The sequence below is a fragment of the Lygodium microphyllum genome, chromosome 8 (genome assembly GCF_053477565.2).
Source record: "Lygodium microphyllum isolate KBCC chromosome 8, Lygodium_microphyllum_v1.1.10, whole genome shotgun sequence".
Classification (NCBI taxonomy): domain Eukaryota; kingdom Viridiplantae; phylum Streptophyta; class Polypodiopsida; order Schizaeales; family Lygodiaceae; genus Lygodium; species Lygodium microphyllum.
The window spans coordinates 40,652,397-40,940,754 of record NC_141142.1 but is presented as its reverse complement, the minus strand read 5'-3'; the positions used below and the strand labels follow the sequence as shown (position 1 = coordinate 40,940,754).

At 41.6% G+C, this 288,358-nt stretch overlaps 3 protein-coding genes and 1 long non-coding RNA gene across 9 annotated transcripts; 1 reads left to right on the top strand and 3 right to left on the bottom strand.

The window, feature by feature from the left end:
* Positions 1-36,928: 36,928 nt before the first annotated feature.
* Positions 36,929-63,349, bottom strand: LOC148032196 (triacylglycerol lipase SDP1-like). Of its 2 annotated transcripts, XM_087682834.1 has the most exons (5): positions 62,975-63,346; positions 61,634-62,909; positions 38,470-38,613; positions 37,540-38,365; positions 36,929-37,375 (listed from the first exon to the last, which is right to left on the bottom strand). In XM_087682834.1, the coding sequence occupies exons 2-5, from the start codon at positions 62,804-62,806 to the stop codon at positions 37,224-37,226; spliced, it is 2,295 nt and encodes a 764-aa protein (XP_087538960.1). In that variant the 5' UTR covers positions 62,807-62,909; positions 62,975-63,346; the 3' UTR covers positions 36,929-37,223. The 2 variants fall into 2 exon arrangements, with proteins under 2 accessions (XP_087538960.1, XP_087538959.1); XM_087682833.1 differs by having other exon boundaries at positions 61,634-63,349.
* Positions 63,350-108,710: 45,361 nt separating this feature from the next.
* On the bottom strand, positions 108,711-238,531 carry PLDP1 (phospholipase D P1). Of its 5 annotated transcripts, none has more exons than XM_087682828.1 (21): positions 237,907-238,531; positions 219,166-219,267; positions 218,965-219,083; positions 218,723-218,864; positions 217,457-217,627; positions 215,816-215,989; positions 187,903-188,145; positions 187,682-187,798; positions 182,633-182,772; positions 182,375-182,524; positions 182,130-182,286; positions 181,758-182,046; positions 181,513-181,682; positions 128,989-129,102; positions 128,638-128,784; positions 128,358-128,555; positions 128,163-128,264; positions 125,513-125,644; positions 110,340-110,405; positions 109,545-109,606; positions 108,711-109,447 (listed from the first exon to the last, which is right to left on the bottom strand). In XM_087682828.1, the coding sequence occupies exons 1-21, from the start codon at positions 238,114-238,116 to the stop codon at positions 109,213-109,215; spliced, it is 3,240 nt and encodes a 1,079-aa protein (XP_087538954.1). In that variant the 5' UTR covers positions 238,117-238,531; the 3' UTR covers positions 108,711-109,212. The 5 variants fall into 5 exon arrangements, with proteins under 5 accessions (XP_087538954.1, XP_087538956.1, XP_087538958.1 ...); XM_087682830.1 differs by having other exon boundaries at positions 108,712-109,447; positions 181,513-181,667; positions 237,907-238,530; XM_087682832.1 differs by having other exon boundaries at positions 108,712-109,447; positions 181,513-181,667; positions 181,800-182,046; positions 237,907-238,530.
* On the bottom strand, positions 214,808-215,560 carry LOC148032195 (uncharacterized). Its single transcript, XR_015691587.1, has 3 exons — positions 215,522-215,560; positions 215,138-215,316; positions 214,808-214,962 (listed from the first exon to the last, which is right to left on the bottom strand). It is a non-coding gene; the product is annotated as an uncharacterized LOC148032195 (long non-coding RNA).
* Positions 238,532-275,651: 37,120 nt separating the features above from the next.
* Positions 275,652-276,604, top strand: LOC148032193 (large ribosomal subunit protein eL31-like). Its single transcript, XM_087682826.1, has 2 exons — positions 275,652-275,810; positions 276,174-276,604. The coding sequence occupies exons 1-2, from the start codon at positions 275,725-275,727 to the stop codon at positions 276,448-276,450; spliced, it is 363 nt and encodes a 120-aa protein (XP_087538952.1). The 5' UTR covers positions 275,652-275,724; the 3' UTR covers positions 276,451-276,604.
* The last annotated feature ends 11,754 nt before the right edge of the window (positions 276,605-288,358 follow it).

The window sequence follows — 288,358 nt, the reverse complement described above, 5'->3', positions numbered from 1 at the left end:
TATAAAATAATAACATCCTTGCTCACTCTAAACTCACTAATGACATAGTTATAACAATGATACCCTTTCTTCTCTCAGTAGAGTATCCAATGAAGATATATCTTTCAGCCCTTGGGTCCAATTTCTTTCTCAACTCATTAAGCACATGAAGATATACAATACAACCAAATACTTTTAAGTGAGATACATTGGGCTTTCTTCCTATGAAGAATTCTTTAGGGGGTCATACCATGAATTATAGCTATGGGAGTTCTACTCATAATATAAATATTAATGCGAACAACCTCAGTTTAAAAAGGGTATATTCTTTTTAGCTATCAATGCTTATGCAGCTTCCACAATATGTCTATTTTTTCTTTTCATAACTCCAGTTTGTTGCGGAGTATACCTACACGAAAACTATCCCTTTATCCAACGAGACTTTCAAAACTCACTAAACTCATTACAGAGATATTCTCCCCCTCCATTTGACTTCAAACACTTGACTTTCAAGCCTATTTCTGTTTCAATAGTAGCATTGAAAGTTCTAAAGTGATCAAATACTTCATTCTTTTTCTTCATGAAATATATCCACCACAACTTTTTAGGACAATCATCTATAAATGTAATAAAATACTTGCTACCATCAAAAGAGATACATTCTATGTAGGCCTCCAAATATTTATATGCATAACATCAAGTATATTCTTGCTTACATCTGTTATGTAAAAAATGTTGTCTTACTTGCTTCCCAAATTGACATGCTTCATAGACCTTATGTAATTCAACATTTCTAAATGCAAGCAAACCTTTACCAAACCTTTGGATTGCATCAATTTCATACTTTGTACATTTGCATGCCCAATATATTTGTGTCATATTTCAAAGTCTGTAAGTACATTCTTGCTTTTGGTATACATAGCAAGACTTCCAGCATCCAAGGTAACCATGCAACCAACTCTACTTCCTTTTACAACTAATATATACTTATCATTTAAGTCCTCCATAAAAAGACATTTGCATTAAATCTAACTTGCAACCCTTGCTCTACCATTTGATTAAAAGATACCAATTTTTTTGAGATGGATGACACATGTAATACTATTAACAAACACTTCGTCTAACCATCATACAAGGACAAGAGCATGTATCCAATGTATGCGATTGGATGGCAAAGATCATCACGTGTCTCTACTTACCCCGAACTATGTAAATCCCATATCTCTCAAAACCATTTAGTATGGTTGATCATATAATTAGATGCACCTAAATCAACATACTATTTTATCATTACTCTATCTTGAAGAAGATTCATAATTTACTTGTTGCAATTTGCCATTGTGAATATCACTTTCTTATCATAACAATGGACTACAATATGATCAGTGCTTCCTTAGTAATAACAAATAATACTAGAATTGCTAGAACCTCTATTTTACTATCCATCTCCTCCTCTAGAGCTCCTCTTGCCTCTAGATTACCATGGTCTCTTGAAATCTACATATCACCAAATTGTTAATTTAACATATTTTGCTAGTTACTACCATCACGTTCTATACCATGATCTCTTGAAGAGGATTTGCCACATTTCCTTCTTGAACTTGAGTAAAATGCTTGGATCTATTCATCACTTATTTTTTATGATTCATCATGCATCTCAATCTCTTTAGTAATCATTAGAGTGAAAAACTCATCAAAATCTAGAAATGGTTTCCACACACATATATATATAGAAGTAACAAATGATCATTATTAAAGTCACCCAAAGTAGAAGAAACCGAATAATCATCCATCAAGCATCACATCAATTGTTCCCACCAAAGCATATTTCTCATTTTCAAAACATACTCATTTATATACATTTTTCCTTTCTTCAAAGTACTCATCTTTTGCTTGAGTTGAATCTTTCGTGCCTTTTTATATTTACTAAAGATATTATTTTGAAGGTGGTCCAAGATGCATATAAACTCTTTGCATTTTTTTATATATCCTAGCACAACATTATCAATAATGACTATAGACAACCAATACATCAATTTTTTGTTTTTTGTACTTAATTCTTTCCACACCGTTAATTCTTTTGCAGTAATCGGAGGATCACTTAGCTTTGATTCCTTTTTTTCACTTGAAACAAGCTCATAGATATATTTTCCAATAAGAAAGTTCATTACATGGAACTTTTATGATGGGTAGTTGTTCTTATCTAGCTTTTTAATAATATAATTTTCAGCTATTCTTAGTAGTTATGACATAAGTGAGTACCAAACAAGAAGTAATTTATAACCTTTCATAAAAAATACAAAACAATAAACTAGGTAGCCTTTTTCTCACTAATTGCTCAACAGTACATACAATCCATAAACTATTTTGAAAATAAACCTTGTCTTTGCTTATTGACAAACACCTCAAAACTTATAGGTTTGAAATGTGTAACATGTGTACATAAGAATGGTCAACATAGCTGAGATTCAAGTGTACTCTAAAACTATTGTTTACAAAATCTACAGAGCCAAAACGGAGCCCCAAAAGGCTTGAAATGACCAAAAACATGACATGATGATGCTAAAGGGATTATTTATAGAAAATACACCATTTTTCTTGCACATCAAATCTCATAGAAATTTGAGATTTTTGCTCCATTATGCTTTTGGTGTCTCCACATGCACTATCCTAAGGCCATGTGAAGATCATAATGACCATTGATGTTGTAAGTGTAGATGTGCATCCATCTAACCAACTGGTCCATCATTAATTTTTGTAGATGTGGAGCTTGCCATATCGACATAAGCAAGCCTAAGGGAAAACCTCTTAAGGAGGGAAAAAACTCTTAGTATACAAGATTGGGGAAACAAAAATGACATGGATTAGTACGGGGATATTAATGATTAATTTTGGAAGGAAATATGCTCAAATGTTCACATTTCTTAAGAGAGGATTTCCCAAGTAGGTTTCCAAGTTGTAGACCAAGCCAATCTTACTTGTTAGAGTTGTTTGCATAAACAGTAATAATGTACCTCAAGGTGCTTTGTGCAAGCATGAAGATCTAGATTCATTGTAGCTCTCCAAGCACTTTGTTTATATCTTAGATGATGGTATGACACTCATGATGCAAAGTTGATAATAAGTAATGTGAACCACATATAAACACATGCACACGCACACACACACAAAAAATAAAGTTGTGAAAGCTATTTGTACACCACTTTTCTAATCAATACACATGCACATGCGTGCGCGCACGCACACACGCATGCACGCATGCACGCGCGCGCGCACACACACACACACACACACACACACACACACTCTCTCTCTCTCTCTCTCTCTCTCTCTCTCTCTCTCTCTCTCTCTCTCTCTCTCTCTCTCTCTCTCTCTCTCTCTCTCTCTCTCTCTCTCTCTCTCTCTCTCTCTCTCTCTCTCTCTCTTTGATGTCATTAAGCTCATTGAAAAATATCTACTCCCCCTTGAAGCCAACAACTAGGAGTTGGTCCCACATGTCTACAAAAAAAGCTACTACTCTTTAAATGTCACATCATCTTGGGGTAGCAAAAGAAGGCATCCCTCTTCCAAGCCAAGGAATACAAATAATGCCAACCCTCCTTGCAATCCTCTAGCAAGGGAAACTTCAATAATCAAGGGTGAGGTTGGAAAGCGAGACAAGGAACAAGTGGCCGTGCTTGTTTCCTTGCTATACAATAAAAGGAAAAAGATCTTGTTCTCTATCAAGAATTGAGAGAGGAATTATCCATTCGTCCATTAATAATCGCGAGGCTTAATGACAATTCATTGTCCTAAGAGTGCTTGTAGAGCATGAATGTAAACCTTTCTTAATTCTTATTGATTAATGTACTACTCATTCATTTATGTCTTCTAAGTGCATCAAGAAATTACAATTGGAACTAGAACCCACTAGGAAACTTAAATTCTAAAGATCTAGATTACCTATAAGTGAAGTGGATTATCTGGTTAGAAAAGAAAATTCCGAAGGAGAAGGCCAAATTCAAGGATTGCACCCTACAATATGGGCTACTCTATTATCACAATAGAGGCTTTATATACTGAAAAGCTGAGAGTTGAAGAAGAATATTTTGTGGAAAGCTCATGGCAATCAAATAACTAGATATTTTGGGTATGTCAGAACCCTGAATCCAATCAAGAAGAGGTACTATTAGCTTGGAATGAAAGCAGATGGCCTTAGATATGTGAGGTGATATCTAATCTCTCAAAGGATCAAGGCCGAGATAATCAAACTTCTTGGAGGACTGCATTCTCTTGATATTCCTCAAATGAAAGATGAATACATCAGTATGGATTTCATAGTTGACTGACCCACTATTTAGGGAGGCTACGATACTACCCTAGTGATATTAGACATGTTTACCAAGGTAGATCATGCTATTCCAGTAAAATCAATCCATAAATCTTCCAACATTGCAAGAATCTTTATCAAGAAAATTCTATCTAAATGGGATTTTGAAAAGGAACATCAATGATTATGACACTCTCTTTACCTCCAACTTTTGGACTAGCCTCTTTCAAGCCATCAAAACTCGGTTATGTTTTAGTACAATATACCACTCACAAACCAATAGGAAAATTGAAAGAGTAAATCAAGTCTTGGAGGATATTTTGGGAGTTTATTGCAGTAGCTGTTGAGAGCTAAAGAAGTGGATTGAATACTTGCCATTGGTACAATAATGTGCATATAATAATTCCTTCCAACAAAGCATTAGGATGACCCCCTTCCAAGCATTATATGGGCAAGAGTGCTTACCTTCTGTTAACTTCTTCGATCCAACCATAAAAGTGGAAACCTCTAAGAGAATGTTAGATGGCTTGTAAGAGCAGATCAAGGTAATCCAATATGACATAAGAGTAGCAAGAGATTGATAGAAGGCCTACATTGATCCAAAAAGAATTGATCAAACCTTTAAAGAAGGTGGCATGGTTTTCCTAAGGGTTTGATCCAAGAAAAGATCTCCATCTCTTCAAAAATTCAAAAAGCCAAGTCCTAGGTATTGTGAATCTTACAAGATCGTAAAATGTCTTGGAATATATAAGCTCCTCTTATCTCCTCATCTTAAGATCCACAATGCATTTTACATCAACCTACTTAAATTTTATGTTCCCAATCTAGAGTACATACTTAATGATGAACAAGTTGTAAAAATTTTATGTTCCCAATCTAGAGTACATACTTAATGATGAACAAGTTGTAAAATCAACCCAAGGAATCCTTGAAGTCCAACCTGATAGGATCTTGGAAATCAAAGAAAAGCCCTTGAGAAATTGAATCTTACAGGAAGTTCTAATCCAACAAAAGGACTTCCCAGAGGAAGATGTAGTTTGGATTGAGGAATCCATCCTCCAAAACGAACACCTTCAGTTTCTCTTGAGATGAAGACATCTTGGTTTCTCTAAGGGAAAGAAAACATAGTATACACAAAAAAATTCATTAAAAAATATGCTTAATTTATCTTTATTTGCCAATCTATCCTACTCAAAATAAGTTAATTAATGCTTTTTCAAATCAAAATAGATTTTAACAAATTAATTACTATCTTTTAAATTTCTAGATTAAAATAAGTTAATTAAGATTTTTTGAGATTTAATTAAGAATTTTTATGAATCTAAATCTAAAATTGTAAATTTTTTGTTAATAAAAAACTTTTTATAATTATGATTAAATTTTCAAAATTGTTTTTTCTTTTTAATGAATTTTAAAAAATTGATCCAATTCTTTTGATACTTTCATATTCAAATTTTTCTTAAAAATAATCTAGATATTATTCTAAAATTTTCATATTAAAAAATTAAATTATAAAATGATCTCGTAATTTTGTATGTGTGTGTATACAAAGAAAAAAAATAAAAACAAAAAAACAGACTAAGATCAATAGCCTTAAGGAGGTAAAGGGGAGAGGTAAATAGGGACCACTTATGGTGCCTTTGTGCAAAATGCGCTGACCCCTCTTGCCCCTTTCCACTAAAAGACAAATAAAGCCCCCTTTCAGAAAACCCCCTCCTCGTATTGCACCTACACTCAGTCACTTACTCAACATGGCACAGAAAGGTAACACGATATATGTGAGAGCAAGGTATGCTCTTGTATTATTCAATGAAAGAAACGATACAATATAGGCACATCCTAGGACTACATCCTCGTGACATTGCACATGTAAGGGTTTACCACTGGGTATAGGGAATTACACGTAGAGTGGAAATCAAGCAGTGTTTAGAGTCACTTCTATTGCTTATATAGGTGTTTTTGTAGGCAACACCACGGTATACCTACAAAGCCCTTACACTCACCCTTGCACAATGGATTGCTGTCCTCAACAATCTGGACTGGACTCATTATCGGGGTCTTAATACCACATTTTCTATATCAAGCTAATTAGTGTTTTACCACACTATGACTTGAAGGTCTTAGTATAGCCTTTCCTATCAAGTTGGTTAGTGTTTTCCCACCAGATGTTTGTTTTTATTGGTTCCATCCACCCTCGACTCAATTACATTTGAGGCTTCATGGTAATGGCTCAAGGTACATTGGAAGTATTGTTGGTCTCTTGGAGCCAAATTGTAGCAAAGGCTCTTTGTTGTGTTCACAAGTCTCTGCTTCCAAAATCCAAGTGGCTTCTTTGAGAGGGCTCCCTTTCCACTTGGCGAGATACTCATGGTGACACTTGTGCTCATGGCACCAAAGGATTTCTTCCACTTTGAAAAGGGGCCATTGGAATGAAGTAGTGGAACGTGCCACCCCCATTGGGTATTTGTGTTGAACTTGCGTAGAAGTTGTGCATGAAAGGCATTATGTACACAGATGCTCTCTTGTAGGTCCACCAACTTGTATTTGACCGCATTTAAAACTTAGGTGATGTAGTATGGTCTATAGTATCGAAGATTGAACTTGGGGCTCATATTCTTTGGCAAGGATATATCCTTGGAAATAACAGAAAAAGAACCATGTCTCTCTTAGTGAAGAGAACTACTTTGTGCTTTTTGTTGGCTTGTTCAGTCATGGTGATTTTTTTCTTTCTCTCTCCATTTCCTTAAAAAGTCTTTTGCATCTTGATCTTCTACTTTGGCAACTATGTCTTCTACATCTTGATTTTCTACCCTGGCTAACACCAATGGTGTGATGACTTCTTTTGTGGTGGTTATAACACTCAAAGGGGGTGTAACATATTTTGTTATAACTCAAGCACATCAAGGTACTAGGCCCAATCTATAACCTTCTCCTTCATGTTTGGCCAGAAGAACTATTTCGTTAAGGCCTCTAAACTCTCTAGCTCATGTAGGATGATCTTCTTTAGCTCCACACTAGTGGGAATGTATAGTCTCTTTCCCACAAAAAGGATCCCTTCTTCTAGTGTATACATACCATGTGGTGTTTTCTTAGTTTTCACTTCTTCTATTAGGTTATGCATCTCCTGGACATGCTCTAGGGCCTCCTTCACTAACTCTAGGAAGTTGCTATTGGCTACACTCACTATTTTTAAATCTACTTTCCAACTTAGTGCATCAACTATCTTATTTGTGGATCCTTGCTTATGTTTATTGATCTCCATTTCGAATTTTGCCAAGAAGCTAGTTTGGTAGACAACTTGGATTGAGATTGGAGGTATTTGAGAGAGATGTTGTCTTTGAAGATGACTATGTACTTGCCTTATACATAGTGCTTCCAGTTTCTAAGGAAATGGATTACTACTAGCGTCTCCTTTTACTACTAGGAGGTGACCATTCTACATCAACACTTCCCTAATGCCATAATCATATGCATCCATTAAGATTTCGAAGGGCTTGGTGAAAGTCGAAGGCTACTTTTTGATCACTCCCCCATGTGAAATTTTCTTCTCCTTTCATCAATTGGGATAGTGGGGCCATAAACATATTGTAATCCTTTATAAATCTTCTACAAAATACAATGAAGCCTAGAAATTCTCTAACTTCTTGGACCATTTTCAAAATTGTCCACTGCTTTAACTTTCTTATGGTAAGCTTTGATTCCTTCTTCTCCAATGAGGAACTCTAGGAATTCAAGCTCTTTCACTGCAAACTTGCATTTTTCTAGCTTTGCATGTAATTTGTGCTACCTCAGCTTCTCGAATACTAACCTTAAATGTTCCTTGTGCTCTTCTAAAGCTTTTCTATAGGCTAACGCATCATCTATGCATATCATGATAAATGGAATGAACATTCCATCCATTAACGCACAAAAATTTAGTGGCCCATTATTAAGTCCAAATCCTAGGACTAGCCACTCAAAGCTTCCATATCTAGTACAAAAGGCCGTCTTTGGGATATCTTCTTAAGCTATGTGGATTTGGTGGTAGCTTGGACCTAAGTTCTATGTGGCTAAAGTATTTCACTCTTTTGAGACTATCTAATAATTCCTCAACTAAGGGCATTGGTTATTTGTTCTTGATGGTGATCTTGTTATTAAGTGCCCTATAGTCTATGCATAATCTGAGTCCTCAATCCATCTTCTTGACAAACAACACTAGGGATACAAATGGGCACTTGCTTGGCTGGATAAAGCCTTGCTCTTCCAATTCATGCAATTGCTTCTTTAGTTCCATCAATTTAGTGTGATTCATTCAATATGGGGCCTTAGTTCTTTGTTGCCAACTTGTAGTTTTGGGCCTTGGGTTGCCTCTTGCTCCACGGGTTGGAGCATGTATAAGTACACCATGTCTCCATGTTTCATTGATTTCTCCATCTGTTTGTACTATAGGTCATGATGTGGAGCCTAATATTTGTGATGGGATGTAGTGTTGGTTGAATTGGAGCTCTTGGGTTGCTAGGTCCAGATTTTGTGGCTTGGCAAGAGACTCCTAACTTGCTATCCTTCATCTACACTTTGATTGGTATTTTGCATGGGGGTTGCATTCTTTCACATGGCACTTATACAACTTCTCCTTGCATATCTAGTAGCATCTCATTGACTCCCTTACAAAACATTGTGATCATATACTTGTTATAGAACTCAAGGCTCAAAATGACTTCAAAGTCATCCATAGGTATCACTAGAAAATTGAGACTGGCCTTTCATTTCCCTACTTCCACTTGCACTACAGACACTTTTTTTACTTCCTTTGCTTCTCCTTGCATGAAAGTTACTGTTAATCCTTTTGCGGCATTGGACACTTTTAGCCCATGCTTTACTACATACTTTGGCGTGATGAATTGTGAGTTTCTTCTATATCCACCATGATTGGTTGATCCCCTTCACTAACTCTTCCCTTCAAGTAGAGGTGGTGCATATGGGCTATGCACTCATTGTTTCAACTCTTGGGGTGCTCTAGGCTCTCCTCACTTTGATTAGGAATCTTCTAAATGCATGGCGGTTATGGCTCCTCTCCTCGATAAGTGCTTGTGGCTATTACTCTCAATCCACTTGTGGATGTTGTGTCTTCCATAGGACATCTATTATGGTATTATGGTCCCTGATACTTAAAATATCTAACTCCTAAGGTTAGGGTTGGTGGTCTCCACCATGATGTATTTGACTGTGCTAACCCATAAAATGTGCTTGGAGTTGGTCTGTAATGATTTTTTTTCCATTTTCCAAATGCTCCCTTTGGTACCAAGGTGATTTGGATGGGGTCACTCCTGAGATCTGACCTCTAATATCCAAGGTTGGTCTTGTGGTCTAAGAGTTGATGGCAAGGTTAGTATTGAATCTTGTTTGGCTCCCTTGGGTAATCCTCCTTCCTTCCAAATCCACTAGTCTTTCAGAAATCCTCATGGCCTTAGCTAGACTTATTGGTTCTTGTCTCTCTATATCTCTTCTAGCCCATTCTTGCATGCCGAATAGGAATCCATGCAATTTTGTGTCTATGTTCATGTTTGGGAGTTGCAACATCAATTGCCTATACTTGCTAACATATTTCTTCATCTTCCCTTATGCTTGTTTGAGGTTTCTCCACTCATTCCTAACCTTGGATTTTTCCATCTTTGGGATGAAATAATCATTAAGCTCTTCCTACAGTTCCTCCCATGATAAGATGCTATGGCCTTGCTCTTGCTTCAATAGGTATCACTAGATTATCCTCTTCGAGATATATGGCTGCCACTTTCCCCTTCCTCTCTTCAGTGATCATGACACACTTCAAGTACCTATCTACCTCTACGGTCTACTTCTTTAAAACCAACCCATCTCTCTCTTCCTTGTACTTGATGGGTTGGGGCATCTTGAACTTTCCATAGTCATCTTTGGAACTCTCACTCTCCTCTCCATCATTGGTGCCTTGTCTCTTGTCTCTTTTCTTGTTCTTCTTCTTGTCTCCTACTTAAGATTCCTTCTCTTTGTCCTTCTATGTCTCTTGAGACCTCTTAGATGCTTCTTCCATAGCTAGCCTATTTGCCAATCTATCTATCTCCTCTTGTAGTTTGTGTCTCTTCTCCTCCTCTTGTTGTTGTTTTATCCACTCCCTATACCCTTGCTTTGCTTCAAATTTTTTTCTCATTTCTTCCTCTTCTTCCTTCATTTGTATGCTATTTCAAATTGAATCTCAGAGGCATGACATGCCCTCTAACTACCTCTCTAATTCAACAACTTTCTCTTCATGGGCTTCTCTCCATTCTCACGCTTGGCTCTTCTTCCTCTCTTCAACTACCACAAGTGGGATGAGTGCATTCTATTTGTGGCCCTCCATGTTGTTGTGGGAAGCTATACCTTGACTTAGGGTGGTCTGTTATAGGGGAGCTACACTTGGGTTCTGATGTTGTCACTACGGGGAGGTTGCATTTTTCCTTTGGATGGTAAATGCTAGTGGAAAAGTTTTGTTACATCTTCAAATGGTAAGCCATGTTGAGATGGTTGTGTCATAGTGTGTCGCATCAGGGGGCATCGCTTTGAGGCATCGCGATGGGGGTTGATGCGATGTGGGGTGACGTGACATGGGGTGTCACAACATGAGGCATTATGACATGGATTGGTACGACATGATTTCTTTGGGGCATTGGATCTTCTCTCCTAATTTCGTAAGAACTCCTCAACTCCAAGCAAGAGTTGCTCTCATACCATGTAATGCACATGCACTCAATCACTCACTCAATACAGTACAGAGAGATAACATGATATGTGAGAGTAAGGTATACTATTGTATTATTCAATGTAGAAATGATACAATATAAACACATCCCAAGACTATACCCTCATGACACTACACATGTGGGGGTTCACCACCACTGGGTATAGGGAATCACACATAGTGGAATCCAAGCAGGGCTTAAAGTCACTACTACTACCTATATAGGTGTTTCTATAGGCAATGTCATAGTATACCTACAAAGCCCTTACTCTCCCCCCTCCCTCCCACTTAAATGGAAATCCAACAAGTCCCCCCCTTAAAATTTTCTTTAAAATAAAGAAATCCCTCCTTCCCTCTCCCTTAACTCTTAAAAAACAAAATAATAAGTAAATTTGTTTTTTATTTTTTTAAAATCCCTTTTGTAATAAAATGAAAATATTTATCTCTTGCCTAAATCTCATAAAAAGAGAAATCTCGCCCCCTTCGCCCTCACCTCCTAAAACTATATAAAGGAGGGTACTTCTTCTCATTTTCAACACATAACGACAATAAGTCAACTCTTTTTGAGTGAGAGAGGGAGAATTAATCACAAGTTAGAGGTGGAAAAACTCTACACAAATCAGCTAGAGGCTATTTGCACGCCATTCCCTTACCTCGAATATCTTTCTTTCCTTATCTTTCTCATCCATGATGGCCCTTTGCAGATGCATTGATGTAGCGGGATCCTCGAGCAACCATGATGCCAAAATTCTATATGTTAATACGATCAAGCTATAATATTTTATTCTTTATTGTTAATAAATAGTCAAAATAATACGCAAATTGCTAAAGAAATTATGTTAAAGTTAAATTACTCTTATTTTGCATTTAAAAAGTAGACTTTTATTAACTTTAATCACAAGACTCCCTTAAAACTAAAAAAATAATCGTGGTCTCATTTTCTTAGTATTTTTATCTTTTAAAAATTAAAAATAAAGCCAAAATAATACTAAAATTTTAGAAAAAAAATGGTAAAATTAAAATATAAGAAATAAAATTATTTAGATTTTTATGAAGTTATAATTACTAAAATTAATTAAAAATTATTAAAATTATTATAAGCTTATTAAAAAGTTTATTTAATATCTAAAATAATGATTAAATCATAATATCAATTTTCTCTCATAGCTTTAAAAATTAAACTCCTTAAAATGAATGAAATGTTGTTTTTGTTATATTATTCGATTACTTGACTAAATTAGGGTACAAACTCAAATTGCAAAAAAATATTGTTTCCTTTGTAAAGAAAAAAACTAAGTCAGTTCTTGATATTTCTTTAAGGTGTGCTCACACGCATGAAAACTAAAATGTATTCATATTATTTGATTCATTTTCATGAATGAAAAAGAGAAAATAAGATGAGTTCAAATACATGCAAACTAAAATATACTCATTAAAGTGCATTTATACGTAATGAAAGACTTGGTTTATTTTCATGCCCAAAAAACAAAAAATAAGATGCATTCACACATACCAAAAAAAAGAGGTACAAATGCGTGAGATGAACTTTGTGATTGTGAAATCATGAAAAATTTCTATTTTTTAAATTCCCTAGAATTGTTTTTAAGATTGATTGGTAGTAAACTTAGCAATTGATTGTGGTTGCTTTTAAGCATGATAAAATTAAACTAATTGTATCTGTGGAGCTTGAGCAATGGAATGGGAATGAGGCATGATGCCATCCCTAAGGCTACCTTGGTTACTCTTTACTACCTGGAGTATTTGTATACTACCTAACGCGGCTGACCAACGCTAGGTATGTTTTCATCTCCTTGATGTGGGAAGGTTCAACGCGAGAACTAGCAAGTCTCTAGTTTGACTTTATAATCTATCCTAGACCTAAGATAGGGTTGGAAACCTATATGAACCCAATGTGGTTTAGCATTAGAAAGCCCGAGTTGAATAATATAAGGGTGATAACCCGATATTGGGTTAGTTCACTTTTGAAGCAATTGTATATATAAGAATAAAATTCATGAACAATTGTTTTCAAATGGATTGATAGTGTTTCGTAATTTAAGGGTGTGTCAATGAACTAAGTGCAAATACTAATCAAGAAAGCTATTTTTATATGTCATAACATTATGGTAGCATGCCTTGTTTAGAACACTAAAATATGCTTCGACACCATGGAAGTGTGAGGGAAATTTCCCAATAGAATTTCCCTACGATTGGGTAGACCTAATTAACCGGGTGGCTTTCCGCAAGTTTGGAATAAGGACCGATAAGCAAGACCGTCTTATGAGTCAATCCTCAAATCAACACCGTTTTAGGGGGCTGATGTGAGACTATGCCTTATGGGTAGAGAGATTGACACTCAACTCCCCCTCATTTCTTACTCTCATTGAACCAAGTGCAATACTTGCCTACCTCGATCTTTGGTGATTCACAAAATGTATTCATTTCAAGTTCGATATTAGATTACTGCTAAAGACCATAGAAGTGTCTTTAGGAAAATGCAGGTCAATCCTCGTGGGATAAGACTGGATACTCCACATGCAAGGTAGACCTAGGGAGCGTCTAGTCATCTAAGTTTGCATACTCAAAGTTAGCAGAGATGGTGATGACTAGGATTGGTTCTTAGATGAGTCCCAAAAACTACCCTCCTAGAGTTAAATTAGGGTCAGGGTATGTTTCACTTGCCCAGTGGCAAAATGATGTCTCAAGACAAGCCAAGGGCCCCAACTGATTGATCTTTAAAGAACTACTTCAATAATGGAAATGGAAGGAGACAAGACTGCATCAAACATTATTTGATCATCATGTTGAGTTAGTTACATCATTACTGAAGCTCCATGAGCTTGAAGAAGGAGTTAGTGATCTTGAATAATAGTTTATGAATGAGGAGAGAAAATTTAAGGAATATGATGAATTCAAAGAATATGACTCTTACTGCAAATAAAAGAGAACAAATTGTAGTAGGTCCTAAACTTAGAAAGGTAGATGGTGGCTACTTATGGATGTAGAAGTGGTAAGAGTGAAGTTAGAGCTAGAAGTTAGAGTATTCGGAGTTCCTTGATCACAAATAATTAGGGTTTGAGCCCTCTAACCCCATTGTAGCTCTTAATATCCTTGAAGCTTAAGAAGCACAAGATAGGGATAAAGATTCACTTCAAGAATTGGACATGGCAACCTCAGAGTTGGGTGGTGGCACACCTCAAGAATAGGACATGATGCCAAATGACATGAAAATTTTCAATTAGGAGATTCTAGAACCAATTCCATCCAAACAATCTAGCATCAAAATTTTGGTGCATTTAAGGCAAAGAAAGTGAAGGAAGCTTGGAGGAATGGCGACTCTAATGAGGGCAATTAGAAAAAGCCATAGGATTTTTTGAAGAAATTTACTCGATACAAGGAGGGCCACATTATCATTTTGTTAGGAGGAAAATGAGAAGAAAACTTTAGTGAACCGATTGAGGGATGTACAAAAGTCAAAGGAATGAATATTTTTTTGCCAATGAGATTTCCTAAACCCACATATATCATTGATGACCTCTTGGTGGATGAGGAATAGGTTTATATCACACTTCTTAAGGAATTCCAAGACGCGTTCACGTGAAATTGTACTAAACTTAAGGGAGACCATACATAATTGCCTACACTATACCAATAGACCCCCAAGTCAAGCCCACTAATAAAAAAACCATACCAAGCTTTTAGGGTATGGTTCATTTTGGGAATAGAGTACATAGACTAGGTATCACCCATCGTGGTTGTACTCAAGAAAAATGGAGAAATCTAAGTGTGCGTAGATTATAAGAAAGTGAATGGACCTACCAAGAGAGACCGCTATGTGTTGCCTTGCAATAATATATGATCGAATACATGGCAAGCAAGGAGGCTTACAACTTACTCAATGGCTTTTTAGGATATAACTAGGTATTGGTTCACCCTAATGATAGAGACAATACTACCATAGCCACTAAATGGACAACGTTTGCATACATTGTCATGCCCTTCACATTGACAAATACACGTGCAACCTTTTAGCACCCAATGCGTATGATTTTTAAGAATATGCTTCGCAAGTACCTCAAAGCATTTGTCAATTATCTATGTGTCAATTCCTCATGGGTGGACATTTAGAGAAAATTCGAGCGACCTTCCAGTAGTGTAGGCAATACCAATTCTCATTGAATCCACTAAAATGTTGGTTTTGAGTCAAACATGACATCATTCTAGGTTATCTTGTGTCCAAGAATGGAATTACACCTAACACGTTAAAAATTTTGATTATCTTGAAGCTACCAGTACCAAAAATCACCAAGGAAGTTCAATGCTTCTTAGAGACATAATTACTAAAGATGTTATGTGCACAATTATGTATTCTTTATGAGACCATTGTACAAGCTCTTGGTCCTAATGAATGTCTAACAAGCTTATGAAGCTTTGAAAAAGGCTATAATCAGTGCATCTATTTTATGATCCCTTGACCGAAAGCTAGCATTCCACATGCACATTGATATGTCCAAAATCGCCATTGAAGCAATTGCTTTACAACAACCACTACTTGGCCTTATAGGAAGTCTAAAGATCTCTTGAGGTAGAATATATCTAATTGTTGGTACTTCCTTAAGAATTTTCATATTACCTTTTTTGCACTTTTTCTACTTATTTTCAAGCTTTTGTAGTCTTTCTTCATATTCCTATTGTACGATGTCTTTCTAAGTCTCATCTATTCATTGAAAGATATTGTGATGGTGTGCTCATAACCCTCCTCCTTCTTTAGTTTTTGGGATAGAGAAGTTTCCTATTCAACCTTAGATTTCTCTCATGTTGTTCTTAGTTCCTCTTCCTCTTGTTTGTCTATTTTATCCAGCTTCTTCCTAATTATGTTTATTTGTCATGCTCCTTAAGTTCCTTCTTTTTGGATTCAACTACTTTCTTTTTCTATTCTTCCTTCATTTTTTTTCTTCCTCTTCCTTCATTTGTCTCTTTAGCATCTCATTTCTTCTCTTGGTTCTAGGTTCTCTTGAAAGGTGGTTCTATGTTCCTTTATAGGATGAGGACTTTGTTGTGCTAGAGATGGGGTGTGAGAATCATTGAGAGCATCACAAATTTCAGTATATCGGGCACTATCTTATCTACTCCTCTTATCCTTTATAAAACACTTTTTGTGTCACTTAGATACTCTTATAATCTTGAAACTATTTCATGTACCATTACCACCCAATAGCATTCAAATTTTACTCCATGATTGTTTCTATGAAGATGTTCTCTATGAGTCTCTTTGGATCCTCACCATATGAGTGTTCCAATGCATTCTCGCAAACATAATGTGGCACAATTGGGTTCTTAGCTTCAGCTCTTTGTCATTAATAGTTATCAATTGTTGACCGTCTTAGTTTAGTGCATGAGGGTGTCCCCACCTCAAGGTAGTTTTCACTACCTTGTGGCTCTTATCTCATAAGGCTTGATCTTATGCTTAACACCTAGCACTTCTTCCACTATTTGTCATGTTAGTTATTTTCATATTAAAGAAATGGGGTTTTAATATATGGACATAAAGAATGGGTACTATACTTACAAGTTCTCTATTGGGAAATCAACCAATCATAAAATTTCGGATTATATTGCGGGTTAGCATACATGTTTAACATTTGTGGAGCATTGGCAAAGGAAGAACTAGATAATTACATATGAGTTCATGTCAACTTCGTCTACTCTATTGGTTATGTGTAGCTCTTCCTCAACCAGTATTTATCAAATAGGGGATGGTGTCACAATTTGTCATTTGGTGGAAATTTATGGATCGTAGCCAATGTTCTAGGAGAAGTGGGTATTACATATGTTGGATTGCACCTAGAGGCCTTGATGGTACACTATTGTTTTGCATTTTTCATTAGTTGAGTTTTGGTTGTCTCAATTTCAGTATGGATGTTGTACAATTTCTTTTCAAATGTGCTATGCTCCTTATTAGATTATTTTCATGATTTCTAGCTATTCTTTCAAGCTTCTTAGGTAAATTTTTGTAGAATAAGAAGGGATTTACCTCATGGTCTCAATATTGATTTTAGAAATGAGCTGCAAAAGTCACATGCACTCTTGTGGAAAACCTTCTACTTTTCAGGTAGCCCTAAGATGTCACGTTGCTTAAAGACATGTGCAAGTATGAGCAAAGTATACTCAAATCTTTCAAGGCATGGTAGTATAGCTTGATCCTAATTTTGGACCATTTCTTCTACCATATGCACAAGTGATTGTTTGGTCAATTTGGGCTTCAGGTTTGGCATTTTTCCATCATATGAGCTTATAAGAATCTATTCGCATTGTAAAAGTATAACTTGCCTCTTGACATTAATAAAATTTACACAACCTGATGCATGGAGCGCATCGTTTGTTATGCATGGAACATGCCATCTGTGCTTTTCTTGCAATCAAAGAGAATTGGTCATGCTCTTGAGATTATTGGATTTTGCATCCTTATGTATGGACGCATCGAATGCCACAGAGGCATGGTTTTGCATTAGTATTTTCTTCACTTATAGAGTAGTATAGATGAGTATTGCTCGTGCTTTTAGGATGATTATCATATATATATATATATATATATATATATCACTTCTTGTGGGGCATTGACATGGTCTATGCTTTGTATATGAGTAGTGCCTCAAGTATCTACACACTTATCTATGATAGGCTTCATATACTATATATTTTGTAGGTAAGAGGATAAATGCTACACAAGTTGTGTATGGAGCAATTTGGTTATCCCAATGGAATTGTACATTGTGTCACCTTGGGGATGTCTACATCGATGAGGAGAGTTCTTAAGGTTTCTCCCCATGTGTAGCTTGGAGGTGTCTTTTGATGGATAGGGATGTCTCGAATGGTGAGTTAGTTAGCTAATTAACTTAGGAGAAAAGAGTGCTTTTAGACTTTAGTTGAAGCCTCCGTGATCCCCAAGAGGCATGATGTACCTAGCAAGAAGGGGTCGTGTAACCCAACTCGGAAAGTCGTTGGGATGCATGTGAAGTGGGGCCCTGGGGGTGTGGAGAGAGAGAGAGAGAGAGAGAGGCGTGGAATGTAGTACAAGGACATGAAGACGTATATATCGATTAGAATAATAATGATTGGTTTATGCTTTGCAGTACAATGGCGTACTTGGTTGGAAGGCGAGTGAGGGTCAATGATGGGAGAGGCGTATATAATAATATGGGGAAGGAGGGGAAGGTGTGAGAGTCATCTTGGTTCATTACACGGGCAGAGAGAGAGAGAGAGCGAGCTAGAGAGAGATGGCTTCTCGCGGCCTCAGCCAGCTTGTGTACTGCGCGGCTATGGCGGCGGTGGCCTGCTTCTTGCTGTGCTGCAGCTTCTTCTTGGATGCGGCCATGGCTCACGAAGGGCACAACCACACCCACGATGAGATGATGGCGCCCTACCCCTCCGCCTCCTCTCCCATGAAGATGTCCTCTGCCCCTGCCCTCCCTCACCACGCCCCCCATCACCTCTTCTTCCTCGCCCTCTCTGCCATCCTCGCCGTCTCCCTCTTCCTCTTCCCATCACCCTTCTCTCCATGAAATCTCTCTCTCTCTCTCTCTCTCTCTCTCTCTCTCGATCACCATCACCCAATAACACCCCCCTTCATAAGGCTGTCTTCCACGTTTTCTTATAGCTTGCCCCATATTGCCTTCCTTTAGCCTCTCCTTTCTAGATCCTTCACATCAATACTTAGTTTTGGAATCTCAATACTATTAGCCCCTATTAAACCTAGCCCTCTCGAGAACTTTTGGATCCAATCAACCAATCTTCAAGAAGCTCATCCTCTCCACCCTTTATGGTCTGAGAAATAAAGATCAAATGCAAGGTCTCCCTGGCTTGGCTTGTATCATTTGAGAAATGAAGAGACACCCTTAATTGTTTGAGATATGAAGCCATCTTCACAAAGTGGTCTTTAGTCTTTGAGAAATGGAGTCACCTTCACAAAAATCAAGTTCCATCTATTGGCCATCAGTGTTTGAGCATTTAAGCAAAGATTGCATCATTCTTTGGGCTTCATGGTTTGAGAACTCTTTCTTTCTAGAACTAGGTGATGTTCAAGGAGATCAATTTTTTATTGTTCTCGAATGAAGTATATATTCAAAAAATCAATTCAAATCTAGTAGGTAGGTTTGGAAGTTCGGAATACGAGCCTATTTTGCCCTAGGTTACACAAGCTTTGACCCTAGGTTTTCTACTCAAGAATTTACCTTATATTATTTGTTATTTGGCTTGAAAGATTTGGGCTAATATTAATTATTATTTCTTATTTGGTACTCATGTAAGATTTGATCAAATATAAGCTCTCTTTTGAGATCTTCTAGCTTGTTTTTCCATCACTCCATGTCTCAAAAACAATCAATTGTAGATGAGATTTGACACTTATAAAGGCGATCTCAAGAATCTGGCATGTGATGTCTAGTGTTGAGCTCTCTATTGCTCTACTCTTATTAGTATTCTCAAGAAAGTGACAATATGTGTAAGGCCCAACTACTTTTACAAGGTATCACCAATACACTATTCATGTGTTTCACCTTTTATAAATTATCATATGAATCGTGTAGATAAAGGATCATGTTGGTCTCAAGTGCAAATACTCTCTTAGGAAGTGTATGAGGCAAGGTATATTCTCTCTCATGAGATGCATTAGGAGATGGATTTACATGTATAACAACATTTGAGATAAACTCTCTCTTGGTATCTATTTCTTTAATGCAATGCCTTTTGGCATTGAGATGAGGCCAAATAGTATACTAGGTCCTAAGGGTCATATGAACCTTGAACCTCTAAGAAATGCATAGTACCTTTGCTAATCGTATTGTTGGCATCTTGCTATCTTTTTTTTGACAAGATATACTCAAAGGTTTTTTATGTGATGAAGGGTTTTTACTCTAGGTAACCACTTGTGGATGACCCTCTCAGCTCTTGTGCAATTTGACTTAGCACCATGGTGAATACATGGTGTTGTGAACTAATTTTTGAGCTAAATGGTTGGTTTATATTGTTGTGAACTAATTTTTGAGCTAAATGGTTGGTTTTTGGGATTGCTACTATTTAGTTTGTGGTAAGAAGTTTCATTGGTATTCTTCTTTCAATCATGTGTACCTAGAAACTTCATATTTTTCTTTTAATCACATGTACCTAATTTCATGAGTACTAGGATATCATTAGAGAGAGAGAGAGAGAGAGAGAGAGAGAGAGAGAGAGAGAGAGAGAGAGAGAGAGAGAGAGAGAGAGAGAGAGAGAGAGAGAGAGAGAGAGAGAGAGAGAGAGAGTCAACTTATAACATTGTGGAGAGGGAGAGAGACAGCTATTAAACCTTCTCCTATTTTCTACAATCAAGGCAATCCAGTTTAATAGCGTACCATTCATATGTTAAGCTATTATTTTCTCTTAGAAATCAATCATATCATGTATCAAAAATGAGCTTTTAATCTTTTGCCAAATATATTAGACTTCCACAAAGAGCATGGCCTCTACATGAATGGCATCAACCTTGTGCATTCCAATGATAGGGAAGTATCAAAGGAGTTTTTGCTAACTGTGTTCAAGGATCCTCAAAAGGGAACAAGCATTGTGAAGTCTAGGCTAGCATAAGATGAAATCTACTAGTAGATGTTGATACTTAACTACAAAGCATATTAGGAAGGGAAGCCCACCAACTTACAGTTGAGTTGCATTTTGCATATGAGTTTGGTGTACAAGATGTACTTCACAAACAATTTTTTCATTTGTGAAATGGGTGGAGTTTGTAGAAGATTCGCTACAAATGTCAAAAGACAAAAATGAGATAGACAACAAAATGAGAAGATGGCATAATGCACATGGTTTTTCTAAGTAAGGGTTTATATCTTTTTGCATCTTATAGACAATATCCACTTTGTTAATTATAATATGTTATCATTACAAGAATGTATTCACCTCAATCTCCAAGCTTCAAATCAAAATGTTTGTTACATATTCTAGATACTATCATTTAAATACATAAACTCAACCCTAACTTCCACTAATCTTCACTACTATATGCCATGTTTAATAAACTTCGTGTAATGGATGCTAAAATCTAATACAACCACTAAATGTGCCATATTAGTCATATAAGATTTACAATGCAACAAAACATCTAGAAATGATCTACTTTCAATTTAGCATGTATGCTCGTCTTATAGATTTGACATTAAGAGATATCAAGGTTCAATGTGTAAGTATGGAATGCTTGCACTAATCTAAATATTTATGTCCCAAGTCTTATACATTTTGCATTAAGGGATACCAAGATTGAATATAAGTGCCATATGATTGTAGAGTAAGCTTAGTACCTATATCTCAAGTCTTATAGATTCAACATTAAGAGATATCAAGGTTCGTTCAATGTGTAAGTAAGGATACCAAGATCAAATATAAGTATCTTATGATTTTAGTAAGCTTAATACCTACGTATCAAGTCTTATAGATTTGGCATTAAGAAATATCGAGGTTCAATTTGCAAGTACATAATGCTTGCACTAATCTTAGTATCTATGTCCCAAGTCTTATAGATTTGGTAGTAAGAAAATCTCAAGATGTATTAGATGTATTACAATCATATATGTTTTCTTAAGGTAGTCATGAGATTCTAAAAGACCTACAATCCAATGAAAATACCTAAAACGATTTAATTTGAGCTTAATGTCCATATCTCAAATCATACAATCAAATACAAGAAACTTTTTAAACTCTTGGTGTGCATATCTTAGTCTAGAGATACCTTTACATTCAAATTCATACTAGTTCAAATCAACTACTTTGCTAGATTTAGAAAGAACATTGCATATTGATTCATGCACTCTCGATCGCTCAACTGCACGTGGTCACTCACCCTGTGAACTTTCATGTCATGCACACACTTCAAGCTTTGGCGAGTTACAAATAGAGTCTATGACTCTACTGATGGTTGTAGTCTAGGTGTGTTGGAGGGATCCCAAGCTCTAATGATCCTATTAGCAACATGTATCATTGTTCTCTACTTCCCTTGATCCCATGAGCACACACAAGGTTGTAAACTCCTCACTTGTTCCTCCAAGTTGAGCAAGAATTCTCTCTCTCTCTCTCTCTCTCTCTCTCTCTCTCTCTCTCTCTCTCTCTCTCTCTCTCTCTCTCTCTCTCTCTCTCTCTCTCTCTCTCTCTCTCTCTCTCTCTCTCTCTCTCTCTCTCTCTCTCTCTCTCTCTCTCTCTCTCTCTCTCTCTCTCTCTCTCTCTCTCTCTCTCTCTCAACCAATCAATCATGATAGGATGAGATTAAGATATAAAGAAGCAAACATGCAAATTTTCAAGGAAGGCATGTCTTTGTCCCCCCCTGTAGCTCAAACACTCCTCAATAGAAAGCACCATGTTTTCCACTAGCTATGCATGTGCAACACAAAAGTCCTAAAGCTGAAAGAGATAAGCCAAGATTATTTTGCAACTACTAGAATGATTAGATTAATGTTTTTTCCACCTTAAATATGAAGTGTTCTCACTTACAAATGGGAAGGACCAATTTTCATGGTGCATGTGGCCAAGAACTCTTTTTTTGTGCACCTACTATAGATTAATTTATCCAGCTCATGCATTCCATACAATTCCTCACTGACTCACTCACTCCTGGTGCTTTAAGTGTACACAAAATATAAATTACAAGTTGCACTGGATTGATCCCAATGCTTGCGAAATATTTTACATTGAATGTTCAAGGGACTCTAAGATTAATTTTACATTCCTGCATGTAATTGGAGAACTTAACACCATCCTACTTTCTTGTTTTTGGGTTTTGAAGTGCTTTTTTACATTTAAGCTTTGGTTGCATTTGTCTTGAAATCCTAGTTTCTACTGTGTTTTTAAAATTTTTGGACATATGTCCCTTGCTTTTTCTACTTTTTTGACTCCTAAGTTAGGTGCTACCAACCTTAAGTGGGATTAACATAAACCCCTCTTACTAATGAATGCCAATCCCATCCCTCTTACTAATGAATACCAGTCCCATGGCACTTGGTTGAATGCCTAGAGCTTGAATAAAACGGTGGACGTGGATAAGAGGTTAGGGAGATGCCAAAGTATGGGTGAAGCTTGGAGGTTCTTCATGGCATGATTCAAGTACCTACAAGGAAGAGTTATGCACCCATAAGTTGTGTTTAATGTGAAGGTGTCCAGGTGGGGGTGTGATTGGGTTCTAATGTTAGGTGAGTTGAGGCCCCATAGGTATGACCCATGCTTGAGGACCCAGTCAATGCAAGGTTATTTGTGCAGTGCTATGATGTGTCATTCAAGGTGAAAAGTTTGCCAATTTCTTGAGTTGCCCTTCCCTTGAAGACCCTGAATGCGCAGGGAAAGGGGCTTGGGGATAGAACCAACCAATTTGAGGACCCTTAGGTGAAGTGTTTATGTGTGATCCTATACTACAAGTGAACCTTTTGGTCTCTTTTTATCCCTTTTCTTAAAAAATATATATAAAAATAGAACTCTTATGTGACAAGCAGGATACACACTGACTAGGGTTTAGACACCCCGTCACACTGACTAGGGTATTTAAGGTGTAAGAGCCCCAGATTAGGGCAACCAGTTATTATCAAGATCATACTCTTCACCTTCATCTCCAGCCTCCATGGCTTCCTCCTCCTTTCTCTTCTCCCTTCTCTCTTTCTCTCTCTTCTTCTAGTCTTTTTCCTTCTTCTTCTTGCTCTTTTTCTCTCTCCTCAACTCTTCTTCTCTCTCCTCTCAAATTCTTTCATTACAATTGGTATCATAGCTTCAGTCCTTGGTCATTTTCTTCTTTCCCTTTCTTCTTTGGTCATTTTCTCTCCTCCCTTCTCTCTTTCTCTCTTCTTCTAGTCTTTTTCCTTCTTCTTCTTGCTATTTTTCTCTCTCCTCAGCTCTTCTTCTCTCTCCTCTCAACTTCTTTCATTACAAGTGGTATCATAGCTTCAGTCTTTGGTCATTTTCTTCTTTCCCTTTCTTCCTTTTCAAATCCCAAAAACCCTAGTTACTCAGCTTACAAGTACAAGTACAGCAAGAAGGACTGCAGTTAACTTTAGCTTTTTGGAGCAAGCAAGAGCTATGGTTGGAGACTCGGACATATCTAGAGGTAAAACGATTAAAATAGCAGTTCGTCGCTTCTTTTCAAGCAAATTTTAAGGGTTTCAGGCCAAGTTTAGGGTTTCAGGAGTTGAAAGAGGGCAAAACCTTAGTTATTTTTTGCTCCAACCCATGTCTCTCTCCTCCCAGGCAAGCAGCCATAACCACACAGCAGTGAAGAACCCTTCTTTCCCCCCGAAGTATCCATGGGAGTCCCCATCTGAGGGTCTATGAGCCTTCCCCACTCTGACCAAGGGCAACACCCTTGTGGAGGGGCACAGCCAGGTAGAGAGCCCACGGAACAGCCCACAAATTGCAGCACATTTTGCATTGATATTCCCTACTCTACCTACCATCCCCCAGCCCTCCTGAACTTCTTACCTTGCTGCCCTCCCCTCCCTGACACTCCAGGATAGTGACTCAGCACATTGCTCTACCTGCTTTGGCACTCTTGCTCCCGGGGTTCATCCCCTAGGTGGACAGCAATTGGACTGTTTGAAACAATTTGGGGCAGCTATGGATTCTTCAAGTTGAAGCCACCCTTGACCCTGGGAACTCATACCCCACAAGCTCTTCAGCTTGTGAATGATTTCTCTTGCCCAGATGAAGATATTGAGTTCAGCATGCATGGGAGCTTTGTGGGCAGCCATGAAAACTTCACTTGAAGCTTCCCATCTTTGAAGCTTAAGCTCGGGGACAAGCACGGGAGCCTTCTTCATCAACAAGAGCATTCGAATGTTCCACAGATGCCCAACCAACAACCAGAATTGATCAATGGAGCAATCAGGCACCATGATGACTTATGCTTCAACGGTCTTCCCAAGCATTAAAGAGGTATGCCAATCTGATCTTAATCTCTCAATTTAGCCACTTGCTGAGTTTAATCCATTGTTGGAGAGATTCGGGATTGCATAGGTTAAGAGTTCAATCCTCTTCATGTGCATGCATCATACCTCTTCCTGGAAATTATTGTAATGGCTGACATTAACCCCCATTTGGTCTTTGATCTTGGATGAGCCCAAAATGAATAATATATGTTGTAAATCGAGTAAGTAGCAGCCAGTGAGTCACTGGACTGCCAAGATAACCCCTACCCCAACCTTTGTCATTCCTTGCATCTCATGAAAATGTCAAATGTCTTCTTTCCAATGCATTTCATGCTATTTGCCTAATAAAAATGTCTGCCATGTATACTCCGGCTAAGGAAAAAGGTCGATGCTAGGCGAGGTGGTAAGACAAAAGAGAGATGACCCTCCCATACCACTTAAGACCCTGAAGGGGTGCACAACCCGGCCCGAGGGAAACTTTGCCCATCTCCTGGTGATCTGAAGACCGATACTTGTATGTAGGTATAGGTACTTCCATGAGCTTTACTCCCCTATTCCAATGATCCCTCTTGGATACCCCACAATGCTAATGGCACCCATGTATGACACTTGAAGTACATGCAATCAAGGAGATGTATGGTAGTGAATGTACTTATGTATTAATGGCAAAGCTAATGGGTATGCAATGATGCTTGGGATTATGCTCAGTATGCTCAAGATGCCATTGATGTGGCTGATTAGGCCCTTGATCTATGCTCTATCCATGTAAGACCTTGGTACTAAGGGATAGGCAGTAATTTTGGTCATAGTCCTGCAGGATTGTCACAAAGATCCCATTGCAAAAAATTATGTTCTAAATCCGGGAGTGAACCCTATTGCTCACCTTGAAGAGGGCTTTGTCCCCTCTGGTTTGAATCAAAAATCTCCCCAATCGAAGCTACGGTTTGAAAGTTATGCCCATTTTTGTGCACTTGGGTCATTGTGGACAAGATGCAGACTCAACCACAGTAAACCCAGTACAGAAAATTCTGATCATTTTTTATCACAAAGATTAATAGCTCATCTCAAAGAGGATGTTTCCCGCTCCGACTTGAGCCCAAAATCTCTTCAATCGGAGTTTACTACAAAGAGCTACGCCCCTTTTACTGACAGCAGGTCCTATGGACTGCATCCATATGGCTGGCCAAAAAGGCAAAAGCAAGGCCCAAGAGGAAAATGAGAAACCAAGCTCGGCGCAAGATTACCATGGTGATATACAGGAGGAAATGCCTGAAACGGACCCATATACCCTTCTCAATCACACCCTCTACCAACATGAGCTCCGTCATATGGAACGACACAATGATATGGTCACCAACCACCGCCAAATGATGTCTAAGTTTGACGAATCGATCGAGCACATGGCTATCTCAAACTTGAAGACTCAACAGACCTTGGAGCAGCTCACTGTTCTTGTTTCCCAATTAGCGACTGCTTTATCTTAAGAGAAGACCAATGACTCTAGGCATGAGTCTAGACGTCCTCTCCATCAGGAACCATTGCATCCCCTTCTACCTATGAGATCAGGGAAACCTCTCATATGCATTATAAGCCCCTATTGAATTCCTGTCCACCATGCAGGCACCATCCATTTGAGGCCTTCTCCCATCTTGGGTCGGATTTCCCCCGGTCTACCTAGGAGCCCCCATGCACCCCATATGAATCAGCCCCATCAAGGACAATATGGTACAAATGGCTAGCCTGGCAATCATGGACAACATGGTTATAATGGACAACATGGGCTTAATGCACCACAAGGGACATATGGATAGCAAGGCATGTATGGCCACCACATGTTGCATGGGTAGCAAGGATTTCATGGGTAGCATGGCCCCTATGATCTGCATGACAAGGTCATCCTAACAAAGTACAATGGGCAATCCCCCTCACCATCTGACTTGGAGGAATGGACATCCAAGTTGGAGTTTTACTTCAATATCTACCCCTACACTGATGATTAGAAAATACTTTTTGCTTCTCTTCACTTGGAAGGATTTGCCCACACATGGTGGCGCTATGTCAATCGAGAGAATCAACAGTTCATTGACTGGGAAGATTTTAAAATGCATATGGTCCAAGTCTTTGTGTCCCCTATGGAAAAAGAACGGTTGGCAAGACGATGGTACACGATGGTACACTCTTGACCAACGTAACCTCCCTACACATGAATACATGAATTTGACCATGTATGTGGAGAGCATTAACAACGATGCTAAATTGCACAAGTACATCTATGGGTTGGAACCGAGTTTGTCGGCCAATGTCATGGCCCAAAACTTACCACATTGTTTGATTCAATTGAATTGGCTAAGAGATATGTAAGAAAGTACCATAAGAATGAGCATTTTGAGCAAGGTGTTAGATAGCCCTGCATTCCTTCATGATCAGCCCCATACGGAGGTGGTTTTCGAGACACTTCTATGCCTAATAACAACCCCAAAGTACCCACTTACCCGCCTTCCATGGTGAAAGAAAAATGGGCACTTTTGGGCTAGCATCGGGCTCTAATGCTGAAAATAGGTATGCTGAAAATAAACAATCCACTGCATCACCGTACCAAGGATCTAGTAACCAACAATTCATTCCCCCAGATGTTGTGAAAGGAACGAAAGGAAAAGGGGCTATGCTTTAAGTGTGGAGATAAGTACACTGCTAATCATGCCTCCAAATGTCCGTACAAGATAGCTAAGGTCAAAGTTCATAGCATGTATGTTATGGAAGATTGGCACACTGAGGAGGATGACCTTTCCATTGACTAGGCTGAGCCTACAGAGGATGTTGATCACGAGCAGTTCTATGACCCCGAGGATGGGTTTCCCTTTGACCCGGGTGGTGCTCAATCAGAGATACTTGATTTGACATCCCACCCACCTCCCATTTCCCTTTGCTTAATCTCCTTGGATGCTTGGACGGGTTCCCGCAGCCCCAGTACCCTTCACATTCAAGGCAATATCAATGGGAAGTATGTGTTTATCCTTGTGGATAGTGGAAGCACTCACAATTTTGTCAATAAATTAGCCATTGATCGGTTGAAATGCACCCCTATGGCATTATACCACCCCTTGAAGGTCCAAGTAGCAAATGGAGAAGAAGAAATCAGCACACATGTATGTCCTACAATTCCCCTATGCTTGGCTTAAAATTATGTGGCACTGGTTGACCGGATTGCCCTAGATATGGGCCCCATTGACATTGTCTTGGGCTGTGATTAGTTGAAACAATTGGGGAAGATTGAGATGGACTTCTTTCAGCTTTACATGGAGTTTATGATGCATGGTCAGCTTATCCACCCAAACGGAGTTCAAGATCATGCTGATTTTCAGCTCATTACAGCAAAGCAACTCAAGCGGGAGTTTAAGAAATGCTCATAGAACTTTGTTTTGCATTTAAATCAATAATATTCTGATAAGCCCTCTGTAGTATCTCATGATTTAGCCTTGCAGGCCTTACTTGAGGAATACAATGACCTATTTGAGATGCCTACATCCCTCCCTCCTAAGAGACAAGTGGACCACCCGCTTGACCTAGAGCCCCATTCCAAGCCAGTGAATAAACCCCCCCTATAGACTCTCCAAGTGTGAGCGGGAAGAGGTTGCAAAGTAAATCAAGGAGTTGTTAGAGATGGGTTTCATTGAGCCGAGTTCTTCCCCCTATGCATCCCCCGTCCTCTCAATCAAAAAGAAAGATGGCTCCTTTCGCATGTGCATTGACTACAGAGATTTGAACAAAATTACAGTGAAGAACCGCTATCCCATCCCACAGATTGATGATTTGCTGGATGAGTTGAAAGGGGCATGCTTTTTCACTAAGATTGACTTGCGTTTTGGCTACCATCAGATCCGTATGCGGGCAAGAAATGAGGTCAAAACGTCCTTCAGGACTGATCGTGGACTCTATCGTTTTCTAGTGATGCCTTTTGGGTTGACTAATACCCTCGCCACCTTTTAGAGCTTGATGAACAAAATCCTACAGCCCTTTCTGTTCAAGTTTGTGCTTGTTTTCTTTGACGACATCCTCATTTACAACAAGTCATCCATGGAGCACTTGACACACGTTCGGAGGGTGTTTGACATATTGAGAGAGCATCGACTCTTTGCTAAGGAGAGAAAATGCATATTCATGCAGACATCTGTGGAGTACTTGGGACACATTGTGAGCAAAAATGGTATACAGGCTAACCCGAAGAAGGTGCAATGTGTTAGAGACTGGCCCACTCCCCCCACCACTACTTCTTTGCGTGGCTTCCTTGGTCTCTCTTCATTCTACAGACACTTCATCAAGCACTATGCCACCACTGCAGCACCTTTGACTGGTCGCTTGAAAAAGGAGTCATTCTTTTGGGATGCCATTGCGGATCATAGCTTCACGCAGTTAAAGGACGCACTTGCTTCAACCTCCATCCTTGTTTGCCCTAACTTCTCTAAGTTGTTTACCATTCATTGTGATGCCAGTGGCCGGGGTATTGGTGCAATGTTGTTGCAAGAGCATGGTGTGATTGCATTTGAGAGCCGCAAGCTCGATGAGAAGGAAATACAAATGAATGTATATGACCAGGAGATGTTTGCCATTCTCCATGCCATCAAGAAATGGCACCACTATTTGTATGGCAGCCGCTTCCAAGTAAAAAGCGACCACCGAGTCCTCCAGTACTTCTTGACTTAGTCTACTTTGACTCCTAAGCAACAACAATGGGTGGCAACCTTACAAAACTATGTCTTTGATATTTCACACACTTGGGGCAAGGATAATATTGTGGCAGATCCACTCTCTCGAATGTGGGCATGCAAGATGTCCTCTATCTCAGAATTGCACAGTGATTGGGTTGAAGAGCTTCAAGAGGCTTACTTGTTAGATGATCACTTCAACCACACATTTCAGAAATTACAGCATGGGGTCATGGCTGAAAACTCCCAATATCAGCTTAAGCATGGCCTTCTTTAGTCCCATGGTAAGATTGTCATCTCCCACACTTCCCCCTTCATGCAGAAGATAATGGAAGAGATGCATTCTTGCCCTGCTGCTGGTCACTTGGGTATTTTCAAAACATATGACAGGATTGCTAAAAGCTTTCATTGGAAAGGCTTATGGAGGGATGTCAAGGACTTTGTGACCAAATGTGTTCCATGCCAACAGAACAAGGATAGTACACTCAGGCCCGTTGGCCTCTTGCAACCTCTCCCTATCCCTGAAGGGAAATGGACTCACATCACGATGGACTTTATCACTGGCCTTCCTGCAACTAAGAAAGGGTGGAACAGTATCTATGTGGTCATTGATCGCCACACCAAAGCTGCCCACTTTATCCCCACTAAAATCCAATACACTGCCTCCCAGGTGGCCATTCAATTTATGAAAAATGTCTTCAAGTTGCATGGCTTACCATAGGTCATAGTACATGATTGGGATGCAAAGTTTATGAGTAACTTCTGGTAGACACTTTTTACCTCCATGGGGACCAAGCTTCCTCCATCCACTACATACCACCCTTAGACTGATGGCCAAACTAAAAGAGTGAACAAATGGCTTGAGACATATTTGAGGCACTTTTGCCATGATGTTCAGCACAGTTGGGATACGTGGCTTCACTTGGCTAAGTTCGCCTATAATAACTCCACACACTCTAGCATTGGAGTTTCCCCTTTTGAGGCCTTCTATGGGTATAAGTTTCCCTCCCCACAATCTATTTAATGATAAGATAAATCCTCAAAGTTAGGCTGAATTGGATCGCATGCAAGCTTTACCTCAGCAATGCAAAATGAACCTTCAAAAGGCCCAAACACACATGAAAATCTATGTTGATGAAAAACGAAGGCGTTTGAAATTCCAAGAAGGGGAATTGGTCCTTTTGAAAGTGCCCAAGTCCCGCTACTCAACTCTCAAAGAGGGCAGCAGTAACAAGCTGGCCCACCGCTTCTATGGCCCATACCGGATCTTGAAGAGAGTTGGTGACTTGGCCTACCACTTAGAACTTCCCCCTACCATCAAAATCCACAATGTATTTCATGTTAGCCAACTGAAACCCTTTGTAGGCTCATTAATGGACTATGTGGAAGAACTTCCCCCCCCCATAGATGAAGAGAGCATTACTCAATATGTCCATGAAGCAATCATTGGGCAGCGAGATAAGCACTTACAATCCCGATCCATCAAAGAATATCTCATCAAATGGCAAGTCCTACCCTTGGAAGAAGCCTCTTGGTGCCCAACAACCATCTTCAATGAATTTCTCTACCTCCGTGAGGCCCAACGGCTGGAAGACTAGACGGTCATGCCCCAAATGGACCACCTTCTGTCCGCAGAAGGTGACTGCACACTCTTTTAGAAGTCTTGTACTTACTCAAATCACATGCATGTACATTCTACATAGGCTGAAAGTACTCGTCATAAGCTCCATTTCGACATGTGGTACGCCCTATTTGGAGCAGCCTATAAAAAGTTATGACCCGTTTACTTTAGCAGATGGGTCCCGGACTGCATACTGTCCCTAGTCTCTCCACACCTAATTTTCATTGTCAAAGGACTCTGAGTAGTACTCTCCAACCCTCCCTTAGCCCACTCATCCCTCCCCTCTATTTCTCCTTGTTTTTTAGGGCAAAAACCTTCCGAGTGGGGATGGATTGTAATAAGCGGGATATACACTGACTAGGGTTTAGACACCCCGTCACATTGACTGGGGTATTTAAGGCGTAAGAGCCCTAGATTAGGGCAACCAGTTATTATCAAGATCATACTCTTCACCTTCATCTCCAGCTTCCTCCTCCCTTCTCTCTTTCTCTCTCTTCTTCTAATCTTCTTCCTTCTTCTTCTTGCTCTCTTTCTCTCTCCTCATCTTTTCTTCTCTCTCCTCTCAGCTTCTTTCATTACATCTTAGTCTTCCTCATACTATATCTACTTGAAATGGCTTTAAGGAGCACTCCATATAGGCTTTACTCATGGGATAGCTTTTCGTTATAATGCATGTCGCCAATGGGGTGGTGGGTAGAAATGAGTGGTTCTAGCTTATCTAGTGACTCTCTTTCATGTCCTCCAATGCATTTAGATCGTAGGCAAGAAGCACGAAGAATAAACCTACTATAGCATACTTGTTTATGTCTGCATTCACATCAAAGAATAGTGGATGCAAGCCTTCATCTTATAGGGATCTTTTCTAATTTAGCAATGTGATGAGTAGCCTAAGGTAGTTGCATGTAGTAATGAATGCTAGATCTAGGTAGTCCAAAAGATTGCTCATGAAGCTTTTCCAGGAGGGTACCAAGTTCCACTCTTGGAACTTGAGATTGTCTTCCACTTTTTTAGCTTTGATGTTGAAGATGGGGGGGAAATAAAATCTTCCATGAGTTCCAAGATCATAATCCATTCCATGTCTTTGTGGGAAAGGTAGGTAAGTAGGATCTCCTCTGTGTCACAAATTGCGTGGTGGGGGGACTTGCTTGAGCTACTATGCCAAACAAATACAATACACACAAGAAGAAGCTCACTCAAGAACACAAGAAAATAGACGAAGGCCAAAACGTTTTCTTATTGGTTTTTCTTCCTTCCTTTCACAATGCAATGTACACAAAGTATAGATAAGATACAATATAAATGAAAGTGGCCTACTAAGTTAAACAATATATAACTGACTATACCAATCAACTGATGCAATAAATATTCCACTTATAGGTAGATGCAACTAACCACATATAATAAGTGATAAGTCAATGGCCATGGGAGGATCATAATTACCATCAATGTGCTAAGTGTGATGTGTGGACCCATTTAACCAGGCAGTCCATCATTAATGTCTACATGTGTTGAGCTTGCCATCTCAACACTCCCTACTGTCAAACTTAATTGTATGTTTGCAACTCCAAGTAAGCTTCAAAATTCTTGAAGCTTCTCTGCACACCCAATGCCTTTGTGAAAATATTAACTATCTAATCCTATGTGATAACATATACCAAGCCGATCTCTCCTACAAGTAACTTCTCTCTCACAAAATGATAATGCATCTCAATGTGTTTTGTCATAGCGCCAATTGTATATTGCTCATGTTGTCATAGTGAATGACAACTTGACCATCTCCCTACACATCCAAAACATCCAAAAACTTTTACAGTCACACCACCTCACATGCTACCATAATAACACTTGCTATACTCGACTTCTATGCTCGATAAGGCAACTGTTGGTTGCTTTCTACTACTCCAAGTAACCATTGCACTACTAAGGAAAAACATGAATCCACTAGTAGATCTTCTATTGGGCTTGCTATGGGCCCAATCTATACTTGTGTACCCAAACACATGTATATCCTTACTTGCCTCGTAAAAAAGTCTATAATGCAAGGTGTACTTTACATACCTCAATGTGCGTCTGATTGTTTCCAAAATACCTGCATAAACTAACTAACAAGTCCAATCAAGTCTATCCTTGTGATGGTCATATAGATCAAAATCCCTACTATCTTCCCCTGAACATAGTAGGGTCTTCTATCTCCTCCCCAACATCAACACTCTTTTTTACATTTTACCTCAATGGCACTAAAAGAGGCTTACATGTCGTCATACCATAGTTGGATAACATATCCAAGCCATATTGTCTTTGGGATTGCCATATACCATTGGACATTTGATCAACTCAATACCAAGAAAATATATTCACATGTTGTTGTGTATGCTAAAGGCAAAGGCGTGGTTGTGGACAATGAAATATAACAAATGCATTACACATCCAAATTTGCAAGGCTGGAGTATCTAAAGTGTTGGCCTACATTCAAATAAACATTTTGTAGAAGTTGCACGAGCGTTGATGGTTGAAAAGAATATGCCCAAGCATTTTTTGTCTAAGGCTATTCATACTAATGTTTACATTATAAACAAGCCTTCCATAGCTGTAGTTTATAGTATGATCCCTAAATAATGATTTATATGCATGAAACCTAATGTATCACACTTAAAAAGTATTTGGTTATATGGCATATGTTCATTTGCTTCATGAGTTAAGAAAAAAAATGGGCCTAAAGGTTGAAAAATGTATTTTCATTGGATACTCTACTAAGTAGAAAGGGTATCGTTGTGATAACCTTGTTATGGTGAGTTTTATGTAAGCATGGATGTTATTTAGGATGAGTAGATGGTATGCATCTAGTGAAGATGCATTAGATGATATTGATGATCATGATAGTCGTGTGTAGACAAAAAAGTAGGAATCACAAACTCCTAATGGACCAAAGACATCATTTGGTAGTAGGTCTATAGTCAGCCCTTGGTCTAGGAGACTAAGGAGAAGTCTCACATCTTCGAGAGCATCTACTAGTGTTGCACGTAATGACAAAGGAAAGAAAAATGGTAACAATGCGTCTACTAGTCATGTAGTTCTTAATGGAAACTCTAGTGGGTCAGAGAGTTTGGATGATGAGCTTGGTATTCCTGCAATCAAGACACTAGGTGTACAAATAGCACATGGTAATGTAAAGGTTCCATTGAGTGATCCAGTAGCATGCATGTTTAAAAAGGTGAGGTACTTTGTTATAAGATTTGGTTTTGAGGGTTATGCAGTTCAACATTATACTTATATGGTAAATGTAGTTGAGAATGTTGAGTCCACTTATTTTGAGGAGGCTATTGGTCATGCTCATTGAAATGCAGGAATGGATGAGGAGACGGCAAAATTAAAGGCCAACAAGACTTGGGATCTAGTATCATTGCCAAGGGCAAGAAAGCTATTAGTTATAAACGAGAGTATAAATTAAAGCATAATACATATAGTTCTATTAGCATATATAAGACCAGACTAGTTGCAAAAGGCTATGCACAAATATATGGCATAGATTATGAAGAGACATTTAGTCCAATTGCTAGGATGGCAAGTGTCAAATGTGTAATTGCTTTGGCAATAGCCAAATGTTGGAGCTTATAACAAATGGATGTGAAGAATACCTTCTTGCATGTGATTTTCAAGCAGAGCTATATATGAAGCAGCTAACAAATTATGAGGATTTAGAGTATCTCACATATGTGTGCACGCTAAATAAGACACTCTATTGTTGAAACAAGTACTTAGAGCACGGTTTGACAAGATCGGAGAGTATCTTAATAACACTGGCTTTTATGTTTATGATATAGATCAATCACTTTCTGTGAGGAAGGGTGATGCAAGTTTGGTCATCATAGTCATCTATGTGGATGGCTTGATTATTACAATGATAATGGGGTTGTTGAAGTCAAGGGTCTATTGAATCAAAAGTTTAGGGCGAAAGATCTTGAGTTGCAGACTCGTATATGTGTGTGTGTTTTTCTATCAAGCATGGCATGATGTATGAAAAATGTAATTTGATAAAGGCAACTATATAGTAAGCTTGGTTGAGTTCAAAAACTTACTCTACGAGAAACACAAAATGTAATCAAATGTTTTAGGAATCTTCTATCAAGATCTAGTTGTGTAGAATTTAAAAAAGAAAAGAATCGATTCCTAAAGCTCTTAAAATCTTCATATTGATTGACATTTTGCATGCACACAAAACTTGGAGATATTAATAAAGGCGCGAGTCTCTTGACTATGCCTACTCCACTAAGCCAACCATACACGCATTTGTGCATATGATATTATCAAGCATGGTATGGCATTATGTATTAAAAACATAAGTCAATATAGGCAAATATATAATAAGCTTGGTTGAGTTGACCCAAAACTCACTCTTGTTTTGATAGGAACACAAAATGGGATCAAGATCTGGTTGTCTGTAATTTAAAAAGAATCAATGCCTAAAGCTCTTAATATCTCCACATTGATTAAAGTTCTTCATGCACACAAAACTTGGAAATATTGATAAAGGCATGAGATTTCATCTTGATTATGCCCACTCCAATAAGACCATTTAATTTGACAAAAATATTAAAAGATATGAAGCAATATTTACAGAAATGGGATTTGGAGGTCATGTAAAACTAAGAAATAAACAAGAGGTCAATTTTTAGTTATCTTTGAATGGAAGGGGCAAAACTTTTGAGTGTTTCTTCCACATTTTGAACATAAGAAATCAAATGCTGTATGAGAATGCTAGATAGATTTGTGTGATCATATGACTACCTCAACAAGTAACCCAACCATACTTAATTAGTGAATACATGTGTGAATTTAGATTAATAACTTTGCAAGGAGTTTATGCCAAAGATTTTAAAGCAGCAATCGTGATACTTCTGAGCATCATTGTCAAGGCATGTGAGCAAAAAAGATCATATATTCTATTTGATACGTTCATATACTTGGGACATTCTTGACTAAAAGATAATCCTGATTCTGAACAACAATGTAGGTCCAACCATTCAAGCCACAATGATAAAACAATGTAGATCCAATCATAGAAATCAAGGGAACATGAGATATGTAGTAAGATACAAATGAAAAAGTGATCCCAAGCACTAAAAATTTTCATCTTCTTATACAGCATAAAGATGCCACCACTGGATTGATGCATTAAAATTGTCATGTTCACTAAACTATGCTTCTCTCTCTCTCTCTCTCTCTCTCTCTCTCTCTCTCGATAATGGAGTGGCTACCCTCGTGGTGAAGCACTCCTTTATTGAGAGAGAGAGAGAGAGAGAGAGAGAGAGAGCTGTTTTACGAAAAAAGAGAGAGAGAGCTGTGTGACACGAACAGATGACAAATAGTTAACACCTAAAAGGATCATAGTAAAATGGTACAAAGATGACCAAGCACTGAACATAACTATGTAAATTTGGATAGTATATTTATAATTGCAAGAAACAATGTGAGAGATGGCTGTACAAACTTCCCTGTACATAATTACAATTATTGGAAATACTGTACAGGACCGCTGCAGAGGTCCAATAATTGTAAGGGATGGCTGCAGAGAAACTTCACTGTATATAGCAGGATGAACGTTATGTGAAATAATTTAGGCCACTTGTGCTATTGATCCACACAGAAGTGGAGGAAAACAATTAGTGTGATGATTATCTATGTACATCAGATTGAAGGCTTTGGATAGGTTTCAAGGTGATCCACAACATGGCACCAGTTGCTGGTCACCCCACATTTTTCCAAATATTTCAAAGATCGTGGGGATCATGTCCACAAGATCAATACTTTGGACCTGTTGCTAATTATGTTGATCTTTTGACTAGTCAGTGTTTCCGGGCAACTAGCAGCAGGATCCATGTGTCCAGTCACTCCAATATAGCCTCAGGCCAATTTGAACAGTTAAACCCTAAACTGAAACTTCTAATTAACAACCATCATTTTCAACATTGGGATCACTAACTTTGTCGATGAAGGACCCAAAAGCAACATGCGTTAACTTTCTGCAGGGTTGATTTGATTCCGCATCAGATGTTATGGTTACTCCCAGTACTTCCCTTAGACTTGCCTCAGCATCCCCTGTAATCATAGTAGATCATCACAAACAACTAAATGGGCTGCAGCATACATATACATATAATGAAAGTATGCAACAGTGACTAACAAGTAGGGATACTGAATAAAGAATTGGAAGCAGGACTGCTGTAGCAATATACTAACGAGGAGGTGAGCTTGGCAATTACCCATTTCATCGTCAGGTTCAGGTTCAGATAAATACTCATTCATCTTAAATATACTTCCACATGGGCTGTTCCCGCTATTTTTCTGAGAGACGGTTGTATTAGACTCCATCGCTTGGTAGGACTGACTTGCACAATGCTCTTGTTCTTCTGTACAGCTGACATCAGTTTCCTTCGTTGTGTGTGGTCTAGCACTGCATCCAGGTGCACTTCTTTCAACAATTTTATTGCCCCGCTTGCTAATGCCAACCTCTTTTGGCAATGCTTGCACTGCTGGGAAACAGACATCTGCCTCATCACTGCTGTCCTGAGAGCGTAAGTCGTCCTTATACAATTGAAAAATGGGTTCCCCTGCCTGCTCTTGTATAAACTGTGTTGCTGATGCAGTCCTCATCAAAGGCCCTCCTGCTCGGGTCCAAGAGTGTGCAAAATCCATGTTCTCACTCTCACTGTCACTTCCGTCATTGCAAGAAGATTTCAATCTTCTGATGGAAGGAACAGCCCAAGGTCCTCCACCATGTGGTGCTGAATCTATTATGCCTTCCTCATCTAAAGAGCCCCAAGAATTCTCACGTGCAATGACATTCCACGAAGGAATTCTTTTAGCCCCAAATGTCCGATTTGTTGCACCAGAAGCTTGTGTAGCACGTCTCTCCAAACTCCTCTTAAGTATGCATCTACGGTTGAGCTCTGCAACACACTCATCAAGCATCAATTCAATCCCACAGTTTGCCTTAATTGCAGAAAGCTTCTCCCAAGTGCATCTTCTTCCCTGGTTAACTGCTTTTTTCAGCTCCATGGGTGTTGGATTTTGTATAATTTTGGCAAACTACAGTAATACCAAGCACAAATTACAAAAGAAAGGACAAAAAATGGCATAGATCTTAAACAACTACAGCAGAGTTTTTACAGACATTGGCAATTCGTAGCAACCTGTGCAAGTGTAGCAGGCATCACAATTGTGATATCGCCTTCCCAATGTTGGGCAAATACCTTTGCAATACCACCCATAGGAAAACCCCATTCCAATATTTGATGGCATCTATGTTGCACTTCCATCTCTGATATATGAGCCAACTGCAAAAAAAGTGCAATAAAAAACGAATTAATTATGAGATCACAAAATAAAAGTGTTGTAAAATAATCCACTGTCATTTACCTCTAGACTGTAGAAACATTATGATCGGAGCAAAGTTACGACAATTTGGAACACGTCTTTCTTTCTTCTTCTTTTTTGGGGTTGGGAGAAGAAAGGGAAACGAAAAGGCGGTGCTTTCAACTAAGTAATAAAGGTGAAGCTGAGTCAAATCAGCACAAAGACTGGAGATTTTTTTTCTGTGGGGCAGGGGGGGACCAAAAGTAGGGGTGTGCATAGATGAAAACATGGGTATAGAAAATGGTGTTGGGCCATTTTGCTGATATACCTCCCTCAAGACAAAGATGGATGGAAATGATTAAGAGGGTACTACTGGCTCTCGTGACGAGGAACACTCCAAGGAAAATGATGGTGGGAACCTTCCGTGGGAGAAATCTGAGACATCAGATATTAGTTCACATGCCCTCAAAGACAATGCTTGTGCTTGTGGTGGATCTTGTATTAAGAGCTGAAAAGCACCCAGCTCCAATAAGATATTAGGATACATTAGGGCTAGTAGAGAGAGACAAAGTGTAGGAACAACATGACTAACAAATAAATGCTCAAACATAGAAACGAAATTACAATGAACAAACGAGGAACAGTGTGTGAATGAATCAACACAAAGCACCAGGAGCGGTGCCAACTGCAGCAGTTTAACAAAGGGTGAAGACTCAAAGTAGTGGGCAGAGAACAATGGTCGAAGACACTTGGAGAGGAGGACCAGCCAGTACAGAGCTGGAGGAGTCAAAAACATCACAAACAGCAGGGCAAAGTGTAAGCTAAAATTGAATCCTTTTCCAGTTGCACACAAATCAACCCTCCTATAGACCTCCAAAATCTAACCTATCCTATTGCCAATTGACTGTATTAACATCAGCAACCTTCCAGAATCACTAAGGCATGAATGCATACATCCAATGAAAACCCTAAACCTTGCTATTTTCAGAGTTGGGATCAGCAACACATCAAATCCAAATTTGAGGCTCAAATGTACAATTTTCAGTGTCATAATAGACATGCATTTGGATTCCAACCAAGGTGAGGGAATGGTGGAAATCAATTGTTCTGGAAGGATCTTCAAAACAAATCTTTCTTTGGAGGATGTTGATAGGTGCCCTCTCTAGGCGCCGTATTTCGAATGGTAATTGCTTTTTCTGGACTACCTGTGTGAAATATTCCTGTCATAGGTAACCTGGCCATTGGCCAGGGGAAGATACAATCCATGCTATCTGACATTTGAAGGGCTGTGGTGGAACCGTCCCTCTGTCCATCAGATTGGATCTTCAGCGAGGTAAAATATCCTACTCCAATGCAACCACATATGAGAATATTATTTCGTTTTCTTAGATTTTGGGGCTGTTGGCATAATTGGATCGCTTGGAGTGCTTTCATATTCGATTTTGCCTCTGAGGTTCAAAGTCATCATGCCAAGCTGAAAGGTCTTCTTCATTGGCAACTTGATCTTGTTCGGCACACTGGTTTTCTCCCTAAGGAGAATTTCGTCCCTTGGCATACGACAATCTATTCTACTCAACTACCGTGACAATGTATTTCTCATGTAATTACTAATATAATTGCCCATTATGAGAGAGAGAGAGAGAGAGAGAGAGAGAGAGCGGAGCTGAATTTGACATTTGAATAAGAGAGAATAAGAGGGAATGTTACAAAAGAGTGTATTGTGAAAGAACAAGAAAGGAGTGTGATTTGTGTGTGTGTTTTTGCTTGGGGGGATGTATTGTGGCTTGGAAGACCACATTGAAAGGGAAAGAAAAATGAAACCAGCCTTCATTTTTGCAAGGGGGTGGTGGAACCCTAAAATACACTAATTACAACAACCAATATATTCATAAAATGAATAATAAATTAAAAACTAGACACTTTCCCACTTTGGGCTAGATTTCCCTAAGGAAATTGAAACGATCCAACACCTGATTAGACCCAAAACATCAATACCCCTTGCAGTATTTCTTTTCACATTAATTCCAAAATCTTGATGTACAGCTAAGATTCACAATAGATGATAACCTTCTTATCCACCTGCATCCCAAATCATCAAGTAACTTGCGTAACGAAGCTACCTCACGTGCTACAATTGCAGCACCTCTATACTCTACCTTTGTACTAGACAAGGCAATTATCAACTATTTCTTGTTGCTCCAAGTAACAACAGCACTTCCAAAGGAGAACATAAAACCACTAGTAGATCTCCTATCTGAAATACTACCAGCCCAATCTGCATCTGTGTAACCATGCAAATCCAATGGTACACCTGCACCATAGAACAAGGCATAGTCCAATGTGGACTTGACATAGCGCAATGTGCTCCACACTGCATCCAAGAGTGGCTTCTGTGGAAGCTGCATAAACTGACTCCAACAGCAAATACTATTCCCATTGCGCTATTTGCAGTCTAATACATAGCACTTCAAAATATCTAAAATTGTGGAGTTAGCCTCCTCGGACTGACTATCATTCATAGTTGTCAAGTGCAAAAGGAACAATACGAGACGGTATAATAAAATATGGTACTAAATGGTACCTAATGATTTTATAAGGTACAATACGATATTAGTACAGAAAAAAAACAAACTTGATTTTCTTAAAACCATAAATCATTAATAGAACACATGTTTAAAGTGAAAAAAGTCATTTCATTACAAAATAAGATGAATACATGAGGGTGGCCCTCTTGATCACATGTGTTGTATGCAACATGCAATACAACTAAAGTCTAGTACATGCATGGATGATGGATCATAGTGCCATGTGGATACAATGATGGTAGATACAAAAAAGAGAGACCTATGAATCTATGCTAAGACATCACTATCATCATCATCATTATCATCATCAAAACCGTTTGAGTGCTCATCAAGAGTCTAAGGATGACTCCTAGGCGCCGATTGTGTAGGGGATGGATGTCATCATGAGACACAAGATGGGAGCTACTAGAGCCCTAGCATACATATGTCTGCAAGCCACTCGAATCACGCCCCCTCAATGTCGGAGGGAGCCGAATGCACATACCCCTACTATCACTTACTCAAACTCCTCGCCCACAAGCATGGTAACTACGAGTGTTACAAGTATCTGTTGCTATAAGCTCTTTATAGAGATCTGCAAAGATCATTTTCTCCTTATCCACCTCCTGATGTATTCTCGCAAGAGTATTGCCCATCAACTTGAATGTGTCAACATTCGCCTACACAATGCATGTAAGATTGTTAATGCTAAAGTCTAAATTGCAAAGTATAAACTTTAAAGTTTAAAACGACAAAATTACAAGTTTTAAATTTTATGATTAAGTGTTTACCTACTTTGGACTACCCAAGCTCATCAAGCCCTCATCATTGCGTCACAATAGACTAGTTGCTCTAACTGTCGTGTCCCAAGCCGATTGTGAATCTTTGTGTGAATGAGAAAATAAGCACTTCAGTTTCTCTCACATACACCCAAAAAGCAATCCCGAGTAAGGACTCTCATGGCTAAGGGCTGAAGGTTCTCCAATGCGTATCCAAAGCTTTACCACAAAATTGAGTAAGTGAAAGAAACAAAAGCTACATGCCCTCTCTGATCCGCATAGCATCCTAGCTCCTCCAGCACTGCATTGTGGTCATCCATAGGAACCACATAAGTCAAATAAGCAAGCTAGTTCAAATAGAGCTCTCTATCATTCATGACCATTGGTGACTTGTAGGCCAAATGTACCAATGCTGCAAAACCATGGATGGGCTTATGCATCCATGCCCATCTCCTCTAAAACATGTGCACATAGTGTCTCTATGATCACCGTACAAGGACGTGCCTCCACCAATGCCACTCTAAAGAAGTGAACTAGAAGGCCCATGGTCGACCTCTCACAGTCACTCATACATAACACCCTATAAAAGGGAGTTAGAACAATAACAATGGGACAAACTTTTTGCCAAAACTACACACTGAGGCACAAGCATTGTATAGCTTTGGCCTCCTCTATCTCATGCTCATTCCACTCATTCCATAGGGTGGATACCACTGTCTAACGCAAGGCACGGACCACACCTCAAAAAGGTGTTGGAGCAACCACCACAAGTAAGCAAACTGAGTTGAAAAAGGCTTCTTAAACTCAAGTATGCTATGCTCATGATACATAACAAGCACCTTTAGCTTTACCATGCAGAAGGTGACAACTCATGTAGCTTGCAGACCACCCTCTCCACCCACTTGGGCTTCCAGATATGCTCCATGAGAAAGTCCAAACAATGACTTGCCAATGAAGTCCACACAATTGTGGGAAACTCAGCCTGAACCAAATGACCCATACACCGACAATTCGATGCATTGTCGATAACAACTTGCATCACATTCAAGGGGTCCACCTACAATCACAAATTATGAGTTAGTAGCAACACTTAGAAGTTAAAGAAAGAGAAAGAGGGAGTTGAGCCTCAAAAGATTAAACTTTTAAGATTGCCTCAAAAGATTCAACTTTCTCCAATGCCACATGAGCCTCCACTCTTTATCTTCTGTTGGAGCCAGATGCGGATGTGGAGTCCCCCATCAAGCCCATGTTTCAGCATTATCCAGCCATTTGATTACTTTTCAAAATTAAATCATCCTGAAAATTAATTTTAGCCCTTCTCACCTGCCCAAAATTAAATGAGCCCATCCATAATTAAATTGGCTAGGCCATTTGCAACCTGGAGTAGTCCCCAAACTCTGTTGAGTATAGTCCCCAAACTCTGTTGAGGATATAAGGTGTAAGTTAATTTGCATTTCTCAGTTTTGTAATAAATGTTACTGCTGAAACAAGTTGTAATTAGGAAATTACCATCCATCCACGGAAGAAGGGTTGGTTTCATGGTTCCATTGCCGTGATACCACTCAATCCCTTAATTTGGTGGACCCGAGGCACCTTATTGCAAGCCAAAACTTTGTGCTAGTGCTGATTTTTACTCTCAGCTAAGAAATTACAGCAATATGTCTTCATACAGTGAGATGGACTCAAACATTGATGATGCCTCTTAGTATGAACATTCACATGGGAAAGAAAGAAATGCAATGTCTGACCTTGAACAAGGCTCAAACCATGGACAGCAAACTGAAAATGTTGTTGTTGGGTAAGATACACGACCTTTAGGATATAAGGAGGCTGATGACCAGCAAAGTGAAGAAGAATTTGATGACCAGTTCAAGAATCAGATGAGAATGGCAGCAAATCTCTTTGGTAATTTAGCAAAGGATCCTCAATTTACAAATTTTTGAATGCTTCAAAGAAGGATAGCAAAGGCAAGAAAAAGAATACGTCTTTTACGCGTTCAAGACATCTTGATCTTAACCCTTCATTTGAAGCTCTCAAAGATGCTAATGAAATAAAACAGTTGGTACCTACGGGGCAAGAAATGTAAATGCAAGGCCATCATGGAAGTGCCAATCCAATGGATTTTGGATAGCCGAGCATGCATGCTGTGATGGGGCAGCTAGGATATTTTGGTGGAAGCACAATTTTCCATACTATGGTTGGACAAGGACCATATACGCGAATGTATGGCACAAATCCCTATAGTATGCAACAACCAATGCACAGTATGCAAGGCATAGTTACCAAGAACGGGGAACGGGGGGAACATTCAAAAACGGCATAGAGAGAGAGAGAGAGAGAGAATCAAACACTGAAGTCTTAGAATCTAGAGAGATATATCATATCAACCATAATTCGTGAAATTATAGACAAGTAGGAGAGGCGCCAACCAGGCGGGAGAGGCGGGAGAGGCGAGAGGCGAGAGGCGAGAGGCGAGAGGCAGGCTTGGCAGTTGGGCAGCCAGGCAGTCGAGAGAGACGCGAGAGGCGGGAGTCGGGCCAGCTGACGCGAGGCGAGGCAAGAGTCACGATAGGCGAGCCACGACAGTAATCACGAGAGGCGGGATTCAAGCCAGCTGACGTGAGGCAAGACATGACAAGATCAACATTTTTTTTTAAATACTCTGCTCCTGGAACGGCCGTTCCAAACAGGAAACAGCCTGGAACGGGACAAGGAATGGGCTGGAACATTCCGCCAACATTTCCTGGGCTCGGACAATATATTTGAGTATGGCTGGAAATATGCAAAAACCTATGGGCTTGATGCTTAGAGCACAAAGTAACATATTTGGTACTGCATCTGCACCCTGAATGCTTATGGGGCTCAAGGAATGAATGTTGGTCATGCAAATGCTCTGTTTGGTATTGGTTTTGATGTAAATTCAGCAAATGCACCCTGTTTGCAGCAGCCAGTGTACATCAACTTGACAACCAAAGGGGCAGCAAAAGACTATGATGAGGGTGGAAAAGCAGTGAAGTTTGAGTCCTGTGATGTATAAGATAGGCTGAAAGCTTTGATTTTCATTCAACAGTTTGATGCAACCTATTCGAGGGGGAACTTCACGGAGTCCTCGAAGATTCGAAAGGCAATCACTTTCTTGAAAGGGAATGCATTACAATGGTGGTCCACTCTTTTTATGCAAGATAGAGCACCGTCAACGTGGGTACAATTCAAGCAAATGTTTGCATTAAATTGGTTGACAAGTACCTTTGAGGTGGACATCATGACAGCTTGGAATAAGTTGGATGCATAGTACGGGGGAGTTTCGGAAACGGGGGAAATGAAAACGGGAAAAACCGGAGTTTCGGAGTATCGGCCAAATTTTGAAAACAGGGAAACGGCGTTTCGGATTGTACACTAAAAAAAATATAGTAATATGTGGGTATGTAAATATATCAATGTCTACAACAACATGTATTCAAATTTCATACAAAACTTTGAGTCTTCATGTCATATGATTAAAATCACATTTGAGTCTTCATGTCACATTTCACGAGTCACGAGTCACGACTCACGAGTGAAGATTAAGGAGTCAAGAGTTAAGACTGAGGACTCAATGGTTGAAACTTAAGATAGCTTAATACAATTAATACTCAATTTTCAAAATATAAGGTAACAAAATGAATTAGAATTTATGACTCGTGAATAATCTATGATCTAAACTTTAAAGAGTAGTGAAGACTGACATTAAGAACAATGGAACAAGAATCAAGATGCATAATAAGTGGGATCAAGATACAATGATAGTAACTATGTCATGTGAATAATCTATTATCTGTCAAAACTCCAAAGTCCAGTGAGGCTATAAGTATCAACATCAATGAACAACCGACAACTCTAGTCTGGACTCTACACTGCTAAACTGACTCCTGTATATCACGAGTCACCTGGACTCTGAGGATTTGTGCACCATCTCCTCGTGGTCCCTGATCGAGAAGTTGATGAAGCAGCCTCAGTCTCATCCTCAAACTCTAGCTCTGACTCTGCCTATGATGCACGACTACGTGTGGCCCTTACTCTAACCCTCCTCTGTGCACGAGTCTCATGCACCGGTGCCGATAGCTCTTCACACAGCATGGAGTAGATATCCCGCTCCTCTTGTGGTACCTGCGAAATGTCACGCACCTTCTCTATATCAATCTTGTCAACATTCACCTATAAAGGTGAACGAGACAAAGATATATCATATGAGAGGAGATTCAATATGTTCAATGTTCAAACTTCATATATATCACAATTTACAATCCAACTTCCAAGCAAATTAGCAATGTCAAGTGTCAAGAACTCAAGGTTAAAAAGTTAATTATACATAATACTAATCATTACCAATTTACCTGTGAAGGCTCAGGGGACAGAGCGCTCCTCTCAAGAAGCCGGAGATTACAATGGCAAAACACTAAACGCTCCAATTGGGCAATTGTGAGCTTGTTTACCTTTTTGGTGTGGAAGAGGGTCCATGTGCTCCAATTTCTCTCAGCAGGCCCTGAACTACAATCTTGCGAGAGGACCCGAATGGCAATGCGTTTCTATTCAAATTTAAAAGATTGAGGTTAAGTGATTGGCAATTGCTAATATGCATGCCACAAAATCAACATTTGAGTGGGCAAAAAAAGCCTTTGATGTAAACAGAATTTCCATTAAAGCAACTTTCCAAAATAGTAACCTCCTAAATTTTAGGATTTGCCAGATTTAAATTTTGAAGAGCTTCATTATATAGATTCACCGGTTCATGATTTGTTTCTTTGATTGTGAGCATCTGGTTTCAGAACTTTCTGAAACCACTCATTATATGGGCTTTTAGCCAATGTGACTATTTGAGTGTAAAAGTCTTAGTTATCTAAGCTTTCTAGTCAATTTGACCACCCAACTAAACTTTTAATTTCTCTTGGACATCTCGTCAATTACGACCCAAGTATTTGAGATTCCACAATCTCCTTTGCTAATCCAAAAGCATCTTACTATACATACAATCAGCAAGCAATTTAGACCAATTGCCCCTTGATTTTCATCCAAGACTTGCACAAATGAACCACCAACTGGCAAAATGCTGCCCCAATTTACAATGGATGGACTGGCATCCAAAGTCCCTATCAATTCCACAAATTTCAGGTTGATTTCAATGTATGATGCCTTCTCTTGTTTGCATGAGTCCCAAGGTGGCTGTCAAACCCTAATTTCTGCAAAAAATTAGGGTTTATAGTAAAAATTATCTTGCTGTCCACCAAATCTGGCTGAGATCTATTGAGAATGGCTGAGAAGTGCTAAGATCTTTTGAGAAATTACTGAAGAAGGTGAGAGAAAGCCAAGATGAGAGAGAGAGATCTGATTTTCTTCACGAGAAAACCCTAAAATCTACATGTTACCTGCTCTAGCTCTCATTTAATGCAGTCAACTACTACTGCTAAGCACCTCCAAATGTTGTAACGTGAGCAACAATGTTGTGCTGTTGTCAGCCCTTGGAAGGTGTCTCCTTGTTGTCCCCTGCTTGCTAAGGCCCCCAGATGGCTATCTTTTGCAGCAAATTGCTATTCTCTAATCAAAAAATGAACCAACCGCTCCCTCTCTCTCTCCCCCATGCTGTAAACTAACTAAATGATTGAGACCCAGCCCCAAAAAACGTTTTCTCAATTTGCATGGGCATTTTTGCAAGTGACAGCCTTCTAAACCCATTTTTTAGTATTATCCAACCATTAAATTAATTTTCAGAATTAAATACTTCTGAGAATTAATTTCAGTCTTTCTAACCTTGCTCAAAATCAAATGTACCCATCTATAATTAAATTGGCTAGTCCATTTGCAACCTTGAGTGGTCCCCAACCTCTATTGACCCTTAGGTTGGCCTTAATTAATTAATTCATACTAGTCCCTAGTATCACACTAACACTTATTGCCCAAACAACTATCCTAGACTCAAAACTAACACCAACTGACCACGAAAACCCAGTTGCATAGCTTATCACAACTTTTACCTTTGACACCTATTGGATCCTTGATGTCCTTAACATGTTACCACGAAATAACCGCCATGTGCATCACCTTCTTGCACATTTGATTAATGACTTAATCAAATGTTATCGGCAAGATTAAAGCATCTTAAAATTTCACGTCCTCGTAACAATTCCCACATGCATCATACTAAACAACAAATGATTTCCTTAGATCTGGCAATAAAGCAAAGGATATGAAGTCATCTTTTCCTTTAACTTCTCAAATGCTGAAATTTCCACCGCTATCCACCTGAAAGGCACACCCTTCTTCTACAAAGTATGTAGTGGAGATGCAATTTCATCCAAATTGCATATATACTTCCTATAATAGCAGCATAGACCCAAAAATCTACAGATCTCACGTACATTCTTCAAAGGTAACCAACCGTGAACGTATTGCCTCAACCTTTGCAGGGTCTATACGAATACCATCAACCAACACACTATGCCCCAAAAGGTAAATCTTATGCAATAAAAATTCACTCTTATTGTCATCAATAACCAATCTATGCTTACACAGCTCATTGAACACAATGTCCAAATGCTTTCTATGCTCTGTCTCATTCTTTAAGTAGACAATCACGTTATCAAAGAAGGTGCCCACGAATCCCCTATATGGCTTGAAGATACGATCCATCGTGCGATTAAAAGTGATAGCAGCATTCGTAAGTCCAAAAGGCATGCCGCATGACAAAAAATTATGCAATCCAAAAGATGTCTTAAAAGCTGTCTCAAGCACATTCTCTGGTCTAATGCAAATCTAATGATACCCAATTTTCAAATCTATACAACTGAATATGGCTACCCTCTACAATCTATCCATAACAACATCGATTCGATAATTGGCATACATTTTCAAAAATAAAATGTAACCCTTCACTTACTTTGGCATATTTTCAACATTTTCATTATCAACCTTATCATTAGTAAAAACCAAGTACGCTGAAATGTGATTTTTTATTACTCTGAAAATAGCAACGACTGATACAACAAGGAAAGATTCCCATTTAAACTTTACATCCAAAGTATGGGTCTTGCCCTTATGCTAAATAATGATCACTTCAACGTGCAAATCAATCATTGCATGCACATGATGACACCAAAGCATACCAAGCAAAGCATCACAATCCTCCAACAGAGCAATAAAGAGCTATTCATTGTCCATATACCCTTGAATGTGCAAACGAAGTTTTCCAATGAGCGATGTAGCATGCTCTACATGGCCCTTGTATACCATACCAAGGTCCAACTCCTCCCATGGGTCCCATCTCATCCTCTCTAATGTCTAGATGGGCTGCTATGTTCATAGAGATAAACTTAGCTCATGCTCCATTATAAAAGCATGTTGATCTCTAATTTTGCCCCGTGCTCTATATAACTTAGTAGTATCATCATTGGGCTAATCACTAACAATATCTCACATCAATCCAACTCATGTTTTAGACTCCTTACCCTTGGGATCTCCCTAATTTTTCGACTTTCCAGATTGCTGCCTATTGAGACAATCCTTACCTATGTGCGCATTCTATTCACAAACAAAGCACTTATTTACAACCCTTAATTCCCTACGTTGTGCAATTGATTTCCAGACCTTTCCTGGCTGTTTAGACCTCTTTTCAAGCTGATTTTCAAATATGTCTCTTTTCTCAGCCTTTGACAACTTATTTAGCTTCTTCCCACTTTCTTGAAAATCCAAATCTTTCCCATGCAACAATGCACCAACTATAGCAGCAGTCTCTATGAGTTGAGGAATGCTAAACACGGTGGATTTAATACAAAAATCCTTGATTCCCTTAGGCAGCCCACATACATGCTTTTCCACTTGCTCATGAAGAGGAACTAGATGATAAGAAGTTATTAGGAGCGGGCACCCTAAAACTTCTTATTATACTGTTCCAAGTTCTTGCATTGCATTGCATCAAGCTTGTTCCAAGCTATTATGATGTCCATATCAAATGTACTAGTCAACCAATTTGATGCAAACATTTGCTTGAATTGTGCCCATGTTGATGGTAATGTACCTTACACTAAATTCATGGATCACCAACTACAATGCATTGCCCTTCAAGAAAGTGGCTTACCTTCCAAATCTTTGAGAACTCAGTGAAGTTGTCTCCCAAATTGGCTACATCAAACTACTGAATATGTAATAAAGGAGACCTAGGAGAGAGGAGAGAAGGGAGAGACTGCAAAGAGGAGAGAGAAAGAGAAAGAATATAAGAGAAAAAGAGAGAAAAAGACTAGCAAAGGAGTACACTAAATTCGTGGATCACCACTACAATGCATTGCCCTTCAAGAAAGTGGCTTACCTTTCAAATCTTTGAGAACTCAGTGAAGTTGTCTCCCAAATTGGCTACATCAAACTACTAAATGTGTAATAAAGGAGACCTAGGAGAGAGAAGGAGAGAAGGGAGAGACTGCAAAGAGGAGAGAGAAAGAGAGAATATAAGAGAAAAAGAGAGAGAAAGACTAGCAAAGGAGAGAGAAAGACAGGAAAAGAGAGAGAAAAAGAAGGGAAGCCATGAAAGCTGGAAGGAAGGGTAAAGGAGACTTGATTATTGATAAATTGATGCTCTAATTGGGTCTCTCAACACCTTATAAACCCCGTTAGTATAACTAGGTATTCCCATGCTAACCCATGTCCTACCCGTCTATCCCCACTCTTTTACATTCCATCCCGACCCCGAAGGTTTTTGCCTTCAAGAACAAAAAAGAGAACTTATTGATGTGGCTCACAAGAAGGGAAGGGTTGCAGAGTACTACTCTGTTCAGCATTACAAAGGAGAATATAGGTATGGGGAAGTAAAATCTCATGTGGAATTGGGACATACAAATGTGCATATGATGTATACGACATGTGCAAGTTGATAGCATATGATTTTGGCCACCAATTCTTGACAATTAGGGGCTGACAAACAGTGGACAGCATGCTGTCCAGAACAGGCCTGCTGGAGAAAACTGGTCATAACTTCCTATGGGCAGCTCCAATTGAGGCGTATGACATGTCAAAACGAAGCTCATGAAATGTACTTTCAGCCCATATAGGTGACACATGACTATCATTAATGCAGGGTAAAAACTGTTCTAAAATAGTGTGTTGTCTGCAAGTTGTCTGCAGTGCAGACAAGGGCAAATTTAGCTACTCCTCTATCAAAATTGCACCCTTGAAGTAGGGGAAGAACTGCACTGGTGAAATGCTGATCGGGGTAAGGCTTTTCCAAGACCATTCTGTGGTCAAAAGGATAATTGTGATCCAATGCATCCACTATATCATAGAAGTAATTCATGGTGTCATCTTCAAGCATTGATGATGGCACAAGATCCTCACTGACCCATACAGTAGCATGCATTGACTTGTCCATTAACTCATTGGGAACCACTATGCCAGGTAGAACTGGAGCACATGAGGTTGCAATCACTACAGCATTCACTACACCAACCCCTAGGCATTTCAGGTCCATGAGTCCCACATGTGTGGCTACTATTGGGCATTCAAAGTTAAGGGCCTTGGGCTGATGGGGCACCTGCTCATGAAGCTGCAATGAGATACTCTCATCATGGCATCGTTCGTGAGAAGCATCATGTTGCTCATAAGGATGGACATGCTGCTCATAGTAGTGATCGAGTGGCTGATGATATCGATCACTCCGTTGCTGATGATGTTGTTGCTCCCCATGTACATGCTCGTATACATTTGCATAATGTTGCCCATATACATAAGACTGTCTAGATGGTTGTCCATGTATGTGACTAAAATGTAGCTCATAAGAACATACATAGTCATCAGATGCATGCTGCTACTCAAAATATGCACAATCATCATATACATGCTGACCATAAATAGGCACATGATGCTGCCTTTGCATATCCAAACCATGCCAATGATCATAGCACCCATAATGTCCATGAGAATGCCCATGCTGCTGCTCATAATCATGCTGATTCGTCCTCTTAATAGTAGCCATTTGAGCAACTTGAGTCGTAAGGGCTGCAAGTTTGTCATTGATTGCCATGGTTTGCATGTTGGTGACTAAGATGGTTGAGATCACTCGGTCCAACTTAGACATGAGCCGACTCTGTTGCTCAATTAGTTGGTTGTGGCTCGCAGCTAAGAGAGCTTCTTGTCACTGTAGAGTAGCATTCAATGCATTCATTTGGGAATGCCAAGAGTGAGAAAAAAGGAACTGGAACTAGGAGCCATGACTAACTTTATCTAGTAGGTGCTCACTACTGATCACCAACTCATGGACCTCTCAGATACTCATAACAATGTGCTTCAATGTCTGTGTGTTCTTGCTTCTTATTCTTACCTTTGATGCATTAAAGCTTGCTGAATTAATCCCTCAAGTACTACATGACACCTTGCTGCAATGTATGCAAATTCTTTTTCCACAATTCTTGCTAGGTGTATAGAATGAAAGTACTAGCACAGCAAGTCCAGCACTCGTAGTTCAGCATTCAAGTGCTCCAATAGGAGTGGTTCACCCTAGGCATTCAGGCTGGGTGCAGTATCTCCAGTACACTATGCAAACAATAACCCAATTCTGCAAGATTCACTTGCTAATAAAACAACTACTCCAACTGTCACAGCCATAGTTGGCGCCATAAATGTAGATTCTGCTGCTCATTGCTGTCCTATCAACGCTGCACATGCTTTTATTTTTATAGCCTGCACAGCCCAATTGCAATAGAGTAGGACATGAGATCAGATCTTTGTCTGCTGTTGCTTCAGAACCCAGAGATGAGCATAAGCACAAAATCTCTGAGAGAGAGAAGAGATGAAATCTCCCAAATCTCACATCAGGCACAATAATCCCCCAAACATGGATGGCTTGAGAACTTAGATGCTAGGGATACCCTCAAGATGAACTGCAATCAAAGCCTGCCTTCCAGTTTAGCACCTGCCTATTCCTCCACAAATCAGGATAAAAGGTCCCAAAAGACTTCAATGCACATACAAGCTCATAAGCTACCAGCATACTTTGTTCAATCAGAAGCAATTGGAAAGAAGCAAGCTGCTGTGAGAGATCAGATTCCTCTTGAAAAGCATGTTTCTATAGATTATTCAAAGCTGAGACCTGTTTGTCTGACAATGAATTTGCACCAAAAGAACTTCAATACATTTCTTCACTTTCTGTCCTACAAGACCAGGCCCCATTGTTGTAAATGCAAGAACAACAGTTGATGTTGGCCTCTCTCACCCCACCAGTAGCAAACTTGCTATTAAAGTTTGGGAGGAATTTACTTCGAGAACTACAGAAGTGACCCAAATGCACCTGGATCTACACTAGTCCAGGCTTCTTACAGTCCTGGCTCACAGGAAAGGCAGTCCCAACAAAATCTCAAGTTAGCACTTGGCCAAGTCAATGCTGTAAAGGATCAAGAGGAATGCATGTTTATTGTTGTCACTTATGAAGGGTAGGTTGTACATCCACTTCTGTGTTGATTTCCTTGCGTGTGGGTCACTTTTCCCAAACTAGTGCAAGAGTCTGGACCGCTATCTTGCCTGCCAAAACAGTATTCAATACAGTGACCAGCCTATCATATTGACTGGGTATTCTACTCTGAATAAGTTACTGGGACAAGAAGTCTGTAGCCCCTAGAGGCAGTGTATTGTTCAGATAGCTTTTTATGGCCATTATAGCAGCAGATATATTCGAATAGTTACTGATATCACTACTAGAGATGTAGAAGCATTCGGCAGGACCAGGGTGATCCAAACACCCAAATTATGTGGAAGACAAGTCCCGTACATCCAAGTCATTGTGTAGCAAGTCGTGGCAGCAAATGTTTTGGCCAACTGTGCTGCATCAGTGTTTGAGGTACATCCGCCCCAAGGATAAGCCCGTCCAATTTCAGGGCTTCACAGGCCGCTTTGACATCATTTACTTGTTGCGTAAATGGTTCTTTGTTCTTCATCCTAGTAAATCATAACCACCTTGGTTGAGATGGAGTTTAAGCACATCTGGGCAAAAAGCTGTCAGTACCAGGCTGTCACAGTACCACCAACAAATCCCAACAAGACACTCTTAGGATTGTTGTGACTTCAATGCATCATACAAGCCTGCAATGATATTGTGGCCACCAAGAGATTGGTGCCCAGAAAAAGAAAAAAAAACAGCCCAACTCTGAGCTTGGAGAGGATACTCTAGCTTTATCATCATGGACATGTTGTCCCAGCAGTTGCCGTACATAAGGGGAAAATATCTACTGATAGCCTGGGCATCAGGGGGGTTTGCAGTTGTAGTTGGATCTCTGTGCACTAACGATGCACATGTGCCCAGGCACCTGCCACTGCTAATTCAGTGGTCTCCACTGCAGTACGGGCACAAATGCTCCCATGCAAAGTTTTCCTGAAGCCTCTCAAGGGCAACAGGTACCCACTCAGAACTGAAATCCATCTGTGATTACTACTAAGACCAAACCTATATCTTCTGCTTTTGGGCCTTTATACCAGATGTTGTGTTGCATAGCAGAACCAAAACGCCTGCAGAAGCTGCTCATTACACCAGCTCCTCCGGATGGGATTCATCTCTCATGTTTGAGATTGCTTGTATGACGTTAGGGTCGTTGCAGCAGTGAAAACTTCGCACAATCATCATAGCAGGCATTACTGTGCAGGAACCAAGTTCTTCGACAGTGGCTGCACCGAATCCTCCGCAGGCTGACCTTGCAAGTCAGAGTCAAGAAAGCACTTGCCAAATCTCATTCCTGCCGTCACATGAAGGGGCTAGCATAAACCTGTTTATCATTGATAAGCATGCCATTCACTTTCTCTATCGCAGTCTGAGCCGCTTCCTCGTGTTCAAACTGAGCAAACCCATAACTTTAGAAACCCAGAGGCATGAATTCTGAAGGTGTTCTGCTTGTGGGACTATAAATTACTGCCCTAGGGCGACTGGAGGGGTCCTTCTTTTCTGCGATCTCCGCCTTGGGCCTTTTTGAGCTCCCTCTCTCCCGTCTTGCACTCCTTGTACCTGGGACAGCAGGCCGGAAGAAGAGCTCCCTCTCTCTCGGTCAGCAAAGATGATTGACGCTGATGTTACTAACAGTGGCCTACAAGGTCCAGTAATGCGGCCATCTTCACACCATTGTTGTGTTCCCTACCTGCCCCCTTTTTCACTATGGGACTCTCACACAGCAACCATTATGTCTGACTGGAGCCAGCACGAATCTCTCTGAGAATGTCTCCCACATGGTTGAACTGAGCCACCTCAAGAGGGTGCTTGAATGATAGAGCAAAGCACAAGGAAGTTTTTTCTCAAGATGTTGCAAATCTTTTGGAGCAAGGAATGAGAGATATAATCGAAAGAGAGACCATGGCAATCTGAAGCTAGCTTGAGGGAAGAAGAGGAAGGTCTTTCTTGAAAAGTAGCAGTAGTTTTACTCTTCTCTAACTCCTGTGAGTCAACTTCAACCAGGAACCCCTAAATTTTTACCTCAAAATTTGTGATGAGCTACTAAATTTGACTTGAGTGCCTCCAATTTGGCCATAGCTCTGCGCGATCTCCAAGAAAGGCTGCCAGCACCATATGGTACCCCATCACTGCTTCTTACAGCTCTTGTCCCTGCTGTACCTGTTTGATTTTTTTTTTTGTAAAATAGAACTGGATGTGAGAAAAGAGAAAGAACAAAGGACCAAATACCTATGCTCTAATACCAACTGTAATGAAGGAGACCTAGGAGAGAGGAGAGAAGGGAGAGACTGCAAAGAGGAGAGAGAAAGAGGAAAAAGATGAGAGAAGAAGAGAGAAGAAGAGAGGCTTTTTCACAATCTACTCCACTGAGAGTCTGTGACTGTTCCCCAGCCTTGGCTCATCCTGAGCCTCCTCCTTCCGCATCCTCTTCCACTCAAGTTCAAGAGGCCCCTTCTGGGTGCTTTCTGGCTTCTCCCGAGCCCCAAATACCTTCTTCGACACGACTGGCAATGCTTCCTTCGTCATCAGATGCTTCGCAGTCCGTGAGCCATGAGTGGTTGGATTCTCTTTCTCTCTTAGACTGGGATTCAAAGAAGGATTTTCTTACTTTGCCCTTAGGGGCTTCTAGCTCTTCTTCGGCTTCAAAGGGGGCTCCTACTTCTACTCCTTCCAATTTAGAGAGGGACCCTATGTGCCATGAAGTTCTTCACACACCACCACCTTTCACTTTCAAGGAGTGGCTCTCCTTTGAGCAATCATTTCCTCTACTCATACCCAAGATCTAGAGGATCTACCTAGATCGGGGCCCTTGGGTCTTCAACAGCAACTTGGTGGCTAGGCCTTCGTATTCCTTCCAACATGGAGTCATGGAGCTAGTGGCTTCTCTCCCAAGGTTGAGTTTTGAGTTCTACAGCTCATCCAATCTCCTAGCTATCTTCAAAGGTCTCCTTTCAAGTGGTATTCTCAGATTGCAAGGTGGATCTCCTTCGTCCCCTGGTCAGCATGGAGCCAACTCCCGAGATCGAGTATGGGCATATCCTTATGGTTCTCAACACCACACAAAGTCCGACATTCCTCCTATACATTGCATGTTTTCATCATCTTTCTACTAGGGCACTTGGGCGAGTGAACAATTTTCCCATGAGGGACATTGTCCAAGTGGCACATGCTACATGAGCATTCTTCAGCATGTAACATTGCATCTCCACCTCACTCTTCTCTTGTTCCCCTTTTTGGGCCTAAGAGGAGGTGTTGAGAAACCCTTCACCCGCAGTTTGCATTTCTGCGTTTCTGTGTTTTGCGTTTAGGGTTGCAGCCCCAAAAAGGGGCACCACCCTAGACTGATTGTGCCTATTTATAGGCCACTCATTCATTCCTCACGGATGATCCTTCAGTCCATCACTGCCACTCTCTTAGTCAATCTTCTGACACTCTCTCTCTTCCATCTCTCTCTCTCCTCTCCTACCACCATCTCCACACTCTCTTGGCGCCAGTCTTCATCTCCAGTTGGCTACGTTTATGGTGGCAGTGTGCTCCTCTTCAACTGACTTCCATCCTCTATTGTTGGCGATAGCATCTTTTGTGCTCCTACACCTTGCGTTTAGAGTCCACACTCTCTTGGCATCAACATTCACCCTATCTAGTGTCATCCTCCACCCTTCTAGCGGCTCCACCTTCTTGCCTTTGTCTGCCAGGGAGGTTCCTCACCATCTGGCATCTCTCTCCAGAAGGCGTCACCTTCATCAGAGGCAGTTGCACCTTGTGTTTGGTTCTTGGCTGCTTCCTACCTTTCTGACATCACTCCACAGCTGGTGTTTCACTCCCAAATACTGTCTTTATCTGTGTTTTCAGTATCTGGCTCATCCTCACCACCTGACGTCACTCCCAACAGTTGGCGTCACCTCATCAGGCTTGCGTTTACAGACGGAGGCTTCATCGACTATCTCCCTGCTCGTAGGTATCACTCTTCATCCCTATGTTCATAGATTCAGAGACTCCTCACCCTTCGACGACAATCTCCCTTCTCTAGGCGACACCTCCTTATCTTGTGTTTGCAGACTCAAAGGCTTCTTCAGCAGTCTTCCTGCACTCCAGGGTTTCCTTTGTGCTACGGCACCCTTGTATCAGATTCATTTCATCAGCATGATTCATCTTTCATCATCTTCTGTGTTACTTTTCTCTCTCAATGTTTGTCGTACACACTGTGTTTTCCCTCGCAAACCCTATTGTCTCTCTAGGCACTTAGTCATTTTGACAGATTCGCAATTGGCTTAGCACACGACAGTTAGAGCGGCTAGTCTATTGTTGCATTAACTTGCATGATGAGGGCTATGATGAGCATGGGTAGTCCGAAGTAGGTAAAGCCTAAACACTTAACCATAAAATTTAAAAATTTGTTGTTTTAAACTTTGAAGTTTATACTTCACAATTTAGACCTTAGCATTTACAATCTTATGTGTATTGTGTAGGTGAATGTTGATACATTCAAGTTGACGGGCAACACTCTTCCGAATGTATATCAAGAGGTGAACAAGGATATGATTTTTGCAGAGCTCTATAGAGAGCTTAGAGCAGCAAATACTCGTGACACTCGCAATCAACGTGCTCATGGGCAAGTAGTTCGAGTAGGTGGTAGTAGAGGCATGGTCATTCGACGCCTCCAGCATTGAGGAGGAGTAGTTCAAGTGGGTTGCAAACATATGTAAGGCGGGGCTCTAGTAGCTCACATCCTGTGCCACATGATATCCCCCCCTTGCCTATACAACAGCCACCTAGGGAGCCATCATTTGATGATGATGGTAACCTCATCAGTGAGGATAAGTATGAGCGTGTTTCATCATCTAATGTCGAGGAGTCATCTTCAAACTCTCTTAAAGAGCACTCAAACAATTCTAATGATGATGATGATAATGATAGTGATGCCTCATTATAGATTCATAGGTCTCTCTCTTTTTTATATCTACCATCATTGTATCCACAAGCATGATGCCACTATGATGTATCATCCATGGAACATCATCTGTGTATGTACTAGATTGTAGTTGTATCGCATGTTGTGCGTAGCCCATGTGACCGCGATGGTCACCCTCATATATTCATCTTATTTTGTAAATGAAATGGCTATTTTTACTTTAAACATATGTTCTATCATTTAAGGATTTATGGCGTTTTTTTTTAATCATGTTAAATTTTTTTGTCATACTAATATTGTACCCCGTACCTTGTAAAATCATAAGGTATCATTTTGTACCGTATTTTATCGTATTGTATCATATCGTACCTTTCATACCTGACAACTATGGACAAGCTATACCAACTATCTGTGGATATCGGTGATGAAGGAAAACACAAAAGTATGTGGGTATGGTGGTAAGGCGGTGAAAGGACTACCGATGGAAACAACTCCAAATCCGCTCAGGGATATCTACACAATGAGATGCAAAGAGCAATGCTACATGATGAGACTGCACATGTAGTAGGTGCCACTTGGATAATGTTCCTCATGGGAAAATTGTTCACTTGCCCAAGCACCCTTTTACAAAGATGATGTTGATCATGCACTGCAAAGGGGAGGTACAATAAGGAAGAGACTGATGTCGAGAACAAATACCGAAACCTGTAGAATACCATGAAAGGGTAGGAACCCCCTCTAAACCATGCCGAAGAAGAGAAACCCGATGTCAATCTTTGTGTGGTACCAAGAATCATGATGAATTTGATGATGAAGGAAGATCTAACACCCCTTATCTAGAATAGCCAAAGGAGAATCAACCATCTAAATATGCAAAAGAAAAAATCCCAAGATAGCAGTCCATCATGCAAATAGACCGAATGGATATAGGAGGAGAACTTGACCCTCCCCAACTGGAAGAACAAGAAAAAGTCAACGACCAAGGCAATTAGGAGATGTACCCATACTCGATCTCCGGAGAGGGCTCCAATGCTGACCAAGTGTCGTATTTACGGACGGATGAAACTCAACCTCAGGAGATGGCTCCTATGCTTGTCAAGAATGTGGAGGCACAACCACTAAGGTAGTAGTCCACCTATCATGAAAAAATAACTAGAAGTGTAGAAAATGAGCATGAGGGATTTTGGCTTAGTCCAAATTATTGAGCTACCTGAGCATTTGGTTAAGGCCACCCCACTCTCTTCTTCTATGGCCATCTAGTCTTGCGGATTGTCTAAAAGTGGTCCTACTCACCATAATGAAATTGACTAATAAAATCATTTTCATGTAAAGTTAAGTCACAAGTGAGTTGTCTAAACTCAAACACATAAATTAACAATGGACACAATCCTTACTATACATTTTGAAGCTTGGTTTCAACCACTCTCTCTATGTCTGCTTATCAAAAGCACCAAAGAATTCTCATACAAAGACTTTACGATCATAGAATAGCAATGATTCTCTCTCGAGCAAACCAAGAGAGGGTTGTATCTAAGAGGAGTGAGCCAATAAGACCAACTTAGAAAGCATATGCTAGCATAATATATTTCATGGGGTGTGCAAGTAGATTATTACCTCAACATTTGGATATATCAACTTTACATGGGTACCATGGTTCAACCTACCCGACCTGCATTAATGGCCTCATTTATGGTTGCCGAACCTAATCATTATTTTTCTTCTTTTCTATCTATTTATAGTCTAACTCTCCACCATGTCTTGATAGTTTGATACATGCATATTGTATCTTGCTAAAGAAAGAGAGACTCAGAGCACTTTGCTGGTTGCCCATAATCCATGTATAGAGTGTGTTGCCATATGGATTCATTTGCTACCATTGGTCCACATTTCTCTAACATCATCATCAAGATCTCGTTCAGGCTGCATATGAATGAATAACCACACTTGCTGAAAAAGCCTCTAAACTTTGAGCTTGCCCCATCAAATTTTTCCAATAGACTCACTTTTGGCTCCTTATTTTATTGTAAAAGGTTGATGGATGATGTTGCTTGGCTTTGGCTCCTAATGGTTTCACGCCATTCTTGGACTTGATGTTGGAGCTCTTTCACAATTGGACTTAGCAACCTAGCATTGCTTTCAACATAGCTCTTGTAGCTATTGTTGTATGCTTTGCAAGGTGGCAACTATACCTTCCAAACATTGTCTCCACCACTCTACTTGCAACCTAGCATTGCTTTCAACATAGCTCTTGTAGCTATTGTTGTATGCTTTGCAAGGTAGCAACTATACCTTCCAAACATTGTCTCCACCACAACTAGGCAAGACAAAAGTGAGGGTCTTGTCCAACTATTATGAGCACGACAAGAACTTGATAATAATGAGAATTATAGCTTGCAAACATCATATAAAAATACAAGATGATGACTTAATGGAGAATTGATATAATGAGATCCAATAAAAGACTCTATTTTTTTTACAAGATTGACATACAAGAATGAGATACAAGGCAAGACTTGGATACAGGACAAGATTGGAGTATGAGACATGAATTGGAAGAGGGCTTACCTTGTAGAAGCCTCACAATTGGTCTTGGACAGACTAAAGGGCTTATAATGTAAGACCCCTATTTACAATAATCAGTAGGAAGCTTTTAGGCAAGTGCCAGCATAAGCAATGTTGTAAGCCTTGATGTCATCAGTAATGCCATAGCATTGTTGACATGAGCACATACATAAGCTAGCTTCTAGAGACTTCTTCAAAGAAGCTGGGTCATTAGGTTCCATAAAAGTTTAGTTTGCACCTGCATGATTAAGTTGGTAAATTTGCAAGTTCAATTTGCCCCTGTATGATTGCTTTGCAATATCAGCACCACATTGATTGACGTTCTTAACCCAAACCAATATACTCTCTGAAGATCATTTGTGATTGTCATCCTTTTGTACTTTTTTAAACACGATCTTTGTGCTGAAGCTGACTTCATAATACAATGCTCTCACCGTCATTACATGTCATGTTACTTGGTCAATGTGACAACAATTTAATACCACATATGCATATTTTCATAGAAAGGAATGTGAACATAGTGCATAACCTTTCTGGACAGTTCATGTGATGTTGTGGAGAAACATTATGAACGTAAGAGAACTACCTCCTTGCCAAAGAGTCATCATTGAAGCAAAAACTTTGTGGTTTCTTGAACCATACGTTGGTGTGCACATTTATGTATATCAACAGGAAAGGAGAAACATGAACATGTATGTCAGTCACCAGATGTGTGTTGGACAATGAAAAAATCGAGAATACCTTTGCAGCAAAATCTCCTCCATAGGTCCCAATTATGTCTTTCAATCTCAGCAGAGGAGTTAGGTGAGGATTTGCTTGGCTAACAACAAAGTGATTTACATTAAAAAGCTCTGTAAGCTGAACCATGGGCAAATCACTTTCCAAACTGCCATCTCTCCAATGCCGAACACCAACACGCTGATCTTCTGATCCTACCTGTACTGGTGAGTGGTATGGTACCAGCTGACCATGTCTGTCCTTTGCCATCAGTTCTTGGGCCTCATAAAGACCAGGAAAAGCACATGATGCAGTCACAGCACTCCATATAACAACATGAGGTGATGTCAAGTAGTTTAAACATCGAGGAGGCTCGTGTTTTCTTGGGGAAGACACTGAAATGCCAAGAACCCTACCAGTTGTGTCAAAAGCTTCTTGAAATGTCATATTGTGGGTCAGATCCCTCAACATGTGCTGCAATTGGCGAATCTCAAGCAGTGCTCCATTAGTAAAAAGTCTACTAACAATGTTGAAGATGCCTCCGAGCTGATCAAACAACTCTAAGGCAGGCAGGTTGTCCCCAAAAAAACTTTGCAGATCTGACCAGGTGCGAGTGGCAATCAATGAGCAAACAATAGAACCAACACTTGCCCCAGCAATAACACGTGGAAGAAGTCCGTGTTCAATTAATGTTCGAACAACCCCAGCATGGAATGCACCTAAAGCCCCTCCTCCACTCAACAGAAGTGCAGTTCTTCCAAAGGCATGTCTTGTCTCCCTGATAAAAGCCAATTTGTCTTCTATTTGCAAATCTTCATAGTCAGAATCACAAATGGCTCTGAGGTGATAGCGAACTTCATCAATGTAATCTTGGATAACTTCAGGAACCTGAAATCGTCCCATGTGCAGCTCTGGGTTGCACATATTGCCAAGGTTGCGAACCAAGTCAGTCCTGAGGGAGAACAGCATATCCTGCACAATACCTTCCTTGCGTCGTACCCGAAGCTCTTGAAGCTTCGTCCTAACCAAAGCCTCATCGTACAAAGCTGCATCCTTCTGACGTCCGCATTCCTTCTGACTCATTCGAGCAGCATGAGCCCATTCATCGTATGTGCAAGCGTTGCTCATTATCTTTTTCCAGAACTGTCTGCGGTATGCGATGTGCACTTTGGCAGCGACCATCCTTGAAGCGGCCATCCTCCTGACAAGGAGGGCTAAAGCTATGACACAGACGAGAATCACCTGAGGGCTTCTGAGGCTCGGAACGAAGCGCCGCAGACATGCGAGACGCCCTGTCGATCTGCGAACAGAAGCACGGGCAATTGAAAGAAGCTCCGTGAGGGATTTGGAGGTAAGCAAACTTACAGCAATCAGGCGCCCGGCTGTGGAGCTAGGACCGATAGGGAAAGTCGCAACGGCGACCTCATCGGAGGCCTCCATCTGGTGGCTCGCCCTTTCTGGTGGACCTTCTAGGCGTAGCAGGGGTGATGGCGATTGGAGCAGTGGCAAAGGTTGGCCATGGGACGCAGATCGCGTCGAGCGATGCAAGAGGTGAGCTCAATTATCTGCATGCATCAACCTCCCTGGGCAGTGCGCACTGAGACGAACGAGAGAGATAGAGAGGGGGGAGGAGGGGAGGGGAGGGAGAGAGAGAGAGAGAGAGAGAGAGAGAGTTTGAATCATTAGGGAAACAAAGAGATTGAACGCATGCTGACAAGGTGTTCTAAGGGTGCGTTCACAGCAGGGCGGACAGACACTCTCCTTAAAATGAATGTCGATTGTGTTCGAGTTCTCACACAGCCAGGGACGTATCTATTCATTTAGTTGCGCTCCGCTTTTACACCCAATCATCCTCAGATTTTGGCAAGATACGACTCTTGCCTCATACGTGGTTGCGTGTTCAAGTGCCACAAACTCAATTTGCAATTGTCCATCTTGTTTTCGTCGTTTTTACACCCAATCATCTTCGAGTAGTTGGTAAGATATGACTCTTGCCTCACAGGCGATTGCATATTCAAGTGCCACAAACTCAATTCACAATTGTCCATCTTGTTTCCATCGTAGACGTGGTGGATAATTTTTTGTTTAACCACTTTTTGTAAATCCAATCACCGTTTAACACGTTGAATACACACTCCTGCACGAAGCATGTGTTTGGACGTGTCTGAACCCAGTCTAAGTCCTCTATCCATACATTATCTACAAAGCCCAGTTAACAACGCATGAGCATCTTCTCACTATATGTCATAGTCGCAGAAAGAAACAGTTGGTAGACTAAGCATCACGAAAAGGAGCAGCTGGCATACTGCATCTCCTTTCCACAAGCATAGTTTTATCAAAATGAATAAGGCATTCCTAAAATGCACTTAGGCACCGAAGGTTATAAGATTCTCTACCCCAATGTGTCACATGAAGGGATTGACTTTAGTCAATGCATTTGAAGACGCATTGTGGGAAAATCCCCTAATATATATACCCCATTAGTATGATTGTCGATTCTCTATATGCGTATTTTTTTTATAGTTTTGGTGATCACCAAATCACCAAAGAGCTTCTTGCACCTAGAAATCATCCTCAAACCTAGAAAAACACCATGGTTCATGTGAGGTATCCCTCTCTAGTTCATGTAAGGTATCCTTGAACCTAAAAAAACACAATGGTTCATGTAAGGTATCCATGGCTAGTCCATGTAAGGTATCCTCACTAGAATTGCATTTTAGGGAAAACCACCTACTAACGTAATGAATGCAAGATGGGTATAATAAAGTCTAACTCTTAATATAGCACAATCAACTTACTAAGCCCACATGTATCCCTCCTTGGAATCTTAAAAGGTCTATCCATTGTTGTTGGCAACACGAATGCCTTAGTTGTCAAGAATCCTGTGGTGGGGTAACTTGCTTGAGCTATTGCACCAAACATACACCATACACACAAGAGGAAGCTCACTCAAGAATGTAAAAAGAGAGATGGAGGCCAAAATGTTGTCTTGATGGTTTTTTCTTCTTCTATCACACATAATAGTGGTCTACTAAGTCAAACAATCTATAACTAACTATACTATTCAACTAATTCTATGACTATGTCAACTGTAGGTAGATGCAATAAACTAAATATAATAAGTGATAAGTCAGTGGCCATGTGAGGATCATAATGATCACTAACGTGCTAAGTGTAGACATGTGGACCCATCTAACTAGGTGGTCCATCATTAATATCCACATGTGTTGAGTTTGCCATCTCAACACTCCCCCTCAAGCTCAATTGTATCTCTGCAACTCCAAATAAGCTTTGAAATTTTCATAGCTTCTCTGCACCCAATGCCTTTGTGAAAATGTCAACTATTTGATCCTATGTGCTAACATATACCAAGTTAAATCTCACCTACAAGTACCTTCTCTCTCACAAAGTGGTAATGTACCTCAATATGTTTTATCCTAGTGTGGAACACTAGGTTCCTACCTAGCTATATGATATTCATATTGTGACAGTGGTAAGGGACTAGACATTGCCCTGATCTTAGCAAGTGGCAAGACCTTCCCAATGCCCACAACCTATGCTGATGTCCGCCCTCAAATTTGTAAATTTGATGGCAAAGATTTCCACCCATGGCAGGTACTTATCAAGTACAAGATGATGGAGAGAGGGTATTGGCCTCTCATTCAAGGCACTAGACCTGTAAACACTGCAAATCTGGTTGATGTAGAGGATGACCAACGTGCCCAAGCAATTATAATGGCACACTTAGATGAGTCATTCATTCATCATGTTGATCAACTAAATACTGCTAAAGAAAAATGGGATGAGCTTGAAAAGCTCTATGGAGCCACTGGTAAAAATATTAAAATCTTCCTTAAAATTGAATTCTTTAGCTTGGAATATAGATCAGGAGAAGACTTGGGAAAATTCATTTCTCACATGAAGGGACTCATAGCATAGCTTGCCTCAGTACAAGCTCCAATACATGAAGAGGATGCTATTGCTATTCTCCTAAAAGCTATAAAAAAGGTGTTTCCTACCCTTGTAACCACTCTTACCAACATTCCAAATCCTACCTTGGCAAGTACCATCCAATCCTATTTGGATGAAGAAAAGAGGAACCACAAAGAAGGTAGCACCAGTCAGGCATCTTCAACTTCCCATGATCAAGTTTTGGTACATAGAGTTCTCACTAAATGTTCTTTTTGTAAGAAAAAATGGCATATTGTAAACAATTGTTGGAAGAAGTATCCCGAAAATATGAAATGTAACAAATGCAAGAAGACAGGGCATACCACTAGTAAATGCCCCAACATTCCTGAAGTACCCAAAGAACTGGTGGCCAACTATGCCTCCAATCCATCCGATGATCGACTTTTTTGAGTCTCTAAACCATCTACCTATAAACACTCTTATATCATGATCTATAAAAGCATCCCATTTGTTTGGGGGGGGACATTTTACATACCTTGTAATTCAATGCCACCCTGGCATTGAGGCGGGGTGTTAAAAGATAGGCATGGGAACCCACCATAAGCAAGGGTGTATGAGGGCACATGGGTGTGAATAGCCTGAAGGACAAGGGAAACCCTAACCCTAGCTAGACAGAGGCTATATAAACAGCCTATGGGTCACTATCAAGTGTGAGATAGAGTGTACCCAAGTTGCACCTTGAGCAACTTAGTAAACAAGATTTTGTTCTTATACTTTGAGCTCTTGTCTCCCTCTTGTACACAATTTTCATGCTGCAACTCTGGTTTTCCACACATCTGGTGTCCTAACCAAAGGAATACCAAGCTCATCATCCAAACTTGTTGAACCACTGGAATCTCCATCAAACCCCAAATAACTAGTGCATGCATCATTACCATCTAACACTTCTTCTTTCCTTTGTCTTTACTTGCAATACTAGTAGATACATCTGAAGATGTGGAACTACTCCTTACTCTCCTAGACCAAGGGCTAATTGTAGATGTAATACTATATAATGTTTCTAGTCCACTAAGGCTCTGTGATTCTTACTTCTTTTTTTTCACATAACTATCACGATGATGATGATCATCATCCAATGTATCACCATTAGATATATACCAAATACTCATCTCATAAAAAATAACATGCTTACTCACTTTGAACTCACTTGTGATAGGGTCATAACAATAATACCCTTGCTACTCTAAAGAGTATCCAATAAAAATACATTTTTCAACCTTTGGATCAAGCTTATTTCACAACTCATCTAGCATATGTATATATGCAATACAAACATATACTTTCAAGTGTGATGCATTGAGCTTCTTGCCTATAAAGCATTCTTCGAGAGGGTCATTTCATGAATTTCACCTGTGGGAGTCCTGTTTATAATATAGATAGTAGCATGAATAGCTTCATACCAAACATATTTTAGCATTTTTTTTTGCCCATCAATGTCCGTGCAACTTCTGTAATATGTCTATTTTTTCTTTTTGCAATCCCATTTTATTATGGGGCAACAAGTAAATAGTCTCTTTATCCCACGAGACCTCAAGAAGTCACTGAACTCATTAGAGAGGTACTCTGCCCCTCCATATGACCTCAAGCACTTAACTTTCAAGCATGTTTCTATTTCAATAGCAATCTTGAAAGTTTTGAAGTGCTCAAATACATCACTCTTTTCTTTTATAAAATATACCCACAACTTTCTTGAACAATCATAAATAAATGTGGCAAAATATTTACTGCAACCAAGAGATATATTTTGTGTTAGTCCCCAAACATCTGTATGCACAACATCAAGTATAATCTTGCTCACATCTCTATAATGCCAAAAAGGTTATCTTGTTTGCTTTACTAAACTAACATGCTTTACACACTTTATGAAATTATGCAACTCTTAAAGCATGCAACCTTATAATCAACTCTTTAGACTATATTCATTTTAGCATTTTCGCATTTGCATGTCCAATACATTTATGCCATATTTTAATATTTGTAGCCACTCCTTTTTCTTTAGCATACATAGTAGCATTCATAGCAAAAATTCCAGCATCTAAAGTGAACATGTAGCCAACTCTACTTCCTTTTGTAACCAACTGGTACTTATAATTAAAATCTTCCACAAAGCAATCTATTGCATAAATCAAACCTACAACCCTTGCTCTATTGTTGACTAATAAACACTAGATTCTTTGTGATGGATGGCACATGTATATTTGTCTGACAGACTCTTTATCCAGCCAATCAAAAGGAAACTTTTCCAGTGTGTGAAATTTGGTGGCATGAAGTATCACCTATCAACACATAAGTTGGATTTTGTAAATCTTGCATCTCTCCAAACCATTTAGCATAATTGGTCATATGATTAGATACACCTGAATCAATATACCATACATCGTCATGTGTCCCCTTTCCTATAACAACATTCACCATATGTTGCATAGCAAATAGACACTCATTTTTATCTTCATTCTATTATAAAGATGTTGCATAGTTTCCTCGTTATAATTTACCACTGCGAATATCATCATTTTTAGCGTAATAATGGTTTGCAATATGACATGTTTTGCCACAATAATGACAAACAATATCAGAATCGCCAAAATCTCTATTCTGCTATCCACCTCTTCCTTTAGAGCTCCCCTTTCTTGTAAAGTTTCCATGGCCTTATGAAACCTACATTTCACTGAATTGTTGATTTAAGCTATTTTACTGGCTATCACCAGAATGCCCCATACCATGGTCGCTTGAAGAGGATCTACCATGTCCCCTTCTTGAACTTGAGTAAAATGCTTAGACCTATTCACGAGTTCTTTTAGATGATTCACCCTACATGTTGATCCCTTCAATGATAATGAGAGAGACCAACTCATCAAAAACTCGAAATGGCTTTCGTACATACACAGAAGTGACAAATGATTTAGAGGCCTTCTCATTATTAAGGCTACCTAAAGTAGATGAAACCAAATGATCATCATCAGACATTGTATTAGCTATTAAGGCATATGCAATGCTTTTGACCTTCAAAACATACTCATTTACATGTATCTTTCCTTTCTTCAAGGTATTCAACTATTACTTGAGTTTGATCTTTTGTGCCTTTGTGTTTACTGAAAACATATTCTCAAAGATTGTCCAAGTTGCATGTGAAGTTTTTATATTTTTTATATGTCCCAACATAGTGTTGCTAATGACAACAAATAGCCAATACATCACCTTTTTGTCTTTTACATTCCATTCTTTCCATGCCTTTAATTCTTTTGCAAGGATTACTTAGCTCTGGCTTCGTTTCTTCACCTAAAACGAACATGTAAAGGCCTTTTCCAATAAGGAAGTTTGTTATATAAAACTTTCAGATGGATAATTATTCTTGTCTAGCTTCTCAATGATGGAGTTTTCATAGTTCTTTGCCATTTTCACAAGATTGATACAAAATAGCAAGCAATCTTTTGTAATATTTTACAACTACACAACAATACACTAAATAGTCTCTTTCATTGATTGCTTAACAATATATGTAATCTACAACATGTTTGCAAATAAAACTTGTATCTCCTTCTTGGCAAACACCTCATAATTTATAGATTCAAAATTTGTAACTTGTGTGCCCACTTTTGGTCAATACAGCCGAAACGTAGTATACCTTGAAACTACTCTCCACAACTTTGCGGGTCTAAAATGGGGCCTGAAATAGCCTCAAATAGCCAAAAAATTAGTGGAAAAGCCCATGAGAACCCAACTATAGAGAATATAATGCTCTGCTCTCATACCAAATCTCACAGCAATGTGAGCTTTTTGCTCTACCTTACTTCTAGTGCCTCCACATGCTCTATCCAAGAGAAAAAGTGGAAGAATGGGAGAGTTTCTTACCTGTTACTTGCTTGCTTGAATCCTTACTTCTCCTCCTCACTTTAGCCTTTAAAACTAGCCTCTCTCAGTGGCACTGCCTTGATACCATGTCAAGGATCGCATGACGGGGGAACTTGCTTGAGCTACTATGCTAAACACACACCATACACACAAGAGAAAGCTCACTCAAGAATATAATAAGAGAGATGGAGGCCAAAATATTTCCTCGTTGGTTTTTTCTTCTTCTTTCATACACAATACAATGTTCACAATGTATAGATAAGATACAACGTAAGGAAAGTGACCTACTAAGTCAAACAATGCATAATCGAGTATACTAATCGATTAGCAGTATAACTATGCTAGATGTAGGTAGGTGTAACAAACTAAATATAATAAGTGATAAGTCAATGACCATGTGAGGATCATAATGACAATTGGCGTGTTAATCGTAGACGTATAGACCCATCTAACGAGGCGGTCCATTATTAATGTTCGCACTTGCTGAGTTTGCAATCTCAACATTAATATAACACAATCAACTTACTACCGGCTCTCCCGAGTCTTGTAAGCACAATAACGAGGATCCATATAGAGAATAAATAAACATAATCACCACAACTTAAGCATATTGATGCAGTTGTGATGTACTTTCTATCATATGAAACCATCCATTTCCAAATATTAATTCATTTATTAATTAACACACATCACAAAAAATTATATAAGCTTGGACCTGAAATCTTTGGTTTTGAGGCCTGTGAATCTAGTTATATTGAACAAAGCCATGTCATTGTCTCTTTGCTTGAGTTTATATGCACATCATTGCTCAGATCTAGAGTGGTAGTGATAGTAGTAATAGTTTTATTCAAGTAGTGTTTCAAGGCCATAAGTTCACTAGTTGATAATTTTGGCAATGTTAGGGCTGGCTTCCTTCGTTAAGTAGAGTTTTGACTAGGTAGAGTACTACGATGAGGCAGGAGTTGATGATGCTCATTAAAAGAGCATCCATGAATCACTCTCCTCTCAACTTTGAGCAACATTGAGTCATAGGCAATATCCAATGTGAGGCCTTCAAATTTCATTTGTCTAAGATCATATCTCAAGTCACATAAATGAGCAACTCTCACAAGATATAAGTGAGAGGCATTAAATAATCACTAGGATGAATGAGAAAGCAACCTAGGTGATTTGCAAGCTTCTCTCTCTCTCTCTCCCCATGTGATTATACAAGACATAAGTCCCCATATGCATTTTGTAAATATGAATGCTTGCGTGTGCACTCTTTCTAGTTTGCATTCTCAAGCCACATGTTGCAAGTCTATTTTAGGTCAAATAAAAAGTGTCATATCAATATAGTGGTGGAGGGACCGTACTCCACATGGAGAGGAAAGAACCAAAGGTTCTTAGTGATATAGCTAAAGCCAAAAGATTAAGAGACAAGGGTAAGAAGCACATTGATTTGTGGGTTAATGGAGGGTTGTATCCAATGGACCCACCAACAGGCTAGTCACGCGAATTCCGGACACTTTATGATACAATTAGATATATTGGAGATGAAAAAATGGGTTGTTGGGATACTTTAATTGTTTGCATTCTCATCATGAAGATCAAATTCATATTTTGAGGCAAATACTGTATCACACCCACTATTCATGGGAGGCAAAATATAGACAATAAGCATATACATTGGCTAAGGTAAACACGTAGTTGAATTTAGTGAAGATGGAATTAGACAAGCTCAAAGAGGAGGATAGATTGTAACAAGAACATGTAGATAAGCTGAAAGCATCATTAACATAATTGGTTTAGGTTTAGACAAAAGCAAATAAAATGTCTAGACAATTCAACACTGAAAAGTGAAACCTTCAAGCGACCAATGAAAAGGAGCATAGTTAAACTTGGCTTTGAGATTTTCTATTTCATGAGGCAAATAGTGCACAAAAATAAAGAATACATTATCAATTTGTTAAAGGATTCAGCTTCAAGATTCTATGCAAAGATGTGTGGAAAGAAGTAAGCGAAAGGAGTCTCAAACTATAGTTCATCCCCATCAAGTTTTGGAGGCACGTGATAATACTTCAATTAGCAAAGAAGGATATATAGCAATAAATAAGGTGGCGGTCAGAAATTGTTGACCAAGTCCTGAAATACTTATGCCACCAATGTGGCTAATAGTTAAACCGTACCTGCAATCTTTCCACTTTTGACTAGCACAACTAATTCGGCTACATGCTTCCATATAGGTTGCCCATCTAATTTTGCCAAGACAAGTATGTGAACTTCCAAATACCTATTGCCTTCACATCAATATTCTCTAAATCTAGGACAAGCTGTGAGTCCTAAAATGGCATACCTTTATTAGAAGGACATGGGATGACATGCACATCCACTAGCATACCTTGCTCCTCCACCAATGACAAGGAATTGGACTCCCCCTCCATGTCCAAATCGCTTAACTCCTTCATCAAGCACCTTCTTGTAGCCAACTTGTAGGTAGTGCTATGCATCCTAGTCATGGCAGTGGTTGAAAGTTTTACTAAGATAGTTTAGCCTTTCAAGCAAGGAGAAATGGCGAAAAGGAGAGCTACTTTTCACCATGTATAGTCCTTTGAAAAGACCTTTCGAAACGTCCTTTACTTTGTTGCTTCCATGATGTACTTGGTACTTATTGACAATGACTTGCCCATTCCTAGGTAATACAATGACCAAGTTACCTGCCACCCTGGACTCACTTGCACCTTCTTTAACCTAAACCCATTTATTATTGTCTTTAAAGAAATTCCCTATAGATCGTCCCCCAATAGAAAGCTTCCTTGTCTAATATCTTGTGTGATACAGTATGGACTTGCATAGCTAAGTTTTAGCTTTCTTGGGTGCTTACCCATATTGAAGTTGTACATCACCACCAAATCTCCTTTCTCCTTCTTCTTAATGTATCTTTGCACCAAAGACTTCCTCCTGTTATGAATGAAGCTTGAAACATGTAAAGCCATCATTTGATTCTCCTCCAAGTACAATAACTACTCCATTCGACACGAAAAAGAATCCTTTGGAGACAATTTATGCTCTTGTACTACTCATAAGCTGGGAACCATAAAATCCATTGGCACTATAGCTTCCAAACCATACATCAATTTGAAAGGAGTTAATCTTATAATAACCTTATATATAGTTCTAAATGCCCACAATGCTGAATCCAACTTAGTATCCCAATCTTCTCGATTTTTTTGCACAATCTTCTTTAGAATTCTCAGTAGAATCTTGTTGGAGCCCTCAGCCTCTGACCATTAGCTCGTGGGTGATATCTGGTTGATTTCTTATGCAAAATCATGTGTGTGTTAACTCCTCAATTACGTGATTCAAAAAATGTTTTCCTTGATCACTTACAAGCTCAATTAGGTAACCAAACTTGGTCATTATGTTTGAATATAAGAATTTGGGTACACTCTTATTGTGTTGTTTCACATTGCACGGGCTTCAACCCACTTTATATAGTAACATGTGTACACCAAGATGTACCTATTTTGGTTGTACTTTACTGTTGGTTTAATTGGCCCTACATAATCTCTCCCCCACTTCTAGAATGGTTCCAAATGTAGCACCGAACGATCTTGCATTTGATCTCTGCTTGCAATTGTCCCTCATTAAGGCATGCAACACATAGTTTGGCACGCTTATGTTCATCCTTAATCACTATCGGCTAACCACAAATCCCACTTGTAGTATTTTCTTGCTCGTTATTTCTCTAGAAAAGTGACCTCTTGTAATTCTTGCATGGACTTTTCAAATTCAAGTATGAACCTTTGAGAACTTGATCTATGCCTTTCTTATACATGACACCATACATAACTTGGAAAGTTTGTGCAATGCTAGCTTCCTTTGTTAATCTCTAGTAAGATGTCTCGGCATAGTTCCCTTAGTAAGAAACTATAGCATTTGATCATAGTATGAATTCCACATCAATGACTTGAGCTTCAAACAATTTAACATCACTTGGTTGATCATTGATTGGTTCTTTGGGTTCCTCTCCTTCCAATCTACTTAGGAATTCAACTATAGCATGCTCTTTGCTTGGTGTATAAATCACCTTATAGTCAAAATCTTGTAAAAGTAACATCCAACACATCAACCTTCTTGTAAGCTATGGCTTATTTACCAAGTAAAGTAAAACTTGATGATCCACATGAAATACCACCTAATTCAAGCTTGAACTTTTGTTGAGCATGTATCATGCCCAATGCCTATCTTTTAGTAACATTATAATTATTTTCCACTATTGATAGCCATCGATTGGTATAGTACACTAGTCTAAACTAGCTAAGCACCTTCTCTTGCATTAGGATAGCTCCTATAGCAATATTTGATGCATTTGTAAAGAAATGGAATGGCAACTCCCACTGTGGGGGCTGCAATATTGGAGCAACAACTAGCATATTCTTGAACACATTAAAAACTTTGTTTTGATCATTCATCCCCACGACAAATGCATCCCCTTCTTTGTCAAGCTTGTTAGAGGTGTACAAATATGAAAATATGTGAGGTATTTTCTATGCCACTTAATTTATTCCACGAACCACGTCACCTCATGTACATTCCTTGGCACTATAACTTTCTACACTATTGAAATCTTTCTTGGATCTATTGACATTTCTTCTTCAAATAAGATGTATCCCAACAAACTTCCCAGTATTATTTCTAAAGGTAGTTCCACCAACATTGTTGCTTATATCATTCCAACTTCAAACTATCATTCCCCTCTCCGCTCTATGTTTTACCCATAATTCACAACTTGGTCCAATGTCATGGCCTTGAGTCCCACAACAATGATATGGTCCTCCTTGTGTATCCTATTGTTCCTATGTTCTATTCCAAGGTTATTGAGGAGGAAATCTCCTTGGTCCCTGAGACCCCCTTATTGCCTACCATTAGGAATTACCTAATTACTTGTACTGGCTTCCTTGGCATCACTTTTGGATGTATATCATAGGTGTTGGTTAGTTTCTCTTTAATCTTATTTTCCAATTTAGTTTCATATTTATTGGACAAAACTTTGCAAACTCTTCTTTTTGTTCTTAGATGATCATGTATCCTTCTTGCTTTTATTCTTCTTACTTTGCTTTTCTTGCTAATGTCTTCACCTTCTGAATCAATTGACTCCTTTGATTTAGAGCTCAAGTCCTCCTCTTCATCCTTTGCTTCTCAATCTAATTCCTCCTCAAATTTTGAATTGTCTTCCTCACTTTTCTTCCTTGATCCAACATCCAACCCAATCCAAGCCTTTTCTCCACCCTAATTGTAGCTTGCACTAAATCATCAAAATCATCATTATAGGGATCAATTTTGTATTGATAGCAACACTCGTGATTCTTCGATTCAAGCCCTTAATGAAATAAGCAATGGACATTTCCAAAGAATATTTGTCTAAGTCTAGTAGCTTCTTCTTGTAGTTCAAAAACTTTTGAGCATAATCTTGCACCAACATATGCTTCTATTTATTTTTCTAAAATTTACCCATAGTGTCATCTACTATCCATTGGGATTCTTCCCATAAACCTTTGCTTGAGATCATCATAGCCATCAAAATTTCCCAATCCATAACCATAGAACAAATCCATTGCCTTTTCCTTGAATGTTGCTTGCAAAATATTGGTTTTTGACATCATCATCATAAATAGCTACAAATCCACTTGTGTCCATCTTGTCTTGAATTGTGCAACATGACAATCAAGATCTTACTTCCTTCACCCTGAAAATTTTTCTTCTCAAACTTTGGATTTGGGAGTGGTTGGGCCATCTTCTTAAATGCTGATATTGTTTGCTTCCTGTTTTTCAATGGTGGTAACAGATCAAAGGCTAGCCTTTTGTAAAGGGAGCTCTTGCTTAACCGCCAAGACCCACTGATCGCTTATTCCTTTAAGTGTTTCAAGCAAGCACTAATGGCTACCTCTCACATAGCTGATGCACTATCCCTCTTTATAAGTGTAGCGAGCTTACCTTGATGCCCGATTGAGTTACTTTCCCTCTCAATCACCGATAGCTCCAAGATTTGTGATGCAAGCTCAAGTGTCCTCAAGCCTCTTCCTCCAAGCTCCATCCTCCATAGCCATGCATGAGACGAGAGAAGAGAATAAGAAGAGAGGAGATGGTGGAGGGATTCACCTCCAAGATCCCTCACTCTCACACACACACTCCCTCACTCACACACACTCCCTCCCTCAAGCACTCACAAGTAAACAAGCAAGAGAAGGGAAGGAGAGAAGAAGGAGAGTCCACTTTGCCACACACCAAAGAATGAGCTCTCATTCACTTTTTGAACTTTATATACATGCCCTAAAATCCCATGGGCATCCATCCCCTTTTTACATGGCTAGCCATAGCCTAGGTCCTTTTTCCCTTTGCCCTAACTTCCTAGCTTAGTCTTACCGCCCGTTCATGGTTACAAATTGCACAGGAGGGAGCCTGGCGCTCTTTTACAAAGACTTTGACTGCGCCTTTATATTTAAAGGTGCACCTTTTTGCTTTTGGCTTCTTTGCAGTTCCATGGTTGCGTCTTGGGCTCCTAGTGGTTGTTCCCATGCCTTTAGATTTTTTTCGGGCCCACTCTCTTGTAGGGCACCTTTTCCTTTTTTCCACCTTGCACTTTCCTCTTGATGCCTCTTTTTTTGCTTCCTCCGCTTTGCAATAAACATTACCCCCCTCCTAGCCAAGTGCAAGTCCCATGGCACTGCTGGGTGGTGAGTTGGACGGTGGTGATAGGGTAGTTAGGTGGCTTCTTGAGTTTGCATACAAGCCCTGGTTGAGGATGTGTTGGAGGGATTTATGCCTTTAAAATTGAATATCGTGTTGGATGGATCCTTGTGTGAGGAGAGACTGACGGGTGGATCCATCTTTGAAATTGAATATTGTGTTGGATGGATCCCTCCTAGCCATCAAGTGCTAGTCCATGGCACTGTTGGGTGGTGAGTTGGACGGTGGTGATGGGGTAGCTAGGTGGCTTTTTGAGTTTGTATATTAACCTTGGTTGAGGATGCGTTGGAGGGATTTATGCCTTTGAAATTGAATATTGTGTTCGATGGACCCCTCTCTTGGCCCTCCGCATTTGCCTTTTCTTGAGCTATTCCAAATGAGCTTCTCCCTTCACTTTTTGATTGGGACTGTTGAGGTCTGCCCCTGCTTTGTTGCGTCTACATGGTGACATTGTCACATAAGATGGGGAGTGCATTGCATGGATAATGGGGCCTCTAGAGCTAGTGGTTGGGGCCTTTGTTTGTACATGAAAAGAAAAGAAGGTGTACTACTTGGGGGTGTGCTTAGTTTGTCGTATGGTGGATTGTGCTCGTGCTAGTGGGACTGGGAGTAAGCCTAGGCATTGTCCCTCATTTAAGGACTTAATTTGTGCATAAGAGAGGTGCGATGTGTGTAGCTTAAGGTGACTGGTCTAACCGTAGGCGACCGTGAAAGGGAAGTGGAACCCAGGAGGAAGAAGCATGGCAGTGAGAGCTATGGCGGATGGGGAGTAAGAGCCAAGAGAGAGAGAGACTCAAAAGTGGGAACTCCAACAACTACAATGTGTGGCCGGGCCTTCCTTTATTCAAACTGTCACTAAAAGAATAAAGAATAAGTGACTGGGCCAACTGAATGGCACTCATAGAATTCGAATGCAGTGTAGGCATAGTATTTGTCATACCAATATCTGCAATCAAACGGCCTAACCAGATAGCCTCTTTGCAAGCCTCTGTGGATGCAATATACTCAGCCTCTATAGTAGAAAGGGCCATACACTTCTCCGCCCTAGACTCCCAAGAGATAGCCCCTCCAGCATAAGTGAACACATAACTAGAAGTGGACTTCCTACTATCTGCATGTCCTGCATAATCAGAGTCAGTGTACCCCACGACTCTTATATCCTGGCTGCTATAACAAAGACACATATCTGCTGTGCCCTTCAGGTACGTCATGATACCCTTTACGGCATCCCAATGTTTCTTGCCAGGTGTAGCCATATAACGTGCCACAACCCCAACTGCAAAAGCAATATCTGGATGGGCGGCTATCATGGTGTACATAAGACCGCCCATGGCTGATGCATAGGGAATCTTGGCCATCTTGGCCCTCTACTCATCTGTCTGCGGACAATCGGCCTGTGAAACCTTCACATGAGAAGGTAATGGACATCCAATAGGCTTAACATCCTGCATGCAGAAGTGCTCAAGGACTTTATGAATGTACTCCCTCTTTGTGTTCCCTCTGTGTGTGACATATAGAGTAGTCCCTGAGATCAATCGCGCGTAATGCGCATACCAAGTATATGAGAGGCCTATCCTAGATATTTCATCTCAAAGCTCTTCTTGAGCTAAGCCTTAAGAGCATCTAGCTCCTCATGAGCTGTCCCTGCTAAAAGCATGTCATCCACATAGAGTACCAAAATCAGTAAAGAACCGTCACGGGCTTTTTTCGTGTACAAGCACGGATCCATAGCACTATGGCTGTAGCCCTGTGATTGCATGAATGCATCAAACTTATGGTACCATTCCCTAGGTGCCTGCTTCAAGCCATATAGACTCTTCTTTAGCTTGCACACTAGGTGTTCCCTGCCAGGGTCTGCAAAGCCCTTAGGCTGCTCCATGTAAATCTCATCATGCAAGTCCCCATAGCCATCTTGACATCCATCTGATACAAGTCCAGGTCAAGCTGTGCAAACAAGGCCAAGACTAAGAGTAGGGTAGTCATCTTGACCATAGGAGAAAAGACTTCATCAAAGTCAACACCATGCTCCTGCTTAAAACCCTTAGCAACCAATCGAGCCTTGTATGCTAGCTTGGGATGTCCAGGGGTACTTTTCAACTTGAACACCCACTTGCATGGCAAAGCCTTCTTACCCTAAGGCAAGTAAACCAAATCCCAAGTCTGATTCTTATGCAATGAGTAAAGCTCAAACTACACAGCCCTCTCCCAAGAGTGACAATCACCCTTGCGCATAGCCTCATCATAAATGAGAGCCTCTTTTGCATTTGTAACCAGTACATAATCCATAGAGGGCGCAAAACAATCAGGAGGTCGTTTATCTCTAGTAGAATGCCTCAATCTAGGCTCTCCTGCCTAATCAACATCCTGTCTAACATCAGTATGTCTAGCATCTGGGCCATGAGTATCAGGTGATGCTACACGCTGTCTAGCTGGCTGTGGAGCGGGCTGAACGGGAGCAAGTGACTCCTCCTGAAAGATAACTATGCGTACCTCAACCACTTTCTCAGGCTACATATACATTTTGTCCTCATAAAAGATGACATCATGACTGTAGATCACTTTCTGTGCCTGCGGATCCCATAGACGGTGCCCATCTCTCCTGCATCTCCATAGCCAATGAAAATGCATTTGACACTTTTAGGATCCAGCTTATTGCATTTGTCCTTGGGCACATGGCAAAATGCCTCACATCCAAAGATGCACAAATGATCATAAGAGGGGGGCTTGCCTGCCCATACCTCCTCTGCACCTGAAAGTCAATGCCACTACTAGGCGACCTATTAATGAGATACACTGCAGTAGTAACTGCCTCAGCCCAAAAGTGCTGCGGTAAGCTAGCCTGGCTAAGCATTCTACGGACCCTTTCCTGAATGATCCTAGCCATGCATTTAGCCATACCATTCTGGGGTGGGGTGTAAGGGGTGGTCAATTGATGCTTAATACCTTGCTCATCACAAAACTGCTCAAAAGCACGTGATACATACTCACCCCCATTATTTGACCTTAGGCATTTGAGCCTTTTCCCAGACTGGTTCTCTGCCAATGTAAGCCAACATTGAAATGTGTTTAAGACATCAGATTTTCTATTTATGGGATAAGCCCAAACCTTACGTGAGTAATCATCTATGAAAGTAACAAAGTACTTTGCCCCACCAAGTGACTCATAGGGCATGGGCCCACATATATCTGAGTTCACAAGAGCCAAGGGTTCACCCATGCGTTTCTTACCAGACTTTTTATGCGTATTTCTAGTTTGCCTGCCATACAAACAATGATCACAAGAATCAAATGCGAAGAGTCAAAAGGCAGAAGATACTGCAAATCACGGAGCATTTTCATTCCTTTAAGAGACATATGCCCCAAACGAGCATGCCAAAGGGATACATGGGGAATAGAACCCATAGACAAAACATGATCCAATATAGCTCTTGATACAAGTAAGGGATAGAGGCTGCCAGACTTGATACCTCTTGTAAGTATAAGCCTGCCACGAGTAATCTTCCATGCAGAGTCTCCAAAAGACACAAAATACCCTGCATCATCAAGCTGTCCAGCTGACATAAGGCTGCGAGTCAACGCAGGTACATAGTGTACATCATGTAAAACAAAAGAACTGTCAAAAGGAAACTACAACCTAACATCTCCAATGCCCACAATGTCAAGAGACCTGTCATCACCAAGACGCACAGAACTAGACATGGTATGATAGGTATGAAACCAAGCTCTACAGGGTGTCACATGAAAGGACGCACTCGAATCCAAGAGCCAGCACTGAGCATATATAGAATGTATCTCAAAAGTCTGTAAGGCATCGCATGAAGAAGCTGCAAGTATGTAATCATCATCTGAATCAGTGGCCTGCATGACATTAACCTCTTCTATCTTTACACTGGACTTTGCACGTACAAGACTACGCTCAGAAGACTTTCCCTACACTTTTTCTTTTCCCTTTTCCTTGCACTTATCATCGCGCATTTTATGGCACTACGGCCTAATATGTCTTGCTTTCCCACAATAATAATCATCGTGCATTTTATTGCACTTACTGCGACCATGTGACTTGGACCTAGACTTCTGAGAGTCCCTGCCCTTATGATCATTATCATACCTGCCATTTCTGCCACCTCTAACGGTCGATGCATGTGAAGAGCGGGAAGCATCATTGTTTCTCATGTTGATTTCCTTAGTCAATAAAGCACTCTTAACATCTTTGATTTTCAGCCCATCAAGCTTATTTGTGCATATGACAGTACGGAATACATCCCATGATTCAAGCAATATGCCAAGCAGAAACAACGGGTGTAAGTTGTCTTTGAACTCAATACCCTATGACAACAGACTCTTCATGATAGCATGAAACTGGTTGAAATGAGATGAAAGGGAGGTCCCCTCTTTCATGCAAAAGTCCATTAACTACTTCAGTCAATACATTTGTGACGCAGGACTCTGCTGCGCATAAAGCTCCTGAATCTTCTCCCATAAATCCCATGCACTCTGATTCTCATCTTCAACAACATTATGATGGACCTCTTCTGAAAGTGACAAAATAATGGTAGACTTGCATAGCTCATCAACTTCCATCCAAACATCATCATCTATATTCTCAGGTTTGAGACCTTTGAAACGCAAGGGTTTAATCTACAACTTTTGCACCAAAACTTGCCATATTTGGGACTTCTAACACCCATAATTGGTACCATCCAGCTTGGCAATGTTAAAGAGAGCTGTGTCTTTCAGATGACCAGCTATACTATTCCAAATCAATACAAAAAAACAAAAGTGCAAGTTGCTATAATTAGCATAAAATGCACTAAAACCATTGCTAAAACTGGCTAAAAGAGTGGACTTTACCAAGAGAAGCACCTATCCACCAAATGTGACCAAGATAACATCAAATAGTAAGCATTACCCTCATAGAAGTGCTTAAAATCTGCAGATTTCAGCTTGCTGTAATAAATGACGGCAGTATGTAAAATGGTCCCAAAATGAAGCAATCACTGATACATATGTCACTGCAATTGCCAGGTAGCAAGATACATCTAACAGTGAGTTTCAAGGGCAAGAAGGTACCAAGAACTGTCAAACCAATAATCTATCAGGCAAGAGACATCTCATAGGTCCAGAAGTCATGCATGTAATGAGTCTCGGGGGAAGAGAAGAGACCAAGCACAAGCACAATTGATAGAGCAAGAAGCTCAATACATAACCATCCAAGATGCATACAAAACTCACAAACCTGTGACAGAGATAGGTGCATGCCCCAATAGGTGTATCAAATCAGCCCACTATAGACAAACTGCAGACATAAAGCTCTCAAGAGAGCAAATGCATGTGACTGTCCCATAAGCTCAAGCTCATATGTAAATAAGACTATGTGTACATCTGAATATACCAAGAGGCTCCCACTGGAAGTGAAGTCAGATGCAAAGAGAGCAAGCAACGCTCTTATATATCAAATATATAGCAATATCAGACATGCCAAATCCCAGTAGGGTACATCTGGAGCACAAATCCCAAGTTATCTCTCAGACCCATAAAGCATAAGCCCGAAAGCATTCAAAGAGCATATAATTGACAACCAAATGTAATGCCCAGTAGGTCCAAAATGCTCAAATATATATGAAGATGAAGCTCCAAGTAACTGTCAAGCATGGGCAAACCAAGTGGCATCCATATATGACCAAAGCATAAATGCAAGAAGCCTAAATGTCAAGCAGTGACAATAGGCATAGACCGGTCCAAAGCATGCCAACTGAAGCCATTTGCCGGTGAAGAACAACCAAGTCGGAGCTTAATCCAAGCTCAAAAGCATTCCAAAACCAAGAAGAAGCATGTGATAACCTCCAGATACATCGGTATGATCATTCAAACCTCCAAGAAGCACCCTGTATCCATGAACCAATGCATATACCAAGTAAATGAGCTTCAGCCCACTGTATTACAGCAAGTAATTTACTGTTATATGAAGCTCAAACGGTGCTCGAATTTGCTCTAAATCAATTCCAAAGCATAGACATAGCATCCCATAACATTCGGGCATCACCGGGCATCAATAGGCATCAACGGGCAATGCCAATAAGCATTAAACAGTAAATGTCAAGTGCTACTCTGTTTTGATAGTCCTGGGACTGTGTATACAGCAAAGGGCTGAAGGGGGAAGCACTCGAATTGGGCACCGGGAGCCAAGATCCAATGCCGGGGAGTCCGAACAGGAAGGTTGCAAACAATGTCGGGAAGCCGGGGAAGGAGCTAGAAATGCCAGGAGGGGATCAGCCCAGCCCCCCTAAAAATGTGCCGCATTTTGTGCTGGCTACTCCTGGGGGCTAGGGGATCTTCTACAGCCCTCGGGGGCACTTGGCAATGTCGAGGGGACTCCGATGCAGCCCGAGAAAAAGCCGTTGAAGGTCCAGAAGCTCGGGGAGGAGGTGGGAGATCAAAACATATCTGCAAATGAAGGTGCCATGGCTGCCATTGAAGCTCGGATTGAAGCTCTTCAAATTCGGGCTGAAGAGAATGCTAGAAAAGCTCCAATGCCTTTGCTTTGATACCAGTTGAGAGGGAAGTAGAACCCATGAGGAAGAAGCTTGGCGGTGAGAGCTATGGCGGATGGAGAGCAAGAGCCAAGAGAGAGAGAGACTCAAAAGTAGGAACTCCAACAACCACAATGTGTGGCGAGGGCTTCCTTTATTCAAACTGTCACTAAAAGAATAAAGAATAAGTGACTATGACAGGCGCCTGCCAATTGCAGTGTGCAGTGGCGGGTACTGTCAGTGTAGTAATACACGGGCGGCTAGGCGGAGGCGCCTTTATCCCCAACAGACCGTAGGCGAGTGCTACCTCCCGCGGTATGTCCTGCGCTTAATGTGACCTAATCATGTGTTGTGGGGAATCAAAAGGGTGAGGGGGTTAGTAGACATGGAGTTGGCCGACTGAGGCCACTAGATGCACCTAACTTGAGAACCCCTAGGTGCAGTGACTGTGACCCATGTGCATCCTGTTGTGTCTACGTGTGATATCTCTTTCCATTTCCATATTCTTTGATTACCTTTTTGCTTTGTGCCTCCTTGACTTTTTTTTTGGGATCAAAATTACATAGTCGTGTGACAGAAGTTAGTCTTCATCATTGGAGTGAGGTGGAGAAGGGGGCTTAATAGATTTGTTAAGGAATTGGCGGCTTTGGAGATACCCCTTGAGATTTAAGCGGACTTGAAGAGTGGTGCTAGAGAGGAATGGATGATTGCAGCAAGTGAAGCACCTATCATTCATATCCTCTAGAATAGCTAAGCAAAATGAATATAGTAGAGTAGCTCACATCATCAGTCAAGCCATTGTGTAACTATCTATAGCATTAGGATCAAAATGGAGGACTGGGAGGCTGTGCTCCTCCGCAGTGGGGTCTTGTCTAAGGATTATCCTAAGCAGTCTAAGGTAATTACAAGTAGTAATAAAGGTGGGGTCAGGGTATGAAGAGAATTTGTTTGTGAAGTGGATTAGGGTATCATACAAATTTTTTGATGTGAAGATGAGGGCATCTTCACATGTAGTACAATGAGGATTATAAATTATTGGAAAATCATAGCATCCGTGGACACTGGAGTCAAAATCCACTCCCACCCTTCGAGGGTAGGGCATAAAGGTTGGGCCATTCCGCTCAAAGGGTTGAGTGTTGCAAAAGGCCATCCAAGTGTCTATGTTCGTGTCACAGACCCTTCTTCTCCATTTAGGTTGGCATTGGTAGCCAGGCAAAAACCTTGGCACTTCAAAAACCTTATTCTGCCAAAATTCAGCATCTTTAGTGGACCATAATGTGGGGTTCTGCTCTCTCTCCTCCATCCATTTTTGTTTGAGCCTACTTCCAATATTAATCACCTCCTCCATCACCTTGATGGGCAAAACCCTATGCAAGGTGGTGGGGAATTGGAAGCTAAAGTCGAAGGGGCTCTTGGACATTTCTTTTCTCTCCTAGATTACAAGGTCGGCATGGAAGCTTGCTGGGGCATCGTCCTCACACGATGGGATAGGTGCTTGGGGTGCCCTCACTCCCTTGGCATTTCATTTTCTCATTGTCTCCTCCACCATTTGTTTTCTTCTTTCCCTCAACACCACCTTTCTTTCTGTGGAGGTGTCTGCATGTTGCTACTCTTCAGGTCACAGGGAAGGAGGCGGTGGGACAAGCTCTTCCTCATGTGGTCCTACCAATAGGAGGTAGTGGTGTTGCTTTGCTAGACTTGGGCCGATTTCCTTAGGTTGTGGCGGAATCTGCAGTCCTGCTTTAAGGGATCTATGAGCCATCTCCAATTTCTTTTTCATGGCCTCTATGGACTCTCTCGCCTCTGCTTGGGTGACATCCAATAGGGTATCTAGGAATGCGCGTTGTTGTGTTTGAAAGCTCACTTGGGCGACCTCCACTCTACTTTCAGAAGTATTTTCTCTTTTTCTACTTGAGCTAGACAGCGTGCCAATAGATAACTCTTTTTTCATTCTAGTTAGCCCATTCCTCTGCTCTCCTTTTTATGTCTTCGAGGCTTTCCCCTTGCCTCTGAGCTAGCATTGTCAACCTTTATTCTTGATCTTCCATTTCTCCCCTTAGCTTCTGCTGCTCTTCCTGTGCCGAGGCAGCCTCTTGGGTTAGTTTTTCCACCTCTCTTTCACACCTACGAGCTCTTTCCTCCCTCAGCTCCTCTAGTTCTTTTGTGGCTTTAGTAAATTTCTCCATTTCAGCTTGCAGATCTTTGTAGAGCCCCACAATCTCTTCGTTGTGCCATCATAGGTGTTGTATGGCCTTGGTTTCTTTGTTCAATTGCACCTGCCATTCCGCTTCTGTCTCTTCCTTAGCTTGTAGTTGCTCCTTTAGCTCATTAACTTCCCTTTGGGCCATGGCTATTTGGCATGTTTTCTCCAATTGGGATGCATCCATGGCCTCTTTTTCGGCTTCTAACTCTACTACCGTGATTATTTTCTCCTCCTTGGATTTCTCTAACTGAGAGAAAAGCTCCTTGACATATCCATTGTTTTCTCCAGGTGGCCTCTTAGTTGTGGGAATGGAGGTTGTGGAGGCGACCACCTTTTGCCTCTTCGGGTCTTGCCTCGACTTGGCATCTGCTGTGGCCGGCCTTTTGTTTCCTACCCGAGGGATTCCTTCTCCTGACCCTTGGCTCATTTCTTTATTTGCAAACTACTGGATCCAAGCCATTAGGTTGATGGCGTCCACCTAGGTCGTAGAACTAGGTGTGGACATGGCGGTGGTGGTGGTGGGTGCCAAGGGAGTGAGAGTGGGGGTGATTAGGGCCTTGCCCTTGCCTTCTCCACCACAAGTGGCACGAACTCTAGCATGTGGGTGCTTGAGCTCGTCCTTCATCTTTAAGTGGGCTTTCGGGTTCCGGCTCATCCTGCCTAGACTGGTGCTCAATGGACCTACGTGTTGCGAGGGCCATGTCTTCCTCCTCCTTTTTTCTCAACTCCTCCTCCTTCTCCTCCTCTTCCTGCTTTCTTATTTTTTCCTCCTCGGACTTTTTGGACTCCCTGCGAGCCTTTTGCAAGTCCGTGTTCTCTTATTTCCTCCTCTCCTCTTCTTGCTTTTCTAGTGCAATTTTCTTCTTCATCTTCCTAGTCTTTCCTTGACTAGTTTGCTCTTCCTATTCCATGTTCTCTTCTTCCTCACTCAATGTCCTTTCACTGGACTCTGCCTCCTGCTCCTGGTGGGGTGGCGACCTGCTTCGTGTTTCATCCACTCCTTCTCCTCCTCCTTCCTACCCTTGCCCCAAGGCTTCCCTGATGATGGTGGTAAGAACCCCATCGAATCCAATAGTTGCGGCCTTTGAAGATGAAGCTTTCCTTTTAGCCTTGATGGCAGGGGATTCTCATCTGACGGGCTGTCCCCCTGTTGCCAAAGCCTTTGCCGAGGTCTCAATGGTCTTCCTCACAAAACCGTTGAGGTTCATCTCATCTAGTGACTGTGCTGCAATGCTCTCCAATGGGGGGATGTAAATGTGGCTCATGATGGTATTTTACCTTTGACGGGAAAAAAATGCATGCACCATCTTGGTTGGACTTCAAGAACCGAAATATTTGCCGAGATGATGTTGTCATTGGTGTGGACCTTCATCTTGTCCATTCCTAGCAAGGCATATACATCTCTCTTTGGCTTCCTCTCTACTTTGTTTGCCAAGCCCAATGCCTTTTCCACCAGCTCAGAGGTAAATTCAATCTACACCCGATGAATTTCCTCTCCCTCATGCATAGTTACGGTGTCGTGGTTCTTGTGGAAAGTCCGCAAAAACTCTGCATAGTGAATGTAGTCTACCCCTTGGCCTACTGCTTCCACGTATTTCTGCAGATTGCATTGGTCAATGATCTGCCTCACAGCCCGTTCTTCGATGGCCACATCTTCTAGGTTGAAGATATGCCAGAACTTAAACTGGTTGAAGGCTTGCGTTTCCACCAAAAGACCGTACTTTGCTTGTTCTTCTTTTGAGAAAGGCAATTTACTAGCCTTTTCTTGGCCTGCCATGATGGGTGCATGTCACGAAACCATGTTCGCCATTAGTGTTATTTAGAATAGTCACAAACAAAAGGGAACAACTACATATTTGTTGAACTGAATTGCTCGAGTGTGCAGAAGTTGACCTTTTCTGCACTCACAAGTTGTTTCAATTTACCAATGTGTGCCTTTTATTGGCCTTTATTGTTTTCCTTATGTGTTTGGTTTGATTTACCTTACCCTTACCTTACCCCCTCCCCCTTGGAATTGAGTCTAGGATTGAGGGCTAGGGTGTAACAAGCATACTGCGCATGGGTATAGTGCTTTACTTTTGCATGAGGCAAGCATAGAAGTCTGGATTATATTCCATGTGAGCATACCGGTCCATGTTGAAAGGTCGAAGTGGGTGATGTAAGTAAGGACATCAAGAAGGAAGTCACTGGAGTCCATGCGAATAGCAATGTGTAATTCCTCCTCGGTAAGGATGCGATCTAAGTAGGGGTGTCCCTAAATATGTTCTTCCATAGGTCAGTCATGAATGGTCGTTAATACCCTATAAGAGGTTGGAGCAACATAAGTTGGGTCGTACTCCGATGTTTTAATTGCACGTTGTTGCTCGAAATTTGACATGACCTGACTTCTCTTCGAGCTTCCATTGAAGGCAAAGAGTGTACCCATTTTTCAAAAAAGGGGAGTTGTTGGCTGCAAGCTATTTCAAGGTCTTCTATCTCTTGATCGTTGGCACAAGCTATGCGCTTGTCATATGAAGTGATGAGGCATTGTTGTTGCTCTTGTTCGCGGGAAACCTCGGTGGCAATCAGCTCCGCAGCTCCCTCGAAAGCCTTAACAAACACGAATTCCGATTCTTCCCAAGAATAAGGGAGTGTCTGTATTTCCATCACCATAGGTTCGTCCAAGAGTCCCAAGTCTAAGCGGTCATAGCTTTTAGCAAGAGACATGAAAGTTGTGTCCAAGAGTCTAAGGCAAGAAACCAAATCATCCCACGTATTTTTAGCTAAGTCTGGGGCCAAGGTTAGAATTGATTACCGCTCATAAGAGGGTCTAAGGCCGGTAGGTGGTTGAGGTTTGACAAAAGTAGAGAGTTCAACAGCTAATGGTCGCAGCTTGGTTTGTTCCTTAGGTTGTAGCTTGGTTTCATGTTCAATGAGTTTGGTTGTAGTTGCGGTTGTCATGCTACTAGATGCTTCTGAGGTTTGAGGGGTACCATCAATGCTAGATTTGGGTGGTCTGTTAGTAGCAAGCTATGGTTTTGGGTGATAGATTGGCTCAAGCACTGCTGATCTAGGATTTGGGGGTTCTATGGACTTGGTGGCCTGAGTTTCTTGTGGCTCGAGTGTCCTCAGCTCAATGTTTCGTGTGGCCAAGCTCGAGGGTGGTGTTTGAGTAGTACTTTTGGTTGTTTTGGCTTTAGGTAGCCAAATCCAGGAGTTACCCTCATAGTAGCCCTGCAATTGCAATAAGGTGTTGGGGACCTATCGGGGCTTGGCCGTACATGGATGTTTATAGTTTCGTCTTGGCCTCCTAGGTTTCGAGTGTGGGCCCTTAGCTCCACGAGGGCGTGGGTGTTTGCTTCGAGATGGCAGTCTTTGATGTTTAGGTATCCATTTGAACTGCAGTTTATTGGCTTCAGTGTTGGGTTCATCGGGTTGCCGGCATTGAGGCTTGGTGGGTTGTGACGAGTTATGACCCTCTCCTTAGACTTGACGGTGGGGTTCTCTACCGGTGGCTTTGCAGATTTGGAAGGAGTCACGCTGCCATTGCTGAAAGATGTAACTATTCAGACATTGCCCATGGCTACATGGATACATTGCGACTCGTAGTCGATAGTACAACGAGCTCGCTTTTTGAAAGTTCGTCCTAACAACGATTCTATGCCTGCATCTTTAGTGTTGGGCAATGCATAGAATATCATCGGCATGCTTTCAAACTCGATAGAAACTGCAACCTTGCACTTTCCCAAAAGTGTGTATGATCGGCCTCCATACATGCTAATCTTAGCATTAGTGGGTTGTAATTGCGGTTTGCCAATTTGGGTCCAATGGTCATGGGTTAAGACATTAAAGTCAGCTCCCTCATTGATCAATGCATTGATGGTGCATGTGTGCTTGGTAGTGACCGTTATGCTTAGGTAAGCTGGTTCTACAGCTTCCTCATCCTCATCATCTATCTTAGTGATAGTGGCTACTCTTACTTGGACAAGGGGTGCTAGCATGGGAGGCTCATGCAATGGGCGTGTGGGAGGGAAGTACTTCTTTATGTAGCTGCCATTGAAGAAGCCTATACCCTCATCTTCTAGGGTTTCAACTTCTACGTTACCATTTTGGCTGATGGTTCGAACCCTAAAATGACCTAGCTCCCTAAACTTCAGTTTTTGCTTATGTCCTTTGACTGAGTATAGCAGTACTAAGTCACCTTGTTCAAAGTTGCGTTGCTTGACATGCTTGTCAAACCGGCATCTGCGTCTTGCCTTCTCGTATATTAGCACATGGGTGGCTAGAAGCCAAGTTTTCGATAAGCGTTTGAGCTCAATTAGGCATTCTATCCATGCCTCCTTCCCATCCCATCTCTCTTAAAGGGCTATCCTAAGGCTAGGTACGAAGAACTCCAAGGGTAGAATTGCATCCATACCATAGGTTAATCTAAAGGAGGTCTGCCCTACAGCCATCTTGTAAGCCATGTGGTAGGCCCACAAGGCCGCCATCAACTTATTATCCCAATCACTGCACGAAGCAGAGATGACTTTGGTCAATATGTTTAGTAAGATTTTATTTGTGGATTCAGCTTGACCATTTGCTCGAGGGTAATAAGATGAAGATTTCCGATGGATGATTAGGAAGGAGGATAGGAGGTGAGCTGTCACTTCATTGATGAAGTGTGTGCCTTGGTCGTTGACTAGTTCGATGGGACAGCCGAACCGTGAGATCACCTGCTCCCATAGGAAATTGGCAATGGTCCTAACATCATTTTTTCTCATAGCTCGTGCTTCTGCCCATTTTGTTAGATAGTTGGTGGCTACAATGATGTATTTGGCTTGTGAATACTATGCCGCCGCGGGACTAATGGGTCTGATGGAGTCAATCCCCCATTTCTCGAAGGGTTGTCGTGTGATAATTGCGGTTAGCTCTATGTGATATTTATGAATAGGGACCTTAGTTTGTTGGTACTCATCACAATGCTTCATAAATCGTGCTTCATCTCGCAAGAGAGTAGGCTACCATAGCTGGGACTGCAGCACTTTGGGACTGAAATGTCCTCCTGCGACTCCGCCATTTGCCTCTACGAGTATGTCATGTATCTCATGTTCACGCACGCATCTGCATAGTAACTCGTCTTGCCCCAACCTGTAGAGTTGACCTACTATCAACTGATAGGGTTGGATCTTTAGGATGAGCCGCCTAAGTCAAGCCTTTTCTATCGATTGTTCTGGTAGTCTGTGCTCAAGCACTTGAACTATGTCATTTGCCCAATACGGCGTCACATTGGCTCTAAACAAATCCATTTCACTGGATAAATGGAATAGATGCACATCTGGTAGTTCGTCCACAATGCCTTGTCCAATAGCTTTTCCCATGGGGATGTGAGACACATGGTTAGTCATGTAATGTTGCTTCCCTTTACGTACCACCACAGAAAAGTCAAACTCCAAAAGTAGAAGTAGCCGTCTAGCGATGCGTCCTATAGCGCAAGGTTTGTTAACAAGATACAATAAGACTTGATGGTCAACAAAGAAGGTAAAAGGCATAGCCAAAAGGTAATGCCAAAATTTCTTTATAGTAAACACCATGGCCAAGCCCTCTCTCTCAATTGTTGAGTAATTTATTTCTGTCTCAGTGAGTTATCTACTAGCAAAGCTCATTGGGTAATCCCGGTTGTGTTCACCAGGTTGGCACAACATCGCTCCTATGGCGAATTTCAAAGCATCGATGTGCACATGAAATGTGAGTGTCCAATTTGGGGCTTGTAGAATTTGTGCCATGGTCAGAGCCTTTTTTAGTTCCTCATACACACGTTGGCATTCCTCGGTCCATTCGAATATGATCAACAGCTTGTATAGAGGTCTAGCAATCAATGCATAGTTCAACAAGAACCATCGATAATACCCTGTATGTCTTAAGAAGCATTGGACGCCCTTATAATCATTTAGGGATGGAAGGTCGACAATGACTCTGATCTTTCGAGAAATCTGTGGCAATGCCATTCTTCGACACCATGTGTCCTAGGATGCATCCATGCTTCACCCAAAATTGGCACTTCAAGGGATTCAATGAGAGGCGATACAGTCGACATTGTTCAAAGACCGTCTAAGTGTTCCCTCCAAGTAGAGTGAACACATAAGTCATCCACGAAGACCTATAGCTCCTTCCTAAGCATGTCTTTGAATATAGTGCATATCTGTTGTTGGAAGGTAGCTAGCGTGTTGGTCAACCCAAAAGGCATGACTATGTAGGCAAAGCGGTCTTATGCTTATTGTTAGGATACACTTGCACCTGATTGTATCCAGAGAAGCCATCTAGGAAACTATAGGCCTCTTTGCCAGCTACTCTCTTGAGCATATGCTCGGTGTATGGCAATGGATAGTTATCTCTCTTTGTTGCCATGTTTACCTTCTTGTAATTGACACACACTCTAATCTTTCCATTCTTCTTTAACATGATGACTATGGGCGAAACCAAGTCCACGTGTTCAATTTTGTAGATGAATCCTACTCTCATTAGTTGTCAATTTCTTCTCTAATGGCATGGGCATGCTTTGGATTCATGGGATACGGTCGCTGCTTAACTGGCATTGCGTCAGGGGTCATAGGTATGTTGTGAGTCACTACACTCGGGTCTACCCCTTTGAGCGCTTCAAGAGACTAAGAAAAGATGCCTATATGCTCTCATAAGAGAGTAATGAGACTTGCTTCCTTTTCCTTAGTCAAGTCATCGGCTATAGAAACGGGTTGTGGTGTCTCCTCTTCCTTGGTTAAATTGACCTCTTTGACCTTGGTGGGTCCTTCGATTGGTTCACTTGCTTGCCCCTGTCGTTTAGCTCTTAGCAAGATCACCACTTTATCTCCTTTTTTGAATTTAGTGAATCACTTTGGTAGGTCTTGTGGTCTTTGGTGCTTTTCTGTCTGTGTTTCCTTAGGTAGCTTCCGTCGTTCCTCCCTTAATCGTCGGCATCTTAGGTGGACGGGTAGGTTCCCCTTGGTGCGTCTAGTCTTGGAAGGTTGAGGTATCTCAGAATCACTATCTGAGCTGACTTTTGACTCAGAATCGAACTCTCTGTCTTTGCTAGAAGAGGGGCTCTCTCCTTGTGGTCATAGCTCAAAAGGTGAGTCCGTTCGTAGTGGTGCGTCACTCAGTGGGCTATGCATGCCTGCTCGTAGTCGATTGCGCCTATGTGCTCCAACCAAGTTTGATCGTAGTCCTTGTGCCTGAGTTCTTTCTCTATTCTAAGGGTGCTTTGCTTGTGTGGTTTGGAGTCTACTCGTATTTGTTTGATTATAGGCCCCCCAGTGTCGTATTCTATAGTATTGATTTCCCTTTTGCTCTCATCATTGAAGGAACAACAGTCCTCATATTTGTCCGTCAGAATTGTCTCTGCCTAGTTGCTCATCATTCTCAAAGTTCTGATATGTCTCTTCTTGCTGGTTGAGGATTAAAGCCCAATTGTACCTCAAGTTTAAATCATGCACCTTGGACCATCGCCATGGACCATCGCCATTTAGGCTTGTCTAGGAGATCTTGGAGTGGTTTGAGATTCGTTGTTGGATTGCCATCCAACTTGTATGTCAGATATTCTAGGATCTCCAGGAGATCTCATCTATTGTTCGGGGCTCGGAATGTAATAGGGTTGGGTCTTCTGTGTAGGCTTCTAGTCATCATGCAGACTGGCACTGAGGATGTATCCTTCGGATTGTCAGTTGCCTTGATGGCTTGTTTGTACTCCTTCGTATTCGAGAACAGTAGGTCGATGGTATCAAGAACATGCATCCAGTCCTGCTCGTCCTCAAGCACGGGATATACTTGGTAAGGGCCCCATAGGATCTCCTAATCTGTCCATCACCCTTCAGCATGGTGGAGATGGTAACTAGGTCGACTGGCGTAGTCTTCCAAGTGTCCATCTCTACTTTTACAGCCTCCGTTTGATTGCCTAAGAAGATAAGACTATTGCCCTAGTCTTCTACGACTCTCGCATTGCGCATCTAGGGTCGGCCTAGCAGGATGTCGTAGTCCACTCCCTTCACGACTATAAAGTCAACCGAGAATTGGATTCCTGCAATCTTCATTGGCCAAATTTTCAATACTCCGAACGGTTTCACCTTCATTCCGTTAGCCAGAGTGACGTTGAACCTAGTAGTCTCGACCGGTGGGTTACCCCAAGTTTGGAGTACTGCATGGCTTAGCACACTCTCCTGCCCCCGTGTCTATGATTCCCTTTCTTGTGACATTCCCCAAAGCTAAGACTGGCAAGACTGCATGCATTTTCGTGCCTTTTCAAAAAGTATTGATGTGCAAGGATTTAGGCATGGAGTGCAGCGTCACACTCGGTATTTGCATTTCTGCGTCGTGCTTAGGCAAGTGCATGGCACCTCACTCGTTTGATTCTTCGATCCATTGTTTCAACTCTTGCCATAGCGTTGGATGCTGCCTAAGCACGTCGCCTAAGCTTAGAGTCATAGGTGTGGTCACCAGTGTATTAAGGAGGCTGCTAACTGCTTGCCTCTCTCCTAACTCTGTGGTTCTTGGCCAATGGCCTTGACTGGTTTGTTGGCCTATAGCATTTAGACTTTGTCTAGGTAGCACTACTTGTGGTGCCATCGCCTCCCTTGATTTTGGTTGTGGGAGAGAGACTAGCATGCTTATGCTTGAGAGATCATTAATCTTGTCTTCTAGTATGGGCTCAACGTTTTTTAGGTACTCTTGGGCCTCCTTCACCCATTCCTTCACCTTCTTGATGGCTTCGAGTTGATGCTTCGGGTTGGGGTACTCCCTAACCTTAGCACTTACCTTTTCAGCTATCCATGGAGTCGACGTTTCTTTCTCTGCGTCAATGACTTTCGTTCCAACAGGTAGTGTTGTGGCACTTTCGGTTTTAAGAGTAACCTTAGCGTCTCGCCTTTTCTTCGTCTGTCTCTGACTCTTCTTTCCAACTGAGGTTGCATCAAGGTTGTTAGGCCCTAGCAATGATATACTGGCATGCTTTGTCTGCGTGTGGGTCATGACATGCAATGGGATAGGCATGGCCTCCCCATCAAGTGTCTCGAGACCGAACAACCCTAATGGAACCAATGGCTCGTTTACCAAACTAGAGGATGGTTTTCATCTAGGAAAATCAACAAAGAGATGAGTGATTCCACACTCAACGCATCTTAGGTCAGCCTTGTCCCTATTAGCCTACTCCCTCTTGGGGTAGCGTGAAGAAACATGTCCTGGGTGACCGCAAGTCCAACACATGATTGGCTCTTGGGTTTGCCCTCTTAGGCCTTTGCCTTTCCCTCTACCTAATGCAATCACCGGTACTAGTCGGTAGTCCATAAGGACTGCATTTCCTTCTTCATCGGTTCGTCGCCACTAGGCTCGTCCCTCGTCCACATAGTGGACAAGCCTAGTTGGTGGATGGGTTACATAGGGTCCAAGTAGTCTAAGGATACCTGTAGGGTTTATCTCCATTCTAGGGATGGTCAACTTAATGTCATTAGGTGGTGGGAGAGCCAATGGGGCTCCCCTTCCAAAGAAGTTCGGTGGCCTATTCGCAAGGTAGGGTCGACCGTAAGGCACGGGTATGGGAGTCTCTGAGGTAGTCGACAATGCAATTGTCATAGCCGAACCTACCACAATTAGCGCAAGGTCGTGACCTAGGATCCTAACACTCGACTGGCAAGTGGTTTTGGCCACAATGTATGCATTGGATGTGTGGGCGCGTTGGTCATCTCATCATCTCCTGCAGTTTGGCTATGTCCATCCTAATCTTTGCTAGCTCTTGTCTTGAATTAGTGCACTTCCCTTTATCTTGCGCACTTGGACCTGGTCTCTCACTTGGAGTTGAGGCCCTCTCGAAATTCCTGACACTAGACTCTTCTCGATTCGAGCCTCTGGAGCTTCTTTCCTTGAGCTGGTCATCCACTCTAATAGCTTCTTCAAAGACCTGTGCCAGTGTGTCTTGCTACAAGCTTGAGTTGTCGGCCAAGGCTTTGTAGAGCTCTTCACTTTGTATTTCATTGATGAATAATGTGGATACCGCTCTTTCGGTTGGTCTCTTGCCCATAGGGATTCTCTTGAAGAGGCTCCTCACATGGGTCACATAATCTCGAATATCCTCTTTCTCTCTCTGCTTGACGTTCATGAGTTGCACTAGTAGGTTATCGGAGTACCTAGGTTTAGAAAATCTCTTAATGAAGAGGATTTTCAAGTCATTGAAATTGACAAGCTTCGCAGCATCCAAACTCGTGTACCAGGCCCTTGCCACCTAGGCACAGTTCGAAAGCTTGGGATTTTCGAGCTACTTCATCACCACATAAATTTTTGATTGGCTCTTAGAGCCTTGGTTGACTCCTAACCTTGCTAGTTGTAGTTATCTAGAGGGTAAGTTAGCACCAAGGGGGGGTGTTAAAATGTAAATATGGTGCTAGAGAAACATAAAACTGAATCTCGTGTCCAAGCTAGAAAGCTATAAAACAATATACTTGCTTCACTATCAATCATCAAGTTTTCTTTATGCTATTACGGTCTCATTCTTATTCTTCTTTTTTCCCCCATAATCTCTCCTCTCTTGCTCAACCATGTTTTGTAACATGGTATGAGAGCCTCTTTCTTATGAGGTAGAAATGCATCCATTGTTGCATACGAAGTGAAGAAACTCAAGCTCCTGGTTCGCTGATCCCGGTTGTACACGACTAGGCCTTGTAGAGCCGTGTGTGCCAACTTCCTCTCCTTCTTAAGATCTGCTATGATGTCCTCTGCAGGTCTACTACGGTGTTAGTAATGTGCCCGCCTATCGGTTTTCCAGGCATGTTTTTAGCAGTCCATCGAGAGATGAATCTAAGTGATATCGTTCGGCACTCCCATGGAATGTTGCATGGTTTGTTGCCTAGGGCTTCTCGAGTCCACCTTGTAATGGAACCTTTGCAGCTGAACCCACTAGGATTAACCTGAAACTTGGGTCCCTAGTGGCCAGCATTCTAGCATCGGATCTTGGACATCTTACTTTACGTAGAGATACCCAAGCCGAAGCAGCTCCATGCCGCACTTGGTTCAAAGAGAATGGGAAGCGAGAGGGATGCACCGCTTAACCTCTCTACCCATAGGGCATAGTCCCATTCCGTTTCCCTAAAACAACATGTGGGATTCTAACCTAATAGTTACTAAGGGTTGGGTCATTGATAAAACCTTGTGAGAAGCCTCCTAGTTCTTTGGGACCACCCTGCCATAGGACAGACCCGTCGGGGGTTCCGTCCACCCACTTCCCTTGATAGCTTTAGTTTTCTAATTAGGTCATATCATATTTATGTGTGACATTCATAACCAGATTCCTTAATTAAGCCTTTTAGAGGGAACACGGTTTATTCATGTAATTTATAGTACTGACACAAAAACAGTGCGAGCAGTCCTTTTGACAAATAAGTCCAAACAAGCTCCTTAACTTATCTTCAAGTTAATCTTTGTCTTCTACCCATACAAAAGAAATAATATTTCCCTTTTTGCCATGCAAAAGTAATTGGTCCAAATCACATGGCACCATAATTTCCATCCTTTATATGAATAGGATCTTCCAACACCACAAACATTGGGCCCACGATAGTCTTCAACTCCATTCCAGACTAAGCAAGGGGTGTCTAGAGCTCCATCTGACCCGCAAGCGGCCTAGGAGTGAGACCATTTTTGTGGTTGACCTTTTTACTACTCGACCTTCAGCCCGTGAATCGAGTAGTGTCCTTTTCAGATTAATTCACAGTGCGATCTTGGAGATGATCCACCCATGCAAAATATCATTTCCTTAATTAATCCAGTTAAGAATCAAGCACAATCAAGGCAATCAACCTAATATCATCTTCCAAGAAAACATTTCTTTATTCCCATGGCAACTTGTCATCACAGACCCCTGCCATGAATTTACCATAAATCACAAGCACTTGGAATAATCATCCAAATGACAATCTAACAATCAATTGAATGTAAAAGCATTTTGTGCACTGATTGTATTTGGGTACAAGGATTTGTGCGAACCTCAATGCGCCATGTGCATAAATCTATGCAAGGTCATTTATGGTTATGGAGAACTTGATGTGGAAAGAATTATCCTACAATCCCCTATGAGTTCATTGAAAAATAAATTCAAGCTACTTGTTGAAATGAATTCATGTGCATGCCAAAGAAATATAACCTATGTCTTAATGAATAGCGGAGATGGCAATTAGTACCTGGATATTCAGATATGAATTATCCATACCCGACGTTGTATTTGTATTAATAGTAACGCCCTGGCTAGTGGCTCCATTGTTGGGTGTGGGATTACTGTTGGTGCATGTCTCCCTCCATTTGGGGGCCATACTTTTAGCTTATAAGTCTCTCTCTCTCTCTCTCTCTCTCTCTCTCTTGTCGAAGAGATAGCATGCTGGGTGACTCTCCTCTATTGCGATGGGGGGGTTAACTCGCGGGAAAAGGGGAGAAGAACAACACGTGTGGTCACCCTCTAAGGAGGGGAAGAGAAGGAGAACCTTCTTGGAAGATTCTCTCCCTCTCTCTTTGTCACTCACTCTCACTCACTCTCTCTCACCCTCTCTCTCAGTGTGCCGCTTAGCATCTAGGCCTCCTTTGATTCCAAGGGGGGGTTTTATAGCGGGAGAGGTGGGTATTATTGGGGGGGCGTGACATGAGGTCCCTCCTCTTACCCCTATCTAGGCGAGGTGGCCTGGGGGGGTGGTGGGCCACGTGGCCTCCCCCCTGACATCGTTGCCACCATCGTCTTCTTCACCTTCTTTAGCATCGACTGCTTCCTCCATGTTGACTGCTTCCTCCCTGTCATCTTCCCCTTCCTCCATGTCAACTGCTTCTTCCTTCTCGTCATCTCCCCCTTCCTTCACGTCGACTGCTTCTTCCTTCCCATCGACGACTTCTCTCCCCCCGCCACCTATTCAATGATGACAGGGGGAGAGAGGGATATACATTTTTGAATTAACTTAAAAAGGGGGAGGGGTTTCTAGGCCGAGAGGCAAGGGGGGATATTAGAGTGTTCTAGCTGGGTTTGAGCATCGTATTTGTTCACTAACTGCTGGATAGGCTCAAGAAAATCTCCTAGGTCAAGTTCTTCATTGCTTCTATGGTATGAGCTGCCCTCTTCCATGTCCAAGACTTCTTGTTTTGCCAAGTTGTCGATCAGGTTGATGAGGTTGAGTAGATCCACTTCCACGATAGTATCAGTCCTTGTTGTGTCCGGGCTTTGTAGCTATGTTCTTTGCTTGGTCTTACTATTGGGGATTCAATCACCCTTATATGTCTTGGGATCTTCTCTTACCGGCGGGTTCCTTCAGGGTTTTATGTCTGAGTGAGTTCCTTGTTAATTACAACTAGTCCTAAACTTACCCTCACTCTGTGTGTGCGTGTGTGTGGGTGTATTCTTTTCTGTGCATCGTGTCCAACTAGGTTCTCAGCTCTTCTTAAGTGTGGTTCGGGTGCCAAAAATCAGAGTAAGTGAGAAAATAAAGTGTCTACGCAGCCCTAGTGCTCTTGTTTATGGGTTGAGTTGATAGGGTTTATGTTTGGTTTCTAGCTATCCTCACCGGGTTATAGGGCTTTTTGCCATGCTATTTTGTTTAGCTTGTTCACGGTAAAGTTAGGGCCTTACAACTAGCCCATGGCACCAGACACATAAAGCTTGTGGAAATACACTACTACACAATTCCTGGCTGTTCAGCCATGATTTCTAGGTTTGTAACTATCGGTGAGGCATTTGGTGGGTTCTTCCGCTGCAGGTCACACTCTTTGTTGGTAAGGGTTTGTCAAACTTCTAGAATTTCTCTCTGGGGCTGTATCCGATTGACCAAAGTCCGATTTTGAAAATTGGACGTCCAATTTACTAGTGTTCAATTCTAGGAATCGGACAGGGTCAGGTCCGATTGTCACAATTGGACAAGGTGTGTCCGATCAGACACAGGGACGCTTGGTCCGATTCGGATAGGTGTCCAATCATACAAGTCACTGGGTTCGATTTCGTGGTCCGATTGTCCAATCGGATGGGTCAAATGAGGTGGTGTGTCCGATTTCTTCTCGTCCGATTCTCGAAATTGGATGGAAGTGGGTTGTTCAATCAGACAGGTTAGATTTTTGTGTCTGATTCTCGTGCGTCCGATTCTATGTGTCCGATCTTTTAGATTTGAAAGGGTTTTTGGTTTGAGCGTCCGATTCTAGGAATCGGACATTGGGAAGAACGTCCGATTTCACCGGCCGAAAACACGCGTCGATTACAATTTGCTCAAAATCTCACTCTCATGCTACCACCACCTACAAGAACTTTCAAAAATCAAGCAAGGGTGTAGACCAAGGGTATCTTGTACTTTAATCTCGCAAAAAACTCTGACACGCTCCAATCGATCCGACGTGGACTCCTAACATGCAAGCTCTCTTTCTCTCTCTCTCTCTCTCTCTCTCTCACTCTTCTCACAAAGCCAGGATTACAAATGAGACTTTCCCTGGTCATCCAGGACCTTAAACCCTTGCCGAGAACCACCTTAGCCTTTTTGATCACTCCCCTTGTGACTTTGACACATTTGAGCACTTTTTTTTTCCATTTTTTCCTTGTTTGTGCCTTGTTCAGGCCTGTTTTACAGTAGCAAACCCTAAGTTTTCCACTCCAATTTCTCCCTCTTAACATACTCTAAATGCAATAAAAATCAAAAGCAAAGTACTAAATGATTTCTCCTACTCAAAAACCAAAAATACTTGTAGCATGGATTAAAAACCCAAAACCTCCTATCTATCTCAAGCTCCAGTTCAGATATGAAACACTTACTTTGATGCTCGATTTGAAGTGCGCAAGCGCTCTAGCTTGAATCCATTTGTCCCAGCAATGGAACCAAAATGTAAAGGGAGATCTTGCTCAACCGCCAAGACCCACGGACCACTTATTACTTCAAGCGTTTCAAGTGAGCACTAATGGTTACCTCTCACATAGCTGACGCGCTACCCCTCTCTATGAGTGTAGCGAGCTTACCTTAATGCCCGATTGAGTTGCTTTCCCTCTCAAGCACTCTGATAGCTCCACGATTCATGATGCAAGCTTAAGCGTCCTCAAGCCTCTTATTCCAAGCTCCATCCTCCATAGCCATGCATGAGACGAGAAAAGAGAAGGGAAGAGAAGAGAAGAGAAGAAAAGAGATGGTGGAGGGCTTCACCTCCAAGATCCCTCACCCTCCCACACTCACTCCTTCACTCACTCACACTCCCTCCCTTAAGCTCTCACAAGCAAACAAGCAAGACAAAGGAAGGAGAGAAGAAGGAGAGTCCACTTTGCCACACACCAAAGAATGAGCTCTCATTCACTTTTTGAACTTTATATACATTCCCTAAAATCCAATGGGCATCCATCCCCTTTTTACATGGCCGGCCATGGCCCTTTTTCCCTTTGCCCTAACTTCCTAGCTTAGTCCTACCGCCCGTTCATGGTTACAAATTGCACAGGAGGGAGCCTAGAGCTCTTTTACAAAGACTTTGGCTACACCTTTATATTCAAAGGTGCACGTTCTTGCTTTTGGCTTCTTTGCAGCTTCCATGGTTGCGTCTTGGGCTCCTAGTGGTTGTTCCCATGCCTTTAGATGTTTTTCGGGCCCATCTCTCTTGTAGGGCACCTTTTTCTTTTTTCCGTCTTGCGCTTTTCCTCTTCATGCCTCTTTTTTCTCTTCCTCTACTTTGCAGTAAACACCTTTAGTGAGAAATTTAGCTCAAGACAATAATATTGTTGTTTCTACAAGCAAACATTGCAACCTTCTCTATACTTCAGGCAAAGGGGTACTATATGGACCCTACAATGTGCAAACAAGTACTTCAAAGGTGTCAAAATGCCTAGATTTGTGCCATATGGTCTGACTACAAAACATTGTAGGATAAGTGTATTAATGTTTAAATTCACTTTTTTCAACTTTCCACAAAATCTAAATAGCTCAATATCAATGAAAAAGTAAGTAGAGCATATGGAAGATTGCAAACAAGAAACAACAAGCTAAAGACTAGGAGTGAGATCCCCTTTTGAATAATAATGAGCTCAATGGAATGAGCAATGCAAATCATACAAGTGTGCTATGAAATGCAAGCACTAAGGATAATATGAACATATTGGATCTTGAGAAGTGACATAAGAGAAACAAATCCTATGGTGCATTAAAGGGGTTTTGAGCATTTTGGGTGTCCCTTTTTGTATGCCTATGGGTCTAGGTAGTAAAACATATAGCTACTTATGTTCTAATTGAAAGGTGGAGCAAGAGTGGAAGCATAAGTAGAAGAGAGAAGTAAGAGCTATGGAGAGTCAAGCAAAAAAGAACAAGGCAGTATGTGTGAACTCCAACAATCACAATAAGTGACCTATCTTCCCTTATTCTATTGTCATGTAATGAATAAAGAATAAAGTGGCATTGATGGGCAACTGCCACCTGTAGTGCACATGTGTGTGGACACTAAGTCCACAGTAAGTATAGACAACTAGGTATATGTGGCCTTTAATCCCCTAACAACCTCTGACTTGAAGGTGAATGTGCTTGGGTGAGGAGAAAACAATAAAAAAGTGACAAAGTACAATAAGTACATATAAGTACAATAGGACAAGGATTAGATGTTATCTCATCCTATGCCCATCATATTCCTAAGGAAGGCATATCATTTCACTTCGAGACTTTTAGTGAGTAGATAAGCAAATCTCATTAGTCGAGATATTGACAATCAATGAACTTGTTCTCTATCACCTCTTTAATAAAGTGACAATGCATTTCACTATGCTTGGTCTTTGCATGGAAGATCAGTTTACATGCAAATTGAATGGCACTCATAGAATCTAAATGCAATGTAGGAGTCACAGTAATATCAAGGTCAGTCCCACTAGATAGCCTAACTAGAGGACCTTCTTGTAAGCCTCAGTGTGGCTGCAATATACTTAGCCTTGGTAGTAGACAAGAAGATACATTTCTATGCCATGGACATACAAGAAACAACACCTCTAGTAAAGGTGAAGACATAGCCAGAGATGGACTTCTTACTATTTGCATGTCATACATAATTTGAGCCAGTGTGACCCACTACTCCAATATCTTGGCCACCATAGCAAATGCACATATCTGCAGTGCCCTTAAGGTATTGCATGATACCGTTCACAACATTCCAATTGCCATATAGGTGTCACCATGTAACAAGCTACAACTCCAACTAGAAACGCTATCTTAAGTCTAATGGCTATCATGGTATACGTCAAGTTGTTCACTACGGATACATGTGGGATCTTGGCCATTCTGCCTTCTCCTCATCTAATTGGGGATAATTTGTTAGACTTTTGACCTTTAGATGAGAAGATAAAGGGTAGCCAACAGACTTACCACCTTGCATATGGAATCACTCAAGTATCTTTTCTATATACTCCTTTTGTGTGATAAGTAAAGGAGTCCCTTAGAGAGATCACATGCAATACACATACCAAGTACATGTGAGGCTTATCCCAAGTCCTTCATCTCAGAGCTCTGAGCTAAGTCTTTGGCATCTAGCTTGTCATGAGCAAGCATAGGGTAGTCATGTTGAACATAAGAGAGAATATCTTATCAAAATTAACTCCCTTCTCTTGCTTAAAATCCTTAGCAATCAATCTTGGCTTATATGCTGGCTTAGGGTGACTAGGGATACTCTTTAACTTGTACACCTACTTGCATGACAATGCATGTTTCCCATTGGGCAAAGGAATCAAATCACATGTATGGTTTTTCTATAGTAAATCATACTCAGTCTTCATAGCCCTCTTCCAAGAGTGGCTATTACTTGTACACATAGCCTCCTCATAAGTAAGGGACTCAACAAAATTTGTCACCATAATATAATGCATTGAGGACTCATAATGATTAGGAGGATGTGTGGCTCGAGTAGAGCATCTCAAAATGGGCTTTAGAGCTAGTCCTCTTTATCCAACATCATGATCTTGCACAAAAGGTGGATTGGGCCACTAGAATATCAATTGTAGGCTATGGCTGTACTGTGTGATAGGAGGTTCCTCTTTAAAGATCACCCTACATACCTCAACTACTTGCTCAGGTTGCTTATGTATCTTATCCTCATGAAACACAACGTCATGGCTGGTCAAGTATGCAAATCCCAAAGGTAATGGTCCATCTCACCTACGTCACCATATCCAAAAAATATGCATTTGACAGACTTTGGATCTAGCTTGTTGCACTTATCTTTGGGGATATGATAGAATGCCTCACATCCAAAGACTCTCAAATGAGCATATGAGGAAGGTTTGTCAGACCATACCTCCTCAACAACTCGACCACCTAGAGTAGTGTGTGGGGATCTATTAATCAAATGAACAAAAGTAGTAATTGTCCGAGTTTAGAAGTATTGTGATAAGCTTGTCTGATTGAGCATATTGTTGAGTTTTTCTTGAATAGTTCTATTTATGTGCTTTGAACACCATTCTAGGGTGGGATGTAAGGGGTAGTCAATTGATGCTTAATATCCCTCTCATCACAAAATTGCTCAAAGTCCTTAGAGATATATCTATCCCCCTTGTCAGACCTTAGGCATTTCAGCCTATACTTAGACTAGTTCTCAACCATAGCAAGAAAGTGCTAAAATGTAGCTAACACCTCTGACTTTTGCTGAATAGGATAGGCCTAAACTTTATGTAAATAATCATCAATAAACATGACAAAATACTTAGTACTACCTAGTGATTGACATGGAATGACCACGAATATTAGAATGTACAAGAGTCAATGGCTCACCCATGCACATAGAATCATATTTAATGCAAGCTATGAGTTTGCATGCCATATAAACAATGATCACAAGAGTGAGTACTTTCATTTCTTTAAGGGATGTATGCCCAAGAGATAGATATGTAAGCTCAATCATGGCCAAAAGATGATCAAAAGATCCAAATACAAGTAAGGGATACATGCTGCCAACCTTGGCACCTCTAGCAAAAATGAGGTTGCCACATGTAATCTTCCATGAAAAATCACCAAAAGAGACATGGTATTTGTCATCATCTAATTGTCCAACAAAGATAAGGCTTTTAGTCAAAGCTGGGACATGATGTACATCATGAAGCACAAATGGAGCACCAATACTAAACTATAGTCTCACATCAACTATGCCAATAATGTCATTGAGAGTAAGCAGACTAAATATCAAGTGATGAAGCAACAAGTATGTAATCATCAGAGATGTAATCCAAGGCATTGATCTCCTCTATCTTAATAGTGGACTTAGGAACAACTTGTAATCATGAGAAGATTTGGCATTATCTTGCACTTTCCCTTTGCCTTTTTTGTGTCTATGATTGGGCATCTTATATGACACTGCGGTCTTATGTGACCTTATTGCCCACAATAATGACAAGTAAGAGAGAACTTAGGACTATGGGACTTATTGTATGATTGCCTATGAGACATAGATTTGCCCCTATTAGGATGTGAGTCTTTACCACAATTATTATTCCCATTACCACTATGTTTGCCTTTCACTATAAGTGCATGAGAAGTAGAGGCTGCATCAACATTCTTCTTGTTTACTTCTGTTGTAAGCAAAGCACCCTCTATATCCTTGAGCCTAAGACCACTGTCAGGAGGGTTTGCACTCATATCAGTGTGGAATATATTCCAAGACTTAGGCAATGTGACAAGTAAAAAAAGAAGCTTAACATTCTCCTCAAACTTAAGGGCATGTGAAGTAAGTTAACCGGAAATTGAATGAAACTCATTTAAGTGAGAAGAGTGACATTCCTTCATTCATATGAAGGCCCATGAGCTTGTTAAGCCAAAACAACTGTGTTGTAGGTCTCTCCTTATCATGGAGATCATAAATCTTTTTCCATAATGCATAAGCATCACCGTTAGTCTCAATGTCATTGAAGTATACTTGCTTTCACAATGACAAAATTATGGTAAACTTACATAGCTCATCAAGTCTTCCCAATCATTTGCATCATAACATTTTGGCTTTATTTCCTCTATTTTCAATGGCTTAACTTGCCTCTTTTGCACCAATACTTGCCAAATTTGAGTCTTCCAATACTGGAAGTTACTGCTATTCAACTTCTCTATGTTGACGATACTAGTGTCATTGGAAGCGTTTGTAGTACTTGCCATTATATTTGCCGAAAAAAAAAAGGGGCTATCATAATAACAACAAATCAGCCTCAAGACCAAGCCAAGAAGTGTGCATCAAAAGGAAGTTAGCACTAATATACTGCTATCTGCCCAAGCAAGAAGCACCAGAGTGCCATATATAAGTGTCTGCTCTAGAGGAAATGGCTCAAAATTGATTTTTAGCATGTTTGTCCATAAAACTATAGTGAATCTACATGCAACTATAGGCAAACATGCAAAAGAGTAAGCTCTCATTACCAAGAAAATCATGGTAGTAAAACTGAGATGTACAATGTGATTAGTAATGTAAAGTTAGAGCATAAAGCACCGAGTGCCAAAGACTGTCAAAATGTGTAAGGTATTAGGTACATAGATGAATACCAATAGGCATGCCCAACATGTATCCACCATTGAAAACCCACCAACAATAAGGGGTACAAGGTGTCCAAATCAAAGGCAAATCAGCCCACACTCATAAATCTTTGTAATGGTAGTATACGTAGTATACTCAAATAGCATGTGGACATTCAATACACTCTGTTATCGTAAAGAATCCTTCAAATGTTGAGCCATAACCATGTGAACCCAAATAGCTTGCTATCCAAACTTTGTTATAGTAAAGAACCCTTCAAATGTTGAGCTATTCAATGTCTTGTCAATCTTCATAGAGCTTTGAATATCTTTGATGATCTTCAACTTGAAGCCCTAGATAGTTTGAGCATTTGGGGTTTTCCAATTTGTTAAAGAGTTAAGATTAGGTGAAGAAATCTCTTCCAACCTTCCAGGGGCTTACGCATTTGAGGGAACCAAGTAACTATTGAGGAAAAAACAAATAATTTTCAATGAAAAAGGATGAAGGACAATCAAGGTAAATAAGGTTGGCAAATTTAGGATGTATGATGCTAAATGTACATACAAGTGACTCCAATGGCTACCATTCCACACTTATTGATGGGAATACATTTGCACAAAGTTCTCAAAGTTAGTTTAAAAGGTCAATGAAACAAAATTACTAATATAAAAATTTATAATTGTGTAACTTCTTTGAAATATAGAACTTTCTAACTCATAATGAGGTAGAATATAGGGCTTCATAGAGGTGCCAAGGGAAGATTCTTTGTCAAATGTATGTACTAGATATTTGCATACCATTTCTTATCTTTTAACCTAAACCCTAATAATTGTCCTTTCCAATGAAAGCTCATGCTTGCTCTTAGCTAGAAAAAGAAATACACAATAAAAGACCAACCATTCTACATCCCCTAACCACCACCTTGTCATTCTATACCTTGGATGGCACATGGATGTATACATCCAAATATCCCATCTCTAGCTTAAATGATGCATCAATGAGTATATCTCCCCTCCCCATTATTCCAACCCAAACCTTTCCTCTTCCTCTTTCCATGTTAGCTAAGCCATGTATCTCACCTACCCACGTTCCCTAATGCTAAAGTGGATAGACACTCCATTACCCTTCTAGGTTAGTTGAAGCAATATCCACTTTCACCAAAAGAAAAGGAAAGGTGGATGACAAGTCCGTCTTCATTCACCACCCTACTATTAGATATGATCCATACGCCACCCTTGTAAGGTGCCACCTATGATCCATGATGCTCAAAGTTGTAAAAACCCATTATGAGGAGAAGCCATGTGCGAGCCTAGACATTGGTTGGCTCTTCACATGTAGGTCAAATGAGGTCATTTGATGCGATGGCAAAAAGGTGACCTTTGTGGGTCTAGCCTTTGGCTTAGAGAGTAGTTAAACAAGTAGTATCTCGAGGCACACTTCATGGAGGTGAGGGGGCCAATGGTCCTCTTGATAAGGATTTGAGTGTATGATAAAGGAAATATTGTTTCCTAGAATATTCCATGGCCAACCAAAGTAGATTAAAAGGTATGTCAACTAGGCCGACTTGACCATCTTTGTGGGCTATAAAGAGTGGCCCTATCAAAACAATAATTGTTTATCTTTTACCTAGTTAGAGTTCTTCTAATTAACCTTAAACTCCTCATCGTCATCCATCTAAATTGCCATCCCAAGTTCACAATGGAGGTGCATGAGTGGACAAGGCCATCTGTATTAGTCTATTTGAAAATTATGTTATTGAATTTAATGCATACTCAGTATTCCTTGCTTAGATTTTGTATGTTGCACCATGTAATTTTTAGAGTTACTACCTCAATTCCTCACCACACCTAGAACAATCACCATCATTGAATCCCTTGTATAGACTAGCAAACTCACATTTAGTCAACCTTTGACAAAACTTAGCTCACTTGGTCATGTTAGCAAAGCTCTTAGACTCGGATGTACCCAACTTAAACTACAGGATCCTTAGGAGCAAATAGACAAGATGGAATCCCACCACCTACAACTTAAACACTACAAAGTAACCATTGAAGATTTGAATAGATTAAGTTGAATACTACAATATCAAGGAGCAACTAGTAAGTTACAGATTTTGATCATGCTAATTGTGCAATTTATTTATTTTTCATATAGGCTTAAGTACTTTATTTTAAGTTTGATTGCATGCTAGTAAGTTAAAGATTTTGAGAATGCTATGTGCGCAATTTATTTATTTTTCATATAGGCTCAAATACTTTATTTTAAACTTGATTGCATGCCAATATTTTTCTTTCTTTTAGGCCTCCAAGCATTCCTCTTGATCATGCACCTTAATGTAGTGAGCCTCAACATTTCATTTCAAACTTCAACATTTGAGAATTCAAGTCAACTAGTTTCAATCACTCAATATATATTAACTCAAGTAAATCCCACGACAACGAGACACATTTTAACCACCAGGCACACATTCATGCTTTCAAAAGATTTGTGCACTATTAGTGTAAAGCTAGCCTAGAAGATTTTTGGAAGGCAACAAGACTTTTAGCAATTAACAAAATTGTACTTGTGTTATTTTTTCATGGTTGCTTGCAAGTAACAAGCATGTCTCAACCTTCAAGCTTTTCAAAGTAATTTTTAAATGTTAATAAGTTGTCTAATATCACACAAGCATGTATAGACATTACCTTTTTGAAAGGGAACATAACATGTAGTAACTGACAAAAATTGTACTACATTATTTTTCATGGTTGCTTGCAAGTAACAAGCATGTTTCAACTTTTATGTATGCTTTTGTTAAAAAGTAGTTTAATCTCACACGAGCATGGGTAGACATGTTCCCTTCCCTTTCCATGGGAGAGTTACAAGCGGTTCTTATAGCCTTAGCCCATTTCCATGTCCTTTGCACCATGGGGATTCACAAGGTGCAATGGACCCGATGCATGCCCTCACGTGCACATGCACGCACGCACGCACAAAGAGAGAGAGATCTTAATAGATGTGATGATATCCCAACATATACAAATCGAAAAGATTCTTAATGCAACACTTCGAGTGACCTTTGGTAGAAGTGAAGGGACTTGGAACTGCACAGTTCAGGGTTTAAACCTTCACCCTTGCCAAACTTGCATAAGGGATGTTATCAAGACTTATATTGACAGTTTATCACAATACTTTAGTATTGCCTGTTCTACACTTGCAGGTAGGTTAGTCACACCTACTCATTAGGTTAGGCAACGTGTTCTGAACAACAAAAAATAGAGCAGTAAAGACCCTATGCTGTTCTGAATAAAATTGTCAAGAACTGCTTCATGCCCATTGTGATATAAGACACCAGTTATTTTAATTGCTCCTCTTGTGTGCACTGTACTGTTCACGATGTCAGTTCCGTATTTACATTTGTCAGCAATCTTACTAAGACTTATGTTGACAGTTTGAGATCGCAATATGATAGCATTGCTTGTTCTATGATTTCATGTAGGTCAGTCACTAGTTTAGGCAACGTTCTGAGAAAGAACACACAACGGCAAGAACACATTTCAGGGACAAGAAAAAAGGAATTGACAGGAAAGAGCCTATTCTGTTGGGTATAAAATTGTGAAGTGCTACCATTTTGATGCAATCAACTATTTCAATTGCTTCTCTTCAAAGCTCACGCTGTACTCTTAGTAATGTCAGCTCTGTATTTACATGTGTAATGGCACATGGGTCGATTGCCCACTAAGATGGATGGTAGATATAATGAATCACATGTACAAGTAAATTAAGCCTTGCATTGGGAAACATGCACACACACACACACATATATGTTACAAATGGGCTTCTCTATCTGGCAAATATAAAGAATGGGAAATACATTGGACTTAAAAGTTGCATCAGTGGAAGACCTGAGCTGAAGCATAATATTCACTTTCATTGAAGACGGGCCTCAGATCATCCTCCTGTAAGAAATTCAAGGGGAAGTTGACAAGTAATCCGTGTATACCTTTTACAGACAAATCATTTAGTCCATTGACCTGCACAGGGCATTCTTCAAGTGCCATGCCCAAGTCCATAGTTGTATACCCAACTTTTTCCTTTGCTTGTGCCACAGCTTGCCGAAATGCCGTCCTGATAGTATGCAAAGAAATGCTGTCAAAACCCATGCAATAGCGGCAAAGAATCAAGGGAAAATTTGAAAAAATCTAATGCCATTTCAAGAGGTTACCTGGAGGAAATGAAATCGTTTGGTATGCACCCAAAAAACTTGTCATATATGTTTGTATTCGTCTGCATCATCCAATTCAGGACACACTGGCTAAGAATACTGCTGCTAAGTAAACAATTTCTGCACTTTCTTTTGTACTGTTACCAAGTATATTTTGTACTAGCCAAAAAAAACCATAGTACTAGAACAATTGATAAAACTAACAATTATAGCTTGTTAGTACGAGCACTCAAGGCATTAAACGAATGAGAAGATCTCCATGTGCCTCAGATGGGTCACTCTACAGTCCATGAACAAGCACGCTGTAATCAAATCACTGGCAAAAGACTAACGTAGACTATCCTCTTTGAAAAGGGGGAAATTGGATATATCCTCTTTGAAAAGGGGGAAATTGGATAATATGAGAGAGAGAGAGAGAGAGAGAGAGAGAGAGCTGTATCATTTTCTTCAATATTGGGGCTGTTGGCATAACTGGATTATTAGGAATGCTTTTCTTTTTGACTCCGCCTATAATGTTCAGCGGCATATTGCGAGGTTTAAGGGCCTCTTGTATTGGCAGTTGGATCTTCTCCAGCATTCTGATTTGCTCTCTAGGGAGGACTTACGTCCCTGGCATATGGCAATTTCATCTGCATCCTTGCCATAACATTGTAACTTGTAGTACTTAGAACCTTTTCACATGATGGCTTAGATTGTCGTCATGTATCTTGTAATCAAGTCATCTTGTACTTTTTTTCGTAATTAATACAATTACCTTTTACGAAAAAAAAAAAAAGAGAGAGAGAGAGAGAGAACCTGTGCAGTTGTCATCCATATATCTTTGTATGTTGTTTCACAGACAGGATCCATCAGCACATTCATCTGAAAAATATTTTCCACAGCATATGATTTCAAAGGTAAGCCTAATGGTTCAAACATGAACTCAGTTCCAGATTAAGTAAGGAAAACAGGAATACTAAGCATTAGAAATTTCAAGATCATTTTCTAGATACTCTTTGAACAGTTCTGTCTTATACTTGCCCAGTCTCATGTGCGGAGTCTATGATATGACAAGTGAGTTGTATTGCCAGATGAAGAACACCTGATACTGTATGCTTTAAAAGCTTGATTTCCCTTAGACATAGGAATGATTGCTATAGTGTTGTTGATGCATTAACTTGAATGCTAGATATTAACAAGCTCAGTTATAAGGCATTGACTAGTGATTTTCCAAAATCACTCAGATGATTAATCATGTGCATTGATATGGCTTATGACAAGGAGAAGGGATACATCAGTACTTTAGCCTTCAGCTCACAGCCATGAGATAATGAGTGGTGTGAGCAGTGAGAGAGTCAATTTGCAGAGGACACCACTTGCCCATTTAACATTCCTTTTTGAGGCCAATGCTACGAATTCTTTCTTGGCAGACAAATGGACACAAGTATCAGTGTGAGAGTGTGTGTTGGGTATGGAGCTCATGTGTGACCAGCAGGCTATGGTGGATGGAACTCGTTTTTTTTTGGGGGGGGGGAGAGAGAGAGGCAATGGTGGCCTGGAATCTTTTTGCTTTGGCATCGGGTCTTCACATTAATACTCAGAAATCTACCCTTCTCTCTTGTTCAGAGAATGATTTGCAGGCCTTGGGCTGGAATGGAATTGTGACCCCAAGGGCAATATAACCAAACACTTGGGATATCCTATTGGTGTGGAGGTTGCTCCCCATGGCTTGCTGGATTGGATGGCCTCCCGAATTCATGACAGGTTCATGTACTGGAAATCTTAGAGTTGGCCTCTACATGTCAGACTAAAAGTGGCTCAATGCATTATGATCAGTATGATTTCGTTCTTTCTGCCATTGCTTCCTTGGACTAAGAAGTCCCTTTTGGATTTGGTCCAGCCTATCAGATATATGCTCTGGAAAAAGAAAGGCAATTGTTTGGGTCAGGTATGGATCTCTTGGCAACATGTGACTACTCCAAAAAGGATGGTCAGATATTGCTAAGTTCTTCATTGAAAAGACTGGCATCTCTCATGGTAGCACGGTTATTCATGCTTCCTGGTGGCATGCGCTTAATTCTACAAGGCCTATTAAGGTCTCCCAATCTTTTCTCCTTTCTCATTTGATTGCTTCCAGGCAGGAGTTGCTTCATTTTGCAGTTTGGCATCCTCCAAATATTCGTAAGGAGGAAAACTCTCTGCAAGGAGAAGTATTGGCTTCCTCAAGGTTGTTGGATTGGCCACATAAAGATTTGCAGTGAGGCAAGTTTAATCGGATGGCTAGGTTGGGGTTGAAGACAAACTGTGATGGTGTTATTCCTGGATAGCCCCGTCTTTATTCTTTCAAGCGTATTCGTCAGTACTTTAGGGTGCCTCGTGGATATAGTGACATTTGGTCGTCCATATAGGACAATCTTCAGAGGTTCTCTCCTTTGCCAGCGTTACAACCATTGGATCCATGGCGTGATTGGATGTTTGTGCTTCTTGATGATTTTGAGAAAAGGTCAGCCAATCAGATATATCATCAAATGGTGGAAGCTAAGAGATGGGTCACGTGGAAAGTTAATAAGTTATGGCATCTTAGGGATAGTAAAAAGGAGTGGTAGGAAAGATTTATCCAGCTCTGGAAGTCTAAGGTTCCGTATCAAGGTAAAGTGTTCGTGTGGAAGCTGCTCATTGGGGGTCTTCCAACGGGAGAAGTGCTCTGGGCCTGAAAGATCTCTGTAGGTCATTGCGTTTTCTGCACTACATGTGATGAGACATTGCTTCACCTCTTTGTCTCTTGCCTTGTTGCGCGACAGATCTAGAATTTCATTTCCGGAGTGTGGTCCTCGGTAAGTCAGCACCGCATACCAGTTCGTTCGTGGATTATGGAAAATATATCCTCTATGCCTTCTTTCCATTCAGATTGTTCCTGCCTATTCCATTTCCTTAGGTGGACAGCCCTATGGCATATATGGCGTACTCGCAATGCCTTTATTTTTGATTTAGCATCAGCCATCCATGGGCATGTGGCCCATGTGCGTGGATTAGTGTTATGGCAAATCTCTTCTATGATGTCAGCTGACCTGGTTCTTCCGGATATTGCTGCTCCTTGGTTGGCGATTGTTCGCTCTACTCCAGCTGTTCCTTCTGTGTAATTTATTAGTGTTGTTCATGTAATAGGTTGTTCTGAGAGCCTGCAGGCCTCATGTAAATATTTCCGGTAAGAGAGAGTTTATGTTTGTTAGCTCTATGTTGACCTGATGGTCTATTGTAAATGTTTACTTCTTAATACAATTATCTTCACAAAGAGAGAGAGAGAGAGAGAGAGAGAGAGAGAGAGAGAGAACTCTTGCACTTATACAAATTAAATAGAGAGATTGACAATGATAGGTAAGATGAAAGTACACATGATAGGGCATGAATATACAAGCAAGGGTGTTTACCTAACCCTTTAACTATTACTTAATGGTAGGCAGTGTAAAAGGTGTTCGCACCTAAACACACTTTTACACACACTAATGTGTGTTTACACATGGGGATAAATAAAGCTAACAAACCCCCCTTCGGTTCATGGGTGATTGAACCTATGACACGAAATATAAAGAAAGGAAATAGGAAAGGTCTTACCTTAAAGAAGCAATGTCTAATCCCATACAATGATTCTGGAAAGGAGATACATAAGTGTGAGAGATGCAAAATGAAGAAGCTTAGGGACCCAAAGTAAAACATGATTCGGAGGTGCATGTGCATGGCTTAGAAGTTGATCAAAATCTAGCGTGGCTTAGAAGCACTAGGCCCACAACCAGAGGTCAAATACAGGGGTATAGCTTTTGGCCTCAACTTAGAGGGCATGCGGGAACTAGTTACAATTCCCATTGAAACATAACTTCTTTGTGAATTAGAAAGAAAGGAAATAAAAAGAAATACAACTTGTTTTGGATTAAAATCCGGTAGAGAACCCCACATGATTATTTCATATTTATGTGATGAAAAGATCTTAGCATATGTGGGAGCATGGCCAATGTCTAATTCCAACCACATTTTTATATTTCGATTTTATATTTTATGTTTATGTGATAGAAAGATCTTAGAGTATGCATGATATCAATGTTTAATTCTTTTTCCAACCACATTTTTATATTTTATATTTTAAAATCCCCCCCTCGATATCAATCTCGAGAAGGATATGGTAAATATTGACCACTTGTGATAGTGTTACCAAGCATTGGATGTTGAGTAGGTCATTTTTCACCCAATGTCAAAGGCCAGCACCTTGGCGATGACAAATCTCTTATTGAATGACTTGATTGGATGTTGAAAGGTGCCAACGTAAAAGAAGTCCCAAATCTAATCATGAAATTTTGAGAACTTTTGAGGAGGATCGAAAATCCCCAAAAATATGTTAGAAAAAATTTGAGAAATTCAAGCACAAAATTTAAAAGCCCCAAAAGTCTCATATGTGAACTGCCCCTAGAGATTTAACTTTAAGTAAAGATTTAATTAGAAGGTCTCATCTTCCTACAAAATGTGTCGAGGCAGATCTGATGACTAGTTGGATGACATGGATGGCACAAGTTGCCCAACAAAGGTAGACATAGCACTTAAAGCCGGTGGCAAATGGCAGCCTGCAGGATGTAGCAAGTCCACAGACAGGTGATGGGCTACAAGTGTGGTGACCTGTGGCATGTGGGGGAACGAAGATGACTATGTGGATGTTGAGACGCCGACAATCAAGAGGATCCATTGGCAAATGTGTGACAAGAACGGGCAGGTCTGTGGGCAGTCAAGGAGGCACCTGGAGAGAAACAACGTTGCACAGCAGCAGATGGACAGGCTTGACAGGCATGTGGTGTGCAGCTAGGAAGGTGACATGGTGGAACAGATTGTTGGGGAAGACGTATTGGGGCAGATAGGGCCTGCTGAACACAATACTCCCTTCTCCTCCTCCTCCTCTTCATCTTCAACAACAGTCGTTGGCTGTAGACCTTCTTGTGCATGGGAAATCAAAAGGAAAGAGGCCAATAAGTACAATAGAGGAATTGGCACAATCAGGGCGATTGTACATATGTGCAAGAAATATTTTATGGACTTGCTTGGATTGCAATCCTTTGTTTCTAATACAATCATGGGGGCCCGCTCATTGTTTTGCGATCTGGTTAAAGATCAAGTCTTATCGGATGTTGCTAACATATTGGATGTGGATATATTACACAAGATGGTGATGGAAGTTCTGTTGCATTTGCCTAAGGATAAGAGCCTTGGGTGGGATCGTATCACTAATGAGCTCTTTGAAACCTATACAACTCAATTGGTTGCATCTTTGATAGCTTTATGTCAGCAGGTTTGGATGACAAGAAACATGCCGCACTCTTGGAAGGAGGGTGTTGTTAAACTGATACCCAAAGTGTTGTCCTCTTTAGCTTTGAAGAATTGGTGAGACTGATTTCCTTGGTGGGCTTTGTGTACAAGATTTTTACCAAACTCTTGGCTAATGGATTGCACGAATACCCTCTTAACCTTATTCACCTTGGGTAGTACAGCTACTGCAATGTATGGGATTTGGTCCTAGAATATCTAGACTTATTAACACCGTTAGTCTGAATTCTTCCTCAAGCGTTTTGGTCAATGGTGGTGTCACCAAACCCTTTCCTCTTCGCCAATCTGTTAGGTAGTGTCGTCTATTGGGTCCTTTGTTCTTTGCTTTGGCCACTCATCCCATTTTGATGATGTTGTCTAGCTTGGCGGCTAATGCCAAGGTGGTTAGCCTCTCTCCCCCTTCATAGGAGTAGTTGGTTGGCCAAGCTTTGGCTGATGACACCCTCATGTTTCTCAAAGTTGATTGTGATAATATAGGAGCAATGGATACATGGGACTTGTTTGCCCTTGCTTCATGGCTTCACATTAATGCCTCTAAATTAGCCCTCATTAGTTGTATCAAAAGTGATCTTCAGGCCTTGGAGCTGGCAAGGTGAGGCTGTGCGTAAAGGCACTATTTGCAAGCATTTGGACTATCCTTTGGGGGTGCATGCCTCACCTAAAATGCTATTGGACTGGATATCCTTATGCATTATGGACGAGTTTGTATATTGGAAATCACAAGCTTGGTCTTTCCATGTACGATTGAGAATAGCTCAGGCAAATATGATAGAAAATGGTTTCATATTACCTACCCTTGCTAGCGTGGTCAAAGTCTTGTCTAAGGGAAATCACTCAGCCCATCTAGTTCTTGCTTTGGAAGAAGGATCTTGGATCTCCTAGCACCATGTTTGCACTCCCAAAAGAGTGGGAGGTGGGGCTATTCTTGATTTGGAGACACATTTGATTGCTCTCCATTGGTCGCTACAATGGCAGTCCTGGTCTTTGATTACCAAGTTTTTCCTAGAGGCTCAGTGTATTAAGCATGGAAACATTAGTATTTTTGCTATATGGTGACATGTGGTTAATGTTGAATAGCCTCTTCATCTTAAATCTTCCATGCTTCTGAATCATTTGGTTCATTTTTGAAAATCAGTCCTTGCTAAATCTTCTTGGCACCACCTCCGGATTGGGAGTCGACCCTTGATAGCTAAAGTGCTAGCTCTTTTGAAACTTCTCATATGGCAAGGCAAATAGGAACAAAGGCCAATGTTGAATAGCAGTTCGATGCTGCTGTTGTTTCTTCAAGGGTATCATCATTTATGGGACTCCATTTCAAACTCACACACCATGTAGCCTTTCCTCCCTTTGGACCAAGATATCCCTTGAAAAGATCGGATGATTAATGGTCAGCTACATTTAGGCTATGGTTCAATCAATCAAATACCTATCACTTGCTTATATGCGATAAGGATTGGCTTGCCTAGAAGGGAAACATCACTTGAGGTCTACAAAAAGTTCAAACATGGTGGCAGTCTATGGTGATGATAGGTTGGCTCAACAAAATGCCTTTTAATACAAGGTCTTTATCTAGCAATGTTGAGATTGGTGCTCTTCCTTTTGCCTTTGCACTCTTCAAGCATCGAATTTCCAATGGCTACTGTTTCTTTTGTGAGACATGGAAACCTCTTGCCATTGGTTCCTTTTTGGTCTATTGGCGAGGAAAGTTTGGTTGTTGCTATTGGTCATTTGGTCTCAAATGTTGTGCTACTGATGCTTCCAAAAGATTGGGTCTGTGGACATCCCAAGTTCATGGATCCTATGTAGAGGCTGATATGAAGATGCTCTTTCACTTTCTACACATTTGGGGTTGTTGGCACATATGGACTATGGGAAATGTGTTCATTTCCAAGAGTGCAAAGTTATATAGGCTATTGGAGAGACCTTCTTCATTGGCAACTTGACACGATTAAGTTTGCGGACATTCTCCCTTGATATGATTTGCTTTCTTGGCACACTGCAGTTTCTTTGGCTCACCCACAAGCCATCTAGTTCCTTTGTACTTTTGCTCATGTTGTATCTTTGTATGCTAGGTCCCACTATACTTTTGAGATTATGTTTTGGTAATTAATACAATTACCCTTTTTTTTTGGGGGGGGGGGGGAGGGGAGGGACACACACACACACAGAACTCTTGCACGTATACAAATTGAATAGATAGATCAATAATGATAAGTAAGATAAAAGTACAAGTGATAGAGCCTGAATACATAGGCAAAGGTGTGTACCTAACCCTTTGACTCTTATTTAATGCTAAATGGTGTAAAAGGTGTTCATACCTAAACACACAATTTTTACACACACTAATGTCCATACATGGGGATAAATAGAGCTAACAGTGTGCCGGTGAAGGAAAGTGAATCTGGAGTGAATAGAGGAGGCAAGAGAAACACAACAAAATGAAGAAACAAAACCGACAGAAGACTGACTGATTCAAGGCTGCAATAGTCAGTCCCCTACACACAACTCAGAGTATCAGTGTGGGTGCTAGACCAAGGTGGGAAGATGAGAAGATGATGCAGAAGCCTTGCTGAGAATGAGAGAGATGATTGACTGGTGGAGGGCGGGCAGCCTATAAATAGGTAAGCGTGCTGCAGCTGGTCACAAATCAGTAAAAAATGCATAAATTGGCAACTGAGATGCACTAAATTGTTGCTTATATGGTAGATAAAATCCACCCTGCCCTAGGCAATAAATTCCTGCTTGAAAATGGGGGAAAAAGGCGGCCTCGATTGAAAGATAGGTGTGGATGACCACCTAAAATGTCTAGGATAAATGAAGTGATAGACAAACACACTATCAAAGCCCAAGTGTCCTCATTTGCCTCACAATGAGGCTCTCAAATAGGAGATGACCATACATGAGACATCTAACTGTTGACACCCGGTCTCAGATCCTAGACATGGCAGAAGACAGAATGGATCCGAGAGTGGCAAGAGGAGTGTCGATGCCCATGAAGCTCGTCAATGATGAACATCAACCAAGGAGTAAGGCACCCTCTCCAAATGGAAAAGCCCGAACCAACAGGAGGCCACTATAGGCCAACGAGAGTGGAGAGGACTCAAATGGATCACTTAAAGGATGTCCCATTGGGAAGGGGTGAGCCAAGCCTCTAACCTAGGGCCATGCCATGGACATGCAACTAGTAGCGAATAGTGGCTTGATGATGAAAGAAAGAGGTTGTCGCATGAAGGAAAGGCCCATAGAAGACTACAATCCCTAAAGGATCTCTCATGATCTTGGGAATCCCCCTTTGCAACTCAAATAGCTAAGGAATCCACTGTTGTATCTCTAAGGCCACCCCCCTTTGAAAAGGATGGGTGGTACAAGGGAACCACTAGAGGGGATAGTGGGGGATGGGGTAAAACTTGTGGGATGAGTGGTGCACAAATGGTACAGGTACAACAATAGGAAGAGGCCTTGTAGGGTCTTTCCTACTAGAAGGGGGAATGGAGCAAATATAGGCTATAGCCCTCTCTCTATCTAACTAGCCCACAAGAATGGTTCAATAAAGACAACTTGCTTAATGAAGACAACTCGAGTATCAAAGTCTTGTAAGGCCATGAATAGAGAGATGGAAGCTTGTTCTACTTTAATACAAAGCTCAAAGATGGACAATTGGAAAATAGAGAGAATGTGCCAACACCACAAATAAGCACAAATGAGATGTCACTTATAGTAACTATACCCTCCTATGTACAAAGATCATGGAGCCAACCTCCTCATGGAATCATATGACTCATTACTCCAAACACTGCTATTGATGAGCCAAGATATCTTTGAAGGCAAAATACCCAAAGAAGGCTTCTCCAATTGAAGAACATTGACTTAGTGGTATTAGCAGATGTAGGCATAGAGGATCATGGAGGCTTCGTTGTCATTCCTTTCTTCACTCCCCGACGAAATTAAGGGTACTCTCCAGGGGGTGCAAGGTCTTCCCACAATGTGGACACTTTAGATATTGTTTGCATTTCCCCTCCAAAGTTTGTACTTGTATCAAGGTCCAAAGATGACTCCAATTTCTTGGTCTTCTTCTTTCCTTTCTTTTGCTTGGCTGGTCCTTTACCAAAGGTGATGCCACAAAAGCATGGCTCCAAGAGAATCTATCTCCTTGTGATGCACATCTTGCTCTAGCACCATCGGGACTAGCTCCTACTAACTGATAGTATCCCTTGTACAAGAGAGGAGAAGGCTGTTGTAGAAAACCTTATACTTTGATGATGGAAGATGTGCAAAAAGGGCATCATATCAAGGACTTTTGAAGCCATGTTCTTACCTAAGCATGCAACTTCATCCCAAGTCTCCTTCATCTTGTTGACTTGGTCCATCATCACGGAATATCATAGCTTCAACTCAAGGGTCATGCAATGCCTAACTGTCTGGACTTGATATATATCAAGGAAGCCAATCTGATCGAGACCGTTGTGGCAATGAGGATACATCTTATGTCACGAGAACAAAGTCAAGCAAGCTTGAGTGTTGAGCCAAATCCCATAACATTGCAAAGTCTATGGTCACTCCTTCATGGGGATCTGTGGTATGTCGATGATGAGGGACTATGATGAAATTCAATATGTCAAAGGTTTTGAGGATTCACTCAAATTGCATGACCACAGAGAATAATTTGTCCCATCCAACTCTTTGGAAGTAGGAAGAGAGGGTAGAATGGGCACCTATACTAGGGTGCCATCATCACCAATTGTGGACTCCAAGCCACAAAAGAAGGAATTGGTAGTGAGTGGTATCAAGGTGGTTGAGAAGAAACCCCATCATGGTCCATCTGTCAACTTGCATCATGATCTCCCGACAGTCTTTGAGACGATCCTCATAGTTGGAACACCGGTCTTCTTGGTCTTGGCTGTCACTTTGATGGTCCTCACAGTCCCAATCCACACAATCCTCCCAATCATACTGGGCTCCCATTTGCATCCTTCAAGACAACCTGCTAAACACAAGAAAAGCGGCTCTTGATGTGGAAAATGATTCATAGGATAATGATCTTAGCCTGTTTAGGGTCCACCTCGCTGCTATATGGCAGTATTCTGATATTCAACAGGTCAGTAGGAGAGTATCCAAGGTAGAAATGTCAAAACACAGCTTGTGAGGGTGATAATCTGCAAAACAAAGGTAGAAGAGGTGACGGGCAGAAAATGCAGCTTGTATAAGACTCATTCGGAACCAAATAATCTGAAAAAGGGCCGCCTTGCTGAAAATGCAGTTATATGGACAGCAACAGAAAAGGTCGCCTAGCAATTCATGATGTCACCCAGCACTCGAATGGTGTCAGCTAGATAACGATTGGCTGCAGAAAAACACAGCTGATGCAGACTTGAAACTGGCTGCCCTGACTGAAAACAACATAGATGTGCAGCACTTGGATGATGTTGCCCAAATTACCACGTGGCATGAATGGATGCTCCTCTTGAATCACGTCCAGCTCCTAACAAGGGAAACAATTCCATGTGAGAGTGCACAGCAGACTTAATTGAATATGGAGCAAATAGAGGAGGCAAGAGAAATGAAATAGACTGAATGATACAAGGCTGCAACTAGGAGCACCAGTGTGGGTGCTAACAAAGGTACAAAGATGAGAAGTTGAAGCAGAGGGCTGGCTGAGAACAAGTGAGATGACTAACTGGTTGAGGGCAGACAGCCTATAAATAGGAAAAAGTGATGCAGCTGGCCAATTCGCATTTAATGCCAGTTGAACCAGTAAATAATGCCTAAAATGGCAACTGCAATGCACTAAAATGCTGCCTGTATGCAGGATAAAATTCCACCCTGCCCTAGGCAATAAATGCCTGCGCAAAAATGGGTAAAATAGGTTGCTTGGACTGAAATGCAAGTGTCGACCTCCAGCTAAAATGTCTGGGACAAATGAAATGACAAAAAAATATGCTGTAAAGCTCCAAATGTCCTCATTTGACTCAGAGTAAGGCTCACAGGCAGGAGATGACAACATGTGACACACGACTGCTGACCATGATCAGCTCTTGGATGTGGATTTTGTGATGGTGATAAGGGCGATTTCAAGGCCTTTGCCATGAAATACTGTACCTTGCTTCAAGCACCGCCATAATTTCCGTAAGCTATGTGGATTCTCAGTTTGTGAGATGGTGGAACCTTAGTAAAGTGTCTCAGCAGTCATGTGGGCTTAGACATAAGTCCCCCCTTTCATTCAGCATCAGGCAGAAGCTGCTCTGTTGGAGCACAGACAACTTTCTTGGATGGAGAGTGGTGGTGGCTAACCAGTTTCTTCTCACAACCATGTGGTACATTACCCTTTGTTAGCATTCTCCAAAGTCACGTGTTTCGGTTACATTAAGCACCTCTTTTACAACTTCATTTGGTTGGCAGATGGTAGCCTTGGATGTTATTGTGCAGCCAGGATTCAGAGGTCCTAAACCCAATAGGGGCCACAACACGTATTAGGTAACTTTGAATTAATGAACCAAGCTCTGTAGGTTTATCTACCAAGACTAACGTAAACACTAGGGTTGTCTTACCACTATAGTTTGTGATAGAGAAGAAAGTTCAAACTGCATTGAGCATGAACACAATCATCTACCGAGTGATGGTAAAACTGAGAGGGCTACTTGTATCATAGAAGATAAGTAGAGAGCTTATGTAAGCAAAGTATTTACCTTTTGAGATTTTTCTTATCATTACAGCCTAGCGCTTCTATGGCTGTGGGGCTCAAGAATGGAAGCTAGTCATAGTGAAAAGATATTTCTCTAAGATATGAACACGTGCTCAAAATATGTGCAACATGCTCAAGACTGCACTCAGCTCTATGCTAACAAAGATCCAAAAAAATCTCCTGAATAAAAGAAGAAAGTTTATCTAAAAATTTTAGAAAACTTTGAATCTCTAAAGATGGGCAAGAGCCTAAATTACCCCCTAGGAAACGTGATCCATCCACAATCCTCTACCAAACACTTCAGAAGTGAATCTAATCATAAAAAACACTGAAGAAAGTCTCATTACCCAACCACATGACCTAGAAATAATTATAGATTTGGAGACTGTACATTAAGGCATACCAACAATCAGAGTATCTGATTAAGTGGGAGGCTATGCTAGAAGAAGGATCCAACAAGGAAAGTGTTAACTTTTAAGACACTTATAAAAGCTTCCCATCCTTAGCCATAAAAATTGAGTTGTACTCTTCTTAAGTATGGTGGGCAGCACAAATCCATGCTTCTTGATGATGATACAAGGATAGAGGGTTAGACCAATTATTTCCACTCATGTTCACTTTTCTATAGATAATATGCAAAGAGCTTTTGAGCCTTGAAATAGTTAGTGCTTGCATGAATTAAAAACCACAAAATATTTGTGGAGATATGAAAACATTCATAAGGCTTGTGGCCAGCTTAGATATGACATTGTGCACATATGATGAATTCCTAATACTATCTGCAATGCATATGCAGGCATTCAATGAGTAAAATACATGAAGTAAGATGTCTTATTGCTCCAAGTTGATGTGATGAAATCCTTTGACACCATTCATTGGGATTACATTCAGCTGTGATACCAAAGCATAGATTACAATAGAGAATGAAAAGTGTAACTTTCTAGCTGTATAAAGATAGTTCAACTAAGCTTAAAAAGGAGTATTTCTCATTAAACCTTAATTAGCTCATTGAAAACTGCCCCAAAACTAAAAAATTACCGAAGTTTATGTGTCCTATAAGCAAAGACCCAAAGTTTGGGAGAGGATCCACATCTATAAATAGGGAGTGGTAAGGTTCGATCATTACAAAGACCCTTCTGGTATTACTTGCCTAAAAAGAATAGATTTTGTACCTTTTGCTAGAACCCTGGCGATGTAGATGAGTCATGACAATTGTGTTGAGCTAAACATGCATTACATGCTGGATGGGCTGCCCACCACCTACCCTTAATCTCATTTTTACAGCTTACAAGTGCCTTCTCTTTGCTGTTCACGCCTCATTCATAGAGAATATCTCAGTTTGAGCTGCTCCTATGGCTTCCTATCATTAGGAGCCTACTGTCCACCCCTTGCTACTGTTGAGATTTTTTACAGCCTGCTGCCATCGTCTGCATTGCTTTGTTTACTTCCAATCTGCCTTCTACAGCTTGCGTTTGGACATCCGCCACTGTTGCTAGCCTGCCACGTGTGAGCCAGGCTTTGTTTTGCAGTCTGCAGACCGTGTTTTGCTGTTCCAGCTGCCACCTAATCTGCCACATCAACAAATTTCCTGTGTTTGGCTGATTTGCATCATCTCCAGCTGCCACATCATCAGCGCTTGCTGTGTTTTGCTCTTCTAGCCTCTTCCTACCCGTCTGTCACTAACCCGGCCATCACAAAAGTATGTTCTGCCACACACCTTTGAAGGCTGCCTACTGCATTTTGCGATCCATCAAAGTATGACACACTCCATACTCTCTACCTTGGTCCTAGAGACAGACATTCGGGGGTCATTATTTCACATTTGCATAGTGTGTTAGTTGCATTGAGCATTATAAATTCATTATTCAAATTTCTTTCATCTTCTATGTTCATTGCCTCTGTGCTACCCTAATTCTAACTTTGTTTTATGAGAGTGTGTTTGTTGTACGATTGTGTCTATATTCTGTAGTCGAGCATTTCTTCACAGATTGTTGGTCAAAGGCTAAGGGTATTAGATCCTATTAACCCTATTCAAGGTCAGCAACTGCTCAAGAGCTGGAAAGGCATAATAGGGACCGTGACTTCAAGCCAAATGTGACTCAAAGCTCAAAGTGGAAAAGCCAATCAAATTAGAAAAAATTCTAAAAATAGTTAAAGGATGTCAAGCACTTTAGACTACACGGAGATTTAAAATTAATGTTAGAACCCCTCGTATCACTCAGTGTAAAATAATTTTCGAGCCTCAAGTTCACTCTCATTCCACTTGTATTTAAAAATTTATGCACATAGAAAGGGCTAGGAGTTAGTGAGTCAAAGAGGAGTTGAATGCAATGTGCCAAATGGGTAAAATTAACACTATGATTGCAGCTCTTATAATAAAAAATTGCATGCATGGAAAGCGCCAATAGTGAGGGGATCAAAGAGAAGTTGAATGAGATGTCCCACACTAGTAAAGTTAACCCTACGGTTGCATGGAAAAAAAAAAAAGGTTCTCGGTTGCAAGTGTCCATGAAGTAATCGGCATTGCCCATTTGTAAGTGAGTTGACCTTATATTTCAAGGGGGAAAAAGTTAATCTAAACTCATTCTTGTGTATGCAACTTAAAAAGAGCCATCTCTTGCTTCTAGCTTATCCTCTTTTGCAAATTTTTTTTTTTGGGGGGTAAGGGGGGGGGGGGCACAGGTGGGGGAGAAACCGAAGAAGCTCTTCTCCATCTCCACCTTCCTCTTCTTCTTCTTTTCCTTCCTCTCACCGTGGAGTATTTGTTGAATGATATGGAGGCTGTGGAGTAGTGGTTCCACTCAAGGAGACACAATTTGAATCATGGAGCCATTTTCGAAACTTCTCGAATGTTGACTACAACATGTGATGTAAGAAGGTGAGCTCACTTCAACTCATCATCAATCTTGTATTCTTGCTTTTGGGGCTTAAAAGGGCAATGTGTAGATAGCTAGGTGAGAGATAGCAGTACCGAGGTAGATTGAAGCTCTTTGTGAGGCACAACATTTTGGTTTCATTGCTAGGACGAAGGATAAAATCGACCACTGAGGTCCTCACTCTCTTATTGTACATAGAATCAGAGCTTGCACTCTGAAATGGTGCACAGTTAGATTAGGAAGAATGGATCAAGAGAGTTTCGTTCATTAGACTCTTGTTATCTTGACATGGATTAGGATAAGGTAGGTTTAAATAAAAAGAAACCCCCAAGAATAGACGCGAAAAATGAAATAAAATAAAAAACTATTTAAAAAGTCTTTGTTCTGATCTCTGTTTCAGTCTTTGTGAACTCATAGGACTTGGTTCACTCTAGCACACATTACTGTGAGAAGCAAGGGTTCAATGTCACAAGGACGTGAAACTTTATTGCTTTGCTTAGCATTTGATTTAAAGTTGATCAAATGTGCAAATGTAACTTGCACATTTGAGGTGCATCCTATGCATTTTCATTTATTTATTCATTCATTATTTAGTTATCTTCGTGTTGCATTTTGCATTTTTGCGATAGTATTTGAGTTCACTGTGTTTCATTCATGGTCGTACACTCAACATTTTCTTTTGCAAACCCTAGCATATCTCCATAAATTCCACTAGATATAATTTTTATATCTGGATTGTAAGCATCCATGAAGCTATCTATTGGAAGGTTACTCATGACTACTTCCCTGTCACACCTAGGCAAACCTTTGGTTGTGATCCATGCATTGCCTCTATCTAACATGCCTGGCTCCAACTATGACTAATTATTTAATAATAAGGAAGCCATTGCATTCTTTGGTTTTGATATCCATGGCTGGCATAACTATTTTGGGGTCCATTGAAAAAAGTTAAGATTCTTGCCCATAAGAGGGCAGCTGGAACTCCACATGTACTTATATGTGGATATACATATGCAGATACATCTACATGAACCCTGAAATCGAGACAGGTGAACAGATCACAATAGCAGTACCTGTGCATCTGCAAGGCCCAAATGCTCTGCCCACAGTGACGTTCGTAATGAATGGGCAAACTTCCCAGCTTGCCAAGGTTCACAGTTCATGTAAGACTCCACAAATTCTTGATCTTCTAGCACAACTGCCACCTGCATTATACAAGGTAGGAGTCACAAATCTCTTCAACTGAATCTGGAGTATGCTAAAAAGAAACAGTTGCAAAGATATGTTATTTCCACATTTCATTCTTGACAATGTGTGGCAAAGGTGGAGGGAACTGAATTCATTATAAAAAAAATCATTTAATACTCAAATCAACTTTGCACAAAGAATTACAGATAGATGACAATACAAGGCAGCGGTATCACTTCCACCTTCCAAAGAAAGAAGAAACTACCATGATATGCAAATGCATGGAAAGCTCATGATACATCACACTCTACAACCACTCATATTTATAGCTTTTTACAATAATCTTGGCCTTTATGCATGTCATGAAGTCTGTTTCTAAGTATACAACTTAAGTTGCTTTGGATTAGTTGCATCATTAGGGTCCTAGGTTTAGAGCTTCTCTTCACCTATGGGGAAACAAGTGCTAACTTGCAAATGACTCAACATCATATGACTTCAGACTAAACCACCATATAGGCTTTTATAATCTGGCAGCTTTGCATCCTTGGAGTCAACATCTTCTCACAAGCTTCAACAGCAGACACAATGAGGGGCACAGAGAGTTTACTTCATATGCAGCACAAGATATATCACTTACAATTTTTAAGCACATTATCATCTACCAATCTTAGGTTGTTTTCTGTCATGCTCCTATTCTATGCATCTACTAACAAATTAAAACCTAAATTCCAGCTGCGCCTGTATTATCTCCATTGGCTTTGAGGTAAAACAATCATGTGCCTGCTCTTCACAACACTTACAACCATAGTTACCATGTTTGAGGGCATCCGAGTTCAGTTCAATGTTAGTATGGTACTAATTGGACCAAAAATTGGACATACATCCGAAGGTATGTCCAATGTAAGAGAATTATACACATAATTTAAGGCCTAGACTTAATGTTGAGACTTAAACAATACACTTCAAGAAATTAGAGTAGGGGGTAGACAGCTTGAAACGGGGGAAGAGACCTAGTGTGCACAAAGGGAGAGAAATGAAATGATATACTAACATCTGCAAAAGGTCAAAATGACCTATGAGACCATGAGGGGGAGGGGGGGAGAAGCTTGAAATTTGAAGTGTTAATGAGAGAGTGAGAGGGAGAGAAAATTTATTGTAGGGGAGAGATGCAGTGTGTGTATGTGTTGGGGTTTTTTTTTTCTTTTTCCTTGTATGTTTTGAAGGGGGGGGGGGGGGGGGGCACCGCGGGTGGTGGGTGTGCATGCCTGTGTGTGTGTTTTGCCCAGGATTACCTAGTGTGCTGAGTGTCATAAATATAATGTGTGAAAGAGAGAGGAAGAGAGAACTTGAAATTTGAAAAATGAATAAGAAAAGGACACTCGGGGCTAGGGGAGCGGGGGAGACAATCTACTCTAGAGAAGAGAGTTCCAATGTGTTTCTCCTTTTTGTTTTTTGGGCAGTTTTGTATTTTTCTGTTTTCCTTTTTTTTTGGTGGGGGCACACGTGCGCATGCTCAGAGACAGAGAGGCACCTCAAAGGTTCCAAAAGCTTCCCAACACAGTAGCCAATGGTCCCCCAAACAGTCATGCAAGCAGCCACTTTTTGGTCAATGAACAGTCTTCATCGGATGCCATAGGATGCGTCGCATAGGACAGTATGGATCAGACGGATTGATCTGTCCATTGGACATAGACAATTATGCTATCAACTTAATTAGGCGGTTGCCTTTCTTGAAGAAAGGCATGAAAGCTTCTACATCTTATACGCTGCTTTCACTTGCGAAAGAAAAGTATAGCTCCTTCTGTTGTGCTTTCAAAGATCCCTGAAAATCACCCAAATTTTGTACAAAATCTATTCAGCCCAAATGACACCATGTCTTGGGATCATGTTGCTAGCCTCAAAAGCTTTGACTATCTAGAAGGCTAGATGACAGAAGGCTTCTTGAGTTTCTGAAATGCAGAGTCTTCACATATAAACTGATGAAGTCATTATTCAGGTCCTTGTGATGACATAGACCCACATGCCAGGTGAAAAGAAACAGCATCTGCAAAAGTAAAGTAAGCTCTTCCTCCCAGGCTTAGAACCACAACAATTTCCTTCCACTCCCAGGGGAATCATCTACATACAGTCCCATATTTTGAGCGCTTGTCTCATGAATTTAATTCATTCCTAAAAACTTCTTCATACTTTTTGGAACTCAATCTCCTAAGAAATGAAAAAGGGCTAAGAATATCGTGATCCAACTTTTGAGAAATGTAGGGATGATTAGCAGCAAGGAAAAAAGTGGCTCTTCTTGAAGATATGCAACAAAAGAAGAAATGCAGGTTACAGGTCTCTCGAGACATCTCTAGATTGTTTTTCTAAAATGTAATATCCAAATACCTAATGTAGACTCTGAATGTCAATTGCTTTTTGACCTTCTGAAACAAATTATCACACTACATGTTAACTTCAGAAATATAGGTAGATTTAAACTTATATAATGGCAGTAATCAGATTTCATAAGTTGCGTCTTTAAGGAACAATAATGCACACCTCAGAGTCTCGGGAACCCAAGAGACTTCTATCATTTATATTTGCAGAGCCAATCAGAACAACCCTGTCATCAATTATCATGATTTTGCTATGTACATAAACCTGCGAATGACAACAAGCACATTCCCAGGCTCAATTAATAAATCCATCAAGAGAGAGATGAAGATAGACATGCATTTTTACAACTAATCCTACCTGACTAGTAACTAGTGGAGAACTTTCAGACAGTTTTCCATAATTTCGGAGCCCATAGAAAGAAACATAATCCTTTGCTTCTGAACCAATAGCATCACTGAGCCGTTGTAATAAGGAGAATCTGCTTCTTGATATTGTACGATATTGCCAATGCATTATTGCCCTTACAGTGGCTGCACCAGCATCATCCACACCACCCTGCAAAATCAAGGCATGAGGTTGTGTACTGTCAGGATTCAGAGAGTTGAATGAACTGCATGACCCCAATGAATGGGACTACCTGGAAACCCGGCAGCAAAGGTATGACGACAATGACACGGAAACATTGTTTCTCCTTGTGAGCTCTTAGAACTCGGTTGAATACAGCTTGAAGAACACGATTGTGAATCACATCATCATCATCAAATCCAGATATGAAAAATTGATTCTGCACAAAACAATTAGATCTCAGCATAGAAAGATGTAGCTTCCCAAATCCCCACACAGTGGCCTGCTGAGCACCTCCAAACATGTAAATGACTATTTTTGATCTTGAGCCAAAGTTTTAACTGGACAATAGCTGGACACTTTGCTCATGCATTGCCAAACAAAAAACCACTGAATTCCACATTTATTAGCCACAGTATTTTACCTCAATATACACAAAATGTTCAGCTTGGTCAATGAGGGTACAATAAGCTGCATGGATGCTGGTTTCCTCAGATTGACTGGTACCAGCTGACCAAAATCCCACACTCCTTAAAACCTGCGGTGCTCGTCTCATAAAATATTAAAACTGTGAGAATCGTACTATGTGCAAAGCTTTTCTGAGAAAATACAACATGCAATATGATATATTCAACTACATGCTCTCAACAAGAAACTGAATCCTAGACAGAAATATTAGACTCAAAAAATGATTCCCTTGTGGAATGGTACTTGTAGATAGAAACAGAAAATTCTACAAAGTTCATCATCTGGAAGCAAGAGGCATTTGCAACAGGCTCAAGATCCATCACTTCTTGGAAGAAGGATGGATACAGTTTCAAATACTACAAACGGCCATATGAACAGGCCTTTTAGAACAATTTGCACCCAAACATGACATGAACAGGAACCACAAGAGCCATGGATAAACCAAGAACAAATATTGCATCCCAAGGAGGTCTGAAGGGAAGAAAAATCCCTCATCAATGAGATGTGCTTGGATAAAGCAAATACAGTTCTTTTGTAATAAAAAGCTAAGGTAAGTTGTTTGGTCCAGGTAACAGTAGGACAACAAAATGTCCTTTCAACTTTCCAAACAACCATTGCTTAGCGGCCTAATGACGGAGTTGAGTAACATCAAAGTCAAGCAAAGAGTAATGTTGCATGTTACAAGCAAAGGTATAGTGTGAGGCAATCTCTACTTCTATGTGATATGTCCAAAAATGCGCTATGTTGAAACTTGATGTACATGATTTCTAAACTAAAGCTCTATAGTCACTCTAACACCAAAGCATCAATTTGTACTGAAAATGTTGTAAATGCTATAATGAAGACCATTGTAAGAGTCTATCATGATATTTTTACAACCTCATGCTGACACCAGTGCACACATCATGTGGCAAATCAGCGAAGAATAATCCAGCCTTCAATCATCATCAGCCTTGCCCAACCTCAGAATTTCTTGAACCAACCTCAGCACTATATCAGTAGCAGCTTGTGCAGTTTCAGCATTCATATATGCTGCTATATATAATGGTAAACTGGATCTGACCCTCTGCAGAAGAGGGGTAGGGCTATTTTATAATGGCCCCAAAGAAACCAGTGCTCCAAACCAGGCAGGTCAGTCCAGTCAGCCTGCCACTCGGCAGACGGTTGACTTGCCATGTCATCTTGCTGACCAATTGGCCTGGCCAGGTCTTCATTATCTTGGTTGACAGTTTGATGGTCCTCACGATCTTGATCCACACGATCTTGCCTCTCATCTGCCATAGATTGTAGTTGTCACGAGGATGCAAATTTTAATGCTTTGACTAGTATTTGATTAAGTTGTTAATCAAATGTGCAAATCTGAGGTGCACATGTGATGTGCCAGTTAGTTATTTCACAATGACAGCAGCCATAAGTAACCTGCCTGCTCACCCACTTGCCTTGTCGTCAGTTGCTGCCATATCATCAGGCAGCCCATCATCTAGTGATGTGTTGATCACACCTTCTAGCACCCTCACATATTCTTCCCTACAGCGACCTGCATTGTGCATGCAGGGACCAGCATATTCTTCCCTAAGGTGACCCACATTGTGCATGTAGGAGCCAGCCTTGTGAAGGTGTAGATAATGCCAAAGGCCAGAGTGATTGACAAGTCCTTTAAAAAGGACTTGAGGGCTCATTTGTGCAACAGCACACTTGGAATGTAGAACCACGGCAGCTCCATCTACACCAAGATGGTGCTGTCTAGTTTTGGTGCAAAGCTCATACATTCGCACACGTGTGTGTGAAAGCTATCACTGATAATGAATGGAAGTGGGAGTACACAATCTCTAAGGTGTTAAAATACTACTGCATTCACACCAAAATGATCAAGAGAAACACAATAAGAGAAACACAATAAGTGTAACAGAATGATTGGAGTGAATGATACATACAAGGTCTAGCAAATCGATATCCAGATATAGTAGCAAGGCTTCAAACTTTTCACTTGGAGGAGCCTTTACAAAACAAACTTCCATGTTGTCTTGTGTAGGGACATAAACCAAGTCAGCCTCTCCAACACGGAGCATTTCCCTAATTTCCCTGACATAGCCATAATGCACCCCAATGTGCTTTGTGCTAGTATGAAACAATGGATTTCTCACAGCTATCATAGTGCTCAGACTATCAATGTAGATAAGAGTGAGTGATTGCTGCTACACACATAGATTGGATACACATTCCAATGCAGCTGTAAAAGCTGACCCATATGTAGCTTCACAATCAGAGGTTGCCACCATTGTATATTTCTTGCTGAATTAAGCAAAGTGAGAATCCCCAAACATGAAGCGATTCCCACTATAATGTCGTAACATCCAACACAATCACTATCTTTAAAAGCATGCAAGTGTTGACGGGCATAGAAGAATATTGAAGTCTAAGTGCCTTTGAGATATCCAGAGAGATGTTTGGCTGCTTGCCAATGGTTTTTTGCTGGGGCTGTGCATAAAACATGCCAACCTGGAGACAGCAAATTCAATATTCACTGATCCAGCAATGTATTGCACAAGTACAGTAGGTATCCAACAGCCTATTGATAAAGAGGGTAATAAATGGTTTTTAGTGTGAATTGATGCCTTGTGGCGACAAGTCTAGAGATGGGCTTGCAATCCTCCATCTAAAAATCCGGAAGTAAGTCAATATGTGAAGATATGCTAGGGTTTGTATTTAGGAAACATAGAAAGTATGGCTGCGATTGAAACACAAAAACTCAGACAATGATGTGCAAAATCAAACCCTAAACACAAAATGCAAAACACAAAACCTAACGAAAAAATGTGCAAGATGCTCAAGGGCAAAGAGCTATCCCCGGTGGCTCTCTTGGGAGGGGCTGAGGGAGGTGTCGATGTGTGTCATCCATTGGAGATGGATCCCGAGTCCAATAACCACTAGTGACAGTAAAGGATGATGAAGAAAAGTGCTGAAAACACAAAAATGACATGCTGAGAATGCTGACAACTGATAGTCATCAACAATGGAAGGCTAGGCGACACCGTAACAAAAGTCATTGGGGGCTGGACAGCTAATAGAAGAGGGCTGTGTTGAGCTAAAATATGCATTACATTTTGATTAGCCTCTTGAACAGCCCCAAAAATGCTCATTTAATGAAAAAAACCCTAATACAGGGAGCAGTTCAATAAGATTAAAATGGGGAGAGATCCTGGACTGTTCAAGATGCGAAACTTTCTATAAATAGGCATGTTACCCTCCATTTAGTCTCAATCTCGTTTTTAAAGGTTTCAAGTGATCTAGCTTCATTGCCCACACCCCGTTCGCGGAGGACATCTGAGCCAAGGCTTCTTGATATTGTTTCCATCCATCCAACAACTATTTCCAACCTCCATCGCATAGTCTCCACCAATTTTTGTTGCATTTGCTGATCAACCACATTGTGTACAATTGGTGACCTATTAAACTGTTGCTTTTCTGGTTTGCATTTGTTCATTATACCTACACTCTAACTATTGGCAGCCAGCCATGTCATCATACCTTTGTTTTTGCTGTCTTCAGCTTGATGCATTTGCAATTTTATCTCTTGTTTGCCTATTTGACATTGATCTGGCATCACGACATCACACTTGTTGCGTTTGCTGCCATAAAACATCTTGGAGGCTGCCTTGTTGCATTTCGAGATCCGTCAAGAGTATGATATACTCTCCAACTTATTATCTCTACCATAGTTGCCTTTGTAGGACATACGGAACAGTCCATACAGTACGAATTTGTACGAATTCGTACGTTAAAACACACCTATTTGGGCCACTTGGCTTGCGCGTCCTCATTCCGCGTTTCCTGCACCCACACCGTTTCTTGCAGTGTTGCAATTTTTGGGGGGGTGGGAAGCCTTGGATACCTTATCCCACCCCCTTTTCCAAATTCCAACCATGCAAAAGGTGCTCCTCTTTGGATTCCTTCCAGCTTGCAGCCCTCAAGGTGCTCCTCTCCTTCATGCTTCCATACCAATTCAACAAGCACTTACAAGTTACCATTCTCATCTTCCTCTCTTGGATCTTGATTCCTGAATGGACTTGTGATTTGTCATTCTCGAATCTCACCTTTCATCCCCTCTTTCCCGCACCCTATCGAAGCGTTTGCCATTCTCAAATCTCATCTCCCATTCCCTCTCTCTCACTCTTGCTCTTTCAACTTTATCCCAACCCTCGAGCCTCTCGAGTTTCAAAAGTCGAGACTGAAGCATCTCTCTCTCTCTCTCTCTCTCTCTCTCTCTCGGGCCTCTTTATTCATCGGTACCATGACTAATGAGAAGCACGAGGCCTTCAATTTGCATACTATCCATCTGGAGAGGGACACAAAGAAGTCCAACTCCCACCATTGGACATACAAGTATTGCGGGAAGTGCTATACAAGTGGTGCAACTCGGCTTCTCCAACATCTTTCCAAGACAAGAGGGCAAGTTGCTCCATGCAAGGTGATCCCTCAAAACATTGTGGAGGAGATTCTCGCCAAGATGAGAGGGGGATTCACAAGAGAAGGAGGAAGTGGCTTATCGGCACCAACTCCTATGCCTACTAACGAGGAAGCATCCAATGTGGGCGTATCTTCAACCGATGCGGAAGAGGCCTCTACCATTGGTGGTGGGGGCTCCACATCTGCATCCGGCTCCGGTAAAGGACAAAGAGTGGAGGCTCATGCGATGCCGGAGAGACAATTCTCTCTCTGTCAAGCTCCCGATCATGTGCGTGGATCGATTGCCAATGAATCGCGGACATTGAAATTGCACACACGATGATTGAGTGCAATTTTGCATTCAATGTCCTAAAGTAAGAGCAATACAAGATGGTAAAGCCATTGCCAATGTGGGTCCATGTGAAATACAACGACATGAGACATGAGGACGAGAAAGATTGATGAAGAGAAGGAGAGGATTGATAGAGCCCTTGATCCTATTCGGGTTACATAGATAAAATATGGTTGCTCCATTCTCACTGACGGATGGAGTGATCGTAAGAAACGGGACATCATCAACATACTCGTCTCATGTCCACTCGGGACTTACTTTTTGCGGGCCGTAGATAAAAGCAAGGGGGGAGAAAAATGACGGACGCATTCATCTACCGCCACATTTGACAAGCTATCATTGAGGTATACATTGCAATTTGCCTTTTAAATTTGTTTCACTTTCTTTCATTATGATAATATCATGATTCATAATTGAAATTTGATTTATACATAACTTGGAATTTGTAAATTGTAGTTGTAGGTGGGCCCCTCAAATGTAATGCAAGTTGTTACCGACAATGCATCAAATTGTCGACGTATGGGCCATTTGCTTAAGGCCGAGTTCCCTACGATTGTGTGGACTCCATGTGCAAGTCATTGTTTGGACTTGCTCATGGAGGACATTGGAAAGCTCAAGTGGGTGAAGAGGGTGGTCCGCAAAGCTACATCAATTGTCACATTCTTCACGGTAAAGGTAAAGGTGCTTGCGATGTATCGTGAGCATAGCACACTTGAGTTGAAGAAGCCTTCTTCAACTCGCTTTGCTTACATGTGGTTATTGCTGGAGCGCCTTTATAAGGTATGGTCCGCCTTGTGCTAGAGAGTGGTGTCCACTGTATGGAATAAGTGGCATGAGCATGAGACAGAGGAGGCCAAAGCCATGCAACGCTTGTGCCTTAATGAGCAGTTTTGGTGAAAAGTCCGTGCCGTTGTCATTGCTGTGACTCCCTTTTATAGGGTGTTACGTATAAGTGATTGCGAGGGGTCCACCATGGGTATTCTCGTTCACTTCTTTAGAGCGGCATTGGCAGAGGCACATGCTTGAAAAGTGATCACAGAGACACAACGTGCACATGTTTTAGAGATAGCAGAGAGGAGATGGGCGTGGATGCCTAAGCCCATCCATGGTTTTGCCGCATTGGTACATCCGGCCTACAAGTCACCGGCGGTCATGGATGATAGAGAGTTCCGTTCAGACCAACTTGCTTATTTAACTCGTGTGGTCCTTGTTGATGACCACAATGTAGTGCTAGAGGAGCTAGGATGCTATGCAGATCAGAGAGGGCATGTGGCTTTTGCTTCTCCCACTTGTTGGAGGAGAGAGTCGCTTGAGAAGCCTTTATTTTGGTGGCAAAACTTTGGATACGCACTAGAGACCCTTCAGCCCTTAGCCATGAGGGTTCTTGCCCAGGATTTCTCTTTGGGCGCATGAGAGAGAAACTGGAGTATCTATTCTCTCATTCACACAAAGATTCGTAATTGGCTTAGCACATAACAGTTAAAGCAGCTAGTCTATTGCGACACTAACTTATGCATGATGAGGGCTATGATGAGCATGGGTAGTTCGAAGCAAGTAAAGTTTAAACACTTAACCATAACATTTAAAATTTATTGTTTTAACTTTTGAACTTTGAAGTTTGAAGTTTAAACTTTATACTTTACAATTTAGACTTCAACATTTACAATGATCAATCTTACGTGCATCACTACATTGAGTAGGTGAAAGTTGATACATTCAAGTTGATGGGCGACACTCTTCCGAGTATACATAAGGAGGTGGATGAGGAGAACGAGATGATTTTTATAGAGCTCTATAGAGAGCTTATAGCAACAGATACTTGTGACACTCCCAGTCAGCGTGCTCGTAGGCGAGGATTTCGAGTAGGTGGTAGCAGGTGCATGGTCATTCGACGCCCTCCATCATCGAGGAGGGGTGGTTTGAGTGGCTTGGAGACATATGTAAGGCAAGGCTCTAGTAGCTCACATCCTATGCCTCATGATGATATCCCCCCCTTGCCTACATAGTCGCCATCTAAGGAGCCATCATTTGATAATGATGGTAACCTCATTAGTGAGGATGAGTATGAGAGTGTCTCATCATTGGATGCCAAGGAGTTATCTTCAGACTCTCTTGATGAGAACTCAAATGGTTTTGATGATGATGGTGATAGTGATGCCTCATCATAAATTCATCATTCCTATGACATAGGTCACTCTTTTTTTTTGTATCAGATATATTAGACTGTAGTTGTATCGCATGTTTTGCGTAGCCCATGCGACTGTGATGGTCACCCTCATGTATTCATCTTATTCTGTAATGAAATGGCTATTTCTACTTTAAACATGTATTCTATGATCTTTCATTTAATGATTTATGGTTTTTGTGATTTTAAAAATCATCTTAATTTTTTTCCGTATTGATATCGTATCATACCTTATAAAATCATAAGGTATCAATTAGTACCGTATTTTATCGTACCGTACCGTATTCTACCTTTCGTACCTGACAACTATGATCTCTACCTTGGTCCTCAAGACACGAGTACGAGGTTTAGTATTCATTCCCTGTATGGTTTTTTTGTTGCATAAGCATTGTCTATTCAACACTCATTCACTACTTTCAGTTAGTGTGTTCATTGTCTCTGAGTTACCCTAACCCTCACTGTGTTTTGTGTTAAGTTGATGCTTTGACGTACTCTTTATTTGTATTTTTGCATTACGGTATTTCTTTGCATGGTATCAAAGCCGAATACTCTCAGAGAAACCTTAGCCTTCATTTGAAAGCTCCTTGTAGAAGCCACAACCACAGAAGGGAAGATGACTTTGACAACATCTTTACCACATCATGATGCTCCCGACCTTAGCATATCAAGATTTGAGCTAGCATGGGTCACATGTCAGGAGGATATGAAATTCTCAAATGCTTTAATCTTGCCGATAACATTTGATTAAGTTATTAATCAAATGTGCAAGGATGTTTAGCACATGTAATGCACATGGCAGTTATTTCATGGTAAGAGGCCGAGGATCCCAAGGATGTAGTGGTTATGAAAGCCAAAAGTTGTCATAAGTTATGCATGATAGATACTAGGTGGTAACCAGTATCAGATTTGGGCCTAGACCAAGATCCGATTTATTGGCTACTAATATCGGTAGTGACATTAGAGACTTCGCATTAATTAATTAATTAATGCTGGTCTAAGGACTAATGAATGCTTAGGGATACTTGGAAGACAAAGTGACCAAACCAATTTAATTATTGACTCGTGAAATTAATTTTTTGAGTACTATAATAATTATTAAATTAATTATTAAAATTAATATTCTAAAAATTCATTTAATAAGCTGGATAATGCTGAAAAATGGAATTAGAAGGCTGCCATTTGGCAAAACTTGTCCTTGCAAGTTGAAAAAACGTGTTAAGGGGTTGGTGAAAGCCTATTTCAGCCAGTGTGAGAGAGGAGGTGGCTGTTAGAGAGCAAAAAGAGGCCGCTGATGTGATTCGCAACCACCAGGATCAGTTCTACAATATATGACAATAGTTTGGAGCCTTCCAAGAGTGGGTGACAATAGCCCAAGGTCCTTTTGGTGTAGGTGACAGCATACAGGAGAGGACAACAATCTTTTTGGTGGTCCTAAGCTGTAGGTGACAACTTCGATGTCTTTTTAAGGAGGGCGGACGCATTTTTTCAGTGTCTCTTATGATGAAACTTTGAAATTTCACTCTCTACAACACTCTCTCTCATCCTCCAACTATTCCTCAAGTTATTCCAACATTTTTCAGCAATTGAGCCATTAGAGGAAAAAATTTCAATCAATCTCTACACTAAACCGTTATTCACAACAAAAATTAGTATTCTCACAGTCCCCTCGCGATGCATGCTTAGAATTGAGGACCTAGGAATTGAATGCCAGTAGCTGAAATTGAGAAATTTTAGGGAGATTCAAGGGACACCAATATTAGATTTGGGGCTGCATTTGTCTTTCAAGGAGCAAGGTTAAGACCAATCCCCAAGAAAATCAAGAAGCAAATTGATTTGAAGGCTTGCTGGTTAGTTTTGGCAACAAGAGGCACTTAGATGAGCGGAGGAGATCAAAAGATCTCAGTTGTACTGAAACAAACCTTCCTCCTCGGAGAGGGTGGTAAAAAAACCTATACTGAAAATTAATCTAATAATTATTTCAGTGCTCCAAAAAATAATCTGATTGACCAATAATAAAATTGGCTAGGCAACTTCCATTCTCGAGTGTCTCTACGCCGTCTTTGACCATCAGATTGGCATTAGGTACCATGAAATAACACTTCTCTAGTGTCACCAACAGAAACTTATGGTTAAATGAATGACCTAGACCAACAACTAGCATAAAATACCACCAAGTACATGTGTTGCATAACTTTTTCCTTTGACATCCCGTAATTTCCTCAGGTCCCAGGCTCGTAAATTTACTCTAGCCCCAATTACACCTCACATGTGCAACATTTACTTAACCAAGTGGTTAAAAATTAATCCACATGTTAAGTGAGATTTTTAAAATACATGCCCTCATAACAGCCCTTCCCCTTGAAATCCTTGCAATCGTCCCCGATTGCACTGCCAAATGCATCAAAAGCAAAATAGTGGATTTGAAATTTCCACAAGGCATCATAGTGGATTGAAATTTCCACCAAGCATAAACCATGGCTAAAACATTAATGGGATCATAACATATGTTGCCTATGGAACTAGATGTAAATCATTGAAAACCGAGCATAATCTAATTATAAAAACTGATAACAAACTACTGCAAATGTGACCCTAAACTAATCACAAACTCATTGCAAAAATCTAAGCAGCAATCAATGCAAAAATTAATGCAAAACTGATCCCAAAAGTGACCATAAACAGTTCTCTGATAAGAAAACTAAGCTAAAACTGATTAGAATTTTTCTCTCAAAATTGAGGTAAAATTCATGCCAAATTGATCATAAGCTGATGCAAAAGTATAGTTTTAGTGCCCAGGTGAAACTCATACTCATTTGCATAGATCTCACAGTGACTAGCATACTAAGTAGCCACCACATGGCGAACATACTGTCAGTGCAGTACCTTGGATACATGTTGAATACATCGGAGATCTACTACATACGAGAGTTGTCCATAACTAGAGGATTGAAAGTACTACCTCACCCTTGAGCATCACGCAATACTTTGGACCCTTGCTTTGCTGAACCTGACGGAGCCCGAACTAAAGTCGGCCTTAATTGAAAGGCATCTAGATAAAGCTGCAACAACTGAGGATTGTCTACCAAGTCATCCTTTTCCATTTATTTGGCATCCATTGGTGAATAATTCTAAAATTTCACCAAGTATCTCTTGGAAACTTCACCTTTGACTTTTCTTTCCTTATGTGCCCAAATCTACTTGGGTACCAATATCTCATCCAACTCCTCAACCTCAGGCTGAATTTCAACAGACATATCCTCTGACACATCACCATGAAAAGGCCTCAATAAACTGACATGAAAGGCATTGTGTATCCGCCAATGTGGAGGTAATTTCAGCTGATATGCCACATCACTGATCTTCTCCAACACCTGGAAGGGCCCATACTCAACTTCGGATATAATCTTTCTCTTTCTTTCATCTTTTTCAGCCTTGACTTTTCAAAACATAGCAATACATAATCATCCTCTACAAACTACAAAGCACATCTGTGGTAATTAGCTACCCTCTTTTGCTTTTCTTGTGATCTCTGAATTGCATATTTTATCTTTGCATAGACTACATCCAAGTTTTCCACATAACGATCAATCTCAAAGATCTTATCCTTAGTTTGCAGAATAGGTGGTACCTTCTTGCTACCCTCAACCACCTCAAATGGAGCTTTCCCCGTAGAACTATGCACTCTCTTGTAAGCAAACTCAACCAAGGGCAAATAGTACTCCCACTGTGTCTTGTGGTTTTAAACATAGCACCTCAAGAGATCTAACACTGTGGAATTTGCTTCCTCAGACTTACCATCTGTCTGCGGATGGAAGGATGATAAGAATTTCAGTGTGATATCCCTATTCTCAAATAACCTCTTCCAAAACAAACTAGTCATCTAGGGATCTCGATCACTAATGATTGACTCTGATATACCATGATAATTAAAAAGTGCTACGAAAACAATCGTGCTATATGATCAACCTTTATTTTCTTTCTCACCGGAATGAAATGGGCTTGTTTACTAAAATTGCAAATTACAGTCCATATCCCATCATTCCTTGTAGGTGTCTTAGGAAGCTAAAAAATAAAGTCCATTGCAATGCTCTGCCAAGGCCTATTTGGAATAGGCAAGGGCTGTAACAAACCCAACATCTTTTGCCTATCATGCTTTACCTTCTGGCATATAATGCATGTCTTAACAAACTCTTCTACATCATGCCTCAAAGCTGGCCAATAAAAGAAATGCCTCACTGCCTTGACCGTGGCATCAATACCTCTGTGTCCTGCATACGGAGGAGCATGATTTTCAATGATAACTCTAGGCCTTACCTGCTTTGTCACATACAATCATCCATGTGTCTTGAGAAATCCATCTCTTAGCACAAAGTGTTCATGCCTTTGGCCATTGCAAAGCTGATCATAATCATCTTTTCCTTCAACTTTTAAAATGCTGAAATTTCCACTGCTGACCATCTAAATGGCACATCCTTCTTCTGCAAGGCATGCAATGGAGATGCAACCTTAGCAAACCCATGTACATACTGCTTGTCGTACGAACAAAAACCCAAGAAGCTACCGATCTCATGCATATTTCTCAAAGGTGGCCATGATCGTATTGCCTCAACCTTTGCAAGGTCCATGCAAATACCATCAGCTGATATAATATGCCCCAAAAAGTGGATTTCATTAAAGAAAGTGTCCATAAATCCTCTATGTGGCCTGAAGATACAATTCATCATTCTATTAAAAGTGACAGAAGCATTCGTAAGTCCAAAAGGCATAACAAGAAACTCATACAATCCAAAAGATGTATACGGCTAAATATGAATGCCCGTTGTAATCTTTCCATAACATCATCGATTCGAGGAATCAGAAAGTGATTCTTTATTGTGATCTTGTTCAAAGCATGATAATCAATGCACATATGCCATGAACCATCCTTCTTTTGCACTAAAAGCACAGAAGAACAAAAACGAGATGAGCTGGGGGACTGAATCAGCCCTTTCTCTAACAGCTCATTTACTTGACTCGTAATCTCCTCTTTTCGGACTACATTAACTCTGTAGGGTGGCTTATTAGGTGGGTTACTTGCACGGATAAGATCTATGCCATGATCTTCTACTCTTTCAGGTGGTAGCTGCCTTGGAAGTGACTAAGAGAAGTAATCAGCATATATTTTCAGAAATAACATGCGATCTTTCTCTAACTTAGACATGTTTCCAAAATTCTCACTATCATCTTTATCCTTAGTAAAAACCAAGTACGTTGAAAGATGATTTTTCATTACTTTAGAAATGACACCTGCACATACAACAAGGACAAATTCACCTTTCAACTTTACATCAAGTGTGAGTACCTTTCCCTTATGCTAAATAGTGATCTTTTCTGTAAGAGAATCAATCATTGTATGCATGGTGATACCATGGCATACCAAGCAATACATCACAACCCTTAAGTGGAGCGATGAAGAACTCTTTGTTGTCCACATATCCTTCTATATGCAACCGAAGCTTTTTCCAATGAGCGGTGTGACGGACTCTGTATGGCCTTCACATGCCATTCCAACTTTCCCCATGGGTCCCATCTCATCCTCTATGATGCCTAGACGACCGGCCATGTCAACAGAGATGAAGTTGGCTTGTGCACCATTATTAAAGAAAATCAATGCATGTTGATTCCTGATTTTGCCCCATGCTCCGCACAACTCAATAGTATCATCATTGGACTGATCACTAACGACGCTGAATTTACATCAAAACCTATGCCAAGCAGAGCATTTTCTCGATTAGCATTCATTCCTTGAGCTCCATAAGCATTCAAGGGTACAGATACAGTACCAAACATGCTACTTTGCACCCTAGGCAATCAAGCCAATGTTGCCATACATAGGGTTTTGCATATTTCTAAACATACCCAAATACATTGGGCCTTGCACACGATGCATTGGTTGTTGCATACCATAGGGATTTGTGCCATACATTCCCGTATGTGGTCCTTGTCCAACCATGGCATGCAAAATCGTGCTTCCACCAAAATATCCTAGCTGCCCCATCATAGCATGCATGCCTAGCTATCCAAACTCCATTAGATTGGTACTTCTGTTATGGCCTTGTATTTGCATTTCTTGCCCTATAGGTACCAACTGTTTTATTTCATGGGCATCTTTGGGAGCTTCAAATGAAGGGTTTGGCATTATCTTCAATGCACCTTGCTATCCCGAAGGCGTAAAAGACGTCTTTTTCTTCTTCTTGCCTTTGCTGTTCTTCTTTGGAGCATTCAAAAATTGGGTGAATTGAGGATCCTTTGCCAATTTAGAAAGAGATTTGTTGCCGTCCTCATTTGATTCTTGAACTGATCATCAAATTTCTCTTCACTTTGTTGGTCATCAGTCTCCTTATGCCCTAAAGGCCATGCATCTTGCCCAACAGCAACATTTTCAACTTGTTGTCCAAGCTTAGGCATTGCATTTTCTTTATTTCATGTGAATGTTCATACTAAGAGACATTATCACTGCTTGAGTCCATCTCACTACATGAAGACATATTGTTGTAATTTCTCACCTAAAAGTAAAAATCAGCACTACCACAAAGCTTTGGCTTGCAAATAAGTGCCTTGGGCCCATCAAATCAAGGGATTGACTAGTCGTCTGGGCAACGAAACCATGAAACTAGCCTTTCTCCTCGGATAGAGTGGTAAATAACCTAATTAAGTACTATTTGCAACAATTAACAAATTCACAAAACTGAAATACACACTTTACCATATAATCTTGGACATTGGACACCCTGTTGGACCCAAAACTGAAACCCCTTTCAATATTTATTTAACTTAATTGAAGAAGAAGAAGATGTATGATGGGATTCTCCTAATCCCTTTCAGTATTTCAACTTACCTTGTTGTCCAAAATGACCCCAGCAAGTCTTTAATTTGATTTACCCCTTGATTTGGGCAGTCAATTGGCCTTCATCCGCTACGATAAAGATGGAAAATGCCTCAAATTCATTGATTTGTTGGTCCCTCCACTTGATTTTGACTCAAAATGACTTCAGCCCTATTGAATCCAAGTCTAGGAGTTTCCAATTTTTGGCATGCTTCCCGAGGTTACTAGTAAACCCTAATTTCCGTTGCAAATTAGGGTTTAGCAGCAAAGAAATCTGAAATTTCTAAGTCTCTGGTGATCTCAATGCTGTAATCTTTGGAGCAAGGCTGTAGAAAGATTGAAAGATGAGAGAGAATGTTGAGGAGAGAGAAAAATCAGACTTTCTTCGCGAAAATTTGAATAAAATCTGTCATTTACCATTGCTACATTGTCTCAACAGCTTGTAGATGCAAAGAATTGAAGAAAATTAGTCATTTACTGCCATTGTCTTGTCTCAACAGCTTGTAGATGCTGTCCCTTGCTGTTGATTAGTCTTTTCTTGCCCTTGGCTGCCTCAAAAGGTCCTTCAATGACTGCAAATTAGACCAACAGCATCACCTCCCTCTCTCTTGAGGCTAAATCCACTCAAATGCCTCTCTTCAGCCTCTAAAGACGTTTTTCAGTCTTGCATGGGGATTTTTGACAAGTCGCAGCCTTTCCAAATGGTTTTTCCACCATTATGCATAGTTAAAATACTGAAGATTAATCTAATAATTATTTCAATGCTCTAAAAAATAATGTGAGTGGCCAATAATTAAATTGGCTAGGCAACTTCCATTCCCAAGTGTGTTTGGGCTATCTTTGACCATTAGATTGGCGTTAGGTACCATTAAACGCCACTTCTCTACTGTCACCAATTGACACTTATGGCCAAATTAATGACGTAGGCCAACAACTAGCACCAAATACCACCAAGTACGTTTGCGGCATAACTTACAACAACTTTTGCCTTTGATATCTCGTGATTTTCTCGAGTTGCAGGCTCCTAAATTTACTTTAACCTCAGTTACATCTCACATGTGTAACATTTACTTAACCATGTGGTTAAAAATTAACCGACATATTAAGTGAGGTTTCAAAAATACAAGTTGTCATGGCATGTACTCCTTCCATTTGCAATATAAGATAAAGAAATACTAGGAAGGATACCAATTTTGGGACCAACAAGGTGTCCAATGTCCAAGATTGAAGTGGTAAAGTGTACATTTTTAGTTTCCCTGAATTTTATGCTTGCTATAATTAGTGCTCAATCACAGAATTACCACCCTCTCCAAGAAGGAAGGCTAGTTTCATGGTTCCATTGCGGGGATATCATCAATTTCCTCAAATTGGTGGACCAGAGGCACTTGATTGAAGGTCAAAAGCTTTGCTCTAGTGCTGAAATTATATTCAGCTGAGCATTCCAACAAGAATATCTTCAGAGAGTGAAATGGTATCAAGCAAGGATGATGCCTCTCAATCTGAAAATTCACAAAGCGTTGGGGAAAATGCAATGCCTGATCTTGAAATAGGCTTATAACATGGACAACAAGTTGATTATGTTGGTTTAGACCAAACTGTGGGTCCTTCTAAGCCTTTAGAAGTTGGTAATCAGCAAGAGAAAGAGGAATTCGATAATCACTTTAAAGATCAGTTGAGAACAACAGTGGAAATGCTTGTGTAATTGGCAAATGATCCTTAGTTCATGCATTTTTTGTATCCTTAAAAGAGGGTAGCAAAGGCAAGAAGAGGAAATTGTCTTTAAGAGCTTCGGGACAACAAGATGCACTAAAGGAAGAGCCAATACAGCAACATGTTCTAAATGTGTGTATTGAGCATAAGCAAATGATGCCAATGGGACAATTAATGCATATGCAAGGCCAACTTGAAACTACAAATCCAATGTTTTTTGGACAGCGAGGCATATATGCAATCATGGGGCAGCCAGGTTAATTTGGTAGCAGCACTAGTTTCCATGCTATAGTGGGTCAGGGACCGCATATAGGGATGTATGACATAACTCCATATCATATACAACAACTAATGTGTGTTGTGCAAGGCCCAATGTATCCGAGTATGGCTGGTAATATGCATAACCCCATGTATAACAATGTTGGCATGATGCTCGGGCACAAAGTGGCAAGTTTGGCAATACATATATGCAACTTAGTGTGTTCGGGACTCATGGTATTAATATTGGCCATGCAAATGCTTTGTATAATGTCAATCATGAGGAAAAATGCAACTAGTAATACATGCAATGTATGGGAAAACTTATCTTGGTATGGCTGGTAGTATGCAAATTCCCATGCATAGTCACATTGCAATGGTCCAAAGTATGCAAACAAGAATGTTTCCTAGTGCACCTGGTCCTCCTAGCGTGTCAGATTGAAACCAGCCTTCCTTCTTGGAATGGGTGGTGATAACCTGATTTAAGAGTTAATTACAGCAATAAATAAATGCACATAAAATGAAATGCACACTTTACCATAACATTCTTGGACAGTAGACACCCTGTTGGCCCCAAAATTGGCACCCCTTGCGGTATTTCTTTAGCTTTCATTCAATTGGAAGGAGTACAACTTGAGATTCTTCAATCTCCTCCTACTAACCAATTGCTCTTGTTGTCATAAATGACCAGCAAGCCTTTTGGGTCATTTGCCCCTTGATTCACCCAGGAGCTCTTCTTCTCCAATTTGACCCTTGGCTGGCCAAATGCTGGCCCAAATTCAATTCGGGATGGCTTGAAATCCCTTGATAATCTTCAATTATCAGCTGCTGATTTTAGTCCCTTGAGCCTTCAATCTCTGACACGGATCCCAAGGTGGCTGCTAAACCCTAATTTCTAATGAAAATCAGCAGCAATTGCCAATTTCCCAAGGTCAAGGATATGCAATCTCCATCACCAAAATGGTCTCCAATGGCTGCGAAATGGCCCCAAAAGCTAGAAACCACAGTCCAACTCCAAAATGAAAAAGCGAGATTTCCCTCTCCCTTCAGCCCTATTTAGCCTTTCCTCCACTTGCATGGGAAAGTCTTGCCAAGTGGCAGCTTTCTTAATCTATTTTCAGCAATTTCCAGCCATTTAATTAATTTTCAAAATTAATTAAATCTAAAAATTAATTCAACCCTTAATCGATGCCCAGAAAATTGACCTTCCCATCCAAAAATTAATTGGCTAGGCCATTTGCAACCCAAAGTGGTCCCATGCATTAATTGACCCTTGGATAAGCATTAATCCATTAATTAATGCCTAGTCCCTAGTGTCACCGTTGACACTTAATGGCCAATTGATGGTCCTAGGGGCAAACTGACACCAAAATTCACCTAGAATCTAACAAGTGTAACTTGTTACAACTTTTGCCTTTGACACCCATCTTTTTCACAGGGTCCTTTGGCCTTCAACTGTGAAAAAGTAGCTTGCAGCTCACATATGCATCTTTTAATTGCACATTTGATTAATCCTTTAATCAAATATCAATTAAGCATAAGCAAAGCATCAAATTTTCACATCCCCGTGACACAGATACACATGAGGGGCTATTTAATCGAATGCAATGTTGCATATTAGTCAAGTTGGAATTGCAACGATGTGAAAGTATAAAGCATCACGATCTGCTGTGGTTGTTCCGCCGCCCTTTGTCTCACGCACAAAATACCTCCCCAGTCGACGTGCTCCGATGCCTCCATTCTATGTTGCACATTCATACCACTAGCATTCGTTGCTCCCTCCGTCTAGATTGGTAGCTCCCAGCAGTGACGCGCAGCTGGAAACCTCTTGTCAGACACTGAAGCATTCTGCGAGTGCCCCCTAGTGAAACACCTTGCATGTCGTCCTCTCTCTGAGGAACATCTCCTTTCCGCTCGTGCCACAGAGCTGGAACTAAAAGAAACAACAATCTATGAATAGATCGTACGACACCCTCCATCCAGGGTCCAGCTTTGGAATTGGCTTCACTCCACGCTACGCATTGGCACAACGCAGATTGCAGATGTAGTTCTCATGGGCCAAGGGATCTTCATGGTTCGACTCACCTTCGTGGATGCAGCCCGCGAGGTAGTAGATGGCTCACCTTATGCCTCCATGAAGGGGGTCATTTATATGGTTCCCTAGTATAGTGGCTTCACAATGGAGGAGTTCACGCTCCACAATAGGTTTCCTAGACACCTGATCACCCTTCTATTCCCCGGACTGGCGTTAGAGTACCGTCAGTTAGTAGAGGACTTTGGACAGCTTTTCGGCATAGTTTTTCCTCCCTCCTTCGCGGATGCAGTGATAGCCGCAGGAGTCCCGAAGGTACGGGTGGCTGCAAAAGACAAAGAGCATACCCAAGTTTCTTGAGATTGAGGTAGGCAGACACTCTTTTAGGCAGCAGGTTATTGTGACAGGGCAACCTGGCCAGAGCTTGCGACACCATGACTTTGGGCATCATGCAGTAGACTGCACGCACTTTAGAGCCAAGGCGGCTCAGTCAGCAGAACCATAGGTGGATGCTAACGGTTTCACAGGGGTCCAACAACGATACAGAGAAAGGCTGCAGGGGGGGCCTCAGTCAGCCCCTTAGACATAGCCATGGCAGCAGAGAGCAAGAGGGTGGGCAACGGGCCCCCGTCAAAACACCCCTACCACCCACTGAGGTGTCTCAACTCCCCCCCCCTCCCCCACCCGAGATCCCCCAGTCCCCATGCCCAGATGAGGTGTTCAACACAGAAGGATTCGATCTAGCCCAAATGAGGTGTTGGAGATTGCCACTGACTTCTACAGACAGCTTTTTCAGCAGGTGGCAATCTCCAACGATGTAGACAGCAGGTCTGGAATTGCATTCCGCCCTTGGTCATAGAGGAGATGGGACGCTCCCTCCTAGACCCCTTCACAGAGAAGGAGGTAGCTGAGGCCTTCAATGCGTAGGACGGGCAGAAACGCCCAGGAGAGGATGGTCTTTCTAAGACTTTCTTCACTACCTACTGGGAGGTGGTGAAGGACCCCCTACTACTGGCCTTTCAGGAGATTTTCGATTCAAGACGGATGCCAGGGAGTTTATTGACAGGTCTTGTTAGTCTCCTCTCCAAAGGGGCAGATTGGTTGGAGCTGGCCAAGATGATCGGGAGTTGACTTTGCCCCGTGCTTCCAAACATCATTCATGACACCCAGACAGGTTTTCTCCAAGATGATAGGAGCATCCTAGACAATGTCTCCACTTTTTTCGAGGCAACCAAGTGGGCTCAACACAATGGTCAGGGATTGGCAGTACTCCTAGACTTTGAGAAGGCCTATGACAAGGTTGACTGGGACTTCTTAGAGGGCACCATGGTGAGGCTGGGTTTCCCCCTGGCATGGATCTGCGAGGTTTTGGCACTTTACAAATTTGCCACATGCAAGGTTCTCATTGGTGGAAAGAGGAGGGAGGAGTTTCGGCTAGAGAGATCTGTTCGGCAAGGCTGCCCTCTTGCCCCATATCCGTTTCTACTCTTTGTGGAGGCGAGGTCCTATTTCCTCTGCTCACGAGTTAGTGGGATACGTGGCTTGCAACTTCTAGTGAGGGAGAAGACTGAGCTGCTGGACTCAAAGTATACAAATGATACCACTCTTTATGTAGAGAATGATGAGCTGATGTTGGAGAGAGTGAGACTAGCTCGTGAGGTATTTTGCACTACAGCTAAAGCGAAAGTCGAGGCGAAAGTCGGTTGGTTTTCTTACAGATCCAGACTCCAACACGGAGCGGGGTCTCCACCTTGGGTTCAGATGAGTGAGTAGGGGACAAACCATCTGATATCTATTGTTCCAGGTAGGACTCAACATCACTCCTGCCCAGCAGTTTCTTCCAATTCTCCACTCTATTAAGCAGAAGCTGACCTACTAGAGCACTGCCTACCTTTCTTTAGCGGGCCGAGCCCTGGTGGATAACCGCATCCTCCTAGCGACGGCTTGGTACATCGCCTCTTGTTGGTGTTTCTCCTCGTCTTGTGTGGTTTAGCTTCGCCGACTAGTGGAGAATTTTATTTGGGCTGGCTTATACCATTCCAGGGACTCTCGGGCCAAGGTGGCGTGGGCGACCATCATCCAGCATCGGTCTGAGGGAGAGCTTGGGATCATTTATGCAACGTTCTAGAGCTTGGCCCTTTTGGGCAAGCTAGTGGTCCCTGGTCTCACACCAGGTGGGCAGACTTGGAAGGTCCTTTTGCAAGAGGGGCTCCAAGAGTATAGACCGAGGCTGTCATCCTTGAGATGGATCTTCCTTCCTCCACAGTTTACTTGGAGTGTGGCAGGGCCTTCACAAAGCCCTATTTCGGAGGTCCCTAGGATACCAGGAGGAGAGAGACCGCTAGCCGTTGGTCTCGAACCACCAAGTCACAGATCGGGACAGGATACAGATAGATGAGCAATCCCACATCCAGTGGGCTGGCTAGGAGGCTGGCCCTGCTCATACTATCAGACGTGGAGGGAGGTGTACAAGATGGCAGATCTAGAGGTGTTGTAGCAAGCATCAGAATGTCAGCGAGATGCTGAGCTGAGGAGGAGGGAGATTGACTCAGCGATCCCTCATGAGTGGCTGGATCTCCCGATCCGAGAGCCGGTGGAGCCTAGGCAGGTGTGGGCTGCTAGATTCTCATCGACAAGTATCCCCTTATAGATAGCAGGTAGAGTGCGTAGTGGCCCCTGCGCTCGACTTTCTTTACCGTGAAAGATGGGAGGCAACTGACTCTTGACAGAGGACAGAAGGATGAGCAGATTGTTGTCCTTTCCTGAAGGAGAATCCATGTGGTCAAGGACTCCAGGAGAAGACGTGCCGACTAAACCCTTATGTGCCCTACGAGGAGTTTCGGGAGTGGCACCTTTGGATATGTGAGAGCAGGCCACTTGATGAGTTGGAGTGGGATAGCGGAGAGTGGCTATGGCCAGCCACTGTAGTCGCCAAGAAGCCTCTGAGGTTCTTGGAGTACACAGTCAGGTATGGTAGACATGTACTAATCCAGGAAGACATAGATTGGGCGGCTTCGAGCAACAGATACTGGGTGAAGCATAGCATCACAGATGCCTTCTGTTGGACCTTCTGGTGTCGCTTGTGGGACAACTGGAGGTAGAGGAGAGTGTCATATTTCCTTTGGCTTTTCGCACATGGGGGTTTGGATGTTAGGAGTTGGTTCGCCCAAATACAACAGGATGGAGATTGTAAGCACTGCCCGCAACAGCACTTTGAAACTCCAAAGCACTACCTGTGGTCTTGCGAGGCAGCACAGCTTGTGTGGAGAGGAGCCTGCCGTATTCTCCGTCGTGTGGTACCCAGCCTTGGATGTATCTCGTAGAGGGCTTTTTGCTGGTAGGCAATCAGCCAGGGCTGTCACCTCTTGTATGAGGCTCAGATGCAGGACATAATTTTTCTCATCGAGACTTGGTCTTGTGCAATGGTCGGCTTGGAGGCTTTATCCATCCACCAAGTTTTGAAGCCCACTTTTTGTGCACTTTGGGTGGCCATAACTTGTTCTTCATGATGTAGGCGGGCAGCCCCAAATGGCGATACATCCCCCCTTTATGGCTTCTTGCCCCCATCCCCCTAGACCACCTTGAGAGGCTTGTATACATGATGAATTTGTGATTTGCATGAGCTCCAACTAGTCTGTTGACCATGTGCACTTCATTGTGTTCAGCCTTCTGAGTAATATAATTAGCTACACTTTACTTGCAAAAAAATAAAGCATCACGATGCTTAAGGAGAAGAAAGGCCTACAACGTAGTGGAGGTTTGAGGCAAGTAAAGTTAGAGATAAAGCTTCCATATGCTTCTTAGTGAAGCTTCAACATTATTTCACCAATAGATGCAAAGTGGATGGAAGAGGATGCCTTCGCAAACCATCCTCAATTGTTGCAACTTTACCAAGGTTCCTTTCAGTTAGAGCCGACTTCGGTTTGGGCTCAATCGGGTTTAGCAAAGGAAGGGTCTGAAACATTACCTGATGCTCAAGGGAGAGGTAGCACTTCCACTCCGCTAGTTGTGGACAACTCTTGTATCAAGTGGATCTCGGATATATTCAACATGCATCCAAGGTATTGTGCTAACTATCATGGGAAGGTGAAATTTTGAGATGCTTAAATCTTGTTGATAACATTTGATTAAGTTATTAATCAAATATGCAAGGTTGTTTAGCATTATATGATACACATGGTAGATATTTCACAGTAACATGCCGAGGACCCCGAGGATGCAGCAGGTGTGAAAGGCAAAAGTTGTTATAAGTTATGCCTACTAGGCTTTGGGGATCAGTTGGTATTAGTTCACACCCTAGGATAGCTATTTGGCCACTAAGTATTGGTGGTCACACTAGAGACTGGCATTAATTAATTAATTAATGCCAATCTAAGGGTCAACACAGATTGGGCAACACTCCAAGTTGCAAACGAGCCAATTTAATTATGGATAGGCACATTTAATTTTGGGTAGGATCTAAAGGGATGAAATTAATGTTAAGGATTATTTGATTTTGAAAATTAAGTAAATGGCTAGATAATGCTAAAGAATGGGTTTGGAAGGGTGCCACTTGGCAAAATGCCCATTCAAATTGAGAAAACGTTTTTGGAGGTTGGGTCTTAGCTATTCAGTTAGTTGGGGTAACATCTGGCCAAATGGAGATTCCATTTGTGCAAGTCCTAGGTGAAAAATCAAGGGACAATTGGCCCGAATTGATTGCTAATTGTTGCTACAGCAAAGAGGCTTTTGGAACAACAAAGGAGATTGTAAATCTCTGATTGTACTCATTCCATTAGCAATCGACTTAAAGAAATACGAAAGGGGTGCTACTTTTGGGTCCAATAGGGTATCCAATGTCTGAGATTATCAAGGTAATTTGAGCATTTTAAGTTATATTTATTTGTTGATTGTTGTAATTAAGTGCGTAATCACGAAATTACCACCCTTTCCAAGAAGGAAGGCTGGTTGCACTGACAATATGTCTGCCATGGGGTCACTACTCAATGTACTTCTCACTTTGAGATATATGCAGACAAGTATGGTTGTTACCACGGCTCTGAGACTATACTTTTGCATCAAGTTGGGACTAGTTCATGATCGGTTATGCATGAGTTTTTGCCTCAATCTTGAGGCCAAAATTCTGATCACTTTCAGCTCAGTTTTTTATCAGTTTGAAAACCGTTTATGGTCACTTTTGGAATTAGTTTTAAATTAGTTACTGATTAGTTTTTGCAATCAATTTGAGATCAGTTCTCAGATAAAAAAGTGATCAGTTTATGATCAGTTGATACTCAGTTTTCTATGGTTTACAACTGGTTCCATGGACAAAAGCATATTAGTAAATGCCATTGACAGTTTCAGCCATGGTTTATGCTAAGAATATGCTTTATTATGGTTGTGAAGTCAAAACAGTTCAAAACTATGAGTTATGGATAAATCCAATGGGTTTGTTCTAGACTAATTTTCAGATTTATATCATGTTTATGCTGGCTTGAAAATTTCAGTAAGGTTTGGGACATATGGCATGGTTGGACAACAGTGACCAATGTTGTGACTATGATGCCTTATGGAACTTCCAGCACAATATGCTTTTCCTTTAGCACAATGCAATGCAATCAAGGACAATTGCAACGCCTTCAAGAGGGAGGTCTGTCATGGGGACGTGAAATTTGAAGATGCTTTAATCTTGCCAATAATATTTGATTAAGTTGTTAATCAAATGTACAAGGTTGTTTAGCACATGTGATGCACATGCCAATTATTTCATGGTAATATGCCAAGGACCTTGAGGATGTAGTGGATGTCAAAGGCAAAAGTTGTAATAAAGTTATGCTTGACAAGTACTAGATGGCATCCGGTGTCAAATTTGAGCGTGTAGACTAATTTATTGGCCACTAATGTCGATGATGCCATTAAAGACTAGGCATTAACTAATTAATTAATACCGGTCTACGGGCTAATACCTACTCAGGGACTCTTGGAAGACAAAGTAACCTAACCAATTTATTATTGGCCGGTGAAATTAATTTTTTGAGCGCCGGAATAATTACTAAATTAATATTCTAAAAATTAATTTAATAAGCTCGATAATGTTGGAAATTGGGATTAGAAGGCTGCCACTTTGCAAAACTTGCCAATGCAAATGGAAAAGACATTTTTAGGGGCTGGTGGAAATATATTCCAACCATTGTGAGAGAGGAGGAGGTGGTTAGAGAGTAAGGAGAGGCTACTAATGTGATTTGCAACCACTAGGGAGGATTAATTCTACAGTATGTGACAGCTCTTTGCAGCCCTCCAGAAGTAGGTGACAGCGACCCAAGGTCCTTTTGGTGCAAGTGATAGCATACAAGAGGGGGCAACAATCTTTGTGGCGGTCTTAAGCTATAAGTGGCAGCTTTCATGGCTGTTTGAACAAGGCAGCAAAAATTTTCACTGTTTCTCACTATGAAACTCTAAAATTTCTCTCTCTACAACATTATTACTCATCCCCTAGCCATTCTCAAGTTGTCTCGGCATATTCCTGCAATTTGAGCCATTAGAGGAAGAGATTTCAGTCAATCTCTGTTGTAAACCATAATTTACAACTGAAATTAGAGTTTTCACAACGACCTTGGGATGTGTACTTGAAATTAAGAGCCTACGCCTTGAATTCTAGCAACTGAAATTGAGGAATTTCAAGGAGATTCAAGAGGCCAACCAGCCAATATCAGATTTGGGGCCGAATTTGTCTTTCAAGGCGCAAGCTGAAGGCAAATCCCCAAGCAAACCAAGGGGCAGATTGGATTGGAGACTTGCTGGTTAGTGTTGACACCAAGAGGCACTTGGATTAGTGAAGGAGATCAAAGGATCTCAGTTGTACTTCTTCCATTTGCAATGTAAGATAAAGAAATACCACAAGGGGCACCAATTTTGGGGCTAACAAGCTGTTCAATGCTGAAGATTAAAGTGGTAAAGTATACATTTCCAATTCACATGAATTTTATGCATGTTGTAATCAATGCTTAGTCACGGAATTACCATTTCATTACACAACCTAAAAGGTGAGAAGAATCAAAGCTTGCTTGGAAGAGCTATGGTGGAAGAGCAAGAGCAAGAAAGAGAGAGAAACCAAATGGGAACTCCAATAGTCGCAATCTGTGACCGGGCCTTCGTTTATTCAAACTGTTACTAAAAAAATAAAGAATAAAGTGACAGTGACGGGTGCCTACTACCTGCAGTGTGCAGTGGTAGGTACTGTCAATGGAGTAATACACGACGACTAGGCAGAGGTGCCTTTACCCCCAGTAACCTCCCACTTAAAGGCGAATCTGCCCCAGTGAGGAGTGAAAAAGAAAAGGAAAAGACAGTACAATGTACACATGTACAACACGATGAGAAAAAACGTCATCTCATCCAACACCCATCAATCTCCTGAGGAAGGCAAAGCGCTCAATAGTGAGGCTTTTCGAGAGTAGATCCGCAGGATTTTCGTCAGTGGTGATCTTGACAAGGTCAACAAACTTGTCCTCCACGACCCCACGTATAAAGTGATACCTCACCTCAATGCGTTTCGTCTTCACATGGAAGACCGGATTCTTGGTTAGCTGAATAGCACTCATAGTATCTGAATGCAATGTAGGTATAGAATCAATCCCAAGGTCATGAACCAAACGGCCCAATCATATGGCCTCCTTGCAAGCCTCAATGGTTGCAACATACTCGGCCTCAATCGTAGAGAGAGCGGTACACTTTTGAATCCTGGACATCCAAGAGACAACACCTCCAACATAGGTGAATACATAGCCAGAAGTGAACTTTCTACTATCTGCATGTCCTACATAATTGGAGTCTGTGTACTCCACACCTGTATCCTAGCTGCCATAGCAAATACACATATCTGCTATGCCTTTCAGGTATCTCATGATACCCTTCAAGGCATCCCATTGTTCTTGCCAGGTGTAGGCATATAGCATACCACAACACCAACTGCAAAGGTAATATCTTGACGGGTGGCTATCATGGCATACATCAAACTGCCCATAATTGATGCACAAGGAATCTTGGCCATCTCAACCCTCTGCTTATCTGTCTGCGGATAATCAGCCTGTGAAACCTTCACATAAGAAGGTAATGAACAGCCAATAGGCTTTACGTCCTGCATACGGAAACGCTCAAGGACTTTATGAATGTACTCCCTCTCTGAGAGGTAGAGTAGTCCCTGATGCCTATTGCGCTTAATGCGTATACCAAGAATGTGAGAGGCTTGTCCCAAATCCTTCATCTCAAATCTCTTTTTCAGCTCAGATTTAAGAGCATTCAGCTCATCATGAGTTTTCCCTGCTATCAACATATCATCCACATAAAGTACCAAAATAAGCAATGAGCCATCATGGGCCATCTTCGTGTTAGACACGGATCCATAGCACTCCTGTTGTAGCCCTGTGACTGCATAAAGGCATCAAACTAATGATACTACTCCCTAGGTGCCTCCTTCAAGACATAAAGACTTTTCTTCAACTTGCACACTAGGTGCTCCCTGCCAGGTTCTGCAAAGCCCTTATGCTGCTCCATGTAAATCTCATCATGCAAATCCCCATGCAAGAATGCAATCTTGATATCCATCTAATACATATCCAATTCAAGTTGCATGACTAAGGCCAAAACCAAGCGTAGGGTAGTCATCTTGACCATAGGAGAAAAGACTTCATCAAAGTCAACTCCGTGCTCCTGTTTAAAACCTTTAGTAACAAGTCTTGCCTTATAAGCCAGCTTGGGGTTTCCAGGGATACTTTTCAACTTGTACACCCATTTGCACGGCAAAGCTTTCTTGCCCTGAGGCAATGCAACCCAATCCCAAGTCATATTCTTATGTAGGGAGTTCATCTCAGACGGCATAGCCCTCTCCCAGGAGTGACTCTCACCCCTGTGCATAGCCTCATCATAGGTGAGAGGCTCCTGCATCTGTTAACAAGACATAATGCATCGAGGGCTCAAATCTATCAGGTGGACGTCTAGCTCTAGTAGACCGTCTCACTGCAGGCTCTGTTGCATGTCTAGCATCCTGTCTAACACCCTGGCCATGTCTACCAACTGCTGCTGCAAGCTGTCCAACTGGCTGTGCAAGAGCATATAGCTCCTCCTTGAATATAACCCTGCGTATCTCTACCACCTTCTTAGGCTGCCTATGCATCTTGTCTTCATGGAAGACTACATCATGGCTGCAGATGACGTTCCGCGCCTACGGATCCCAGAGGCGATAACCCATCTCGCTTGCATCTCCATAGCCAAGAAAAATGCATTTGACACTCTTAGAATCTAGCTTACTACGCTTATCCTTGGGCACATGGCAGAATGCCTCACATCCAAAGGCACGTAAATGCGCATAAGATGGAGGTTTGCTTGTCTATACCTCTTCTGCAACCTGGAAATCCAAACCACTAGAAGGTGATCTATTTATGATAAGCACAACTGTAGTGGCTGCCTCAGTCCAAAAGCTTTGTGATAGGCCTGCATGGCTAAGCATACTGCATACACACTCTTGGATGATTCCATTCATCCGCTCAGCCAAACCATTCTGGGGTGGGATATAGGAGGCAGTCAACTGACGCTTAATACCCCTCTCGTCACATAGCTGCTTAAAGACACGTGACACATATTCTCCCCCATTGTCAGTCCTAAGGCACAACGCTAAGGCATTTCAACCTATGCTCAGTTTGGTTCTCAACTAATGCAACTCATCTCTGAAACACAACAAACACATCTGACTTAAGCTTAATGGGGTAAGCCCAGACTTTATGCAAAAAATCGTCAATGAACGTCACAAAATATTTTGTACCACCCATAGACTGACAGGGCATGGATCTAGAGATATCCGAATGTACTAATGCCAAGGGCTCACCCATGCATGTTCGACCAGACTTTTTATGCGTATTCCTAGTTTGTCTGCTATAAAGGCAATGCTCACATGAATCAAAACATGAATAGTCAAGGGACGGTAAGTACTGCAAACTAGAAAGCATTTTCATTCCCTTCAAAGACATATGGCCCAAACGTGCATGCCAAAAAATACATATGGGATGAAACTGACTAACAAAACATGGTTAACATAGGACCCATTTACTACAAGAGAATAGAGGCTGCCAGCCTTGGCACATCTAGCAAGCATAAGTCTGCCATTGGTAATCTTCCAAACAGAATCCCCAAATGAAACATGAAATCCAGTATCATCAAGTTGCCCTGCATGTTAGAATATCAAGCTCCCGTTACTCTTCAGCCAGTCTATCTTTATGTGTGTGACCGACATTAGCTGGATACAACTGTAAATGTGTGTGACATTCAATAAGCCGGTGTAGTCAGTGACTTAACCACAATTAGTCTTGGTTAGTCATACCTATGTGTGTAAGTCTCTTTCAGTTAGTATGATGGAAGAATAATGGAAAAAAAACAACAATGAGCTGAGGCTCATCTTCCACTCCACTCTATCTCTCTCCTTCTCTTCCAACATGGTATCAGAGCTTGAACACTTGAAGCCTAAAGGCTTGGCAGTGGCCATTTGACATCAAGACATCATATCTGAAGAAAACGTTAACAAAGGAGATTGTGCCTACAGCCCGTTTTTTTAAAGAAACTATATCTTGCTACAAAAATGGTTTTTGGAGAAACAGCCTACACTTCTTGACCGTTTCGACGTAATCTGCAACTTTGCAGAAGAAAGTTTTTTCAAATTCCTCACACATTTTGAGATATTCGGCACAGACCTGTGCAGACTGGCTGTTTACTGCAGTAAACACCAGGTGATTCCAAGGCATTGGTGGCTTTCATCCTAACAATGTATATGCTCTTCTTATCATGCATTTGAGCATGATATTGGAGTGTTAAATGCTCAGTTTGAAGCTCATTTGCAGGTTGGAAATAGTGAACTGATTATTGTCCTAAATTTGAAAACAATATACCTACACAGTTGAAGTATCTATTGCTACTGACAAATCCTTGGATCATATCACTTGAGTGGTAGATGCTTTTTCTGATATTGTGAGTGCTGAAAGTCCAAAGTTTGCACTAATTTGTTGTTGGTTATACCAAGGTATTGACTGGTTATTGTCTGTAGGAAGGATACCTATCATCTTCACTTGACATACATGTATCAACTCTTGCATAGAGTGACAACTGAATGAGATGTTTTGGGGCTGTTTTGAATCTGAATACTCTTGTTTTAACAAACAAAATAGTGCTGGTTATAGCAGTGAGCTGACTGTATTTAGTACTGCTACTTGCATACAGTACAAACATTGATACTTGTATGGACATAGTTTGTTGTTGGGATGTTTTGTCACTACCATAGAATGTTTTGAACTGATTTGAGCTTGGTCTATGCTTATTGACTGTGTTTTTTCATTGTTAAAATACAGTTTATAGCAAGCAGGTTGTCAGGAAAATTGTCCTGAATTGCAGGAAACTGTCATGAATAGCAAGAAATTGATCCTAAACTGTAGGAAAATGAGTCAGATATTTACAAGTTATATACATCACTGAATACCTAAGCTGCAACTATGGCAAATGTTCAAGGCACTGACAATATAACTCAAATTGTGGGAGAAAAGTTGAACAATAAAAATTTTGCATTATGGAAGTTCCCTATGAAAAATTCTTTGGTTGGCAGAGATTATTGGGACTTATGTACACGTGATGAGGCTAAACCTGAAATGCATGAAAGGAATCCGACAAATTATCAAGAAAGGGCTCATAAGCTATGGACTGAGAGAGCATGCAAGGTGTTACATTGGTTTTCTTTATGTATATCAGATGCTATGTTTATACAGATTACTGGATGCAGTTCTCCAAAGGATGCATGGGACATACTCATAAAGAATTATGAAAATGTAATACATGCAAGAAAGTTTCAACTGAAGCAACAGTTCAATAACATGTCTAGGAATGACAGAAGCATTCAGGCCTACACTACAGAGATCAAGAACATAGCGGATCAGCTTGCCACCATTGGATCTTCAGTGTCTGAGGATGATATAATTGCAGTGACATTGAATGGACTTGGCAAAGAGTATAAAGCATTTGATACGTCTATTTCTGTGAGAGCTGAATCCCCTGATTGCGATGAGCTGATTACTTTGCTCCTGTATGAGGAAGTTAAGCTTGGGCTGAATACAAGTTCTAGTACGTCTCAAAGACATTGTTCTTTACTCTAGCCAATGTGATAGAGGCGGCACATGCCGTGGCTCTTTTTGAGATCGAGGAGACACTCGAAATGCTTATGAAGAGCATCAACAGAATGCGTGGCATGGCACAAATACACAAGGCCAATGTGGACCTGGCAACTTTAGAGGCATGGGGAGATTATCCCACAGTAGAGGTGGTGAATTTGATTCATGGCAGTCAATTGATCAGTCAAACAGAGATAAGGACTCTCATTACTGCGGCCAATATGGACACATTGCAAAGGATCGTTACAATAAGCAAGGAGATATGAAGGCAATGGGCAAACAGCACGGGCACTATGCACCTTCTAGCGGTGCTCATGATGAGCAGGTTGACAAATTGTTTGTCATGCAGCATGTGTCTAAGAATGCATATAGGCAGAACAGAGATGAGAGATAGTACATTGATTCAGGGGCTTCAAATCATATGACACCCCATGAAGAATGGTTTGATGAGATGATTGCAGGTTCACATGGTTATGTGTGTACTAGGGATGACACCCAACATGACATTCAGCACACAGGAATTGCTTCGTTGTTGATGCCTGATGGCAAGAAACAGAGCCTGCATGATGTACTACATGTACCTACAATCACCAAGAATCTTTTGTCAGTTGGACAAATGGCAGAATAAAATCTGCAGGTGAGATTTAATAGAGATGGATGCTTTGTTGAAGAATATGGTAATGGCTGCAAATTGATTGGTAGAGACCGAAGAGATGGCAGAATGTTTACTCTTAATGCGTTAATTCCAGAATTGAAAGCAGACATGTTTGCACATGATGATGGTGCTATACGGGATGTTGAGATATGGCATAAGCGGATTGGCCATGTAAATGTACAAAAGCTAAAATCTATGCAGCAGGAGATTTTGCTTGGACTGCCTAAGTTCAAGTATCATAACTTTGGACATGTATGTGATGCATGTCAGTTTGAAAAGCAAGCACGGTTTCCATTTATGAGATATATACAGAATAGCTCACGACCCTTGCAGTTGGTACATTCAGATGTATGGGGTCCGTCTCATAATGCTTCGTTTGGTGGTGCTCGTTACTATGTATCCTTCATTGATGATTTCAGCAGGTATACTTGGCCTTACATACTGAAACACAAGGATGATATATTTGATGCATTCAAGGACTTCAAGAAGCATGCTGATGAGTTGAGCTGTAAAATTTCATGTCTTAGATCAGATGGAGGTGGAGAATATGTTTCTAATTACTTTGACAGGTACCTTGCTAAACATGGGATCAGAAGACAGTTAACTTGCAGCTATACACCGCAGCAAAATGGTGTAGCAGAAAGAAAAAATAGGGTACTGATAGAATCGGCAAGAGCTATGCTGAATGAGAAGAGTTTGCCAAATGGTTATTGGGCTGAAGCAGTAGTGACTGCTGTCTATGTGCTGAATAGAACCCCTACAGCCGGGATTCATCATATAACTCCATATGAGAGGTTGTATGGTCATAAGCTTGAAATTTCACACTTGAAGGTATTTGACAGCATTGCATATGTGCATGTTCTTGATGAAAAGAGGAAGAAATTGGATCCTAACGCTATCAAGAGTGTGTTCATTGGTTATGCACAAGACCAAAAGCTTATAAGTGTTATGTACCGTCTACACATGAGACATTGACTAGTAGAGATGTTGTTTTTGATGAGTTGGCATCCCGGTATGGTAATCATGTTGCAATGACTATTGAAGGATTAGCCAGCACTAGTAATGCTGAAAATACACCAACAATGAGTACATCTATGAGTGGTCCTACAGGTGATGGGTCACCTATAGTAAGTCCTTGGTCAACACGCTTGCGGAGTCGTACTCCTACGTCCACTGACACGGATATGTCAGTGAGGGGGATATTGGATAAGGAAAAAGAAAAGATGCTTGAGGATGTGACAGGACTACTTACTGCAGGTTATGAGTCATCCAACAGTGATAGCTTGGATAATGAGTTAGGCATTCCATCTATTATGACGCCTGGAGTAAGACAAAGCCGTTATGTACCGCCTCATGAGAGGCAAGCTCAAAGTGAGCCACAATTAAGGAGATCTGAGAGAGTCAGAAAACCACTTGCAGGTTTACATACACTAGTTATTCAGCCCGCCATTATGCATATATAGCTAGTGTGACAGGTTACAAAGAACCTACAAAGTTTGATGGTGCAGTTACAAATGATAATTAGTGTGTTGCCATGGATGAGGAGTATGCAGCCCTGGCTGAAAATGAGACATGGCAATTGGTTGAGTTCCCTGAAGGCAAAGTCCCCATTGGCTGCAAATGGGTGTACGAGGTTAAGTGCAAGTCAGATGGTTCGTTAGAACACTATAAGGCCAGGCTGATTGCAAAAGGGTATACACAATAATATGGCCTTGACTATGAGGAGACTTTCAATCCGATGGCTAAAATGGCAATAGTCAAAACTGCCATTGCTTTGGCAGCATGCAAAGGCTGGAAATTATAGCAAATGGACGTCAAGAATGCTTTTCTTGAACGGTGATTTCGTTGAGGAAGTATATATGGACTGAAACAGGCACCTAGAGCATGGAATGCTCGAATCAGCAGTTATTTACAGCAACATGGATTTAGATTGGGTGATACATATCACAGTCTGTTTACGAAGAAGCTAGATCATGGATATGTGTTTCTAGTAGTTTATGTAGATGATCTTATCATCCCTGGAGATGGTGAAGAGGGCAGTATGCAAAGGCTGGAAATTATAACAAATGGACGTCAAGAATGCTTTTCTGAACGGTGATTTGGTTGAGGAAGTATATATGGACTGAAGCAGGCACCTAGAGCATGGAATGCTCGGATCAACAGTTATTTACAGCAACATGGATTTAGATTGGGTGATACATTTCTAGTGGTTTATGAAGATGATCTTATCATCACTGGAGATGGTGAAGAGGACATTACTGAAATTAAATCATGTTCACAGGCTGAATTCAGAGTCAAAGACCTTGGTGAACTAAAGTATTTTCTTGGGATTAGGGTAATCTCTATGCCTCAAGGTATATGGCTGCTACTACAGAAGCAGTATGCTCATGACATGTTACACAAGTATGGTATGGCTTAATGTAAGCCTATAGAGACACCTCTTGATCAAAATGTCAAGCTGCAGATTGATGTTGGGAATGACATAGAGAATGTGACCATGTATCGACAGATGGTGGGCAACTTGATATACTTAACTATTACCCGTCCTGACTTATGTTATGCAGTGGTGCTGATTAGTCAAATCATACAGAAGCCTCGCAAACAACATTTAGATGCAGTCAGGAGGATCATGAGATACTATAGATTATGGGCTGTTTTATACATATGGAAAATCTCTTGACTTGACAAGGTTTACTGATGGTTATGACAGGAGGTCAACTAATGGTTATGCATTTGGATTGAGCAGCAGTATGATCAGTTGGCAGAGTAATAAACAGCCTATTGTTGCATTGTCAAGTACAAAAGCTGAGTACAGAGGAGCTGCCTTAGCGGCGTGTGAAGCAGTTTGGTTAATAAAATTGCTAAAAAACTTGGGAATACAACTGCAGGCAGAGTGAGATTGCATTGTGATAACCTCAGCAGTGTTATATTGGCTAGCAATCCTGTCTACCATGCTAGGTCCAAACATATTGAGGTTCACTACGATTTCATCAAAGAAATGGTTCTTACAGGGCAGATTGACTTGATTCATGTGAAGACTGAAGACCAGGTAGCAGATATAGTTACCAAGTCTTTTGGTAAAGAAAAGTTCATATATTTCAGACAGCTACTTGGAATTTATCAGATAGTTTGAGCTTGAGGTGCAATGTTAGAATATCAAGTTCCCATTACTCTTCAATCAGTCTATCTTTATGTGTGTGACCGACATTAGCTGGATACAGTTGTACATGTGTGTGACATTCAATAAGTCAGTGTAGTTAGTGACTTAACCACAATTAGTCTTGGTTAGTCACACATATGTGTATAAGTCTCTTTCAGTTAGTATGATGGAAGAATAATGGAAGCAGAACAACAATGAGTTGAGGCTCATCTTTTGCTCCACTCTGCCTCTCTCCCTCTCTTCCAACACTGCAGACATAAGATTGCATATAAGCGCAGATACATGACGTACATCTTGTAACAGAAAAGTACTGTTAGTAGAGAACTGCACCCGTACATCCCCAATGCCAACAATAGCAAGTGACCTGTCATCACCCAAGCGAAGGCATGGTGTAACATGAAATGAAGCACCAGAATCCAAAAGCCAACATTGTGCATACATAGAGTGAACCTCAATCAACGGCGTAGCATCACAAGAACTAGCTGCAAGTATGTACTCCTCATCGGAGTCATCAATCTGCATGACATTTATCTCCTCAATTTTCACACTGAATTTCGCAAGCATAATGCTGCGATCAAAGGACTTTTCCTGTACTTTGTCTTTCCGCTTCTCTTTGCGCAACTCATGACACTATGGACGTATGTGACCTTTCTTGCCGCTAGCATTTCTTCCACGAGACTTGCTGCACAACTTACCATGCGACTCAGCCCTAGACTTTTGCGAGTCTCTGCCGCGTCCATACCCACCATCATTCTTTCCATTACCATCTCTGCCTCAAACAATCAAAGCATGCGATACACAAGAGACATCCAAGTTCTCACGGTTGATCTCTTCCTGCAAAAGAGCACTCTCTACATCAGGCAAGTTCAAAATAGTAGCAGGAGCACATAAGGCAGTGCGGAATACATCCTATGACTCACTCAGAGTCCCAAGCAAAAACAATCGAGTAACCTCATCATTAAAGGTAATGCCCTGCAAAGTCAAGTTCTTGAGAATAGCATGGAACTAGCTCAAATGAGTAGACATTGTCATATTCTCCTTCATGCGCAAGTCCATAAGCTGCTTCAGTCATTACATCTGACTTGCATGACTTTTCTTGTCATAGAGATTCTTAATTTTATCCCTAAGGTGCCAAGCACTCTATGCTTCCTCAACCACATTGTAATGTACCTGTTCGGTGAGAGATAAGATGAGGGTGAACTTCCATAACTCATCAAGCTCATCCCATTCTTAGTAAGAATAACCCATAATGTAGTCCAAAACAGTGCAAACAGTCCAAAATTGCTTGCTGTTTTCTGTTGTAAACAGTCAAAATGCCACCAAAACCAAGGCAAAATGACCATGAACTGAGAGCTAATGATACTCCCCACCAAGTACCATCAAAAGTACATAAAATCAGGATGATTCAGCATGAAAATTCCACGTCAGTCCATGCATAACTACTTGCTATAATAAATTACAGCCAGGTACAATAAGAGCAAACTGTAGGCAAAATGAATGCACCAAGTTAACCACTGATTATCAAAGCATAACCAACATCAAGCGGGCATAATACAGCAAGTGACAATCATACGGCCATCGAGCAAACACCCAAGCATGTCAAATGAATCCGTAAGTAAGCCGGCATAACCCCTGTGTAATAGGGCAAAGTGTACACAACACTGGCAAGACCTGACACAAAGAGGTGTATGCTCACGAAGCGCAAAGCCCAAATCAGCCCAATTACATCTGTAAGAACCACCGCATATCAACCATCCAATATCCAAGTGAAGATCCCAGTCTCAAGTATCCAAATGGTCAAGTAGCATAAGCAGTCTGCTCAATGCCTGTCAAGCGTATCAAGACGCTCCCACTGGCACAAAAGTTATAAATATCAAGCAAAAAAGCTCAACAAGAGCATATGATAGCACCAGTGCCAAAAGATCCAAGATCAAGCATCAATAAGACCTCATGAGCATATAGGTTGTGTAGCATCCGTACATAGCATCCATAAACATCAAGTACATCCAAACTGTAACTCTGGCAAGCCGAGAAATAGCAAAGTAAGCTCTGAGCAATCAATGTCAAGCCAAAGCAAGGCTCAGTAGCATCCAACTCCAAACAATGTAATGATCATGTAGTCATAAAGACAGGAAACGGCCACCCGGCATGTCGAATCGCCGTCCCTGGCACAAAGCTGTCGTGGGACACGTTACGAATTGGTGGAACTTCCCTGTCTGAAACGGAACAGGGAACACCATGTGGCACCCACTTACCTTCGGCCGGCCGTTGCTCCTGCCCGGATCATCTACGACTGCGCGTTTTGCCCGGCTCCTGCATGCTGCTCCTGCATGCTGCTCCTGCCTGAAATCGTCTGCCCATTCCTGCCCCCATGACCAATCCACAACACCCCTCATTCCCTGTTGCGCCGCGCCAGTCCCCCGTCCCCTCCCGCCTCCAACCTCTCTTCTTTCTTATTCCTTCTCTTCTTTCTCTTCCTTCTCCCTTCTCTTCTTCCTTCTTCCTTCTCTTCACTTCTCCCTTCTCTTCTTCCTTCTTCCTTAGACCTTCCTTCTCTTCCTTCTTCTCCTCTTCTCTTGAGTCTTCCTTCTTCTCTAAGTTCCAAGTTCTCCATTCTTCCCCTCTTCTCTTCTTCTTCTCCCTTCTCTCCTTTTCCCTTATCTCTCGACTCTTGAGTGAGTCTTGATTCTTGAGCCTTGGCCCTTCTCCCTTCTCTCGAGACTTGAGTTCTCACTTCTCTTGAGCCATTTTTATTTTAATTTTCAGCCTGAAATGGCTTCATCTTCCCGCCCCGCTCGTCGGGTTGGTGGTCAAGGAAGAAGGCCCGATGATTGGTCATGATGGGAAGAAGTAAATGCTGACCGCCCATTGAGTGGTGGAGGATCTCGATCATGGACTTGCAAGCTTTGCCCATACAAGCAAACTAGTGGCGCAAACAAGATAATCCATTGAGCTGAGCATTTGTATTTCGAATTTTTATTGATTTAATTTTTCAAAGTTACTTAAATATTAGAATATGGAATACCAATTGCCACTAGTTCCGTTTCAATATTTATGCATAATTAAGTCCAAGCTCATCTCCTACATGAGCCAAATTCAGAGGTACAATTTTATCCGAATGTGACCTTGGAGAAGTAAAGGGAGCTTCGTGACCATGTAGCACGTCAACAAGCTTATCTTGCATCTAGACCACGACGTGTTGCAGTTGACCTTGCAACTTTTGTGACACCATCCCCATCAGATTTATCTAGAGCAAGGTCAATATCAAGAGGTGCTACCTCCACACCTACTCCAGGCATTGCATCGGCCATGGCATCAATAGTGCCACATGTTGCACATAGACAGAGCACACTTGATGCTAGTTGGGATCCCAAGAAGAAGGAAGAGGTGGATACATCAATGGCACGCTTTTTTTATCATAACCACATTCAATTTCATGCAACCAGGTTAGAGTATTTTAAACTGATGTGTAAGAAGAGTCGTGAGTATGGCCCTTCGTATGTATCTCAATCATCAGAGACCTTACGCATCACTTTGCTCAACAAGAAAAAGCGCCTTGTTGAGCAAGCAACAGTGACTAGAAAGAGCATGTGGGCCAAAAATGGATTTTCCTTGATTGATGGTTGGAGTGATGCACACAAGCGATCCATTCACGGTATGGTTGCTTATTCTCGTGGGAAAATGTATTTCATATCTTCACATGATGCATCGGGATAGAAAAGTCAGCAGATGTACTTGCAGCAAAGTATGTTACAGGTATTGAGCTTATTGGCCCAGAGCATGTTGTGAGATTTGTTGTAGATGGAGAGCCCGCGAATAGGGGGGCAGGTGCTATTATCCAAGGATATTATCCGCATATCACAGTTTCATATTGTATGCCTCATTGCTTGAACAACCTACTAAAGGATATTGGTAACCTGTCATGGATTGCACCTGTGATAGAGCAAGGAGCTCAAATGGTTACCTTTGTTTTGAATCACTAGTTTCTTTGCCATCACTTCTCTTTGCGGTCAAAGAATACACTTTTAAAATACTCTGATACCAGATTTGCCTTTAACTTCTTGATGCTAGGCAGGTTAAGTGAATGCAGTGGTGCCTTGAGGCAGTTATTTCTTAGTGATGAGTTTACCTCATCAACATTGGCAGATACTCCTACAGGTATCTTATGCTTGGAGAAATCAAATAACTCCACTTTTTGGGATGATGTAAAGCGGATAGATCCTATGGTATCATCTATTGTACATTTCTTGAGGGTTATGGATGCTATGCAACCTTGCATTGGCAAGGTATATGAGGCTATGGATAGACTGAATGAAAAGCTGCAGGAGTTAGCACCAAATGATGAGGTGTATAAGGAGAGACACCATTTAGTTGTGACGAGGTGGAACTCCTATAGCTCACCCATGCATGCAACTGCATTTGTTGTGGATCCTGAGTTCCAGGGCAAGGGTCAGGAGAATGACACTGAGGTTATGGAGGATGCATGGAGACTTATATTGTCTCGTCTAGTGCTCGATCATGGAACTAAACAAAAGATCCGAGATCAGCTTTCATGTTATAGGACCTTTCGGGGTTCTTTTAGTTGTGGGGATGCACATGAGGATCGCTGAAAGATTGGGGCAGCTTTGTGGTGAAAGGACTATCGTTCAGATGGTCCTGAATTGTAACACCTAGCCATCCATATTTTGAGTCAGTCAGTTAGCTCCTCTTGTTTGGAGCAATTGTGGAGTACATACGCTCACATTGCTTCAAAGAAGAGGAACCGTCTTCCTGTGGAGAGGGTAAACGATCTAGTATTCGTTAGTGCTAATTTGAGGATGTTATGTAACAGTATGACAACAAAGCCCGATCCATTCACAGAGTGGGAGATGCAGCAAAAAGAGAAGACACATGCTGATGTTGAGGGAGATGCAGCAATTCATGGTACACATGATGATGAGACTGGCACTTCAAGAGTAGCTAGAGCATCCTCAGATCATGATGATGATCTTTGATTTAGTTTACTACATGATGCTAGAGGTATTGGGTTATCACAGTTAAGATACATTGATAAACTTCTTGAGAAGTTTGGATTACAAAATTGCAAGCTAGTCCGTACACCAATGGAACCTGGACTAAAGCTGTCATTACATGATGATAGTGATTTGTTTGATATACACACATATGCTCCAGCAGTTGGATGTCTTATTTACCTATGCAATACTAGGCTGGACAAACAATTTGCAGTTTCAGCTCTGAGCAGATATACGCATCAGCCACGCATGTCACATTGGCAAGCTGTTAAGTGTGTCTTCCGTTATCTCCAGGGTATTAGATCTTTTGGATTGCTTTATGCCAAGGGGGGACCACTGCAGTTACATGCTTACAGTGATTCTGATTGGGCTATACATGACACATGTACATTGTATATGATATTATGATCATCGACGACAGTGTGACACTTGGGCTGTTGATAGTTGTGCCATGCCGATATTATATTTGTACTTGAGTATTGCAGTCTTGCAGTTGCCCTTTGGGCTATTTTGGCATGCCGCATTTTGCTTCAGTCTAGAGATGAGACTTTATATTTGTAGTCTTTTTTGGGGCAATGAACATGTTCTTTCAAAGATTACTCTTCATATTTGTAATCTTTTAAGTTTTTTGGCAATGGAACCAAAGGCATGTTCTTGTCAGAGTGCAGCGGTGCGGAAGCGTAGGACTGAGAGAGAGAGAACGCAGAGAGAGAAGGGAGAGAAAGAGACAGTGTACACTGAAGATCTGCTGTATAAAGAATGCTGAATACAAAGATATACACGGGCGCAGTGCGCTGGACTGCGTGTCTCCACCTCGACGATGCGACCTGCTGTCCACCTCGAAGTCTGCTGCAGTCTGCACTGTCTGCTGTCTGAAATCTGCGAACAGAGACAGAGATCTGCACGGCACCGGTCTGTAATCTGCGACAGAGAATGAATGCCAGACTGCTGAAAACGTCAGCAATAAATAGGCGAAAATCTGCCTAGGATGGGGCGCCAAAATAAGGCGCAGCCTGATAAAAATCAGCTGCAGGCAGTCGGACTGCCACGTGGCAGTCCGACTGCACAGTCCGACTGTGCAGCTGGACTGTGCAGCTGCTGCCTGCTGCTGCCTGCCTGAAACAGGCTATGATCTCTGACACCCCCTCTCAGAGCCTGGACAGGGCAGAAGCCTGAGGGATCTGGAATGTTGCCGAAGTAGAGCCTGAGGAAGCGCCTTCGTAAACAAATCCGCAAGATTATCCTCCGTCTTGCAATACTCCACAGTGATGGTCTCATCCAAAAGCTTTTCTCGGATGAAGTGGTACGGGATCTCAATGTGCTTCGTCCGGGCATGAAAAACAGGATTCCTCGCCAAGGCAATGCAACTCTCATTGTCACATCGCAGCAATGTAGGACGAGTCTGGGGGCACCCAAGCTCCTCCAACAGTCTCCGAAGCCACACAACCTCGCATGTGGTGGAAGACGCGGCCCGATACTCCGCCTCAGTAGACGAAAGGGCTACCGTGGGCTGCTTCTTGCTACTCCAAGAAATGACACCTGCACCCAAAGTAAAGCAGTAACCTGTTGTAGACCGCCTGTGGTCCACGTCACCGGCCCAATCCGAGTCGCTCCAACCTGCAAGTACAAGATCTGACCCATCTATCCCTGCGGGGTAATGAATCCCCAAATCAGACGTCCCCCTCAGATACCGAAGTATCCTCTGAGCAGCCTGCCAATGCACCGTCTTAGGTTCACTCATGAACCCTGCCAAGAGACCAACAGCAAAACATAGATCAACCCTGGTGTTGAGAAGCCAAATCAAAGACCCTATCAACTGTCGATAGCGGGAAGCATCCGCCAGAGGAGAAGCTGAGTGGGAAGTGGCCTTCCAGTTCGGATCCATAGGAGTAGAGAGGGCGCGACAATCTTCCATCTCAAAAGACACCAAGAGCTCCTGTACATATCTCTGTTGGGAGAGAAAGATCCCCCTCTGAGACTGAAAAATCTCATGTCCTAAAAAGAAATGGAGTAGCCCCAAATCCGTCATCTCGAACGTCCGATGTAAAGCTGACTTTGTCTCCTGGACCTGCTGTGCATCATCACCTGTGACAATCAAATCATCAACATATAATACAAACAGCACACAACCATCCTCGGAAGTGTGAACATACAGCTGCGGATCGGCCTTGGACCGCCGATATCCCAACTGAGTCTGGAGGAACGAATCAATCTTCTCGTTCCAAGCTCGCGGGGCCTGCTTGAGACCATACAGGGCCTTCTTCAACCTGTAGACTTTCCCATCTGAAGAACCAAAGCCAGGAGGCTGCTCAACGTAGATCTCCTCCTTCAAATCACCATTCAGGAAGGCCGACTTCACATCCAACTGATAAACAGGCCATCTCCTATGGCCAGCCAAAGCAAGAACAGCTCTAATGGTTGCCATACGAGCTGTAGGGGCAAAGGTGTCATGACAGTCAATCCCTGGGCGCTGGGCAAAACCCTTAGCAACAAGGCGAGCCTTGTGCTTATCCAAAGTACCATCACTGAGATATTTGGTCTTGAAGACCCACTTGACTCCAATCACCTTCTTCTTCGGGGGGCGTGGCACAAGTGACCAAGTGCCATTCCTCTCAATAGCCTCCAACTCAGCTTCCATAGCTTCCTTCCATGGGGTGGACTGTAAAGCCTCCTTCACGGAGGTGGGCTCTCGATCCTGCATAACTCGGGACATCAAACAATAATTGGAGCACACAAGCTCCGAAGAATGCGCCTGGTGCCTCCGTGACCGCCGCGGACCATCCTGCGGTCCCCACTCCTCAGGAACCCCCTCGATCCCTGAATCACGGAGTGTGTCACGGGCCCAGCGAGGAGGAGGCCGAACCTCCCCTCGACGTTCTCCATCAGTAGAAGACTCTGGAATGTCCACCGGTGGTAACTCCTCAGAAGGATCCGGTGGAACAGTAGACTCTGTGTCAGAAACAGAATCATAATCAAACGGCACAGGCTCCAGTGGAACTGTAGAAGGAGCCAAACTCTCCCCTGGATCTCCAAGAACGGGATGCTCCTCCCCCGTTGAAGAAGCCGGAACCTCCACAAACCGCACATCACGGCTAGTATATACATCCCGCTTGACGGGATCAAAGAGTCGGTAGCCTTGGGACTGGGAGCTGTAGCCAACAAATACCTGTTTGCGGGAAGCCGCTTCGAATTTGTCACGGTGACCTTTGGGAATGTGAACATAGGCATCACACCCAAAGACCCGAAAGTAAGAAACATCTGGCTTCGATCCAAAATACGCCTCAAATGGAGTCATCCCTTCCACGGCCGAAGTAGGAGATCGATTAAGGATGTGGACTGCAGTAGCCACAGCCTCAGCCCACAGAACCTGGGGGGTCTGTCGGTGCTCCATCATGGTGCGCGCCATTTCGATCACACTGCGGTTCTTCCGTTCGAGAATACCATTTTCTTGTGGAGTATTCGTATTGGCAAACTCCTGGTGAACTCCTCTATCTGCACAAAACCGAGCAAATTCATTAGAGACAAATTCACCTCCCTTGTCGGATCGCAAGGTCTTCAACTTCCGGCCTGATCGGTTCTCCTCAAAGAGAAGCCAATCCTTGAAGTGCGAGAAAGCTTCTGATTTTAGTGCCAAAAAGTAGGCCCATGTCATCCTGCTATAGTCATCCACGATCAGCATGAAGTACGAGCTCCCACGCAGGGACTCATTCCTCATAGGGCCACATAGATCCGTAGATACTAACTCCATCGGTAAAGTAGACCGCCGCGAAGCGGTGTGGGGAATGGCATCCCTATGCTGCTTCCCCTTTATGCAGGAGACACATGGCTGCTGGCTCACCACTATATCCGGCAACCCTCGAACAAGCTGTCCCCGTGACGCCTTCCGAAGATAGTCATAGTTCAGGTGACCAAACCTAGCATGCCATAATTCAGACTGTGACTGTGAGGTAAGAAGAAGAGTAGAGAGGGCAGTGGAAGACTTCAGTTTGTAAATGCCGTTCTCCTCATATCCACATGATAGAACCTTCCTCGACTCACGATCAAGGACTCGCACTGTAGAACTGTCAAACTCCACCAGAAGACCAAGGGAACAAATCTTATGGACTGAAAGGAGATGGTACCCCAATCCTGGTACATGCAAAACCTCTGAAGTATGGGTGCCACCTCGTCCATCCGGAATAAGCTGCATCTTACCCCGACCTGCAATAGAAACAGAAGAGCTGTCTCCAATGAGAACCTGCCCACGCGAAGGTCGCAGCTGGGCAACACCATCTGATGAAGGAGTCATGTGCCGTGAGGCACCACTATCAATAATCCACTCTCGAGATTGGGAAGCCGCCATCGCAGCATCAGAAGCATTCGGAGAAGCGTCCTCAATGACAACTAAATGTAGAAATGCAGCTGATGAGGGTGCAGCCACCGCTCCAGAATCCTTGGTGTCCTTCTTCTTGGTGTCCTTCGAGTCTTTGTCAGGGCAATCCTTCTTCCAATGGCCAGTCTTTCCACAAATATGGCATGTGGAGTCTTTGTCCTTGTCTTTCTCCTTGTCCTTCTTGGACTTGTTATCCCCCTTCTTCTTCTTTTGGTCCTTCCCCTTCTTCTGAGAGGCTTGACCTGTCAACGCCTCCGTCTTGGAAGCATTCTGTCCCTTTAACTGTTCCTCTTGGTCCAAGACCATAGGAACCAACTCCTCCCATCGAAGAGTAGACTCGCGCCCTGAAGCAATAAGGGCAGAGTAAAATGTACCGAATCGTGGCGGCAACTGGGACAAGAGTGTAATCGCCATGTCTTCGGAGGAGATCGGCTTCCCCGCATTCTGAACCTGCATCTGTAGCTGCCTTAGCTTGTTAATGTGTTCCCTTAGCGAAGAAGACTTATTGACGGACAAGGTCCGCATCTGAACCTCCAAAGAAACCCTCTTCATCAGGGTCATCCGATTGTACATTTGATCAAGCTCCAGCCATATCTCACGAGCCACCGTCAAGTGCTCGATGTGAGCGATCACGGCTGTAGTGCATGATAGAAAGAGAAAGGATCGAATCCTGGCATTCAGTTTGTCCCAATGAGACTGGGCCCTGGCCAGCTCCGCACGAGCATCGGAAGAGAGTTTGGACTCATCTCTTACCGAAGGCCGGTCAATATCTTCCTGTACCAACTCCGCCAAATCATAGGACTCCAGAATGGCCAACATCATAACGCGCCAAATGCGGTAGTTGTCGCCGTCGAGCTTCTGATCTGTAGGAAGAGCCGGTAGGACAGGCACCTTCCGGTCCATAATCGCCTGGAACTCCAAGTCCATCTCTGTAGACATCTTCACCTGCAATGCCTTCTCAAACGCAAAAGCAGCCCCCTCTGACTGAGTAGACTCAGCCTGCTAAGGCTCTTCAGCGTCCCGAAGCTCCTTCACCCGCCGGAGGCGATGAAAAAGCAAAACCTGCACTTTTAGGTTGAAAACTCAAACTTTCTCCGCGACAAACAGCAGTAAACAGCAGCAAATCCACCACCTGTACTCCTTTCCTGTGCGCCCACACTCGTTTCAGCCTTGTTCCAAGGCGCAGCCCTCCTGTCTGCCCTTAAACGCAAAAAACGCAAATTTGTGTCGCGATGGAAACTCCTCTTCAGGTTGATTCTGCGCTCAGTCAGCCCTCAAAAACTGCTCTGATACCATGTCAGAGTGCAGCGGTGCGGAAGCGTAGGACTGAGAGAGAGAGAACGCAGAGAGAGAAGGGAGAGAAAGAGACAGTGTACACTGAAGATCTGCTGTATAAAGAATGCTGAATACAAAGATATACACGGGCGCAGTGCGCTGGACTGCGTGTCTCCACCTCGACGATGCGACCTGCTGTCCACCTCGAAGTCTGCTGCAGTCTGCACTGTCTGCTGTCTGAAATCTGCGAACAGAGACAGAGATCTGCACGGCACCGGTCTGTAATCTGCGACAGAGAATGAATGCCAGACTGCTGAAAACGTCAGCAATAAATAGGCGAAAATCTGCCTAGGATGGGGCGCCAAAATAAGGCGCAGCCTGATAAAAATCAGCTGCAGGCAGTCGGACTGCCACGTGGCAGTCCGACTGCACAGTCCGACTGTGCAGCTGGACTGTGCAGCTGCTGCCTGCTGTTGCCTGCCTGAAACAGGCTATGATCTCTGACAGTTCTTTCACCTTAGACTTTAAAGTTTAGTTCATTGTTCATTGTTTTATCATTTTTGGCATATGTATTATGCATTTTATTATTTATAATTGAATAGCTTGCCTCTTGAGCCTTGTAAGTTGCAATTCAATTTCTAATGAGTGGTTTTAGAATGATGCATGATATCTTAAAGTTAAAACTTAAATGATTTGTCCTTGTGGATTATATACCTTGATTTTAAGTTTTAACACTTCAAAGTCCACATGGATTATGAGTGAAATATTAAATTTTTTTCAAGAATTTTAATTTTTTAAATGCCGTTCCCATTCCCATGTCCCCATTCCCTAGGTTTGGCGTCCCCGTTCCCGTTTCCCATTTCATGTTTCTATGCATGTAGTAGTGGCATAGGCCAAGCATGTCAAGACCGGTCAGACATAAGCCATAAGTACATCAGAGATAAAGATCCCAATGCTATGCGAAGCAAGCTCAAGCTCAACCAATGATTCGAGAACAAATCCAAGCTCTATGTCCATCCCCGAGAGTCACTACATCAATGTATACATCCAAGACATAGCCCGAATCCAACAAGCATATCCAAAAATAAGCAAATAAGCTTCAGCCCTGAATATTCCAGCAGCAAATAAACGTCCAAAACTGACCAAACTGTGGCTCAATCCAAGCTCAAAACCATAGACATAGTTTCCCATATGTATAGGCACCAACTGAGCAAAATCGGGCATCAAATGACTATGTAGCATGAGCATAAAGTGTAATGACAGAGGGCTGCCCTGTTTTGGGCTGCCTGTAGACTGTGTAAAACAGTCAATGACTGAGTAAATTCAGTCCCAACAGCATCTCACATCATAGGCATACATTCGGGGGGCATTCGGGACCAAACCGAGCAACCAATGTCAATGTGAACCAAGCATAAACATAAAGAGCTAATGTAACACTGTTTGTGGCTACCTGTGGACTGTGGAAAACAGTCCTAGACTGAGGTAAATCAGTCGACAAATCAATGCCAATGATAACCACAAATGTCGAGCATCAAGTGGGTGTTCCAAGTGCCAAATGAAGTGTTTTCAAGCTGCCAATGAGCGCCAAGGGAGGGCTGAAGTAAAAAACGAATTTTTTTTGCAGGTCTTCAAGCTGGCCCAAACTGATTTGGGGCCTGTGGAAGAGCTGTGCAAGGTCAAGGCAAGGTTGGGGGAGTAGTGAAGGATCCCCAGGAGCTCCTGCTTGAAGGGCAAAGTCACCGGTAGAGAGTAGGCATTACAAGAAGCAAGAGGACATGGCTGCCCTACTTTACAAAACCTGTGGACTGAAGTAAAATAGCAAAAGAGAGCTTCGATATCTCTCAAGCAATGCCCTGAGGGTGCCCAAATGGGCCGGGTAGGTGCTCCGGAAGCCGGGGAGTGACAGGAGCTCAGGAGAGTCAGCTATGGCTGCCGAGAAGGAGACCCAATGAGTGTAGATAATTGATAGGAAGCTGAAGGAGTCACAAACCAAGTCGGAAAGCTCAAGCAACCATGCTCTGATACCAGTTGAAAGGTGAGAAGGATCGAAGCTTGCTTGGAAGAGCTATGGCGGGAGAGCAAGAGCAAGAAAGAGAGAGAGACCAAATGGGAACTCCAACAGTCACAATGTGTGGCCGGGCCTTCCTTTATTCAAATTGGCACTGAAAGAATAAAGAATAAAGTGACGGTGACGGGCACCCGCCACCTGCAGTGTGCAATGGCAGGTCCTGTCACTGTAGTAATACACGGGCAGCCAGGCAAAGATGCCCTTACCCCCAACACAACCTCCTCCACAAAGATTCGACATAGCCAAAGAGCCATCTAACCTCATGAGATTACAGGAGTAGAGTATGATTCAATTCACCAGTCTAATGATTTTGTAGGAAGGATGGAATCTTCACAAAGGACTAGCCATCCTAACATGGAAACTGGTATGGAATACGAACCTTTCATTTCTCTACCACCTTTATCTCCATCTCTACCTCTTTTATCTCTTCCATACATGTCTCCATTTTCATTCACTCCTATGTTGAGTACACAAAAGAGCACTTCTCAATCTTTTGTATTTACTTTCTCTTTTCCAGATGATGTCAACAATGCTCAAAATGAAGGAACTCTTCAAACCAAGGATTGGTGTTAAAGTCCTAAAGAAGATAGATTTCTCCATTTGAACTCAAAAAAAGATAAGCAAAAGTTACAAGATTAATTTGTGAGTGCTCCTTTTCCATCTTTTCCTTCCACTTTTACATCTCATGATCAATTTGTTTTTGGTGGATCAACTTCTTCATCATTTGCATAACTCATTTCCCACCACTACACCAATCACAAATCCATTTAATCTCCCACCCCTCCCTCCCTCAATTTCCATTGCACGCTCCTTTCCACCTCCATTAAGTGCACCACATTACATTACACACACCACATGGGGGGGTTCCTCACACTCAGGCATAGCCTTAAGGACCTCTCTTCTCTCTTACCCGGGTGGTGTATCCGTGATGGAGGCTCATCCTCCCACACCCACACTTTCGGGCTATCCCTCCACACGGCCAAATTCGAGTGTGAAGCATTTGGTACCACAATTTGCCTCTATGGATTTACCTTGCGGACCACCTGCTCATTCTTTAGTGACCCAACCGACATTTGAGCAAGGCTTATGTGTCCCAATGTCTCCACCTCTATCAGCACTTTATGGAAACATTTATGTTCCAACACCTTCGTATCAATCAACACTCATTGGACACCCACAACCTATTTTTGTCTACCCACCTTCTCCTCCTATTTCTTTAGCTCCCCCACCTCCACCCCCTTACACACATTATCCATACCCATCTTCTCAAACACCTAATGATTCTTCCTCCTCATCAGCCAAGCATGCAATGGTAAGACTCGTCTAATGCATCTAACTATACTACTCGGTCAAATCTAATGAGACATGTCCTTGATTCACAGAACTTATGGAATATTGTGCAGGGTTGAAACCTCAACCTTATCTTGCACTTCTTCCATATAAGGCTGTCCGCTCATGGAAGGCTAAGAATACCTCCACTATTGTTAAGCTGATGTAGGGCTTAATGCATGAGTTACATTCTCAACTTAAGCACATTAACTTAGCCTCCAAGCATTGGGACACTTGACCAACCTCTATGCGGCCCGGGATAGGACTTCTTGCATAAACTTAGACCATGAGCTTTAGAACTTCATAATCATTGCTAGGGATAACCTAAAGCTCAAGTTGGCAAGGTATCAGCAACTCCTCCCTGAATTCTCTATTATAGGGACTTCTAAGTCCCTTGATGACCAAGTCACATTGTTCCTTAACAAAGCTGAAGTATTTCAACTTTGTGCAACAAGTGATCTGACAACGTACTATTGCCATGTTCTATGAATGTAGAGTATTGTGTTATGCTCGTCTATTCCATCAACTTCATGGGGCATCTGCTGTAGAAGAGGCTCTTGTTGCTTCTTCCCTGAAGGAACAGCAAAGGAAGAGCAACAAAACTAAAAATTCCACTCAGACTCAAAATCAATCTAATGGGACCCAAGGGAACACCTACTCATCTCTCAAATCCGAGTGGCAAAATGTACCAAAGAAAAATTGGTGTTGTCAAAAGACTGGCAATTTTAATGATGAGTGTCGATCAAAGGGTAGAGGCACACTGCCAAAACCCAAGCCCCAAATGTTAAGAAACAACTTCTTCAACTTACACACTTCATTAAGGATTTCACAATGACAATCCCAAAGAGGGCTATGCGCACACTTTGGTCACTTTTTCAATGGGCCTCCGCTTAGTGGTGTGCCACACTAGACAACTTATGCCTACAAGTTGGCAATCACTTCATTCATTCTCATCCACTTCAGTCACTCTTCACTCTTATTCCGCCATTTAGGCACCCTTCTCGTCTGTCTCCATCCTTTCCCCTACTGCTCAAAGTCCTTCCCGATAACATTGTAGTTCAAGGCTCAGGGCTGGTCCACACCACCTTTCACCTTCTTCTTCTTCAAGCTCCCTATTCTTCATTGTCAAGTCTGCATTTGGAGGTCTTCTGCAACTGGCGATCTTCCTCCATCGCTATCGACATCTCCCCGATCATCTAGTGTTAGTCTTCTGCATCTGGTGATAGCCTCCACCCATCATGCGTCATCTGTATCTTGCATTTGCAAGCCTAGATGTGTTTTCTGTACTTGGCAACATCATTGCTACCCTGAGGCACTCTACAACTTGCATTTGCTGATTAGGGGCATTAGGCGTTAGCTTCCTCACCTTGGCGCCAGTCTCCACCAACTGGCGTCATCATCCATCATTGCATTTGGCAATCACGAGGAATTTGGCATTTGCATTTTGCATCCTAGTCCACTTCTCGACGTCTAAGGATTACACTTTGCTCCCTTGACAGCTAGTGATCATCTTCCTCATCCCGGACAACATCAGAGGATTGTGGTGCGCTCCCTCTACGAATGTCCTTCACCTTCCAACAATTACTTCAATAGCCCATTGCCTCGAGGATTACGCTTCGCTTCCTTCTCTGTGCAAATTCCCACAGGTGTTGCCACTTGATTCAAACAAGACAGTGCAAGTTTTTTAGCATGATTCAGTGCTTCATCACCTTATTCTTCTTATGATTTGAGTTTCTCTTCTTTCTCAGTGTTTGTTGTATATACTCTTATGTTTCACCCTGCAAACCCTACTCTCTTTGGTCCTTTAGTCATTTTTTTCGACATAAATCCCCCACCCCTTAATTGTGTAATCCCAAGCACGGGAGGCAAGGTGATGGCAACCAATCTTAGGGGCAATGGAGAGATCAAACTAAACTCACTGCCACTGGTCATCCATCACAATCAACAATGTCTTCAACCCTAGAGGGCTTGTCTCGCTGGTCTACAGAGGCCTAGATCATCTTCCTAGAGACATTTCAAGATACAAGTCTCATTCACATTTGCTCATTTAATGAAAAACCCCTAAAACAGGGAACTATTCGAGAGAAACAAAACACCGAGAGATTTTAGAATGTTGACAATCCAAAACTTTTTTTAAATAAACATGTTGCCTTCCATTCAATCTCAATCTTGTTTTTGCAATTTTTTGGTGATCTAGCTTCGCTACCCACACCCCGTTCACAAAGGACATCTCAGTAAAGGCTGCCCAACATTGTCTCTATCCATCCAGCATTTGTTTGCAGCCTCCGTCGTGCAATCTTGATCAATTTCCGCTACATTTGCTGATTAGCCACATCATCTATAGCTGGCGACCTATTGAACTACTGCGTTTGTTGTCTACGACTGCTGTACGGACTATCACATCATCATACCTACGTTTTTACTGGCATCAGCCTGCCACGTCATTATACCTACGTTTATGTTGCTGTCAGTCTGCCACATCATCATCAGCCTGCTGCATTTGCAGTTTTCTCTCTCCTCTACCTATCTAATAGTGATCCCGCACCACCCTTGCTATGTTTTGGGATCCATCAGAAGTACAACACGCTCTCTAACTCATTACCTACCGCTGCCCATTCAATAACAGCTAATCAGTGGGAAATGAATTTTTAGTTCAACATCATATACTTGGATTGATGCATGACAAGGCCCCCTCAAATGAAGCAAACCAAATGCCAAGATTATAGGTGCAAGATACCAAGATCAATGACATCAAAAGGTCACTACAAATCAAGGTTAATTTGGACGATTCATTTGGCCCAATCAAGAGCATATTGTTCACATAAAGAACAAGGATCAATAGATCTTCACAAGCACCTCCTTGGCCTTGTACACCCTAATTAGTATGGATTTAGCAAGGGCCCATGCTAGTCCAATTGGATCTTGAAAAGGCTTTTAATTATTTAGATTGGTCTTCTGTGGCAAAGCTCATGCATGTTATGGGTTTTGGTTCGTGCATCATGCATGTCCTGTCTAATACACACAATCAACACGGATGCCTCTTTGTGGGTCATGCTAAATGGTGGGGTCACTGAGCCATTCACTCTCACATGCTCAATCAGACAAGGTTGCCCTTTGAGGCCCTTGTTCTTTGCCCTGGCAACCCATCCAGTCCTCTCCATGCTCTCTCATTTGGTGGACATAGGACAGCTGGCTGGTCTCCCCCTTCCCTTTGATGAACATTTCATGGCCCAATCATTAGCATATGAATGTTAATGATCCGCAAAGCAGAACAAAAGAACCTCCACAAAGCATTGGATGTATGGAAGCTTTTTGGACAAGTCGCTAGCCTTCGTATCAATGCAACCAAATCCTCCCTTGTCAATTGTATAGAACCAAATTTGCAAACTTTACAATGGCAAGGGATGGTGATCCCTCATGGGAATGTTACACAGCATCCAGTTTAGCCCCTGGGCATTGATGTTCAGCCCAAGCAATTCTTGCAAGGGATTTCTCATAAATTGGAGGTGAAGTTTCTTTATTGGAAACCGTAGGCCGAGCCATTCCATGTCGGCCTTAAAGTGGCACGGTCCATCATGCTTCCCACACTCGCTCACTTTTTGATGCTCTTGCCTTGGGCTCCCCCTTGAGGGTTCTTACTAGACACATTTGCTTTATGCTATGGAAAAAGGACACTATGCATAAAAGTATCTCATGGATCTCCTTGAGCCATGCTTGCACTTCTATAACTATGGGTGATGGGGCTATTCTAGATGCGCACACTCACACGATTGCTCTTCCATGGTCCCTCTTTCGTGCCATGTGCAATGATTGACACTCTTGGTTCTTTATTGCCCGGTTCTTTTTGGAAGAACGAGGTGTAGGTAGATAAATATGTGGAGTTAGGTAGGCCTGTGTATACATATTATATATGCACATGTAGTATGTGTGTGTACACAAACACCCCTCGGGAAAGAGGCCACTAGGGTGGCTCTATTTGTAAATTGAGCATATGGTGGCCTGAAGGTCTAATGCAGCCATGGGAGTAAAATGGGAGAAGAACCCAGTTGAGAGCATAATGGCTACGTACACATTCGGGGGAAAACAGAAGACTTCTAAGTGACGAATAGGATCACAATACCCTATATGGACTGTACATCTAGCTAAAAATACTCATTCAAGACTCATTAAGGTTGAGAGCTGCCGATTTGCGAGGAATAAACTTTTGCTGCTTCTCAGCTCAACACAAAGGGATGTGACACAGAGACCGCTTTAGGAATCAGAAGACACGTTTTGTCACACAAATTAGAGTTAAATTTGTGCTGCCAAGCTAGCACGCAAACATCTGCAGATGCCCATATAGGATTGCAACATCAAGACACCACAAGATGATTTTCTGCTTTCTATTACCAGCTTTTGATCAAACAAGAAGTTTCGAATATAACTAAACAAGCTCGTAAAATTTCAGAGGATATCCTTTTCTTGCTATTTTATTTACAAAATAACCAGCTTCTCTAGACATAATAGTTGCTAAAAAGGATTTTTTGGGGGGGTTTGGGGGGAGAAATGAAACATTAGCCACAAGAAATAAAAGTGCATTCACCTGACAAGCACACTTCACCCGTGGACCGACTTGGCCAGCTTCATCTTCAATAGAAACCTGGCCCTCTCTTTCCTGAAATTGCCACCATTCTTGGTGAAATCCATTTGCAAATTCATTATCCAAAGAGCCATTTGACTGTGGAAGATCTGCTTCACCTGTATCATGGTTATCTGCAAAATCATCCAGCTGCACATCTGATGTCTTGCTTCTTGTTTTATAACTGTGTACCAAGGCGGAAACCTTACTGAGAGATCCAGAACTATTTGATATGGCTTCACAACTCCTACCAGTTGGACCTGTTTCAGCCGAGTGTCTTTCTGCTGTTTCCCTCCCTCCATCTTCTTGCGGACATAATAAAGGAATATCCTGAAAAGATGATCGTGCAGATCCATTGTGCTGACCATGTAAATCTTGAGGTTCATCAACTTCCTTCACTACCATGTCAACTGCTCCAGAGGATAGATAATGTGGGAGGACCATGTGATGATGAGGAAGTAATAAAGGGATAGCTTGTTCATATGGTGCTTTGCTACGCTGTAGAAATAAAGCAAGTTAAGACGTTACAACATGACACTCAGTAAGATAGTCAAAAGAGATGAAAGAAGCTTCCAGCAAACCTTAGCATAGTTCCAGCGCTGGACAAAGTGCCTAGCCACATCACGACAAGCAGGACCCCATATAGCACAATGCACATCATGCCAAGGCATCCTCGGGTATTTTTGACGATCCAGTTCATCCTTCATGGTATCTTCCCAAGAATTGGGCTCTGACTCTCTTTAAATCAGAAAAGAAGTAAACTGTGATATAGTTCCAAAATGCCAAACTGAAGAAAACTATTACACAATCTGAGCTCGTAAAATACCTTGGATTGTAATAATCTTTGCCAGGCCATATTTCAGATGATGAATCATCAACCCTATGTTCTGGGGTATCATATCTGCCAAAGCATAGGTCAAGCCCTCCAAGGAAACAAACTTGGTAATCCACAATAACTATCTTTTCATGGTGTGACCTATGCCAAGGGATAACTGTTTCAGCACTCTATTGAACTTGCTTCAAAAGACCTTTTGGGAATAATTAATTGCAATACACATAGATGCTCTCCAATCCAAATACATACCACAAGTACACACCAGATGAGAAGTGGTTAGGATAACGTAGCACTTTGACATTCTCATGTATACTCAGAAGTCGTCGTTTTGAATACATGCTGTTTATTTTTAAAGCTAAAGCCACCTCCTTGTACAGTAATATGTAGATCTGTGCAAACCTCCCAAAGAAATAAAAACTCATTTCAGTACAAAATATATGTGAGACCATGTGCTTCAAAAACATAAAAGTATATTTTCTTTAAAAAGACTGTTTCTTCAGCTAAATGACATGAAAAACTCACTGTGCTGGAATCACATTGAACATGACAGCATGATTTATACTGCTAAATATGTTTCTGCTTGCAATCTGAACTTGCTGGTTGAAAACAAGTGAGAGTAAGGTAATATACACTATATTTTGTTACCCTAGGGCACTCTTCTACAAAAGTTTTAAGGGATTAACCTTACAGCCACTAAAGCCTTCACAATGCTTGCCCTTGAAGTCAACATCAACGTATGGTGTACCTTTTAACGTTTTCCGCAATCTTTCAACACCAGTCCCTTCATGCAATGGGACCATGAAACTTCAAACATATGCAAGTATCCCTCATGCAAGGGCAGCACACGCAATGCCTGTAGCCATTATGACGTGGTACTACTCAGATGAACTACAGGCAGGAACAGGCAAGATGCCTACCACAAGATAGACATGTATTCCCATTATACAGCGACCATGAGATAGAGAAAGGACTGTTATATGTGCAGATAATATGGGAGGCAGGTATGAACAAATGTTGCGTCACTATCCAGGGTATCAGAGTTTCCAAATGAGAGATGCCTTGAGCTCTTCAGATAGGATGTTTGGCCCACTGTTTAGGGTATCATAGTTTCCAGGTGAGAGATGCTTGGGCTCTTCCTTCTGAAGATGAGAGGCTTAGTTAAGATTAAGAGCAGCTGGAGAGGCTCCATAGAGAAGCTTGACAAAAATTTCAGATGAAACACATATAGAATGATCAAGGTGATCATCCTCACCTCTACAATGTAGCAAAGCTGAGGTCAAGTCTCATAAATTCAAGACCAAGAAAGAAGCTGCCACTCTGCTGGTGCCAAGGCCATAAAGAGCTTTCCATAAGGAACAAACCTGATTCTCAGATTCCAAAACAGACATCTACACTAATGACTGGAGAAATTTTTGCAATAATCGTATAAACTACTTGGCAAAACAAGAAGAAACCCCATTGGCAGCTGCCGCACATGAATCAGGGCCCCTTTTGGGAAAGTTTGATATTTAAGCCAAATGTGATCTCTCGTCGATGAGTCCATAATTCTCACAGAACCCTTACCAATTTATCTGGTACTGTGCTCGTCCAATGTCCCATGAGCTCTATACTTGGTCCCATTTATCCATACTATGCTAATGCGTCAAGGGATCATCCTTGGTGACCCTAAACCTGTAAATAGCAATAAAATAAGCATGGCACCCAAGAAATGAGGGGCACCTGACCTCCCAACCATAAAAATCTCAAAAATACATGATCTATCCCCACCTAAGCCCCAAGTTAGACTGCTATATGAATCTCTTCCACCATCCCTAGCATCCTACACCACCAGAAGATGCTCCAAAAAGTATGAAGATGACGGCCTTGTTTGCACAAGGGCCAGTGCAGTTCTGTAATAGAACCTGTGCCTCTGACCATAGCGCTCATTTACTAGCAAGTCTCCCTGTGCACAGCTAACTACATACCACCTTTAAGTTATCCTATTACTAACTATGTGATGCCAACCCATACAACTTGATCAAGGCATGAAGAGGAGGTGCTAAACCACAGCAGAAGAGAGCATCTAATATATGTGCTCATATGGTTGAGTCTCACACAAGGGTTAGCAGACTACTTTTGCTCACATCATCATAAGTCTCAGTTGACTGCTGCTGTTATGTTTTGGGATCTGTCTGGAGTATGACACTCACAAAGTCGTTCTCCGCATCCACGACACCACTGTCAGCTCACCTCTGTCCCATCCTTCAGCAAGGGAGGTTTGAGACACCATTTTATCATTTACATTCCTATACAATTATCTTCCTTAAGCATTCATTCGATTGTGTTCATCATGTTGTCATATTTCCTATGTTTCTGTATGTTGTGCTAGCATTTCTTTATGGGTCCCTAGTTTCTTCAAAAGAGGCCAACCAAAGTTGTTTGTTCGATTGATCATAGCTAGTTACAAAGACATCATGGCTTGGATCAATGCAAGAGAGGTTAATGTTTTATCAATTTTATTAAAGAAGGTCCTCATGGAAATTCTACTATTTGAAACATTGCAAGCTTCTAGGCTGCCCTGAATTTGATCATCATCGCAAGCACCTAAAGCATACTTGCACTACCACCAACTTGGAACCACAAGGATAATTGTACCTGGATGGAGTGAAAGGGAATTCAACTGGAACCTAGCAGCTTTAGCCACAAATGATAAGAGGTCAACTAGAGATCACCACCAATGTTGTCACGTCAAGGCAACAAGAAAAGCTGATAGGACATAGCAACCAAAGCAGAGCCAGCCAACAAAGTCCTCATTTCACCCCCTCACTCTTGACCAATCTCACTCTATCCCTTCCTCCTGCATAATCACACTTTCTTCTCTCCCCCACTAACCACCCCTCCCCACCCTTGTCATCCATCAACCCCCAGTCAATAGAGTCCTCATCTTTGTTCTGTTGGTGGGTGGTGTGGATGTGTGCTGTTAGGTTGGGGGCTGGATGTCACCCTCTAAAATGGCAGGCAAGCATCACTGTGGTACCTCCATACAGTGGTACCTATGGTCCACAGAAGCTCATGGTCAAGCAAGAGTAACAAGACACCCAAGTGTTGGGAGTTCATGCCTATGTCCAGATCCTCAGTCTAATGGATTTGTAAGGAAGAATGCAGGCCACAGCCTTGCCCAAAGAAAGTAATGTGAGAATAATCTCGCACAAGCCAGTTAGTTTTCTGAGGCTTTCTCACAAACCTGAAGCCAGCACAGATTAAGCAAAGGGCAAGTGGAAGCTGACCTACTTAAGAACTGTCCCTTTTCCCCTGCAGGCAAAGCTCTAGTAATGTATAAGGTTTTCCCAACACCTTGGTCTGTTTAAACAGTGCATAATGCACTACTGTGCTGTCTTGAATATCCTATGCTTCAATACAAATGGAACATGAGACTGGCTTGGAAGACTATAGTTAGTCATAAATCACAAGACTGGGTTGTGTATCATCAATCCAGAGTTTCAGAGCCAAGGGTGCAAGGACCCACTCCAAGGGAGTAAACCCAAAAGCTCCTTCTTCAGACAAGTATGCAAAGACACTACGTCAGTGAAGATGGGCAGTGAATGGCCTCCTTAAGACAGAGACCTTACCCACCCCGTAACTCCCTATTTCACCTGCCTGCAGCCTGAAGCCTGAAGCCTCAGTCCATGGCAGAGTCTGCGAAAGGTAGTGTGTGCCCTCCTTAAGACAGACCTTACCCACTGTGATAAACTCCAAAAACCATCACAACATGCCCCGGCACCATAACACAGCATAACACGGCATATCACACCCCTTGGAACTCAACATGGCACCATAACATGACATATCACAGCATAACACGCTTTCCTCAACTCGTCACAGCACCACAGCACGGCACAGCCCAACGCGACACGGAGGTCGACATGGTAAGGTAACACGTCACGGAAGGTAACACAACACGGTAACGCGACACGGCCCAGTGACACGGTAAGGTAACACGTCACAGAAGGTAACACGACACGGTAACGCGACACGGCCCAGCGCCGGCTGAGCCGCGTCGGCGCTGGGCCGTGTCGTGTTACCTTCCGTGGCGTGTTACCTTACCGTGTCGACCTCCGTGTCGCGTTGGGCTGTTCAGCCGGCACTGGGCCATGTCGCGTTACCATGTCGTGTTACCTTCCGTGACGTGTTACCTTACCGTGTCAACCTCCGTGTCGCGTTGGGCTGTGCCGTGCTGTGGTGCTGTGACAAGTTGAGGAAAGCGTGTTATGCTGTGATATGTCATGTTATGGTGCCATGTTGAGTTCCAAGGGGCGTGATATGCCGTGTTATGCTGTGTTATGGTGCCGGGGCATGTTGTGATGGTTTTTGGAGTTTATCACACCCACCCTGTGACTCCATATTTCACCTGCCTGAAGCCCCTTCAGTCTGACAGAGTCTGAAAAAGGCAGTTGACTCAAGCAGCCCTAGCACCAAAGGAAGCTTGAGGGCTAATTTCAAAAGCACTGCACCAAAATACATGGAGGAACACTTGGGGTGAAAGGGAGAAATGTAGGGATAAGCTATTAATAATCCACTGCAAGCTATGTACAATGGAATGAGCCCAGGTATGTACAATGGAGTGAACCAAATTTCTGAAGAATCATCTTCCCTTCAACCAGTTCCTCGAAAAGACTTTTGACATGTAGTGTGGGGTGGCAAACCTGGTCTTGTACCTCATCTTAAAAGTAGCATAAGTTTAGATTCACTTATCCAATTCGACTTCTCATAGGAAGTATGTGCAACTGGCACATTAAGTGACAAAAGATATAGCACAGTAGTCATGACAGATGTCCTCTCAAAACCTTTTTAGTGTACCCAGCATCCCCTCCTACTACACTTGCTGGCTACAGGTACTATTTGAAAATTCAAGTTTAGGATGAAAAGCACCACCAGTATGCTGAATGGAAGAAGTACAATTGTTTTGGCTAATTCTGGGATAGACATTGCTTTATACAGATATGAGAAACCGTGACTGGTCACTTTGACTCTGGGCATCGTATATGTAACACAGTCTTACAAGTTACCAGCAAAAACACAACAAACAGCAAAAAATCAGCAATAATGACTGATTGTGAATCACCACTACAAATCACAGCAAAGGCCAGCCCCACATTAAAGGTTCAAGAGCCATGCAGAACAAAAATGAAGTGACAAGGTAGAATGAGGTTGCATCTTAAAATTCTGTGCACAGGCTACTACTAGTACACTTCAACCTCGTACTTTCAAGGCAGCCCTCTTCAAGTAAAAGTGGGGAAAGCTAAAAATCAAGATTTGTACCTTTACACCAGCCCTTGCTTTTGCATGTATTAATGCATCAAGCCTAGAATGTTCATAATTCTTGTATGGTCGCCGCATGTACAATTCTGGGCATAGCCACCAGCCAGCTATTAAGACCTGAAATCAAAAGTTGAACTGTGTTCATTGAGAGGATTCAATACTTTAAGACAGGATTAGAATCATTCACAATATTGGAAAAAGTAAAAAACAATTGCACTTACATCTGATTTGGCACCCTCTATGGCTGAGGCAATAGCATTGAAAGCAGCTTTGCCATCAATAAACCACTGAGCTTCACTGCCATCATTGAAAAATCCTCTAGGAGGAGCAAAAGATCCAAATCGATGAGGATGGCACCATCCTTCAGGTGGTCTCAAACCAGCATCATTGATTGCTGCTACCCAATCACGCACACCAATTGCCCGTTTCGTCCGTATCTTCACTGTTCTATTTCCACATGTGACCTAACATGCCAATGGTGATGTTTCTTATTAATTCTTATTTTGAACCTTACAAGGTGTATGTACTTAGAAGGAGCTTGATTAAAAGTTGCATATACAAAGAGAAAAAAAGCTAGCATTGGATGGAACCCTTAAATAGAGCAACAAAAGACAAGCCTATAAGTTGGACTTCCCAGAAAAATATAAGAAAAAACTATGTGAATGCTTTGTGTCTGTAGCACAAGGATAAAATATAGGAATGTAATACTCCCCTTAATTGGTGTGTACAAATTATATCAAGTCTAAACTGGTGTGTCCAGATTATATCAAGTATCACTTCTGCCTAGTGCTGCATAGCCTCTACAGGGAAAGAAGCTTTGTGTCATTAGCCCTCTCGACAAGCTCTAAAGACATTTGGACTCTTCCCATCTAGGAAAACCTATAATTACATAACTCCAGAAAGGGATGGGAGGTGATGGGACGGAACCTTTGGGATAGGTGGTGTGTCAAAATATGACTGGTGTGAAAGCAAACCAAAGAAAGAGTAGTGTTTGCAAGGGAGAAACACAATGTGTAAGGCAAACACTGAGAGAGAGGAGAAACTCAGAAAACATAGAAGAAGATGATGAATGATGAATCATTGAATCATGCTAAGTGAGTCAAGCTCGTAGAATGGAGCTGAAGTTCAGAAGATAACTGCAGTCCTGTCTGAATCGAATCAAGCGGCAGCACCTGTAGGGAATCTGCACACTGAAGGGAGCGAAATGCAATCCTCCGGCAATAGGATATCGAATGTAAATGCTAAACGTGAAGAACAGTTGTCGAGGGAGCACAACGCAGTCCTCTCAGGCTGTTGGAGTGGAAGAAGATCATCATCAACTATGAAAGCATACTCTAGAAGATGAGGATGAACAAGACGGCCTGCCAAATGAGGGAATCTGACCCTAGATGGGCCACGAACTGCAAAACGCAGCCAAGATGAAGCAGCACGTCCCTACCAAAGATAGTGTCGATGTTGGGGAGAGCCCAGACTGCAATGCAGCCAGAGATGATGGTACCTTGTGGAGGAGATGGTCGCTTGATGATGGAGCACCCAAACACAGCCTGCAGAGTCGAAAAAAGTATCTGGATGCATGAAAAGTTGACACCAGCAGGAAGGAGAGGCTGCCAGCTGAAGAGACCCAGTCATCAAGTGATGGAAGTTGACACCTCCTATAGAGAGCGTCTGCAGCCCAAAACGCAACCTGCAAGGTGTAAAAAGACAAGGCGCCTAGTGTAAAGGAAGACACAAACCACGAATTGCAAAGTCCTCCAAGTGGGGTGTAAGCAGCACTAGAGAGATGGAAGAGAGTGACAACACATCAGAAGGAATGAATGTGGAATGATGAATGGGTCGAGTCAGTGCCATCTTTATAGGCACAAACTATCTTGCGTGTCGTCCCATAAAGTCTCTCTAGTGGCACCCCGACTCTCTCAAGAAGCGCCCAAAAAGCCTTTTTAGGGCTGTAAATGGAAACGAAAATAGGAATGAAGGGAGAGAAAATGTATTGAATGACTTGGTTTATCAACATGGTACACAAAACAAGATCTTCATCTCAAGATGTTACCTCCACGCAAGCCAAGATCTCCGCAAGGCAAAATGCCCTAGACCCCTATGAGACAACCACACCATGCTTACCACCAATAGATCTAGACCATCATCACCCTTAATAGAGTTGTCCATCAAACAATTCACCCTCAGCATAGTGGAGCAGATACTATAGCAGTCCATGAGATGGATATTGGAGGCTAGGTTGGCTTTATGATACAATAGTTTTAGTCCTTGAAAGAGGGTTACATCAGATCCTTTTACTCATCAGTGATTACTTTACTTCATAGCTTAAAAATTTATTCACACTCCATTTTTGTTCTATAGTTAGACAATGTCATAATGCCCTTTTGATATGAGCTAATTTGAACCTTGTATACATTATGATGTGATCCCATCGCACTTGTATTACATGCTTGGATCTTACAGGCTATCTTGCACGCCCCCCCCCCCCCCACATAATGAGTAATTATATTTATCACATGAGAAATATAAGAGTCACAATAGAGAAGCTGAAGAAACTACCATATGCCAAGCAACTAAATCCTTCGAAGAAAAAAAGCAAACATGTTGAATAAGATCCAACTACCAATTGAGAAGACCCTTGAGCTTAGCAATATGACTTTGAACCCCAGAGGCGGAATCAAAGATAAAGGCATTCCAAGTGACCCAGTTGTGCCCGTAGCGGATGGGTAGTGAGAGCACAAAACAAGAGACTAAGAGGTCAGCCCTGTCTAACCGACTATGCAAGAGTAAAGAGCTCCATAACACCACCATTCAGTATGACATGCAAAGAAGCATCAATGCTAATAGCATCTATCAATTAAGAAGTGTGGCCCAAAACCCATGGCCCGCATGAGCTCTACAAGAAAACACCACTCCAAGTAGTCAAAGGCCCTTTCCAAATCCAACTGGACTAGAACTACCTCCTAATTGGAGTACTATGCAACTCTCTCTCTCACTAGCCTTCATGGTAGGCCACACACTAGCCAAGATCTACGGAGCAATAATGAAGGCAGAGCTTAATGCTTATGCAAAGAGATGGGGTTTGAGAGCAGCATGACAAGCTAGATTTGGACGAGGTTTGCCTACACTAAATCATATTTTTCACGTTGAGAACCATGGTTGAGCAAATCAAAATGAAAAAGAAGAAGCTCTACTATTCGTTTGTGGATTTCGTAAAGCTTTCGATACAGATCCACAGGATAGATAGCTAGAGAGGTTGCAGACTAGAGATCCAATCAAACATGATCTAGGGTATTTATGCACTATATGAGAGGGTGCCTAGTTGAGTGAGATGCCCAAGAGGACTAAAAAAGGTGGTCTCTAATACCATGTGAGTGAAGCAAGGATGTCCCCTCTCCCCCACACTCTTTGGACTCTACATTGATGAGATAAAGGACCACATCACACAAGAGGAGGAGATGAAGTGAACATAGTAGGTACATTGATCTCCAGTTTGCTTTATGTTGACAACATTGTCCTAATCTCACAATCATAGGAAGGTCAACAGTGACATCTACATGCCCTTCAGGATTTTTGTACACCACGTGGATTGATAGTGAATCTTGGAAAAACTAAGATTCCGATCTCTCGTATCAACCCCAATGAGAAGGGGATCAATCTTCACCTTAGGAGCTAGTCAGACGAATGTAGTGGACCCACATATCTACTTGGGAGTTACATTTACTACATCAATTGGGAGATTCACCATGGCACAGGCGGCCAAGGATCAACTCACACGAGGATACACTACAGTGGCTATGCTAGAGCAACAATGCCACCGAGCATACTTTCAGGAGCCTCACACATGGAGGTGGCTATTTGACACATTGGTCACACCAGCCATGATGTATGGTGTACCAATTTGGACTACTAACCTAGACCACATGTCATTATGCTCTCACAAATGATCTGTAATAAGCCATCAATACCACACAAGATCATTAGAGCAAGGTTACCCCATGATGCTAGAGGCCCTTTTCTAGACCATCAATTTTATCCACAAAGAGTATGCCATGCACCCGAACAAACTACCTAGAAGAGCATTTGAGGCCTCTAAGCAACTTGCCTAGGTCGGTCGCGAACATGAGACCTCATGGTATGCACAAGTTGAGCGGTGGCTCACACGATATGGGATCAACATGGACCACCTCCTGTTAGCAGATATGTCATCTCATGTGTGAGTCTGTGCATTACAGCATATGTTTACACTTCCATTGCTGCTCCACTTCTAACATGGTATCAGATTTCAGGATCTGTGCTCCTGGTGTATTTTCTTTGCTAATTTCAGGACTGTTTTGACCATTGCTGATCAGGCAACTGCTGCTCCAACCAAGCGACCTGTTTTACCTGCGTTTTTGCTGATGCCAGCATCTGTACCGCCTGCGTCAGCATCCATACAGCCTGCATGTCAGTTCCAGCCTGTGTTTTGGTGCTTCTGCATCTCCTCCTGGCTGGGTGACTATATTCTCAGGGCGTGTTAGCTGTTTCAGGCAGTTTCTGGCTGATTTTTTGCCTTTTCGCAGCAAATTTTTATTGTTCTGGTCAAATTTTGGTGAATACTGCATGTGAACTCTCATTTTCTGTAGTTTGTGCTTGTGGTTTGGCTGTGTTCTCTCTCCAAATACCTTCTTCTCTCTACTTCCCTTCTAGTTCCTCTACAAATGGCTCCCCCATGCACATCCCCTACTGATAAGTTACATGGAGGTTCTCGTGAGGCTTTTGTATATTCAAAGCGGGGTTTGAAAACGAAGAAGTCGAAGACCCAATGTTACCACTGTGGGAAGAAAGGTCATTTACGGAAGGACTGCAAAGAGTTAGTGGCTTTCAAGAAGAAGAAGGAGAAGAAGCCAAAGCTCAAAGGAACTTGGTCATGCAACACAATCTTTATCAACTACACATATACCACACATGGATATCACCCCCACAATCCCTTCCCACGAAGATATCCTATTACAAAGACTACCTCATAAGGACCACAACAAATTGTTTTATTGTAAGGCCTAGATACTTGAATGTCTACATGCCACATGAGTTGCATGTAGCTATTGACCAACTCATGGTTTCATCTCGTCAACTCATATTTCCTCGAACCGAGCGGATCTACACACTACGTGTCAAGAGGAGATGGAGAGCAAGGAGCACCATACATACAATACAAAGTCTACAATATGTTCGGACTAGATGCCCCACACTCTTCAAGGACACGTCTCTCACATCAGTCATGGACCCACCACACCAGCACCACTTGGGTTAGTTCTTGGTTGAGATTGAGAGGCTCCACAAATCATTACTACAAGATGGTCCTACACAAAGGGGAAGAAGGGTCACAAAGAGGGGTGACAATCCAAAGAACCAAGAAGATTACAATAGCACGTCGACCACAAAGGCCCAAATACCAAACACAAAGGTTATAACAAAGAGATGAGGGAGAGTCACAAGTGACACAACCAACACCTAACAAAGCTGGGAGATCAGATGAGATACTACCCCTATACTATCTCCTTAGGGATCCTTGGCATGCTCTACCCACCAATTTCAACTAGGTGAAACTAGCTATTATTCACAGCTAGATGCATATAGCTCCACATATACTATCTCCTTAGGGATCTTTGACATGCTCTAACCACCAATTTCAACTAGGTGAAACTAGGTACTATTCACAGCTAGATGCATATAGCTCCACATATACCCGCCATTGTCTCTCTATCATATCTTCAGTATTGTCTCATGTATACCACTTTAGCTATTTGGAGAAGGCACCTCGCTCAATCTAGTTATGGAATCCCCACACCAACGCCACATGGACCAGTTTCTAGCTGAGATTCAAAGGCTCCACACATCACTACTACAAGCTAGCACTACACAAAGAGGGGGTTGTTTGTTGCAATTTATTGATTTCTTGAAGACAATGACCACCCGTAGGGCACCTACACAGAGAGGGGTGACAATCCAAAGAGCTGAGGAGATCAAAGTAGCACACCGCCCATGGATACAAGGGTACCAGACACAGATACCACATCAAAGAGCAATGAGGGAGATCTACCAACAACATGAGTAGTAGCTGATAGGGTTGAGGCTCAGCCCAAACACCACCCTCCTACTATTTCATCTGGGATATATGACATACTCTATCCACCGATCCTGATTGGGTGGAACTAGATATACAAGTGTCATTTAGCCACACAACTAGACATATACGATCTCACATCCTCCCATTGTATCCCTATACAAGCACTATTTGGCCTTGTACACCACCATGGCTTCTTTTATAGTATTTCACTTACAGCACATCACATTTTGATATCCAATGACGATCAACATTGTACATTTTAGAAAAATCTCTCTCTCTCTCTCTCTCTCTCTCTCTCTCTCTCTCTCTCTCTCTCTCTCTCTCTCTCTAGAATAGCTAGTATAACAAGGAGCGCATGGAAACCCGACTTCATCTCTAGCAAGGTGGAGCACAAGGGACCTATGCACACAGCCAGACACGTCGTGATCTTTCGCCATCTAATGTGCGGAAAGAGAGGGCATTTCTATCAGATTGGAGCACAAGTTTTACCAACTATTCTTGGGACAAGATACCAAGGATGATGCATGGAAGGCATTCTAGGAGCCCCAAGCCCATACACCCATCACCTCCCTAGACACGTGGCATGAAAATGCTACCTCACTATCCTAGCACCCCTTCTAGCCCACCTATTCAATAGGGCCCTGTGTAAAGACTTCCCTACTAGTTGGTTAGCTAATACTATACTACCAATCCTGAAAGCTAGAGACTCCATGGTTCCTACGAACTATAAGACGGTCATGGTTGGCCATGTGCTAGCCAAGCTTATGGATCAATACTAGAGCGTGAGCTACACCAATGGGCAGAGAAGCACCATTGAGCATTCGGATAGGTAGGGTTTAGGAGGGGCTACTCCACTCTTGATCATATCCTCACACTCCAAGCCATCATGGAGGAGAGCAGGGCACAAGGGAAGGGGATATATTGCTGCTTTGTGGATTTCTATAAGGCTTTGACACAGTAACACGTACTAGGCTCATGTAGAGACTACAAGATCTGGAGGTCCTGATGAAGATGAGATGCAAGGATGCCTACTCTCACCTACTCTATTCGGCCTTTATATTGATGAGATGTTAGACCACATTGATGGACTTGGAGGGGAGGGAGGTGGCCTTGGGGGGGGGGGGAGGGAGGCATTGTGTTAGCAAATATGTCCATTTGTGGATGAGTCTGTTCACGTGATTCAGTAGGCTAGGGCACCATGATATTTTCTTGAGTATTTAGGCTCTTTTTTTTTTCACTTATGATGTGATTTTTGGCATTTTTTAATGCTTGCCGACATGTCATATTTCTTGGTATTATTGTGCTCTATATCAATCAAGCACTCCTCCTATTCAATCATTGCATTTATATGTCATCACTTACAGGTTCTTGGTGGAGAGCTGAGCCGGTGCCAGTGCCTTTATAGCCAATGACTCAAATCGGTTCTATATTGTCTCATGTCTTGGTATAAGGATTCCATTTCCCAAGCGTTCATCTTAGTTCTCTTCTTTTACAATGTTCTTTTGTTCTCTCTTTTCTTTCTCTTCCGTCTTGTGTGCAAGAGCCCATTTCAACGTACATATATGCTTCCGTTGCTGCACCCACTTCTGGCATGGTATCAACCTGCAAGATCTCTGCTACAGATGATGTTTTTCTCCCGATTACAAGTCTTCTTCTTCCATTTGCTGATCAGGCGACCTATTGCTGATTGAATATAGCCTATTTGAGGTCCATTGCAGCCTGCGTTTTGTCTACAAGACCTTGTGCTTTCAGCCTGCAGCAGCAGCTGTCTACCCTATAATCATCAATTTGCTGCCTTTGTTGCTCCAATCAGCACGCATTTTAGTTTCATAACCCCAATTGCTGGCTGGGTGACTCTGTTTACACAGCGTTTTTCCTATTTCTAGAATTTTCTAGCTATGTTTTCACTCTCTTGCAGCAGTCGCTCTTCTATTTTCATCAAATCTTGGTTTCCACTGCACGTGAACTCTCATTTTGTCCAGTCTTTGCTATTGGTTTGGCTGTATTCTCTCTTTGTATACCTTCTATCCTCTATCTTCTCTTCCTATCCTCTCCAAATGGCTCCGCCGTGCAGTTCTACTGATGATAAGTTCTATGGCCTTGACTATCTCATTTCGAGTGTTGTTATGAAAGCTTGGTTTGTGCAAAAGCAGTTATGGTACATTATTTGTGGAGCTATTCCACATCCTCAACGTCCTTTTCTAGCTCCGAAAGATTTTAATGAGGACAACCATGAGTAAGCAGTGCTTAGATGGGATACAGATGATGTGTATAACTACTCTACTCTTCCTCAATGTATTTCTAAAGAAGTTCTACCAACAGTTACGTCCTGTAGGACATCTTCAAAAGTATAGGCAAAGCTTCAAATGTTGTACAAGGCACCTTCCACCATTCATGCACTGATACTTTATGGCCAGCTCTAGCAAATGACATTCGAGCCTAAGCATACTATTCAATCATTTTTGCTCCATGTTACACAAGTTGTTACAAGAACGTGAAATTTTATTGCTTTGCTTAGCATTTGATTTAAAGTTGATCAAATATGCTAATGTGACAAGGTGCAAGTTAACTATTTCATGGAGTAGGACCCAGGACCCCAAGATATCAATTGGTGCCAAAGGCAAAAGTTGTAATAAGTTATGTTTGACAGGTACTAGGACCTACCGAATGTCAAATTTCAGCTTGGACTAATTTATAGACCACTAATGTCAACAAGGACATTAGAGACTAGGCATTAATTAATTAATTAATGTCAGTCTAAGGGTCAATAACTGCTCAAGGATACTTGAAGGACAATTTGGCCTAGCCAACTTAATTATTCACTAGAGGAATTATTTTACTGGATGCTAGAACGAGTATTAAATTAGTTTTCAAAATTAATATTTTGAAAACAATTAATCTAATGTGTTGGATAAAGTTGAAAATTTGGATTAGAAGGCTGCCATTTGGCAAAACTTGCCCATGCAAGTAGGAAAAAGGTTTTTGGGGGCTGGTAGAGGTCTATTCTAGCCATTGTGAGAGAGGAGGTTGTTAAAGAGCAAAGAGATGTTGCCGATGTGGTTTGCAACCACCAAGGACCATTCCTACAGTAGGTGACAACAATTTGGACCCCTCCATGAGCAGGTGATAGCAGCCCAAGGTCCTTCTAGTACAAGTGACAGCATACAGGAGGGAGCAACACTCTTTTTGGTGGTCCTAAGCTATAGTGATAGATTCCATGACTATTTGAGTAGAGCAATAGCAATTTTTTAGCATTCCTCACAATGAAACTCTGAAATTTCTCTCTCTAAAATATTCTCTCTCATCCTCTAGACATCTCTCAAGTTATCGCGGCAAAATCCATCCATTTGAGTCATTAGAGGTTGAGATTTTAATTGATCTCTGTTGTAAATCCTAATTCATAGCAAAAATTAGGGTTTGAGAGCCACCTCGAGATGTGTGCTTAGAATTGAGATCCTAGGACATGAATTCCAAGGGCTAAGTTTGCATTTTCAGTTTATGTGAATTTTATGCTTGATGTAATTAGTGTTAAATCAGGTTAGTACCACCCTATCTGAGGAGGGCTGGTCTCATCGTTCCATTGCCCGGATACCATCAATTCCCTCAAATTGGTGAGCTCAAGGCACCTGATTGAAGGTCAAAAGCTTTGCTCTAGTGCGGAAATTGTATTCAGCTGAGTATTACAACAAGAATGTCTTCAGATAGTGAGATGGGATCAAGCAAGGATGATGCCTCTCAATCTGAAAATTCACAAAGTGTTGGGGAAAATGCAATGTCTGATCTTGAACAAGACACACAGCATGGACAACAAGCTAATAATGTTGGTCTAAACTAAAATGTGGGTCCTTCTAGGCCTTTAGAAGCCGATGATCAACAAGAGGAAGAGGAATTTGCTGACCAGTTTAAAGATCAACTAAGGACAGCAGCTGAAATATTTATGCAATTGGCAAATGATCCTCAATTCATGCACTTTTTGGACCCTTTAAAGGAGGGCAATGAAGGCAAGAGGAGGAAATCATCTTCAAAAGCTTTGAGGCAACAAGATGCACCAAAGGAAGAGCCAATACAGCAATATGATGTTTCAAATGTCGGTAGTGAGCATAAACAAATGATGGTAGTGGGGCAATTGATACATATGCAAGGCCAACTTGGAAGTGCCAATCCAATGTTTTTTGGAGAGCAGGGCATGCATGCAATCATTGGGCAGCCAGGTTACTTTGGTAGAGGCATTAGTTTCCATGCTATGGTGGGTCAAGGACCGCATATGGGGATGTATGACACAACTCCTTATCATATGCAACAACCAATGCATGGTGTGCAAGGCATAATGTATCCCAATATGGCTAATAATATGTATAATCCCATGTATAACAACATTGGCATGATTTTGAGGCACAAAGTGGCAAGTTTTGGCAATGCATATATGCAGCCCACTGTATTTGGAACTCATTGTATTAATGTTGGTCATACAAATGCTCCATGTAGTGTTAATCATGAGGAAAGATGCAGCTAGTAATGCATGCAATGTATGGAAAAAGGTATCTTGGTATGGCTAGTAGTATGCAAATTCTCATGCACAGTCACATTGCAATGGTCCAAAGTATGCAAACAAGAATGTTTCCTAATGCATCTGGTGCTCCTACCATGTCGGGTACACATGAGGGGCTAGTCAACTAGATGCAATGTCATATTAGTTAAGTTGGAATTGTAGCAATGTGAAAGTATAAAGCAGTGCAATGCTTAAGGTGAAGAAAGGCCTACAATTAGTGGAGGTTTCAAGGCATGTTAAGTTAAAGTCTCCATATACTTCTTGGTGAAGCTTTAGCATTGTTTTACCAATGGATGCAAAGTGAATGGAAGAGGATGACTTGGCAAACCATCCTCACTTGTTGCAACTTTACTGAGATGCCTTTCAATTAGAGCCGACTTTGGTTCCAGCTCAATCAAGTTCAGCAGAGCAGGGGTCAAGAGCATTGTTTGACGCTCAAGGGAGAGATCTTCCAGTCCACCAGTTGTAGACAGCTCTCATATGTAGTGGATCTCAAATGTATTCAATACGCATCCAAGGTACTATGCTCACAGTATGTCTGCCATGAGGTCACTACTCGTATTAATCATTCCAAGATGTATGCACATGAGTATGAGTTTCACCCAAGCACTAAAACAATACATTTGCATCAATTTATGATCAATTCTGCATGAGTTTTTGCCTGAGTTTTGAGACAAAAATTCTTATCAATTTCAGCTCAATTTTTAATCAGTTTGAGAACCATTTATGGTCACTTTTGGGATCAGTTATGTTAGAGTTATGATCATCCCCTGGACAGGCATGTGTCAAATTAGGCGGTGTTCATGCAATTTCTTGTCAAACAAGCATTCAAGAGCAATTTGTCAAACTTTGTGTGCTGCATATGCCATGTGGCAGGCCGTATGGTCAGCGGAGGAGTGACACATGGCAGTTGCATTTATTGCAGATCAGACCACTGTGCTGACATGGCAATTTTGCAATTTTTGGCAGGTTTCTGTGTAGTCAACCAAATCTGGCACACATCAGCCAGATTTAGCAGGTCGATTGCTATTTTGGCTGGGCCATATTTACTGCTATATATAGCAGATTTTCAGCACACATTCATACACTCCAGGTCACAGATTTCAGGCAGAGATCGTGCTGACTGCAACAAACTTCGAGGTGTGCAGCAAGGTGACATCATCAAGGAGGAGATACGCAAACATACGCACTGCGCCCGTGTACATATCTGCATTCTTATTCAGTATTCCTTCATTGCAAATCTTATTGTTCCTTTTTTTTTTCGTAAAAGGTAATTGTATTAATTACGAAAAAAAAAATACAAGATTACTTGATTACAAGATACATGACGACAATCCAAGCCATCATGTGAAGAGGTGCTAAGTACTACAGGTTACAATGTCATGGCAAGGATGCGGAGGAAATTGCCATATGCCAAGGGCGGAAATCCTCCGTAGAGAGCAAATCAGAACGATGGAGAAGAGCTAACTGCCAATACAAGAGGCCCTTAAGCCTCACAATATGCCGCTGAACATTATGGGCGGAGTCAAACAGAAAAGCATTCCGAATGGTCCAGTTATGCCAACAGCCCCAGTATCGAAGAAAGTGATACATGAGCTTCATATGTGGCTGTGCGGGAGTAGGGTATTTGGGTTGGCCCAAAACCCAATCAAAGGGGCGCAGTGTGATACCAACCACCCCTCGCCAAACGGCCGACAAAAATAACCAGACTTTCTTAGCGACGGGGCAAGAAATAAATCGGTGGCAGGCGGATCCATAGTAGTGGTGCAAAAGAAACAGGTGCCATTGGAGATTCGTCGCTTGGAAAGAGCCGAAGCAAGCGGAAGACCCCCAATCATCACTCTCCAAAGAAAGACTTTGTATTTAAAGGGTGTCTTGTTGACCCAACCCTCCATCACAGTTGCCCTCCACCATGACCGGGATTTACGCAATCCCCATAAAGCATTCGCTTTAGTAACTAGCCATTGATTATCTTTAATCAGAAGATGATACACTTGGTTAGCAGAAGCTTTGCTCAAATGCAGTCGGCGTTGTAGGTCCCAATCCTGCCAGGGCTGATCCGAAGCAAGAGCAGGAAAGGGTTGTCTGCTCTGGAGCACCGTCAAAAGCTGTTCCCATAAAGGCCTATATCCACGAGGGATCCTGAAAAGCCTCCTAGCAGTACGAAACGATATAAGCACATTGCGACTGGCAATGGTGGCATCCGCAACTGAAGACAAGCCCAAACGTGCCATCCGGTTGAATTGTGGTCTAAGCTCATGTTTACCTTCCCACGAAAGTAAACACGAGACTGCCAGTAATTCCAATTGAAAAGAGTTATTAGCCAAGCGATCCTCCGTTGGGTGCCACTGAGCCTTTTGAAGGACGTGTTTCCAAGAACACACCAAATGAGTAAGCAGCGATGAAGAAGAACTGGAAAACCGCGAATCAGCATTAAGAACGTGCCACCAAGAACTCCGGAGTTGGGTATTGCCATGCCAAAGCCCATGGCCCTCGAGGAAATAACGGGCGATAGCGACCCACGGATGATGATCATCGGAGCACATGGCGCGGAAAAGGGACCAACGAAGTGCCTGCATGTGAGTTTGGGCATCTAAAATAGCTCCGCCACCCATGCGTTTGGGGGTGCACGCATGCGACCACGAGATCCAGGAAATACCTGCATGCAATGAGTCCTTCTTCCATAGCATGAAGCGAATAGACTGAGTGAGAGCATTCAGAGTCGTAGGAGTCCAGGGCAACAATGGCAAGAAATATGTGAGCATTGGCAACATAATTATCTGGGCTACTTTGAGGTGAACATGAAAGGGCCAGGCCTGAGACTTCCAATACATAAACTTGGCCACCATTTTCTGAGAAATCCACTGCAGAAGCTGCTTTGGGGAAACATCAACACCCAAAGGGTATCCAAGATGCCTGACAATGGAACCTCGAGGAACAACCAGACCCTGCCAGTCCAAGGACTGCAAATCCGACTCCGTGCAGCTTAGAATGGCTGATCTGAGCGCATTGATACGAAGGCCTGACGCCTGACCAAAGAGACCCCAAACATCCAATGCTTTTCGAAGGTTATCCTTGTCCGCACGCAAAATCATAAAAGTATCATCCGCCAGGGATTGGCCAATGAAGTGTTGTCCTGTAGGAAGCGACAGTCCGGCCAACTGGGAAGAGGCGGCCATATGTGATAACATGGAAAGAACTGGATGTGTCGCAAGGGCAAAAAATAAAGGGCTCAAAGGGCACCCCTGTCGGACAGAACGGGCAAGGACAAATGGCTCAGTAACACCTCCATTCAGCATGACTCGCAAAGACGCCGCAGCACTAATGGTGTAGATCAGACGAGACATCCGAGCACCAAAGCCCATAGCAGACATAAGGTCAGCAACGAAAGACCAGTCCAAATAGTCAAAAGCCTTTTCCAGGTCCAGTTGAATCAGTACCACCTCCTGATTAGAATGCCGGGCATAATCAATGGCCAATTGGGCATTCAAAACATTGTGTAGAATATTTCGGCCCTTAATGAAACCATAATGGAGAGGGTGCACAAGGGCAGGGAGATGCTTATGGAGCCGATTCGCCATTACTTTGGAGAAGATTTTGTACATTGAACCCATCAAAGAAATTGGACGCCACTGTGTCAACTTAGATGGCGAAGGAACTTTTGGAAGCAGTTTAATAAGTCCTTGTTTCCATGAGGGAGGCATGATCCCCGTTTCCCACACCTGCTGAAACAAAGCCTGCAATGGTTTCGCCACTTGGGTAGCGAAAGCTTCAAAGAACTCATTGGTGAGACCATTCCAACCCGGACTTTTATCTTTGGGCAAGTGTAACAAGACATCCATAACCTCTGCTTCACCAATATCTGACTCCAAAGTAGCTTGCATGTCCTGCGGAAGCTGATTGCGGACCAGGTCATAAAAAACTGAACGGGCCTGAGTAATTTGGGCTGAAGATGGAGAAGCGGAACCGAGAAGGTCACGGAAATAATTCCTGCACATATGCACAATAGTCTGTGGATCCAGGATAAGGTGGCCTTGTGCATCCTCGAGTCTGGTCATATTCTCTCGAGCAGGAGAGGCATGGAGAGCTCGAAAGAACTTATGGGTCTGACATGCACTATCTTGCAAAGTCTCTGTCAGATGTTGCAATTTGGCCTGCTGATACGATTTAACTGGAATTCTTTAATAAGATCGGCCACCCGCATGGCCAGTGCAAGCAGAAATGCATCATCCGGAGTGTCCACCAGCAGGGAGCGAACCAAAACCAGCAGGTCCTCCGCTACCTGTCGACGGCGCCGACAAAGAGAGGCATGATAGATCCCATATTGCCGAGCAACCCGCTGCACATTAGAGAGCAATCTTTCAAATGACGCAGTGCCCTGAGAGGAAAAGTCCAAGAAGAATCCGTCAAGCAATTGCTGCATATAGCCCTGAAAAATTGTATGCTTTAAGTAGGACGAGTTGAAACGCAAAGGGAGTCTCTCTAGAAATTGCTTGAAAGGGGCAATGGGTTGTGCAAGCAACTCGAACTGCAGAGGGAAATGGTCCGACAAGACATATTGCTGCAACACTTTTATTTCGAGCATCTCAGGTAGAAAATCATCATTCTGCATGATATATATACGGTCCAACCGCGACCATGTTGTGGCATACTGGGCCGAATGGAAAGTAAAGCCTGGAGAATACGGGTGTAGCCAGGACCAAAGATCTTGCTTAAGAACAGCAAGAGCCAACTCTTGCCACATACGACTTTCCGCCGCATCCATGACCGAGTGCTCCGATGTAGACTGGGAAGAATCAACACACATATTGAAATCCCCCATGAAGAAGCCCCGTCTGCCAAGTGACAAGGAAGTCTGCAAAGTCTGCCAAAGCTCCCGCCGAGATAACGAATCATTCGGAGCATAAAGGCCAAGTAACCATAGGATTTCCCCTTCGAATAAGATTTCAACCACCAAAAAGCGGCCATGAACATCATTTTTAATAAGAACAGGCTGATATTTGGCATGTACAATCATGAGCACACCCGAATAATGCATGGCCGGTGTTCCTGCATAGAACAAACGAAAGCCATGGCAATCCACAACTTTACCGACGTCACCGTGACTCTTGTGCTCAACAGCGCACAGGACATTCCACTGATTCTCATACAAAGCAGTCCACATGGCATGTTGCTTGTGGCGAGAACAAATTCCTCGCACATTCCACGTGGCTATTTTCATGTGTATACAAAACACAATCAGGTACGAGGCACAGCTTGCCTCGATTTGACTTTGTCGGCGAGAATGTCCAGGACTCCCTCATCCAAGAAATCCGCCAACACCGCAAAAGAGTTCTGAGGACCAGATTTGGAAGTAGACGGCATATCTGCTTGCTTGGGGTTGGAACGTGGGTAACGACGGTCCCACAGAGTAATGACGTTGCCTCTGGTATCGAAAGCCAGCTGTACAGGTGGACCCTTTAGACGATCCGAATACATTTTCCTGGCGGGCTGATGATGGGGAGCTGAGGAAACCATAGCAGGAGCAGAGCGCTCGGAAGACATCATTTCCTTCCTGCGTATATATATTCGCATGGAATCTTGTGAGGTAGTAGGCACAGTACTCTCCATGCCAGCACCAATCCTATTGCCTTTTTTGGCACGTACTTCAACCCAATCACTGGCACGGGAATCCAGACCCGAAACCTGTTGTTTACCTTTGGCCAAAACTTGGGGCGGGTGGATAGTATCCAGCGACGGAGCATCACACACCATATCTTCCATGGGCGGAGCAACATGACCCGCATCTGAAATGTGTTTTTGCTCTCGGCATTCAGCCATAAAGTGCCCCAACTGTCCACAGGAAAAGCAATGGCCTGCAAAATTGCCCCATTTCAAACGAAAGTGTAACGGATGCATGCCAGAGCAATTGAGGCGTAACCAAGCAGGCCGTTTCCTTGCAGTATCCCATAACATGCACAAGCGGTTGCGATTCACAGCCCTGAGACTGGGAGGGACCAGAACCGTGCCCACAGCGGCCATAGCATCCTTCAATAGCGGCCAATAAACAGCCGGACAATTTTCCACTTCTACCCACACAGGGCATTCACGTTGCAGGAGGCGCTGGAAATCTGCCATCGGGCGCCATGGAACCACATGAACCAACCGACGATCAAAAAACAAAGGCAGTTTAGACAGGAGAGCAACACGGTGCGTCTCTGTTTTCAAGAGGACCTCAAAAAAACCTCGGGATCCAACAAAAATCTCTTCAACACATTCCCCTTGTAGCAGACTCTGCAGCCATTGGCGAATACGGAAAAGCAGCGGGATGCGACCGGTGAAGAAGAGTATCACCGCGCGATCATAAAATACCGAAAAGGAGCGTAGGACAGTTTTTGGGTCGACGGTAGCTTCCAGAACATCGTCTGGAGCAGAGTCAGAGAAGGCTTCCTGATTATGTTGAACATATTCACCAAGCAGAGTGTTGGCAAATTCCAACACATGCTCCCAGTCCACCTCCTGAGAGTCCGCAGAATCCGAAGCAACCTGCACATAGGAACGATCCTGAGTAACACCTATCTCTTCCGGGGTATGCTTGGTACGTTTACCCGCAGGCTAGATGTCAGGACCCGGGGCAATTCTTCAGTGCACGGAACCATATCCTCCGGTTCCTCAGCATCAGAATCCGGGCCAAGTGCTGCCATCGTTTGGTCTATGAAATCTAGATCCAAACCAGCCATCTCTCTCTCTCTCTCTCTCTCTCTCTCTCTCTCTCTCTCTCTCTCTCTCTCTCTCTCTCTCTCTCTCTCTCTCTCTCTCTCTCTCTCTCTCTCTCTCTCTCTCTCTCTCTCTCTCTCTCTCTCTCTCTCTCACTGCCAAGAACTCTCTCTCTCTCTCTCTGCCAATCGCTGCAGGAACAGGCGGCAGGCAGCTGAGATGCAAACGGGTGGCTCACAGGTCACAGTCCCACAGGGGTGCAGTGTTACGCACGCAGGCCTTCGTCACACAACCAGCACACGCGCAGGCGCAGGGTCGCACTTTCGCTCTCTCTCTCTCGAACCAGGGCGACCCCAGAAGGAAGGTCGCAGCCAGCGAGGAGTAGGGGTCGACGGGGTAGTCACAGGACGACCAGCGCGTAACACTATGGCGATGGGGCAAAACGGACCCGGCAGACACCTGAGGGGAGAACTCAGGCAGGGCGCAGCTCGCGCGGACAGGTGACGGCAGGGTTAGGGGGGTTAACAGGCGACGGCAGGGTTAGGGTGAACAAGCGATGCAGGGCGGACGGGCGGACAGGCGACGGCCCAGATCTGACGGCAACAGGGCCAACGGGCGACGACCACACGCAGGACACGCAGGTCAGACGGCCGGTGGCAGGGCGGAATCCACCGTCGCGTGCTCTCTCGCCATCGCGTTCGTCAGACGTTTCTTTCTTTCTCTCTCTAGGTCGTCGTCTCTCTCTCTACCATCGCGTTCTCTCTCTCTCTCTCTCTCTCTCTCTCTCTCTCTCTCTCTCTCTCTCTCTCTCTCTCTCTCTCTCTCTCTCTCTCTCTCTCTCTCTCTCTCTCTCTCTCTCTCTCTCTCTCTCTCTCTCTCTCTCTCTCTCTCTCTCTCTCTCTCTCTCTCTCAAATCTTATTGTTCCTCTCTCTCTCTCTTTTTTTTCGTAAAAGGTAATTGTATTAATTACGAAAAAAAGTACAAGATGACTTGATTACAAGATACATGACGACAATCTAGGCCATCATGTGAAAAGGTTCTAAGTGCTACAAGTTACAATGTTATGGCAAGGATGCAGATGAAATTGCCATAAGCCAGGGACGTAAGTCCTCCCTAGAGAGCAAATCAGAATGCCGGAGAAGATCCAACTGCCAATACAAGAGGCCCTTAAGCCTCGCAATATGCCGCTGGACATTATAGGCGGAGTCAAAAAGAAAAGCATTCCTAATGGTCCAGTTATGCCAACAGCCCCAATATCGAAGAAAATGATACATGAGTTTCATATGTGGCTGTGCAGGAGTGGGGTATTTGGGCTGCCCGAAAACCCAATCAAAGGGGCGCAGGGTGAATCCAACCACTCCTTGCCAAACAGCCGACAAAAAGAACCAGACTTTCTTTGCGATGGGGCAAGAAATTCGTCGCTTGGAGATTCGTTGCCATTGGAGATTCGTCGCTTGGAAAGAGCCGACGCAAGCGGAAGACCACCAATCATCACTCTCCAAAGAAAGACTTTACATTTGAAGGGTGTCTTGTTCAACCAGCCCTCCATTACAGTTGCCCTCCACCATGACCAGGATTTACGTAATCCCCATAAAGCATTCGCTTTGGTAACTAGCCATTGTTGATCTTTAATCAGAATATGATAAACTTGGTTAGCAGAAGCTTTGCTTAAAGTCAGCCGGCCTTGTAGGTCCCAATCCTGCCAGGGATGATCTGAAGCAAGGGCAGGAAAGGGTTGTCTGCTCTGGAGCATCCACAAAAGCCTATATCCCCGAGGGATCCTGAAAAGCCTCCTAGCTGTACGAAAAGATATAAGCACATTGCGACTGGCAAGGGTGGCATCCGCGACTGAAGACAAGCCCAAACGGGCCATCCGATTGAATTGTGGTCTAAGCTCATGTTTGCCTTCCCATGCAAGTAAACGCGAGACTGCCAACAATTCCAATTGAAAAGAGTTAGTAGCCAAGCGATCCTCCGCTGGATGCCACTGAGCCTTCTGGAGGACCCGTTTCCAGGAACATACCAAATGAGTAAGCAGCGACGAAGAAGAACTGGAGAACCGCGAAGAACATGCCACCAAGAACTCCGGATTTGGGTATTGCCATGTAGAAGCCCATGGCTCTCAAGGAAATAACAGGCTATATCGACCCATGGATGCTGATCCGAGCACATGGCGCGGAAAAGAGACCAACGGAGTGCCTGCATGTGAGTTTGGGCATCTAAAATAGCTCCGCCACCCATGCGTTTGGGGGTGCAGGCATGCGACCAAGAAATCCAGGAAATGCCTGCATGCAATGAGTCCTTCTTCCATAGCATGAAGCGAATAGACTGAGTAAGAGCATTGAGAGTCGTAGTAGTCCAGGGCAACAATGGCAAGAAATATGTGAGCATTGGCAACATAATTGTCTGGGCCACTTTGAGGCGAATATGGAAGGGCCAGGCTTGAGATTTCCAATACATAAACTTAGCCACCATTTTCTGAGAAATCCACTACAGAAGCTGCTTTGGTGGAACGTCGACACCCAAAGGGTACCCAAGGTGCCTGACAATGGAGCCACGAGGAACAACCAGACCCTGCCAGTCCAAGGACTGCAAGTCCGACTCCGTGCAGCTGAGAATGGCTGATTTGAGCGCATTGATGCGAAGGCCGGAGGCTTGACCAAAGATGCCCCAAACATCCAATGCTCGTCTGAGGTTGTCCTTGTCCGCACGCAAAATCATAAAAGTATCATCCGCCAGGGATTGGCTAATGAAGTGCTGTCCTGTAGGAAGCGACAGACCGGCCAACTGAGAAGAGGCTGCCAAATGGGATAACATGGAAAGAACTGGATGTGTCGCGAGGGCAAAGAATAGCGGGCTCAAAGGGCATCCTTGTCTGACAGAGCGGGCAAGTACAAATGGCTCAGTAACACCTCCGTTCAGCATGACTCGCGAAGACGCTGCAGCGCTAATGGTGTAGATTAGACGAGACATCCAGGGACCAAAGCCCATAGCAGACATAAGTTCAGCAACGAAAGACCAATCCAGATAGTCAAAAGCCTTTTCCAGGTCCAGTTGAATCAGTACTACCTCCTGGTTAGAATGCCTTGCATAATCAATAGCCAGTTGAGCATTCAATACATTGTGCAGAATATTTCGGCCCTTAATGAAACCATACTGTAGAGGGTGCACAATGGCCCGGAGATGCTTATGAAGCCGATTCGCCATTATTTTGGAAAAGATTTTGTACATTGAACCCATCAAAGAAATGGGGCGCCACTGTGTCAACTTAGATGGCGAAGGAACTTTTGGAAGCAGTTTAATAAGGCCTTCTTTCCATGAGGAAGGCATGATCCCCGTTTGCCACACCTGCTGAAACAAAGCCTGCAATGGTTTCGCCAGTTGGGTAGCAAACGCTTCAAAGAACTCATTGGTGAGACCATCCCAACCCGGACTTTTATCCTTGGGCAAATGTAAGAAGACGTCCATAACCTTTGCCTCACCAATATCGGACTCCATAGTAGCTTGCATGTCCTGCGGTAGCTGATTGCGGACCAGGTCATAAAAACCCGAACGGGCCTGAGTGATTTGGTCTGAAGGTGGAGAAGTGGAGCCGAGAAGGTCACGGAAATAATTCCTGCACATATGCACAATAGTCTGCGGATCCAGGATAAGGTGGCCTTCTGCATCCTCGAGTCTGGTCATATTCTCCCTAGCAGGAGAGGCATGGAGAGCTCGAAAGAACTTATGGGTTTGACATGCACTATCTTGCAAAGTCTCTGTCAGATGTTGCAGTTTGGCCTGCTGATATGATTTCAAGTGGAAATCTTTAATAAGATCAGCCACTTGCATGGCCAGTGAGAGCAGAAATGCATCATCCGGAGTGTCCACCAGTAGAGAACGAACCAAAGCCAGCATGTCCTTGGCTGCCTTGCGACGCTGCCGACAAAGAGAGGCATGATAGATCCCATACTGCCTAGCAACCCGCTGCACATTAGAGAGCAATCTTTCAAATGACGCAGTGCCTTGAGAAGAGAAGTCGAAGAGGAATCTATCAATCAATTGCTGCATATAGCCCTGAAAGATTGCATGCTTCAGGTAAGACGAATTGAAACGCAAAGGGAGTCTCTCCAGAAATTGCTTGAAAGGGGCAATGGGTTGTGCAAGCAGCTCAAGCTGCAGAGGGAAATGGTCCGACAAGGCATATTGCTGCAGCACTTTTATTTCGAGCAGCTCAGGAAGAAAATCATCATTCTGCATGATATATATATGGTCCAATCGCGACCATGTTGTTGCATACTGGGCAGAATGGAAAGTAAACCCTGTAGAAGACGGGTGTAGCCAGGACCAGAGGTCTTGCTTAAGAACAGCAAGCGCCAACGCATGCCACATACGACTTTCCGGCGCATCCATCACCGAATGCTCCGATGTGGACTGGGAGGAATCAACACACATATTGAAATCCCCCATGAAGAAGCCCCGTCTGCCAAGTGACAAGAAGGTCTGCAAAGTCTGCCAAAGCGCCCGACGAGATAAGGAATCATTCCGAGCATAGAGGCCAAGTATCCATAAGATTTCCCCTTCGAATAAAATTTCAATCACCAAAAAACGGCCATGAACATCATTTTTAATAAGAACAGGCTGATATTTGTCATGGACAATCATGAGCACACCCGAATAATGCATGGCCTGTGTCCCTGCATAAAACAATCGAAAGCCATGGCAATCTACCACTTTTCCGGCTTCACCATGACTCTTGTGCTCAACAGCGCACAAGACATCCCACTGATTTTCATGCAATACAGTCCACATGGCATGTTGCTTGTGTCGAGAACAAATTCCTCGCACATTCCACGTGGCTATTTTCATGTGTATTCAAAACAAAATCAGGTACGAGGCACAACTTGCCTCGATTTGACTTTGTCAGCGAGAATGTCCAGGACTCCCTCGTCCAAGAAATCCGCCAACACTGCAAAAGAGTTCTGCGGACCAGATTTGGAAGTAGACGGCATATCTGCTGGCTTGGGGATGGAACGGGGATAACGACGGTCCCACGGGGTAAAGACATTACCTCTGGTATCAAATGCCAGCTTAGCAGGGGGACCCTTTGGACAATCCGAATACATTTTCCTGGCGGGCTGATGAAGGGGGGCAGAGGAAACCATAGCAGGAGCAGAGCGCTCGGAAGACAGCATTTCCTTCCTGCGCATATATGTACGCATGGAATCTTGTGAGGTAGTAGGCACATTGTTCTCCATGGCAGCAACAACCCTGTTGCCTTTTTTTGCACGTACTTCAACCCAATTAGTAGCGCTGGAATCCAGACCCGAAACCTGTTGTTTACCTTTGGCCAGAGCTTAGGGCTGATGGGTAGCATCCAGCGACGGGGCATCACACACCATATCTTCCATGGGCGGCGCAGCATGGCCATCATTGGAAGTGTGTTGCTGTTCCGGGCATTCGGCCATAAAATGCCCCAACTGTCCACAGGAAAAGCAATGCCCTGCAAAATTGCCCCATTTCAAACGGAAGTGTAACGGGTGCATGCCAGAGCAATTGAGGCGTAACCAGGCAAGCCTTTTTCTTGCAGTGTCCCATAGCATACACAAGCGGTTGCGATTCACAGCCCTGAGACTGGGAGGGACCAGAACAGTGCCCACAGCGGCCATAGCATCCTTCAATAGTGGCCAATAAACAACCAGACAATTTTCCACCTCGACCCACACAGGGCATTCACGTTGCAGCAGACGCTGAAAATCTGCCATTGGACGCCATGGAACCACATGAACCAACCGGCGTTCAAAAAACAAAGGCAGTTTAGACAGGAGAGCAGCACGGTGCGTCTCCGATTTCAACAGGACCTCAAAAAAGCCCCGGGAGCCAACAAAAATCTCTTCAACACATTCCCCTTGTAGCAGATGGTGCAACCACTGGCAAATACGGGAAAGCAACGGGATTCAACCAGTGAAGAAGAGTATCACAGCGCGATCATAAAATACCGAAAAGGAGCGCAGGACAGTTTTTGGGTCCACGGTGGCGTCCAGAACATCGTCAGGTGCAGAGTCAGAAATACTTCCTGATTATGTTGAACATAATCGCCAAGCAAAGTGTTTGCAAATTCCAGCAAATGCTCCCAGTCTACTTCCTAAGAGTCTACAGAATCCGAAGCAACCTGAGCATAGGACCGATCCTGAAAAACGCCTATCTCTTCCGAAGCATGCTTGGTACGTTTACCCGCAGGCTGGATGTCGGGATGAGGGGGAATCTCTTCGTTGCACGGAACCATATCCTCAGGTTCCTCCGCATCAGAATCCGAGCCCAGTGCTGCCACTGTTTGATCTATGAAATCCAGATCCAAACCAGCCATCGTATATGATGATTTGATCTCGAAGGAGGACTGGCCCTCTCTCTTGCCGGCTCTCTCGCTCTCCCTCTTTTCTGTACAGAGGCGCTGTCCAGGGGTGTACTCTGCAAGGAGAGCTAATGAAAACTGAGGTTTACCTGTCACCGTGCAGGGGCAGAAGGGCGAAACAAAGGCCTGGCGGTCTCCACGGCAGGACGGTACAGGCTGGGGTGCCGGGCAGGGAACCGTCAGCAGCGTCCGGGGACAGGGCGTCAGGGGTAGGCGACCGTGGATAGGGCGTCAGGGACAGGGTGTCTGGACGTGGACAGGGCGCCAGGAGCAGAACGCGCTGGCGGCTCCAGGAGCAGGGCGTCTGCTCCCGACAGCTCCAAGAGCAGGACGTCAGAAATATGGCGGTAGGGATTCTGCTGGCAGCGCAGGGAGCAGGCGCAACTGGCAGAAACAGGAGGAGATGCAGCCCTCGACTATGTTGACAAAACGCGAACGACCGACGAACAGAGGCGACGACGGGGCTGACGCGAACGGGGGGTGACGACAGACAGGTCTTCAGGCGGCGATGACACAGATCACGGCGACAGCAAGGCGCGCCAGACCAGGCGATGGCAGGGTGGCACGAAGCAGGAGCACCATCGCGACTCTCTCGTATCTCTCTCTCTCTCTCTCTCTCTCTCTCTCTGTGTGTGTGTGTGTGTGTGTGTGTGTGTGTGTGTGTGTGTGTGTCTCTCTCTCTCTCTCTCTCTCTCTCTCTCTCTCTCTCTCTCTCTCTCTCTCTCTATGTTCACTCTATCTCTCAATCTTGGTCATACGCTTCCACACCGCTGCACATTGACATGGTATCAAAGCAACAAAGGACCGACTGAGTGAGAACCCATCTAAAGAGGAGATTTCGACACAACATGAGGCTGCATTATCAGCATTCGAGGGTGGGCGGCAGGGCTGCACATCAGAACAAGGCTGAATTTGTGAGCATTTGGTTTGTCTGGATGCACTTGAACCTTTGCCAACTCCGCACAATCCTCTGCATAAAGTTTGGACTTGTCTCTCGATGTAGGACAGTCAATGGCCTCTGTAACAAGCTCCGTCAAATCATAGGACTCCAAGATGGCAGGCATCATAACGCAACAAACGTGGTAGTTCTCACCATCAAGCTTCTAATATGATGGAAAGCCAATAGGATGGGCACCTTTTCCAATCAAGTATCGCCAAAAACTCCATATCGGCCTCAAAAGACATCTCCAAAAATGCCTACAAAAACACAAAAGCAACCCCTCTAACTGTGAAAACGCAGCATGCTAGGGCTCTTCTCTGCTTGTCCCGCTCCTTCTTCACTCGCCGAAGGCAACGAAAAGGTAAAATCTGCACTTGAGGGCCAAAAAAGCAACTTTCTCCTCTTCAATCAGCAAAAAATAACCAACAACTTCAACAACTTTGCTCCTTTCCTGCATGCCCATAGTGGAGGTGGTCCAAAGATATGTTTACTTGGGGATTACATTTTCAAGGCCTAGATTCACTTTGAGGAGAGCAACAAAGGATAGATTGACACAAGGCTTTGCGACTCTAGGATTGATGGAGAGCCAACATGCACGCATATAATTTCAAGAGCCTCAGACGAAGCTCTAGCTCTTCAACACTTTGGTCACACCAGCACTTCTATATAGAGCCCCCATGTGGGGATCAAGCCTCTACCACACGAGGACGGCTACAGAACAAATGGAGATACCCTTAGTATTGATGATTTTACGAATGATTTGGAATAAACCCTCTGTACCACATGAGATTATCAAAGCAAAGATGCGAGCACCACCCATAGTGACAAAGACCCTCTTCCAAACAATGATTTTCTTGCATAACCTCTACACCTTGCCAATACAGAGATACTCTTGACTCACACTAGAGTCATCTAGACAGCTAGCATTACAAGGAGATGCTGAGTGCTGATATGCTCAAATAGAGGCAATGTTATGGCTACATGAATTACACATAAATCACCTCTCATCATTACAGTACAGCTTGGATTACCCTCACTTGGAGCTCAACCGAGAGGAGTGAATGGTATCATCAAAATGGACATTATTCAGATACACATAGCCAAGACATGGGTGACACCTACTGAATTTCCGGGGACGAAGATAGCTTTCTACCGGAAGCATCTTCCATACATATCCCCCAATGGCTTTGTTGTCCACCTAAGATACATGGATGCACACCTGTCTCATGGTGTACAATGGATCATTGGAAAACTCCGTACATCCTCACACCAACTCCCAATATGGCGCAAACTCTCTTCCCCTAGAGAACAAGATTTGCCAACTCTGTCAACTCAAGCCACAAACATAGGAGCACTACTTATGCAAATGCCTAGTGTACTATGAGATTCGAGGGTGCTTCCATTTCCTATTTAGACAAGGATTTGGGCCACTATCCAGGGTGATGGATTTCCTAGATCAAAGATGTCTCGGGCTCTTCTTACTAGAGCTACACCACCATAGAGAGAACCTCTAACGGACCCAAGAGTAGAGACACGGAGCCACACACTAGCACACACTCACAGAGTTCTACAGAGTATCAACTACTCCCTCCACTACAGAGCCCTCATCGGATCAAGCAGCAGCCCTACCACGGGGGACCATCCTAGACACTGCCACAGACATGCAAAGCATGTTTCCCACGCCCAGCCAGTCCACACCCTCACAAGAGGCATTATCTACAAATACAGAGGATACTACACCATCATCGGGCGACCATACCTCACCGCTTCACCCTCTCTATGCTAGATAGACCCATGAGAGATATCTTGGGATGAGAGTGTCTCTTGAGCAGTTCCACATTGTATCTAGCTTAGACATCATTTTGTACTCATTAGCTATGTATTGTTTACTATTTATTTTTCATTCACTTAGTCACAACATTAGATGACAGCTATTTTGGGATACTATTTATTTTCCATTCACTTAGTCACAACATTAGATGACAACTATTTTGGGACTTGGGAAATTTCCTGACTTTTTAGATGTAACATTTTGGTGCTCATAGGCCAATTTGGCCTATGAGATTTTTGTACACACACACACACACACAAAAGATATGAATCATGATTATATCTCTTTCTCTATCAAATATAATGATATCTATTCTTTCTCTATCTTACAAATATTTTAGAATGGTTATGTTTTATGCATTTTAACCATTTCTAAGACTTCACAAATCTACGTGCCTAGAATCCCATTCCATACCTAGCGTAGCAAACAATATATATCATATCACCTTGCTCCTGAGTCTAGCATCCTCGTACACTGAAAAGGTAAATGCTCACTCTCCACCAGTGGCAACCACAGCAAGAAGAATGTCTGCTCTAGTAAAGAGACCAATATAGGTTTGAAGTGTCTCTATATCAATCCTCCACTTTGGACACAATCCCTGCATAAGTACTCTCCTTAATGGCCTGCCCCCCCCAACCTGATACACCAAAGTCTGTCTCTGTAAATCAGCTAGTAAGTCAGCTTCCATCTCCACCTGATCAAGGGAAGTTCCTTATGAGGCACTTCACCTGGCCAATTGGGTTGTGTAGTAATCAGGTATCCAAAGGAGTCTGGCCAGTTGGCAGTAAGTCAGAAAATAGTTGGAGAACGTGAGATGAAACCATCTTCGCTTAGAAGAAATCCAGTTGTTACATAGTACAATCCAAAACATTTTGAATTACTGAAAGAGCGATGAATACTTGAGGGCATACTGAATTGAGTCAACAAGATGGAGCCATAGCTTACGTCAAGCACTTGGATCCAGTTGTTGCAGACAGTTTCTTTTATAAACCTTGACATAACTTCCTGTCTTGCCCCTTTCCAATCCTTGGAGGCTATATCTCATGAGTGTGCAATAGCTGTTCCAGAACTTCTTAGGAGAATAGGCTACCTTCTTGGATATAAACTGCCTTCTCTACACTTTTCTGTGTCAGAACTTAGAATGCGTGCTGTGTCAGCCTTTTCTCTCTCTGTTGGTTATAATATATTTTATGTTTTAGTATTCTACTAGCACATAGCTCTTGCTAGTTTTCCTTTCAGATCAATTTTGATAAATGAGGCTAATACATTCAACATTTTATTGCCGAAGTAAAATTATAAAGACAAATAAGAAAACACCAGTTAACCCACCAAAAAGCCAAAGAACAATGGATTCCGTTCCCTGTACAACTTTGCTAAAGAGTACCTTCTTGGCTATAAACTGCCTTCTCTACACTTTTCTGTGTCAGAACTTAGAATGCGTGCTGTGTCAGCCCTTTCTGTCTCTGTTAGTTATAATATATTTTACGTTTGAGTATTCTACTAGCACATAGCTCTTGCTAGTTTTCCTTTCAGATCAATTTTGATAAATGAGGCTAATACATTCAACATTTTATTGCCGAAGTAAAATTATAAAGACAAATAAGAAAACACCAGTTAACCCACCAAAAAGCCAAAGAACAATGGATTCCGTTCCCTGTACAACTTTGCTAAAGAGATTTGTCCATCAGCTTTCCCATCTGAAGGAGGGAGCACATCAAATATGAAGATATCAAGTAGCTTTTCATCATAAGGATCTGAAACCAATGCTATGAACCCTGGTTTCAGCACTGCCCAGACCTGCAAAACAGACCATAGGAAACATCAGAAAGTATTTGAGAAACTCTCTTTTCAGAGAGTATACTCGAAATGATCTGCTCTAGATTGCATAGTTGTGTTCAAGCATGGACATTCATCACTTTCATTAAATCCAGCAATATATGAACCTTTGCAAAAACCTGCATTACTCTCAACTTACTATTCCAAGGTTGCACAAACAAACAGCAAAAACAACTCTATCCACAAACTTCTTCACAAGCAGCTGCACAGAACCTGAATCAGTTGAAATATCTTTGGGATTCTATGTGGCACAAACTCTAAATAGCACTCAAACTCAATGAAATATACATTGGATTGCTGAATTACACCTGCTACATACTGCTGCACACTGTACATGAGGCAGAGATGTTTGTGGCAGATTAGTTGATTCTCTCTAACAAAAGACCTGTTTGCACGTACAAGATAGAACAGAGACAGAGAAAGGAATACAGCACAGTAGGATGGATATGACCTATACTGTAAAAGTAGTTTTGGGTTTTGCCAAGCTTATATGCAAACGACACTGGTCAACTCTCTGCAAAATGTAACGTCTTCAAACACTAGAAAGAAGGGAAGAGACAAATCAATAAAGCTTGGATTCACCTAAAATAACGAGCTTCTGTTCTTGGTGGTAAAATTATATGAGAGAGCTAGCTGCACTCTACAGAAAAGAAGCCTGAGAGCTGATCAAAGCTCTAAGGCTTCTCTTCTATAGAGCTTGGCTGGCTCTCTCATTAATATCAGTTGCATAGTCATTCAACCACTCAACCACTCCTTGGATTAACTGGTGACTTTAAAGCTTCGCCTTGACTTTCGTTAAACTCACCCCTCTGAACCCCATCCATGCATCTGCTGTTCCAATTACAAAGTCAACACTAGAATCTCTAGCCAAACAAGGGGCAACACCTTGAACTCTCTCTCTCATGATGAAGTTCCTACTTATGATAGAGGTGTCATCCCAGAATTGTCAAAAAGCCCCTAAACACAAAGAAAGGACCTAGATGTTCTAACGTAAAAGCAAGAGAGAAGGCAACGAGACTGGTCCCACTGCGATGCTACTGACTGAAGACTTAGTGTATGTTAATGTCACGCAAGCCAAAGCATATGAAATTTTGAAGTATCCTGCTTTTTCTCATTCGTTCAATGTGAGAGCTGGTCAAAAAAAACATCTAAACTCTTGTTGCAGCAAAAAGGAGCAGATTTGAAAGCAAGGCTAACCTACACATTGTGTATGTACATGCAATTCACAAGCTCAGTGCATCAGTTGAAATAGGAAAAAAATCAACGGAAGCATCAATATGCAATAGCAATATAAAAGCAAAAGGGGAATATTGACTAGTAAGTATCACACCCAAGAATGTGTGCACACCAAACTGTATTCACAAACAAGGTTACAATATCTTCAAAGAAATGCTGTAAACATTTCTGTAAGATCAAAAGCATGCTCACCTTTTGCCAATTGTCATTACAGCAAGAAAGCCACCTACAGCATGAGCAATTTGATGACTCCTCTGTTGGGTGAATTCGTTGAAGGTGTTTCACAGAAACATAGCCTTCCCTTAATTTTGGTCCATATTCAGGCTTAAAAGATAGCTTGGATACTTCAAGGAACTTACAAACCTGCAGTTGAAATCATAAACCAGTATTAACCATGATAAATGGACATTCATAAATCATGGACGAGTGAGATGTTGAACATTAGTCATCTAACAAAGCAAAGCTATAGAATGCAACTGGAAAGAATAAAATGTGCCCAGTTATGTCATTTCACTGTGCAGACAGTGTCCCTCTCATGGAATCCTAGATGAACAGATTGAAAACAGCCATCTGTGAGTTAAGCTTCAAGGTTTAAGACTACAACTCTTGCCCTTGAAATAGATCTGTCCAAAACTGTGTTCAATTTTTTTTTAAAGAAACTCTGTATTTAACTTTGTAAAATTTGTTCAGATTTACTTAGCATAACCAGATACAGTAACCTGCTATGACCCTCATCCCACACCTTGAGTTCAAGGAGGAGTGTATCAACATGAATCTAAATAGGACAACATAAGGGTACGATCTACTGACATATAAGATCTTGGAGGTTAACAGAGGTATGAGACTATGAGTATTCATCATGGTGGATGAGGACAACTCTAATGCATTTGCTTATGGGACGAAACTCTGTGATTATGGGACCAAGTTACAAGATCCCAAGTATTAAAGGCTTGCATGCATAGCATATTGACTCAGGACTTGGTGTGCACAAGAGAAAGAGCTAAGGGCCAAATCGTTTTATCTTTTTAATAAAATCTTTATTAATAAAAGCTTGTGCTGTATTTCATACACCTAGCAACCTTGTATATCCTCCATGCCAAATCTTGAGTGGGCAAGCCCACATAATGAAATAATATCAGTAGAAGACAAAGTCTGGTCTTCTCAAGCTTCTTGTGACCAAACCATGGTTTAAGTCAGGGATGATACAGAGACAAGTCAGTCTAAGTCTCACCCCAGCTCTGAGAATAGCAGAGACTCTGCATTCTAAACTGTCATTGATGCAAACATCTTGTCCAAAACTGTTAATATACCATTTTTCATTATGAGATAGCAGTCCAATACCCAACCATAACTCGATATACAAGGCTTACCTGGTTCTCCCATCAGACCTTCATAAAATGCTGAGAGAGAAAAGCCGTAAATCCATTACTTTGAAATGGACCTGACAAGAGTACTTACCTCCCTTGTGTTCACAATGTCCAAGCTTCCAAGGAAATGATTCAAATAGTCCTGCATTGCTGATATAGCCTTCAAAGAAATCGACGACAAGCGTCCCAAAGCAGGACGAATTACAGGCAAAGCAGCACTGGATGGAACATCTCTGAAAGCATATAAAAGAAACCCATAAGTAATGTATTCAGTTGATTATTCAAAACAAGCAAAAGCGTGCTACATTTGATTCTGCAAGAGTAAAGGTACACCTCCGTGCAGATGGAGAGGGATGAACCTCCTCTAAATAGTCATCATCTTCATGACCATGAAAAGACATGGAAGTTCCAGCATGCTCTCCAAGGCCCAAATTTTGAAGCCAATCTTTCACCTTCAACATGAAACACAAGAAATTCATTATAAAGAAAGACTAGCATAACTTCCCACAGGAGTTCTTGTTTGCAGTACACTACCTGTTCTTGTTTCTCCTGCAAATCTTCAATCAAAACTCTTTTCTTCAAATCAAAATGCAACATCAAAACTTGTGATGCCTTCTTGACAAGTCGCCACTGAAACTGCAAAATTGAAATAGAAGCAACCAATGCTACTATTATCATATTCCTTCCATCAAGAGATGAAACAGGGTGCAAAACATGACATCAAACAGAATGTCACATTAACATATGCATACAGATGAGACTACATGACGCATGAAAAGTGTATATTTGTAAATACTGAGAACCAAAAGAACTCTAACTCACTGCGTAAACCCTTCTCACCATTTGTGCTCATGCAGTTGTTTGTCCACACAACTTGCAGAAGCTCAACGACAGATACATTGCACGGAGATAAGTCAAAGAGAGGCTGCAAAGAGGGTAACGTGGACAAGGCTACTCCATTCCACAAACAGTAGTTACAAGGGAGTGAAGAAGTCTGCTGAAAGTCCCCCTGAATCAAGTGGATCTTTGATATACTACAACACTTTTAGGTCTCGAAAGCATTGCCCACGTTGTCTTTAAGCTTATGTATCTTTACATAGATTTAGTGTTTCGACTCCGAAAACTTGGGACTTGCTTAGAAAACAAAACTGCATAAATAGACTATATTTTATTGACCCTTGATTAATGTTGGGGGTATAAAATGTGTTCACACCTTTAACATACACACACACACACACACATAACACACCTAAGGTGTATTCACACACTAGGATGTGTACTAACTAACAAAACCCCCCTTCAGGTCATGGGTGGCTGAGCTCCTGATAGAAAACACACAAAGAAATGAAAATGCAAAGGTCTTACCTCAAAGAGGTAGCATCTAATCCCATACAATGATTCTAGAAGAAGGAGATACATAAATGGGAGAGGTGCAACATGAGAATGGTCATGACATGGTCTACCAAGAAGCTCGGGGATCCAAGGTAAGGCATAGTGCAGAGGTACGTATGCATAGCTCACAAGCTAACCAAACGCCAACATGGCTCAAAAGCGCTGAGCTTGATCTGGGCTGGGCATTTTTATTAGGTATTTTAGGTATTTTTCTGGTGTGGCATTTTATGCCAGTGGAGCATTTTATGCACCAGTCGGCCAGCATTTAATGCTGGCCAACCAGCATTTATTGCTCCTCACTTTTTCAGCCTATTTATACTCAGTGGCTCCTCCTCAGTCATTATCACCTTCACCATCTGCAGACTCTGTGGAGAGAGGAGCCAGTGCCAGTGCCAATGCCCACGCAGCCAGTGACTCACTGTTGTATGCGACTGTCTCATGTTCAGATATATGGATTCCATTTCCCGTGCATACATCTGAGTTCTCATCTGTATCGTGTTCTTTCTTTCTTTCTTTTTGTCTCGTGTTTCAGCAGTTTATTTCAGCACATGTTTATGCTTCCACCGCTGCTCCACTTCTGACATGGTATCAGAGCTCAGGATCTGTGCTCCTGCTGTGTTTTCTTGCTGATTTCAGGACTATTTTGTACCCCTGCTGTTCAGGCGACTGCTGTAGCAGCCAGGCGGCCTGTTTTGGGGCTGTTTTCAGCCTGCGTTTTTTGCAGTTTTGCCATGGTCTGCTGCATACGCACCCTCTGCTGCCTGCATTTTCCATCAGCAGCTACTGGCGACAGTTTTCTACCTGTTTTTCTCCAGTTTACAGCCTGCGTTTTGCTTATTCAGCGTCTCTCGTGGCTGGGTGACTGTTACTTCAGGCCGTTTTTACTGTTTTTGGCAGTTTTTGACTGATTTTTTGCCTTTCTGCAGCAGATTTTGTCTTCTATTGATCAGATTTTGGGTTATATTGCATGTGAACTCTCATTTTCTGCAGTATGTGCCTATGTTTTGGCTGTGTTTCCTCTCTCAATTCCATCTCTTCTCTACTTCTCTTTTTATCCTCTCCATATGGCTCCTCCATGCACTTCCCCTGATGATAAGTTACATGGACCTGATTATCTCACATGGAGTGCTGTCATGAAAGCTTGGTTTGTGCAGAAGCGGTTATGGTACATCGTCTGTGGAGCTATTTCTCGACCTCTCCGTCCTTTTCCTCTTCCTGAAGACTTTGATGAGGACAACCATGAGGAAGCGGTGCTCACATGGGACTCGGACGATTCTCGTGCTTAGTGACCAAAGAGAGTAGGGTTTGCTGGGGGAAGCACAGAGTGTGTACGCCAAACACTAAGAGAGAAAAAAAACTCAAAAAGAAGATGAAAGATTAATCATGCTGATGAAGTAAATCTGATACGAGGGTGCCATAGTACGAAGGATGCCCTGGAGTGCACAAAGACTGCCAAAGAAGCCTTTGAGTCTCCAAACACAGGATGAAAAGGTGTCGCCTGGAGCAAGAAGACTGCCGTCGAAGAGTGAGGAGCCTCTGAATCTGCAAATGCAGGAATGAAGAGTAGTACCTACGAGCAGGGAGACAGTCGATGAAGCCTCTGTCTACAAACACAAGCCTGATGAGCTAATGCCAACTCTGTTGGAGGTGACACCAGGTGGTGTAGGAGCAACCATGAACCAAAATGCAAGGTGGTGAAGCCAAAGAGATAAGGAGAAGTTAATGCCAAGCTGCCAGATCAGCAAACGCACGATGTGGAGTATCGCCAGCAACTAGATGATGGTCGTCAGGTAAAGAGGAGAAAAAATGCCAACTATCTCATGACGCCAACAAGTGGAGAGATGACGCTCAGCTGTGAGAGTGACGCCAAGAAGAGAGGAGCAACTAATGCCAAGAGTGTGATGACTAACGCCAAGTGGAGGGAGCACCAAGCGCAGGGAGGAAGGGCTCAAAGGAGCTCTCACCAACACTAGCTGAAAGAGAAAGAGGGCAGCCACCGAAACACAGCTACAAAGATGGTGGAGGCTGGTGTCTGATGGTAGGAGGTGAAGGTGATAGAAGGAGAGTGTCAGAAGACTACCAGAGAGAGAGTGGAAGTGACGAACTGAAGGATCAGCCATACGGAATGAGTGACAGAGGCAATAAATAGGTAAGAGATTGTCTAGGGTGGCGCCCAAAGGGAGGGCGCCAATTGTCTAAGGTGGTGCCCCACTATGGGTGCCCAGCCCCTTTTTGAGACTATCCACTATGAAACCCTAAACGCAAAACGCAGAACGCAAGCTGTGTGTGAAGGGTTTCTCAACATGCTTGGCTAATGAGGATGAAGAACTGTGAGGTGTCTAAGGATAAGGCAGAAAATAAGGCTATAAAGAGGAATAGGATGGGTAGGTAGGAATAGGCAAAAAGGGACCCACATGCATCTATGGAGCAAGCACAGAGAGACTCAAACATTACACAATTGATGGCTAAGGCACAATAGCATAACCAACCAGTCTACTTAAAATTGCCACTGTGGCAAACTATGGTATCAACTAATCCACACCTAGATAAGCAAGGGAAGGTATCCTTTGCTGTGAGTATCCCAAATGGTGGCAAACTATGGTATCAACTAATTCACACCTGGATAAGCAAGGGAAGGTATCCCATGCTCTGAGTATTCCAAATGTGCGTTATGCGTAGGCTGAGTCTTCCCCAAAGGTGCTAAGCACCACCTGAAAAAGGACGTACACAAGTCCTAAAGGTTGTACTTATGTTTGAAGAACCCCTCGATGTGGTGTATAAAATGGGAATGGTGTGAATGGTAAAGGTGATGCAACGGAAAAAGTAGATGAAAAAGGTGGGTTTTGAAACTATAGTATAAATGATGTGGATGAAGCTGTATAAATTTGATTTGATTTAATGGTGAAAATTGAAAGGCAAGAAGATTGAAGAGCTTCATGGAAGAATAGCCTTTTTGACAATTGTTACTCAATAAAGGTATAATTGATTCTTTCTTGTTAGATATTGTGCATAGATTTGATGATGTTGCAAGGCTGTTGAGACCTCCATCAAGGATGGGCCCCCTTGTTGGAGAAAGAGATTCAAAGTGTGACTCTTTCTTTCAAACTATTCCATCTACTTTGATGCAAGATACACAAGTTTTGGCCTTTGTTCCTTCTTCGTCATTTACTTCTCCTCCTTTACATCATTTTGGTAAAGATGAAGATGAAACTAGAGTGCCATATGTCGATCATCGAAAAGGTTCACTTAAAGATTAATTCTTATATGTTAATACACGAAGAGGTGATTAGTTTCAAACCTTCTATTAAGAATTTGAAATAGATGTTGAAGACAAAATTGTTCCTTGCGAAATTCCACAACCTTTGACGCAAACATAATTTTCATTTGAGCAACTTCCAAAAATAGTAATCTCCTAAATTTTAGGAGTCGCCAAATTTAACTTCTAGAGTGCTTCATTATATAGATTCATCGGTTTATGGTTTGTCTCTTCGATCATGAGCATGTGGTTTCTCTTTCTGGAACCACTCATGATATGGGCTTCTAGTCAATGTGACTATCTAAGTGTAAAAGTCTTAGTCATCTGAGCTTTCTGGTCAATCTGACAACTCGACTAAACTTTTAAATTTTTTTGGGCATCTCATCAATGACGACCCAAGTATAATTATAGAGTGTTTTAGCCATTGATTACCCTTAAATAAAAAGATAAACATTTAACCATATTTCGAAACAATTAAATAATTTAAATCGTCTTTCGAAGAACATGAGTATTAAAATTAATTTGAAATCATTAAGCCAATATATCTTGGTAACAATTGATATACAAAAGATTTGTCACATCTCTCCCTCTTGAAATCTATCTTGACCTTAGGACGTTGCTTAAAATATTTCTGATCCTATAGCTTCTTCATAAGCTGCAAGTATTTCTAAAAAGTCTTTAAAATACTCTTTCGGCATCCATTTAGAATCTGAATAAGAGTAATTTTTAAATTTTAAAATGAATTTTCTAAAAATGTTTCTTTCTCCTTTCTTGATCATATGAAAGACTATTTGCTCTAGTTGAAGTATTTTCTCATGTTTATCTACTTCAATTGGATCCTCCATTACACGTTCCAATGGTGCAGACCCTTTATAAGGCTTCAAAAAATAGCTCTGAAAAGCATTGTGAATCCTCCAATGTTCTGAAAGTTGTAACCTATAACAAACATCATTAATCTTTTCAGTGACTTGCAATGGGGTCACTTGAAATGAAGACTTGTTAGAGCTGCTTATACGAGCTTTGTCAAATTTCAACCACACCCAATCTCCTCCCTATAAAATCATTTGTCTTTGATACTTATCTGTTGCTAACTTTTGTTTTTTTTTAGATCTTTGGATAACTCGTCTAACTTGGGCGAAAGTCGTATCCCTATCACACATGAACTCATCAACATAAAATATCTCCTCCTTGGTTTTGAGAATAGGTATTTAAAGTGGTTTTCTATATATAATCTAAAATGATGTTTTATTTGTAAAAGTATGAACTGTGTTGTTATAGGCATATTCTACCAAAGGCAAATACATTTCCCATTGTTGGTTGGCTTCATGGCAATAGCACTTCAGCATATCCAATATTTTGAGATTGGCTATCTTACTTTGACCATCTATTTTAGGATGATAAGAAGAAGAAAAAATAAGCTTTGTACCAAAATTTTCAAAAAGAGCTCGCCAAAAGATACTAGTTGTCCGTAGATCTCTATCACTAACGATGGATTGTGGTAACCCATGATACTTAAAGATTTGTTTAATAAATATTCTAGCCATATGTTGAGACTTGATAGTCTTCTTCTGACTGGAATGAAATGAGCTTGTTTGCTAAACCTGTCAATATTAGTCTATATTGTCAGAGTGCAGCAATGCAAAAGCGAATGACCAACACAAAGAGTGAACAGAGAGAGAAGAGAGAGAGATAGAGAGAAAGAGACAATGAAACGCAGAAAATCTGCAATGAAAAATATTGTATAAGGATCCAGAATTATACACAGGTGCAGAGAGAATATTTGTCTATATCTCCACCTCGAAGATCTCAATCTCCGTAATCCCGGAGGCCAATCTCCATGGTCTACAGCCTGAAATCTGTGAAACACAACTAACTGAGCTTGCTTGAAACAAAGTCTATAAATAGGCTGAAAATAATGCCCAAAATAGTGCAGGTCGGCTGCAATTAATGCAGCCGAATCCTGACCAACTCGTGCAGTCCGATTGCATGCCACGTGGCAACTAGCTGACTGCCTGCCATGTGGCACTGGCGACAGCTTGCCACGTGTCCTATCTATCCGAGAGACGACTCTCTAACACCCCTCTCTAACACCCCCTCTCAGATCTTAGACACGTCAGAAGACTAAGGGATCTGGAGTACTGTCGAAGTAAAGCCTCGGGAAGCACCTTAGTAAACAAGTCTGCAGGATTATCCTCTGTCTTGCAACAGAATAAGAAAATGGTCTCATCGAGAATCTTCTCCTAAATGAAATGATACTGGATCTCAATATGCTTCATCCATGCATGAATCACATACTTCCTGGCCAACGCAATGCAACTCTCATTGTCGCACTATAGGATAGTAGGACCTGGTCCGCGAGCAGCCAAGCTCCTCCAAAAGCTTGCAAAGCCACACTGTCTCACATATAGTAGAAGATGCCACCCGATACTCCACCTCAGTTGAAGAAAGGGCAACCGTAGGTTGCTTCGTGCTGCTCCATGAAACAACACCAACACCCAAGGTAAAACAATAACTGGTGATGGGCCTCCGATGATCCACATCACCAGCCCAATCTGAATCACTCCAACCTATAAGGACCAAGTCCGTAGCACCTATACCAGCAAGATAGTAGAACCCAAAATCAGGAGTTCCCCATAGGAACCACAAAATCCTTTGAGCAGCCTATCAATGCACCATCTTGGGTTCACTCATGAGCCCGACCAGCACACCTACAGAATAACATAAGTCAACACAAGTATTAAGAAGCCAAATCAAGAAACCAACCAACTGCCTATAACGAGTAGTTTTCGCCAAGGGAGAATCCGAATGAACTGTAGCCTTCCAATTCGGATCCATAGGAGTCATAAGAGACTTGCATCCCTCCATCTCACACGTAGCCAAGAGTTCCTATACATACCGCTACTGAGAAATAAAGATCCCCCTCAGAGTCTGATAGTTCTCATGACCTAGAAAGAAGTACAAAAGTCCCATGTCTGTCATCTCAAACTTCTCATGAAGTGCTGCCTTCGTCTACTCAACCATTTGAGTATGGTCACCTGTCACAATCAAGTCATCCACATAAAGGACAAACAACACACAACCTCCAATTGAGGTGTGTACATACAGCTAGGGGTTGGCTTTGGAGCGCCAATACCCTAATTTCTCCTGGAGGAATGAGTCAATCTTCTCAATCCAAGCACGGGGAGCCGGCTTAAGGCCATAGAGAGCCTTCTGCAACCTGTACACCTTACCATTAGAAGAATTGAAGCCTAGAGGCTGCTCAACATAGATCTCCTCCTTCAACTCTCCATTCAAGAAGGCAGACTTCACATCCAATTGATAAACCAGCCATCTCCTGTGGCTAGCCGAGGCAAAAACTATGCATATAGTGGCCATCCGAGCTGTATCAAGAAAATCAATCCCTACGCGTTGTGCAAAACCTTTAGCAACAAGCTAGACCTTGTGCTTGTCCAATGTGCCACCACTGCGGTACTTGGTCTTGAAGATGATCTTCTTATGAGGAGGCTTCGGCACGAGATACCAAGTGCCATTCCTCTCAATCGACTCCAGCTCCTGCTCCATTGCTTTCCACCAATGATCATACTGTAAAGCCTCCCTCACGGAAGTGGGCTCCCGATCCTGCATGACATGAGTCATCAAACAATAATTATTGTAAACAAGCTCAGTGTGGTGGGCTTGGTTCCTCCGAGAATGCTGCGTGCCATCCTACGGCTGTCACTCCTTAGGGACCCCTCAATCCTTGCATCACGAAGAGTGTCAAGAGCCCAACGAGGAGGAGACCGGATCTCATCTTCTCGCCTTCCATTTGCTGAAGTTTCTAGAAGGTCTGCCGACGGCGGGGGAGCAATCGGTAAATCCGGAGGCTGGGAACTAAGCTCCTCATCTAAAGAAAAGTCCTCAAGAGGCACAGGCTCGAGAGGAACAGCCACTAGGCCCAACTATCACCAGGATCTCCAAGAATAGGGTGTTCCTCACCCCCCGCTAGGGTTGGAACTTCCACGAACCGAGCATCACGGCTCGTGTATACATCCCGCTTAACAAGATTGTACAATCGGTAGACTTGAGATTGCGAGTTATAGCTGAAAAACACGTCGTTTGAAAGCCGCTTCAAATTTATCACGTTGTGTCTTCGGGATATAAACATAGACATCACGCCCAAAAACCTTGAAATAAGAAACATCTGGCTTGGACCCAAAGTATGCCTCATAAGGAGTCATACCAACAACAGCGGAAGTAGGGGAACAATTAAGGATGTGAATTGCAGTAGCCATAGCCTCAACCCAGAGACACTAAGGTGCTTGGCAAAGCTCCGTCATGGTACGGGCCATCTCAATCACACTGCAATTCTTCCGCTTCAAGATGCCATTCTCTTGAGGGGTATTTGTATGGGCAAACTCCTGGTGAATACCACGATCTGCACAAAAAGGAGCAAACTCGTTAGAAACAAATTCTCCACCCTTATCCGATCGTAAGGTCTTCAACTTCCGGCCCGATCGGTTCTCCTCGAAGCGCAACCAATCCTTAAAGTTGGAGAAAGCCTCCGACTTTAGCTTCAAGAAATAAGCCCACATCATCCTGCTGTAATCATCCACAATGAGCATGAAATACAAGCTCCCTCAAAGAAACTCCGTCCTCATCAGTTCACAAATATCGGTAAAAACAAGTTCCAAGGGTATTAAAGACCCCGCGTTGAAGCCTTATTCAAAACAACATCATGAGTCTGCTTCCCATGGATGTAGAATACACAAGTGTTACATTAATAAATGTAACTTATGGGAGACAGGCGAGAGGAATGATCATCCGGGGGCCTGGGTACCCGAACAGGGTCAAGGGAAGCCTAGAGAGTAAGTGAGTCTAAGAATAGTAGGACTCACCTAAAGCGGACGGCTGGCAGTCGAATTAGGGAGAGGAGCCAGCAATCTTCTAGGCAAGGTTGGGTGGTGAATGAAAAATCTCTCTCGTGCTATTTAAGCGAAGGATCTTATACAGAGGAGTCACCGAATGGTATCGAAGACTTTATGACAGGCGATCTTATAACAAGGCTGCTGGCTCACCACAATATCTAGCAAACCTCGAACAAGCTGTCCCTTTGAGGCCTTCCGAAGGTAATCATAATTGAGGTAGCCAAACCGAGCATGCCAAAGCTCGGACTAAGTTTGTGATGTAAGAAGAAGAGAAGTCAAGGCAGAAGAAGACTGCAACTTATAAACTCCATTCTCCCTATAACCTAAAGAAAGAACCTGTCTCGATCCTTGATCAAGAATCCAAAAAGAATCCACATCAAATTCGACCAAAAGGCCGAGGGCACAAATCTTGTGCACCGAAAGAAGATGATACCCCAAAGCTGGCACATAAAGTACCTTGGATGTATGGGCACCACCACGTCCATCTGGAATAAGATGCATGTTGCCCCGTCTCTGTATGGGAATAGACAATCTGTCACCAATGAGAATCTGGAAAGGTTTTACCCTCTGAGAGTGTGGCCATTCAATTAGTATTATCTATTACTCTAATGTCATTTAATTCATTTGATGAAAGAAATAGGATTCCCACATATGTGAGGTTCCTCTCTTCCTCTTTGCAAAGGGACTTTTAGAATTGTGTCTACTCAATAGGTTTCAATCTGTACATGTTTAGTCATATAGGTGAGCAATCACTAATAATGAAAAGTAGTTGCAACCACCTAGTACATTCATTATCAATATAAATTCACTCTTTTGCCTTTCACATAAAGTTTATGTTTGCGGAGTTCTTAAAACACTATTTTCAAGTGTTGCTTATGCTCTTCTTCATCTTTTCAATGAACCAAAATATCATCAAAGAAAGTACATGTAAACTTTGATGTGCTCTAAAGATTCTTTCCATTATTTTATTAGAGGTTGCAAAAGCATTGGTGAGCCCAAATGGTAGCACAAGAAACTCATACAAACCAAAAGTTGTCCTAAATGCTATTTTATGAATACCTTAAGGAGCAATCCTTATCTGATGGCAGCCACTTTCAAGTCAATCCGGCTGAATGCGTTGGATCCATCCAATCTATCCAAGATATCATCAATTCTTGGAATGGGAAACCACCAAATTATAATTTTGTTGACAGACCTGTAGTCCACACACATGCACCAAGATCCATCCTTCTTTTGCACTAATAGGACTAGAGAGCAAAAAGGTCAAAAATTGGGTCTTATTGGACCCTTCTCCAAGAGCTCATTCACTTGCTTCATAATCTCCTCTTGTTTTGGCCTCACATAATAGGGTGGCCTATTTGGAGGTGAGCTCCAAGAAAAAGATCAATGTGATGATATTATGGTCTCTCTAGTGATAACTCGTCAAGTAAAGTGTCTGTAAAATAATCTTTTCGCTCCTTTGAGAAACTCATTCCTTTTTCATTCACATTTGAGATGGATTCTTCAATTCTAGACTTTTTGTTAGAATCTTTGACAAAAATCAAGTATGAGGAAATAGACTTTTTCATTGCTTTACAAAACTTGTATATGGGATAAGACGGAAATAGAGTTTCCTTCCACTCCCACATCAAAAGATACATATTTATCCTTAAAAGGGAATCTAAACTTTTTTTTATTCCAATCAATGGCTGGATCTGTTCTTCTATGTGAAGGTATTTCTAATACAATATCACAATGACCAAGATCTCCCATGACAAAACTCTCATGATCTATATAATCTCCTATCTTAATTCGTAGTTTCCCAAGAATGGGAGTAACTTCAGACTCCATCTCTTGAAAAGCAGCACTTGACATTTCTAGTGTTCCAAACCTCTCCTTTGGTAGATGTAGAGCTTCAACAATTCAAGGATGGATATAATGATATATAGCCCCTGTATCAAAATGAATGAGAACAGGTTGATTAGCAATCTTATCCCAAGCCATAAAAAGCTTCCTTTTCTCTCACAAAGTTTCATCCTGTTGCAAGGATTCTTTAGGTACAGCATTTGCTTGAGGTGTCTTTCAAGGTTGATTTTCCTTCTTTGCATTACAAGAACATTGACCAACTATGTGCCCTTTTTCTCCATAAGAGAAGCATTGTCCTTCTCTTATATATTCTACTAACTACCAATATGTTAGCTTCTTTTTGGATGCCAATATGTTGCACATCGGCTTTAAAGGATGAAGGCAAACACTTCTTGTTGAACATCTCCTTAAACTCTTTCCAAGACTTAGGTTCCTTTTCCTCTTGAACAACTTTGAGCCACAAATTTTAAAGCAATATCCTTTATATGTATTTTAACCATCCTAATTTTTTATTTTTCTGTATAATATTAACCACCAAAAGCAACTTAAAATTATCTACTAAAAGACACAACTTTCTAAGAATCTCTCTTACCATAGAAAACGTCAAACTTAACGCTCTTCTCTAGGCTTAAAGTCTCTTTTAGCATTGTTTTCCTTTGCTAAAAGCATCTTTGGAGATTCGACTACCATGGAAATAGTCGGTTCTTTGAATTTTTTCCTTGCCCTTCTCCATGGAGAGATTCTTGGAACAAGAGGAGGTAGCTTGTGTATGATGAGACTTTGAAGTCACCGCTTGGATGGATCCTCGAATGATAGGTGATATGTTACCTTTCATAGACTTAGTTACATCAATAACATTGATACCTTTCACGCTGAGATAAGACTTTGCAACCATAATAGCATCTATCTTAAAAGCCTTCTCAGTAAGGAAATCTTCAAAGACCTTCGCTTCAGCCCTTGCTTTAGCCCTTCTCTCCATCAAAGCTTGAATTTTTGGATCGGCTTCCAACTCCTTGTATCTTTGTATCTTCTCATAATCAGAGAAGCATACAAATATAAAGAATTGGGAACCTTCCAATTGTTCATCAAATTCTCCTCTTTGCCTCTTGACATGGTGAGAAAGTTAGGCCCAAAGATCTTGTCACCCAGAAAAGTTCTTGCAAAGAAGAAGTCCTTGCTTTGATACCAATGTTAGCGCAAGGAAAAACATGAAAATGACAATACTTTGAACTTAACCAACTCGATCAATTATCACCATGAAAATTAGGGGAGAGAGAAGTCAACACCACGTTGAGAGGCAAACCCACCCCTCCCCCTTTACAAGAATTTATTGAAACAAAACCACGGGCACCAAGTGACTAAACCATATAGAAAAGGTTGATTTGCTACAATTCTCAAAATTAGGGTTTTAAAACCCTAATTTCTGTAAACTCGGATAGCAAGCTGATTTTCTTCTTTAGTGCTTGGATTAGATCAAACTAAGTAGAAAGTGCTTCTTAGATGAGAGATAGATAGGAGAATACAAAGCATGTGGCTGAAAATTCAACATGAGAGTTATTCCAAAATAAAGAGTAAGATCTCCAATATATAAGTGTGGACTTGGGTGCTCAAAAGTGAAAAGTAGAGGTTACAAATGACAAGTGTTTTATAGAAAATGTTGATTTGCTGCAATTCTCAAAATTAGGGTTTTAAAACCCTAATTTCTGTAAACTCGGATAGCAAGCTGATTTTCTTCTTTAGTGCTTGGATTAGATCAAACTAAGTAGAAAGTGCTTCTTAGATGAGAGATAGATAGGAGAATACAAAGCATGTGGCTGAAAATTCAACATGAGAGTTATTCCAAAATGAAGAGTGAGATCTCCAATATATAAGTGTGGACTTGGGTGCTCAAAAGTGAAAAGTAGAGGCTACAAATGACAAGTGTTTGCTAAAAATGATAAGTGTAGAGATACTTGTCTCTTCAAAATGACACATGTCCTCTTCTAGAGGCTACATGTCACTTTTCTAGAGAAAAAAATTTCCAAATCTTCTACTCTAAAATCTCTCAAATGTTTAAGAATTTAAGATAGTTATTGAAGACAATATTGTTCCTTGTCAAATTCTGGAGCCTTTGACGTGAATAGAATTTTGATTTGAGCAACTTCAAAAATAGTAATCTCCTAAATTTTAGGAGTCGTCAAATTTAACTTCTATAGAGCTTCATTATATAGGTTCACCGATTCATGGTTTATTTCTTCGATCATAAGAATCTGGTTTAACTTTCTAAAACCACTCATTATATGGGCTTCCATTCAGTGTGACTATTTGAGTGTAAAAGTCTTAGTCATCTGAGCTTTCTGATCAATTTAATAACTCGATTAAACTTTTAAATTTTTTTGGGCATCTCATCAATGACGAGCCAAGTATAATTATAGGGCATTCTGACCATTGGCCACCCTTAAATAGAAAGATCAATATTTAATAATATTTTAAAACACTTGAATAATACAAATCGTCTTTCAAAGTACATGAGCATCAAATTAATTTGAAATCATTAAGCCAATATGTCTTGGTAACAATTAATATACAAAAGGTTTGTTACACGTGGTCTTTTAAGAGACTTGGCTAGTTGATACTGAAGCTTCCAATCATATGACTCTATGAGGTGATTTGTTGCAAGATCTATATCCTTCTAAGGATTCAATCAATGTTGGTAACATTGTATCGGTGCCTATCGATGGTATTGGCGCTTTGCCTTTGTTTCTTACCCGCACGTCAAGCTCTCTTTCCGAGGCCCTTTAAGTTTCAAACTTAGCCTTTCTGCTCCTCTCAATCTATGGCCTTACTAGGCTTAGTACTTGGATTGTCTTCACCAAGCAAGTCGTTTATATTGAGAATTCTTCTACAAGAGCTGTTATCCCGACAAGTTGGCATGAGAGTAGGCTTTATAGGCTCCATTCCCCTTCTCTTATGCAAGGTTCTTTGAGGCAATTATATATTGCTACACCCATTTCCGCTTGTGCACCATCTATTTCATAAGTTCCTCCCCATTCCCCACCTTCTCCTCCGATGGTTTCCTCGTACCCCCCATCCCTTTCAAAGGGGGTAACGATCTCGGTGATGTGACTGCAGATTCCTCGGCCCCAAGTGTTTTAGAGGGGGTTTCCCAGGATCATGAGAAGCTTTTTCATCAACAATCTTCATTGACGAACTTCATCAACATTGGCATTTCTCTTGCCACCCCAAGATCCACTTCTCCCTTAGCCTTCTGCCACATCCAAGATTTGAGAGGGAGATGTTAGCAATCATGATTGCCATGCCTTGTCGTCTCCTACCTATCAACCTTAGTTTAAGCCAGACGAGAACTTTAGGAGCTCTGACTTATCTATCACTTGTTTTGACATAGGAGATAGCTCATTCTTCAATAGTAATTTTATCACATTTCAGTGCATTTTCTCCTCCAATCGAGATTTTGTGTACATTTCCCGGGCAATTTTTGCATACATCAATTTGTCTCACCTGTTAAACATTGTCCATTTTTTTTAGGATTTTGTGCCCATCTAGCATTCCTACTAGCATTAAATACTAGTTAGCTATATTTTTTTACCCAAATCGTTGGTCGGCTAGTTTTGGGGATATTTGGCTATTTATAGCCTCCCACACTCACTTGGCAACTCATCTTCCTTCTTCCTTGACAGGTGCATACTCTGACTCTATCATCTTCCTCTATCTTTAGTGCTGCTATCATGAGAACGTGAAATTTTGAGATGCTTTAATCTTGTTGATAACATTTGATTAAGTTATTAATCAAATGTGCAAGGTTGTTTAAGCACATGTAATATACATGGCAAATATTCCATAGTAACAGGCCAAGGACCCTGAGAATGCAGTGGGTGACAAAGATAAAAGTTGTGATAAGTTATGCCAACTGGATTCTGTTGGTCAGTTGGTATCAATTTGGACCCTAGGACAATGGTTTGGCCAATAAGTGTTGGTAGTGACACTAGGTACTAGCATTAATTAATTAATTAATGCCTATCTAAGGATCAACAGAGACTAGAAACAACTCCACGTTGCAGCCTAGCCAATTTAATTATGGATTGGCACATGTAATTTTGGGTAGGGTCAAAAGGATTGAAAATTAATTTTTAATATTATTTAATTTTAAAAATTAATTAAATGGTTGGATAATGCTAAAAAAATGGGTTTAGAAGGCTACCACTTAGCAAAAATATCCATGCAATTTGAGAAAACGTTTTGACAATGAAAGTTACATAGCCTTGGCACAAAATCCAATAATCTATGCAAGGATGAAACACATAGAGATCCAATATTACTTCATCAATGAGAAGATCTTGGACTTGACCATTGATGTGAATTATTGTAAGATAGAGGATATAAGTTGGGGGACTTGTTTACCAAAGCACTTCCTCAAAAAGCTATTCTTCGTCAACATTTCAGATCCGTGAGTCTCATGCCACATCCAGGATCCGAGAGGGGGTGTTAGAGGATTGGGCACCTCTATGACGGGCACTCGGGCAAGATGACACCAACCAGGGAGCGGGCAGCAGCATGGGCACCAAGACAGGCAAAGCAGGCAGTTCGGACAGCTTCGCAAGCAATAGGCACCAGGTAGCTCTAGTAGCACTGCCACATAGCAGCCAACTGGAACAATCAGAACAGCCTGCTGGCTGACTGCATTCTTTTATTATTTTCTTTTGGTCTATTTAGGCCCTGTTGTCCATAGTCTCCAGCACTTGTATTTTCTGCAGATTGAGAGTTCCAACTGTTCATATGCAGACAGCCCCAAGTACGTGTTCAGTCCAATTATACACTTCCACATTGCAGCACTCTGGCATGTTCATCCAACTGCTACCCTTCAGCCTCGCAGCTCCTACAGGCTGCATTTTAATCCTAGCTTGATGACATCCTCATCATCAGGAACAGTCTAGCTCTGCATTTTGTTGTTTATAGCAGGCGCCAGGCGGCTGCTTGCACTCTGCATCATCCGGAAAGTCTCCTCCACACCTAGAGCCCCTGTTCTGCCCTTCACAGCTGCCGCCCTGATCAAAGTCACTGCTGGACAGCTGCGTTTTTTGTTTGGATCAGCTCTGGCTGCTGTTTTGCTGTTCCTGGAGGTTACCTACTGCTCCAGCACATTCCCACATGCTGCATTTAGCTGCCTGCCCACTTCTGTACCAGATTTCAGGTCTAACTAGTGGTCACTGTACTCAAAATCCCTCTCCAACAGACATTACACTTTGATTCCTTCTCAGCCCGCTCCTACCAAAGCCACCGGTTGTTGCACAACTACCATTGAGCATCCTTTGTGAAACCAGCCTTCCTTCTTGGAATGGCTGGTGATAACCTGATTTAAGAGTTAATTACAGCAATAAATAAATGCATATAGAATGAAATACACACTTTACCATAACATTCTTGGACAGTAGACACCCTGTTGGCCCCAAAATTGGCGCCCCTTGCAGTATTTCTTTAGCTTTCATTCAATTGGAAGTAGTACAACTCGAGATTCTTCAATCTCCTCCTGCTAACCAATTGCTCTTGCTGTCATAGATGACCAGCAAGCCTTTTGGGTGATTTGCCCCTTGTTTCACCCAGGACTTCTCCAATTTGACCCTTGGTTGGCCAAATGCTGCCCCAAATCAATTCGGGATGGGGTGGCTCTTGAAATCCCTTGATAATCTTCAATTATCAGCTGCTGATTTCAGTCCCTTGAGCCTTCAATCTCTGGCACGGATCCCAAGGTGGCTGCTAAACCCTAATTTCTGCTGTAAATTAGGGTTTACTGCAGAAATTACAGATCAGCCTACCAAAAATGGCTGAGATCTCCTCCAAATGGCTGAGAATTGCTGAGAATGGCTGAGCATAGGCTGAAGGAGATGAGAGAATGTTGTAGAGAGAGAAAATTTTGAGATTTGTCACGAAGAACTAATCAAAATCAGTTGTTGCCCTACTATACCAGTCCCAAACGGATGCACCAACAACAATAGGAGCATCAAAGACTGTGATCTTCAAGAAAAAGTGCATCAGCAGCAATCACCAGCTTCCCAAGGTCAAGAATATGCAATCTCCATCACCAAAATGGTCTCCAATGGCTGCTAAAAGCTGGCAGTGACAATCCAACACCTCTTTCCAACAGCTCAAAAATGAAAAAACGAGATTTCCCTCTCCCTTCAGCCCTATTTTGCCTTTCCCCCACTTGCATGGAAAAGTTTTGCCAAATGGCAGCTTTCTTTATCCATCTTTCAGCAATTTCCAGTCATTTAATTAATTTTCAGAATTAATTAATTTTGAAAATTAATTCAGCCCTTAATCCATGCCCAAAAAATTGACCTTGCTTATCCAAAAATTAATTGGCTAGGCCACTTGCAACCCAAAGTGGTCCCATGCATTAATTGACCCTTAGACAAGCATTAATCCATTAATTAATGCCTAGTCCCTAGTGTCACCACTAACACTTAATGGCCAATTAATAGTCCTAAGGGCAAACTGACACCAAAATTCACCTAGAATCTAACAAATGTAACTTGTTACAACTTTTGCCTTTGACACCCATCGTTTACACAGGGTCCTTTGGCCTTCAACTGTGAAAAAGTAGCTTGCACCTCACATGTGCAACACATGTGCATCTTTTAATTGCATATTTGATTAATCCTTTAATCAAATATCAATTAAACATAAGCAAAGCATCAAATTCACATCCTTGTGACTACAACAATAGTTGAGGCTATACAATTGCTTCATTTGGCTCACATGTAACAAGGAAGCCTTCTCCAAATGGTACATAATAGAAGCAACATCAAAAATAGAAGGCCAAGTTGAATGGTGACTTCCAAAGGGAAGTTGAATTGCAGGTCTTGATGAGCTTGATGCTCATGAAAAGGGAGAATGGTACTTCATGTGTGGCCAAAAGGATAACGTGAAGGAGGCTTGTCCCAATGTGTCCAAGTCAAAGCCAAAGAAAGAAGAGAAGCAATAGTTCAAGCAACTTTTGCTCCATTTACTCCACTCATTCCAAAGGTGCACCCACCACTTCTAGCTTCAAGGTCCACCTCCTATTCAAATCAGCAAGTGTCTAGGAGCACCTTGGATGACATGATATGACTATACAGAGAAGGTGGATGATGCAACCACATGTTTGGGTTTCTAAGTATGCTATCATTTGTTTAGACTTTGTCACATGCCATGGAATGGCCAGCCCCACGCATTGGGGGACCCCACTTCATTGCACCTACAAGGAGAAGGTTCACCTCACGTAGCTTGTTTGAACATGATGCACAGCATGCTATGGAGATTCAACCTTTATCATGTTGATCATGACTAGGGGTTACGCTATCTAGCTTGTGACCCATAACACCAAGCCTCAAACTATGCATAAAATACTTACAGCCCACAGATAACCCCACAAGTAGACTAATGGCAAGGACAAGGTGGATGTGCCTGGTATCGTGATTCAGACAGTGAGGACTACATCCCACAAACTACACTGATGAGCTAGCAGCAACTCCCGCATTCCCAGTTTGGCAGACGTCACTTGCTCTTCCCAAGACAGACTTGGCTCCTTTTTCTGTGAGAATGCCAGTTATGAGCTCCAAACCGTGATCGAGTCCGTCATTCACCTCTTTGAGTTCTTGATGCCCCACTTGGCACTGTCCAATACACCAACTTCTTATCCAATTTTTTTTGCCAGTTCTGCGTGCATCTCTCGTTGTTTTTTTAATGAAATGTGGTGGACTGCAGGCCCTAGAAGAGCCCAAAAAGAGCTTTTGGCCATGTTGAGTTATCAAAGATCCGAACACAATAGCTGGTGAGAGGTGTTGGCGATCCATAAGACAAAAAAAAATTACCTGTTATAACCACGAGGCAATGAGAAATTACCTGCTTATAACGAACTTCAATGGTATAGATGAGCTGCAACTGGGCGAGTTCATGGCCTTCCGATCGCGACACTTCAATGACAGTTGCATTCGGGAGCTCTTCGAAGATGCGCTCGTTGTCACGCCTGATCGCATGGCTGGGCGATCCGCCCTGCATCCGGAAGTAATGCGAGCCCGAGCCCGAGCTCGGCTCACGGCGCTTGATTGCCATAACTCCACGAATCTGCGGCTACAAGAGTGATAGGCTGATCGGTGGGGTGGCTCCGCGTTGGGGATGAGGCGCAGGGAGAGGGGGGAGGGGGCAATTTGTTAGAGAGGGGGAAGTAGAGGGCATATACCGGAGGCAAAGATTCGTATCGAAACCGGCCGGGGGGGGGTGGGGTTGGGGGGGTTGCACAAAATCTCTGCCAGAAGGAAGGATCGTCCCTGTGAGGCGGAAAAAAAAAAAAGCAACAACAAAAAGGTAAAAGGGATGCGAGAAAGGCGAGCTCTGCTGCGATGGCGGAATGCCTCTCTCTCTCTCCTCTGCGTCCCCTGTTTTTTCTGGGCCTAGTTCCGGACGACTCCGCAAGCAAACGAGAGAGAGAGAGAGAGAGAGAGAGACGCAGAGAGAGAGAGAAAGAGACCTGTTCTTCCAAATGCTTTTCTAATCTGTTGCTTTTGCTGTTTTTCCCTTCCTTTTCTTTTTCGCATTTTCCAATTTCCGAGCTTCTGCCACCTCGTTCCCTCCAGGCTCCCCTCTGCCCGTCGTCAGCCTCTTCTCCACGTGGCATTCGTTCTTTGGCCCCTTGCCTTTGTCCACTTCAGCCCATGCCCTCGTGGAATCCACTCCATGTCCATTGTCCCCCTCCAACTTCCAAGAGTCCCCCGCATTAGCCCATGTCCACGTGGCAACTTGGGCACAAGCACGTGTCCACATGATGTCCCCTCTTTGGTCACTTATTGTTGACACTAGGTATCATCGGTAGCAAGACATTTCATTTTACAAATGCAAAAAATAAAAAATAAAAAATCTTGTTTTCACATATAAAATAGCCAAAAACAAGAAAAAACAACCCTCAAGCCCCACCCAAGTCTATTAACCTACACATAAGATAACATGAACTTGGAGTGCAACGGCCCCACGCAAGTCCCAACTGGGCCACGTAAAGTGGACTTCAACCAACTCAAGTCTATTAACCTACACATAAGATAACGTGAACTTGGAGTCCAACGGCCCCACGCAAGTCCCAACTGGGCCACATAAAGTGGACTTCAGCCAACTCACCAAGTACCTTCCATTTGAGGGGTACTAGCTTGTCTCACTAGAGTTCCACTTTGTTTGTGGTGAAAGTTTATGTCACCTGTCCACACGCCAATAACTTCAACTCTCACAACTCAACCTACATGTGTCCTGGGATTTAAGCAAAAGAACCATTACTTCAAAGCATGGGTGTGTTTGTGGGCAAGGTTTCTTAATCAAATATTGTCATTGCTCCCATTTAAAAGGATAAGGACTTTGGATTACTACTTGATTGCACTCATAGTTTTGTAGCAAATGGATGTTAAGAATGTCATGTTGCATGGTGAATTGCAAGAAGAGGAATATATGGAGCAGCCAACAGGTTATGAGGATTTAGAGCATCCCACGTATGTGTACGAGTTAAGGAAGACACTCTATGGGGGTTGAAGCACGCACCTAGAGCATGGTCTAACAAGATCGGAGAGTATCTTGTCAAGATGCAAGTTTTGGTCATCATAGTCATCTATTTGGATGACTTGATAATTATAGGTGACTATGACTGTGGAATTGCTAAAGTTAAGGACTTTTTAAAGAAGAAGTTTGAGATGAAGGATTTGGTGAGCTAAGGTACTTTCTTGGTATTGAGGTGCTCAGATGTGATGATGATATAAGCTAATGACTTGTTGAACTCGATGTTTTATCCCCCTTCCCCCTTAAATGCAATATGTGATGGGGTGAGACGCAAAGAAAACCCCCTCTCCACTACCAATGGTATCATAGTGGGTAAAATATAAACTCCTAGTATCGCCCCATACAAAAAGATTCAATGCACCTTTGCAAGACCCTCGAGTTCATGAGTGACCCAAGTGATAGTATGAATATACCATTTTATTGGAGTATTTCATTTTGCATCTCATTGTCAAGTGTAGCATTTTCATGTTTATAGAGACCCTTGCTTTTGTAAAGTGTTAGGGAAGCCAGTCTACCTTGTGATATGCAATGGTAACTAGTTGAAATTTGCAATACTTCTCTAATATTTCTCCTCATACAATTTTAGCTTTCCAAACCACCATTTCTCGAGCATTTGTGAAGCACTTTCACACAACACAAACTTCATTTAAAGTGTTTTTTAAGCTTCCCAAACCATCGTTTCTCAAGGGTTTTTTTAAGTATTTTCACATTAGATAGCAAAAACGAAGAAGATAGTTACACTCATTAATTCATTGTTTGCTTTTATAATAGCCTAACTAGCAAATCCAACTTTGGTATTTTCAAAAGTAAACTCAGATACCATGTAAATAAATAAGCAACCAAATGAAGATGTTGAGATGAAAACGGCCCATCTTCTTATATATCTATGACTATTGAAAAGGCCCATCTTCTTAGACATCTATGACTATTTGAGATTTTTTTAACATAGAATCGTCATGGTAGATGATGCCCAAGCTCAATGTACTAAGCTGTGTATGAATACAATTATATAAAGGTTTAGACAAATAGGAGTTGCTTAATGCACTCTTAGGCCTTTGAATGTGAATGAATTTCTCCTCAAAAATACTACATGAGCTTTTGGGGGAGAGTTAACACATAACAATCTCTAAGAACATGTGTTGGGACAATATAGATCAAGCAACATGACCATCTTAAAGACCATCTTCATCTTGATGATTAAGGAAGGACTTCATGTTCCTTCATAGGTTTTTTAAGCAAGGCAAAGGGGTCACTTTGTTGCACCTAGTGAATAAGATATGATGATAAGAGATCAAAGAAGCTAAATATTGAAAATTTTAATTTATGCATTTGTGAGCAATTGAAAAAGAAATCATTTTTGGGGGTTTCCCAAGGTAGAATTGCAATAGTGGCTGACAATAGTATGGCATTTTTTAGCAAATGTTGATTGACAAGCAAGTAATATTCTCAGTATATTTCTTTCTTTTATCACATTGCTAGATCCATGGGGTGGAGGGTGTGCATGTGTGCATGCATGTGTGTGCGTGTGTGGTTTTATCACATTGCTAGATCCATGGGATGGAGGGTGTGCGTGCGTGCGTGCGTGCGTGCGTGCGTGTGTGTGTGTGTTGGACAAATACGGCTATCGGCCCCTGTATCTTACATAGTGCTTTGTTTTTTTTTTTTCATTATCATTTATCCATTCTCATTAGTTAATGACAAGACAAGTATCACATACCTTGGAGTAACTCTCACAAATTGATTACGATTAAGCATGATGAGGATATCAATATCTTTAACTCTTCACATTCTTTGTAAAAACACCTTTAGTTGATCTAAGAAACCTTTAGAATTCTAGCTTAAAAACAAATCTTGTCAACTTCAAGAAAGGTAGCAAAACCACTAAGGCTTGCACTAGTGAACATTTGAGCACATGATTTACGCTAAGAGCCATAATCACTTTTTATAACCATGATTCTTCATATACTGCATTCATGTAAATCATGTAAAGGCCTTTTAAAGACAAGTCAAATGGTTGCTTAAATAGGACTTTGTATCTAATACATTAAATGATAATGTTTGTAACAAGCACTTAAAAGAACAAAGGTTGTTGTACCTAAGTACTTTGCTTCATGCTATAAATGAGAGACGTATCCAAATGTGTCTATAACACTAAGGTACTCTATGATGCCTGGTTTAAATGAGAGTCGTGCTCTATGGTGCTCATGTTGCAAATGGATAAATAGTTCTCAAATAGTTTGCTTAGAGAAAAGTCAACAAAACAAGTGACCAATTTATATGTTCAATACCTTGTTCTATACATGTTATCAAGTGGACTTGTGTTCAATTTAAAGCGCACTTAGTGATAAGACAACAAGCCTTCATGGTCTAAAGTAATAAATAAATGCAAGATCTTCCTTGGAAAACTCGTCAATGTTGAAGAAAATTAAAAAAACTGAAACACTATGAAGCCAACTTCTAAGTTATATCATATGGAAGCCTCGCTTTAATTTATAGTATTCTTTGATGTCATTGTAATCAATGTGCCTCCACTTAGGTGCCTAGAAACTATGTTCAATTAATGATTTGTGGTTGTGCCTCTAAGCTACTTTCAGTTACTAGGAAATGTGGAAGGCAAAGTCAAAGGATGCCAAAGCAAAGTTAAAGTCAAAGTCGTGGACTTGCTTTTTAGAGCTTGAGTGTATTAGTTTTGGGCGCTTGTATTATTTGTAATACATCATGTCATCATTATTATGGTTGTATTATTTTGTGAGAATCGGGCTCACAACCATGCACATTGTATTATTTCTCACGGTTGTACTCTTTTGTGAGAGCTGGGCCCACACCCATGTATATTGTATTGTTTCTTGCAATTGTATTTGATGCACCCGCAATTATTGTGTAGGTTTTGCATGTGAAATGTGATTAGAATGGTCTATGCTAGATCTAATTACATTAAGGTAGAAGCATGCATTAAGGAAGGACTAGCCAAGAGCCCCACGGTGGGTAGGATGCCCAAGAAAGGGGTGTAAAACCTAATTCACAATTTTGGAAATCCTAAAATGCAAAGTGGGATAAAAACCCTAGGTCTAATTCACATGGGGGCTCGCCCTAACCCTAACTCTATTTCACAAGAGACAATGAAGCACAGTACTCGGTGTATGAGAGAGAGAGAGAGAGAGAGAGAGAGAGAGAGAGAGAGAGAGAGTGTGTGTGTGTGTGTGTGTGTGTGTATTTCTCTTTATGCCACTTATAGGTGCACTTATGTCTCTTCAATGATGATGTACAAATATATTTTGTAGGTGCATGAAAATTTTGATAATTGTAGGCATCATCATTACAATGTTTCTCTCTTTATTGAGTTTATTTGATTAAAAAATAATGTAAATGTTTACTATTGCATGCGGATCATTATTACGATGTTTCTCTCTTTACTGCACTCATTTGATAAAAAACATGATACTTGCTATTAGTAGCTATGTTATTTGTCTTGCCTATCAAGACCCGCAAAATCTTGACAAACATGCTTTGCTTCAATAGAATCTTGACTTCTATAAGTGGTTTAGTCCAAGGTGACTGACATTAAATCTAAATTGTCTTCTACTTGCACTATTGCATAGCTTATATCGTCATTCAATGGTGCGAAGAAATGTGATTTACCCAAAACCTCTCCTAATGAGGATACAATAAAAAAGAGTAGTATGCATGAGCATCCATATCATAAGCCAACAACCTACTGAAGAAATTGCATAGAATACCAGCTCTAAAACAATGGGCACAATCAACTTAACAACTATTAAGTTGTGCTCAACTCAATTGAAGCCCTCATCTAAATTGAAACCTAACTTTATGGCCAAAAGTCTTAACAATATGGTAGAAGAAATAATTGAAGCGAAAATACAACAATGGCTGAATATTTAAAGAATTGAATGATGTTACTTGCCCACATATATGACTAGGCCAATGTTGGGATCCTAGCTCAAGCATGCTCGTATTTCCTAGAGTAGCCACCGTCATGGGAAGAGCAAGAACACATTAACTAATACAACAAACTTCTAGATGACCTTGTGAAACACATCCCTAAGGAGAAAGCGGAGGAACGTCATTTGGTTCCCACATTCCATGATGCATTCTACTAAAAATTTATCAAAGGATGTGCCAAAACTAGAATTAAAACTAGATAGACAAAGCCCATTCGAAAAATATTGGTAACTACTTGAGCTTCAATGGCAGTTGAAATCGAAAGAAAGTCAACTCGTTACTATTTTAGAGCAAAGAGGAGCTATGTGAAAGTCCAAGCATGAACCAATGTATGTAGCTTTAACTTCTATATGAGTACTTATCATCATAAAAATGTCAAGCCGATTGAATGGGTCCAAGACGACCCTCTATTGAATAAACTCTTCACATAGAAACAACTTCATGTTGCTAGTAGAATAGGCTAAGGAAACATCATACTTGATGTCATTACATATGTATTATTCCTTGTAAGGGGCACCACAACTTCTTGATACCCATACTTCATTGCAATATAATGTGGATTTCTATGATTGGTTCATTCCAAAGCAGAGTGATACATACCTAACCTTAGTTAACTTGTTACATACTTAATTCTTTTACTCAAAGGTTTTCACCAACACAAATCGATCCCTCCAACTCTCGAATCATTACAACATCTTATCGAGGGTGATAAGAAATAAAAGGTATGAGCTCAAAGTGATGGTACGGATACAATGGTAAAATGTTACAATTATCATCAATTCTTCCAACCTTTTTTAAGTAGACTCAACTCCATGTATTCTCAAACTTTTTAGAAGTGAATGCAAATAACAACAGGTGGCAAAGCACTATAAAACTCGAGGCCTGAAGACAACATTAGCAAATAGAAGCTTTATTGGAAGATATTAACCTATAGAAATATCAAGACACCAAGATCACCTAAAACCTTTTAAAAAAGACAAGGACACAAAGAGACCATTAACATCGAGGCCCACAAGACAAACCTTGACTACAACATCCAAATGGTCATCTACTTTCTCGGGAGAAGTTGCAAATTGCTTCATGAACTACACAAGTCTTTATCAACAATATGGTTCTTCTTCAATAGCAACTTCAACAACAACAAGGCATTGTGCTTCCAATGTCTTAACATTGAGGGCCACTTTCTTCAACCAATACAAATCTTAACTACAACATCCAAATGGTCATCTACTTCCTTAGGAGAAGTTGCAAATTGCTTCATGAACTACATAAGTCATTGTCAACAGTATGGTTCTTCTCCAATAGCAACTTTAATAATAACAAGGCATTGTGTTTCCAATATCTAGGCTCAATCTTTGAATTTCATTGCAATGAGCCAAGGTTGCTCTTAACAAATGGACTTCAAATTCAATAGACTTCAATTTTCAAAATTGTAAGGTTGCAAGCCTGGTTGTATGGCATTGTCTTGATTCCCAAAAAAAAGAGAGAGAGAAAAAGAAATGTGAGCCGGAGAAGAAAGAAATATGCACTCACAAGCATTACACGGTACTTAGGGATTCTCAAGTTAGGTACATTCAATGACCCTATTCAATCAGCTCTATCTCTAAACCCCTAACCCTCTTTCCATTTTCCCTCCCATTTACTCAAGTCCCATCAAGGTCACAACATACCTATGTAGTCTCAGCTCACCTTGTTTAAACCTATCTCCCTGAGTCACTTGTAGTTTTCCCCCTAGCCTCTAACCCCCTAGTCCTCTTCCCGCTTGCCCTCGTATTTACTTGGGGGCCCATCAACATTCAAACCTACCTAGGTAGTCTCGAGTCACTTTGGTTAGACCTATCTCCCCGAGTCACTTGCACTTTTTCCTATTTGCTTCATCCATTTCAATGCTAGCATATTATGCTTATAATAAGATAGAAAGGTACCTCAAGGAGAAAGGAATCAATTGCATCGATTGCCACATGTGGTTGATTTAATGGAGAACCATGTGCTTCACGAGTTGCTTGTCCCTCCTACCTTTTAGCTGCTTTGCACAATCTTCTTCTTTCAGTCTCTGTTTTCTCAACACTGAGAATTCTTCCCACCTACATGAGTTATAGATTCCTTACTTCATCAAGCACCATCATCAAGTGAATAACCCATGGAGTAGTTGCCTAACTAAGTATTAGCCGATATAAGCACGCACGCTCACATAGCATTTGCACCATAACTTATACATGGTTTTGGGTTCTTTAAGTGGGACAATACTTTAGGCTTCAACTCATCTCCCAAACCAACAAGATTATATGGAATATGCATAAGAAAAAAGACTAACACACTCCCCTAAGAAGTGAATGCACACGAGGTTTCATTTTATAGGTACAAAAGTTTGTGAAGAATCCTGAGCTATCACTTCCTCATCAATATTAGATCTCCCATCTTCTACAACCCCCAATTCATTTTCCTTGACCATTCCAAGTTTTCTCCGAGAAGGAGGATCAACAGTCAATATGTCACACTACAACACCAACTACTCTCGTTTCCTCCATCAACAACGGTAAATTACCAACATTCATTACTCCTCCATCAAGACTTCTTCATCCACCATTCTAGCATTCCGTGTCTACCTAACCTAAAGCTTGAGAGGCATGGAAAATGCAACTCAAGGGGTGCTACACTAGCCCAGAGACAATTGAGAATGCTTTGTTTGCATTCTACTACACTCTTACGAACTTAGAAAATGTTTATCTACTCTAGCTTATAGATCTAAAGGAATCCTTTTCTAACTTCATAGAAAACTTCAGTACTATTCTGAGCCAACCTTCATCACCATCTATAATTATTTATGACTGCTCAAAAAGTTGTAGAGGTAGAAAGTCACCATGTACAAAGATAACTTACCCTCACTCTTCTTCAATGTCAATGCTAGAATTGATTGAATTGCGATGTCATGGCTCCATCATTGAGCATTACTACCTTATTGTGTTGCTCTGCTAGAAGACATGGTTGACAACAAGCTTACTTATTGTATTCACGTATTTTCTCCAAAATCACCCGTCCATTATGAGAGTCAATTAAAAATATATACTAACAAAATATTGTCTATAAAAAACATTGCAATCTCTCCTTGAGATATAAATTTCAATCTTATTTTTAAAAAGGTTTAAAAAACAAAAATAAAGAGAGTATAGGCTCTATCTAGATTAGGTACAGTCACCACCATTGGACCTAGGGATCCTCAAGATTAGAGTTGCTTGGGGTCTTAACTAGCCAGCTCATAATGTATGCTTAAGAGAAGAGGAATGGTCATGAGCCAATGGTAAAAGGAAGGGTTTCCAACCAAAAAGTGCAAGCCCTAACCTATATATAATATGCAAAAGTGAATGTAGAGCTCATTATTGTGTGTGTCTACTGAACATTAGTGGGGGACTAGTGAGGGTAAAGCTCATCTTTGTCTCTTAATTCCCATCTCCTCTTTCCCTCTTGCTTTCATGGCTTAAAGGGTAAGGAGTTGAGTGAGGTAGTGTGTACAAAGAGAGAGAGAGAGAGAGAGAGAGAGAGAGAGAGAGAGAGAGAGAGAGAGAGAGAGAGAGAGAGAGAGAGAGAGAGAGAAGCTATTCTCCATTCTCTTCTTCTCTATCTTCTTCCCTCGACATTCAAACTACATGGTGTGGATGTGAAGGTGTATTGGTGGGGGACCGTCTAGAGCACGACAAGTGAATCATGAGGCCATTGATAAAGCTTCCATGCATGGTGAAGGTAAGTAGGTGAGTCTACTACACATTTTTAATCTTTTGATTTTTTACTTACACAAAATGAGAGGAAGTTAGATGGTTTAGAGCTACAGTATGAGCCAAATGGCAAGAGATAGTTTAGCTATCAGTGTATCAAGCTCTTGAAAGAATAGGAGTCTCTAATTGATGTCCACCAATTGTTGAGATCTCATTGAGCATAACAACAAGTTGCACTTCTATCACCTCTTTTGGAAGTTGTCAGATGATGATAGGGTCATGGGAGAAGACCTTCAATCTACTCAAAGTGAACATGCTCCTTAAAAGACATCTACATCCTATTGCTCCAACCACTTTTTTCCTATGTTAGCATTTGTCGACAAGAGCTTGAATGGTCTAAATGGGTAGAATCCTCCCATACCTTGGCTTTTGGGGGATGTTGAAGTTGGAAAATCACACGAACATTAGCCTTACGACAATGTTGGAACTGTCAAAGTGCCTATTTGGGGTTGAAACTTGTAATTCATTTTGTGTTTGGCCCCAACAAAATTTGATCATCTATTTGTAATGCTCTTGAGCACATATTACTATCTTTAACTCCTTACAAGGGCCTTGTGACTCTTCATCTTTCTTCTCCCATGGGTGAATCTATTTCCAATGGGTCTATCTAATCAATTGGTCGTCTCATTGTTCTCAATGGCTACAAGGCGATTGTGGCACCTTCTTTGAATAGATAGGGACAGATGTTTGATATTGAGGGTGTTTATGAAGGCATTTTCATCTAAAATCCCATCCCCATGAGTTGTTGGTCACATTGTGTGATTGGTTGATGAAACTAACATACTAAGGTCAGTTGCTTTTGAAATTTGTCTTATCTATAGCCCTTAATTGACTATTGTAGCACCATACACCTTTTTCAAGGTTCCTTTCTTGCGAGTGTTTATCAAACTAGGCCTTTCATCTAGCTTTCTTAGCGATTAATGTATGTATTGCTAGGAGATGCATCTTTGTTGAGCATTCTAGTTTTATAAGGTGATTGGCCTAAGCTTTGGTTTCTTCCTAGCTCTTGCACTAATATATTGTAAATGTGGGAATAAGAGACTCCACAAGCATAATGACATTTGTGCCATATGTTAGTTTTGGCTTGTGGCTATCTCATAACTTGTTTGATACGCCCACAATGGTACCATGAGATTATTCTCCCACTCGCTCTTAGATACAGAGATGATTTGGTGAGGAAAATTTTCAAGGTCTTGTCAGTTGGTTTGGCTTGGCCATTAGCTTATGAATAATACTTATGGAGGAAACTTCGTGTGAATGGCTAGGAACATGGTGAGCAACTTTTGGATGACTAGATTAACACAATCTCGATGGGGTAGCCAAATCTTGATATGAATGGCTCCCATAAGGATGCTATGGTCCAAGCATCATTCTTGTGAGTGGCCCTATCCTCTACATTCATGTAATTCATGTAGAAACAATTATGTATCATATTGAGTAGTAGGATTAATAGGTCCTGTGAAATCTATACTCTTTTCTTTGAAGGGTTGACAAGAAATCCTGGTGTGAGTTTTATCTTCATTCTTGAGTGGTGCTTTTATGTGTTTGCACTCATCATAGTGGTTTACAAAATGCACGGTGTCCTTGAATAGGGTAGCCTACCAAAGCTGTGATTGAAGCACTCACTCACATTGAAATGACCTCATGCTTCTTGGAATGCATCCTCCATGTCATGGTTACATGTGCATGTCCTCAAGAGACCATCCTATCTCGATCTCTACAATTTTTCTCAAGAGACCGTCCTACCTTGATCATGCATTCACTTAGGAAAGTTGGGTCTTGATAAGAAGACAAATTATTTAAGTGGAGATAATTCCATGATAACTTGAAACTTGATTGTATTAATTGCAATGTTATTCTTAGATATGACATGACATAAGATGAGTCCATGCTTTATCCAAAACTAGCACTTCAAGGGATCAAGAGAAAGTCAATATTGCTTGCAATATTCAAAGACGAATCTTAGTTTCCCTAAGTATTATAATTCCCAAGTAGAATTGACAATAATTCATCTACAAATACTTCAAGCCATTTCCTTAGCATGTCCTTGAACATTATGCACATCAAAGTGTTGGAAGGTGGGTGGTATATTAGCTAGGTTGAAAGGCATGATTATGTGTGCAAACACTGTCCATTTAGTAGCAAAGTAGTTTTGTGCCTATTGTCTAGGTGAATATGCATTTTAATTCTACCCTGAGAAGCCATTGACAAAGCTATATGCTTCCTTGCTTGCCACATGCTTGATCATGTGTTCAATTTAAGGTAATTGGTAGTTACCTATTTTGGTTTCCATTCTTACCTTCTCATAGTTTATGTATGCATTTCTCCATGCTTATTGAGGACCACAAGAATGGGTAGTACCTAGTTCACATGCTCAAACTTGTAGCTGAATCCTACTTTAAGAAGCTTATTTAGCTCTCCTTCAATGTGGTGCACATAACTTGGATTCATCAAGTTTGGCTGTTGTTTCACTAATTTGGTGTTGGGTTTCATTGGGATAGTGTGCATTAGTACATGGCATGGTCAATATAATTTCAAGCAAACGTTTTCGTATCTTCTTCTCCATGAGGTTCACCTCCTTCACTTTTGTAGGTCCCTAGATAGATTCACTAGATATACTTTTTCTCTTTGCTATTGAGCATTATAATACCCCATCTTAAATTTTGTGAAATGCTTCAAGAGATCTTGGGATTTCTTCTACCTTCTATCATCAAAGTCCATGTCTCTTTGGGCATCTTCAGTTGCATGCTTCGTAAGTGGACAATAAGATCTCTCTTTGTCCTTATTGCATTATTAGGTTGAGGAATCTTAAGGTCACTATCAATGTTATGCTCCAACTTTGAGCTTGATTTCTATGACTTGCTTGGGGAGTCACAATCCAAATTCTCTCCTCTCTTAGTCGGAAGGACTTCGAGGATTGGAATTTCTATGGGTTTGTATCCTAAGGGTTCATCATCTAAGACTAAGTGCTCTAACTATTCCATTTCAAATTTAATATTGACTATGCTAGCATTATTTGATATAGATTAGTTCATTGTAAGCTAGGGTTCTATACCGAGTCATTGCTTATTAGTAAGTTAGCTTCAGTAGTATTCAAGCACCATCACCATTGTCTTAGTACATTTCAAAGATCTAGTTTATTAAAGGGAGGCTCTTCTAATCCCTTTCAACTCATTCTTTTGTAAGCCTTATACTAAGGTTGAGGAATGTAAGAATCTAGGTTGCATATTACATTGTGTGGAAATCATTTTTAATGTGAATAATGGTCTAATTTTACCTTGATCACCAAAATTTGGATGTATAATTTGGTAACACATAAATATTTTAAGATGTGATTGAATAATGCTTATATTTTGATCAAAATATTTTTCGATGAAATGCTTTAATTACATGCTTAGAAAACCTTGTGTTGTTATAAGTGATATGCTAGTTGCAAGCACTTATGTTTTGGCACACAGGTTGAACTATCATCAAGCTTGGATGGTAAGTTAAAATTGGATTTATAGTATTATCTTGTTGTGTTAGAGGTTGTATGACACTTTCGGATAATTGTGATTTTTGAGCATCAACTTAATGTGTTTGAGATTTTCTTAAACATAAATATACGACTAAAAATTCAATGTAATTACTTTATAGATATATTAATTCATTTCAATAGTTATTTATACATATAATATATAGATATTTAAACAAATGTAAATTTTGGTCATTCTATTGCGTGAGAGAATTTCTCATACTATAGAATGATTGTCATAGATAAGCGTTTTCTTTAATATATGTAATGGGAGCTCATGCTCAACTGCCAAGACCCACGAGGACCACTTGTTTCAAGCGAGCACAAATGGCTATCTCTCACCTAGCCGATGCACCTTTGATCCTACGTGGGTGTAGTGAACTTACCTTAATGCCCGAACGAGTAGCCTCCTCCCTCAAGCAACCCAGTAGCTCCACGATTCTAGATGTGAGCTTAAGCAACCTCAAGCCTCTGCCTTCAAGCTCCATCCTCCATAGCTGTGCGCGAGACAAGAGAAGAGAAGAGAAGAGAAGAGAATAAGAGAGGAGATGATGGAGAGCTTCTTCTCCTTGATCCCTCACCCTCACAAACTCACTTTCTCACACTCTCACACTCCCTCTCTCAGGCACACACAAGCAAGCAAGAAGGAGAGAAGAAGAGATCATGTTTGCCGCACACCCAAGAACGAGCTTCTCATTCACTTTTTGAATTTATATAGAAAACCCTAAATCCCTTTTGGGCAGTCATCCCCTTTTTTACACGGTTGCTATGGCCTAGGCCTTCTTTCCTATTGTCCTCTTATCTTCCTAGCTTCCTTCCTACCGCCTGTCTACCCTTACAATTTGCACAAGAGGGAGCCTGGTACTCTTTTACAAAAGTTTCAGGGGTGCCTTGCATTTAAAATTGCGCTTTTGCCTTTGACTTAGCTTTTGAGGCCGCCCTTGCACTTTCGACCATTTCCCTTTCTGCTTATTTAATTGTGTCTGATTTCCTTCCGGGCCGCCTATTTCAGCTTCCAACTTGCGCTTTTCCATTTTTTTCTATTTTTCTTGTGCAGAGGCTAACAATCTGTTGAGACTTTCTCATGCTCCAAGATAGGCTCATAGAAAATTTAGAGTTTTTGATTACTCTATTGTGTTGGACAATATCTTACACTGTAGAATAATTATGACAATTAGGATGATGAAAACATTGATATTGTTATAATAAAATCACATAGTGCATTGATATGATAATCGCACTGAAAAAGTTGTAATAGATACACATAGAAAAAAATCTATACAAGCTATAATTGATACATGTAGAGCAATGTATAATAAACATAGCATATTTATACAATAAACACAACAAAAAAGTTATAATCATTACACTTCTTAAAACCGAAGTCTACAATAATCAGTATTGCTAATTCATTGATGAAATGTTTTCCAATAACAATGCAATGTTGTTACATAAATAAACATTTTGTCCAAATATAGTCTCATAGCTGTAAATTCTCAAAAATTAACAAAGTGAATCATGTCAAGTGAGCTACTACTAGCCTTGCTGTAATGGATTAGATGTAGATGTGCTAGTTTACATTTATACTATGCGTATTCTTAAATTGTTGACCAAACATCAAAGATCGACATTTTCTTATTTTTAGTGTAGTGTTAATCCGCCAATATGTTCTCCATGCTTTACCCTTGTGTTTCCATCCCGAATATTTTCTCATGTTCTTAGGTAGTAGCACAATAGGCCTCTTTCTTAGTGGGTGTGTAGTTTGCCTTCTTCATGCTTGGGCCTTGTTAGATATAAGCCCTAGCCTATCCCACATTGTTGGCTTACCATTCCAATATATGCACCTTCTTAAAAGGTAGCGAATGTAGCACTATTGAACGAAGTAGATGACTACTTGATTGTTATTAGAAAAACTCATTTCTTATTGAATGAACTTACTCAGAAGAACCCTAGCTAGTCCGATGTGTTAGAGATTTAAGATCTTTAAAGGAAATGTTCCTTTTGCCCTGCATGATATGCAAGACAATATACATTTCATGAATAGAATTGGACATAGCTTTTTAACATCTTTTAGGAAGAGTGGCTCCCCTTCTATGCCATCCTAGTCCTCAACTTACATAACATCTAGCAAATCTTGCCTACTCTTTTCTAATAATTATATGGACATTATTGTGATCCAAGTTAGTAGCTTGCTCTTTAGCTATTGTTGTAGATTTTGCAACTTCGGCCATGATCTAAAGAAAGAAACATTAATCCCCTCATGAATATATCGAGGTAAAATAATTAAGTTTCACTCTAGCTTGACCTAGAATACAAGTTGTGCATGTTTGCACAACGAGCCTTCTAATTGTGCTTTCTCTTTGTACATCTACAAGAATTAACTAATTGCATCCTCTTTTTAGTAAGTTGTTGTTCTTGTGGGATCAAAGCTAGGGGTGAATGCCACTGCTCCTTCTCTTCAAAATGTAGTTCCTTTAGCTCATCGGTGGAGAGACTGGCCTCCTTCAAGTACTGGCATAGTTTTTTAATTGTTAGGCCGATGTCGGTTGGAAGAGCACGCTCATATAGGTCGTATATCAGGGCTCTGGTGGTCATCTCTAACTTCCTTCTCAGCCTCTCCACAGAATCCTCATTGTCTACTTGTGTTACATGGAGCACCATGCTTAAGAAGGCTTGCCGTTGCACCTCTGAACTTGCTTTTGCGGCTTCGGTTTTGGTCTTTGCCAACACCTACTCACATTCTACTATGGTCAAGCGCTCGGCAAGTCCTTGCATCTGCTTGGAGTTGTGCTCTTCTCACCGTTTGGCTCTCTCTTCCAATTCCTCCTTGCCTTTTTCCATACCTTGAGACAATATCATTACCACCTATTGTTGTTCATTCCATACCTCCAACATGTGTGTTTTTTCCTTGTTCCAGCAGTTCAGTTGCTCCTCGACTATCTTCTAGGCTTGTTGTGCCACGGAGAGCTGCATGGAAACTTCTGACAGCCTTTTAGACAGGTCTTCGTTCTTCTGCATGTGGGCTTATTTCCTTCCTTCATGCCACTGTCTTTCAGATTCCGCCATGGTTTTTATCTCTTCCACCTCCTGCTCTAGGTTCTCTAGCTCTTCATGTAGCCCTTGGGTTGCTTCTTCAATGACTTCTTCTCTCTCTTTCTTCAAGCATTTGACTTTCCTTTCCAGTCTCTCCTGTTCTTCCCATTCTAGGGCATTCCCCTTCTTCAAGTTCTCTATTTCTTCTTGATATCTTCATCCCCTCTCTTCTCTTGCTGCCTTCAACTCCTCTATGGCATCCAGTATATTTTTCATATTTCCTTGCAGCTCTTCAGACAACTTCACTAGCTCTTCGATATGTTGTCGCATCCTTACAAGGTTTTGTCTCTCCTCAGCTAGCCTTGCTTTCCACTTTCCTTCTTCTCCTTCCTTAGCTTCAAGTTGCTCTTTTAGCTCGCTTACCTCTTTTTGGTAGCTTGCCACTTGGCATGTCTTCTCCAGCAGTTGAAAGGTTGCCATGGTCTCCTTTTTGGCCTCCAGCTCCGCAACATCGACTTTCTTTCCTTATTTGGCCCTTTCCAACTCTGACAAGAGCTCCTACACATATTTGTTGTCATTCATAGACAATGGGAATGCGGTGGGAGTCCTGGTAGTAGATGCTTCTATTTTTGGCCTATTTGGATCATGTCTAGACTCTGCATTCGTAGCAACAACCAATCTTTTAGCTCTAGTCACAAGGGTTCCTTCACCTACCCCTTGGGACATTTCCTTATTTACCAAGAATTTCACCCAGGCCAAGATGTTGATGGCGTCGATTTTAGGCATGGAGCCTTGGGTGGTTGTGGTTGTAGGGGTGGTGGTGGTTACTAGGGGAGTAGGGATGGGATCCATTGGGCCCTTGCCCCTGCCTTCCTTCACCAGAGGGCGGCGTGATCTCCAAAGCTTGGGCCCTTGAGCTTGGTCCTTCATTTCGTGGTGGGCTCACAGCACCCAGCTCATCATGTTGGCACTGCTATTTGATTGACATGTGCATTGCTAGGGCGATGTCCTCCTCTTCCTTCTCAATTATTCCTCTCTTTCAACTACCTTCCTCCTTCTCTCTTCTTCGGCTCTTCTTGACTCTTCTTTTCTTTCTTCTTCCTTTCTTCCTCCATATATTTTAGACTCTTCTCGAGCCTTTTGTAGATCTACTTTGTCCTATTTCCTCCTTTCTTCTCCTTGCTTCACATGTGCATTCCTTTTCCTTGCTTTCTTAGCCCTTGCACGACTAGATGGTGTTTCCTTTCCCTCCTCTTTGTCACTTATTGTTCCTTCAGTGGATTGCTCTCGTTCATGGTGGGGTGGTGACCTATCTGACAACTCCTTCTTCTTCTTCATTCTGCACCTCTTTCATTGCCTCTTGGAAAAGAGTAGGCAGCACTCCACTATATCCAATGAACAAGGCTTTTGATGATGGTTTATTTCTTTCATTTGCTGCCTTTAACGGTGGGGATTCCCTGCTAGCCAATCTACTCCCTAGGCCCAGTGCCTTGGCTAATTGGTTGAACGTCTTCCTCACATTCCCATTTTAGTCAATCTCATCCATTAAATGGGCTACCATGCTCTCCAACATCGACACACTAATTCTGTGCATGAGCGAATTATACCTCTGGCTAAAGAATATGGAGTGGATGACTGTTGCATGAAGCCTCACTTCTGGATCCGGGATGTCTTGGATGCTAATGCCATCGTTGGTCAGAATCTTGTCCTTTTTCATGTTCAGCATGGTGTTTCTCGAGGGAGATGTGGAACCTTGCCCTTTCTTCTTCTATGAATGGGAGCCGATGGGCCCGATCTTGCTGTGCTGCCATCTTGAGTTCCTGCCATGATACCATAGTTCAGCATTAGCATCCTTAAGATAATTTCTTGTTGAATGGTAAGCAAGAATTGATTATGCTTTTTATGGAAAGAATAACATGTTTGAGTACAAAAAGGTAAATTATTCCTTCAAGCAATCGATTCATTCCAAAAATTTTACAACTTCTTTCCTCAATCACGAGTTGATTTTCATCCACTCTCTTCCGCTCTTGGACATTGATTGAGGCTTTTTTCCTTGCATTTCCTTCACCTTACATGTTTACATATTTGATTTCAGCTTACCCCCTCCCCTTTGGAACTGGAGACGCAGAATGCAGAAGGAGCCGATGAAACGCCTCGAAGGTCACCTCCCCAATAAGAACAAGAACAATCAAGAGAAACAAAAATTAGTGATGAGGAGGGAGCACTAGAACACCAACCCAGAAAAAGAAAACCAAAAACACCCAAAAAGAGACAACACAAGAGAGACAGGAAGAGAGAATGACAAAGAAGAAGAAGGAAGAGCTAATAAAAGTGCAAAGAAAATCCAAGAAAGCTAAAGAAGAGAGAAGAAACAAATAGAAGGTTGAATTACAGAAAATAACAAAAGAATCGAAAAGGGTAGAGGAAGAACAACGAAAGAAGGTGAAAGAAGAGGACTTGGGACAAGCTGTGCAAATGTCCATTGAGCAAAAGTGCAGGTACGAGGAGTTGGCAACAATAAGCCCGCCAAGGCATGACATATTCAGAACCAATGGTGGCCAAGCACCAGAAGACCTACCTCCACCTGTTCGGGAGGGAAAAGGCAAGGCCGACCTCCATGCGATCCCACCCACCATCTTGTCAGCCACCCCAACCATTGCAGCAATGCCAAGCACCCCAATCACGATCGATGCCAGTAACCTCATGGCACGGGTGTAGTTCTTGGTCAAAGCACATATCCCAATGCTCGACTCTAGTGTAGGGGCTTCAATGACAAGAATGAAAAGACCGACACTGCAGATGTCGAATCTCAACAAGGGTCCAAGCGACCAAGAATCAAGGTTACTACTAGCATTGGGCTGCAGCCCGCTAATCAAGACAAGCATGTCAAGGAGCTTTATGCTCAATTGGAAAGAGCAAAAGAGGAGAAGAGAGTTGCAATGACAAAGTTGGAAACTAAAAGATAAATGTCAGCTTTTGCCTTCCAACTAAAAAAAACGCGCCAAGTGGCCATGCAACAAAAAGAAATCCAGGTGCTAAAAGCGGAGCTCGGGGCCTAGGAAGATGAAGAGGAATAGTGCAAAAAACACTAGAAGAAGAAACTAGGAGCTGGCCAAAATGCAAAGGGAGTACAAACTCCTATTTCTACAGCAGGTAAAGCTCGAAACATTGATGAGAAAACTCCAGGAGGACATGGAAGAGCTCGCCGCAAGTTTACAGCAGAGCGCAAGAACAAGAGGAACGACAAAGAGAGAGGGAAGAAGCAGAGTATAGAGTGCCAAGGGAAAGAGAGGAACAAGTAAGATTAGAGAGACAGATTGAGCACCTAACAGAAGAAAAAGAAGAAATCGTGCAGAAATGGAAGAGGCAGGAGTCGATGATAATGGCCCTGTCACAAAGGCAAAGTGAGGACTTGGAAGAGATGAAAAAGAAGGCAAATGAATGGGAAGCCAAGAGTGAGAAGAAATTGAAGGACCTAGCGAGTCGCTTGGCTCTTGCGGAAGGAAGCAGAATACTAGCAGAAAGCAGGGCTGGCACCACTCAAGCCAGTCTAGAAGCCCAACAACATGCCTTCCTCAGCAAAATCTTAGACATCACACTCTTTGAAGAGGAGGAGGTAGTTGAGGCGCTTAAAAGAAAACTGGAAATAGCTCGCAAGGCAATTAAGCAAGGGCTATGCTCCCAAATCCAAGACACAAGCCTCAATCTAACTTGGCAAGATTAGCGAGAAAATTTGTTGAGAGTAGGCTTGATGCCGCATGAGGTTGACACATTGGGACTCCAAGAAGAACAACCATAGGAAGCAGTAGTAGGGTCAAGCCATGACGAGGCACAATGAGAGGAGGAATGGATTCCACCACCTCCCTCACCATAGCCAAAACCTCCTCAAGAGCAAGATGCCACAATAGAAAGAAATGGAGAAGCTTAAAAGAAGAGGGCTAGAATGCTTGACCAAGCATGCAAAAGGGCAAAACCGCAACCGGCTGCAATCCTAGAGCCTCCCATCCCACTAAAGAGAGACTGCTCACCCATGAATTGGCGCACGGAGTTATCAGCATGGGAGTAGTGGAAAAATGGCCGCCAACCCTTTGATTTCACCTTTCGATACCCAGCTGCCTTGAGCAAAGTGTGATCCACCGAAGCGGTAACGGAAGTAATCGCCATGGGAAGAAGGCTTGGGGACTGATGGCTCATCGAAAGAGAGAATAATCCAACAAATTGGGGGATGGAATCTCCAGATTACTGGGAAAACAAGATTGAGGAGGTGCCCCACATGGTGAAAGGCTATGAATCCCAACCTAAATGGAGGAGAAGAGTTTGGAACAACAATGTGGATGCATGGATGTCTTTTTGGGTTCCCAACCCTTCGAGCGAAATGATTCAACCTATCTACCATATCCTCGAAGGGTAGGAGTAGATTTTGACCCTGACATCCATGGTCAATACAACTTCCCAAAGATCTACAACATCAACACCGCAAAGCCTGAGGAAGCACTCGCTTTCTCAGAACAGGATCTATGGGACTCCATGGCTCAATTCTTGATGGTGGAGTTCTCCTCCTACCCAGACCCCACCTTTGTAACAACATGTAACTATATTAGATTACTTAGGACACTCCTCAAGCAACTCCCCGCACAAGTAGAGTACCATCTCCCGCTACTCTTTTTTTACATTAATATGTGAATAGATGGATACGCCATGACTTGGCTATTGCTGGAGTGCTGCCTTGCTCCCGTCATTTTGCATGGCCCTCCTTGAGGACATGAACGACAACCATTTTACCAGTTGTAGCCATCCATTTTTGTCCACCACTCCTCTCCATGTTAGGATAGGCAAAAAAGGGTATATGCTAAGTAGGAACTTCCTTGGAAAATTATTGAAGCCCCCTACCTCCCCATCTCACACTCAAGAAGCCTAGATGAGAAGCAAAGAGATCACAACGGGGAGTTTACCCCACATAGGCCACAATCACTACCTAGGGGTTCTCAAGTTAGGTGCATTTGGTGGCTTCCGTCAGCTGGCTCTGTCCCTAATCCCCTAGCCTCATTTTGACTTCTCACTTTATGCTTAGTGCATATCAAGGGCAAGACACGCCTAGGGAGGTAACACTCGCCTATGGTTAGACCTGTCACCATAAGCTACATGCACCGCACCTCCCTTATGCACAAATTGGGTCCTCAAGTGAGGGACAACACCCAGGCTTCGACCCAACTCCTAGTTCCATTAGCACAATGATGATGCACCACACAGTAAAGCAAGCACACCCTTAGGTAGTGCACCTTCTTTTCTTTTCAAGTATAAACAAAGACCCCAACCCCCCAACTTCAAAGGCCCCATCATCCATGCAATGCATCCCCGGCCCCCACCACCTTAACCAGGGATCCATTTCTTCCCAATACCGATTTCCCCGAGACCCCATTATCATCGACTCACATGTCTGCCCTTTTAAATCATTGAACCTTCATAAACTCAAAACCACAAGTGTCCTAGAACTAGCACCCATCTAAGAAAGGGGTCATCTTATGCGAGAATTTGACCATGTAGATGAAACAAGACAGAGGTAGACCAAGGCAGGCCCAGTCAAAAGGTGAATGAAGAAGCTCATTTGAAATAGTGCAAGAGAAGGCAAGCTTAGAAAAATAGGGAGCTCTAACTACTTTGGCAAGGTCTCAAGGATGAGGGAGGCCCTATCAAGGATGAAGGATGCTCTCTTGAGGATGGAGATAAGCTTCAAATATTCTAGCAAGGGTCTCTCAAGGATGAGGGAGAACCTTTGAATGCTCTCGTAAGTAAAGCGCGAGGCACAATGTAATTCATTTTATAAGGCACACATGTTTCCTCCAACGCAAGTGGTGCACTCTACGCAAATAGAGGTAAAGGGATAAGACAACTTGAAGGGAATAGGGAAATGACATGTTAAGATCGCATCATCACAACCTCGAAGGGCAAGAAGGGGATCCGTCCAACACCATATTCAATTTTAAAGGACGGATCCACTCAAGTCAACGACAAAGAGGGACCTGCCCCAACTACATCTTTAATTTCAAGGGCCAGACCATCCAACACCATCCCCCATAAGGGTTTGTATACAAACTCAAAAAAGCCATCTGACTACACACATCCCAACTTCCAACTACTACACATTAGTGCCATGGGACTGACACTAAACTAGGAGGGGAGTAATGTTAACCTAAGCACAAGAAAAAAGTGGAAAAAGTGAAAAAGCACAAGTTGGGTCACTTAAAAGAGGTGGCCCAAAAGAAAATCGAACACAACGAAAGAAGCAAGAAGTGAAACGATTGAAAGTGCAAGGGCAGCCTCAAAAGCCAAGTCAAAGGCAAAAGTGTATTTTTAAAATCCAAAGGCATCACCAAAATTTTGTAAAAGAGCGCCAAGCTTCCTCTTGTGCAAATTATAAAGGGTAGAAGGACATGGGTAAAGAGAAAAAGCAACTAGAAGGGAATGGCAAAAGAGGACCTTGCCATGATAACCGGTCATGTAAAAAAGGGGATGGCTGCTTAAAGGGATGAGGGCTTTGTATATAAACTCAAAAAGTGAATGAGAATCTCATTCTTTAGTGTGTGGCAAAGTGGATTCTCCATCTTCTCTCCTTCTCTTCTCCTCTTGCTTGCTTGGGAGTGTGAGTGAGTGAGGGAGTGAGTATGTGAGGGTGAGGGATCTTGGAGGTGAGGCCTTCCACCATCTCCTCTCTTCTTCTTCTTCTTCTCTTCTCTTCTCTCATCTTGTGCATGGCTATGGAGGATCGAGCTTGGAGGAAGAGGCTTCAGAAAGGGAAGTGGAACCCATGAGGAAGAAGCTTCACGGTGAGAGCTATGGCGGATGGAGACCAAGAGTGAGAGAGAGAGAGAGTGAAACTCAAAGTGGGAACTCCAACAACCACAATGTGTGGCCGGGCCTTCCTTTATTCAAATTCTCACTAAAATAATAAATAATAAGTGCATGTGATGGGCGCCCGCCACTTCCAGTGTGCAGTGGCGGGTACTGTCAATGTAGTAATACACGGCGGCTAGGCAGAGGCACCTTTACCCCCAACAACCTCCCACTTAAAGGCAAATCTACCTCAATGAGAGAGAAAAGAAAAGAAAAGAAAGTACAACATGTATAACAGGATGAGGAAAAAGTTGCCATCTCATCCAATGCCCATCAATCTCCTAAGGAAGGTAAAGCGCTCTGTAGTGAGGCTCTTCGTGAGCAAGTCTACAGGATTTTGCTCAGTCGAAATCTTAACAAGGTCAACAGACTTGTCCTCAACGACCTCGCAAATGAAGTGATACCTCACCTCAATATGTTTCATCTTCGCATGAAATCCGGATTCTTGGCCAACTGAATGGCACTCATAGAATCTGAATGCAGTGTAGGCATAGCATCTGTCATACCAAGGTCTGCAATCAAACGGCCTAACTAGATAGCCTCCTTGCAAGCATCTGTGGCTGCAAAATACTCGGTCTCTGTAGTAGAAAGAGCCGTACACTTCTGCGTCCTGGACATCCAAGAGATAGGCCCTCCAGCATAAGTGAACACATAGCCAAAAGTGCACTTCTTGCTACCTGCATGCATGCATAATTAGAGTCAGTGTATCCCATGACTCCTATATCCTGGCTGCCATAGCAAATACACATATTTGTTTTGCCCTTCAGGTACCTCATGATACCCTTCACGACATCCCAATGTTTCTTGCCAGGTGTAGCCATATAACGTGCCACAACCCCAACTGCAAAAGCAATATCTGGACGGGTGCCTATCATGGCATACATAAGACTGCCCACGGCTAATGCATAGGGAATCTTAGCCATCTCAGCCCTCTGCTCATCTGTTTGCGGACAATCAGCCTGTGAAACCTTCACATGAGAAGGTAATGGATAGCCATTAGGCTTAACATCTTGCATGCGAAAGCGCTCAAGGACTTTATGAATGTACGATAGATACAGTAGTCCTTGAGATTGGTCGTGTGTAATGCACATACCAAGTATATGAGAGGCCTATCCCAGATCTTTTATCTCAAAGCTCTTCTTGAGCTAAGACTTAAGAGCATCAAGCTCCTCATGAGCTGTCCCTGCTAAAAGCATGTCATCCACATAGAGTACCAAAATCAGTAAAGAGTCGTCATGGGTTTTCTTCGTGTACAAGCACAGATCCATAGCACTGCGGCTGTAGCCCTGTGACTACATGAATGCATCAAGCTTATGGTACCATTCCCTAGGTGCCTACTTCAAGCCATATAGACTCTCCTTTAGCTTGCACACTAAGTGTTCCCTGCCAGGGTTTGCAAAGCCCTTAGGCTACTCCATGTAAATCTCATCGTGCAAGTCCCCATGTAAAAAAGCTGTCTTGACATCCATCTGGTATAAGTCCAGGTCAAGCTGTGCAACCAAGGCCAAGAATAAGTGTAGGGTGGTCATCTTGACCACAAGAGAAAAGACATCATCAAAGTCAATACCATGCTCTTGCTTAAAACCCTTAGCAACCAATCGGGCCTTGTATGCCGGCTTGGGTTGTCCAGGGGTACTTTTCAGCTTGTACATCCACTTGCATAGCAAAGCATTCTTACCCTGAGGCAAGGAAACCAAATCCCAAGTCTGATTCTTATGCAATGAGTCAAGCTCAGACTACATAGCCCTCTCCCAAGAGTGACAATCACCCCTGTGCATAGCCTCATCATAAGTGAGAGGCTCTCGTGTATTTGTAACTAGTACATAATCCATAGAGGGCGCAAAATGGTCAGGAGGTCGTCTATCTCTAATAGAATATTAGAGTGTTAGATTGCATTAGTATAGTGAGTTGTATATTTTTCTTTTGCTATTATGCATGCTCCCTTTGACCTTTGCTATCAAGGTTATGGCAAGAACTTGTCAATAAGTATGCATTCCCTACCGTCCTCCTGCTTTCTTGTTTATCCTCTCTGCCCTCTTTGCCTTCATGGGAGCTGCTCTCTGCCATCTTACAACTGTTATTTGGCAACGCATGAATAGGACCATTCAGGAAAGGGTCCGTAGAATGCTTAGCTAGGCTGGCTTACTGCAGCACTTTTGGGCTGAGGCAACTACTATTGCAGTGCATCTCATTAACAGGTCTCCTAGAAGTGGCATTGAATTTCAAGTTGCAGAGGAGGTACGAGCATGCAAGCCCTCCTCTTATGACCATTTGCGTATCTTTGGATGTGAGGCATTCTGCCATGTGCCCAAGGACAAACACAATAAGCTGGATCCTAAAAGTGTTAAATGCATTTTCATTGGCTATGGAGATGCAGGAGAGATGGTTACCGTCTATGGGATCTGCAGGTGCGGAAAGTGATCCACAGCCATGATGTTATCTTTCATGAGGACAAAATGCATATGCAGCCTGAGAAAGGTACGCAGAGTTATCTTTCAGGAGGAGCCGCCTGCTCCCGTTCAGCCCACTCGACGGCCAGCTAGACAGCGTGCAGTATCACTTGATTCTCATGGCCCAAATATTAGACATGCTGATGTTAGACAGGATGTCGGTCAGGTAGCAGAGCCGTATTTCTAGTCTACCTACCATACAAACAATGATCACAAGAATCAAAATGCGAAGAGTCAAAAGGGGGAAGATACTGCAAAGCACGGAGCATTTTCATTCCTTTAAGAGACATATGCCCCAAACGAGCATGCCAGAGGGATACATGAGGGATAGAACCCACAGACAAAACATGATCCAAGGTAGCTCCAAATACAAGTAAGGGATAGAGGCTGCCAGACTTGGCACCCCTTGCAAGCACAAGCCTGCCACCCACGAGTAATCTTCCATGCAGAGTCTCCAAAAGACACAAAATACCCTGCATCATCAAGCTGTCCAGTTGACATAAGGCTACGAGTCAACGCAGGTACATGGCGTACATCATGCAAAAGAAAAGAATTGCCAGAAGGAAACTGCAGCTTAATATCTCCAATGCCTACAATGTCAAGAGACCTTTCATCATCAATACACACAGAACCAGAGATGGTACGATAGGTATGAAACCAATCTCTACAGGGTGTCACATGAAATGACGCACCCGAATCCAAAAACCAGCACTGCGCATACATAGAATGTATCTCAGAAGCCTGTAAGGCATCACATGAAGAAGCTGCAAGTATGTAATCTTCATTTGAATCAGTGGCCTACATGACATTAACCTCTTCTATCTTCACACTGGACTTTGCAGGTACAATACTGTGCTCAGAAAACTTTTCTTGCACTTTCTTTGTTCTCTTTTCCTTGCACTTATCATTGCACATCTTATGGCAGTGCGGCCTAATATTACTTACTTTCCCAGAATAATGATAGGTAAGTTCATACTTCCATCCACGGGACTTACTGCGACCACATGACTTGGACCTGGACTTCTGAGAGTCCCTGTCCTTATGATAATTATCATGCCTGCCATGTTTGCCACCTCTAACAGTCAATGCAAGTGAAGAGCGGGAAGCATCATTGTTTCTCCTGTTGATTTCCTCAATCAATAAAGCACTCTCAACATCTTTGATTTTGAGCCCATCAAGCTTGTTCGTGCATATGGCAGTACGAAAGACATTCCATAATTCATGCAAGGTGCCAAGCAGAAACAACGGGTGTAAGTTGTCTTTGAACTCAATACCCTGTGACAACAGATTCTTCATGATAGCATGAAACTGTTTGAAATGAGATGATAGGGATGTCCCCTCTTTCATGTGAAGGTCCATTAACTGCTTCAGTCAATACATCTGTGACGCACAACTTTGCTGCCCATAAAGCTCCTGAATCTTCTCCCATAGATCCCATGCACTCTAATTCTCATCTTCAACAACATTATGATGGACCTCTTCTAAGAGTGACAAGATAATGGTAGACTTGCATAGCTCATCAACTTCCATCCAAACATCATGATCCATATCCTTTGGTTTAACACCCTTGAAATGCAAGGGTTTAATCTACAATTTCTGCACCAAAACCTACCATATCTGGGAGTTCCAATACCCATAGTTGGTACCATCCAACTTGGCAATGTTAAAGAGAGTTGTGTCTTTTAGATGACCAGCCATACTGTCCCAAATCAAAGCAAAAAAGCAAAATTGTAGGTTGTTGTAATTAGCAGAAAATGCACTAAAACCACTGCTAAAACTGGCTGAAAGAGTGGATATCACCAAGAGAACCACCTATCCACCAAATATGACCAAGATAACATCAAACAATAAGCATTACCCTCATAGAAGTGCTCGAAATCTGCAGATTTTAGCTTGCTGGAATAAATGACAACAGTATGTAGAATTGTCCCAAAGTGAAGCAATCATTGATACATATGTCATTGCAACTGTCAGGTAGCAAGATACATCCAATAGTGAGTGTCAAGGGGCAAGAAGGTACCGAGAACCGTCAAACCAATAGCTTGCCAGGTAAGAGACATCTCATAGGTCTAGAAGTCATGCATGCATGTAATGGGTCTCGGGGTAAGAGAAGAGACCAAGCACAAGCACAACTGATAGAGCAAGGAGCTAAATGAATAATCATCCAAGATGCATACAAAACCAACAAACCTGTGATAGAGATAGGTGCCTACCCCAATAGGCATATCAAATCAGCCCACTAAAGACTAACTACACACATAAAGCTCTCAAGAGAGCAAATACATGTAATTATTGCACAAGCTCAAGCTCAAGTGTAAGTAAGACTTTGTGTGCATCCGAATATACCAAGAGGCTCCCACTGGAAGTAAAGTTAGATGCAAATAAGGCAACAACGCTCTAATACATCGAATACATAGCATCAGACATGCCAAATCCCAGTAGAGTACATCCGGAGCATAAATCCCAAGCTATCTTAGACCCATAAAGCATAAGCCTAAAAGCATTCAAATAGCATGTAAATGTCAACCAAATATAATGCCCAGTAGGTCCAAAATGCTCAAATACATCTGAAGACGAAGCTCCAAGTGACTGTCAAGCATGGCAAACCAAGTGGCATCCATATCTGACCAAAGCATAAATGCAAGAAGCCTAAATGTCAAGCAGTGACAATAGGCATAAACCAGTCCAAAGCATGCAACTAAAGCCAAAAGCCAGTGAATGACGACCAAGGCAGAGCCTAATCCAAGATCAAAAGCATTCCGAAACCAAAAAGAAGCATTTGACAATCTCCAAATACATCGGTATGATCATTCAAATCTTCGGTAAGCACCCCGGATCCAAGAACCAATGCATACACCAAGTAAATGAGCTTGAGCCCATTGTATTACAGGAGCAAATTTACTATTAAATGAAGCTCAATTGATGCCCAAATCTGCTCCAAATCAGTCCCAAAGCATAGACATAGCATCCCATAACATCCGGGCATCAATAGGCATGAAATGGGCAATGCTAAGAAGCATCAAATAGTAAATGTCAAGTGCTTCCCTATTTTGACAGTCCTGGGACTATGTATACAGCAATGGCTGAAGGTGGAAGTACTCGAATTGATTGTCGGGAGCCAAGAACTAATGCCGAGGAGTCCAACAATGATCGGGAAGGTTGCCAACAATGCCGGGAGGCCGGGGAAGAAGCTGGAAGTGCCAAGAGGAGATCAGCCTAGCCCCTTAAAAATGCGCCGCATTTTGCACCGACTACTCCTGGGGACTGGCGGGTCTTCATCAGTGCTCTGGAGCACTTGGCAATGTTGAGGGGGCTCTGATGCAGCCCCGCAATGTGCCAATGGAAGGCGGGAAGGTCGGGGAGGAGGCGGGAGATCAAAACATATCTGCAAATGAAGGTGCCATGGCTGCCATTGAAGCTCGGGTTGAAGCTCTTCAAATCCAGGCTGAAGAGAATGTTGGGGCAAGCTCCAATGCCTTTGCTCTGATACCAGTTGAAAGGGAAGTGGAACCCAAGAGAAAGAAGCTTCGGTGAGAGCTATGATGGATGGAGAGCAAGAACAAGAGAGAGAGTGAAACTCAAAGTGGAAACTCCAACAACCACAATGTGTGGCCGGGCCTTCCTTTATTCAAACTGTCACTAAAAGAATAAAGAATAAGTGACTGTGACGGGTGCCCGCCACTTGCAGTGTGTACTGGTGGGTACTGTCAGTGTAGTAATACACGAGCGGCTAGGCGGAGGCGCCTTTACCCCCAACAACTTCGGGATAATTGAGCTCGCATCATGAATCGTGGAGCTAACGGAGTGCTTGAGAGAGAAAGCAACTCAATCGGGCATCAAGGTAAGCTCACTATACTTGTAGAGAGGCACAGTGCATCGGCTATGTGAGAGGTAGCCATTAGTTCCCCCTTGAAATGCTTGAAGGAATAAGCAGTCCATATGTCTTGGCGGTTGAGCATGAGCTCCCATTACACTTGTCTTAATGGGTACATGCACTATTGTCAAGGGGAGGGCCTCCTAAATTTACAATCCTTGTATATTTAAAATTACATATAATTGTAGCACTTTGTTCTTATCTGTCACTATACCTATGCACTAGCTCTTCTGGGTTCTACCCTTGCTCTTCTATCACTTGTATGTTTAAAGAGGCGACCATCATTTTCTATGGTTTAGCTTTCCATAGCTTTAGAATCCTCTCATAGGCTTTCCTTTGATTTGGGGTGGCATCTATGGATTGTTGTCGATTTGGAACCTCATCACTAGTTCCTTTTGGTGGCATATCATAATCTAACAACTTCGCCTATCCTTGGAAGGGGTCATCATTGATGGTAGCTCCCATGTTTTCTCTATCGACAATTGATGGCCTTCACTCGATGATGAAAAAAGGTTGGTACCTAGAAACCCGTGTCCTTCAATCTATGCTCATCATACCCCCTGAGTGGTAAAGATGAACTATCAATCTTTCCTTTATAGGCTCATAGGTCAGCAACTTGACTTCTACTCCAAAATCATACTTTTCCAAGGCCGTAGTGGCCTGGGCCTTAAGCTCCTCAACACGATATGTCTAGAATTGTATAGCAATACTTACTACCTCATGATACATTTGTTACTGGGCAGAGGTGACATGCTTGCACATAGCTGCGTGCTCTTTCTATTGAATTTTTCACAAGAGGGTACTATCTAGATTACTAACCATGCGATGCAATGTCTCTAAGCAAGCATGTTTTTCCTTCTCAGTCTTTTTTTTTTGCTACCTTTGTGAGGCTAGTCTGCAATATGGTTTGTAGGCCTATAAAGGTGCTTTGTAGTTGGGCTTGGGCTTGCTAAACATTTTCAAGTTCTTTGGTAAGTTATGTTACCTTGTTTGTTCCTTGTTCCATCTACACTATAGTTTTTGTCAATTGTTTTCTAGCCTCATCAGCCTACTTTTGGACTTCTTCCATCCCTTGGACTTGTAACTTTAGCTCTTCCAATTCCTAGCTTTTTCCCTCTATTTGAGTGTGGAGGTCTTGTTTTTGCATTCTAGTTTGCTTCAAATGCTCTTAGTACGTTTCTAGTACTTTTTCTAGCCTGGCTTGTAATTCTGAGTTGTCTCTAAGTACTTGGGCTTTCCCTTTCTTCAACTCATTGCACAATTGCTCTAGTACTGACTAGCTCCTCTTACATATACTAAATTACCATCTTGCTCGTGAAAGCTAGCTATGGAGTCATTTGGTTACTACCCATCCCTTTTAGAGGTGGCCTCCTCTACAAATTACACTTTCTTTAGTTCTAGTAATTTTACTTGCATTGTTTGAAGAGTAATCACAACATTAACTATAGCTATGCTTGTCCTTCACTAACTTTACTTCCCCCTATTGGTAGCTTCATCTCCCTCTCTTAATTGCACATCAGTCTTCCTTGTCACTTCCTCTTCTTTCCTGTGTAGATCTTTCTCCTTTCTATGCAACTCTTCTTCTCTCCAATGTAGATCTTCTTAACAAGTTAAATGTGTGCATGTGAGAAAATATTGATGTTCCTTCAAGCGTTTGCTTGCTCTTGTTGAAATTTTTAGCAAAGCTCTTGTTATAGTTGGAGTGAGATAGGATTTTTCTTCCCTAGACCATTGTGGTCTTGTCCTTTTCTCTTTCCTTGACTCTTCTACCATAGCTTTTGTTACCATATTGGCCTCGTCTTCCATTTCCCTTCTCCAATTCGCTCATTCTATTGTGTTTGTTCATGTCGTGCCTTGTCTCTTACAACTTGCTCTCTATCCTATGTGGTAGTGGTTGTTGTGACTACAATGGTTGTACTTCCTTAGGGGGGATCGAATTTTGCACTCATTGCTAGGCCTATTATGAATATCCTTGCAATAGGAGCTCCCAAGGTTACAAACACTAGCCACACTAAGTGAGTGCAGACACATGGGTGATTGTGCAGAACTTGGTCTCTATAGTTGTTAGTGTTCTTGGGGTCTTTGGTAGTGCTGTCCTAGCCCCTGTAAGTGATTCCACTACATTGTCAATCTTAAAACAATTTAGATTTTGCATGTCGATACTCCTATACAATATGTCTTCCATGAGTTCTTTTGGATTCTTGCTAGTTGATGCACCAGGTTTGCAGTAAGTGAACATGGAATGAAATACCTAGGTTGTGGCATTCTTGATTATTCATCCTAAATAGCTTTGAACAACAAGTCATCATTATTCAATCCTATGTGTTCATTCCATCTAGCGGTCACCAAATTTGCCTTTTTTGTTGGTTTGTACTTTTTTCTCTCTTCTTTAGTCCTAGGAGCTACAGTAATTCTGATGTACTGGCCATGGGACAAATTTTTCTTCCAGCTTCTTCTATGATATTGATCATTCCTACCTTGGCTTCTGGTGTGAAGATTTGGATGAAGGTTAAGCATCCTAATATTTGCTTTGGTCCACACATTGCTTTGACATAAGTGGCAAGCCATGGTTTGCTATGAGATTCTTGGTCATGTTACTACTCTCTATCTCTTTGTAAATTGGACAAAAGGAAAAACTTTAGCTCCCCCACTCTCTATTGCTACGAGCAATGGTCAATCCATTGTTGCTGTTCTAGGGTGAAGAATCCATTATTTTCATCATATTTGGCATCCTTGACTGCATGGGGGACAAACTTAGTATGAAGACCTTTTGGTTAAGTGGAAATTAAGAAATTGATCCATGGTACAGAAAAGGGAGCTAGCTTTAGTGCTTTCAAAATTAGATTTTTTCACTCTAAATTAGTGCACTTAATCATAAAATCACACATGATGTGTGTGTGTGTGTGTGTGTTTTTTTTTTGTTTAAATAAATAATTTACAAATAATAATCCAAGCATATTTTCATGTTTATTTACAAATAAGGTGATGTGCACATGGTGAGGGTTACGGAAGCTAGTCAAAAGTGAGGGTTATACTCAAAAGTTGTGCAATGGTCCATGTCATGGGGGCAAATGCTGACATGCATTATGTAGGTCAAGATACCTCTAGAACCTATTCATCTAGCAATATGGAGCTCTTCGTCTCACTAACAAGTTTGTCTAGATAAGGGTGAAGTAGAATGTTGTCCTCAATCGACCTGTTATTATGGGTCAATGCGAGGACTCAAAACGATGCAGAGGTGATGTAAGTCACAAATCATATTTAGAGGTTTTAATTGCGTGACATGGTTCACAACACATGATTTAACAACCAATGCACTTCCACTAAGTGACAAATCATATTTAGAGGTTTTAATTGCGTGACATGGTTCACAACACATGATTTAACAACCAATGCACTTCCACTAAGCACGAGTGAACCATCATTGTAAGAACCTAGACTCAAATTTCTATTCAGTTACATGAGATCCTCAGGTGTAGTTTCCACGCAACTCCACTTAAAGGAGGTGATGAGCTGTTTCTGGAGGGATTTCTCTTGTTATATTTGAGTTATGATTAGCTCTTCAGCAAAGGAGGTTTTTGTAAAAATCAGTTTCGATTCTTCCCATGAGCATGGTAGAGACGTTACCTCTTGTGCAATGATCTCATCTAAGAGACCAAGGTCTATCCTTGTGTAGCTATGTGCAAACAAGTTGAAGGTGTTGTCCAACTTTAAAATACTTGTGTTGATATCTTCACTTATTTTTGAGGCCATGTCAGTAGCTAATTGTAAAATTGAGGGTCTTTTGTAAGGGGGTCTCATGCAAGGAGGTGGATTTGGTTTAGTGTAAGTTGTTTGGTTCATATGGCTAATTGATTGCGTTGAGGTGATTAATTGAGTGATTGCAAGGATGGAATTAGATTTGAATTTCATGACAATAGAAGCTTGAAACTCTTGAAGAGCATGGCTTGAAGGAACAATAGCATCAAGGGGCCTAGCCTCATGTTCATTGGATATTAGTGATGGTAAGAGGCGAGGTGGTACATGTGTTCCTATGTGTTGGTCCTCTCCACAAGCTTTTAACTGGCTTTGATGCACTAGAGGGTCCAAATAATAGCACCCACAATAGCCCCAATTTCCTCCTTTTCTTAATGCACCAACAACAATTTAGAAGGTATTTGCTTTCTTTGCCATAGAATGTCAAGCAGAGAGCCAAAATATAAATTTTGCATATTTTTTAAGGTTTAAGGTTTACTAAGAAGGTTTGTTGTGATGCGCATATCTGAACTTCATGGGGTAGAATCTTTGGTTCATAGGCTTGGCTTTGAGGTTCATTTGGATAGTGAGAGTAAGTATATGGAAAAACACCATTTAGGTCAACATAATGCCAAGCAAACATATCTTACAACCCCTTAAGCAAGCCAATGAGTTTGTGACCATTCTCCATAGTGAGGTCTTTGGCTATGTACATAGGTTTGGGTGTTTTTTCTCATCTCTTCCACTTTGGCGGCAAGTCCCTCGATTGATTCATATAATTTTCTCTATAACTTTGTGCCAAGCATTACGGTAACACAATCTCCCTTCTTGGACTTTGTAAAACACTTAAAGAGATTTTAAAAAAACATTCCATGCTTCAAATTCTATCTCAAGTGTTCTTCAATATCTTCATTCACAAATGGATTGGTAGACCTCTCTTTGTCCTTCTCATATTTGAAGGTTGAGGAATCTTGAATCCATTAGTGCTAATATTTGACTCCAAGCTTGATTCTTCTAACTTCCTTGGGGAATTAAGATCTTGATTTTCTCCCTTTTTAGTCACCAGGGCTTCAAGGGTAGGTATGAGGTATGTGGGCTTATATCTATGAGTTCATGATCCGAGACCTCAAGGTGTTCTAGCTATTTAATTTTAGCTTTGATATTGACTATGCTAGTATCACTCAACAAACGTTCAACTTTTGAGGATGTAGGATTTGATTCCTCTTTCTCAGGTTTCTATTGCATTCCTCATCAGAGTCCTATCCTTTCACTACAAATTTTTCAAGTCTATTATGGTAATTAGATAAGATTTGATAATATCTGTCCATTCCTAACTAGGATTTTTCAAAATTTCTTTGAAGTTTGCATCAGAATTGTCTTTCAAGGACCATCACCATTGAGAAAGCATATTCTAAAGCTCTATTTTGTTAGAGGGGGGTTGACATCTCCTTATTCTTGGTTGAATTGATGGTTCAAGGCTCATAATGAGAATTGGCACTAAAATTGATTATGGACATGATTTAAGCAAGTCCGTGGTGGGTTCCTTGGTTCCCTTTTGAATCATTCTATCACAGGCCTTGCGGTACTCTTCCTCTTCCATAAATGAAAAATCTAGGATTTCAAGTGTGTGCACCCATACATTTTTTTATTGGAAGAAGTAATATATTTGTTTAATGGCTTAGGTGCAGATAGGCGGCTTGTATATTCTCTTAGCATGTTGGAGATAGCACCTAAGTCCATTATAGTTGTCTTGCAACTTTTCGCTTCAACTCTTAGTGCATCCTTCCTCTTGCGTGGAAACACTAATCCATTTCCTCATTTCCCCATTAATATTGCATTTTGCATCCATGGACATGTCATAGTCTACTCCTTTGATCACCATAAGATTTAAAGAGAATGTAATGCATGTGATCTTGATTAGCTAGTCTTTTAGCATCCCTATAGGTAGACTTTTAAATCCTTAGCTATAATAACATGATCTTAGTAGATGGGTTCCCCTAAGCTTCAATGCAAACTTCATTGACCATGGTAATGCATGCTACCATGTTGATAATTCCTCTTCTTATTGAGTCACACAGGTCTTTAATTGGAAGGATGACATGACACTCAACTTCTTCGTAGAATGTATTTACTAGTAGTGCTCCTAAAGTTGGTGTTGGAGTTGGCTAGAGGCTACTCTCAATCAAAATTGTAATAGTGCTACCTTTTTTGTTTCTACTTCGATTTCCTCATTCATGCCTTGAAGGTTCTCTAATGAACTGGATTACCTTTCAGTAATGTTCCCAATGGGACTGTTATGTTTGTGGAGCCCAAGGTTTTGCAATGATGCTCATGTCTACATGCAATTGGAAACTCCTCATTCTTCATGCTTTCTAGCTATGCTCTTGGATGGCATTGATTTTGGTTCCTCTTATTCCTGTTGATATTGGAGGTAGGTCTCCTAAAGGTATTGGGACCTATGGGGGTTGACAATTGTGCAATGCTAGACAGGCCAACTGCACTCATGCCTCCCACTACCTCTTGTTCTTGATGTTTGGCTTATGCTTCATTAAACTAGTCCTTGATCATATCAATCTCTTCTAATTAATGTTCAAGGTCAATATATTTACCTACTTTGGTGGTGGTTGCCTTTCTAATTTTAGGTGTTGTTGTACATGGTAGTTTTCACATTCTCAAGAAATGAAGTAATTGCATTTTTTTTTTCAAAGAAACTCTGGTATCCACATGATTGTTTCTCTTCTTTGAGCTCTTCTTTCCAAACCCCTACCTATAGTTTACAGAGGGTACAAGTAATACTCACACTTTCCTTCTTATTTTGAGCTCTCATTATCACATTCATAGGGATTTGGATAGCGTCTTTATCATTGATAATCTTAGCTCTAAAGGGACTCAATGGAGGGAAAATTGCCTTACTCGTTTTTGTTTTTCACTTAGGGCAATCTTGAATCTTGGTACATGTGAGTTATATCATATTTAACACATTTTGTGATCGGCTATGTTGTCCTTGAGAGGATCCTTTTTTTGTGGGCACTTTGTTGACACATATTGAGGCTTATCATAGCTCCAATGTTCGATGGTCTCACAAGCATTAATAACGCCTCTCCCCTAGCCACATCCTAACATCATCATTTGAATAGAGCGGTGGTCCATGAGGACCATGTTGCCCTCTTTGTTGTATCTAACATGAGGGTTTGTGAATTATTATTATTCTAATGGTTCTTCCATGTAGCAAAAAGGAGCATTACGTAGTGGGTGAGTTACCATTATACCTTGGATGTCTTGGTATCCCTAAAGGATGGATATGTACTCTTGGTGTATCCAATTTGTGGGGCAGGTAAAGCCAATTGTTGAGGTCTTTGGTAGAGAAGTCCTCTTTTGTATTATTGATATCCAATGTTGGTGCATGGTGTAGGATCTTTCAACTTTGCAATAAGTTGCTTCATGGTCAAAGCGGCCACAGTTAATGTAAACCCAACTAGGTTTGGCACATGTGATGGTGACTCCACCATAGTATATGTAGTCAACATTGTGTTGATATATCCTCAATTGATTTATGGTTTCCACTAGCTTCGAGAGATTATTGCTACTGACTAAAAGTGGCCAAAATGTCTCGAGTGGTGCTAAGCTCTATATTGCTTCTATTGGGTTGAGAATCTTGTGATCCCCCACCCCTTTTATCTCTACTCCTTTCGTTGTGCATGTAATCTATCTCGATAGCCTTGTACATTATGCTGTTCATGTTGAATCTAAGTAAAATTGAACTGTTAAACATGGTTTTGTACATCATTTCATCTTATTTGCTTGATGGATGTGTTTGAGTAGCACTTTGTATATGCATCTTTGAGCGTGTGATAAAGCTCAAATTCCTCTTCAAATGAGGTGTCCTTTCATACTTGTAGGTCTCTCTAGTTGGCTATCATATTAGTTGGTACAATTACAATCCCTTATGAAGCTTTGGCTCATCCATAGCTTGGTTGGCACGTAAGGGTCAACTTCATATTTCATCAGGACCCCCTTGGTAATCATGACCCTACTCCCTTATCGAGTAAGAAAACTTCGTGATAGAGTCACTCTAATATCAAGTGTTATGGACCTTCATGGGACTTTAAGTGGAAAGTTGAAAACTGGTCAAAGTAGACACAAAAGAAAGGGATACAAAATGTATCAATAAGGAATCTTATATTATTCAAAGAAAGCCACAACATATAGCACATCTCCAGATTACATCGTCATGATGCCACACATGCGAGGGATTGCCATAGAGTATAGAAATCACTTGTAGAGTACCTCACTTAAGCGCACAACTACCTCCATACGAGTGGATTCTGATTCGATACCAAAGTACACACACACACACATGTGTGATATCTACAATAATTATATATTGTAATCTCAAGACTCTTAACATCTCATTTAACACCATCTATGCCCTCATGTAGCACCCACTTACCCTCTTGTCTAACCATGAAAAATGACAATGTTCTTTTTGGGACACAAATTTTGTTTATAAGGTGCCAAGTACCCCATATAGATTTAAGCAAATCAAGCTAGTTGTATCTAGGGATTGAACGAGTTTGTCACTCACATATCTTGCTCCTTGGGAGTTCTCCAATTACATGCCATCTCTTTTTTTCTTTTTGGAAAATATGCAATGCCATTTTAGCAATTTATAAGGCACAATAAGCACGGATTTTATTGATAAGCACAATGAGGAAATCTAATTGGGTACATCCTTAATTATAAGGCAAAAAAAAGTATTAACAAATTCCTCCTATAAACTATTAGCTTGGCAAGATTTAGGGTTTTCGACAAAAAGAACAGCGTTGGTCCTGTTTAGTTCTCTTTTTCGCGATCATTTACATTGCTCCGAAACCCTAACTTGCAGCAGACAGGGGAACCATGGTGGACAAGAAGGGGAAGAGCCACAAGGACGAGGTCATCACTCGCGAGTACACCATCAATCTGCACAAGCGCCTCCATGGCTGGTAAGTTTCCCGCTTCCTTCTCTTCCCCTCTTTTACCGAAACCGCGCGGGGAAGTGTTTGCAGGATCTGCACTTTTGGTAGGCTCTGCTCGAACTCGATTAAATCGTGTCATGGGGAGCCCGAGTGTGCTTACAGTCCGCGTGAGCTTTGCTAGGTCTTCTTACCGTGTGTCTGAGTCGATCCTTTTTGAGCTTTGGCCCTATGGAAGCTTCACCTTATCTGACCGTGTGATATGGAGTCTGTCCTTACGGAATCTGTTTTCCATGTCTCCACGGCATGGCGGTTCTTATTATGTCTTTCAGAGATGCTTGCAGTCTCTCGTATCTCCATCTCATTTTACTGTATTCTGTGATGCCTCTGCAGCACCTTCAAAAAGAAAGCTCCTAAGGCTGTGAAGGAAATCAAGAAGTTTGCACAGAAGGAGATGGGAACTTCCGATGTCCGTATCGATGTGAAGCTAAACAAGCACCTTTGGAGCAGAGGTATTAGGAATGTTCCCAAGCGCGTCAGGGTGCGCATTGCGCGGAAGCGCAACGTCGAGGAGGATGCAAAGGAAGATCTGTACTCATATGTTACTGTCTCAGATTTGCCTGCAACAGGTTTCAGAAACCTGGGCACAAAGGTCGTGGAAGAAGATTAAGCCACACGCTTGGCATGTAATCATTTTGATAGGGTGTCATTAATTCACAGCTTGAGAGCTGTTTTTGCTGACATGAGGAAACTTAATGAAGTCGGCATCAGGGTTTTGTTCAGTCGTATTTGTTGCAACAATCTTAGTTATATCCTTGCATTTACTGGTTTCAGGTTTTGGGCTTGATATAATTCGTTTCTTTTGTTCTAAAAGTACTTCTGTATTGGTCTCTTTTTTTATTTTTATCTTGCATAGGTCGTGGCAGTGATTTTAGTAGTAATGCACTAATATTGGTTGGTAGTCATGCTTTAGTGGTAATAATAACGTCATATTCCATGTTGTACGATTAGATCTTTCTTACTGGTATCCCGAAAACGTTGGAGTAGTGGTCAAGTTCATATTTTAGTTGCTGTGGCCTTGATTTCTACTGTTGCTTGCATCTTCCAGCAGCAGGTCGGATGTTGGGAGTGTCTAAAATCATATTTGTGGCATTGAGCCCATCTGCCTGATGAATTCAAGATTTTAAGTGAAAGTAACTGCGAGCAGTCTCTGAAGCTCGGCTGCATCATTGTAGCTAGTCAGTGTGAAGTCAGGTATAAGCTTTTTAATCTCTAATGGTGGGAACAGTCCACTTTGACTTTCTTTTCAAGAGTCACTTAATGTGATTGACCAGTTCAGACTAGGCTGCATATTAAGGGATGTATTAGATTGTAAGTATCTCTTAATCCAAAATGCAAATGATGTGGCAGTAACAATGTCTGTCATTAGATAAAAGGTAAAAATATTGATTTGCTGAGTTCCAGCTGTTTGGGGGAGTGGGTTTTGTTTCAATCGAACTTGGTTTTGAAAGTCAACGCATGAGTGTGAAAGTGCGCATAAGGTTATGATTTGTTATACTGAAAATGTCACATTTATTTGAGGGGGAATGCCATCATGTCTAATGTCTCGTAAGACATGTGTGTTACTCTCTTCATCATGTAAAGCTCTATACAGGTAGGTTCACGGAGCCTCAGGGTTTCACTGCCCTTGCTTGACAATGTAATTGTTTGATAGGTGTGTTTCCTGGAGCCCTGCAACCTGCAACCTGCACATGATGGCACTATGGATCAGCTCTGGATACATTCAGGGTTCTTGGATGCTAAGACTTTTGTTAAAATCCCATTTCAGTCGTGGCTTTGGTCAGTTCAATTGTGGTGGGTTCGCAGCTATAGTTGCCACCATATATGACACTGGCCAAAACAAATGCAACTGCTACTGGGCTTTACATAGCAGCATTGGGCTACTGAGGGCATCATGAAGTTTTGCATGCCTCTTTGGTTGGATTCAATGTTACCAATTTAGTTTGGAGTGGATGATCTGTGGTTCTTATGAAGAAACCTAACACAGTTTTTGAACCAGAATGAAGTCAACATTGACCTTGTAGCCTGTGAAATTATCTGGAGTTCTGAGTTGCATGGTGCATCTGAAATGGATCACAGGGAAGTGACCAAAATTGCAGATAGAGAGAAGCAAATGAGTCCACAAGCCAGTTGAAAATTTTGCAATTAAAGGGTAATTCAGTTGGTTAAAAGTTTACTGCAAACTTGTTTGATAGGCATGTTTTTTTGGAATAAACAATGCTTGGCTGTTTTAAATTTGGTAGACTGATCTATGCATCTATCTGTAGGGTATGGGGGGCCAATAAAGTAATGCCCCTGAAAAAGAATAGTAACAGGCTAAAAGGTTTGCATGAATGTGTGTGGGGATGGTTGGCTTTTATATCTTCACTTCTCAAATGAATGTATTTGTGGGGCTTTCAGACCGTTGGGCCCTTGTACAAAAATTTTAGATTTGCAAGTCACTGCGGTTTGTGCATGCTTGCTGAGCTAATCACTAAATCATTGCCTCTGTGCCTCACTGTCAACCTCTGTGACCTCCATTGATGCCCTCAATCTTGAGTCAGGCCCAACCTTTTTTGTGACACTATTGGCCCCAACTCTTATTTTTGAAAAGTAGAAGATTAGTGTTGAAGGCTTGGGGAGTAGAAGATCAAGAAATTGGGATGAAGGCCCAATCATAGTTACAATGAGGGGGAAGGTGCCCTTTTAATTCAAATCTTGAGAGGTTCAAGGATCACCAAAGCCCCAACCAATGATGTGCTAAATGTGATGGTGGTTATCCAAGGTGTATTGCACTATTGGTCGGTTGATTTCTTTAGCTGTCTATCTTCAGAGAAGTTACTTGTAGGATTTTGTTCTAAAGTGAATTTTGATGCAACATGGAGTGTGAATATACTTTGAGGCTCGTCTAGCAATTCCCGAAAGTGGTGATGATGCTTCTTACTCTTAATGTACACTATTTGTTGTTTTCTTTAATCACTTTTGTTTTGAGAAGCGATAGTTATTTTTCCACGCGTTCCAATGTCAACCCTTAGTAACTCTCCCTTTTGTGTTATAATGTTGATTGCCCCATTTGTCCCCTTACCATTCTTCTTGAAGGCAGTGAAGTATTTGAAATTTATCTAGGAAGAAGGATGCAAAAGATTTGCATGTACAAGTGAACAAATCTAAATATTCTTGGTAGAGAAAGGGTGCTACTCTGCCTTCTCAATGAGGGTAATCCAATGAATACTTATGATTTGGTAGAGGTGATTAGTGTTTGGAAAAAACTTTTGGTCATATCAAGGAATAAGAATGTTGGATACAGTAGTGTAGGTTGTTGGGCCCCAATGGCACACTACGTGGCCAAATTTTGGAGGCTATGTAATGTTGTAACAAGCACAATAAAGCCTACCACCTTAGGAGAGAGATAGTGCATGTTTTCTTTTATTTTGTGACTGGCTCAATGAAATATTAGGAATGCTTTGTGGCTATTTTAGAACTAGGTGATTAAACATTTGGCCAGATGGTGGGCATTTGTAGTTTGGGTTAATGAGATGTTCATAGTTACTTCTAAGAGTCCTAAGAAGGGATCATCTAAGAAAGCTAGTTAGTGTAAAAAGGCTAGTAAATTGAAGATCAATTCAATTTTGGATGAGTTGAGTTCCTAGTAAAAAATTGTTGGCTTGATTGAATGGCACTAGGAATGTTGAGGGATAGTAATGTTCTAGTTGCATTACAAGAAGTGTAAAGATTAGGGAGCCTTGAGATGAGGGAATGTAGCCCATCAAAGTCTTTGAATGAAGTTAGCTCATGTATGGAACTATGACAAGCATTAGATTCCTTCATATGTTGTACTACATTGCACTTAAATTGGTTGTGAGTGTGAGTTGTGGGAGATTGGTAGTAGTAGGATGGAGAATTAGCTTCATAGTTCATAGACATCACCCTTTGTAAACATAAGGCTCACTAGGATTAATGGATTTGTTGCTCCCTAGAATTAACTATTCCATTGCATCAACCTTGGGAGAGTGGTGTCGATCCCTATCATGGTACCTTGGGAGGGCTTGCACTAGCATGAGATCAATAAAGCTAGTTCTAGTGTAGCATTGGTTCTAGAGTAGTAGCTTCCTATCCTTGGTATAATGATTGTATGCTTTAAAGTAGTAGTGTAAATAGTGTCAGTGGTAGATTAGTAGTGCAATGCACTAGGTTCACAAATTCCGATCAAGCCTCCAAGTTTCTTGGGATGATTAGGGTTGCATTGTCATCAAATAACGACCTTACATCTCATTTTTTTCTCTTCCCTTGCCTCTCATCTTTAATAGTCCCATTTCCAAAAAAATTGATTAGGATCTCAAAAGCAAATTTCTTGAGTTTTAACATCTTATTAATTTTTAGAATTACTTTTCTCAAGATTTATATTCTTTTTTATTCATAGACTTTTCTCATTCTTCTCGTTTGTTTCTTTTCCTATTTCTTTTTCTTCTCACAATCTGTATCTATGTGTTTGTATGAGCCATTTGAAGAAGCTTTGATATGTATTAGGAAAAAACTCTTCAAGTATCGTTTCAAATATTAAGAACAATTTTTCTTTGTGTATTTGCATTTGTAGTAGTTTAGAAATCCTAATAATATTATTTTGATTGTTAAGGCCTCCCTCCCGCACTCCCTCTCTCTCTTTGATTATTGAGCACGTGAATAATCCATTAGGAGATACTTGAAGTTGTCATTTGGATTACTGAAATTACTCTTTCTTTTTGAGTCTAGGTAACTATTGTTTGAAGGAAGTTCTTATCTACACTAGAATCCTCTATCTCTTTATACTTGTGTTTATACTATGTTTAATAAGTGTTGAAGAAACCTAAGCTGGGATGCTATATGTATTTCTCTTTGTACCTAAAGGCATGGATGACACTCGAATAAAAAGGAAGAAGCATATTCACATAGTGGTGGAAGAGCTATATGCCATATGGATAGGAAGGAACCATAAGGTTCTTAGGATTAAACTTAAGCCAAAAGACTAAGAGGTGAAGGCAAAAAGCTCATTGATCTCTATCTCTTTATACTTGTGTTTATACTATGTTTAATAAGTGTTGAAGAAACCTAAGCTGGAATGTTGTATGTATTTCTCTTTGTACCTAAAGGCATGGATGACACTCGAATAAAAAGGAAGAAGCATATTCACATAGTGGTGGAAGAGCTATATGCCATATGGATAGGAAGGAACCATAAGGTTCTTAGGATCAAACTTAAGCCAAAAGACTAAGAGGTGAAGGCAAAAAGCTCATTGATCTCTCTCTCTTTATACTTGTGTTTATACTATGTTTAATAAGTGTTGAAGAAACCTAAGCGGGAATGTTGTATGTATTTAAATCTCTTTGTACCTAAAGGCATGGATTACACTCGAATAAAAATGAAGAAGCATATTCACATAGTGGTGGAAGAGCTATATGCCATATGGATAGGAAGGAACCAACCATAAGGTTCTTAGGATCAAACTTAAGCCAAAAGACTAAGAGGTGAAGGCAAAAAGCTCATTAATCTCTATCTCTTTATACTTGTGTTTATACTATGTTTAATAAGTGTTGAAGAAACCTATGTTGGAATGCTGTATGTATTTCTCTCTGTACCTAAAGGCATGGATGACACTTGAATAAAAAGGAAGAAGCATATTCACATAGTGGTGGAAGAGCTATATGCCATATGAATAGGAAGGAACCATAAGGTTCTTAGGATCAAGCTTAAGCGAAAAGACTAAGAGGTGAAGATAAAAAGCTCATTGATCTCTAGGTGAAAGAAGGGTTAAATCCAATAGATTTGTTGATAGATGAGTCATGTGAATTTCACACAGTTTATGACATAGTTAAGCTTATTGGAGATGGACATAGTGGTTTACTTGGATATTGTATTTGTTTGCATTCTCACCAAGAAATTGAGATCGACAAGGTAAGGAAAATGCTTTAACCATCATTCATTTTGAGAGGAAAAGTACAAACTACAAGCAAATAAGTTAACAGAGGTAGAGATAATAGTTGAAATCATTGAAGGTACAAATTGAGAAACTTAAAGAGGAAAAACAAGAAACAAAAAGATCATCGGGCTAAATTGAGAGTCTCAATTACTTGTACCCATTTTTAGATTTAGACATGCAAACTCAAAGCCTTGAAAATTTGACACCAAAGAATGGCAACTTGAAGCAAATAATAAAAAAGAATACAACATGAATCAATTTTAAAATGTCTTTTAAGAGGTGAATAATATGTCATAGTAGAGAAGATAATATCAATTTGATTAAGAGTTCAATTGCAAGTTTACTACCTCGAAATGTGTGAAAGGAGATAAGTAAGGAATTTTGAAAGCAGTCCAATGAAATCAAGATATGGAACCATGTGACAATGCTTTGATTAGTAGGAAGGACAAGTAAGCAAATTAATAAACTAGTGATAAGAAATCTTCGTCGATATCATTTATTTTTGCTCTTTCTAGAAGATACATCATTGCAAAGAAGAGACATCAATGAAATTAATAATGAAGCTTCTAGGTTATTATAAGCACATGATAGATTCAATGTCTTGAAAGGCAAATAAAAACAATACATACTTTTCAATATAATGAACATAACAATGTTTGAGTGGCTCTTAGAAAGATGAAATAAAACTAAATAAGATAGAAATATTATAATATGAGAAAATGAATTGGGTAGGCATCCCACTCTTGAGCAAAGCTGTACAACATGCAATAGATTATCATTTCACAGCTAAGCTTCAAGTGTCTAGTCTAACATCTATATTTGGTTCATTTGTATAATACAAGTGCCTAATGAAAGCCATGAGACTCTTAAGGGGATTTTTCATCACACAAATATCATGGATCATTGTTGAATCACAAGAGAGAAAACATCTTGAAGTGGAATGTGTTGGGTCATTTGAAGTGGAATGGGATATAAATGCCAATTTGAAGGTCCTAGAATTTATGATTCGGAGGAGCAAGAATTACAAATCCATGCTTATATTGTATGGATAGGACTACCTTTTTGGGTTGGCATGACACACGATCTATTTGTAGCCCCATCAATGAACAAAAAGTGGAGAAATGTTAGTAACTAGTAGAGGAAATTCAAAGCAAAGAGGTACATACCATGAATTATAATATCTGACTTGAGAGGTTATCGTACTAAGTTTCATCTGTTTCATTGGAAAGAGTGCATATTTAAACATTGCATGTGAAGATAAGGTGCCTTGATAAACTCATTACTTTACATTTAAGTTATTATTATTCTATCAAGCCTACATCACTCTTAGACATTTATACTAAGAAATGTTAATAACACCTTTCAAGAATAGGCTTGCATGGGATCCATGTGTAACTTGAAAACAATACACAACAATGTGGAAATTTAAGTAATGTGTCAAGCACTATTTCAATGAGTAGAGCAAGAGCAAAAAGTTTTTCTTTGACTTCGATAACCTGTTAACAGAATGCAATTTTAGAGCATTGAAAAGAACTATGTGAATGTACAACCAATGTGGCTAATGATCTTGTAATAACTACTTTGGTAAAAGGACATTATCCTTCAAGTTGACCTCATAAGTTTTGCATTTTTCTATAGTCCTATCTAGCTTCATATGAAGACTTGATATTTTTTGGAACATACAAAAAACATGCAATTATCAAAAGTAGAGTATTTATAATAAACAACTAGATCTTATTTAATCCTATTGTAGTACTTAGGAGAAGGAACCAAAGCTAGTTGAAGCTTAAAAGGATACCTAATATGAAGTCTATATATTGGTTGGAACATTATCAAAACAACACAAAAACTAGAAGTCCATAAGTGGAGTGTTTACAATAAACAAGTTGATTTTATTCAATCTTGTTGTAATACATTTTAATAAAAGTGAGAACCTAGCTCACTCCGTTGGATTTTGTAATATCTCCTAGAGTTGTATTATTATTTTTTCTATACATATATGTATGTAAGACCCACAAATGAGTGGATCTTAAGCTATACTTAGTTTTGGTTCCTTCTCTTGGTCCATTGACTGGTCTTTATTGACTCCTTTGATTATTGTTTGACTTCTTTGATAAATCCATTGACTTTGAGTTTTTCAAAATTAAAGGCTTTTACTACCCTTATATAGTCTTTTCTATTTGGGTCTAACATTAAATCCTTCTCTAGTGGGTGCTAGTCCCATTGCATGTTAATTTGAGATAACATTATTGGGTAAACACCAAAGATGTCAACTCCATGGATGCAAATGATGAAGAGGTGATGGTTGGGTTTGGAGATATTAAAGGAGAGAAGGTGGATGTGGATGGTGATTGGGGTACCTTTGAGGTATGTGAAACAGAACGTCATACTCTCCTTGAAGGTGGGCCAATTGTGTTAGTGGTTAGTGCTTACACAATGTAATTAGGAGAAGGGTCTAGGTAGGCCAAAACCTCCTAGGTCTATCCTGCCCCTGGAGGACCTAATTTTGATGAAGGGATGGATGTGCGTCAAAATTCAAAGTGACAAGTCTTTTGAGTAAGCATGAGTGGGCTAGGGTGTTAGAAATGGAGCTAGTTGACAAAGGCCACTCAACATCTGTAACTTAAGGATCCCTAGGTGCATAATGTTAGTACATGCACCTATTTATTGGTGGATCTTTTGTTGTCTTTTATCACTTTTTACTTTTTCTATTTTAGTTTCTTTATTTTTTTCTTTTTTTTCCACTTTTTTGCTTTTACACCTTAGGAGGTGGTCATAAGGTTTGAGCAAGGTAAGCCTCACTCGTCAAGTAATCCTTCACAACTAGCCACATTTGGATGGGAGATTGTGGAAGGAAAGGTTAAGAAAAACAAATGAACCAACTCTTGACCATGTCTTCCAAAATTCCAAGTAGTATGTCGGTAAGGATGTAACACAAAAGATGAGCCTAGCCATTGTGCTTTAGTCAACTCTAACATTCACATTAAAAAAAAAAAGGAATAGCAACCATTCCTCAAATATCTTGGGATTTTTATTTAATAATAAAGGGAGCAAGTGATGGTATCAAGTCCATTGGCTAAATATCAAGTGCATATTTAGCTCTTCAAACTTTGCTATCTTTGCTAGCCTTGAAAAAATCCTCATCTAATCAAGCCATCTTCTAGATTTAAAGATTCTTATGGTGATGAGCAAATTAACAGATATTGGAAGTACTCTCCTAAGGTTCTAAGGAATCACAAAGTTCAAGGTGATAGAAACATCAACCTTTGACTTGTGTTGATTTGAATTCCTAGTAGATCTAATTGCAAGAGATCTAATCCTCAACACTCTCTATTAGTACATTCTCCACTTTGCTCTTGGGACCAATGTCTATGCCCATGTCAAATTGATCATCAAAGATTGGTGCTAGAGAAGCCATTCTTGGTGGTTCTAGTACCTTTGCTAGATCCTGTGACTCCTAAGATTTGACATTGGAGCTAGATGGCTCTTTTGTTGTTGTTGTCACTGTGAAGCCCATATCTTTAATCTCCTAGTTACTATAGGCTATCTTCTTGTACGTTCTAATGAGATCCTCTTTTGCATGTTTTACTTGTATATTGGGTAGTATGGTGTCAATAGTGTACTCGAAAGCAACTCTTTGTTCTTTCCTTGATTGCTCTTATGCTTCTCTTAGTTTCTCTTTCTATATTGATCTATCTTATCTTGCTTTTTCCCCATTTTTTGTGCCTTTTTGTGCTACTTAAGTTCTTTCTTTTGGGTCTCATTAATCTTCTTCTTTTAGGCCTCTTCCATTTGTCTCCTAAATGGCTTATTCCTTCTAGTCCTAAGCTCCCTTGTTGAGGTGGTTCTTTCCTCTAGTGCTAGGTCAGTACTTTGATTTAAGTGGATATGAGTTGTGTGGATCAATAAGAGCCTCTCTAATGGTTTAAGTTAGTGCATTGCCAAATCTAGTCATCATGACTCTGGCATCTGTCCCTTTCCTTCTTTGTAAAGTGCTATTTGTGTTAAGTAGGTACTCCTATAGTCTTGTAGGTTGCTTTGAGGATAGCTTCTACCTAGTAACTATTCAAGTTATTTAAAGTGACAGTCCTATTAAGATGTCCTCATTGAGGCTTTTTCAAATCCTCCTTATGCGATTACTCCAATGCATGTCAAAGAACATCATGTGGAATGATTGACCTTAAGATTTGGTTCTTCTTTTCTATGTTAATTAGCTATAGACCTTCCTAGTTCAATGCAAAAAGATGCTTCCAATTGCTTTCAATATTAGTTCTAACATACAACCATATAGGGAGTTGTGCTTATCTTAGTTTCACCTCATCAAAAGATGCACCTAAATAATCCAATGTTGACATGTTAGCCAATATTGAAGTTTTGAGGATGATCCAATTGAACATTACAAGGCTTTGTGTGTATCAAATTTTTGATAAGTTGGTTAATATTCAAGTTTAATGAAGAATGATAATATACCGTGACTTTTATCTCCTCGTGTCTTATGCCATAAGGTTTGGCTTTCTACTTCATTCCCAGTGCCTATTCCACCATATGTCTTGTTAATGTATGCTCAACCATGCCTTGCGGTGTCTTGATGTTGATAGCATTGGTCTTGCTCACTATCCTATAGGATTTCAAAAACACTATACACATTCTTTGGTCAATGTCACCTCCTAATAGTTGCACATAGTGGCATAAGACACAATCCTCTATAAGTTGTCTAATGGTGGCTAGATTTCTCCCCATCACTCAATCTAGGTCCTTGGATTGTCTAAACTTTTTTTCATAATGCAGTGAATACATATTATGATACAATCTTGATATTTACACCAATAATGGTCGGGCTCATGTCCAAAACTTACGCACATCTTCTAAGGTGTTTGTAAGCTATCTTAAGCACAAGAGTTTTGTTTCTGAAAGCTCTAAAACAAATTAAGCTATCTTCCTTATAGGATTTCACTATACCTAGTAGGGCCCCTTTATTTCTTTCTTAATCAAAACTCTACTCGTAACATCCCATACATGCTTCCTAACTAAAGCATAGACAATGTTCCACAACTTGATGCTTTCTTCATCCAAGCACTCATTGTCTCTATACATAGTAGATCACATTTTGATTAGGTCATTCACCTACTGCCAAGAATCACTCTTTCAATTCGACCATATCAGCTTTCCCTCCAATTCCGAAAAAGGTATTGTACTGGTTCCTTATGAACTATGTGGAATACAAAATTGGGACTAATCTTTTTTTAGCGTCCCTACTCTATCTTTAGTAGGTAATTTTCTTGGCACCACCTTCCATAGTAGGAGGTTTAGCTCCTTGCTTGGTGAGGCCTTCTAGGCCTTAGTGAGCCTCCTTTTCGACATGCCTTTTGATGTGCATGGGAATTTACTTCTTTATGCTATAGATATTTTGGTTATTCCAATATCAAGAGGTTTGGATAAATCACTCTGCTGCTTTATGTTCGATGTATGCTTGCCCTTATGGTTGACAAGGCATCTCCATATGTTGGTGGGACCTACTTTGGATGATAATAGCTAGTTTATCCTTTACTTGCATATAACCTTTGCCACCCATCGTATTGCTTCTTTGCTAAGCCAAATTTGGATGCAATTTCATCTTCCTCCATGATCTCTTGCTTATCCTTGTCCAATATGCCTATCCACCTCCACACGCCTTTCATCACTATCTTATGTGTAGTCCTAGGTTTGCATGCAAGTGGTGTGCTGTTATGTTTGTGTGCTTATGAGAATGTCCAAATGCATTGGAGTAGGGCAACGTCTCCCTTTTGGGGCGTCTTTGCACTCCACGATACCCTTTAGAACTCCTTCCATAAATTTATTAGAGCCTTCACTCTTTCATAGCCCTTCATTTTAACTTAAAGATAATTTTATCTTCCCATGTGAGGAAACTCCAATTGCCCTCCCAACATGCCTATTATGGCATGTTTGCATATCATTATTGATGACTCAACAAAACAACACCCCCTTCTTCTTGTAATTAGCTTAAAAGATAGTCTCCTTGCTCTCTTTATGTGTGACATTTAGCATTGTCGATGGGTGCCATCGGCCTGGCTTGATTCTCACCTAAATCTCAATGGGTGCCATCGGCCTGGCTTGATTCTCACCGAAGATTTAGGTAGCAAGTTGACTGTCCCTTCATTCACCATGGTTGATACGTCTTCAATTCTCATGCATTCATTATGCAAATGCACATATATCATTCCCACGTACCTCCCATAGTGCTTCATAGGCCACCGCTTGGATGCTATCAGGTCTCGATGATGGCCCCTTCATCTTCTTAATGACATAGTGATAAAAAATGGATGTGTCAACATGCTTGTAGTCTCCTACTTGGCTACTCCGTCCAAGCAATTCCAAGAATTGCTCCAAGCGAGTAGCAAATCTAGTTCATTTGGAGGGGGGAATCGCTTGAGGAAGACTCCTGCAATTGATACTTCATCCATGAATTTTTTACCATCATTATCTTGAATCACCATTGTGTTTTCTCAAATAAGGTTTTTTAATTGACTTTCTTTATTTGTTAACTATGCAGTATATTTTATACAACCATGCTCTATATTTTATCAAG

Bases quoted from the DNA above. Each gene is read 5' to 3' on its own strand.
- LOC148032196 (XM_087682833.1), bottom strand. From the start codon at position 63,049: ATGGAGGCCTCCGATGAGGTCGCCGTTGCGACTTTCCCTATCGGTCCT. The intron at 38,614-61,633 runs GTATTCTCGATT...CTTTTTTTGCAG, and splicing joins GAGGAGATTTTGCTGCAAAG to TTGGCTCATATATCAGAGAT. The intron at 38,366-38,469 runs GTTGCTACGAAT...GTATTACTGTAG, and splicing joins TGCCTGCTACACTTGCACAG to TTTGCCAAAATTATACAAAA.
- LOC148032193 (XM_087682826.1), top strand. From the start codon at position 275,725: ATGGTGGACAAGAAGGGGAAGAGCCACAAGGACGAGGTCATCACTCGC. The intron at 275,811-276,173 runs GTAAGTTTCCCG...ATGCCTCTGCAG, and splicing joins CACAAGCGCCTCCATGGCTG to CACCTTCAAAAAGAAAGCTC.
- PLDP1 (XM_087682827.1), bottom strand. From the start codon at position 238,116: ATGGCAATCAAGCGCCGTGAGCCGAGCTCGGGCTCGGGCTCGCATTAC. The intron at 219,084-219,165 runs GTAGTGTACTGC...TTCATGTTGAAG, and splicing joins TGCAGGAGAAACAAGAACAG to GTGAAAGATTGGCTTCAAAA. The intron at 109,607-110,339 runs GTTCTCTCTCTC...TGGATGATGCAG, and splicing joins TATGGATGACAACTGCACAG to ACGAATACAAACATATATGA.